Raw genomic sequence first — 288,358 nt, 5'->3', positions numbered from 1 at the left:
GTCTAAATTGTATAAAGCTAGCACATTCTGCAGTGTTTGATGTAGAAGTAATAAAAGATTAAGAAACACTTTGAATAGACATAGTATATTCCAGGGATACATTAATATGAAATATAGTGGACCCAATCTTCAGCTGACAAACCTAGATGCAGCTCCTTGGGGTTTTAGGTAGCTGCATTCACTTCCATCAACTAAGAGCCAAATCAGGGTTGGCAAAGGCTGGGATACAGTTTTTGTAGCCAGTATGTATATGAGAGACAACATTGGTTGATGGTTAAGTCAGAAGAATTAACTCTGCAATCACCCATTCTGTTCATGGCTCTACTAAGAACAAAGTGGGGTATCCTGTGCAAAGCAATTGTGCTGCAGTTTCTTACCTGTGTAAATCAAGAGATGATGCTGTTTGCTTGAGAGTTCTCTTTGAGCTTTCCTGATAAAAAGATCACATATAAAAGCTGAGTGACATTATAACCTATTTCCCATATCATGTGCACTTCTACAAAACTTTATGTTCCTCATTTTGTAAATATTATGTGTACCATAAATGCTTGCTGTTTTTCTAAAATTTATAATAAAGGTGGGAAAAGACTGAACAATTTTAGGGATTAGAGCTCTCATAATTAAGAAACTCCAAGAGATTTGAAATCTCTGAATTCATCAGACTGTCTTCTCACATCAGACTGACTGTATTTTGTGTGTTTCTCTATTTCCTGACAGTGCAAAGTTGAGATGATATTTAAGTGATCAAATGGGGATCTGTTTTTTCTGTTGTTTGGGTGTGTGTGTTTGTTTATGGAGCCTGTAGCTGCTCTTACCATAATCTATTTAAACACACCATGACATTTCTAAATGCACTTCAGCAAAATAATCCTGAAAACAATATGTTCCCCATGCTGATTTAAAACCAGGCTCAGGTAATCCTAACTAAACCTGTTATCAGAGCCTGCAGAGCATGGCCCTTTTGTGACTGAGCCCCATTTTTTTCTTTATAGAAGCTTCAAGTTAGCTGCCAAGAGTAACTTTAGTTCCCATCTATCAAAGATGGAATAGCAGCCCTCTGCCCTTGGCTATTTGGCTCTTCAGCTGTGCATGGAATACAGCCAAATGTAACAAATGGAAAGACTTGAGCCAGAAATAAACACAAAATAGACCGTGCTGTTGCTACAGGGGGAAGAGGTGCTCAACTATCCTAAATACGCATGATGCAACAGCAGTGTTGGTGACAGCATTCGAGATGCCTGGGCAATATTTTGAAGCGGGGTGTCTGTCTGGAGGAGCAAGGTTTGTGGGAGTGGACAGCTTCGAAGGACAGCCATGAACTGTCTCCCATGCCAGCATTATCGCGTTGTCATCAATGGGCTATGTGCTATTTTTTATTTGATGGCTACTCCGATATTAACTATCTGTCAGAAGGGACTGAAATGAGCTGTCAGCTGTTGGGAGGATTTTGCCTGTGGTTGGTGGTGGTGATGGATCCGAAAATTACCGCTGGCAGGAGGAAGCCAACAGTCTCTGGATGGGGATGTAAATGATGTTGTGAGGAGAGTGTCGGTGTTGGTATTGAAATATGCTCCCAGTGACATGAGCTCTAATTCCAGCTGGGTCTGGCAGGGGGTGGGAAGGTGGCTCTGTCCATGGTGTTGGTGCATGTTGCTCATTAAGCAGAAGGTTTTTTCCATTATAGAAAGAAACATTGACATGAAAAGTGTCCTGCTGCTTGGAACAGATCAAAACCCAATAGATGCCCTTTTTTTTGTTTGTGCTAGAAAGTGGTTTTTAATGCTGACACATGTCAGTGGTCAGTCTTGTGGCATGGCTTCAGCTGGTCTCCTAAGCCCCTCTGACTTCCTAACTTCAACTTGTCCCTCTCTTTTCTGTGGGTTTTTCATCTCGACTTGTTCTTGCAATATGCCTCCATCTTTTATTTCCTATAAGTTTATTCCCTAGAAGTCTCTTATTTTCCCGTTTCCCCATACCATTATGGCCTTTTGTAGTGCTCTTTTTAGTGTAATAGCTTATTGTAACAATGACTGTAGAAGCTGTTGAGGAGCAACATGTACTGGAAGAAATGGGGTCATAATATAGCTATAGTGGAACTTTCTTTCCAGGCTCAAGAATAAGGACCTGGACTATCTATCTGTCCTGGGCAAAGTAGTGTTTCTGGATGTCTCATTTTGGCTATAGTTACAGCATTCATAACTATAGCTCATAGTTACAGTGGTTCAGAGCATAACAGCCGGGCCTTGAAGCTAGATGTTAATCTGGCTTTCTAAACTGCAGGCTATTTTCTAAGACTTGCTGTCTCCAGGACTTGCTGGTTTTCCCAGACCACCTTTGTGAGAAGGTCACTGGGCTGGGCCAGGTTGTAGAACCAGCAATTTGCCCAGAAGGCAAAACCCAGACCAAGGTACACTGTGTCCATACCCACAGGGACTGATACAAAGAAATAACTTGATCTCTCATCTTTAGGGACGTCACTATATGCCCTGACCTTGATTCTTCTGAAGCCCTTTCTCTAAGGAAAGCATGTTATGCCTATGTGCCTTCTAGCCATTTCCACTTCAGAGCATGTATCAGCTTTCTCGTGGCCCTACTTATGCACCGAGTGCAACGCTTATTTCTCACAGATTTTGCTGGGGCACATTACTACTTCTGAAGGCCTTTTCTTTTGGCTTAACGTTTCACTGCACTCAGGCTAATACAACTTTATGTGAAGTGTCTGTTCCTTTTACTAAAGGCTTTTGTGTCTTCTTCCTTCTCTATATAATTATACAGTTATGTAGCTTGACATATAGCTGCTAGCTGAAATGGTGCTAAAAACAGGATCAAAGCCTATGTATAATAAGCTTTAAGACAATAGAGGATAGTGTCTTCAGGGCATGGCACAAAGCTTGCCTAACCTTCTGAGATTTGTAAGTCTCTTTATTCACATTTTATAGATATCAGAAATTGAGTTTCAAATACTTTCTCCCTACCGTGAAGTACCTTGACTGAGGACTCGCAGTACTGTGTTGTCTTGGCTCAGCTAAGGATTTGGCTTCTTTTCCTGGTGGATGTGGGCAGGCTGTCTGTGTCTAGACTGGAGGATAGCTGTGAGGATGACTTTTGGTTTTGCCTGTTTATGTAGCAGCAAGTGTGTTCCTTAGTGTTTGACACGAGAGGAGTGTAGTACCCAAAATGCATGTAATCTCTGAACCTTTCCTGGATTCTCATCCTTGCTGTGACTGCAGTGATGTGTGTGCTGTTTGCCTTTTCTTTAGAGTTACTGAAAAAGTTATCTACCGATTTTTGCACTTCCCTCTCTAATTAGCCAGTGGGCACATTAAAAGCTCCACTGGCTTCAATTTGAATTAGGGAGTTTAGAAACAATATATTCCACAGCTTTTTTCCCCTGCTTTTTCTTAAGCCTTATGGTTGGATTTTAGCCACTCTTTGTTTTCATGTGGGTTTTGGGGAGAATGTCTTGTGAAGATATGCAGTGCTGAAGTTTTGAGTCATGAATACTTGGGGCTATGACAATCTATGACATCCTTGGCAGCAGTGACCATGAAATAGTAGAGTTCAAGACCCAAAGAGGAACACAACACAAACCCTGGATGTAAGGAGAGCAGAATTCAGTTTTAGTGGTATAACTCTGGTTTTGACTGTCTCTAGATCTGGGTCTTATCTACAGATCTGAAACTTTTTATGTAAAACCAAAAATTAAACAAAACTAAACAAAACAAACAAAAAAAGACCAAAACTCCAAACCCAGAGAAAGGAGGTCACAAATACTTTTATTTTCCCAAGAAGTGTTTCTGCTCTCATGAGGGAGGTGTTTAAGTTTTGAGTTGTGAGCAGAGCTCCCTAAAGCTGTGAGACAAAACTGTTCACAGTGGAAGAAGCAGGCTAACTCATCCATAAATTCAAGTGCTAAGCTTCAGATATTTCTTGAAATCTCCTTCATGATTATGAGTTCACACATTTGTGCTTGCTTGAGCTTGCAACTTTAGTGTGAAGTCAGTAGCTGTGGGGATTAATGCAGAGCTAAACAGAGATATTTATAGATGAAAGATTCATTCCAAATGCAGTTACTAAAGTCATAATCTTAGAGTACAGTGTTTTGGTCACTATGGAGATGAGCAGCCTGTATAACTCTATAGATAGCTAAACAAAGTTAGGTTTGTGTTAAGATGCTTAAGTGGCTGAGGAGCTGAGAGCACCTTTTCTTCAATCTCACCAGCTTCACTGTGGCAAAATCTGCAAGAGCCCTGGTGCTGGAGCCCTACATTGCATTTTTGAAAGTGGATTAACATGAACAATTGGAAGTGTGTAGGCATTTCATCTTTTCTGGATTCAATCGGATGTGTCATAGTGTTTTTGAGAATTCAGCAAGGAACTAATTTTAGATGTTTAAGTATCGGGTAATCCAGTTAACTACATGCCAGTTTATTGGATTTCCAGCCCTGGGCAGAATTATGGAAAAGCTGATACAGGATTTGATTAGTGAAGACACAGAGGATGGCAATGCAATTACAATGTTTGTCAGCATGGCTTTATTGAACATAGGTCTTGTCAGACACTTGATCAAGGGAAACTGTGAAGCTTTGTGCACCAATATGCCAAAGCATCTTTCAAATGCTTTTAATTGGGATTGAGCAATAGTATGGACACTAATGAGCAATGTTCATCAGTTCATGAGAGTAGGTATTCTTATCTGTAGAAACACTTCCAGGTTATTAAGAACAAGGCAAACAGCATTCCTGTAGCTAATGAAATGGCTTTTTGAGATGCTTTACTGGCATTTTACAAGATTGGCACCAAGCCCAGCACTAGTCAACAGTGTCATTAATGATCCAAAAGTAAATATGCAATCACAGCTGATAAAATTTGTGGGTGTCAAAATGATGAAGGACCTGTAAATAATAATGAAGAGAAGACATTTAGAGAGGGCAATTTTGACTGCTTATCAGCTAGGCCTGTGTAAATGGTCTTTTTATTGCAGACAAATGCAACTTGCTGCCTCTAGGAATGCAGGTAATTCTTGGATAGATGATAGTGTTTTGAAAACACTGACTCCAAAGATGATCTTGTAAGTGTAATTCTGAGCAGTTCAGTCTGCGCTGGCAGTCACAGACTGGGATTTGTGTGTGCGTTTTGGGGGGGTGGGTGTGTGTGTGTGTCTGATCAACCTTTTAGGTGTTGGGAGAGGAACAGCTGGTTAAAAAAATCACCTTAACTGGGAGCAGTGGACAAATTCACAGTGGTATCTGTTGGCATCAGGACATGGATAAACTAATCAGGGAGGAGAAGCAACACATAAAATGATTTGAGGGCTGTGGAAGACACTTTTGATAAGTGATTTAATGAGCTTGGTCTCTTCAGTTTGTCAGACAGATGATTGAGAGGTGACTTGATTGCACCCCAGAAGTATGTTCTCCACAAGAGATGGCAAAGTAGTTAAGAAGCTATTTAAACTAACAGCAACACAGCAAGAACCAGTGTTGGATAGCAAAGGAAAATTCAGACAAGACCCCTGTTTTTGACAGAATTATCATCGCAGCCAAGGAGATGAAGGACTGAACTCTTGATGTCTCAAAACAAACACCAGATACTCTCTGTGAGAAATGCTGTTGCCAGAAGTTGCCTGGGCTTTGACCTAGTGTAGCAGTGAAATAACAAATGCTCAGAAGTGATAGGTGACAAATCCTTTTTGGCATTCACACTTATAGAGCCTTTGCACTTTGAGCCCTACTTTAAGTCCTGGCCCAGGATCCCGAGGCAACATGGGTGTTTTGGGCAATGTCACCACTGCTGTAGCCGCAGCCTGTACAAAGCATTTCCACAGTTCATTAAAATTGCTTAGAGGAGTGCGGTAACAGTTATATAATCACATTTCATCCTGTGATATCCCAGAGTTACACATGGGGAAAGCCATGTGTGAAGCACCTGGCCACGTGGAGCAAGCCAGACCTGGGACCCCACCTGCCCAGAAAAGCCACCTTGGCTCCATCATGCCTGCACGCATCCTCTGCGGGGCTGGTTTTAGGAGGTACACTGCAGACCTAGCTTTTAAGCACCTTTCTTCTGTACACGTCCAATCCAGGTGTTTTCTCATCAGCTCGGGGCTTATGTGCTGCTTAATGCTTCTCTCAAAGCAGAGAAGCTTTCAGGCTGTATTTTATTTTATATGTCTGTGTAAAAGGATTCTTTTTATAGCTGAAGCTGCTCAGCTTCACAGCAGTGCTGAGCTCTATCCTTCTATTTCATTACTCTTTCCCTAGAGCTTAGATATAAAACCTTCCTGTTAGTTGCTCTTAATGTAGTCGCAGGCTGTTGCACTGCGTTAACTTGTGAATGCATTGTCTAGCAGACTCATTTTTATGCTAAAAGAAGACAGGAAAGAGTGGGGAAAGGATGGGAGAAAGTAGTGTTAACGGAAGCAACAAGATGGGAACATGTCAGAAATGAGAATAATCAACCTTTAGTGCTGCAGCACTCTGTCTTTTGCATAACCTCTGACAGCTGTGGTTCAGGTCAGTCTTTTCAGTGACACCAGTGACCTTTGTTTGGGTAAGGCTTTTTGTACTGAGGTTAAGTCCTGAATTCCTGTAGGTAAATCACATATTTGGACTCATCCACTCAGGCACACTTCTGCTCCCCTGAAGCTGAACTGGGAATGACTCCCGCTGTCAATGTAACCCCCTTCAGGTCACAGAGCCTAAAGTGTCTGCTCTTTTGTGCTGGAAAGAGCAAGTTCCCTTTACACTGGAATAGGTACCACAGTGTTTGTTGGAACCTCAATGTGAAGGTTCAACTGGCTACAAGTTCCAGGTGTTTGAATGGTTGGTGAGACCTAGCACACAACTCTTTACTGCCACAGGGGCTTGTTCAGAGAAAGGCCCGAGTAACCTGGGGAGAAGAAACAGAGGGGTACGTCCTGCTGAAAGCTATTTCATGTATCTGGTTACTCTTTCTTGGAAAGAGTGGTTGCCCACACATGTTCGCTACTCTGTCTGGCACTCCAGTATTTTCTCTGCATTGAAATTGCATGGTTTTAGGCTGTGTTTGTGTTTTAGTCCTGGATTTCCAATGTCATCTCCTCTGGGAGATCACTAAGGCACTCTTAATCAGAAAAAAACCCAAGAATTCCTGTTTTAAAACATCTTTCTGGTCTCAAATAACACCCTGAAAAAAGCCTCGTGATACATGACATAGCTTTTGGAAGTATGAGGAGTGTTAAGAAGTGAGATGAGACTGGATCTTCGATTTTCCTGTAATGAAGTTCAGAATTTTTTATAAGAGTTTCCTAATTCCTTTACTTTTTACTTTTCCCTTTCCTTTTCCCTTCCCTTTTGCCTTCCCTTCCTTCAGAAGACTAAACTGGTTACAGTCACCACCCAGGGGTGGCAGATACAGGAAAGGATGTCTTGTTCAGCCATCATTTTCACACTGTTTTAATTAATTCGCCAATAAAGTGGTTACACTTTAGTAAATTAGTAAATCACTAGGTACGCATTAATCTTGCACAAAGAACTGCACTTCACCTGAACCAGCTGCTCTTTCCCTCTCACTGAAAGAGCTAAATTTTATTCTTTTGTCATTCTCCTGTCAGGGGACACCTAGTTGTCAAGTACTTTGGTGCTGGGAAGAAGGGAGAGAAGAAAAAAAAGTTATTACGGGCACAACCAAAGGGGAAAGGGAAGGGATGTGAGGGTCAAAGGCTCAAACACGGGTTTGGAGAGAATTGCAGGAGGACAGTAAGCAGGGCATCCTTGATGATGTCTGTTGCTCCCCAGAGGCATCCAGGGAGCCAGCTGATGCTACCCACAGGTGCTGTGCTTGGATACCTGAGAGGTTAGTATATAGAAACAGGCTCTGTCATCACCTCCATCTTCTCCATGAGCTTTCCTCCTCTTGATGCTTAGAGGACAAGTTTAGCCAGGGTTAGGAAGAAGTCAGTAAGGTGATACCACAGCCTTGGGTGGGGCCTTGGGTGCAGAGGAGGTAAATGGAGAGGGTAGGGGATCAGGAGGTTAAGGAGGAGCCAGAGAGGACCACAGCTGGGAGTATTCAAGGTTGCAACCTGGAGCAGAAACACTCAAGAGCTTCAGTTAGCAGTGGAACTCTGTCACAGGCAGCTTCAAGTGTGGAGGTAAGAGCACAGTAAAAGTTCAGAAAAGGCCAAATCATTCCCTCCATCCCCCAAGGAAATTCTGGGGTATGTGTTTACAGCTTAAAAAGAGGATGGAGGAAATGGAAAAAGCTTTGAGTGATTTCAGTGAATCAGGCCCAAAGGCAGTTTTAGAGGACCATCAAACGCAGGACTTCAAAGAGGAGCATTTAGGAGGTGCGCATTAAGCACAGCTTTGGCCCCAAGCTCTTTGCAGTATGTTCCAGCAGCTTTATTGACTCTATAGACTCACAGGCAAGGCTGTATATTGTTATAAGCCAACACATGGCAGACTTTTATGCTCACCTTGTTGGGAAGAGGCCAGTTCTCCTAGAACAAATCCAAAATAACTAGTCCCTCCTGAAAAAACTTGGCTCTTAGCACTTTGTTATTTTTATTGTTTCCTAAAATACTGAGCACTTCAGAGGAAAAACAGATGGGCAAAGATGCCCGTCCCTACAAGCTCTCATTTTAGTATTAAATATAATGCATTTTTTGGAGATTGAGTAGAATCGACAGCTTGAAGGTTACAAAGGACAGTCCTCCCAGGAACATAACATCTGTGTGCCATTGCTGCTATATCATTTTATCCCTTTAACTACCTGGGTTGTGTTTTTTTAATTTACTTTAAGCCAAAAACTACAAGATTTTACATTGAAGGCTTAAAGGTCAGAGAGCTACTAACAGACAAAGCTAATTTATACTCTATAAATATGACCCAAACATGGGAGCTCTAACACAGGATGCAGTTTAGCCTTTAGGCACTTAATTTTCCCCAGAAATATTTCTAAATCTGGGATGGTTATAAAGGTATTATCAAAGTTCATGACCTTTCATAAGAAATCTGCATCCAATTTGAAGCAATCCTGGACCATTCAACAGGTTTGCAAGAAACTGGAATTAAGCTCAACAGAAAGTTCATGATTCTTATTAACACAGCTTTTTTGGAAGCTTATCTCTAAATGAAATTCCAGTAATTTTTTTTTTTTTTGTGCTAAAAATCAAAGGAACACCAGCAATCAAAGCAACACCAGAATCAGGTGAATATAACTTACATGTTCCAGGCTTCCTGCTTTTAACTCTGGGGTACAGTGAAATGTAAATATTTTATATTATTGCTTATTAATCCACTACAGTAATATGTTTAACAGTTCAAGAAAGTTATATTCCAGAAAATACACAGAGTTGACAACTATTTCCACATGGTTCAGGCAACAGATACGGTGTTACATCTGTCAGGATACAGGACACACAAAGATGAAGTAAAGTCTCACAGGGTCTGACAGAAAAATCTGCATTAGATCCGGGAGTTAACTGCTAGTCTGGTATGTTAAATCCACTGGGTTGTTGTTAGCTTGAGTGTTTCTAGGCAGGCCAATGTATGGGTCTGTTGTCATTGTGTATAATGTAGGAAGTCTGAACTTTTTCAGAAAGTATTGGGCTTAATTCTCACCTGGTATAGATAAATCCAACATTTCTGGATGTACAGCAGCCTCAGTAAATCCACAGGTGTAATAAAACCTCAAATTCCACTCAGTTAAAAAGTCCAGGAAGAAAAGCAGGGCATCTGCAGTGAAACCCAGGCTTTATGATGGCCCCATCAAACCTAGACTGCCATTGCTTGCTAAAGCAAAGGCAGCAAGGTGTTGTGCAGGATCACTGCTGAGGCAATGTTAGCCACCTTCAGGCATCTTATCTGTGATTGTTCCTGGCTTCTGGATGCTGCAACTGCAAGTGCTTGAAGCTGTCAGAGCACTCATGGTGCTGAGGTACTTCAAGGACTGATTTGAACTCTTCCCTTTAATTGGTTTTGTACTGCGTTTTTGAACAGTGCTTTGCCTGATCCACCTCGGAGGGAACACCACCAGGAAGTTCAGCTCTCGCAGGCAAAGACTGCAGCCTTGTCCTCTTCCTCACACAGCGCTCTGTCACGTCACTAGCCAATTTTAGAGATTGGCAGGCTGCAACAAAAGCACAGGGCTTGACTTTGCATGAGCAAAGCAAGCAGACTCTGATGGCTTTGTTCTGCTCCTGGCCCTTCCAGGACTGCTGCGCTGTGATCCAGTCAGCCTGGTTGCTGGAGCAGAGCCTTTCCCCATCGCAGTGCGGCAGGGTTCAGCTCAAGCCCCAGAGTCCATAGTAACTCTGGGAAGGATGTCAGAGAATCATAGAATGGTTTGGGTTGGAAGGGACCTTAAAGATCATCTAGTTACAACCTCCGTACCATGGGCAGGGACATCACTAGATCAGGTTGCTCAAAGCGCCGTCCACCCTGGCCTTGAAGACTTCCAGGGATGGGACATCCACAGCTTCTCTGGGCAACCTGTTCCAGTGTCTCACCACCCTCATGGTAGAGATAAGAAAGAAAATCTTTAATCCAAATTTCAGTTAAAAACCATTAGCTTTCATCACTACAGCTCCTGATAAAGAGTCCCTCCCCATCTTTCTTGTTGGCCCCTTTAGGCACTGGAAGGCTGCTATAAGGTCTCCCCAGGCTGAACAGCCCCAGCTCTCCCAGTCTGTCTGCAGAGAAGAGGGGCTCCAGCCTCTGAGCATCTTCGTGTCCTCCTCTGGACTCGCTCCAATACATCCATGTCCTTGTTATGTTGGGAGGCTCAGAGCTGAACTCAGTACTTCAGGTTGGATCTCAGAAAAGCAGAGCAGAGGGGGAGAATCCCCTCCCTCGACCTTGGCCATGCTTCTTGTGGTGCAGCCCAGGATGCGGTTGGCTTTCTGGGCTGTCAGCACACGTTGCCAACTCATATGTCACTCCGCTTGCATCCCCCAGGAATATCAAGAAAAGTTACAACCTGAAGCTGTCCTGTTTTTTCTGCCAAGAACCTCACAGACTTCCAAGAAATCAAATAATAACATGAATGCTTGTAAGAAAGACACTAAGTACTTTTTCTTTTTTTGCTAATTATTGATAAGTGTGGCACCATTCAGACAAACTGGACCAGCATATACCCTGGTCCCTGTGACAAATCTGCTTTTCAAGCCTTTGTATTTCCCATCAACCCCTACCCAATAGTGTAAATGGTTATTTTTTGTGAGGCAACTGAGAAAACACCAGTCTCAGGGCAATTTTGAACAGCAGCATGATGCAAATTGCACCATCACAGAGGTCTGTCAAGGGACCCTCTGCTGGTCCCCCATTCCTGTTATCACCAAGGACAGTCACCTGAGTGCCATGGTTGGGTCTAGTTTTGGGGATGTGGCACAGGGAGAGAATTTACCTCTGAAGGAACCAGCTTTTGTAGTGATCATCTCATGCTTAGCACATTTCCCCTCTTGCCGAGGTCCCTGGCTCATTTCTGCACAGCTTGTGAAATAAGGCAGTGGCTCTGTAGGAAGGAGGGACTGAAGTGCCCAGATGCTGTTAACTGCCATGAGGAGTGAACACCCTTATAGCTAGGGCCGGCAGTGCATTTCACTTTCCTTCCTAACTCAATTACAGACTCCCTAAGATGAACACTGAGGGACAGAGCTAGAAAAGGGTACAGGTGCCTACCACAGACTTTGGACAGAGACTTAGAGCTTTTCCATGCTATTAGATACTGTTTAGGCATTTGATGCCACTTGATGAGCCTTAGGTACTCATTACTTTCCTCCTGGGTTGACAGATGTGCTAGGTAGGTCTGTCCTGTTCTAGAAGTTGGGAAAGATGCTGTAGAGCATGACAAATAGCACAAAACACCTACATGGGGACAAGAGAATGTAACCACTCATGCCAGTGTTTGCAGTTGCAGCCCCAAAGTCTTGTGGAGCTGCATTTTAATCCTGGAGGTTCTGCATCTCTGGATGCCATCAGTCCTGCTCTTGCATATGCAAAGAGCTGGACCTGAAATGAGTAGAGCTGTACCAAGGTGTAAATGCTTATGAGAAGAAGACATGCGCGTACTTTTTGTATAACACTTACTGATTTAAATCTTGACCTAGGAAGATGGAAATGGGGACTGTTGGTATAATTAGGCAAATCTTACCCTTTCTTTGAATTGAACTTGGGACAACTCAGGTGAGTTAAATGTACGCTGGGGATACCTAATCCATCCATCTCACTTCCCCTCTGCCTCCATGAGCAATGCAGGATCGTTGCCTGTATCCACAGCCCAATGAACATTAGAGAAATAGTTGCTTTGTTCAGCTCTTCAGCATATGTCTTTCTGCTTGGGGACCAAAGCAAATCTGAGCTCCAGATCTGTACTACTTGATTTTAAAGGTGAGGCTTAGTTTGAGATTTGGACATCTGACTCTCTGAGCTCCTTTTGTGGTTAAGGGAAGTCTAGTCAATGCAGTCCATGGAGCCTAGACAGCAGTTCAGCCAAGTAGATTTAGGGACGTAATTAGCTGAACAGGTCTGTAGATTTCAGTGAGTGCAGTTCCATTACGGTCAAAACAACCGGAGCCCAAATATGGGTTAGTGCAACCTCATTTGCACTGTAAGATCTTTAGGAGTGAAGTGGTAACAAAGAGGAAATGAGTCAAACACCTCTCTCTAATTCTGATGCTCAAAATCCCCTTAAATTGGGATTTAAAAGGACTGAATAAGGACCACTTGGGGGTCAGGAATGCCTTTTAGCAGTTGTATGGTCAACATATGTTAAATTTACCAGTCTGAATTTGCTCAAGTGTTTCTGGGCCAGCTGTCATACAAGTGGCCATTCACACAGCACCACCTTCCACTTAAAGGGGGAAAAGGAGGATGCGAGTGAGGCAGCTCTGCATACTCAGGTGAAAACTTAAGCATCTAAACAGTGACAGCCAGCTGAACTGCATTCAGTTCTTGGAATTATTTTTTGCACACCTCAGTACCTCTGCTCCCTGCACTCTTACTACACACCAAAATTGATGCTCTGCTTTTCCTTAGCACCTGTGCCAAAACTGTGAAAGCACTGGATGTAGAAAGGAGATAAACAATGCCCTATAGCATTCTTTATAGTGATGTTTAATGGTTATTTGTTATAATGCTCATTTTTTTTCCCTAGGCTGTGCTGTGATGGGGCTGTGTGGTGTTTTGTTCGTGCTCTGCAAGGTCTTTCTCTCTCAGATACTTTTCCGTTTGCACTGTTGAGTTGGTTTCTTGCCTTTTCAACAGCAGTAGTGATGTTATTGGAATGTGATATTTAATACCTCATAGCTGAGGCAGAATTGGGAGAGGTGAGTTCTTGGAAGTGCGGTCCTGAAATCTGTAGGTCACTTTTGAGCTTCCCAAGAGAAAGAGATGCATTTTGCTGTCACATGTATGTCCGTTGCAAGGGCTTGCCCTGTGGCTTTTACTCACTGTATGTTTTCCTGTGGCATTTAATAACTTACAGGATCCTTGTGTATGATAATAGTGGCATGTAATCACATCGGCTGGTTTCAGTTTCTCATTGCACTTGACAGTGCACCTTGTAAGGATGATAAGGTAAAATGCAAAGTCACCATTATACCCAGAGATTTTGATGAACTGAGACTGTAGGAGAGGTATGTGTACAGGACCAGGAGGACATCTGTTGTCCTTGAAAAGAGAGACTGCAAGTTTTTCGACTATGGATGCAATGCTAATGAGAGAGAGAGTCTAATACGCCATCAGGTGGTATTTCTATTAATCCCAGGAGGGGTTAGATCAGACAGACTTTAAGAAATCTCAGTGTCTGAACAATGGTGTAATACACCTTTGGGATGGAGGGTATTTCAGGGGGGAGTAAGAAAAGACTGCTTGAGCTGGGACACTTGTAACTTCACAACAAACATCCTGGTTTTATAGCATTCTTAATTTTCAAGAGAGCTATGTAATGCTGGTGTCCTGCCAAAAAAAGAACATGCAGGAAGTAAGTCAGCCTCTTACTTTTGGCCTGACAAGGACTTTTTTTGAGCTTCCTGAAGACAAATCTTTAAGTACAAGTGTTATTTGCCTGCAAGACACACTTGGGAGTAAAAGGGCAGGTTGTTTTCAGGAACCTATGGCAAGCAAATTTCCCATCTGGGTAAACATAATTAATTGTGTGTTGCATGCCAGAGAAACAACAGGTTTGCTCTTAAATGCATCATCTTGAGGGATTAGTACATCCAAGCCGAGGCTGAAGGCACCCTGATCCTCCCACTATGGCTTTCTGGCATTAACACAACAAAACTCGATCCTGTTTGCTATTTTTCCTCTTATTATTCCACTGATCTGACAAAGAGATAAGTACTGGTGTAATCCAGCACCCATTATGCCTGAAATCTATGCTTTGTATAGGCATAGAAAGAAGACATATGGATCCCTGTGACTTTCTGACTTCTGCAAAGTTATATGCTTTGCACATGTATCTTTCTGTCATTTTATTACAATCATATTTTATAAATGTAAAACCCAACAGGAGATCAAAGTGCTTGAACAAAATGGCTTGTGTTGATTCTGGTAATGGAGAAGCTCCAAATATATTACAAAAAGACATGGGTGAGTACCATCCCAAAAGTATTGCAAGGGACTAAATCACTCAACAAATACATAACGATGGAGCTTGAACAGAACTGGAAATTAGAGGTCCATCAAAACTGGAATTGCTGTTGTTAATGTTGGAATATGTTTGCAAGTGCTGTTTTCAGTAGCATTTGAGGCTAATTTCCTTCTTCTCTGTCTACCATGTCACCTGTTTTAGGAATGCAAATGTGTTACAGTGGGAAAGAAGGGTCAAGAAATCAACATCTGGTTTTGTTGGAATTATGAATTTACCATGGATACTGACATAAACACAGAATTCTAAATTATTTTGGAATTATGTTGTCTGTGATACAGAGATCTTGTCATGGCCATCTGTTCTGGCAGTGGGCACGGGTGCTTCAGAGCTCTCTCAAACCTGTGTCCAAAACAAAGAGGTCAAGGCAAGGTACACATCATGGTATGTCCTCTGATCCAAAAACTTCAGCCAGCTGGATAAAAGAAGGGTAGTGGTGGGCAGATGGGCAGCTTCTGCAACCCAGTTTCTGCCCATTACAAGATGATGAACATCACTGTCTTAGAGAGTAATTTTTGATATTTTGTATAGCACTGATTGCTTCTTCTTGGGAACCTGGCATCAGCCAGCTAACAGGTGGGCTCTGTATATTGCCATCTTCCTGCATGGTCTTTCCAGAAATGTGCACCCCTCTCTGTAATAAGGTTGTTAGGAGGAAGACCTCATGTTTTCTCCTAAAGGAGGTACCACAAACCGGTAACTGCAAGAGGGCCGCTCTACCCAGTGCCATGGCATGCAACTTTGGCCTTGGTTCCGCTTAGAGAAAAGGACTTAATTTTACCCATGTCAGGTGTAAATGTTTGCTGCCCAGCTCTAAATGTGGATAACAAGGCAGTGACACCTAAGAGAATGCCTGCTGCAATTTAAATCACCAATGTAGAGGCACCCTAACTGTTTACAAGCCCACAGTAAATGGGTAATGTCTAGGGGTGATGATGAATGTGCCTGCTGTTATGAAGGTGGCTTATTACCCAATAATATATATGTCTTAAACCTGACACAGTATTGTGAAGTTAAACGTGTTGATTCAGTGGAATTTGATATCCAGCAGAAATGCATCTATTTGATGGAGCACTTTGAAAATAAATTAACAGCTTTCCTTTGACTCTCGTATTGACATTTCTTGCTCCCTAATAGCAAAATCAAAACAATAACATTCAATGTTGTCAGAATGAAATATGTGGCACCATTACAGCCTGAAAAGAAATTTGAAAGTGTTTTTCTTAGGATGAAAATTTAAATTTTCAGCAACCTCATTCATATTTTTTAATGATAGCTTGAATGAAAATTAGAATGTTGCAACAAGCCCTACATGCAAAATCTGTTTACCTGGTAAATATGAACATAGTTGAATCCCATAATGGAATTTAGCTTTATTAGTCACTCTGTAGAGAATATGATAAATGCTGAAGTCTAGCCAACTTCTGTTAGTACTGATAGGCTTATCTATGCTTAGGTTGATCAGTGTCTTAAATGTGCTAGGGAGATGCATGGAATTAACAGCTTTGACCTAATTTGGCGCATTCCACCTGGACTGAACTATAGGTGTTTGAGTTTAGGGAGAGATGTAACAGTTTATCAGTGTCAATTAGAGATAGTTTTGCAACACCTATCTCCATCATTTCAGCCCAAAACGTTGTGAGATCTGCACAACTTTCAACCTCAATACTAGGCTTAATTCAGCTCCGAGCAAAATTTCACAATCTGCTGCAGGGCCCAGATGCTTCCCTTTCCCTTTGGCACTGTGAATTTCTTCTACTGCTTAAAATACTTACTATGTTCCCACAGATACTTGCAACTTGCTAAAAGTTTGTAGAAATCTGAGTATCCCAGAATGCTCAGATAGTCCTTAAATAGCCCCCATTTAACTCAAAGATCAGATTTCCGTGAGCTCCAGGGGACTCTAGGGCAGGATTCAGTTGCCTGAACACAGGCATCTGGTGGCACTACCCTACGTGGGTATCTGTGGGTGGCTGCCAGAGATGGTACAGGATTAATGAGAAGCAGCAGAGGCTATAGAGACTTGGCAGGATACACCCACAGAGCCTGAGATTACAATAGGTGCTAAGACATTTAGGCAGCTGAACTGGGAGTTGAATAGGGCTGTACATTTTTTTCAGTTCTTGCCACATTTGTTAGTTGTAAATGGTTTTGAAAAGGTCTTTTCCCTCCCATCTCTTTGTTTTGCTTAATTTGTTCATGCAGTAATTAGGCAGAGCTGGTGCAGCCAAATTTTACTTTATGCATCCTGTAACAATGAGATTTATTTTCATAGCCTGTAACTAGATCTGACTGGAAACAAAGATGTTTGAGAGCAAGTTTACACTGCAGGGTTTTTGTGTTTGTTTGTTTTTAGGTTTGTTTTAATTAAATTATCAGTAGAATCAAACCAAACCCCAGAATAAGGGTATATCTTGGTTAAAACTTGACCAAATCTGTTTTTTGCTCATAACTGTGTAACTCATATGTAATTCTCCTGAAGTTAAGAGCAAGTGAGATGGTAGCTCAACCACCTATTCTAGCTCACCCAGCTAGTTTCTTTTATTTGTTTTCAGAGGCAGAGAGACTCTTCCAGTGGGTGATTAATTCCTCCCCCTCCCATTTTAACATCAACCGAATCACTCTCTGGAGACAGCTGTCTCTTTCCATTACCTGGGAAATACATTTAGGCCAGAATCTAATCTTAGGGTAGACAAATGTCCTCTAAAGTGACTTGACCAGGGTTTCCCAGGGGGTCAGTGGCAGAGGAAGGAATGAAAACCTGTCCCCCCTGCAATCCAATGCGCTTTACCATCCACTTTGCATTAAAGCAGCCTAACTTTTATGTACAGCATGAACAAGCCTCTTTCTTAGAAATACTTTTCCCATGGCAATTCTTATCTGGAGAGTGAAAATCGGAGAGGAGGGGTCTTTTTTAATTTGTCAGGATCATATAATGGAAACAGGTCAGTGGCAAAACACTGAGGGAGGCTGAATTTAATTCAGGGAATGGAATCTCATTCTATGTAATATCAACATCTGGGGAAAGAGTCACTTATCGGATACAAAGCAATTTCAGTTCATTAAAAATGTATGTGTGCTCTCCAAAACACACTATCATGGGAAAATTAATAAATATGAAAACAAACTCATCAGGACTGTTGCTGTAATTGAGTAAAGGATCCTGTTGTTAATCTGAAACACGTAACTAATTCAGAAAGCACACATCGTAGTCAGGCACTGTGGATAACGTGATTAACACATACATATGTGCGTGCAGACTCATTACTGTGCTGACTCTTTCAATTTAAACACACTGAGTTATCACCTCATTCCTCAAAGGTAACATTCACACCGTTCTTAATTATGTCTGTTTAAGCAAGAGGCTACATTCATCAAAGTTATAAGGTAGGAAAAGTGATTATCTTTATTACTTGCAGCACTTTTCCCAGACTGGCACTACAGCCCAGATCAACTTTAATGGACAGATCTTGTCAAGTTTGGGATACTGGGACCAGTGATGTCCCTTTTGACTTGTAAAACTCTAGGCTCAATTTCCAAAGTGATTTACATGCCTGGGACCCTTGCAGGGTGTGCAGGCAGGCTGCGTGACTCGCTCCCAGTGAAATTGGTTGCAGCCCCATGAAGGGTTAAATTCAAAAACTGCTCAGCAGCTGTCAGCATCGCTCTGTACCTGTAGTGGTGGTAGGGTCATCCCCTGGCTTGCCTCCAGATGCTCACACCTCTGCTCCTGACCGTTCTCAGAGCCATCCCAGGTTTCAGAAGTGCAGGAACTGGGTCAAAATCCCTCCCGAGGGAAGAATGTTTGAACCTATAGCCCATCGCATGTCACAGTAGGACAAGCTAAACCACATGGCCGTGTCTGGTGCAGCGCTTCTGCCTCTGCTTGTAGTTGTGTCACTGTGCAGCCAAGACCCATCGCTCCATAGGGCCACACTGAATTTCTCTAGCTGTAGCGCTGCTACAGGAAACCAACCTCTGACACCCAGTGGGTTTTCAACTGATCAGTACACTGTCCTTTCTTCTTCACTGACTAGTTTGGGGATTCATACTGTGAGGTGAGCCCGTGTAAGAAGTACTCTCGAGGAAGAGGGGCTCTGTTTCGTGTATATTACTGCAGGTTTAAGTACCTATTGCAATATATCCCCAGGCCTACAGAGTTACAGTGCCAAGGAGAGTGCTGCAGGGTCCATCAGAGGAAGACTGTGAACCAGTCTTGAAGTTGCTTATGAGATGTAGCCCTGAACTTCTATAGGTGCCTGCTGGGATCTTTCCAAACTGTCTTTCTCTGACTTGAAGCTCTGAAGTGGCTTTGTGCAGTCTGAAAACAAGACCTAAATCATGTCCAGTCCAAATTCCCACCAGCTGTAAGCAAGAACCTAATTGCAGTTCATGCACCATCAGGTAAGAAGTCCTGTCCATATGAGAAACAGAACAAAGATCTAAAAAGACCTTGTTAAGGTCAAATCTCTAGCTGCTGGAAATTAGCACAGCTTGATTATTACCTACATGCTTTTAGTGTCAAATACCAACCAAAAACCTGTCCCTGTAGCTTGAAAGCTCCATGTTCTGCTTGCTTTTTCTGGGCTATTAGCTGAGTTTGAGTGTCAAGCAGAGTAAACCCAGCTAATGAAAGCACCTCTCTCTAGAGAGATTATGTCTTTTTGCTGAAAGAAATATGTTCCTGTGCACATCTCACAAGGTCACAAGGCACTTTGGAGATAACCATCCTTATTGCTTCCTGATGTCTGGGTGAAATGGGTTCACCTGCCTTAGGGCAGGCAGCTTCCTAAACCATGCATTTGCAAATGCTTCAGGTGGAGGGACAGCAATAAAATGCAGCCAGAAGGATTCAGTGGGAAGGAAATGAGCTGCACCACCCCTGCGTGCTCTGCATGAAGTGGGACACCTGGACAGATGTGCATCCCCTGTGAGGTGATGTTAACAATCCAGCCAATGGTTCCCTGGGGAATTATTATTTTTTTTTTTTATGTTGGAATATGCTAAATCAGAAATAACAGAAGACCTCTTTGTATCCACAGCCCTTGACCTTCTGGTATCTTCCCATTAACCTCATTTTTTCACTATCATGAATCAACCTACGTAAAAAGATCCAGAAATTGTCCACTGCCAGTATCTGTAGCTCAGAACTGCTTCACCTCCTGCATATGGCAAATCTGAGCTACTGACTGCAACACCCATTGAATGTGAGATATAACTATGTCTTAATTTCCGAGCTTATGTTATTGGTTTCAACTTAATTAACTAGATCAGTAAAGCATGCCATTGCATGCAAAAGTGCTAACACATGGAACCATAATGGTTTTCAAGTATTAACTCGTAGGAGCAGCTAAAAACTGAAATAACTGCTTACTCCACCTGAAATTGCTCCTCCAATTTTGCAATGACCTTGCAATACATTTTCTCCTTACTTCTGCTCTGGGACTGCATTGTGCATAGCTTCTTACCTACTTTGACAATGTATTTGAAAATAAATCAAATGTTGCATGGGCAAGGAACCAGGCATTTTGTAATCCTATTTCCTATTGATTGGGAAATGCTGGAGTAATATGCAATTGAAGGTGTTTAAAAGGAGTAAAATGCTACCTGGTGACCCATCACAATTAATGTACCACTGCGACCATAATAATGAAGAGGTGCCACGTAGCAACACAGCATGGTTATCCAAATGGTTTCTGATTTAACTTCACCAGTGATTCCATTTTGTCACTGTAGTGGAGTGGCTCAGAGAATTGAGAACAGGTTATAAAATTATTCCCTCTCCCTTCTCCTCTGTCAGCCCCACTCCCTCTGTTAGTAATGCACATTCAAAGCGGGCCAGAAGAGAATGACTGGAGATCTAAATTTTTATTGATTTATTTATCCCTAGTGTGAGCATCCAAGGCCTTTACTGTATCATAGAAATATGTTTTGGGTTGCTTAAGGGTTGATTTAGTTTTACTTTGGTTGCATAGGACTGTTGTTGTTTGTGGGCCTTTGCAATCTTTGTGATCGAATACTGCAGATAATGAGTCGTGGCTTGCAAAGGTTGTGATTTTGTTAAATATCTTCAAACCCTTCCCAGTTTTCCAGAGATGAATTTGGTCACAGAAGCCACCTTTGATTTGCATGCTCTCCCTCTGGAAAGAGAAAAGACCAGGGCAACCATAAAGATGTCAGCTCCAGTTATTCAACCTTATGCCTCTTCCACAAAAGTCCTTAGTTCATTTTTTAACTCCAAGATATTTTTATTATGCTGTGTTTTACATCCCTAAAGTCTGGCTTGTATTTTTGAGCTGCCATGCTGCTGCCATGAGAAGGGAACTAAAATTGATGAAGTGACCCGTTACCTGTTGTTGCACAAATTTCTTCTGGCCACTCTAGATACCTTCAATCCAACCTTGACTCTCCGGTAGCATTGCCTGATGACAAGCATTGATGTTCAAATGTCCCAAAGGCTCATCTCTCTGTATGCTTTTGGGTCTGTAGAATTGTTGTTCACTGGCCTTAAAAGAGTGGTGAAATGGATTGGTCTTTATAGCCTCAAAACCGCTCCTTGGTCACCAGATGCAGCAGGTACATGAAGAGCTTCTGTTGGGTTTTTCCACTGCAAGGGGCTCCACACACCAAGCTCCGCTTCAGCCTCAAGCTGTTGGGCTGCACACAGAAAAACTCAGGGCATACAACCTGTTACATAAGGCATCTTTAAAATTTGTAACTACTCAATTACTTTACTGTCCAGGACTTCTAGTAATCCTCAGCGTGTAGAGGCCACAGAGCAGTTTGGCTGGCTGCACCTTCTCATGGTCTTTGTGGTGCACCTTTGCTTTGAAGCTTGGAGGGAATAACAGCGGTAGGTCTATAAGGAAGCCCGTGAAAACTTTCCTGAGCTCAGTAGATTCCCCAAAATTCTGCTTTCTAGCAGTCATCTCAAGGGAAGCGAGATTACACTTGCTGACTCACTGTGAAGAGATACTCAAGTAGTCTCATGAAATGGTCTTTGAATAACTGGGTGCATCGAACAGATGCAACAGGAAATTAGCATGTTTACTTTTGATGGTTTTGATGCAGGACGAGTAATTTCATTTTTGGCCTTATTATGGCAGCAAAGCATGTATTAACAGGGTATAATTTACTTTAAAAAGGAGACCAAAAATGTTTTCTCTCTTCCTGGTAATGCAATTAGCTTGTTACATGACCGTCTATCAGGCATGAGAGCATCTCCTATTTCTATGCAGATTTGTTCTTTAAGCAAATTTTATGTAGGTGCAGGAGGGGAGGGGGTGTTCTTTCTTTTAACGTACACCTGTAATTTATTTAGATCAGAGCTTCCCTGCAGGGAAGTAAAAATAAAATCATCATTTCTACTGTGCTACAAGAACACAGTTTGCAAAAAAAGTCTTGTTCCCTGTCTCCTTAGAGACATCACTGGCAGCATGGAACTTTCTGTGCGCCTCGGAGCACTACTGAAATTGCCACACATTAAGACTGTTTGATCAGTGGAGCTATAACTTGGATTTAGAAGCATTTTCCCTGGATGTCAATATTAACAAAGGCTATTCCAGTGTATGACATTCCTTTCTCTTGGGAGGAATGGTGAGGAGCAGGCAGAGGGCTTAGGGACCTTTTAGCTTTTCCTTTCTCCAGTGAGACCAATTTCTGCCAAGGGAGTGCTGCATGGGCTCTTGATTTCCTAAGATATGTAGGACCCAGTTCACCCTTAGAAGAAAAACAACTCCCAAGGGTGAGCTATGGCTTAGACAGATCTGTGCCTGTCCTGGAGGTGCGTATTTGCTCCAGCTGTGTGATGATACTCTTTGGATAGGGACCCTTTTTAACTGGGATGAGCTGTAGCCATAGCATGGATCCTTACCTGCAGACAGCCCTAGGCTGGACACCATACTGAAAAGGTTGTGCAGTTCCTTGGACTTGAGATGCTGCACTAATTCCGTGCAGAGCTGCTTAGCTCAGTGCTAAGCAAGGTCTCTTTGCAGAGTGGTGCACTCTGTGTACTTCAGCTGTGGAACATCTTTCCTGCAAGGTGTGATGGATGGTAAAAATTCATAGATTCAAAACGGGACTGAAAAGTATGTGGTGGGGGAAAAAATGAAATCCATCAAGGCCTATTCAATTTTAAGACAACATCCCTCATGCAGAAAACCCTTAAGCTGCAAAATGATGGAGAGTATTTGTCCATATGTTTGCCTGTTCTTTCAGTCTTCCGTGATCATCTGCTGGTGGGGAGGTAACAGGGCATGTGGTCATGAAGATCTCGAAGCAGAAGCTATTATTTGCTTGACTGGGGCTGGATATGAGCCTTGTATGGTTCCAAAATACCGCCTGCCTTTTATCCATATTCTGGCAAAAGGAACTGACTCACCTAAAGTACCTGTGTTTTAAGCTGGGTAGAGATCAGATCCCACAGCCACCTCGAATTCCTGCTTGTAAATTGTTCCTGATGGCTGTTTGATGCTGCCAAGGGGGCAGCTCTTGGGACACTGTTGGAGAGGGAAGGGGATCTACGCTGCCCAGCAGAGCAGCTGCCGGAGCCGAGGTTTTCTGGGAGGTTTTCTTGTGGGAAGCAGCCCAGTGGGCTCAGGCAGGCTGGGAGTGATGTCCCACCATGAAGACGGTGGCTCTCACAGTCCTGTGCAAGGCCAAGCACAAAGAGGGTGCTTGGTGGGGGTTCATGACACTTGATTTCAGTCATTTGCAAAATGCACAGCTACACTAAATGCCTCTATAACTTACAGAGAGAAAGAAGAATTTGGTCTGATTTAGGCATCTGGTTTAGGATTACAGGAGTGGGACTCTTACAAAGGAGGCGTCCCCTTCCAAGATGGACAGCCACACTTGGGTGAATCCCTCTCCTGCTTGTGTGCTAAGAAGGTTTTTCTTGCAGATAAAAACAAATGCTTTATTTTTCAGAGAACAAAGGAGTGTGTTGAGGCTGCTGTTGGCCCAGACATATCTAGGGGCTTGATTGCAGGAAGAACTGAAGAATTCAGTCCTATCATTTGTCTGTCCCTGTTGCTATCTGCTTGTTTAGAAGGGGATTCAGAATTAGGTTTAGTTGAGACAGAGCATCCCTGAGCAGAAGGGCCAAGAAGTCCCTGAGGTGTGGGACCTCATCTTCCTGGTTTGAGAGCAGTCCCCAAATCCTTCTCACTCAGGCTAAATTCACATAAAGCTCAACAAGACTCCACTAAGTTTCTCTGCTGCTTTTCACTTTCCCAGCATCTCTTTAACAAAAGCATGGAGTAAAATTGCTGTGCAATTAGTGGCAAAATTCCCACTGACTTGAATGGGGCCAGGATTTCATGTTAGACCTAATATTGCCTGTAATTTCCCTTCTGATTAAGTTAATGGGCTGAACTGTTCTCAGTGGTGTGTTGAGAAAGAGCAATTCTTTCCACTGCAGGAAATGGCAAGTTCAGTCCTATGGCCTGTACTATTTATAGGGGACCCACATCCTCTGTCCCACCAGTGGACTCCTTTAATGCCAGTGAACTTTCTGACTCCTTACCAATGGGAACTCTTTCCACTTGGTCCTCAAGCTGCTGGAAAGAATTAGCCCATGATTAAATTTCTCTCTTCAGCAAAAGGCTTCTAAATTTCTTCAGTGTATGAAAAATTTACATATTTGAGAGCTGATCACTTCACTGCTCCATTACCGTGAACCTACAGATACTAAATCAGAATAACTATGAAGCAATGTACATACCTGTATTTCTTTTTGCCGGCGTCTGCTTCAGAGCACAGAGTGAATTAAGAGGTTTAATTTTCTTTCATGGCACCCAGTTAGACTGGTTGATGTTATCTGGGAACCTTGCCCAGAGGTGGTGTGTAAGACATTTTGCATCTGTCAAATAAGAAATACCTGCAAATTGATCCCCCTCTGTTTTCTGTACCCAAGCTCATGAAGAGAGTGTGTTCAAAGTAAGTATCCAGAAATCTTTCAAGGAGCGTGAGAAGCCTGAGCTCTAACTTGTGAAAATAGGGGAATTCCACACATTTCCTCCTAAGTGTTTTTGGTTTTGGGTTTTTTTTTCCCTTCTATGAGATAAAATATTTATTGATCAGCAATTACAGAAAGGGTAAGCGTGATGTATCCATAACTTTCAGTTTCCCTTAGCATATATTAAGAGGGCAGCAGAATTACCCAGCTATCTTAATGTGGCAAGAGGTCATCGTTTATATCTGCCTTGAGAGCTGCAGACCCACCATGTGTGGTGGATTTCACTGGGTATGACACTTAATTTGGGAAGCGTGATTTCACACTGCTTTAAGGCAATCATTTTCCCTGTGTTGCCTTGTGACACCAAGTCAGCCTGATTTTTCATCTGTTGCTCTTACATGCTACCCTGGAGCATGCCTTGAGACTGCAGATGCAGCAACACCTGTATCAAAGTTAGTCTGTGGGACCTTGCATAAATTTTCCATGTATGTTTAACAGAATCCATTCTGTTTAACCTGTATATGATGAGAGAGGTAGAGGCTAAGAGATATTTCTTTGAGCTCACCTGCGTGGCAAATGGCCATGAAAATGTAGTCAGCCCTGCTGATTTTTCAGACCTGCTGCTGGGGACAGTGAGCAAATGTTGCATTTCAGTAGGTTTAATTCTATATTAGATATTGGTGTGTGAAAGACAGGTCAAGTTTGCAGTGTATGGAGTCCAGAGTCTGTCCATATCATCCATTTAAATTTTCCTTACTAGAGATGTTGTCCAAGTAGCCAACACCTGGACAGAGAGGTTCAAAACCTCCCAGCAAATGTTCCATAGACTGTGTTGGCATCATTGCAATTTATTTGTATGACCATGTGTTTCTGATGTCCTAGCTATATACTAGCACTCAGATGTGCTGGATAGGTGCCCTCAAAATCTTAGGGGATGCTTGTAGGCACATCTAATTTCCAAGGGTAATAACAGTTCTAATTTCCTCCTAAAGGAGTATTAATACCACAGTCAGCTTCTTTAGAGCTGTGGCCTTTACTTCTGCCCTCATGTTTGAAGGGCCAGTGGCAGCCGGTTCACCCCAGAATGGAGCATGGTCCCAACAGAGCTGCCAGCAGAAACACAACTATGCCAAGAAATGAGACTGTCAGACTTCTGCTCTTTAGGGACTCTGGGGAATTTTTGCACTGGCAGACTGTTGCTGGTATCTTACAGCAATGGAAAAAAAACATGAAAAAACCCAACAACCTCCATCCTAGGAGCTGTGTTTAGCTATACCGTAACAAAAGTCCTTATGCTTAGGTAATGCCCTCATTTTCCAGTAGGTGAATTGGTAGCTATGAAAAACCCAGATTGCTCCTGCACCTCTGAAGCTGTGGTCGGTAAAATGGCATCAGGATCAGACATTTCCCAGTGGTGCTTGGGCAGGTTTCCATCCCATAAGAAGGCAATATGTCTTTTCCATTCCTTCACATCATCTGTGTGAGGAGGGGGCATGCTGGGATCGGTCATGGAAGTGACTTGTTAATCATTTCTCATATGGCACTCACAGACCAGAAGCCCATTGTGTGACACGCTATATTATTCTGATTATGAGGTGGTTTTTGCCCCGAAGGTGTGACAAACCCTAAGCTGTGCAATCTCTCTTTAGTACTGAAGCAAGATGGTACTCTTTAACCAATCTAATACTTTTAAAAAAGAGTTTGCCATGAGGAGTCTTTTGCATGTTTTCCATTTTCTGCATTTATTTATCATCTCTGCTCACAGCTTGAATTGGAGATAATTGCCATTTCTTTGCCGTAGTGCAAGGTGAACTGGCTCCCCAGTGTGCCTGAGAATCTTCAAAATCTTCCCAGCCATTCCAGCAGTGAGACAGAATGGTTGCCTGCCACCCCCAGCAGAATTTGAACACAGGAAATATAAAATGACATATTACTCAACCCCTAGGTAGGCCGACTAAAGAGGAAAAACCCCCAACTCAGCAGCACAGGCTGTGCGTACACTGTTATAGCTGGAAAAGTGTTGCTTGAAAAAGGAGTTCAGCGCCATCTAATTTTTAGAAATTAATAGGTGCAGTGGGACTGGCTCAGAACAATGCCCTTTTCTTGAAAGGAAAATCTGGTCTCACCAGAATTACAGCTTACGCACACCAGCACGAGGAAGTGACGGGGGAATCGTTCTGCCTTGCTCCCAGCCAAGTTTCATCCATCAGCTGGAGATCCTGATGCCAGTCAGTGTCAACTCCAGGTACAGCTGGGGAAGAGACATCCCTTGATCATATGGGTAATGTACCCCAGGACCGGGCTGAGTTAATTGGATTCTGGAAGTAACGCCAAAATGTTTCTATGAGAGGCTCATGACACAGACCATTAAAGATGTGGATTGCACAATGGAGTTGGAAACGCAAGCTGAATCTTCTGATTTGACATCAGAGAGTTTAATACTATATGGCAAGTGGTTCAGCTGTCACCCTGATAGCTGTCTTCCAGGACTGGAACAACCAAATGGGCACTTAATTCAGATCTGAGAAGAAGTATCATAGAGGTCAGCTCTGACAGAAATTGCTGTAGTTCTGCATACTCCAGGAAAGAGAATTACCCCTCCCAAGATTGGAGCTGGCTTGGATCAAGGGACGCAGCGGGACCCCGTTCAGCCCACTCAAAATTCTCCATCGCTGGACAAATACCACATCACCGGTTGCGGTGTGTTGTGCCTGTGATACATCACCAAACACTGCATTCCGGGCGAAGCACCTAATAAACGGGAAAATATTCTGCAGTCATAAACTCCAATGATAACTAAAACACAAAACAACTGGAGCTGGAGCAACTTCCCTTCAGCTCTATAAAACCAGGAGTCACACAGAGATTTGGAAAAAAAATTTTACCCAAGCTGGCAAGAGTTGTCTCAAGTAGGAATCACAAAGCCAGTATGCCTGTGAGTACTGCCTTGGGAGCACTGCATTTAACTGTGATAATCTAGAAAAGAGCAAGTCTGTGAGTTTTCTAGTTAAAACAGAAAGTCCCCTGGGTTACACCACCTGGTTGTCTCTCAGAAAGTCAAGGGTCAGAGCAATTGGATTTGTATTTTTCTTGCCTGTCACCAGAGGTGTTAGCGTGCTACCAGCTGCTGATCTAATCTTTCCAGCTTCCATTGCATCACCACACTCCAGCTCTCATCTGCTCTTTATAGAAGTCCTTAGTGGACCTCAGAGACACTCTGGCTTTCCCTTTTTAGGTAAAAACAAACAAACAAACAAAATATTCCACTTTGCCTCATTTCTCTGTGGTTTTGAAGAGGAACGGGTGTGTTCTGGGCTTTTTCTTGTCCCTGCTCTGAAAAGTTAGTTTCATTTGCTTCTCCCACAGTGCTTCTGATTTGAGGCAAGAACAAAAAAAAAAATATTAAAAAGTGCTAATCTTTCAGCCAGTATATCTGATAGATACGTGAAAGAAAGTGTACAGAGGGACACGTCTTTGTCATCCAATAGGACCAAAATTGCAATTCCTAGTGTAGAATTGATTTCTGTTTTGCAAATACTGGCATGACAACAGAGAAACTTTTTAAAGGCTGTGTTTTAGTTTATAAAAATAAATCCCAAATATTCAAGAAAGGTATAAAAGGGAATCTGGATTTTTCCTGTTCTCTGGAGAAAGGCGGTACACACTGTTCTCATGGTCTGTCTCCTTGTTATTGCCTCCAAGGCTTACATCAGTAATGTGTCGGAGTGTCCCACATCTTTAACATGCGTGTTAATTTTTTTTTCAGAAATGAAATCGAAAGCCTTCTGTCACTGTTTTTGATGGACATTACACCAGGGTTCTAGATGAAAATCTGAAAAGACACCTTATATTTGAGATATCTGAAACATTTGCATTGAGCTAGCAGATGTGAAACAGGACCTGTAGGAGACTCGAGCCCGTCTGTAATCACTGTTGCAGGGTACCCCATAATCTCTGATGGCACTAAGTGGCTGGTCAAGCAACAGAATTATGCTGCTACATAGGACTCTGCAGGTTAATACCTAAAACAACTGAATCATAGTGGGCCTTTGTGCTCAGTTGTGCAATGCAAGGGGCTTTGCATCCTTAGCAGTAAGATGAAGGGCTGCTGCTGAGCCTTCTGCTACTGTATTATACAAGCTCATTCCCTACTAAACATGTGTTCCTTCCAACATCTCCACAGGTTAATAAGTTGGAACTCATTTTACCTCATATTTCTGGAGTTAAAACAAGAATGTGAAGCACTGAACTACTGCATTTTAATTAATATGTATGATGGGACTGACTTACTCACATTTTCAGGAGCAATTTGTGATATCATAATCCAAGTTCTGCCATCTAAATAAAGGAAAAAGGGGACAGAGTGCACAGAGCAGCAATAATGTTTAGACCCCATCATGGAAGACCTGGGCCACAGAGGTGAATTACCTCCTCCTTCCCAACTCACTGAATGTCTTAAGGAGTGATAGATCCAAATTCTTGCTGATTGGTGACTCCAACTTGTGTCCAAGTGTCTGTGCACACAGCTCTAGAAGTCACAATGCGCACAGATCACCACAGAGATTCAGCAGTGATTTATTCCCAAGGAACCTGAAGAATCACCCAAGCCCACTGGCCTCATGCAGTCAAAAGACACCATTCCTGGGGTGTGAGCTAAGAGAAGGAAGCCAGCTTTTGCTCACCACAAAAACTGAGCAGCCATTTCTAGCTGAAGGCAGCTCAATCCAGAGCAGGGGATTTTCCACCCAGGAATAATCAAAATGGCAAACTACTGAAAAAACTCCTTGAAGTTGATACTTTTTCTCCAAGTCTTCAGAGATAAATCCTACGGCTGTGTCCTTTTCTTGGTGATGTTGTACTTCCATGCTGTAGTCACACCACCTGGGTGCTTGTCACCTGCCCAGGATTTAAAATTCTCTGCTCAGGCCTGAGGTTATGAGCCAAGTCTTAGGTCTGTTCTCTTTCTCTGTCAGACCCAGAACTATACCTCTGGACCCTTAAACTGACCACAAATATTTAAATGAACGTATTTGTCTCCTCAAACAAATCATGCCACACATTTCTCACCTACAATTTTTTAAAGATGTGATTGAATTTCCTCGAACAGGCAAAAAAGAAACAGTAGTGAAACAAAAGGTGACGCAGCAAAGTTTGCTGAGGAAGTTTCCCCAGCAGAAATTGCCATAGCACAGAAATTAATCTGGTCCACAGTTAACAACTAGTGTTTGTGAAGCATTTGAAGACCATTCACACTAAATCAGTATGATAAATGCATTTAAACCTTGGATAAATAATTCTGAGGAACAGCAAGCTTCTTGTTTTTAATTATGACACTGTCACTTAGGAGCCTGAAGGCTCCTATGTAAATGCACTTCATCAGCTGCTCATAGTTGTCTGTGTGTTTGTTTTTACCTTTCAGAAAGTAGTAGTAGTAAATAGGAGGTAATTTTAATGTCTCTTTTCCCAAGGGATAACCTGCCTTCTGTTTACCAGCCGATGCCATGCCCAAGAACATAAGCAGCTACCACAGAGCAGCTGATGTGCAGTATCTTGCTGGTGGGTAAAAGCCCTGAAATGTTGGTACTTTCAAAGGGAAATGACTCCTACTGAGAACACTGGGTTTTGGGGGCCTGGGACATTTAGTGATCGATGTTCCAGACCCATGTTTGTAGGTCACAAGTGAAAATGTGGTTTAAGGTCTTACAAAACGTAACTTTTTTTTGAAAATGTTGCCACTTGGAAGCATGACTTCTCTCAGCCAAACAGTCTTCAGAAATGTTCATACCCTGGCTTCATGCCTGGAACCAAAACAAAAGGCTATCTGTTGGGCTGGGAAGGACCAGACAAGCCTTGCAAAGTTAATTTTCAGCCATTTTCATCTGCTGTGTAAAGAGAAGATAAAGGAAAGACAGGAATCAGGACTAATAACAACATGTTCTCTATTGAAGCTTATAATCTTCCTGTTAAGTACATTATTTTTTATAGAAAGGAATAGATAAGAAAAGAATTAATTTATAATTACACATAATGCTTTGCTATGAAGGGCAATACTGAAGCAGATGTTTTTGTTCATGACCATGGTTTAATTGTATGCGTGTCTCAAATGAGGGTGTCTGGAAAAAGCATGTGAGACAGAGTAGCCTTCTCATTAGAAGAAGAAATGGGCTTCCTGGGGTAGATCTGCAGTGGCTGAGATCGCCTGAGTATACATGGTCCTCTCTAGCAGAAGCTGTGTAAGTTTTTGTCAACAAGCTGTTGAAGTTTTGTCTAACATCCCTCATCTTTCTTCCCCAATGCCTTTACTTAGCTCACTGCTCCACTGTGGAGAATTCCTCTTCAGGTTTGTGCTGGTCGCACACAGCCCATAGGCATCTGCTCCTCTTCTACCTACACCTTTCTGTAATGGCTTTTTTGGCATTTGAGTCTAGGCAGAAAATTTTCCTCCTCCCCGCAGGCTGGTAGAAGACTCTGAAGTCAGAGTCCTCACTACCTTCTGCTCACACTCATCTCCAAGTTGTTCAGTTTCACAATGAAATTATGTCCAAATTGGGTCCCCCCTCATAGTCTAAGAAGCATGTTTTTTTTCTGACAGCTGCTTTGTTGCCATCCAAAGTATTTTCAAACTCAAGCTCACATGGGTTGTTAGGCACTTCTCTGTCCCCATGAAAATAGTATTCATAACCTCTTTGGGGAGCCAGCTCAGGGGAGGGCTACTTTTCTTTGCCTTATGTCTTGCCCATAGGTATGCCCACACAAGAATGATACAGCTAGAAACAGGGTCAGGGCTTATCGTGCCAATAAACCTCCTAGCCAGAGTCTTTCCTGTGTTTTAGGAAACTGGACGCTTCCTTTAACAAATGACACAGTGATAAATGAAGATGAGATCCTACCCTGAGGGACCTGCACAGGCTCTATGTCTGCCTACATTCACACAGCAACATGGGCATCTCCTCCTGCCCGAACCATGATGGTGCTCTGTTCAAACCACCTAGGCACAACTCTTGTGATACTCCTGTCTTCCAGGGACCTTCTTTTTAACTCACAGCGTATCTCCCAATACCTTCACCCAGTTCTCACAGGACCTTTTCAAATTCCAGTTTGAAATCTTTTGGTTTTCTTTTCCATTTCTCTCTCATGCCTTTAATTTGACATTCCAATGTAGGAAGTCACCGCCTGTGGTTAGGACTCAGTTGCTGTATCTGCCATCATTCAAACTTTTCTCCATTTTTAACAGAATTGCTTTTCATACAATACACACAAAACACCCCAAGTTTTGGACCTGACCATTAATTCCATCCATCTAGTTCACCTTTGCTCCATCAGACATCAAAAGGGGTCTCTGCTTTCCTGGTTTTGGAGCTGCAGCTTGGGGGCTTCCCACTCATTTTAGTCTTGTCCATCAGGTTTAAACATTGCAGCTACATCAAAGTCCTGTACCGTGTTTGTTGATATTCAGCACTGAATTCCCTTTCTGAGTTTTATTCTATGACTTGAAACCCTCAGACTAATTCCTTCCCGGCCCCCCCCCCCCCCCCCCCCCCCTTTGGGTTAAAAACTCCTTCTGTGTCCAATCTAATGTCATACTTCAACAGCAGCAGTGGCACAGCCAAGCTGTAAATATTTAGGTCTTTTTTGCCTGTGCCTGTGAGTTTCTGACTTTTCTGGTGCTCTCATCTCGGGCATCCCCCCGTGCATGGAGCTGAGTGCTCAGCATGAGTCAGACAGAGAACCGGTGCTGTCTTCATGTATTGAGACATCTGTCTTCATGGTGGGTTTTGTAACCATCTGTTCTGCTCCCACCTACATTTCCAGTTCTCTTCTAGCATCACCAAATCTGAGATCTCTTTTTGTTTTCCCTTGCCTTCATCTCCCTTCAGATCTACTTTTTTTGCAGACATCCATTTGGGTTTCCCTAAGGAAAATCCCATTTTCCTCACTTTAGTGATGCATCTACCCAAAATGACTCTAAGTGTTCCAACAGTGGCCATCATTATCAGATGGTAGCTGTAGCTACCCTCACACTGCCTTTATTGTGTCCCATTTACAACACCTTCCCCAGTTTCCTCCCATCCATCAGAGGCTGTCATGCCAGGGGATACCATGAGTCCCAGCCTAACCCAGCAGTCAGAATCTGGGACAGGGGGAAGGTGACTGTCACAAGGAGCAAACTCTCTCACAGACCGGTCTGATGACTTTTTGCACATCTTCTAGGGAGGAACCCTGGAGTCCAGACACTGCTAGATCTGCACTCAGAAACCACCTCCATCCATCTCACAGTAGTCGCCTTATGCAGCTCATCAGTTGGACTTTTCTGCTGTGGGATCCTGTTTGCCAACATGCTGATGCAACCCAAAAGCAGCTTCTCCAAGACCAAGAGTTAATTTAATTGATCTGAGGTATAAAACAATGGAAGACAATTGTTAAAGTGAGGGGAAGTGAATGCACAAGGTTTTATTACCTACACTTCTTAAACCCATGCAGGTTATGGTGGGTTGTACTGGTGCTGTTGCTTCCCTCTCTGCAGACTCCTCTGTGACAGCTTGTGCTAGAGATCCAGAGGCTACTGCCACTACAGTCTTCTTCTGCCTCCTTGGAGGAGCATTTCAGATGTCCTTGAACTTCCTAAATTGTTGGACTTCAACTTGTTAATTCAGCCTAATGGCCAAAACCTTCCATCCTCTCAGGCTGTGACCTCCATTAATGTGCCATGGGGTCTCACGGGAGCATCAACACATGATGTGCCAAGCAAGGGTTACACAAGGCTGTTCTTCGCTTTTTCTGCCACCCTGGTGGAACAGCCACTGGCTTTGTGGCACATTGAAGGCTTTTTAGTAAACAGTCCTTTAGGAGCACCTTGTGCATTTGGGGTGTAATCTGCCCATGTGGTGGTAAGTCCCAGTTACAGCTGATGTTCTTTTCAATTTTGCCCGTCACCTTGCACCTGGCAGAGACATCTAATGATTCTGCAGTGGTTATATAGTATTCAATATAAATCTGAATATCAATAAAAGTATAAATCTCAACCTGTTGCCAGTGCTTTACATACAAGCCTTCAGCCAGGTTTTTTAGACCACAACGTGAGACGGAGATTAGGCCAATTTGAAAACAAGTTGTGTGCAGGACTCCATTATGCGGATCACAAATGCTCTGCTGAAGTGCTTGTACATTAGACCTGCTTCAATCTCTTCAAGTATTCATCTTATTGTGCTATATTGAAAGGTAATCACATTTTTAAATGGGTCTGCATTTTAGAAACCTGCCTGACAGCCTTTATTCGCCTTCATTATGTGTCTCGGCATACCCTGCATGCACGGCATTTCAGTGTAATCAAAAAGGTAAAATGTATAAAAACTCTCCTGAAAATAATGAAACATTTTTCACAATGGCAACAAGTTTACTTCAAGAAGTTGCTACTTATAAGTTGATTGTAAACATTCTTTTACTTTTTGCAGTCTTTATTCATGGCGTATATTTCAGTCAAAAAGCTCCCAGAAGAAATGGCCCGGTGTGCTGAACAATTTAACTAACAATATTCAAAATTGAGCCCAGACTTGCTGTGGTGGATTGCTGTTGCATTTAATTCCTGGCCCCATGCAAAACAGATGTTTAGATGTTTTGTTTTGGTGAGAGCTTGTTCCCACATCCAGCCTTTCCCAGAGAGAGGAGCAGTGATCCCCACAAGCAGGACTCGCGCCAGCCTTGCAAGCAACCTGCACGTGCTTGTGAGCTGACCAAGCACGGACACGAGCCAAGGGCTCTCTGTGGTGTTGAGGTCTGCAGGAAAACCACTGTCCCTTTGGGAAAAAAAAGTTCCAAGTAGCCTTAGGCATCTAAACCAATCTCCTTAGGCTTCTTTCAGAAGAAATCTTTACAGCAATATTAAACTGACCCAATGTAGACATCTACTTCAAGTTGAGCTATGCTTGTGGCCAAGGGGAGACCATGTCGCTGTGTTTGTGCTCGTTGCAATTTTCCATCAGCCATCGAGTGAGCCATCTCATCACACAGAAGGCTGCTGGGGAGGCTGGTCCAGCCCAGGCTTGAGGTCCCTCAAACATGAGTACTCCACTGTCAGCTGGGAGTGGGTGAGAAGAAGTGGACATTTTCTCCATGACTGGGACTAGGAACCAAGGGAAGTCTGCTTCTGGGACATCATCTACCTGACATGGAGACTGCAATGAATAAAGAGAAATTTTGAGAGAGGAACTGGGGTGGGTTGGTTGGGGAAAGAGCAGAATATCTACAACATGGGTTGGTCAGGGCAAGAGCAGCTAGCTGCAGCAGGGCTGAGCAGGGCTTCCTAGGGCTTTGGGGTTTGTCCTCTTACCTGCAGTTTCCAGATATAACTTGCCTGTTCTGGGTTTATCCCACCACAGCATGGGTTCTGATATCGAGAAAGATTTGCCCACGGGCACACAAGTGACATCAGAGAGCACAGTCACATCACTGCAACATCTGGATCAGGATGGGAGTCCAGGGAATCCCCTGCTTATGCTGCTTGTGGGCCAGGGCAGGAGCTTCCTCACTGAGGGGGAGCTCTGGGAGACCTGGGAAAATGCCAGAGGAGGCAGCAAGAGTCCCTGGACACGCGAAGCCATGACAAGCCCCTAGACACTGCTGTTTGGGAAGCCCAGGAGGACTAGCTCAAAGGCACTGCTCCCTTAGAGATGCCTATATTTAGTCAGATTAATTTCTGTTTAAGAGCAGAGAGTTGTCGCTAGCTGAGCTGAAAGCAAAACAGATGTTCAGCCCAGCCAGAGGGCCATTAGGCTGTGATTATTATTACCGTATGCTTAATTTCCAGCTCTCTAGTGCTTGTCGGTGATGGATGCTGTGACAAAGAAGTCCTCAATCCTGCAGATAACTGCAAGCATACAGAAATGTAATTCTCTTCCTTTATTCTAGTAAACCTCTATTGTTCAGGTAAACCAGCTGGTCATTATCCCATGTCCACACTGAAGCCCTGGAGGCTTAAACCCAAGTTAGGATCATCCACTGCTGAGCTGACAATGAGGGGTGACGTGGTATAATTATTTTTTTTTTTTATAGTTAGGGATATTAAAAAGCCATTCAGTGAAATGAAGTAGTTGTTATCACAAATAAATTACAGTTCAGCAGGAAAGAATTATATTGAAAAACTGATTGGCTGTAAAATTAGTAATGTTTTGGGTAATGTGCCTGTTCCTGGCACTTCAGTGAAGTGTCAGGCTGTGGCGGTCATCACAACAGCCCAGACAGCTGTCCCCATCCCACCTCCTAGGAGCGATGTGTTAAGTCTTGCTCCTGGGTATCTGGCATGGATTCCCATATATCGTGGAAGAAAAAGGCAGAGTGCTTGTGTGTAATGTGGGCAGAGCTCTGCAGGGGACACCTGCCCACGTGGACAGCTGGCAGAGTGCCCATATGCCTCTTCCATTCTCAAACCAGGGAGAAGCAGACCCTGTGCGAGCTATTTCCACATCAACTGTTTCCATTTTAACACGCGGGTGTATGACAGGAGCAGAGGAGTATTTTGATTACGCAAAGGTGAATTTTAGCTTGAGAGTCTTGTATTTCAGTTGCAGCGATGTCTCAAACAGTTGCCAATAATATGAACAGTAGTGGCTGCATCTCCCTTACACCAACGAGTGCCCTTATATAAACCATTACAACAGAAAGTAAGAGTCAGTGCAATTTTTTGTCACTTGGAGAACTGGTGGAAGCTACCTTAGATTCTATCTGTTGGTATATCTTGTGTCTTCACCCAAGGAAGAGACAGGTTTTTATATAGACCCTATAGTGTCCTTGAAAAACTCATACATTAATTGTTAGATTTGCTAGAAGTCAGTCATACTCAGAGCTGTGGCTCTGTCATATCTGTGTGCAGAAAGAAGTTGCTTGTGGTTGACACTGGACCTGAGTGCTTGAGGGCATGTCATTACATCTTCCCTGTACTCTAGACAGGGAACCTGTAGTATTAATATACTTCAGTGAGATGATACAAGTGTGTTGTGTGTGCTCAGGGCTTTTTCCCCTCTCCTGTTTTGTCAGCGTTTGTCTATTTAGTGTAATATGAGCAGAGTTTTTGCAAGAAAATTTCTTGTCATGATGAACTCCCATTTCACAGCACCGAGAATGGCTGTGGGGTCAGCCATGGGCAGTCATCTTGTTAGGAGGGGATGGAGACAACCGATACCCTACCCTGGATCCAACATTGATAGCTTCTCTCAAAAGTTTGGTTGCTTCCAGTATCTCTGTGTCAGCTGTATCTTGCTGCCCATCCCATTAAGCAGGTATGATTTCAACAGAAAGTCCCCTATGAACTTGTTTATGTCAGAAAATACTGTTACTAATCCCAATTGCATGTATATAGGAGAGAGATACCATGGATATAACATTAAAATTGCATAGAGAATGAATAAGTTCTAACAAGACCCTTTGGAATACATGTAACTCTGTCAGTTCAGTGTCTTTCAGCAAATATCAAGTCATAAAAATGTCATTGAAAGCTATATATATATATAAATTCAAGGAAGAAACAGTAAGTACCTTCCGAGTTCACAAATCCTGTTCTTCACAATAGAAGTCTTATCTGTAGTGATCACTCATTTTTAAAGTTGTCCAAATCGAAAGTCAACTTGAAGTAATTGCTTGTTTCTTCCAGTCTGAGAACCAACTGCAACAGATTTATCTACTTTAAAAATGTCTTTGTGAAGTATCAGTCCCAAAAGGCAATTATACTAAAGCTCAGTGAGATATGATGAAATAAAAAATAATTGGAACATGCCTGTTCCAAAAAAGAGTTTTCTGGCAAAAAATACACCTGCCTTTAAATTCAGATGTGCTGCAGCAATAGAGCTGAACTGTTAAACTCCACGTGTGATATTCTGATGAGAATATGGCAGTGTGAGATAGTAACATGTGATAGGTAGGCGGCAGCTGATCACGTAGTCTGGGAAGTCCATCTCCGTAACCAGCCTCTGCAGTAAGCGGAACAGGAGGTGGCTTCTTCAGGGCCAGCTCTGAGCTGCTTGTTGGGGGAACTCCTATTCCTTCCTTGGTGCTTGAAGGGGTTCTGGGGAGAGGAGTCTGAGGTCTTACACATCAAATACCAAACACAGACTAGGGATTTAGCATGATGGAAGTGGTGCAATAAAGTGCATTTCAATGGCAGTTGTACAAGGTACATCTTGTTAGAATCACTGTTTCATTTTGGAGAGAAAGCTTCAATTTTACTCCCCAAATCTGAATGAAGAAAAAAATTAATTGATGGAGCAGGTGCAAAGGTTCCCAAGCCACTCCAAGAAACCCCCACTCATAGGACAGTTGCCGTTCATAGGTTTCAGTGTGGATCGGGGATTGTACAGAGCACCCAGCTGAGCTAGGAGTGGACTCTGAGCCTGGGAGTCCTTGCCTACCATGTTATCCGCTGATGGATCTACCTCATTAAACCCATGACACCATGTGATGCAGGGTCTAGTTTGCAATTCTGTTCCCTACTACTTATTTCGGTATTGCAGGGTAACCTATATGTCCAGGTTATATAACAGATTTCCACATCTGGAGCTGATGTGCATCTTCTCAACTTCTAGAAGGACGCAGCTTCCCACTGGGAGAAAACCAAAACTGAACAGGCTTTCTGAATGCTTTATAAATACAGACATAACCTCAAGCTGCCATGTTCCGTGCAGTGAATGTGTATATGACGTGTGTGACTAGACATACACATTTTTAACTGGATGCCATTACATAAGATCTATTTCAGGTGCCGACAGCACAGCCGATGTGGTTTTCCTGTAGTTTGCTGGTTTTAGGTCCAGCCTTCTCAGTAGGCACCCCTTTTCTTGGAAAGGTAATAAACGTGAAATTATGAGAGTGCACACATGTCTAAGAGGTGAGAAAGGGAGACAGCATGATGCATCACTTTGAACGGGTTAGATTGGATTATATTCTTAAGGACACTGGTGTTTTCTTGAGGTCATTTTAAGATCACTATAATTGCAAATTCAAGAAGCTCTGAAGGAGACTAGACTGTGGATCTGCCTTTGGATGGGGTGTGCATCTGCATGGCAATGGAAAATTACCTCAGCAAAATGTGTTGCCACTGAGCAGCGGGGTGTTGATGTCAAAATAGAGCTAATTGCTGTCCCAGCTCACTCACACATCTGCAGCGTGCCTGCCTCCCTCCCGGCTTTTTCCTTCTCCCTCTGCCAGAGCCAAGGCAGAGAAATGAATCTTTCCAGCACACCATTGCAGCGGCGGTGGGGCCTGGAATGTCACACACCAGTGACGCGGGCAGAGAAATGACTGTCAAGACTGACATCGCACTGTTGTGACATACTGTTCCCCACGAAGGCAGCTTATTCCCTGCTTCATGTGTGCTGAGGTCTGTGAAATCCCCGGTGCTCTTCCTCCCAGGAGCTGCCTGTTTCAGTGGGACTGGAGGGACTCGTGCAAGGAGCGTGAGCTCCTTGGGGACCACTTAACACCAAAGAGTGGTGAAAACAGCAATGACTGCTACCTGCATTTCAGTACTGGAACAGTTTATTTTGCCTGTGTTACCTGGTCCCTGGAGTCTTACACATTTATAACCAGAGGCAAGACTGGCTGTTGGAAAAGGCAAGGAATAAAATACTATAGACTGCTGTGCTTTCAGCAGCATGCTGACGTTGCTCATTTGTATAGGGCTGGTGCTAATGCCAGAGTCAGATCTAGATTGATTTGTGTGCTTCCCTGAAGTTAGCAGTCGGTGTGTCATCCCTTACTCAGCCCCTACTTTTGCACAAAACCCAGACAGACCCTTTCTCTTCCCAATCTGCCTGCTCTGCTCACTCTTTCTGGAGCTCTTTGCCCCTTTCCCTCTTGGGTTTATTGACGATGTGGTGTCTCAGAGCTCAAACCCTGGAGTTTTGGGCTCTGAGCACTGCTTTGTGCTTCCCTCTAGATATCCCATGGCTCATGCTTTGCCTTTCAGCTTATGTGCCTATAGCCCATGTGTCTTCTGCATTCTCCCATCCGCACTCAGTGTTTTGGGGTTTTTTCCTAACTTATCCTTGATATAAAAACATCTAGTGATTTAAGGACCCCAGCCTGTGGAGTGATTGGACTGCAAGCTCTGAATTTACATTGGTTCAGTTCCCCTTGCACAAAAAATCTTGGCATCTTTGTGATCGGGCTTTGATATATGTATCTGCACACATGTATATTGTATATAAAGTGTACATTATTCATCATACATGAGCTGGCATGAGCGGAGAATAGGGAGGCTCCAGAGCTGACATTATCATGGGGAAGGGGCATAGTGAAACAGGTGTGGGGACACACACTCAAGTCCTCTAAAATCAAAAGAATTGCAAAAAAGATGTGCAGTTAACCTGATTATTGCCATATTGAGACCTATATTTGTAGAGGGGAAAGGGTTGAGCTGTGACAGCAGCAGGGCCATAGTCAAATGTGCTGTCCTGGGTTCCTGACCCATGCACAGCATATCTTGACTTTGGCCATCCTTGGTTTGCTCAGCCTCTGCAGACTGGCTGGAAGTGTTAAAGTAGGCAGGTAGTGAATAATATTTGCTGTGACCGGCGGCAAACCATGTGGCAAGAGGAAACACTGGGAAAAAAAACATTCTGCTGGGTTGTTATGACCTGGATGGACACAACCATGAGAGGTGGTTTTTGTCTGGGAACCCCAGCAGGCAGGTCAGTGTCCTGTCTATGTGCTGGAAACGTAGCTCACATCCTCAGTCTCTGGCTTAGACCTGTTCACCCTGTTGCTGCTTGCACCTAAACTGTTTCCACATGTACTGAGCAGTGACAGGAGGGTCCCTGGGTCTTTGATGGAGATATTTTACATGAGCTGGGCCACTCTTCTTGGCATGCCACTTCTTTTTTCTTCGTTGACTTTATAAAATCTTTGTATTTCTCACAGGAGATTTGTATCGAGTTATTTGTGTTTAGGATGTTGTCCTTAGGCTGGAAACACCCTTTTGAGCAGGACTGCTGTACAACCTTTTCCATCTGTACTGCGTTCAGTGAGGAGGCTGAGCTCATATGTTACCCTGAATTACAAGAGACTCCTTATAGCTGTATCAGTGCTGTCTCGCGGCCATGTAGCAGGTGAGAGGGAAACACACTGCGGGCAGCTTGTGGTCTGACAGAGACCATCTGTGGGACTGCTGACACATAATTTAAGCACTTTTTCACTGTTCCCAAGTTATGTTGCAAGATGAGACATGCAGAAGGTGTTGAGGAACTCTTAATACAGCACAGTGGTAGGGACTTTACAAACACGTGCTGTCTGGGCAAGAAATTTGCATCTCCTGTGCTGCAGGTTTATTACAAAAGTTACCTTCATGGCTTTTTGAAATGCCCTGTCCTCTCCATGGGCCAGTTATTTTTAATGAACTGTCAGCATTTGGCACTGCAAGCAAATCGAGGATTAATAAAAACCTAGTGCACAGGCTGATTCGAAGAACTCTGCTGAACGTCAAACATCAGGAATAGGCAATAAGAAATAGATTCACTACCAGGGTGGGCTGCTTTCAAGCACAAAGCCAAGCATGAAATACTGAGCTGGCTGTAATTTCTGTGCTTGTTTAAGCCACAGCTATTAAAACCTTTCTACCTCAGAGGCCATTTCCCCTCCGATATCCCTCTTGGGATAAGGGATACAGTCACATCCTTAAAATGCTGTCAGTGGCAGATGGAGTAGTGGAGGTGTTTCTGGCAACCTTACAACTGAAAAGTGCCTGGAGAATATATACAGTACCTTGCTGCTGGCCCTTATGGTAATTCTTCTTCCCCTTTCATGGAAGAAAATAGTGGGCTAATGACACTCTGTCCTGTTGCATAAACACTGCTCTGCAGAGCCTTTCTGCAGCAATATATGCAGGACTGCAAATTCAGGGTCTCCATCCTGCAAGCTGCTCGAAGCCCTGCCAGCATGAGGAGTGGCAGTAGTATGGTCTTGTTGTATGCCTAGGACAGACAGCAGACTGGTGACATAGCTGGTGTCCGCACGGTTTGTACTGGCTTTTCAGACTCATGTCAAGAAAGTTGTTCCAGTGCCCCTGGGGAGTCCGCTGTGTCTGTGACGTTGTGTCATACAGATAAATGCCAAACATTCCCTTTCACCTTTTTAGAGCAACAACAACCTTACCTCAGGACATTCCTAGGGATTAATAACTGCCTAATTTGCAAGACAGCAGAAAAATCCATAAATTACTGATGGGACTTACTCAAGGTTGCATAAAAAGATTTGGCCCTTCAAAACAACCAGGTAGGCAACTCTATCCCGCACTGTCTCCAAAGCCAGTCCTGGTGATGACATCACCAGCTGTGCAGCCAGCTGTTGGGCAGGTGGAAGCACCAATTCCAAGCTGAGCCTACCACCTCGAGCAGAAGCAACACCATACTCCACTGGCTTAGATCTCAGCTGCCTACCACCTGCTCGACATACCAACGGACTAGCCAAAAACCCACCTAATTTTACTTGCCTCAGGATGCGGCAGCATGCACAGCTAACCATCAGCAGATGCCTAAGCAGGCCCTGTCCCTATAGTAAAGTTTTGGGGACACGAACGAATCAAAACCTTTTTGATTCTCCCATTCCATCATGGCATTGCTAAAGCTGAGGCATGCACTGATTGCAAAGAAAAAGTCATGCATGCCGACAGCCAGCTTTGGGAGGATTGAGGATAAAATTCCTGCTTCCATGTTGTACAAATTGCTGCCTTGGGATGCTTTTCCATCAGCGTGTTTCAAAGGAGAAGGATGTCCTAGGAAAAGAAAAAGAAGCAGCTTTCTGGTTTGGCAACATGCTAGTACGAGCATGATCTTATAGTCACAATCATAACACTTTATTAGTCATGTTCAGATCAAGACAGTCCAATGCTGTGTAAAGACAAAGCAAAGGAACTCTCCTTCAAGGACTGTAGGCTGATGGATGTCTGTCTCCTTGAGGAGCAGCTAGGCATGTTCTGGGATGTTCTCTCCATAGCATGTTGCAGCAGGAGTGAACAGTGCAGACACAGTCAGGACCTTGGTGTTGAACCTGAGTTAACCTGGTGCTGAACCTGAGTTAACCAGCCTTCTCCTGGCGGTGGGCTGGAAGCCATAGAGCCAAACCATTTTGTGTTGGGCCACAGCAGAGCTTTAGTGTTAGGTCGTGTGATCAAGAGTTACTCACCATAAAAGCAAAGGCCTGATAAGGAGCCAGACTGTCTGGTGAGCAGGATAAGAGGTCTAGGAGCTGTGTATGGGAGAGACCATGGCCCAGGGGTCAGATACTGGAGGGATCAGAGCCTACCACTAGTTGGCTGCTGGAGGGACTGTAGGTCTGAGCTGGCTACTGGAGAGATTGTTTGCGTGTGTGGCTGTACAGGTCTGAGTACCAGCAGCTGGCGGGGGGCTGCAGACTTCCAGGGCTCAGAGGTCCAGGTGCCAGCAACAGGGGAGACTGGGATCCAGGGACCACTGGATGGACTCAGTGTCTAAGCCCAGTTACTGGAAGAATCCACATTATGTATGCACTCCACTAACTAAATATATCTGTGGAGATATATATATATATATATTGCACTGGGTTTATATATGTATGTGCACACGTATTGTACTAACACATTTCTATCCTGATTAGCAAAAGGAGGAACAAGGTGAGACCACTGGTGCTCTTGGTGTTTGTGTGAGTGCTGTTTGCTGCTTGCACTGACCTGTGTGACCAGCTGTGTGTATATATATGTACATATACATGTAGTATCCATGTGTTTGTGTGGGTACCGGTGGGGGATGCATGTTCAGCCTCACTACTGGCTGGACCTGGGACATGAAGCCTCGGCCCTCGCCCTCGCCTGTGCCACGCTACTGGATTTGGCAGCTCTCAGCAATGAGCACAGCAATTCATGTCTTCCTGAAAACCGCACATACAGTCTGGTCTCTGCAGAATCATATTTTGTTTGCTTATTATCTTTTTATTTAGATAACTCTTTTCTGTCTGCATAACTCTTTTCTGTCTGGCTTTCTTCCTTGCCTGTGGTGTTTGCCTTGCAGTGTTACTCTGTGCATGAGGGATGGTTAGACCCAGTTCCTTTCTCATTCTTCCAGACAAATCCCACTGGGCTGTTACACAGGGAAACTGAATTCACAGGGTCTTTTCCCATAGTATTTTCTGCCAACCAGAGTTCGAGAGATCTAAGTTAGCACCGACAACTACTACTTTTGATATAAAGGTGGGCAGCCTGTCCTCACTTGCACATACTACTTATACCAAATTACATAAAGTCAAAACCAAACTGACTTACAAGTTATGATGACAACTTAATCATAAGAACAAACTGCAGCTTTAAAACCCTGTGATTTAGATCATCTGTAAGTAGGATTTGAATCTAATAGTCTACCATTCAAGGCTGAACAGCTCAGTAATTGCAGCAGTACGCAGAATACAATAAAACACCAGGGGGAGAAAAAAGAAGGAAAAAAAAAAAAAGCTAAGCTGTATTCAAAACAACAATGCCAGAAGAAGTAATTACCATTGCAGCTCGGGCACTCCTAGGTGTTAGGCACTTCTGTAGCAACATTAGCTCTTCCCAGCTGAAAGTGCTTAGCGGAGCTAAAATGGGGAAAACTGAGAACTAAACCAAAGTAGGAATGAGAAGCCGCATCAGTCCTCTTTGTTCGGTCCAAGTAGTACAAACCAGTGGCTGAGGCAGAATAGCACACACTTTATGGATTTGTCTGGCTTTGGAAGGGTGTTTTCTGAACTAGTGTTTGAAGGCAAAGATGGTTAGTGCAGACTTAACTTCTCCAGGGCAAGAATGAAGTGACCAGTCTGGCTGCAACATGACGATCTCTGCTTTGCCTTGCATTTCTGCACGCACATTACTGGTGCTCAGTTCAGAGACCATTTCACAGTGTGGCTTCTTTTCTCTTGGATTTGACATATTTTCCACATACAGTTACTCCAGTGGTCCACAAATGAAGGTGATATAAGATTTAGTAGTGAGTCTTTTTTGCAGGACATGAGCTAACATTTGCTGCTGACTGCTGTGCAGGTAGAGTTCGGTCCTGCTTCTGCTGAGGCTGAAGACACTTTCCCAGTTTTCCTTCGGTGAGAACAATCTTTCTGTGATTATGTTCACACTATGATCACTTTAATTACATCAGAGATGTTATATTTCAAGAAGCAGCCTCTTGCTTGGGGCATAAACTTAACAATGGCTTCCCACAATGTTTAAGGCAAAAGATGCTTTAGGCTCTGCATGAGAATGTTAATGCTTCTGATTTCCTGGATTGCTAAGGACGGCTGGACTAGGTCATACAGAAGGTTCTACTGAATGTCACGTTGCGTGTCCTTTAAGCCCAGCACCAAGGGTAAAACCGAAACATTTCAATCCCCAGCAGACAGACATTATTTGTGTAGTGTATGACAAGAGGAAAGACTTCAGTCCAGCCAGGTCTGAAGAGGAGAGATTAAATGACAGGCTGAGGTTATCCCACCAGGTGAGCAATCTTTTGATAATAGACATGGAGAAAAACACATGAAAGGAGAAGCTGTGTTTTATGGGGAAGAGGAGTGGTTGTTTCCAGTATCAGGGCACAGCAGAAAACAATATGAGCAGATTAAGAATATGCAACAGAGAAGCATGAAAATGAGGACAGGGCATGAGTTTTGCTATCCAAGGATGACACAGATACAGCAACAGAGAAAAGCCTAACAGAGAAGATAGATGATGATAGAAACACAAGACTGAGGAAAGAAAGAGAAGCTTAGCAGCAGCATTTGAAATCTGGAGGCAGTGAAACGTAGGGATGGCAGTGGCCACTCTTCCGTCATCCACCCCCACATGCAGAGGCAGGGCCAAATACATCAAAAGAATCCCTGATACATTTGCCCAACTGTGAAGGAGGTTTCTTCACTCCAAGCTTCTTACTGCTATTTATCACTTGAAATCTGTCCTCTGGGTCCAATCTAAATGTTCACATGGCATTTCCCTTCCATTTTTTAGCTCAGTGAATTTGCCTTCCCCCTCTTTACTGTAGCAAAGGGTTTCACACTGACGCATGGGTCAGAAAAATGCCAAACACACAAGCTGAAATGTATTGGAAATGGTTGCGTTCCACTTCAGACTTGTTGAACTATGTTGACGTTTCAGACTTTGTCATCATCTAAACCCAGGTCAATTCAACAGATTTGGGGGATGTGAAAGTGAAAGTGAGAGGGAAAGTGGTATTTCAGCTGAGTCTGCAAGCAAACTCAGCCTCATGTCCATCTGTCCACATGTCTGTCGGTCTTCCAATAATTTTTTAATATAAAGAGAACAAGTTTGAGAGAGCATTGTGGAGTTTAACAGATAATTTCTTTCAAGTGTTGTGAAAATCACCACCTGGCTGAGGGTGAGAAACCCAAATTAATGGTCACTAAGAAAAAAGCAGGAAGAGCTCAGCTTTGTACTTAATTTTCAGCAACTGTGGCTTTCCGGTTTTCATGCATGTAACTCCAAATTAATCAGAGTGCTTGCAGCCTTGGGGATGGTGGGGAGGACTGGGGCATCTGGCTGGATTATGGTGGGTTGTGGTGGGATGGTGTAAGAGAAACAGGCTGCAAATCTGGAGGAAGTTGAGTTTCACACATACCACTTCTTGATTTTCATTCTCAGGACATCTGCCCATCAGAGAGGTATGTGGCTGCTGGAGGGATAAATCTGCTTTGAAAAGCAGGAGAACAGCGTGGCAACATTTGGAAAAGAATTCTGCAGATTCCAGGAGGCAAAACCAGCTCCTTCGCACCCTGGGACTACTCATGTTTCTGAGAAGACAGTGGGCAGAGGTCTGGCAGGCTCCCCCGACAGTGATGTCAGGATACTTCAAACACTGTGGAACACATGTCCCTGGGTAAGTGATACAGAGAAACTGATGCTGGAGGGGAAAGGCTTGTGCAGTTTGCCAAGCTGAAGGTCAGGCTTGATATTTGGTTGAAAACAATGCCTTTTCAGATCATTTCTGGTGGAGAGTTTATTGCTGTTCCATTCTTTCAGCCTGTGGAAATAATGCTTCCAGCCTCCACTTACCACTGTTAAGCATGAATTAAAAATCTGACGGCTTGTCAGTCTGTCTTGTATCAGCACTTCCGTCTGCAATGCCAGAGTGAGGTAAAAGAAGGCATAAAGGACAGTTAAGAGAGTGAAGGACTGTTGTGCGCTGAGGGGAAATAATTTGCTGTTAATGCACATGATACAATAAAACATTAAAAGTAAAGGTCATTTTGGGGGTGGTCTTGAAAGAAAATTGGTGCATTTCTAAATCATTGACTAGTATGCCTTAATAATACAACTGATTAATCTAAGAGACAAAAGGCATCTGGAGTATTTTCTAAAGGGCAGGAGAGCCTCGTGGGTGGAGGAGTGTAATGAAGCCATCCTGGCTTGTGTTGGAGACTAAAAAGGACCCTACAAATGTTTCTCCGCCCAGACAGCCACCTCTGCAGGTGACCTGAAAGCCACAGCATTGCCTGGATTATACATGTCACTGTTTGGCCAGACTAGTCTGATGTAAGCAAGGGAAAGAAGCTATCTTTTACTGGACTTTTGGGGGGAAAATGGAAAAAGTTTCAGGTTTGGAGTCTCTTCATTGATTTTGACAAGTAGCAGAGTCCATGTGGTCTGACTGGAAGATGGTTTCATGTTAAGCACCATGAAAGTGGCTCTCAGGAGACAGAAAACAAGATTTCAAGGATTTTTTTAAGGGAGGAGCTGGCAAAGGCCAGCAAATTATGAAGAGCATTTAGATCAGTAATTGAAAGTCAGTTCTGCAATGCCGAGAAGCTATAGATGAGAAGCTATAGTTGGAAGAGAGGGGAAGGGGAATCGTTAGAGCATGCTGCTGCACTGTGCAGCATCCCTGAACCAGAGCGCAGTGGGACAATGTACTCCTGAGTGGTGAGACCATACCTGAAGAGAGAGCTGCAGGTGGGTGGGAATCCCGAGCAGGAGGGTGTTGAATTGTGAGAGAGAAGGACCTGAGGGGAAGACCCCAAGACATAGTCAGTTTGCAGGTTATGTTTTATCATACATGGGAAACATTCCTTCTTAGAAAAGGAGACAAGCTGAATCACAAAAGACAGATGTAGTAAAGCAACATGTAGAAGTTTGGAGAACTGACTAAGCAGAAGCAAGATCAGGCTGTGGGCAACCTGGCTAAGGCTGTAGTTTGCTGCTTTAGGGTAAACAGGACTTGAAAAACATGGTCCTCGCCAGGCAGCACAAGCTGTGTCTTCTTTCTATGTGGCATTTTTAGCCCAGAAGCCAGGAAACAGTAGAATGAGCAGAGGGTCTCGATGGTATCGACCATGGCGAGCTCATGCTATTATCAGCTGTATCTTCACTGAAGCAGGATTGATTGGATCAGAGATGGGGATTTGCCAACTGGGAATGCTGTTACTACAAGAGCAAGGCAGTGGCCAGAGGGCTGGCAGTTGCCTCACCAAAATATGAGAGGAGGGCTTCAAAGAAGTGCCACTATACACCAGAAAGTGCTTGGTAGGTGTCACTATAGGCTTGCTTGTCTTCCTGTTGGCCTTCCCTTCCCTCAGTCCAGCGTTGGTTTGTTCATTTGAGGTACTGTTTGCAAGTAGGAACTGCACCTCAGCCAGCATCCAGATGGCTCAGGGTGGGACCCCAAGGTGGTGTGACACCTGACAATTGAACCCAGGTCCTTTTTGCTGTCCACCTACATCTGCCTGCATAGTATTTTGTTAATTAAGGTTGGTCTCAAGGGGACTATTAAGGGTAAAAAATTTCCTCTTAAGTTAGAAATATGTAGATCCTCAATTGGGTATTATTTTCTTTGTTTTATATCGACAGTAGTGAAATTTCTTTCTATTCAATGTCTTTTGTCAAGGCTTCTCATTTTTATGCTCTGGAGATTAGTGTGTTTGATGCTTGCTTGGAGCAATACACACACACCCTTCATTTTGACCTTGTGTTCTTACAAATCAAGTACACTGGCAGCACAAGAAATTGAGCGTTAGTGTTAAGCAGGGAGTGTGGAATCATTTATTTTCACCTCAGGTAAAAATTCTGAACTGTGCATGCAGGCAGGACTGGCGCTAAATTAATTGGACATGTAGATTTGTTCACACACACCAGTGTGAAACCAGTGCCTTTCCGAGCAAGCCTTTCTCACCAGTGCTCCCCATCACCACCACTCATATGATTAAAGGTTACCTCTCTGCTAAATGTATATAAATATTTATATATATATAAATATATATAATATATATATATTTAAAATATTATATAATAATAAATAAAAGGCTCTAAATCTTCCTCTACAACTTGCCTAAGGCTGGTTGGAAAGTTTGCTGGCACAACAACATGACTTTTGGACAATACTTTAAAAAGCATTGGTATTTCATTCTCCTCCCCATGATTGCATTGTGGCAGAGGATGCTGCTGGGCTGGGCTCAGCCCTACGGTGTGCTGCCCTCCTTTTGCCAGCTGTTGCAGGACTGAAACCCCACACAGCCCCTGAGTGCTCTCTTATCTCACTTTTTAGTAAACATTTCTTTTTTTGGTTCAAGCCCAACGCTTGCCCAGTGCTTGACCCTGGAGCTCATGTTAGCTGTTCCTCTGGGGCTCTGCTCGGGATGTCTCAGTGCAGGACCAGACCTGCTGCCCACTCATCCCTAAGTATGAACTAGGAATTAATTTTATTTTAGGGGTTGTTTTTTTTGATTGAGGAAGCAATCTCCAAGTGCCAAAGCTCAAACCTGTCCTCCAGTCACCTATAGTATTAGGATCTCTTATACTGCCCTTGAGGGTCTGGTAGTAAAACAATCTTTTCATTTTTAGTTTGGAGTGTTTCTAACTATTTTTCTTCTTTTGAAGAAATTAAAATAGTAGTGCTTCAAATTGGTAAATATAAAGGATGTCTCACACCTGAAGCAGTTCACAATTTATCTGCCGCAAGAGGTTCTAGTCCATTATGAAAAGTACAATTTAAATACACATTAGCAGCTCACAAAGGAATCTGCAGAGTATATATATACTTTTGAAATAACTTTTTTTAAAAAAAGCATGCCATATTCTTCTCAAAGGTTTTATTCAGCACAGTGGAAAGTGTGTCTAGGCAAATACAAGATATGAATAGCTCAAAATTCACAAGAAGAAACTAACATGGGACTCTTAATTGGTAATAAACAAGTATTCTGCCCCTCTCCCATAAAATACTGGACCAGATACAGGAAAAAAAAAATCTAACAAATTTAAAGAAACATGGAAATCCTCTTTAGAATTGTTCCACTTAACTGGGTCAAGCTATTTTGAGGCTGAAAAGGTGATAGTTTCTCCTAGGCATATGAAACATTGATATGGCCAGATTAGCAAACATCATTGATTTAGAGAGCTTGCAGACCAGGAGCTGGAGCTGGAGTGTGAAATCCTGTTTATGGCTACCTAACCGATCGCTTGCTTTCCTGGGAGGGTGCAGCTATTTCAGGAAGCCTTGACCTATCGAGAACAAGATACCTAGTATTACATACTAACATTTAACATCTTCCTATTCTAGACAAAGTTGTTATCGCAATTTCAGAGGGATGATTAAAAATGTCGGCTAGACGGGGAATCCATGATATTGTAGGATTAGCGATTTGAGGAGGAGGTGAGGAGAGGCTGTTGCTGGAGTATCTGAGGTTGTACTCAGAATGGAGGGCTGAAAAATAGGAGATGGGAGGATGAGCATCACTTAATACATTTGTTTTAGTTTTGATATTTAACTTTCTCCCACCTGCAAAAGCTGCCATGCTCCAGCTTCTGCTCAATATGAAAGACTGGGTGCCTCAGGCACCCATGGGCTTAAGTGGCCACTCAAATATTTACTTTTTAATTCATCCATTTAACTTTAGGAAGCCAAAGACTGAACATTCAGCCTGAAGTTCAGCCTAATACCTGGTGCTATGCATGGGACATACAGGAGATAGATCTTTGAAGAAAACAGATATGTATTTACTAGAAATTACATGTATTTGAAAGTAAACGGTGACTGACTGGGATTATGTTTCTGTTAGGCTTTGTAGTTAAATGTTACAATAACACTGGTCTGTCTTAATTGCTGTCCTTCCCAAAAATTGCTGAAAATGTATCACGTTAACAGCTCTTGGTTGTTCTCAAAGGAAATTTGAAAGCTCATGTAAAAAGAACTTTGGAAGTTGCTGTTTAAAGAGACAAAAATGATTATATTGCATCTCTCCTGCCAGACATTGTGATTTGGCCAAGAACAGCTGAGATGTGTAACTTTGATTTAGCCCAGAATGTCTTCCCCTTCAATACCATCCTGGGTATTTCCCATCTGAGCTTCCCATAGCATCCAGCCTCTACAGACTGAGTCATGTTCTCTTTACACAATGATCTTACATATTAGCAAAGACAGATGAAATCTAGAAAAGAAGCAAATCCCTTCCTTTTTTGGTTTGTTCATATCCTGGTAGTGTCCTTGGCCAGGAGCTGGATCCTAAGTGTATATTGATGAAATGACAGCCACATTGCGCCTTAGATGACCGAAGCCTCAAACCTCAGCCTTGCAGATACTTAAATTGAAGTCCTAACCAGGAACTGAGGCCCCAAATGCTTTTTTGCAGGTTTTTTTGTGTGTCCAAAACAGATGGGCTGGAAGATAGGAGTGGTCTCTCCCTGTGTTTCACAGTTTGAAAACTAGTGTGTTCATAGATGTCTAGACAGACAGCAGTTGGATTAAAAAAATGATCGAGATGTTACATACATAGAAATGAAAATATTTGTCTGAGGTTCCAGATTATGTCTGTGGAAGAGCCATACTTTGAATTGACTCTGATGCCAACTTGTAAGTTGAATGTCTCTCTCTGTTCTGTACTTCCTTCTCCCAAGGAAGCTTTTGAGCTGCTTTTGTTAACCAGCTTTCTACGAATACTGCATCTTCACTCCTACTAAATCTATCTTTCATTCTAATATACCTGTTATTTGTAGTTATACAATATTTATATTCAGAACGTTTGCAGCATGCATAATTAGATACATGATAACACTTCAGCTCCCCAAAAGGATTATGGAGTAGTGGGTAGTTACTGCATACTACAGATGTTGGGAAAATCTTATTTTATGGTGTCTTTTAGAAATTCTCCTTTACAGAAGTCTTGTGATTGTATGTGTTCTCCACTCTTACCAGGAAAAAATGGGCAACTTGTAAGGATGTGAGATGAGCAAAGACGCTAGGCTCCTAAAGTGGGCTGAGGTGAATGACTTAAGTTTCCTGAATGTGTTCCCTGATAAAGATCTTTCTGTTCTTTGACATTCACATACATTTTTCACTCTTGAATTTTATTCTTAGTGAGAATTGCCAGCATTTGGGGATTGCGTTTTACATTTCATAAATCTCAACATGTCCAAAAATGACAACAGCACACATGGGTATATGTGAGAGTACATGCACACATTATTGATGGCACTAGCTGGATAGAAAGCTTTACTTTTCATTCCCAGTAATTCTTAGCTAAGGCAATCTCACAGCCATAAATTCACTACAGAAAGCATGCTAAAACTTAGGCGAGAAATGAGAAGTGTTTAATTTTGAAAGTGTAAATGTATTCAACTTCAACTCTGTGAGCAAAATATGTCTTTTAAATTTCTTACTCTGTCTTATTTTATTGCAGCCACAGTTAAAAGTGGTAGGCGCTTCTGAATATAGGGTTGTTGGTTGTTACAAGAAGACAATACTGAGGGTTTCATCTCTTTTTAAATCATTTTGGCTGAGGCTTGGCTGACCCACAGGACCCCATGTAGTCATCTTTGTGCCAGCCAATTGTTCTGTCCCCTGGTTCTATGCTGGTGTTAGCCTCAAGGCACTACTACTGACTCCATGGCAATGACGCTATTTGAAGTGCCAAGTAATGTGCCAGTGACTCAGGTGGAAAAGCTCTTTGGAAGAGCTCTTATTTTGATACTCATCCTGTTGCTCTTTTGCTTCATTTTATTATCTTGATGTGTTACCTTAATAGATCATAACGAGGCCCTTACCTGCCAGGTGCATCACTCTACACGCATGCTTCAAATGTATGAGAAAGTCATTACCCATAGAAAAGTTGCATGGTTCAGAGAGAAAATGCCTGTTTCCAGCATTACACCTTTTGCTAGATGGCTTTCATGAATTTTTTAATGCTTTACCTAGGGCTTGTCTGCAAAGCACGTTGCTTCTTTTATTGTGCCTCCCCAAGACCATGGTCTCACCACAGGTAGGCATGGTTTCATCCCAGTTAGCATTTGGGTAGGAGCATGAGAATTTCAATACAGCTTCACCACGTCTAAGGCCAAAGCAGACAGCTATATTTGTCTGCGCTGCTCTCTGATGACACAGCCAAGCTTTCTTCCTCCTCTCTCTCAGAACAGAAAGCTTCAGAAGTTTAATTTAGAATCGGCTCCATCTGACATGAAAAATAGGGATACACGGTGCTTTTCAGGCAAACGCACAAACTTTTCCCATATGGTTTGGAGGAAGCCCTGTATGCTTTTGGTTGGTCAAACCCACATGAGGTAGTGTGAGATGGATGTCTGAGGGTCTTCCTTGAAGCAAAGTAGGAAAAAAGTGGTACTGAACGAAGTAGAAAATAAAGTGAGATGCACTTTTTTCCTGAAAAATAATTAGTGCAAGTGTCACTGAGAACAACGTGATTTTGTAAAACACATTTCCCAGTTAGGAAAAACCATTACAATGTGACTTCAGGCGGCGCTATTAATTACTCTGTAGTTGTGAACCAATTTTGTATTTAATGATTGAACTTGTCTGTTTTCACTTGCTGGCATCAGGAGATCTGTGATGCCATTACATGCCGTTCACTGTCAGATCTTGTCCTGAGAGCCAGTCCGTGCAGTCAGTCCTCTCTGAGAAGCTGAATGGGTGGATGTCATTAATCCAGGCATCCCGGTGTCTTCCCCACCCCCTGAACTTTAAATGGGCATTCTTCTTTCTTGGAAATATTTGATTTGAGTGAAAGGAGGAATGGCTCAAATCTCACTGAGGTTTCAAAGTCATCTCTGTGTTGCTCAGCCATCAGTAATCCGTTTGGCTTTAGAGACTTTGTAGCAATTACTGCGTTAGCTGATTCGGAACAAACCACTGATACTAATTAGGAAAACCTCCATGGGCAATTATCTAATTTAGACACCATTTCTATTTCCTTTCATGCCTTTATGAAAACACTGGGGCAGCCTCTTCCTATTGCCTGTACTGGTGTTTATTAAAGTGTTCCAGAAAGGAAATATATTTTGCCACTCTATGATTGTTCTCATCAATAACATGAAAGACATTGCTTGGATTCCAGCATATCACCGTGAGCTGCAGAAACGGTCCTTTGCGATGCATAAAAAGGACAGCGAGCAGATGGAATTATGATATTTAAAACCAATTCTATGGGGAATATTCAAATGATAGCAACCTTTGCTACTGCCAGTCATTATAGATACATATTGTTGAATGTGTAAAAGGAAACGTAATTGTTGATTGCTCAGCAGGCTGAAGGTGACAGCAAGTAAGAAGTATTAATACCTTGTATAAAGAAGTGAATAAGAAATTATTTTGTTCTGAGGTTAGGTTTATTCTGGAGATAAATTGCAATTTTATAGCCCTCAAGAAAACAAAGGGTAGGAACAAAAAGGTCTGCTCACACTTTCCACCTGAGGAAACACTGAGATACAGCAAACCGTAAGTTAACATTCATCAGTGAATGCTGAGGATTAATATAGAGCTATTTTGGTTTTTTCTTTCACTTATCCCAAGCCATTGGCTTCAGTGAATTTATAGCTGATTTGTTTTCACAAACAACTTTTAGTGCTTTTGTAACCCTGTATACAAACTATAATTATTGCAAGCATCAGGAAAGAGACCCGTGACTTTAGGTCTTGCAAAATTTCAATAAACTATGCAGTAAATTTATTGGGAGAAAAAAAAGTTTAGAGAGACTAAAGCTAGTTCTGGCTCTTGGCCAAATTTGGCAAATACCTTTGGCTTGAAAAATGTTGAAAAAAACTATAAACGGCAAAGTGCTGCACACAGATTTCCTAAACAAAACATTTTGCTATTTCATTTTGAGGATGGTGTTTTGAATTGAAAACTGACCTTAAAAATAATATTTTTAATCCCTTTAAATTCACGGAACATTTAATTTCAGTTCAAATAAAATTATTCTAAATGAGCTCAAATGATTCTTTCTTCCTGTCCATTTCCTCTTCATTTCAGCTGGTTGGGAAAAAAATATTTTAAAAAGTCCTCTCTCTCTGTGCTCAGGCCCTGAGCTGAAACATCCATACTCCCACCAGCTGGGTGTAAACCCCTGTGTAAATTAGAGTGTTCCACATGTAATCAGTCAGGTTGCCCTGGGATGGTATGAACGGCACTACAGGATCTGGCCATAGCATCAGTGGAAAAGGTTGACAATTGCAACAGTAGAAACAATTAGGAATTTACAGTAGGATATTGTGGATATAAACTGGACTAATGTCCTGTAATTCCAGGACCGTGGCCTGATCTGCCTGCCTAGGCTCTCTGTGGCCAGCTAGAGAAAGACAGATGCACCTTCTGAAGGCATCTCACCTGGCTTACTCCTCACTGGGGGTAAGATGGCTGCAGAGGGGATGAGTACCTGCATGAGTAAGTTAGATGGCTCATGGTACCTATAGGAGGAGCTCATCCTTTATGGTTGCTTTATGCTTGTCCACAGCCTCAGTCAACTCCCTGAATCTTAAACTTAGAAAATTTAGGTCTTTCCAGAGTTACTGTTAGCTCTGCTTAGGTCTTACCTGTCAGCTTATCATTACTGGTTATCTGATTTATTTTTCTTGAGTCAGATTTAGGCTAAAATTTAGATAAGTGTTTAAGTGCTGTTGATTGGCAACTCAGTGCCTTGGGGATGCAATGTGACAGCAAAGCAAACAGCCAGTTCATCAGTAAATAAGAACTAATACAGATGGCTTTCTTACAGCTGAAGTTCCTTTTACTTTAAAAAATTAACAATCTATTCTATTAGAACATCTCTCTGGAAGTACAGTTTATTGAGTTATTGAATGGCGGTTTGATTTCCCTCCCAGGGGGAAGTGAAATTCACCACACAAACACCTACTGAGACATTTCCTTTTGCACTGAGCAGTATATGACGAGGGCCAAAACTCAGTTGCTATAATTTTTCACTCTGGTATTACACTGTTCAAATAGTGTCATAATATTAGTAGTACATAGTTTGCTGTTTATGAATTCTTTGTACTCAAGCTGTGAGTTTTTTATTTCCTGCTATGCTTGATCATTATTGTAATACTTTGATGTTGGTAATCAACTCATATTTTTTAAAAAGCACATGAATCTGAACACATGTAGCCCAATTCTGTAGCATTTATCCATACAGAGCAATTCTTCACCTCCTCTGTAACAACTGGGTTTTGCTGTGAATGCTCCCAGAGTAAGAAGTAACTCCAAGAATGTAAGTGGTAGAATTAAAGCCATAAAGTATGGCTTTAAACTTAAGCATTAAAGTATGCTGAAGTGGTTCAGGAGTCTCATAGCTTTTTGATATTCAGTGGAACTCACATTCGTAAATGCCTGTCTGACTTTTAAAAAATGAGACTTACTCACAAGATTTCCAGAAGATATGTATTAGCCAGGTATTCTGAAGAAATTTGCTGTATAATATAGGACTATTCCAAAGGGGAAATGTAATTGGTGCTGTCAAATGAGTATGAAGGTCATGAGTTGTTCTCCTGCCACATAGCAACACCTCGTCCCCCTCCACCTCACAACCCTGATGTAAGAAAATGTTGAAACGTTCAAAACTTTCACCTTTAGGTGCTTGAAAGGTCTTGCAAGGCTTGAAAATTGATTGTCAAAATGAAAAATGTGAGTTTCCTTGCAGTCATTAGAGAAACCCATCCCAGAGGCTACCATGAGCTTGGCCATGGGAAGCTCTAAGGACCATTTCCCACCTGGCTGCAGCTGGGGTGCCCGGTCAAACTACATCTTGTGCCTTGTCAGTAAGTTAAACAGAGCCAAGGACTGTTGTTTCTCCTTGAGGACAAGTTTTCCTCTTTAAAATAAGCTCTGCCCTGCTCCTTCTCTCCACAATATGGTGGCCTCATCCATATTGATTTTTAACCCGTTCTCTCTAAAAGCTGGGAAAAGGAAGAGCTGTCTGTGCTTATCATCCAGCTGTTAGGAATGGAGGAAAGTCTGATTCCCTCGAAGAGTGCCCTTACCAGGGGCTCTTTGACTCGGCCCATAGTGCTGCTGGCTTTTATAAATCACTGACTGCCCAACACTGAACACAGATGCATCGATTCATCTTCCTGTGGCTCAGGGTCTTCCTCCATAGATGACAATTTGTGGCTTTGTTTGCCTGAGTCTTTAATTTACATTTTTGCACCTGTTGATGTACAGTGCCCTGTTTAATGGGATGAGAAGTCCCTCTTCACCAAATACCCTGTATCCTGTTTGATTTTAGGGGTTGTGGGTCTTCCAGAATTTTTTTGGTGAAGGGCATTTTAGCCATCCATGCAATTTGATTGACTTTGGCAGCCTTGGACCATCTCTGTTTGTTCCTTAGCTCCTGACAGAATGGTGTCTCTGGGTAGCTGAAAATACATGTCCAGGACATTACCTGAGAAGCATCAGCTACAAAAAGAAAGGAAACAACAAAAGAATAATATAGCATTGCTGACCTTTGTGAGATATTTGACTATTCTACGCTCAAATACTTAAGTACTTTGTTATACTAAAGAAACCAAAACCCTTTGTCAATCAGCACGTCTTACGCCTGGATGCCCCATCTCAGTGACTTAATACACTTATTTTTCACAGGTTTCAAGAGGAAGTTTCTTTTAGCTTTCCACGAAGAGCGATGGCTAATTCTTGTTGTATTTTCTGTCTTCTTTAATTTGATAAAGGAAGAATAGCTCAAATCAATCATCAGGAAGGATGTCATACATAAAAGCTCAAAATGAAATGGTGGGGGAAACCGAGAAGGTGGAATATTAGTGTGCAATTTGCCTGGAAAAACAGGAGGGTACTGAGTCATGCTGCTATGCCTTGCTGCATGGTGGATGCTCGCTTTGCTGTCTGTTAGCTTGTGGTTTGACACAGCTTCTGCCTTGAGTTTTGTGCTCTACCTCTATGCGACAGTGGGCACGATGGGCAGAGGGACCAGCAAGCCTTATTGATGAATTCCAGGCTGGTGTAGGGATTTCTGCTGTGGCACTGTCAGACTCAGCACCTCCTGCCACCACAGGTTCGCTGCCTTGCCCCAGATGCTCTCTCAGGATCTCCTGCTCTGACAAGATGCCCTGCAAGGCTCCTGGTGCCCAGGAGGTGGTGCCTACGGTTTGCAGGTTTGTGTTTTCCTCCCTCTGAATCGTCTTCTGTGCCTGACAGTTTAATTGTGAACCTAAATGAGCAATTTCAGGTTCTTGCTGAGATACAATCCTGTGCACTAAATGACTCTAGCATCCAAGGGAATCCTTAGGATTCAGTTAGACACTGCTGCAGCCCTAGCAGATAAACCCAGAACTGCTGTGGGATTCGGAGAGCCCGCTCAGATACAGGGTACTTGTGAAGACTTTTCTGCTTCTACCCAGCTGTGCGAGGGCATGGGAGGGAGGGAGCAAGCTCTGCCTTGGCTGCTCCACGCTTACGGGTAAGAGAACATGGGGGAACTGAGTAGGCTGGGCTGTGAGCTGGTCCCCCCAGCTCCAGAAGACTCTATCAAAGACTGTCACCAGTTATTTTATGAGTAGGGCCCAAAAGTGGCCCTGGGGTAAGCAGATGCCAGACAATTTACCCGTATCTTCATTACCCCTTGCCTCAAATTTGCTATATCAGCTTAAAAAAAGACTGCAATAGCTATAGTACCAGGCTGTCCGTGTTCAATTTTTACCTCCTTGAATCTTTCTTTATTCCTGGCCTGCATATATCCTGTTGCAACTGGTCTCCTGCTGCTATGTGTTCATCAAATGGAGAATTGTTCCTTTCTCTCATTTCTGAATTTGGTATTTTGGCTATTTTTAGTACAGGTCTTCTCCACTCCTCCACAACAGGAAAGAAGTGACACGACTGAGATATATTTCCTTTCTTTCTGGGTAAAAACAGTTTCATGCTGGCCAGTATTTATATTTTACATTTGACAGTTCATGACTGGCAATGAAGATCTACTGAAATCGCTAGGGATCATTAAGGACATGACCCCTTTTGTGTGAAAACACCATGTGTCCATTTCTGTGGCTGGAGCAAAGAGTCCTGCTGCCTTGAATAACACCCAGGAAAGAAAGTAATACTTATTTTTTAAAATTATGTGAGCAATATTTTGGGTGTTTGTAGATGAATTCAACTCCTCCTCTGTTGTAGAGCCCCAGAACCAGAGGAGGATTCTATTGCTCTGCCTGAATGGGGCAAGTGGAAATCCTGAAAACTGGCTCTTAGATGCGTGTTCCTCATGGAACAAGGCCAGCTACGCCTGGATTGAGACAGCTGCGCGCCACTTGCATCTGACACAGAAGCGCGCGATGTTAGTGATTTGTCTGGAAAACAGCTTAGGCTTTTGGGTTCTGCTGGCATTGGGCATATGACATAGCTGTGAAGGCAGCAATGGGTGGATGGAAGCGAGTAGGTCAGGAACAGAGAGGGGGCCCATCCATGTGGCAGGTGCTTCTTAAGCAGCCCCCTGGGCAGCCCTCCCTACTCAGCCGTGCTAGAGCCAGACCCACCCTGTCTAACCCAGCTGGGGATGCTGGAGTTGCATTGACATCTCACCTCTGTAAGCAAGTTCTCTGGAACACCAGGTGCCTGTGGTCTGATAAAATTAGTAACCAACACCAAAAAGTCAGACAGTAATTTATGCCTTAATTTTACCACATCGTACCTGCTTTTTGACCAAATGACAAAAACCCTATGACCAAAAAATAAAAAACAGCAGGTGATGTGTAATGAATATGCCCAGTCTAACTAACCCTTTTCTTTCTCTCTTTTTCTTATCTCCCTTTTTTTTATTTTTTTACCGCTCTGTGACTGTGCCCCTAAAGAAGAGTTGCCTACATTTCTGTTTGACACTTAGATAAGATCAACAGTAAAGGATCTAATCAGAGGCCTGGTGCTCACATTAGAGGCTGCAAATTCTGTTTATTGTGAGCTGAATCCAAATAACTAGCTGCTTCAGCTCCATCTACCTAAGAAATAACCAGGAAGAGACTGGGCTATTCCTGCTAGGGATAACAAGGCTGGGATGTAGTCTAGGACAACAAGGAGACCATCCTGGGTGACCTTTGAGTTTTTTTCCAAGGTCATTCTGGTATTTTCAAGTTGCATGATTTCTTTCTTTTTTTTTTTTTTTTTACATAATTACTGGGAAAATTTGTACTCTGGCCTCAGAGACAGGGAGCACTGGGAAAGCTTGGCAACTTATTATTCAGTGAAAGAGACTTTCAAAGGAAGTTTGAATGTATAATGAACTCTGAACACATACAGGGATTTCTCCCCCTCTCTTACTCTTTTTGTAAATTCCCAGCACTGTGTGGATTAAATGCAAAATATAGGGTCAAGACAAATGCGGCTGTTAAACTGTGCAAGTAATAACTGTTAGCCCTTATAATAAGGCTATATTCCTAAACTGCATCTGCTTAGCACAAAATTATTTCTGCAGAAGGGTGTTCTTTCATGCAAGCTCTGGAATATGGTATTCTCTTAAATGACTGTTTTCTTGCTTGCATTGTCTTCTCAGGTCAGCATGTGTCCTGAAACTGCAAGACAGAACAGGCATGCTAAAAAATTACAGGGGTGAAAGCAAGTCTAAATATGAGGGAGCTTCAGGGCAGTGGTCCGAATGGTAACTTCGACACCAACAGTATAAGGCATATGCCAGCCTCACACCAGATCAGCGGTGGATTACTTTTAAAAATTAAAATTAATCTTTTATAGCCCCCTAATGTCAAGCTTCCTTCCATAGTGAAAGAAGATTATTAACTGCTGGAGGAGAAGGCAGGGAAGATTTACAATAAACCTATTAATCCCCAGCAGCTCTTTACAGGAGGGCATTTGCAGATCCCTGAAAAATTGCTTGCTCAGCCTGCCAGAGTCACAGCAAACAGTTTACCTGTACGTAGGATCAGGCTTCACATGCACTTATGGGAAGAGGAAAGGTTTTGTCTTTGGTAATCTCAGTGCCACTGCTAAAAAGCATTCTCTGGAATAACCGTGGTCGGGTCTGCCCGACCCCGACTTTCCTTGAGCGTTGCCTTGCAAAGTGTTGTACAGAGCTTGTCTGGGTGGCCCTGATGGCCACACCAACCTTCCTGTGTCCAGGCACATGGGATATCTTGAGTTTTGGAAAATTTCCTTTGCCTAGGATGAGTGAAAACTTAAAACCTCATCATTCTGTTCCTCTTAACAAACATAGGAGCTTAGCTAATTAGGCTCACCAGTATTCAGGCTGAAGCCTATTTTAAAAGCCACATCTCCAGTTATAGGTTGAGGTGATTTATAAAGTACAAGAAACTTGGTGATTAGCTAATGTTCTATGATCTGGAAGTAAATTTTAATAAAAAATGTAAGAATGCAAGTAATCATGCAAATTAAGGAATGAGGAATGTACGTCTGATTTTAATGCTTGCAAAGTAATAAAGCTCAAAGATACAAATCGACCATAATAATATATATCTATATGCACAGACACATACTCAAGGCACAGTGATCCCATATATCTTGAATGTGCAGTGGTGAATGTAACAAAGAATGTTAAAGAAAATGCTGATTTGATTTTGAAACAAAGAGCGGAAGGCAAAATAGAGGAACAAAAAGTACAGACGTGGTATTTTAACGGAGAAGAGCAACTCACCTTAGGCTAGTGTCCATCTGTAGCTCAATGAAGCTGTAAAAATGTGCGTACTTGCTGAGATCTGCAATTTTGTATTGACTTATTATTTGTACATTATGATTTATCTTTGGCTTTGCTGCAGCCATAGTAAAAAAGGCACTGCTGTTTCCTAGATTACACTCCTCTGATTCATGATTTCATGCAGACTTCATCCTTTCTTGTGTCACTAATCGAAGGAGATCTCATGTATTAAGGAACCTAAAATCAGTTTTTACATAAACTCAGTGCTCTAGCCAACAAAACCTAAAGACTTCAGACTTGGGGGGGGGGGGGGGGCGGGGAGTGGGGGAGGGAGGCTGAGGCATCCCTTGTGAGCCATGTCAGCTTTCACTTTCAAACTAAGGTCTTTCAAACCCAGTTGAGTCACTTCCCTAACATCAAAAGAGAAAAGAGCTAGTAACAGTAGAAATTCAGTGATCACATAACATCTACAGACTCTCCTGACAATCCTAATCTCAGGGATCTGTGGTCCCATGGAAAATGGACCGCCCTCATATTTCCCTCTGAAGGAGTGTTAGGAAAAAGGCCCATTATCCCTTCCAAATTCTTTCCTCAATGGGAATCCAAAATGGCTTTTCACTTCCTGACCTGTTTAATGTTCTCTCCAAAAGACACAAATGACTCGAAGAAAATGGCTTGAGTTACAACCTGAGACCATTTGCACCCTCAAGCTACCAGTCACCAGCTCTCACTGGTGTAGAAAATTTGTTTTGTGCACTACAGGAGCTGGTCAAATTTCTTTTCAGGGGTCATGGTCCCATGTGCTGCTGAAACAGTGAGAGATGATGCCTGTCTGGCAGGGTTTGTCACCAAAGCCATCAGAGCTCAGAAAGGAAAAGTGTCGCAGAAAAGCAGAGAGAACTGCCAAGCCTGCACAGCAAGTCAGGAGCAGAGCCATGAACTGGGCCCAGAAGGGTTTCAGTGCTGAGTCAGGCTGGTCTGGTACTTTTGAGAAGTAATAAATTCAAATCATATTTGCATTAACATAGCATAGGGCCAACAGCAGAGTGCACAAGGGGAGAAGTACAGAAAGGAGGGCAAATCAAAGGCACTGGGAATCCGCAGGCTACATAATGCAAACCCAGTAAATCCGGGCTATTTGCGTCCTCTGGAATCAGAGATATTTGGGTTTGGCTGTATTTGATGGGCAGTAAGTAGCTATTTTTACTTCAGTCTTGAAAAGAGCAAAACCAGAACGCTGTGTCAGCATTTTGTCCTGCTGCAAATTCTGGTAGGGTGGGTGACTGTCGGGGGAGACAGCTCTGTCCCTTGGTTAGCCTCGGTAGCTGGGCCTCTGTTGGGACATTCCAGTTTAACACAGACACAGTACTTGTCCACCAGCAAGCAGGCTAACAGAGAGGGGATACGCACCCTCCCCCTGCCCTCCCCCTGCCTCACTGCAGCTTTTCTCCAGCTACACTAAATAGCTGGTCTTTGGTGGCAGGTACTGAGTCCCAATTTTTGACAAAGAATTTGGGAGGAACCAGGTGAGAAAAGGTTTAAAAGCTTAAGCAGGATCACCATAAATCCCAGCAGTCAGTTTATTTTTATTTATAACTCCCCTGAACAGTCCAGCTCTTTGATACAAAGGCAACCCAGAGATTACACTGTGTTGCCTGAAGTTCATCTCTCTGGTAGCTGGTGGGACTACAGAGCTGTGGGTAAGCAGCATGAGGAAGGGTTTTATACCAAACCTTGTCAAACCACTTCAAACCACCTGAGGTGTCTTATTTCAATTATCAATTTAAAAATAGAATTGGTTTTTGTTCCCTGATCCACTGATTCCTGCTTGGGTTATTTTAGAATCGCTTTGAGGCTCAGAGGCAGAAAGCATCTAACGAGGATTTAGCTAAAGGGATGCTTATCTGGCTGGGTCTCTTTTGTTCTTGAAATGCCATAAGTTACAGCCAGCTACACTAGCAGAACTTTTATGCCACCAGGTTGCTAGTCAGTAGGTGAAGGGTTAAAAAATAAAAATAAAAAATAAAGCTAGTAAAGCTTGATTGGAAGTGATTTTACCCAAAACTTATACTCGGCTCCAAATCCTGGAGGTTGTCTTTTTTTCCAAGATCTTATCAAGAGCTACATTCTTTCAGGAAGGAAACATGAAGGATTTCCTTGGAAATCTGGCCTTGATTATGTCTGACCATCACAGCTTAGGTACCCTGCCATGGTCACCCCCAGCCACTTCTGAATGTGGCCTTGGCCAGCCACTTTATTTCCTTGTTCCCACAGTCCCAGAGTCTCTTAGAAAGGATTGTAGGAAGTGACAACACCATCTTGGCTTTCTATGTGGGAAGTGAGATAGTTGCATTAATTATACATTTCCCAGCCTCTTCCCACTGGCAACACCACGTGCAAGAACAAGTGGTTATTTGGGGCCATGGGGGATGCAAGCTTGGGGCTGTTGCAACCTAAGAAGGAATCGCTACAATGACAGCTGGGACAGGGGGTGACCAGGGGAATTTCTGATGCATGGAAAAGACAAGTCAACAAATATGCATGTGCTGAAAAGTAATTTCAAGCCTCAGTCAGAAATTAAACTTTCTGTAAGCATGGAGGACAACATGAAGGAATTTAAAAGCTGTGTGGTGTTTGTCTGCAGACCAAGGAGAATATGTGGAAAGAAATATATTGTTTCTGAGAGCAGGAGGTCTGAGGGGTTTGGTAATTTGGGGTTTTCTTTAGGTTTGTTTTTGTTTTTTGAAGCAGCTTTCAGGCCATTCATTCAGAGAAGTCCGCAGTACAGATCTCTCAAGAATATAAGTCTCCGTGTGGAATTAAACTGGGTTTAATGTGTTTCTCTGGCAATCAGTAAAATGGGAGGGAGAGACAGAAATTCTGATTTTGAAAAGCCTCAAAAGCTAAAGATCCAGGACTGTCATTTTAAGTAACTGAAGGCAGATAAGGGGACCGTCAGTTTTGAGGAACCTTGTTAGGTTATGTGATTAATGGCTTTTACCCTGCACACAAAGGAGCACAGAGAAACATTGTGGGGTGACAGACCCCAAAAACCTATGCAAAGAAACAATCCCTGCATCCTGCTACTCCCAGGGATGCCCCAGGAGAGCCTCATCCCTACACACACACACATGCACACACGCACATGCACGCACACACACACATCCTGGTAAGGACAAGAGGCTCTTAATGGGATGTTTAGGAGAGGAGTTAAGGGAGGGGAAAGTGTAGAATCTGGCTGGTTTGGGGGGGAACAAGCAGGATAAAATACTGGGATAATGCAGCAGATCACATGTAAGCAGTTTGCTGGCCATGCTTGTCTGACCAACCCTGCTCCAGGTCAGTGCAGACTGCCCTGTCTCCTCATTAAACTGCATTTCTAACTACTGCCCTGGTGAGGGGCTCCCTGTTCTGTGTGCATATGTGTGCATGGGGGTCTGGAGTCACTGGAGTCAAACCACAGGCTGGACAACCCATGTGTCTGTGGTACCAGCAACCAGAGAGACCAGAGAGTGTGCATGTTGTGTGAGCATGCATGTTGGTGTGCAAGGACCAGCTGGGGAGGGGGTACAAGGCTTGGGAGCCAGGTATGGGGGTGGCCATAAGTCTGGGCCAGATACTGGAGGGACATGAGACAGGTGAGTTGTGTGCTGGAGGGACAAAGGGGTCCAAGCCAGCTACTGGAGGGACCATGAGGTCTGGGGGTCAGCTGAGAGACCTGTCTGCTTATTTGTCTGTGCCTGAGGCAACAGGAGATGAGAGGATCCAAGGGCCACCTACTGGGTGGGCAGTGGTGGACAGTTACTGGAGGATCTCTATTGTATATATGTATGGCTATAGGCATCATCTTGCTCTTGGAAATCTGTTTCATGTACCAGAGTGACTGCTCTATTCCCAGTTTTCTTCTCTGCTATCACATTTTCCAATTGCCATCACCCGACAGTCCCCTTTCAGGCTAAAACCAATCATCTTTCAATTTTCTAGAACTATCTTAACAACTAATGCCTTGTCTTCTGCTGCTGGCCCCCACCCCATAGTGACAGTCCATTCAGAAATATCACATCAGTGACATCAGGTGTTACTGGATTATTCCCTAGTTGTAGGCTTAACCAGATTTTCCAAAAACTGCCACAGCTTGTTTGATCCAAAGGAAGTTATAAACAACAAACTAGAAATAACTCCCCACAGCCATCCATCTAAAAGTAAAATTACTGTTTCTGAACTCTGAATATCCATTTGCAATTTTTAAGGATTGTTTTGAGATTTGGAGGCAGGCACAGTTTAAGTAGGAATTAGACAGACAGATATTTATCTGGCTGTCTCTCTCTGATTTCATTCCTGAAAGCTAATTCTCTTTTTTTGTCTGGGTATGTGTCTTTTAAATTAAGAATTTAATATTGCTGTGGGTTTTTTTTCTTTTCTTTTTTTTTTAATTCAAACCAGTTATTATTTCACAGTGCATTACTGAGCTTTTCTAACATACTTTTTAGTTTCTTATCTTAAATGAAGCATAACTGGCTGGTGGTAAGTCCAAATTCCATACAATGAGGCAGGATCCATTTCTTCAGTACAACAGTGTAGGCAGACTATTACATATATAGTTTCAGATTGTTATTTCTGATTCAACAAAGGTTTTGAGAATTTCTTTAAGCGCTTCACTGTATTGGATTTATGATGGTTATGCATCTTTCATATGGAAAATGCTGTCTGGAGATTGGGACAGCAACCTGACAGTCAAAATTGCTAGATGGGTCATCTGAGGTTCTGGGTAAGATCTGGTAAATTGCTGTAGATCAGTTGTGTCTTCCTTTCTTGATTCCTGCTATGGAAACAGGGAAGAAAATGGAAATGCTTCCCAAGGAAAGCCATGGCTGGTTAGACAGCTGTTTGTGTTTACAGCCTACATTAGCTGAGGGTGTGGATGCCTTTGGTGAAAAACATGTAACAGAAGTTCAATAGCATTCAGGGTGTGTGCAATGTTCCAGTTCTGAGACAAAGGTTTGTCTAAACCTGAGCACTCGATGTTTCTATTGCCTGGTTCAAACACGACATTAAAAAATTCCCAGCTTGCAAGGCAGGACTGTCAGGCATCTGCTGGGGAGAAAGGGAGCCAAGTGGAAATGATCACTAATGTGGCCTGAAACATGAAAATCACCATCCTTGGAGATGTTAAAAACTCAGCTAGATAATATTCTGGGCAACCTGACCTAACTTTGAACCTAACCCTGCTTTCAGCAGAGGTTGCACTAGAGGCCTCCAGAGGTCCTTTCCAACCTAAATTATTCAAAATTATTATAACTCCCTAGGCAATTTATCTTTTATTATGTTTTGTGACAAGTCTAATGTTGTTCTTAAGTCCAATAATGAAATGTAGGGAATTGTATAACTTTCATGATCTGTTAAATTGGAGCACACCAGCAATATCAATGTGTATTTGTGATGGGTAATCTAATGCCATAGCCTATAGCCCTGGGTACAAAAAGATCTAGATGGAAAAGAAGAGCTTCTCTCTAAGATGCCTCTCTTGGGCAGCAAAGTCTGCATGTGGTCTTGGAAATTGTGGTGCCTCCTCAGGGGAGAACAAATCTCTGAGGAAGACGAGTGCCTGCTAGGTCTGGAGAGTGAAAACACTGATATTGTTGAATCAAATGATATTTTGGATGAAGCTTACCTGCTAGCTGTAAGGGATAACACAGGCCCAAAACTTGATACAGAAAATTATGAGTATAAAGGTGCAACAGATGAGATGAAGCAGATATCTGTTCCACTCTAGAAATCAAGAAGCAGGCTTGCAGACTGTGGTAGAAGTATTCTGGTGTGGTGGGTTGACCTTGGCTAGCTGCTAGGTGCCTACCAAGCTGCTCTCTCACTCCCTCTCCTCAGTAGAACGGAGGGAGAAAATTAGACGAAAAACTCATGGGTCAAGACAAAGGCAGTTAACGAAAGGAGAAAAAAAAAGAAAAAAAAAAAGGAAAAAGACAGGAGGGCATGCAGAAGCAAAGCAAAAGAAAAAAGATTTATTCTCTTCTTCCCATTATCAGGTAGTATCTAGCCACTTTCTGGTAAGCAGATCCTCAGTATGTGTATCGGTTGCTTCAGAAGACAAACACCTTGATAACGAATGGTGTCCCCTCCTCCTTTCTCTTAGCTTGCGTTGCTGAGCATGATGCCATATGGTATGGGACATCCTTTTGGTCAGTTTGGATCAGCTATGTCCCCTCCCAGCCTGTTGCCTACCCCCAGCCTACTGGCCTTTGGGGGTCTGCATGGTGAGACAGCTCTGACGCTGTGCAAGCATTGCCTACTATAGCCAAAACACTGGTGGGCTACCAGCACCATTCTAGCTACAAACACAAGCACCGTGCTGTACGGGCTGCTATGGAGAAAGTTAGCTCCACCCCAGCCAGACCCAATAATTTGGAAAGAGGGGACATATTTCATTTAATTTATTTTATCTGCTCATTTTCTCTTCTTCCTTCATAAAGTACTATTTTCTGAAGCTATTTAAGTCATTGCTTTAATAAACAAAGAAGTGTCAGTCACTGAGCAACATTGTGGCAGTTTACAGAATTTTTTCCAGTTTTCTCGATGGAAATGTGGATGAGTGCTTTGAAATGATATAAGTTGGATTTGGTAAAAACTATATACGTGAGAATGTAAATAAATCCAATCCAAATTCAGCAAAACATTTCATTCAAAAAATGCTAGAGCAGGATATTTCCACGGTTTTAAAGCACCTTCTCTCTGTTTTCCTCTGAAAAAAGTAAGATTCTTGGTAAATCAACCTAGCTTCTCAGGAAGGTTTGGGGTTTTTTCTAACAGTGTATTTTCGTGGAACATTCAACTGTTTAAAAAAGATCTGATCTGCCAGTGGTGCCTTAATAAGTGTGATGGGCCCAGCTGTCTTCCAAGAACCCAAACTGAGTAGAATAAATTGTTCCCCTGCCACAAACCTTTGTGATCTTCGCCCCAGTTCTCTGGTAAACCATGTAATGGTGAAGGCTCAGATTCAAAGTGGTTTTTCCCCCATGTATAATTGAAACCAAGATCAGCTGCCTGCAAATCCCACAATTTTTAAGAGCTCAGAACACATAAGAACCTTCCTGAAAAATGTCTGTTGTTTCATGCAGTTATTTTCAAATTGGTGTCACAACTAGGAAAAAATTAAGTCAGTCCTGCACTCGTGGAGAAGTTTGAGCTCAGTCCTCATGAGAACATATAATCTGTCACTGCGCTCTGGATCCCCAGCTACACACACAGTATGTGCTGTTAAAATTCTTTCACACTGGTCTACAAAAGTCTGTGTGAACGTATACACCTCTCCAGAAATAATTTCTTTTCTTCTCTTTTCCCTTTATAAATATCTGCTCCTGCCTACAGATAAACATGAAAACACTTGGAATGAGGAGGGAGCCATAGGTCCATGGGAAGCAGCGGTGCTGGAGGAAAACTCCTTTAGAAACCTAAGAGACTCAGACACTTCCGTCCTCAGTGCAGGAGCTGAAGGAAATCTCTTATTCACTAGGAATGCTTCCTCATCCCTGCTTTGCTCTATGCTTTGCCTGTCTTCTGTCAGAACTGTAAGCATGCGATGGCTCTTTCTAAAGTTTAATGCAGTGCTCTTGAGAAAGGCGCCGGTGCCTCATCACAGCCCTTCAGCCCTCCTGAAGTATGAATAGCAATGAGGTAAGGAATGCCAGAATCCAGGAAGCAATTTTTCACTATAATGCACTTTTATCCTGGGATTTTGTTTCTTAATGCGGTGGAAGTATCTGCTGTGGTTTAAAGGTTTGAGAGGATTTTGTTTAAAGACTGCAGGTAGGTATTTAAGGGCTTGGGCCAGGTAATATTTGAGCAAACTGCTGCAGTTGGTGAGTTCTGGGCTGGGCTCTCGCCTCATGGCAGTGGTAGAGGGGAATGCTGTGTATGTGGGTGATGCCTTTTTGAATACAGAGGAGAGTTTAAAAAGGACCAGGCTTCCTGGTCTCTTAACTTACTTGCTAGAAGAAAACATCCCTGGTCTCTTAACTTACTTGCTAGAAGAAAACATCCCTGAAGCCTGCGAAGTGCAGTCGAGATGCAGATACAAAACAGTGACAACAGGGGGGTTTCTTCCTTCTTTCATACTACTCGTTTAATTGGTATTAGCGTGCTTCTCAGTCACAAGCAAATATCTGAGATTTTAAAGGGCTACTCCTCTTTCACTGATGTTCAGTGTTAAGTGCATTTTGTAGATGATCTCTCATTAGGCAGCAAAACCAAGAACAAAAGGATCCCAGCTCCCTAGTTTGTCATGGTGACAGTGTCAGTGCTTCAAAGGAGAAACAAAACTCTGGAGTCAGAAGCCAGAAGATAAATATACCTGCAAATTGAGCTTTAATGAGAAAAGTGCTTTATGTCCCTAGTAATCACTGTACAGCAAGCAATGATGTCACCTCACATGTTCAATGAAAAGACCTGGGTTTTCAAGCAAGCAGCATCACTGTGCCTATCAGCATTAAATTGCGTATGAGTGTTTAGCATCCAGTAACCTCCTGTCCTCATAGGGGAGGAGCAGAAAAGACTTATGCCCACAGCCCTGTATTTGCTCTGAGAGGAAGTATTCCACCCAGCAGTATTTATGTTACACAGACACCGTAATCTTCCAGCTAACTCTCTTGTCTTCGTCAGTCTCTGTTTATCGCTCAGCTCCAGAGAACACTTTGTGCCTCTTGATCATTCCTAGAGTATCTGTCGAGGGCAGATGATTCCTCCCTAGCCCTGCGTCAAACCAGTGCGTTATGTTATCAGGTTGCCCTGACTTTGGGGATTAAATGGAGACATTCTCTGAAATACTCTGTTGTGCATGAAAGGTGACTGACTAGCTGGTTTTTACAAGGTGTGGAGGTCTGGAGAAAAGCAGTGCAGTGTTCCAGGGAATGGAACTTGGCAAAGTTTTTCTTTGAGAGACTGTCTAGTGCTCATGGAGAGCAAATCTGTGTAGTCTAGGAGAGACCGATGGGTTTTGCTCCTGTAGCAGAAGGGACAGTCCACTGGCGAATGAAAAATTTAGCAAGTAGCTGCTTGGTACATCAGTCTTGGGGAAACAGAGACTGTTTCATTTTGCTTGCTTAGAGCAAGTACTTGATTTTTCTCCCACAGCCCCCAAGGACCATTCCTGTCTCTAAAAATGGTTAATCAGGACTGACTCGTAACATGCTGTGCAGTCCAAACAGGTCCAGGCCCTGAGCTGGATACAGATGCTAGAGTCAAGTAGGCTGTTGTTGGCTGCAGGGCTCAGGTGAGGGTAACATTAATTGCTCCAAGCAAACCATGCCAATGTCAACAGCTGTCTCTGAGCATCTTTTCCCACCTATGGATCTTAAACCAGATGTTATTCATGAGCAGGGAAGTTGTCCTTCCTAGCTTTTGCTGAGGCAGACAGAGCCCACTTTGCACAGAAATGTTGCTGTGAAAGTGTGCAGACTGAAAGTAGTTTCTGTGAGTGGGTTCTGTTTCCCACTCCTGAGTGTGGTGTTGAATACTTAATAGTTGCTGGATTGAAAAACCTATTTGTCAAGAAGGTTTCTACAAGTATATTGGTATAATTGGGGGGGTGAGGGGAAACAACAACAACAAAAAAAAGAAAAATCAAACCTACACAAAAAAACACTAGCATGTCCCTGTGGCTTGCTTTGTGGAAATTTCAGCTAGGGTAATAATTACTAAGTAACCTATTTTATCAGCAGAGGGCATTTGGGGAATCTAATGGCATATCACCTCCTTGTTCCTGGCAGGTGTCCCTGTCTTAAAATGAAATTAAGTGATAAGAAGCAGAGAGGGACATAAATCCTGCAAAGTAGAACAGCAGGGACTTCAGCTAGGTGGTTACGATCATCACATGGAATCCAATTACCTTCAGACCCATTAGGCTTCATTTTAACAGAGTAAATGCTGAGAGGAGGATGTACAAGAGTAGAGATTCCTCCAGGAGACTCAAAAATATAGTAGGTGTGCTCTCATCTGAGACAGAAACTGAGCCTAACACATGCAGACAGAGATAATTTTTTGTTGATGGAATGTACAGTACACATGGTGCAAGTACAAGGAAATGAAGTCTTGGTTGAGATACTCCTGCAAGAACAGGGTAGAATCTGGAGACTGAGATATACTAGCTCTCACACCTGACGTGGCTTTCAGTAAAGGTTATTTACAGTTGCAAAAGTACAGAGAGAACAACACCAGCATAGTTTTCAGAAAAGTCTGGTACTTAAGCCAGTGGGAATGGGTCTCTCATAAGCTTCCATTTAGAACTTGATCATGTTGTCTTGCTGAAGGGTTATTCCAGCTCCTGTATAACATATCCAAGTCATCTTCACAATGCAGAATTTCTCAGACAACAGGGTTTTGTCAAGCTCAATGGCAACTTAATTATTTTTAATAATTTATAGATTTGTTATTCTCCAGAACTTGAAAGAAACCTGAGGCACCAAATGGGCAGGCACTGCTCAAATTTGAGGAATATTGTTTGCATTTGTACCTGCTGAGAAGCAGCTAAAACTAACAACCTAACACTTCACTGCAGAAAGGCTCTTTCAAGGACCCAAATTACCACGTTTTTAAGATAACTCTCTTCTAAGACATCTCTGACACCACTGCAAATATAACCTAAGGTGAACATGAGAGAGAAAACAAATAATGAATTATTTAAAACTATTTCCACAGATTATTTTTTTTTTACTAAGATATCATTAGCAGAAAAATAGTATAGAAAAACATTGGGTTTGGCTTTGTCATCTCATTTGACCAAACTAAGAACACTTAAAAAAAAAAGAGGTTATTTTCTCTTTGATGTATTTTCATTGTATTTTTAGGTAGTCTTGCCTGCACTTTTCCCCTAAAGAGAGCAAAATGCTAACAGCAAAAACATTTTGAGTTCTCCTTTTTTAATATTTATATAATAAAACAGAAACTGGAAAAAGCATACTTTTAAATAGAGAAAACAAAGATCTGAGATGAGACAATAAAATAAAGTGAAAAAACCTTCTTTCTTACTCCATTGTATGCTTCGGGGTGGTATCTGTCATTCATGCTCTTCCTCGGGCAGCATTTCTGGGTTGCAGCAAAAAGTCCTGACATTGCCACGACCTGGCTGTGTGTCTGCTCCCAGCTCTTCCAGTCATGGTCCAGCTGCAGGCAACTGGCTTCCTGGGCTCTCACTGCCTTCTGCCTACACCAGTTAACCCTCCCAGAACTACCTGGGAAGGTCTGGTTGTTCTCAGGGACTGAGCAGTCTCCTCTTCAGGAAATTCAGCCTGTCCCAGAGAACTACACAGAAGCAAACAATAACTGCTCTAGTCCAAGTTTAGAGAATTTTGGTTTACTATTTTTATTTTACCATTAGCAGTCAGCTCTTCACTGCCCATGCATGTAAATCTCTGTAATGGTAAGGAATATTTTGGGTCTGTTTCCTTCCTTTGTTGCAGACCAGTTTTCTTCAATATTTATTTATCTTCCATTTTTATTTCTGCTATATGTAAGGTATATGAAGATTGTCTTGTCTGGTCATACCTAATGAGAGGCTGAACTTTTGTTGGACCTGTTAATATGGATTTCAGTGGCTGGAGGTGAAGTGTAAGTGAATTCCCTAGTGTTTATTTAGCTTTTTTATTTTGTAAGGGAAGGAACAAATAGGCTGTGAAATCCTTCAGACAATTTGAAGCAAGGATGTACGTGTACTGCAGACGCCATAAAGGCACCAGATTACATCTGGTGTCTGGAGCAGAGCTGGTTCTTGATCAAGAATAAAGCCTTTGTGGAATGCACCAGGTCACTCCCGTGGCTGTATGCACAGGGATCTTGACTCTTGGAGATCAGTGGTGACATCAGGCATAGCAGAGAGGCTTCTACACAAGATGCAAAGTGGAGAATGGACACCAAACATCTGAAAGAGAACTAAGTAATAAGGAAAGGCTGATGCAAGACATATCTGTCTGAATATATTTGTGCAGATGTTGTGTTTTGTGAGTATTATTGACATTTCAGTGGTAGTTACATTATACATCAGAGTGAACTCAGTCTTCAGAGGAGGGATGACAGGGATGAAGGAGTCTTGTCAGAGACTCTGCCATACCATACACCCCAGGACAGGAGAGCTGGGGTTGATTTCCTGCTCTGAATAAGGCACACTGGAACATGGAAAACGATCCATGAGCTGATGGGCAGAAAATTAACATAAACAAACAGGAAAGACAAAATGGATTTACACTGGGTTAAAATTACCATGTATTTTAACACATGCGTATCTCTGTCCTAGGTGCGTGTTCTGAATGGGGGGGGAGGTATCATAATGGGTGGGTGAACAATGGTTGTATTTACACACTTTTTGAGGCATCAGAAAGAATCCTTGCCCATATGTACTGGAATGACGTGTGGGTTTAAAACCTCCTGTTCTACCTAGAATGGCTCCAAGAATTACCCATAAAAAGGGATTTGACTACCTCAAGTCAGATTATTATAGGAACAGAAAACATTTTTTCACAGTCATGTGGACAGACATTGGAACAAGTTTCTTGCAAGTTTTCAGAGCTTGACTGGACAAAGCCATGGGCAACCTGCCATAACTTCTCTGAGCAGCCAGTTCAGAGGTCCAGATGTCTTTTCCAACAGAAATTATTCTGTGATTCTAAAATAATAGCTTGTTGGGTTTTTCTCTCAAGGCTTTCATAAAGCCTTTTAAAAATGGAACAGGAATTTTTTGCCTGAGTAGCTGGTGATCTTTTCTGCAATTTGCATGAAAAACCCAGAAGTTTCAAGGGATTTGGGTATGTATTTAATGGTGATCTTGAGGCCCCCTGCAGCAGTTCATACCCCAGCACTGCCTCGTGCTGCCTAGCAGCTCTCCCTTTAGCTAAGGGTTACCTCTGCACCTGCTGTTGGACGTACATAGAAGGTCTGGGATAAGCTGTTGGCTAAGCCAGTGGCTTTAAGATCTTTTCCTTTAATATCCCAGATAAATCACAGGAAGTTTTCTAAGTGGATCCTGAAACTCACTTAGACCCTTCAGAAAAGGCTGTCTTCTGTCTCTTCATCTGCAGCTACAGACGATAATCATTTTCCATGTTGCAGGAGGAATTCTGAGAAGTCATACACTTGTGTTTGTATGTCATACAGCCTGTGGTGATAAGTGGCTTTATAAGAGTGTGGATAATTCAATTAAGTCTATTCCATTTTGAGTGTAATGTTACATGCTCCATAATCTCAGCCATGTATAGATGCCAGCATTTAAAAAGATATGCTTACTTCAGAAATATATCCGGTATTAAAAGCTGCTTTAAACCTTGCTCAGAAATTCTGTATACAGGATAAGGAAGGTATCCATCAAGAGGTCACCTCTCAAAAGAAGCAGAAATATCTTTGACATGGCACAAGAACTCACTCAGAAAAACTTAGTCCTGGCTTGGCAAGCAGGCAGGAAAAGATGTGTTTGTTCATCATCGGTCCTTCTTCAAAGCAGACAGAGAAAAAAATTGTAACTCTCAGACTTGACAAGTCACTCCAGTACAAGCTGCTGTCAGTGGAGGCTTGTCAAGCACACATGGAGAAGAAGAGAAACGTGATGCCATTTTCTGGGCTTGGCTGGGGTAAACCTTTGAAATACTGATCTCAGCAAACAGGGTGTATAAAGACATGATAGAAATTGAAAACTCCAAATAGGTCCAACAGAGACACCTTGAAAGATCTGCTTCACCCTGACCATGTCTCTCTGGTGGCACATTGTTAGCACCACTGTTCAAACTGTGGCTGGTGAAAAGCAGTTCCGTCTAAAGCCAGGACAGTGTGAACCCAGAGCAGCTAAATGGCATCAGTGGTTGGAACCCAGTGACTGTCAGGTCGATTGTGTTGTGATTCTTTGGGAATAGTTACAGCCAAGCTGCCAAAGGTGTTCCTGACCAACACGGGACAGAGAGCGTTGGTGCAGTCCCCAGCTGATCAGCAAACCTGGAGGTCCTGCAGCCTGGCTTGCAGCTAAGTGATACTTGGGTCCTCGGGGAGAAAGGCCTCCACAAACACAAAACTGATGCCATTCAAGACGTGTACAGAAAGGTCAGCATTTATATGGAACTGTGGCAGGAGTACACAGAACTGATTAACATCAAGGTCAGGGTCAGTCAGGGAAATGGAATGTCATTGCTGTTTAACCTGGCAAACAAGCCTCTAACCTTCATGCTGGGGTCAGATGGCAGCTGTGACTAGCAGAGTAAAACAAACCACTGCAATGGCATTTGCAGATCCTGCTCAGTGACACCTGGGAAGAAGGAGCAGGAACATCTGGATCATGGAATCATTCTGTAAACTTACTGACCAGAGCCAGATTAAATAGTGCTATGGGTTTCAGGTGAAACCTATCTACCAGTCCTGCTGTCAGTGGCTGTGAGGCCCGGGAAGTATGCACTGAAAGTCTGTGGTCACTGCAGGTGAGATGGTCTGGCAATAAAAATGGGTCCTTTTATTGGAACATCAAGGCCAGGTTGAGCTGAAACGTGGAAGACCTGGTTGACCAGAAAGAGAAGATTGTGTTAATGTATGTTAAAACTTATGTAGAAGTTCTTTCTGTTTAATGTATTCTCTGTGCCAAGCCTCACATTTAGCAGAAAAGTGAAAAGTGACTGCAGCAAGGATGCCAGCATTCAGAGGGTCGTTAAAAAATGTCTCTTTTCTTCCCTTCACATGCAGCAGTTCGCTAAACACCAGTCCTAGAGATGGAGTGTGGGGTGTGTGATGAGATTCATTAGCTTTATCCCCATGTGTAGGTTTACTTTCAGCACAGGATCACCCTCTTCAGTAGCATCACAGTCTGCCAGATATCCTTGATGGAAGAGTATGGAAGGAACTTGAGATACTGTGGCTGGCAGGAAAAAAAAAAAAAAAAGGGGAGGAGAGATCTGACACTGAAAGTGAGATATGGCTGTATGGGAGTCTAACTCTTCTCAGCACTGGCAGTGGAGAAAATGAAGGTCAACAACAACAAGTTGCAGCTTGGGAAGTTCATGCTGGACACCGAGTATGACGTTACTATTAGTAGGGAAGTGTAGCAGTGAAATAGGTTGCTTAGAGTTGTCAGATTTTCATCCTTGACTCACCATCCAAGACTCACCTAGGCAAAACCGCATCTGAGTTAATCTAGTGCTTGTGACAGTCCTGCTTCAAGCAGGAGGTCCGGCTGGAGGCATCCAGAGCCTCCTTCTTAAGTCTCTTAAGCCTAAGAGACTTAAGGCAACAGATCTCCATGCTATAAATGTCTCTGGCCATAGTTCCATCTTCACACTCTACAAATTTCTCCAAATCTCTTCTCCTCTTGTTTATTGCTTATCTTTTTGTTTGTAGATGATACATGGTAAGATATTCTTGGAAAAGCAGTGTTCAGCACATCAAGATTTCTTGCAAGAAACTCCCAGAAAACCTTGCAAACATAGTTTCCTGGCAACCTGGAGAACAGAACAGAGACATTAACAGATTCCTCACTGCCTGCCACATGCCTTCTGCAAAAGCAACAACTTCAGTGATGGAGCCCAACTCTCAGCTCATGAAATCTCACATGGCACCATTACAGCCCACTGAGCTGTTGCTACAAATATTTTTAATCTCCAGTTAACACATTAACGTATCTCCTTAGTCATGAATTATTGGGGAGGGATATTAATTTTTTTTTTCTGGAGAAAGGCCAAATGTGTTCTTCAGTTGGTGTGGTTTTGGACAAGAAAAACTAGCTGCAAACGCGTTCTTTTATCTTGCTGGCTGACACTGTACTTCTGTTGTCTTTCCCTCCACACAGCTTGTATAGAGGTGTGAGTCTTGCTGAAGAGAATACAGAACACATCATCTTTGTTCATATTCCTTTCTTATGACTATACTGGGGACTTAAAAATGCAATCAAGTTACCAAGGCCTAATAGCTTATCAAACCCAGCTGACTTGTCAGTGCACTTGTTCTTACCCCAGGACAAGTTGCAGGCAATACAAATTATTCCAGACTCCCTTCATTGACAGCTGTGCACCAAAATAGATGACTTCCTGCTTCCCACAGGCTGCAAGCATGACCATCACCACACAGCTCAAATGGGCAAGGTTGTAGATACCTACAGCTGAGCCCATTACCTGATGCTTCATTTTTCAATGCAGAGAAATGGGAAATTTTAGGGCACATGTCATGCTTCAACAGTCTTTTTTAGGGTAAGACAAATAACACGCAGCAAGAACTTATTCCTTCCTATTATCCACACAGAGGATCCAGGCAAAAGCTCAGATGTGGCACTGTGGTCATCTATATCTGGCTCTGTGAATCCCACTCGCCATCACTTTTTAAGTCATCTTAATTGTGTGTCTGGCATCCAGGCTTGGGAAGAAAGAGGAAAAAAGAGGTAACACATCTGTACACTGACTGTGCTAAAGAGTTAATACCCCAGCAAGGGCCAGGTACACAATCTGAGTGGTTTCATTATCCAGTGTTCATTCTAAGTTTGTCTTATAAATACAGCTATATATTATAATTGACATATCTTTCGGGGTGCTGCTTTGATGCTACATGACATTCTGATTGAACAAAACGGCACTGAACAGTACCCAGAGGACGCATCTCACAAATGAAAAACAAGTTAAATGTCAGAACTTGGAAGTGTCTGTCAGTAAAAAAAACAGTATTATTTATAGAATATTTGTAGATTTTTTTTCAGGAATTTGTGTTAGTCCTGATGCTGTTGAAGATTTCCTGCCATTTTCTGGATGTAGACAAAATGATGTCTGACAATAAGGAAAAGGTGAAGCCAGGACAACAGTACCCAGACTTGTCCTTTTGATGCTTGTTACAGAAGGACATCTTCCTTTCCAGCCCTGGGCCTGTGCTCTACCATCAAATCTCAGGCATATTGGCCACGTACCACAGCTCCATTCATCTGAAGTGGGCAAATGGGCTAGTTGGCTCACTTTCTTCAGCCTTCCACAAAAGCGTATCCCATACATGCAGTCCAAGCAAAGCAGCATGGAGTGCAGGCTGGCTTCCCTGATGGGAACAGCCCATACCTGGTCCAGCAGCACTGGTTTCTTGGCAGGGCTGCTGTGACAAGGGACAATTTTGCATCATGGGCAGAAAATACATTTGGGGCTTTCTCCACTCTTCTGCTCAAGGAAAGATCATGGTCAATTCAGTGTTCCATTAAACTGTTTCTTTGGTAATAAATGTTGATGAATAAATTTTAACACCCAAAATATATTATCTTCTCTCTGGTATCTACTTGAAGGACCTTCTTACCTAGACCATCCTATTGCCTGATAGGAACCTTATAAAAAGCTGAGATTTAAGTCAGTTCTTCAAAATTTGTTCTATGCCTGCCCTAGTACCCTTAGCAAACTGAAATTTTCGAAAGGGTCTTGCTGATCTTTCTACCAGTGAGTAGTGTCCCAATGCCTTCTAGCAGGCAACTCTTTTTTCACTCCAGTTCTAGTTATTTTTGCTAAGTGAAGCTGTTTTAAATGTCCAATTGGCCATAGTGGCACTGGTGTACCAAGGGAAAAAGCTGTGATGAAGCCTTGTTTGAAGCATGGAGTGCCTGGGGAGCAGAAACCTAGCTTGCACTGAAGTTTGTGGCAATTCTTCCTTGTGTGATAAATTGGAATTTGATTGACCTCTAGCTGAACAGTGAATTACTGACATGAAATATTTTCTATACTCTGTCTCTTAGGGAAGATGCCAGGTTATAAACTATTTCTGGCTTCTGTAACTGGCTCCTGCAAGGAGGTGGTGAAGTAATGTAGTGTAGCTGTGAAAAAGGAGGGGCTAATTGGGCAGTCCAGTGTCAAAGAGGAAGATAAAACCATCTGCGGTGCTTGTGGGAACAAAACAATTTAGGTTAGTACTCAAGCATATATGCAGAGAGCATATTTGAAATTTGTAAACAGAATTATCCCCTGAGGAAATGCAGTTCTAATAGCTCTGTTTCCTATGCAAAGAAGCAAAAAGCACAGCATCTACCCAGCACATCCTGAACTTTGAATCCCTGTGTTCAAACCTATGTGATGAATGCCTGTAAAGAAAGTAGAGACCAAGTATCACTCACAGATGTGACCTGACAGATACATTCTTTCTCTGCACTGTTGCACAAAGCAAACATGGTAGAAGTATCAGGGTAAGTCAAGGTTTATTTAAAACCAGGATCAAATATTTGCTGAAAATCTCTTAAATATTCGTAGTTTAAATGACCAAAAATAAAAAGTATACATACTCAGTCTGCTCTGCTGTTTAAAGATTCTTCATATTAACAAATCTACTGTATTTTTGGTATTGCTTAAAAACCTTGATTTACATTACGGTCAGTCGCATCCATAGCTATACACACCCTGAAATAAAAGAATTCTCACCTTTGGCTTATACATCATTCCTGCAGGGGAATAAAGGCTTTCCCAGCATAGCATCTCAACTTTTTCACTATTCCTGAAGCACTTCACAATTTAGGCTTGTCAGCTGTTGACACTGAGGCAGGAAAATGCTACTGTTGTGGGTGGGTGTGGAATTTGAGCCAGCTCTCTCCCACATCCACTTTTTAAAATGATGAAGAGGGAAAACAACACCACAAACAGGGTCGGGGAACCTACAGTTCCATACAATCACTCCCGCTTAGCAGGAGTTGGAGCATGTGAGGTGGACCCTTCCTGCAGCTCTGCACCTGGAGAATGAGTATGCAGGATGCTGAGCTGTATTGATGTGGGGGCTCTGCTGTAAGCCTTGTTTTCAGATGTCAGCTCTTCATTACAGGAGGGAATTATAAGCATCCTTACCTTTGAGCACTGCCAGAAACCATGCAATTAGATAAACATAAGATCTCCCAGATTTAAGTACAAGATTATATCCTTTCATGCTATAGGCTATTGGCTGCGTACACAACAGTTAGATGACCAAGAACTGTAACTTCTCTTCAATTAGATTTTTCTCATGTGTCCTCTTGCGTATTTTTGTTATGGGTGAATAAATGCCTTTGGGTTCTTTGGTAGTGCCCAGTACCCTGGCATCACATCACATACCTCCCTGCAGTAGTGCCATCCCAGACACTGGCAGCCTCATGAATACATATTACTATCTTCATCCTGGATTTCATTGTGTCCCAGAAGTTGCGTTAAACTGTCAGTAGAAAGTTCAGTGAGGAAAGAGTGATGGGTTGTGTATGTAAATTACTTCTTGACTGCAGGAAATAAGCAATTTCTAGTACATTCACATACCTATTTGCAGAACTCTAGTTTGTGCTGTAGTTTTGCTAATGCTTACATATGGAACCAAATCATATCAGCGCCCTTCTCATTTATTAACTAACACCAGCAAATAAATTAGATCAAGAAAGGGCCTACAGAAGACATTACTCTGATAGAGTCTAATGGGATCCTAAGAAGATTTGATCAAGAAATTCCTGGCAATTTATTTTTTTTTCCCTGCAAAAGTATCAGCTTTTTATGGAAATGAGCATAGTATTTGGCTGGATAGTCACACTCAAAAAGTTGTGGTCAATGGCCCGGTGTTCAGGTGGAGGCTAGTGATGAATGGCATTCTTCAGGGTTCCATACTAGGACCAGCGCTGTTTAAAGTCTTTGTCAGCAACATGGACAGTGGGATTGAGTGCACCCTCAGCAAATTTGCCAATGACACAAACTTGTGTAGTGTGATTGACACTCTGGAGGGCAGGGATGCCATCCAGAGGGACCTTGACAGCTTGAAAGGTGGGTCCCTGCCAACCTCATGAAGTTCAACGAGGCCAAGTGCAAGGTCCTGCGTGGGGGTCAGGGCGATCCCAAGAACAAATACAGTCTGGGCAGAGAATGGATTGAGAGCAGCCCTGAGAAGACTTGGGAGTGCTGGTTGATGAGAAACTCAACATGACCCAGGAATGTGCGCTTGCAACCCAGAAAGCCAGCCAAATCTGGGGCTGCATCACAAGAAGCGTGGCCAGCAGGTTGAGCGAGGGGATCCTCCCCCTCTGCTCTGCTGTCACGAGATACAACCTGCAGTGCTGCATCCAGCTCTGGGGCACCCAACATAAGAAGGACATGGACCTGTTGGAGCACGTCCAGAGGAGGCCACAAAGATGCTCAGAGGGCTGGAGAACCTCTCCTGTGAGGACAGGCTGAGAGAGCTGGGGTTGTTCAGGGGAAATGGCTTTAAATTGAAAGAGAGGAGATTTAGATTAGATGTAAGGAAGGAATTCCTTACTGTGATGTGTGGCGAGGTGCCGGCACAGGCTGCCCAGAGCAGCTGTGGGTGCCCCAGCCCTGGCAGTGCCCAAGGCCAGGCTGGACGGGGCTGGGAGCCACCGGGGCTGGGGGAAGGTGCCCTGCTCATGGCAGGAGGGTTGGAACTAGATGGTCTTTAAGATCCCTTGCAACTTTCCATTCTTTGATTCTATGATTTCGACACAACTGTAGTGTCTGGTCAAGGAAGGGTCTGACTAAAGGAACAATAGTTCACTCTCTATTCCAGAAGCTTTGGGGTTGCAATTCAAATTTCTCTCCTTTCAGATTTAGACCAGGGACTTGCACTCAGCCTCCTGTATCAGAGAGGAGTGCTGATGCTGAGTATAAGATTTAGTCTTTAATCAGTCAATACCATGTAAGAGCACTTTAGCATAATAATTCTTTTTTTCTACAATCCATTCACCATTCTCTAGACACTATCTTCTTTAGTTTTCTGCTTGTTTTCAACCACCCAGTTTTGATTTTAGCTGAATAACAATAAAACAATTATTGGAAATAAAAGAACAGCTGTAGCACTGCCCAGGAGAGAGCATTGTGTGGCTATGTGTGTGTCTGAACAGGCTTGCAGTAATAGAGAAATGACAGCTCTTCTCCCAGTCAGTCCCAGTTCTTAGAAATACAAAAATACATAGAAAACAACATCCTAGTTTCATAAACACATACGCACAATATAAAAAAAGCTCTCTGGGAGGAAGCAGAATCAGACTGCCACAGGCAGTTACATATGAGATAGCTGCTGCTCTTAGTATTATCACTGTCAGTACCCTGAAGGGAAATTTGTCAATAATACTGCTTGAATAATGGTTAGGTTTGATTACTAGTCACTCTGGCCTGTCCAACAAGGCCAAAAATTGCCAGCTCTGTAAATTGCACAGCATTCCTGCCTTTCTGAATGTAAGGAAAACCACAGCAGTCGGGCAGCTGCACCTGCTCGGGGGAGTGCTGTGAGCTACTATTTACCCTCCGCAAAAAAATGTGGGGCAGAAGGATTGGCTACAGCAGAGCAAAATCCCGCATCTGGTGTCGACAGCTTGTGGTCACGCTGTTTCACATCCCATCTCAGCCCTCATGGGGTTCCCCCTGTAGTTGCTGGTTACCCTCTGGATGCGAGGGCAAGTGTGGAGGCCACCATAGACACATCACTCTGCTGACATCTCTGGGTCCTTCTAACCCGGTGCTGTGGCAGACAGAGGAGATACCTATAGGTGCCTGAAGAGGTCTATTTTTTCCTCCACTAATACCCATGGCAATGTTAGTAACTATAGGAAGGGCTGGAACAGTTTATTTTTAATGAATATTGCAAAACAATCCCACCAAAAAAGAAAAACCCAAACCTAAACCCTGTGATTAGTATTAGCCACGTAAACAGCTGACAGCAGACCTTACACAAGAACTGACTTAAAACATCACACGAAAAACCTCCACCCTCTTCAGCAGGCTCCAGTGGCTTGGAGGAAAAAACAACTGCTTGTTCTTCAATTAAGTCTAGTTCTTAGGAGCATAAAAGCTCATTACCCAGAAGAGACTATTTACTGCTAATTGCTCCTTTCAGATTTGTAAACATGGCTCCTTGCAATACAAGGATAACTCATCTGAAGCCTCATCCTCTTCCAAGGGGGACACAGAAACCTACCACAACCTGTCCAAACAAGCTAATTTTTCCATGTCATATATTGCATTCTGGCAATAAACTGCTTGTGAGCAGGCTAGAGAGCATCAGTTACTTTTTGAAGTGTTTTGATCGTTTGGGGGAGGGGGAAGGAGAGGAAGGGAAAGGAGTAATAAACTGATGGACCAAGGCAATTTGCAAACAGAAAGAGGAGAATAAATCACTCATTTAAGGTTATTTGTTCATTCTTGATGAATGTATTACAATTCCCTTTGTGCTCTCTTTCCCTGCATTGCCCTGATCAAGTTAAGATTGACCTTCTTTGTCTTTTTAAACAAGGCATTGACTTTGTTTCTATTTTTATTAAGCTATATAATCCCTTTATGGACTTGGTGACATTAATATCCTCAGGGGACTGTCTCGATTCCAAGTCAGTGAGCTCTTTTGCTTTCCTTTTCCCATCTATGCACAGCAATGGCATTACTGCTGACAATTAATTCAATAAGCCACCGGATCGAGGAGCACCTTTCCAAGAATCTTGTGTGAAGTGTCTTGTGAAAATGTCAGGCTTGATTAGACTTTGAAACTGAGCATTCAGAACTGACAGTAAGAGTTGTGGTTTAGCAAGTATAAACAAATATGCTGATTTAATCTGCCTTGATTTAGAGCTGAAGGATTGTTAGGAAACTATGAAAGAAACTAGGAAGATATCACATGGGTTTTAATCCATAGGACTGGGAAGATTATTCAGCTAAAAAGATCAGTCTACTGGTAGACAGCATAATTTAGTGACAAAGGAACATATCCAAGGTTGGGACAAGAGTTGGGACATTGAGATTATTCAAATATCCCGTGCTGATGTGGGTACCGGCTGCTGACTGGTAGGAAATGAAGAGAACACATCACAAACACTTTCTTCTCTTGTTTCAAGCACTTCTGGCTGTAGTTAAGTACTGCCACAGAAATAGGGTTCAGAGCACAGAGGATCCTGGGGGACAGACGTCTGAATCTCATGAGGCAAGAAGAGACAGAGGAATATTTCTTTTGGATTATTTTGAGGAGTTGCATTAAATATCAAGGGGGGAAAAACCACTGACTTCAAGGTATATCAAGGTTTCCACCCCAAGCACAGCACAGTGTCTGGCTTGTAAGGCAATTTAAGCAACATCTGGGGCAGACCTGCATGCCTGAACCATCCTGACTGCTCCTTGCTTTGCTTCAGTTTCTCTGACAGCTCGTCCCTTGACTTTGGGCTCTTTGATGTTCAGATGAAAACAACATGACTTTGGTTTTGGTGAAGCCAATGCAAAGGGTCTGACCTTCAGTGCTGCATCCTTACCCCCTTTAGTTTTCTCCTGCGCTGAGAAATGAAGCATGCCAGGAACAGTTTCTGAAGTATACTGCTCTGTCAATGGAGCACAGCTGAGGCCTGAGCCAGCAAGCACCTCCTGGACAGGTCAGGAATTAACAGGCCAGCATCTGTTCCCAGCAGGCTCGTGGGTTGTGAGCCCTTTGTTTAATACAATAGATGTGGCATGTTCTATGCTGGTGGTTCCCCAGGGCCAGGGAACGCATTTAACTTATGAATAGAGATGCCCGCTCGGACTCCATTGTGCTGATGCAATGCAGTTTTGAAACCATGACCACAGGTATCCCAAAACAAAAGGCACCAGAGGAGTGGCACAGAGCTGCTTCTTACCTGCCATGGCACACTCTAGTGAGTCAACAGCCTTGTTTAGCACTCCCTGGAGGTCATTACGCACCATCATTGTTTTAGACTATCCTGATGTGTTAGGCAACTTGCTTTTGAGCACCCGCATGATTAAAGGAATCCAGTCCTTCTCTTTCTCCCAAATTTTCTGTCCAAGTGACCTTCATTTTCAATGGGGTATAATTCGTCTGCCTAGTTTTATTTTGTGCTCCTACTTGTCACCACAGCAGTGAAACATCCTCTGTGTAAAATCAACAGCGGTAAAACATGACTTTGTCTTGAGCTGGAAAGGAATTCTGATGTCTGGATCTGCAGTTGCACAGGATAGTTTAGTATCTTCATCTTCCTTTACTTAGCAGAATTTACCTCGAGTTACTTCTGGGCAAAGGAGGACAGACTTAGACTCTTTAAAGCAGTCTTTCTAAAAATAAATTGACTAAAGCACTCCCCATGAGGGTCCTGCAGCTGCTGGGATTTCAGTGAAGAATTTGAAAGTCTGGCTCCACCTTCGGAGTCAAAAGGCTGATATGGACACAATAGGGAAATGCAATGGCGAGGATCCTATGGCAGGGACTGGCAGGCAGTGTTCCCAAATGCACCCTGCTATTTTTAAAGGAGAGTTGTTTTATGAACCATGTGACTTAGTGCGGCAGCTTGAAACAGGCAGCATGCATGTGTGTTCTGTTAACTGGGTAAGTAGAAAGATTGTGCTAATTAATTACAAATTAAATATTTGTAAATGTTTGAAATGGAGAGACAGTGGAGTGGACACAGAAGACCTGGCTAGAAAGGGTCGCTGAGACATCAAGCAGCATCAAGTCAGTGCATTAATATCCTGGATGGAAAAATGTCCCCAAGTCTTGTCAAGTTTTCATGGCTATTAGATTTCCATTGCAAACTCTGCAAATCTGATCAAATAAGCTTTGTGGCTCTCCCTACAGAAAGCCATCAGTGACTCATGGTTTGTTACATAAATTCTTTGGTAACACTGTGCTACCTGCCAATATGGAAGAGCGTATTAATTTCATGCCACTCCACAATTCAGTGCTGCCAACTCACACCCTTCACTGTGAGTATCCTACTAGTTCACACTTCACTTATTTCTCCAGCTTCTGCAGAAATGCCATTGGAAAGGAACTTAGCGAAGAAAACCCACAAAGCCCTCCAAATTTTTTCTGCTGTGACTGGTTATGTAGAGAGTACTGAACACCTGATGCAAAGAAACCAGATAATCCCTATAAATACAGGGAAAGACTTGTAAATAAGCATCTTCAAAAACCGCTTTTTGGAGAACTTACAATTTCTAAAAATTTAGCATTGACAAAACTGATTTTAAAAACCCCTTCTGATCTGCAGACTTACCAGAAACTGCCCGACAAGCCAGATGAGGGTGTACTAAATCACAGTGATGCCTTATCTTGATGTTTCTAACAATAATAGCCCTTGGATAACTTTTCATCATAACTTAGTAATTACAGTCAAGACTAGCTAACCCTAATAATTAAGACTTGGCAGTGGAGTTTTTTGTTTGGCTGGAGGGGTGTTGTTTTTCTGTTTTTTAAGTTTTTCCAAAGCTCTTCAGCAGTGAATGAAAACCCTGATTTATGATGCACAATGGAAGAAAGAGGAAAAAAAGACAACCTATCTTTTCTTTTTTGGAGTTGATTCATTACCTGCTGGGTATCCAGCAACCTTCACTGTGACCAGTATTTCAGAAGCGTGATAGTTATATCTAAGCAGAAATCGTGGTTCCATATCACATTTTCTGTAGCAGCAAAGATGGTTCATGCTCCCCCACTTTTCACTTCCATCTTTACATCAGTTGACTTGCATCCTCATTGAGCTGTTATAACTCTTTGTGAGCCAAGCTGCAAGCCAGATCACTAAATCAGTTGGGTGAGAAAAAAGCACCAAATACAGGTAAACCCTTTTACTGACGATTTCTACCACTTTGCATTTCAAAAATACCACCTGAAAGTTCCTCAGGTCCACTGTCTTTCAGGAGGATGATAGGAATGTCTTTTTTGACCATAAACTCTAAATGCTTTGGGATTTAGTCTGGAAAATACTATTATCAGGGTTCAGGCTGACTTAGCAAACATTCTTCAGCTCCATCATCAGCTCAGCCTTTGAAGGAAAAAGCCATAAAGTTAGAGACCATAAGCTTTTCTTCCAATAAATGCTTAGCAATCCAAGCTCCATCCATCTTGTTATAGAACTAAACAGCTGCTTATTGGAAGAAAGGAATTACAGTCCCCTGTCAAACTCACTTCTTGCATTTGCTGAATATATAAGGATATCCAAACCTGATCAGCCTGGGTTCATTCAGTTAATGTCTCCTGGCTGAAGCAAGAGAGGGGAAAATAATACCTGTTCATGAATAGCTACATATTGAACTTCTATTTTAACTTACTGGTAGATTAACACTTGGCTTAAACATCAAAAGCTTATCAGTATCCCTTCTAAATATATAGGCATAATTACTTCACAAGGGAGGTTCTAATTACTCATTTGAATATATGCTTCTCTTCAACCTGTTCCACAATTTTATTCTCACTGCTATCCAGATGCACAAGAAAATTTTTGTTTCCTTCATTTATAAAGGTCTCTTTCTCTCTCTCCCCAGAGATGAGTTTTTGTCCGCGGTGGGATTGGTCATCTCAGGATTTTGGTGCTATGAGCTGTTCAACATGGCTTCTCATTAAACCACATCTCAAGTAATGAAAATTTGCTCCATACCTTGTGGGATTTTGGCAGTCTTTGTAAAGAGCTGGTGCTGTTCCAGGTTGTAGTAGACAGCTGTCATGCAACAGCACGAGCTATAAAATGCCTTTGTCAGGGAGCGACAGTGGCCAGCTGCTCCCTGAGGTGCAGGAACTAAGAGTGATACACCAGTCAGTAAGGCTAGTACCTCACTGGCTGAGATCTTGCCTCACAGGACCCCAAAATGAGGCAAACCCAGAGATGGCACCAAGGCTTAGCCAAAAGTCCAAATCATCACACAAGTTCGTGCTGATGAGACAAGTCCAAGGGTAAGCCGGGAAGTCAAGGTTAGGATCAGGTCTAGCAATAATTACCAGAGTCAGACATAGCCCTGTGATTGCCATGCAGGTCCATGGTGACAAGGTGGGTCAAGCTATGAAGTCAGCTGGTGTGTCAGTCTAGATCAATGGTATCCATGTCCAAGGGCAGCTATGACTGACCACAAGACCAATATTCATAGAACATAACTCAGGCCAAGGCTGAAGGATCAGGACTGATCTTAAATGGAGCCCATCAGCAGGGGTGTGCACAAAAGCCTCAGGAGCGGGTGGTCAGGGTGGACAAGGCCCATTAGTGCTCTCAGAACCCTGACAGCCTGTTTCTTTCCACTGATTAAAAAAAGAACAGAGACAACAAGCTCAGACACCCACAGCTGATCAGATGAATCTCACATCAGATTTAACATCAGCGTTTTCCTGAGTCTGTATTGATTTCTGGTGGAGCATAGCCTAAAATGAAGCTCTGCTTCAAAGGAAACTTTTCATCACAGTTAGAAGCAGGGCACTTTTGAACATGAAATTAAATTATTGAGTACTATTTAGTTTACATAGGAGAAATATACTGGTTTCTATATGCAGAAGAGAGTAACTGAATTAGGTAATCCCTCCTTAAGATCTCTGTAAGATCAGTTTGCTGTTGCCTGAAGGGCAGGAAGCAGCTTGAGGTCCAGGAAATCCAGCCTGATGCTGCTGAAATGGTAGAACCAAAGAGTCAAACAAGAAACTGTCTCCCTGAAAAGCATAGCAAGACTTTTTTATGAAGGTGGTATGAAGCATTCCAGCATAGTTTTTTCCTCAGTCTTAGATGATCCAGATTTCCTTGTTGTGATACTTCATTCTTACGGATGATTGCCATCTTTTTCTCCTAGTAATTCTGCGTAATCCATGCGTTTATCACCTTCAGGCTACGGTACAGTGACTCGCTTATTGGTAACTGGACACCAGCTAGTGCAGGACATGATGATTTGTATCACCATGACTCTGTCAATCCAGTGGTTCTCAAACCAAGGTATGTAAAAGCCTAGGACAAACTCCTGCTTGCCACTGATATCTGTCTATGGGACAGTCTGCTCAAGAAGTCCAAGCAGGTCCATTTCCTGGTTTTCTTCAGGAAAGATTTCAACACCTCAATCTTGGAGAAGATCGCTTCCATTTTGAAATTCTCCCACACTTTCTCTCACCACCACCAAACAAAATAACTGACCCAAAAACCACTGTAGCCTTAAATACATTTTGAAACTAAGAACGAGAAATGCCAGAAAATCTGTACAATGCCGCTGTTGCTCTTGATCGTATATGGAAAGCAATAACATATTATTGTGATAGCCGAAGGCATCTGTCTCCAAAGCAGATAGATTATGGATATGCCTCCTGGAAAACATCTACATTCTGCAATGTCCTCCAAGGCTGCGATATTCAGTCTAGTCTCAACCAAGCTAATTCTGGACATAGAAACAATATAGTTGTGTTATTAGGATGTTCCACTCAGATAAATTAGCCTTTCTAGTTGACCCATCGTAGCTCCATTTTGAGAGGGACGTGGCCTGCGACACAATGAGTTGCCATGACTGTCATCCAGAGCTTCCCACAGAAAGGAGAGCACACATTACTTTAGGAGACAAGAACAGCAGACCCATGGGTAAAACTATTAGTCTCAGTAGAAGCAAAATATACCACATTGCACAGAAATTAGTTGTGACTTCTTGCTTCATTGTGAGAATCAATCTACATTTATGCTGATTATTGTACTGGAGTAAGCCCTGATAGCAGTCCGTACCGGCTAAGGTTAAGGTGTTCATGTCTATGAAGATTTTTGTGCAGTCAGACAGATTCCCACAGTCAGATGGTATGTCTTTGTATTTAAAAACCCTTAATAACTTTTTTCTACTATGAATTTGGCCCTTCTATTTCAATAAATATTTCAGTATTCCTTATTAATTGCATGTTTCTGTGTTTCCTACATTTTCCCTTCTCTTTCTGGGAGTGTATAATTATAGGGAAAATATACTTCTATATGTTCCTCAAAATTTAAGGGGGAACGAAAATGTGACTTGTCTGTCTCTTTCCTTAAATAAGTGTCTTGTCACATCTGCACACTGAGTCCTCAACAGCTCCCTGAGTGGGAGCAGGAAAAGATCTGGAATTTTTGGCCATGGCAATGCCATGCTGTTCCTGACTACAAGCATTCTACTTCTAAGTCAGTCTTATTTTTGACCTTAACTGCAGCTGTTTAGTAGCAGGTAAAGAGCTGTTGTGTCCAGGGAACTCAGCATAGCATACGCAGTTCCTGGCTTCAGTAGACTACAGAGCCAGGCAGAGATGCACAGTAAACATGGAAACCTGTGACAATTAGACAGTGGTGCGCTTATGAATAAAATCCACATGGGAAACTGATTTGGAGGGATGTGAACTCAAAGGCACAGTTTATGGAGGCAATATTGTCATCCCCATTTACACAGTTTTTCTTCTTCCATGTTTTCCTCCTTCTTTCTGGCCCTATACTGCTACAACAGCTTCATAGCACCTGTTTCTACCCAATCTGATAATGCTCGCAGGACTTTAACCGTTCCACTTCTGATTAAATCTTCCAGAAACACATGGCTCAATTTAAAACTGGAGGAGGAAATAGATTTTCTTTTTCACTTGAAATTCTGACAAATGAAAAAAAAAATTATTCAATTTTAAATGGATAACAGAGGAACAAATTTCCCCATGAAAAAAAATCAACAATAATACCAAATGCTGTTTGTTTGGGGGCATTAAAAATATTTCATTATGATTTCTGCTCTCTTTCTTTCATGGGAAATAAAGTAAAACAAAAAGCTGGTTAAAATGGAAAACAAACCCTGCTGCTCCTGAAAGACTGACAAGAGAATATTTCTATGGATGCATTCTGTCTGATTTTTCAATGCAGTGTTTTATCAGACTTGATGTATTTCCATGATACATTTTTCTTTTGACAGGTTGACATTTCCCAGTGGGAAAACATTCCTTAGGAATGTTTCTGATGGGTTGTTTCAGATGATCTGCAGTTCTTAATGTAAAGGCATAACCTGTGGGATGCTGAAGAGAGTTATAATAATTCCATGGCAGGGTGGGAAGCAGACAGATCACTGAATTTTGTGTTCTGCCTTAATGAATCCCATAAACAAATACTAGGTCTTAATGAAGCAGGTGACCTGATGCCTCTTCATCATAAGAACACAGCCACTGTAGACAATTGAGACTTAATGTCTTGACTCTTAATAAGCATTCCCCTACTAATCTCTTAAATCTCCAGATTTAAACAGCTGTTCAGAAGCTCAGTAGACTGAATTTACTGCTACTGAAAAGTACACTTACTGAAAGGCATTTATTTCCTGAAAACAAATGAGCAGGACTGGGACTCAGCTTTTAAGCAGAGATCTCCACTGAGACTGATGAAAATTACTGCCTTTTGCATGTAGCAATGGCAAGATCTGTCTCAGTAGCTAGACCATTTTAAAACTATGAATCTGTATTCTCTCTGGCACTAGTATGAAACCAGAATAATTTCAGTAAAGCTGACTTGCTCCAGCAATAGCACATTATCTCTTTTCTGCTTCAGATGATCTTCTCACAAAGGTCTGTATTTTTTCATTATTAAAAAAAAAAAACAACAAACAACAACTTGTGTACTTTTTTTGTCCTCTACAAAATGACTGCTTGTTTGTGCTATTGCTTGTGCTGACAACCAGTCTTTAGACATTGAACTTTTTGCTTAAATGTGTGAACCTGGGAATCATTATGTCCTCAATTCTGAGACTACTATAATTATTGATCTTAGACCTTGAACTAACAGAGAAGGACAGGAGAGATTGTTAGCCAGTGGACTAGAAATGTGGATGGCAAAACAACAAAAAAAAGTGGTTATTTGCTATGTTACCCTATCTTTATTTCACAATAATAATCTGTGAATTTAAAATGGACAATATTGCAAGCACCACAGTGTCTGAAAGATTTGGAGCTTGCAGAGAGGTGGTCAAAGAACGTTTGTTTACTGTTTCTTTCATTTCAAGAACTAAGAGTTGTAAAAGAAAATTACCAAGTGTGAATTTTAAAAACAATGGTAGAAAATTATTTTTCACACTGCATGAACTGTGAAATTCCTTGACATAGCATGTTGTAAAGGTAGGACTTTACATGTGTGTAAAATAATAGGTATATATAGAAATGAATATGGAATGTATGTGGAATAGACAAATTTATAGAAAAGTTGTTTTTAAAAAAGTTATTAATAGATTAATAGCTTTTAAATGCAAACACATACCATCTGACCTAGGAAATTGCTGGGATAAAAATTGTCACAGCCTGGGTAAATAGTCCAGGACAGTACTACATGCCTGTGCCATTTTCACGGTAGTCATACAGTCCTAGCCCATGAAACGGAGCTAGGTGGTCCTTTGTTTTGAGTAGGCACAGCTATCATAATGCAGCTATATAGCCTATAGATGCCTTTACATTGCAATTTCAAGGAGGTTACTCCTCCTTTAACCTGGCGGTCACTGCTGTGCTCACACAGACCTGTCCAGGAGTTAGTGGCATCTGCATTTTCTATTCATAGCAGTCAATTTTTTTTCATAATCATTTATACCTTCTCACAGTTGGGAAGCCAGATACATAGTTTCAGACTTCAGCTCTGGAACGAGAGTATGTGTTTACCTGTGGAGGTTTGTGAAGTTGAGGTGAATGGAGCAGATGTGCTTGAAGGATGAATGTGAGATACAAATGTTTACTCAACAAATTTATCCTTATCCATTTTCCATTGCTGTGTTTCCTCAAGCTCTTGGAAAGTTTATCAACATGTTTGCCATTGAAGTTTCCACTAACTTAAAACACAGCTGCCTGTTGCTACATGAAATTAATCCCAAGACTGCAGACCTATTCACCTGACTGCAGACCTATTAATAACATTCTTTGCATGCTTCAGTAATCACAGACAAGCCATACATCTAATAAGTGCTTTTGAACTACTGTCAAGCTCCTTTTTAAACCTCATTAAGATTGGATTACTTGGTTATATTAATCCTGGCAGCCTTTTGCCAGTGGCCCTGACTCATACTGGTTATTGTAACATATTGGCCATAAGAACACAGGAAATGTCAAATTCAAAACTGAGGCTGAAAGAAAGAGAAAAGCAAGAAGCTGTCCCCAGTGGCTCTTCCTTTTTCACAGTATTGTCCACAGGTCAGATGAAGGTAGGAGCCAGCATCCTGTGCTTTCAGCATTAAATTATTATGTAGTTGAGACTCAAAAAGTTGCCTTAATTTCACAGAATCACAGAATAGTCGGGGTTGGAAGGGACCTCTGGAGAGCATCCAGTCCAGCCCTCTGCTAAAGCAGGTTCACCTAGGAGCAGGTTGCACAGAATCACATGCAGGCAGGTTTTGAATGTCTCCAGAGGAGACTCCACAACCTCTCTGGGCAGCCTGTTCCAGTGCTCTGTCACCCTCAAAGTAAAGAAACTCAATAACCAGTGCACCCACCATGCAGTGGAGGGGAGCTTTCTGCCGGCCATGCAAGCATCAAAATATATCTTGTTGATATAAATGCCACATGCTCCATGCTTTGCATACTAATGCTTCATTTTATGGTAACCACAAAAACATGCTGGGTCTTTCCAGTTTTACAGGTAGAGAAAACAAAGAAGACAGCAGTGCAATGTCTGAGGTTTGAATTCCTGCCTCTCATGCCCTTGCCCAAGCCAGTAAACCAAAGTGGTCTTTCCTCCATTTCATGTTTTGTTTTGTTTTCTGAATTCAAGAATCAAGATATTTGATACTTGTTTAGTTTCTGATTATTCTGGGAATTACACATCCTGGAAAGCCTCATAGTGTAATTCTTGCTGAATGGAAAGAGAGAGGTTAGAGGAGGCTGAAAATCAATGAGCTTCCTACACAGAAAGACTGGCATAGTGTGAGAATGCAGAGTATTATATCCTAATGCTTGGCAATTTTGAGATAATCTACCATTCGCATTCTGACAGTCACCCATCACAGGCTTAGCATGGTGAGCCTCCTTTACTGAACAGCGGGCATTCCCAAACATTGTTCTGAGTCCCCTGGGATGTCAGTGGGGAGACATGCTGTCAAAAATGAGCCCTTCTGAAGACAGCACCACAGGGGAGAGGTACTGCTGAGACGGTTCATCTGCTGCACTTGCCACCTCAGCAAAGATCAACAAGGTAGGTGGCAGGTGTACTTAAGGTTGCCTTTTCTTGGTTTTAGGCTTTACTTCTGAAATATCTTATTCTGTAAAGGACTTCCCCACTGGGCTCACTAGACTAAAGCCTGCTGTCTTTGTTTTAATCTTGATTGCCGCATAAAGTAGACAAATGTAATTCCTCTGGATAGAGAGGTCAAGGGATTAGTTGTTTTTTTCATTTCCCTCTGCTGAAGGAGTTATTTAGATAGCAGGTATGGTCCCATGCCAGAAAAGAGGAGAAAACCTCTAAAATAGGCAGTGCTCTGTGAAGACTTACCTGTGGGAAACTCCCTGTGCCATAAATACCTTTTCCTTTCTTTCAGTAAAAGTATTTTTGTCTGTGTTTCACTCTAGGGTCCTGTGAGCTCTGTTTATCTTCTCCACATGAGCCAGATCAGACTGTCAACTCACTCAGCTTTCTCCTGATTCCCTTTGGTTGGTACCACCCTTGGCAGGGGGGTGTGTGGGAAGCCAGACAAGGTATTGGAGATAGCAGGATCTGAAGCCAGTCTATGCCACATCTGGCTCCTGGTGTAAATCACACAGGTAGAGCGTAACCTGACAATGACCACATCTACTGATGATAGCTAGACTCCACCTTTTGTCCCCTCAGGAGTTCTACAACAATTATTCCCAAAGGAAAAATTCTCTCTTTACATGTGAAATAAACAGCAATAACATAGAGAATCATAGAAAAATATGGGTTGGAAGAAACCTCTGGAGAAGTCTAGTCTAACTGCTGCTCAAAGCAGGGCTGACTTCAAAGTCAGGCTCAGGGACCTGGCCGGTGAGGTATGGAAAATCCCCAAGCTTATTTTTTAAATAGATTAGTTTCCTGCAGCCCTGATAGGAACTCTTTGAATCTCTTTCCCTTAAATAATGTAGAATACATTGGAGACTTTCCAATTTGGATCAGAAGATGTGTGCTAACATGGTACAAGACAATGTTGGTTTCATCCATTACTGCTGCTTGCTTTCTGCCTCCATATAGGGAAATTTCTAGATTTTTAATTTTTTTGAAATACTGCAAACCTTAGAATTCTTGTGGAACAGCTGGACTCATATCTGAATTTTAATTCAAGTCTTGTAAGGATGATGTGATTTTGCAGTGCAGCTGCATTTGATCATCATAACCTATCACTGATTCACAGGCTATCATGCAGGAACCATTGTTTTCAGGACACATTTGGATCTGTATGGTTCACCAGCATCCTGAATTTTTTTCATGTCAATTGAAAGAAAGGCCTATGGGGTCTATCTGCCATTCAGCCAGTATTACTGGCAGCTGCAGGTGCTTCAGGAATATTATTCTGTCCATCTTTACATGCTTCACCCAGCTGTTTCAAAGATTTCAAATGAGAATGGATGAAGCCTTTAAGTCCATCAAACAACTTCTGTATCTGTTCTTGAAGTCAAAGAGAAGCTGAACCATTTTATCCATAAAATTTCAGTCTTTAACAGAATAAACTTGTTTTTTCTGGGAAGAAGCTCAAGATTCAGTCAATTGCTCTCATCAGTTTATCTGGGAAAAGAGTGTCTTGCTTGCTTTCCACCTAAAAAAAGAAGATAAACAAGACAGAAATTACACACCCTTAAGCATTTCAACTGCAGGTGCCTTCAGCTCAATCTCTCTACCTCTGTTTTCATTAGAGTGTAAATTGCATTAGCCCTAACAACAATCTTTTCCTTTCCTTTTCATACCTCCATGTGTAATGCAGCATTTATTGACAAACAGCCAATACCCAGGGAACTCAATTTCTGAGCAAAAATAAATTCTTCATTACCAATTATCTGATAAATAAGCATGAAATGATACACACCTTTTCTGCTGTCAGAACTCATTCTTTCATCTATTAGTAATAGAATTAGCTCCTTTCACAGATACTTCAGCATGACTTCTAATAAAAATCTTCCTTTCATGAAGTTTTGCCAGTAGAACTGGTTCTTCACCCTGACCCATAGTTTACAGTGGGAAGATCAAAACCTGAATACATTTAATCCTCCACTTAGAATAAACAAGGCCATGGTTCCCCTTCCATTGCCAGGTAGTGTGGTACATTACGTTCTGCAAGGTGGGGTTTTTTTGAAAAATGGGATGGATAAAGGATTGATAGGAACATGTTAAAACTCAGTACTCCACTTTGAGGAGATCGCTGTCTTTCTTACAGTGCAGTCTCTGTGGTAGAGAATGCTAGAGGAAGATAGGCTTGGGTGGGTCAGTTTCTCCCTACAAATTGTCTAGAATAAAAACACTCCTGAGCAAAGGATAGTTTTTAGCTGAGACAGCAGCTCAGTACTGGCTGGATTAGAGATTTAAGAGAGTATATGGATGAAAAGGTGGTTAAGAAATGCAGAGTGGTGAGCAACCAGTATAAAAATAATTTCTTTTCTTTAAATATCTGGAAGGAAATTTTTGTAAGTGCTTGGATAACTTCATCTCTGCTAAGATGAATCAAGTGTTGGAATATTACAGGAACTCCTTTACATTTTTATGAGATGTTTCCCTTGGTAATCTAGAGGCTGAGTCCACCCACTTTGCCACCTTTTCTGCAGTGTCCATGGAAACACCAGAGTAGACTAGTAATGAAGTGTGTGCACTCCAAAAGCCAAATCTTTTTTTACTGATAATGTGAACTGCCTTATCCCTTGGAGGACTTTGTAGGATCCACTGCTAACTTCATCTGGTGTGAGATTTCAGTGCTTACATATGATATCATGGATATGGATCATGGATAGCCTGGAAAAGGTTGGACCATCCTAATCTAAGGAAGCATCAGTAAGGCCATTATTTCTTTGGGAAATAAGTTGTGAGCTCCCCAAAATGACTCTTAGTGGAAATGGAGGCTGTTGGAGCTAAGGACATCTGATGCAAAGAACTCCTGTGGAAAGGGATTATGACTGATCGTCAGAAGGGATAAAGGAAATGAACACAAGCAATCTTGGCTGAGCCACAGTAAGCCCGCCAGCATGTATTTTAATTAGATACTGAGTGCATGAAGCATTACTCTGTAAAATTTCATACCTAAAGCTATCAAGTTTGAAACTGCTGTAGCTGATTGCTGCAATATTTAGGAGCAAATTAATATGAATTATAGAAGGTCCTACAGCTCTTTTGCCTGTAAGAGCTCTCCTATACAATAAGGCAACACATGCAGCTTTGATTCAGATTCTAGGAGACAGATGTTCATCATAGGGAAGTATTGCCAAAGGTGACACTACTTAATTACTGTGAACAAGATGAGTGTCAGAAATCAAATGCTCTCATGCCTAAAGGCGGTGCCTCTCGGTAAGGATTTAAGTGTGTTGGACCAGATCTTCAGAGACTGTAAACTGTCATAATACTGTGGCAATGAAGAACAGCTAAGTATATGGCAAGTAAAAAAAACTTGCAGTGTAATTTCTTCTCTCATGAGAGATTGGATAGGATTCATCTCATCCAACTTCAGTTACCTATGGTGTAACTGTTCCCATCTGAACTCACTGCTCTCAGCTCCTGTCGGAGTCAATGGAAGGAGCAGACAGAACTGGGATTGGAGTCAACAGACTGACTGCTGCCTGTAGACATTGAGTTTTGGGTGTTGTGAAGCTGAATTTTTCTGATTGTATTGATTGATGTCCACTGACTATAAAAGGAGAGTGGAGAAATCAGATCTGTAGATACATTATAAATAATGACTTTTATTCAGCCCAGCCCTACCTATGATGCCAATTTGTTGAGCCAGAATATTTCCTAGGAACCATGCCTCTTTTCCTACATCCTTTCTTAAAAGTTCAGTGTCTTATACTGGACATGTTATGAATGTCTTAGAGACTGAAATATTAACAGGAACCTCTGCTTAGTATGCAGTCTGTCTGCTTGCATTTATTTATATTTATCAGCATAATTTCTAGACCTATTGTTTACCAAATGGAGTATTGTACTGCTGCTGACTCTAGTAACTAGCAAAACTGAGATGACTGAAGGGCATAAAGTAAAATGGAAAAAAAAATATTATGAGCAAGTCCATTGTTTCTCTTTCCTAACAGAAGATAAATAAGTTGTTTTTTGACTCTCAGCAGCAATTTTTGCAGCAATTTATATACCAATTCAAACATGGCAAAAGCAAACTCTATGGTCACAATCAGTAACTTCAGGATAAATTTTATAACTATGTGTCCAATCCAAGAGTCCTAACTCACAGGGATAGCTAATTCTAATTTATTTTGCATGGATACTGAGCTTACTGAAGTAAAGCTGGTACTTATACACAAATGCATATGCTTACATGCCCAATATGGGTTCAAGTGGCTAACTTTAGGCACCCAGAATGGAAAAATGCAGCAATTGCAATCCGAAATAGAAGGCAGTTATTCCTGGGAAAAGAGAGATGCTTTTCTTCAGGAATGACACAGCACTATCAGGCTAGAGATGAAAAGAGGTAGATTATGTTGGCAGCTGAAGTCCAGGGAAATGGGTGCAGAAAATCCTCATTTTACACATTCTTCCACTCTCTAAGCCTGGTTCTCTGGTGTGTACCTCCAGTATTAGTTCACCAAAATCCACATGGCTACAAAGTGTAAAATTGGAGTATTATTGCTGTGACTGACAACAATTATTTGCAAAACTGCGTCTGATTCATTTACCTGCCAACTGTTGAGGCAAATTTTAGAGGCTCCTCCACTAAGCTGACAGTCTCAGGCAATTATGTGAAGAAATACGAACATTTTTTGCGTGTTTGTTTGTTTGCTGTTCTGTGAGCTCCCAGAAAGCTTGCAAAGAGTTATTGGGGAAAAGGAAAAAAAGAAGTGATTTTCAAATATTTCACTACAAAAGCTAAACGAGCAGTGCTGTCAGATGATGGCAAGAAATAAAACAAACTTTGCACTGGCAAAAAGTTTTTCCATGGAAATTCCTGACATACTATTGCATGATGTGGTGCTCTGATAGCCCTCTATAAGGAAATCCTAAAGTGACTTGACAGTTTTGGGCCAGAAATTGCTGACAGCTCAGCTACTAAAATAATGGAAACCTCAAAGAATTCAGAGCAGCCTGCTCAAGGGAAGGTTCTTCTCAAAATTTAATTTGGTGAAGCTGCACTTCAGCAGGAAAGCTTTCAAAGGCAATGATGAAGATTGGCAGAAATAACAGACTGAAATGTAAGGAAATCAGTGAAGACCTAATTGAATTACCGTGTTCTGGCTGCAGTCACCCGCCATGTGCATACGCTCAATCTGCAGCACACAGAGGCTAAACACCTTATCTTGTCTGGTTCCCTGAGCCTTGTGATGGGCTGGGAATATGTAAACTGTGAAACCATGGTTCGGCTGACATGCAGTACATGATTCAGTACAACTATTAAGACACGCTGTATTTGGATGCCTCCAGGTGAGCTAGATGCCTCACTCTGGTTGAAGGAGATCTACTCCATACAGCCAGTGGAACACAGAGAATGAACCCCAAAAAGGTATCTCGATTAGACAGAAAAGTACTTCCTAGGTTTCATTAGGTTCACTAGATCTCCACTGACTATGATACTAGCTCAGCATTAAAATATGGAGACACCTACATTTAATTTTCTCAGTTCATAAGAGAAGACCTGTCCATAGTAACCCATTTAAACTGCAGGACTTCATTCAGAATGAAAGCTACTATGGCATGAAAGGTGACATTGAAAGCTAGATTAACAAGTTTCTTGAGCCAAACACATATCTTACAGAAAATGCAAAAATCTAGACAGATCAGTTGAGTCAGAAAGATCCAAAGAGAAAGGCAAATGGAAGAGAAGAATAAGGGTCATAAGAATCTCTTTGCAAACCGCTGAGTCTCTCATTTGTACACTATGTTCCCAAAAGTATTGTAATAAGAGTTCTTCAATTTGAAGCCTTAACAGTTACCTATAAAATTATTTCAAGTTAAAAGGATTGGGGAGTTGGCCCTCAAGCTGTGTTAATAATTTTTATTCAAGATTTCTGATATAAAAAAAAAAAATCAGCCCTTGGAGAGTGAACGTTGTTTGAAGGCATTGCCTGTGAAGTTGGAAAACCACCATAAAATTTAGGACACAGCACTGAAAACTACATCCTGCAGAAAGCACTACTAGAGAAAAAACATGAGTCAGATTTAAGTGTAATCAATGGATTAAAGTCAGATGCAGAAAGTGGGGGTCTCAATCTTCATTTGATTGTCTAGTGCCAGATACCTTTTGGCATCAGTATGGTAAAATACAGGTTGACACTGCAATCTAAATGCAAAATGCAGAATATGTTTCTGATAAAAGAGTGAAAGAGAGAGGCTAAATTGGATATTTCTTTCTGCTATTTGAATAACCAAGATTTAGTTCCACAGAAGTAACTTGAAAGTTATTTGGAAATAATGAAGTCATACCAAGGATCCACCAAATGTCAGCTCTACTGAAAGGGTATCAGTGTGGCAGTTGCTCTCATGACGCATTTTCCTCCTCCCCCATTGTAAAGGGAAACATTTCCTGATAATACATTTAACCATATTTTAAAGTCCCACTGAAGTAATTGCAACCCTGGCACAGATTTATACAGGTTTCAGTGCTTAGATAAGTATGGATGGGCCAAAGCAAGTGCAACTAAGGATTTCCTGAGTTGGGATCTGTGTTGTCAGTAGTTCCTCCTCCTTCATGTTATCTGTGCAAAAAGGAGTAGCTTATCCTTCCAGTGAGGCACAGGAATAATTTTTTGGATAACCAAGGAAACCATGAGAGGAAGACACCCTGAGACATGAAATACAAAGGCGGCAGTATCAATAAGTATGTGCCTCAGAACTCTGGATGATGGAAGTATCACTCCATGTTTGCCTTGTCCTTGTGTTCATCTTTCTGCAGTAGATAATGGTCTAATAACTTTTTGAGCCTTTTCCTGACAAGTCCAACTACCTTCCCATCACAAACAGTGTGAACCAGCTGGGAGTGCATTGAACTGGGGACATTTTCACCTAGAGAAAGCTGAAGGAAAAAGTGGTATCCTGCAGCCAATACCCCCAGATTTTAGCCTGAGATGTCTGCCAGGCACTGATGTCTACAGTCCCTTCCACAGGACAGAACAGTGCTAGTTAACAGTGCAGATTTAATGACAGTTGTGGTCTGTGACAAGATCTTCTCGCTCCCCTCTCCCCAGGGTGGGATACCTGATCTTAATAACTTGCTGGGATGTATTGCCTTTGTGTTCCCTCCAGGAGGGTCCTGGGCTGAGAGGAGGCTCCACCCTGCTCATTTGGACAAGGAATTTGTCTCTGAAACTGCTTTGCCGAGGAACTTCGAGATGCCCTCAGAGCAATGGTGTCCAGGCTGGCAGTTGTCCTTTGCAGCCCGCCTGTCAGCTGGAGCAAGGCACCTGAAAGTCTCACTGCAAGGCACACAAACAGGCATCCCCTGATGTGGCAGCTTGGCTGTCCCCCACCTGGCTAGAGACAGAGGAGCATCTGGCAGTGCCTGCAGCCACCAGAACAATTCACCCAGACCATATAGGCTTGGTACTAGCTTAGGTTTGTGGGGCTCTTGGGAAGCGATGAGCTGACCACATTGCCTTGGCAATAGGATGTGCAAAACACTGAGCTGTTGCAAGGAAAAGCCCTCTGTTATTCCATGAGAATACAGTGTCCATGTAAGTTCCACGGTAAAGAAAGCCAGAAAATCTATTTTATGCCTAAGGGATGATCCTTCCGCCTCATTTTCCTTCTCTCCCCACAATCCCAAGGTTTATACTACACCCCAGAGACATCACTGTTAGGACCCATTTCAAACAATGGAACTTTCTTTAAATATCACCATTTTCTCCTCCATCCTACTTACATTCCTCATTCAAGTGTAGTTACAAGTACTAGCTTACTGAAGAGGAAGAAACTATGTGCCTTTACTTTGTCAGAGTGATTTCTGTTATCTTGAGCTGTGCTCGTTACCAACACTGACCCACCATTATTTCAGGAAACCATTATATTCATTATTAATAAGAACCCTCCAGCTAACTTTCCTCCCTTGCAGACATTATTCTGGTTTCAAATGTCATCATGGCATTCACTCACACTGCAAGAAGTATGGGGGACTTCTCCCATACTTTTTCCCAGCCTGACCTTTTTCAGACCTGGCATACCTAGCATACCTAGATCAATTCACCTGCCTCTTCGAAACGAGCTGACACTGATGCATTCAAAAGGGGACAGGGCAGTACAACACTTTCAGAGGTTTGTAACTGTTCTGAGCTGTCACAAACATCTCTGGAAGGGGTTTATTAGCTTAGGTGATAAATAAAACATCTGATACATACTTAAAATCGGATCCACTCAGATCTTGCACAAAAGACCTAAAACCTATTCTGAGGTCCCAAGTGGAGACTCAGTCTGCTTACCTTCCCCAAAAGCCTGCATCATTTAATTTCTGGCAATAAGAGCAAAACCTGCATTTTGCACTGAGTGTAGAGAGAGCCTAGGGTAAGAAACTGAACCCGGGCTCTTTGGATATTTTGATCCACTGAACATCTAGCAAAAAGTGCAAGCACTACCCTGCATCCAACCATATGTCTGTGACCACCATATACTCATCTCTTCTTGGTCCCAGAGATTTTCAGTTGAAGCTCAACTTCAAAGGGCGTACTTATTCCTGGCAAACCCATACAGTGTGCTTATTCAAGATACTCATGGGACAGATGCATACTGGAGCTCAGCCCCAGTAAACTGACCTGTTGCTTAAGACTCTTGGTGTCCCACTTCACAGATGAGCAGTCCAATGATGTCATCCCTGCCATTGCTCTACTCGTAACACATCCATAGAAAAGGGATCTGGATCTCACTTGAAGGGACATATTTAGTATTTTCTGTTGGTTCCCTTTAACTTAAAGACATCTCATCTCTCCGACAGGCTATCCAGTAGTTCAGAGAGACAAAGTCGGCACCTGATTCAGTCCAATTCGACCTTTTGGATACTTAGGTTTCGTGTGATGTTTGTGGCTATTAGTAAAACTCTTTATCAAGTTACTTAGTTGTATAGTAGAAATTATTCAGGTGTCCAAACATGGCAAGGACCTTACTATGTTAGATGTTACATCAAGAGGTGGCCATGCCCTTCCTCCAGTGAGGATGCTCTCTGTACAGTTTCACCACTGAAAGCAGTGGGAATACTTGCAGGCTTAGAGTTGAAGATATGTCCAACTCCTTTCAGGCGCTTTAAAAAGAAAAAAAACCACCACTAAACAAGCAAGGGGGAATCATCCTTGTAAGGGCATGGTTGCAAGCAGTATCTGAAAGTCATTTGGGCAAGAACTGAACAATTGGATCTATGCCATGGTCCCATATGGAGACTCGCTCCATCCAGCTGATCAGTATTGTCACATTCTTCTGCATTCCTGAATCCCTGTGTATTGATCTCATGGGTCTTAAGCCTGTTTCCTAAAAGAACAAGGCTTATGTTTCATTATGCCATATCCACATGCATGACTGTGTGTATATTTATGTCTGTGTATGTCTCTCTGTCTCCATTTTAAATCTTTGACCAATTTCACCCATAAAGCCACGAAGTATGTTGAACATCTTACAAGTTTTATAAAAGGAGGTGGCTGGGAGAAGAGTCCCCAGACCCACCATGACCAAAGAAAAAGCTGCAACATAAGCTCAGCCCTTAAAGAACCCAGGGCAATCTGAAGGGGAGTGACCTTGTAAGTAACCCAGCCAACGAAAAGCTTTAGTTAGACTTTGTACTCAGCTATAAGAGGAAAAACCCTGGAAATGAGACTGAGGGAATGATTTGTTTAATCCTTAGATAGTCACAATTTGGGATTGTTGTGTTCTTTTTCAATACAGCTTTTAACATTATAAGGCTCTGGTTCTGGACAGCACAATAAACACAGATAAATCATAACAGAAAGCCGTGGAGCAGCATGCTGGAAAACCTTTCTGGTTTTAGGCAGCTGACCTATGCCTGTGCACATGCAGCTTCAGGCTTCCTTTACCAGTTCTCATGGGTTCACATAATCCTGTTGCGTGTAAGTTTCCAGTCCTGGAGGTGGATGTTTAAATGCAATAAAAAATTGTGCTGGGTTTATTCCTCCTTTTGCCTTTTCATGAAAGCATTCATATTAATTGGAAGCATGCAACTTTGGGTTATGGGTTTGTTTTCTTTTAATAATGAAAGGAAACAAATGTTGGTGTGCAACTGACAGGGGAGGAAAAACTAGGCAAGCTTAAATATTTAAATGCATTCAAACTGTTGAGTAACCAGAGGAAAAGAGAAAATAATGTTGCTTTGTGAAAACTTTTGCCAGTGTGTTAGGAGAATTCCACGTCCTCTAGTGTATATAAATGCCCATCTCCTTGCTGTGAAATTCACGCTGTATTAAGTGGGACTCCCGCATGGGACTAGGGATTTAAACCTCCTTGTAGGTGTTTTAGACAAGGTGGGAAACTGTTGTTTTATGCCTTTCTGAGCAAATGACAAAGCCCAAATTAATCCAGCAAGGCCCCAAAGAAAGATGTCCATTTACTTCTGCTGCGAAGTAAGGCTTGATAAACTTTTAGAATTTTTGTTGGAACTCTTTCCTCTGTGCCACCATGACCTTTATGCCAATCAATTTTGATTTAAAAAAAAACAGGGAGGGTGGTGGAAAGGCAGTGTCTCAGCGAGGAAAAGGCAACACCTCCCTGAAAGGAGACCTTTGGCTTTGCCCATCAGAGGTGACGGGAAGTGTATGACACTGCTCCCTACGGAAATCCATCAGCTGGGCTGGGAAAGAGTAGGTCATGTCTGCTCCTGCTCCAGAATTGTGACTGAGGCTTGTGTGCCTCAGGACACAGCTGGACTTTTGGGGACCGTCCCAGCTGCAGCTGTGGGCAGGTCCTGACTGTGATTCACAACACAGCTGGATGTCTTCTGGGCAGATGGCATGAAGCAGAGGAGAAAAAAAATCTTATTAGGCTCATTGCTGGCACTGGGTAGACCAGGGTTTGGCCTCATGCCCACAGCTGAACAATACCACAAGCACATCCATTGTATGGAGAGGCCTAGCTGGATGCAGAAGGCAGGGACTAATTAATCTATGTTATGCCCAGGAACTTATGGGCTGCAACAGGGCTGGGCATCCACATCTGTAAGACTCCAATTCCCTTAGCAACAGCAACTACCTAGGGCAATAGAGAAGAGGCCAGAAGTCCCTTGGGCAAGTGTGTCAGTGTGCATATGGCGTGAAGATATGGTGTGACCTTGTTTTGCCTGTGCTTGCATAGAGGTCTACCCTGACAAGTATCCATAGATGAGATGAGTAGGACAAATGTCTCTTGTTTCAGAGACCAAATGTACAAGGAACAGCCACACAAGCTGCTTTCGGGTTGCTTGACTAGGAGGATGTACATTCCCAGCTAGACATGCTGTTGGGAAGTCTTACAAGGCTTAGTGCTGGGGAAGAAAGGGCTTCCCATTGCAGGTGGAGAAGAGCAAAGGGGATGCCACACAGGCTTGGAGATTTTGGAGAAGGTGTGCTGGTTAATTTGATGACCAACAGGCTAGAACTGTTTTGCCCTGGGGTACCCAGGAAGCCTGGAGACTTGTTCCTCATTATCTTGGAAGCAGAGGTCCTCCTTGCGCCTCATAACATTGCATCTAGGACTGAGGGGGGAGGTGTGTCCCCTTACTCCTGGTGGATTGGCAGGTGGTTCACCTTGCAATGTCAGGGAGGATTCCCCCTTCCTTCTCAAGGCTTAGAGGGGGTCCACAATGCACTTTGTGCCTGGGCAGTAAAGGAAACCTGTTGCTCCTGAAAGTTTATGGGCAATGGACTTAACATTGCACCTAATGCCTGGCAGGAGGGGACGGTGGTGAAGGAATTCTTCCTGCTTCTGGGGGATTGCAGGGAGTGTTTGCACTGCACCTAATTTGGGACAGGGGTACCCATTGCACCTAGAGCCTGGGCAGGGGAAGTCCTCTTGTTCCCAGAAACTTTGAGACAGTAACACCCCCGACATGTGGGGGGTGGAGGAGGATCTCCGTTATTTCTGGAGGTTTGTGTGGAAAGAGTCCCAGTCGCATCCAGTGCTTAGGGAGAAGGATCTCCATTGCACTGGTAGATTGGGGAGGGGGTTACCCCATTGCTTCTGGAGGATTGTGGGCAGTGCAGTCCCCATTGCACCCAGTGCCTGGCGGACGGGGGGGGGTCCCGCATGCATTCAGCGTAGGGGGGGAGGAAGGTCCCCTTGCTCCTGGAGGCTTGGAGGGTCGCGCTCCCCCGGGGCGCCCCCCGCCTCCTCCATCCCCGAGGCATCCTGGGCGGAGGGCGGGCTGGCTCCCCCGCCCGGCTCCCTCCCTCCCTCCCGGGGGTTTGCCCTGGGACGCGCCGGCGGCGCTGAGGCTGGCTCCTCGCGGCGGGCAGGGGTCAAGGGCAGCAGCAGGGGGGAGATGCCAGCGCCGGGGCAGCGCCGAGGCTCCGGCTGAGCGGGAAGAGCCAGCCCCGGGGAGACCCCCCCACCAGCCCCGCCGGCCCCATGGCGGGGCGGGCGCCGCAGCGCAGCCTCCCGGCGGCAGCGGCCGCCGCGCTCCTGCTCCTGCCCGTAAGTGCCGAGGCCGGGGAAGGGGTGGCGCGGGGGCAGGCAGGGAGGGAGGGAGGGAGGCAGGGAGGGCGGGGGACACCTCACGACCGCAGGGAACCCGCTCGGGCTGCGAGGGAGCGAGGGGCTGTGCCCCGTCCCTCACAGGTCCCGCCCGCCCACGGGCGCTGAGGGATCCGTCCCGGTAGACCTGCTCCCTCACAGGTCCCGCCCGCGCCCGGGCGCTGAGGGGACCCCGTCCGAGCAGCCGTTACCGGCTCCCTCATAGGTGCTTCGGGCCCCCGGCTCTGAGAGACCCGTCCGGAGACCGCTTTCTGCTCGGAGTTGCTGTCGGTCCCCGGCTCTGAGAGGCCCCGCCTGGAGACCGTTACCTGCTCACAGGTGCTTCTGTGGGACGCCGGCCGGGCTGCCGATCCCGGCTCCCCCACAGGTCCTGCCCGCCCCCGGGCGCTGAGGGATCCCTCCCGGTGGCTGCTGCCCGCTCCCTCAAAGGTCGCGCCTGACTCCAGCTGCCGGAACACCCTCTCCCCTCTGGGTCCCCTCAGAGCCCCTGGGCTGAACCGTGGCCCATCTTGGTGTCCCCTTCCCTGTGAAACAGCCGCCTCCCTGTCACCTTTCCTTGCCAGGAAAGGTCCAGCACAGGGACCCCACTGGGGTTTTCCTCCCTGCCCCAGAAGAAGGGGTTCTTCTGCCACAGCCCAATTCAGTGGGGCAGTGGGTGGCCCTGGCTGGTGCCCGTTGTCCCCAGCCCCTTGTCCTGGTGCCTCTCCTCACAGCATGCGCTTGGCATCGTTTGCTCTTTCACCTCAGGGATCAGCAAACGGCCCTGGCAAAGGGCAGCGTTCAGCCCGTGCATCCATCCAGGTGTTTGCGTTTCTGTTGTTTCTGTTGAGTGAAACGTGAAGGAGCCTTTTTCTCGGGGTCCTTCCTACCAGCTTCCCCATGTGTGATGCTGCGATGAGGTGGAGATAAGATTGGCCTGTGCCAGACTGGACTTAAAACAGCTTTCCCAGCCCACACTCCTAAGTCAGACTGACTTTGATGGCTTAAGTGATAGTTTTAAGTGTGGTAGGTCACACCTGCAAAACAGATGTGAGAGATTAAGCATGAGGTACATTGATCTTGCACAGAATTTGTAAAGGCTGTTTCCACAGCATTAAAAAGGTGGCAGTGATCAGTGATTCTTCTTGACTGTAGTGTAATTGCCCTATCTTTAACATTTCCTTAGATAAAGAAAATCTGTTCTATATCCTTATGTTCTGCCTCCACCCCCCACCCCACCCCTCCGACTTACAAAGAAAGATAGAGGGAAGCCAGGTCAGGAAAAGCAACAGGCTCCAAAGGCAAGTGACAATTTAATCTAAAAAGCTTTGCAGTAGCTTTCTTAGAAGACAGAGAATATTTTCTCAACTCCGCCAATGGCTTTTTTCCCCAGTCAGGTATCAGTGCACATGGGATCAGTGGCATGGGTCTACACACTTGCTGTTTTCAATCCCAAACCAGTTCTTCCTAACCTTTGTTTCTTAGTCCTTCTTCCAGGCGGTGTTTTCCCTTATTTGTTTCCTTTGGCTTATAAAAATATTTCAGTTTGTGTTTAGAGGGGGACTTCTTGCCAGTGAGGTTATCAGAAGTACCCAGGTACCGAGAGCTGCCCAGACTAATTCTTTTTCAATGAACAAAAAATGTCATGTGCTTCCTCTGTAGATGTAATCTATGGAGAGTTTTCTAGTTTCTCTGTAACTTCGCATTATTTCTGTAAATTTGGGTAGTTACATTGCTGCTTTAAAAAGAAAACAGCTGCCTTCAAAGAAGGAAAAGAGAAAAAAAAAGTAGCGCAGATTAAGAATCAAAATGTCAAGTTTCCATAAAATGCCTTTAGTCTGAGATAAATGTGTACTTTGAGTGTATTCCGAGTGCACTTACACAGAGGAACTTGTTTGGATGCAGCATACTTGTGTCTGATAGTCGTGTGTATGGCTGTGCAGTATGTGGAAATAATGTGTTGGAAGACGATCTTCAGCCTCGTGTATAGAACAGCTCTTGTTGCGCCAGTGGTAGCAAAAGCAGAGCTTTTACTGTTCTTTTGGGGTGTGTTTTCATTCGTGACTGCTGCTGGTAGGTCTGTATCTCTGCTTCACAGCTGGAGGAAACTTTGCACCCAGAAGCTTAAGAGCAATGTTTTAAAACTTTGGCTCAAATCCAAAGCTCTTAAGTTCCTGTTTAACTTGAAAACACTTGAAAGTTGACTTGAAGTCAACGGCTCTATTCACATTTGTGGATTTGAGAAAAGACATAGCTGCTTGTGGGAGCAGGCCCTTATGTGATTAAGGATGCTTAAGTTTTTGCAGTAGCTGAGCAATTGTATTTTATGGGAACTGTAGGTTTGCAACACTTATGAAATGAGGCAACTTTCTAATACAGATTTACATCTGCCACGTGAAAATGGTGTCACAAATGACTTGTCAGATTTCACAGGGCTGGTCAGCAAAAGGGTGAAGACTTGCACAGCAGGCTCTGAGATTTATGTTCTTAAAGGGTTTCTGTACATATGATACACTGGAAAATGCATTTATTTGAATGTGAAAACCAAACAAATCATAAAACAAAGGCAAATGAATCTTTTGACATTTTGATATAGAGTCCTTGCTGAGTTCACGTAATTTGGAGGAGGGGGGATTATTAATCAAAAACAAAAGCAAAGTTTGCCATAATTCATATGTGCTCCCGAGGCTGTTAAAACAGCCAGAGCAGTTTGAGTATATCAGCCAGTGGTGACAAGTTAAATAATATTCCTGGACTGAGACTGCCAAAATTCAGTCCTGGTGTGAATTAATGCAGCATAAACATCTCATCATGAGAAGCCTTTCCTGGTGGTGGATTTTGGCAAGGTTTAGATCTGTAGCCATATTGTGGTAATTACTGAATGTCTGAAGCAGGTAGCTGTACGCAAAGAAGAACGGCTGATGTTGGCTGACTGATAGCTTTGCCATGAAACATTTCAGTGGTATTCATAGCTGCCCTTAGCTAGAAAGCAAGCAGCCTTTAGCTTTTGTTCATATGAGGCATCTGCTTCCATATTGCTATGCTGTCAAAAGCGGAGAAATTAAGTCCCATAAACTCTGTGGCTTTCATGTTGCAAACCAGAGCGTTGTTGTGCCTGCCCTGCCACTCACACACCTCTGCTGAACCTGGTGGAGGAAGACGGTGCAGGGATCTCATTGCAGCGTGCGCTATAAGGTGCATACTTGTTTAGTTTCTGTCGATTAGTTTCTATCTCCACTAGTACCTTAAGATTGTTAGAACAGCTCTTCAGCCTTCAGGCCAAATGCCAGAGAGTGGTTTGTGCCCATACTATTAAACTCCTTCAGCTTCTAGAATGGGGAGATGGTGTGCAAAGTGCCCATCGGGAATGGTCCGTGGTGCAGCCTAACTCCTAGAGCATTCCTGGGAACTGTCTGAGATACTGCTAGATTGCTTGGGGCAAAAATGTGGCAAGGAACCATTCTAAATATTTAACAGTATAAATGATTAAATAATTAAAACAGGTCTTTGCACTGTGTGATTTATTCGTTTAGATGGAGTATGCCGTACTACCATTGCTCAGGGCTCTCAATGAGTGCCTGAGGGAGGCATTTTCCTCTAATGCAAACTGTTCATTGCTTCGAATTCAGTGATCAGCTTTCTTTGTGTTAGAGATTACTGTGGGATCCTGCTCGTGATGTGATGATCCGAAAGATTCACAATGACAAAAGCCAAGTTAGTGGATAGCATCAACTTTTAAAGGAAGTGTGTTTCTGTTTTCTTTTTATTTTCATTTGCCCTGTATATTAGTTAACCAAATATTTTTAAATACTATATTAGAACAAACATTTGCACATTTCTAGATTTTTTTTATAGTTCTGCAGGTTTTATTTTTGGGGGAGGGGGAAAGGTGAGGAAATGTGGGAGGTAAAAACAGGCTACACACACACTGCTGACTTTGATCTTTTCAGTTTATGTCACTTTCAGGTTTGCAGCACTGCAAACCCAAGAAGGAGGCTTTATGGAAAAGCTGGTTTACTTTAGATTAACATTTTATCCAGTAAATGACATTTCTGCGGGAATTTACTTTTCCACTGTGTTTATAAATTGAAACTGGTAGATCAAATTTTGATTATATACATGTCCTTTTTTTTTTTTTTTTTTTTTTTTTTTTTTTTACCCTATACTAGTTTTAATCCCAAATGGTAGTCTGTTCTTCCTTAAAGTGCAAAAGTGCAAGCATTAATTCTTGGATGTAAAGCTGGAGCTGTCCAGCGATTTACATGACACCTCCTTGCCTTCTGTAGATACATGATATGCATTAAAGCACTGCATAAACATTGTCTTTGCCTCCTTATCTTTCTATTCATAACAACCAGTATTGACAACTAAATAGTTCCTGCTGGTTTGCTTTATCAAATTATTTTGTTATAAAGAATTAATTTCTTTTACTGCTAAATCCTTTTTAAAAAATCTTAATAGCTTTGAAAATAGCTATATTTGATTTGAGCTGGTGAGTGTTGACTAAAGAACTTTATATGTTTTATTTCTTACTCTGAAGAGTTGGATAAATTTTGCTGTGGCCCTTGTTACAAGAGAAGACAAATAGAAACTAGTTGTTTACCACTGCGATCAGTCAGTTAACAAGTACTGTCCTTCAGATGAAGGGCTGCTTGAATTTCATCAATCATGTCCAAATGTTCATACATTTTATTTCCAGTTTCTGGTGCTGGTGTGGGGATAATTGTTAGATGCTTCCTGAAAAATTCTCTGTCATGCTTTCCTAGTACCGATCAGTTCTCTGGGTCTGGGATCATTTGGATTGGCTCTCACAAGCAGATGTTCTGATCCTGACAAAGGCTGTGCCATTTGGGAAGTGCTGTGGCAGGAACAGAGGTGTTCTGAGAAAGCCAGTTCACAGAGATGGGTTTCAACACCCTGCCCTGACCTCTGGCTCACAAGTACCTCATCACTGTGCAAGTGAGCCCAGGCGGAGAGTCAGGTGCTGGGAGTGCTGCTCCTGGTGGTGCATGTCTTGTTCCCCAGATTGACAGCTCTATTGTGGAGCTAAATGGGTGGAGAACTTGGAAGCAGTCCTTCTCCGGGAATGATCAATTAAACGGCATATGTTTGTACAGAAACGTGGCTTGTTTTCACTAAATAAGAAAGAAAATCCATTTGGTATTTCGAGAGCTGAAAAGTACTTCTTCAACAGAGCATTAAGAAAGTGAAACTAATTAAAGCTCTATAAACTTTTGCGTAATCCAGGCTGAATAACTATCCACTCCGGGTTGTGTATGCCGGGAAAGTAAATAGTAAGCAATGCAGATGGAGATTAAAATACATTAGCTGTCCTCACTGCAATGCTAAACCCTTGCCCTGGTAATAGTAGCTGAAGTGCCAGAGAACTGGAAAGGAGCCACTTGCCTCTGAGGGCTATGGTATAACTTCTGTTGCTGTTACCCAGGTTCCTGGGACATAGGAGGCTTTCTGAGTGCTCTTACCTCTGCGCTGCCTTAGTTTTGGGAGTGCTGTCCTCTAGCAGGGGTGGCTTCTCCAGTAGAAAGGAGGGAGGAAAGAAGGCAAAAGTGAATAAGGAAGTGTGCTGATGAGTCTGAACAGGTTGCCTGTGGGGCTGCCAGCCAGGCTCTGTGAGCAGGCATCTCGGTGCATGGACTAAAGTATCAATTCCCGTTGAGTGGCAGTAGCAGACTCCCACAGCCCAGGCATAGCTTGGGTTTCAGGAGGCTCATGCCAGCAGAAGCAGAGAGATGGCCTGCAAGCCAGCACCAGTGGCTGTACTTTGTAGTGTGGCCATCACAGGTGTAACCTTTCTGCTTTCTCAGTTCCAGTCCCCAGGGCTACTTAAAGGAGCACAGGATTTATGCTGTTTCCTTGTTTTGGGGATGAGGACACCCAGGGACCAGGCTGCCTCATCTGTTACCGATTCTCTTTCAGTGCAGAGGAAGGCCAGGGTTATCCCTCTGGCTGACAAGAATGATGCCTCAGAGCACATGACAAGATTTTGCCTAGGCAAGCTCCAAATCAGATGGAGTGAGGATCTTTAGTCATCCTGCCACATGTCCTAACTGCTGGGAGATCAGCTATTTAGTCCATCTTGAACTTGAGAGACCTTCTTAGCTGTAAAAAACCCCTACTTTCTCAAAACAAGTATTTTCATTAATATTTCCAAGTCTTGTCAAAATTTTGGAATTTTAGACAGGAAAGAAAGGTTAAAGGACAATTCTATCTATAAATATGACAATAGTTTTAAAATACCTTTTCATAGGATTTAGCATAATATTTTAATTATGATTATGCAGAGTCCAAAACATTGGAAACATGAGTGAGAGAAACCTCAAAGCCTCTAGGTTGCTGATTATTGTTCAAGACACAGTCTGTAAACTGTTAATTACACATTGCCAATAGAAAGAGTTTGGGAGTAACTATTCTCTGTTATTCTTTTTACTATAGGGGCTGCATGTCCTAAAATCAAGGAATGAAAAAATAATTTATGCTGGAAGGGACTGCTAGAGGTCTCTTATCCAGTCTCCTTCCCAAAGCAGGGCTAATTCCACAACCAGATAATGTTGCTCGGGGCCTCACCCAGTTCAGTTGTGAAAATTTGCAAAGATGGAAATTTCACAACATCCCTAAACCTCTTTTCGAATGCTCAGTTGTTGTCATGGTACATAGTTTTTTCTTCATGTTCTGTGAGATTTTCCCATGCTGCACCTTGTGAATGAGGCCTACTGCTTGTCTTTGCTTTCCCCTCCAGGTAGTGAAAGACTGTTGTTAGACCTTCTCTTGCTCCAGTCCTGGAGTTTAATTTCACCGTGATATGTGCTTTTCAAATACAAACAGTGGGCTCCAGCCCAAGACTTAGAAGTCTAAGGAAGAAGAAATGGATGGAGAGAGAGAGAACTAAAAATGAGCCAGTAAGGTGACAGTGGTCATCAGCAATGAACTGTCATGAAGTCTTGGGTCAAAGGAACATTTTATGGAGGATATAGAGGTGTCATTGTTGACATTCCATGGACAGTGAGAGCAGATATCACTAGCCAATTAAAGTCTTGATCCAGAAAGGGAGATGGGTTTTTACCTTCTTTTAGGTGGGAACATGCTGACAGACTTGAAAAACAAATATTAGGAGCTCACATTTGATGAGCTAGAATTGGGAGAGCCTATGAAGGGAGACCTTAAAGTGTAGTGTCAGTGTGATAACAATGGGTGAATGATCTTTGCAGAGACTATTCAGGCAGGTAGGAGTTTTCCTGGGAGAAGTAGCTGAGATACTGGCTTTTGTTTGGGTAAATGTGGCTTTTAAACCTGAGCTACTCTGGCTTCCCTGTGTGTTTTTTCTCCAAGCAAGTCATCTCATCCTAAAGTACATGTTTGAAGCAGGAAGTGATGGATTGTTCTTTGATAGTGTTTCCTTCTTCCACTATTAGGGAGCCTAAAGCAATGCCTTCTGAAATAGGTGGGTGAGGTGAATCACATTGGAGTTGCTGAGGGGGCTGAGGGTATGTGAATTGTGTATAAAGAGTGAGGAAGAATTAGTCATGAGTTTGGTGTGAAGACCTAGGAAAAGGGCAGACATGCAGGCAGGAGTGCTGCGAAGGGCTTGCTCCCTTTCCAGATTCTGAATATGATATCCACATATATGAGGAATGAAGAACAAAACTATTCAAGGATGTGAAATTGAAGTATTTCCATTGAACAATTTTATATGAAGACAGTTGCAGCCTGTGTTTCAAATGCTATTTTGCTCCTTTTTAATGTCTCATGTTGCTTTGAAAGGGCATGAAGACTTGATTGGACAATTCCAGCTCACGGGTGGCCTTAAGCAGTTTTGCTTTGTATGCTGTGACTCAGAAAAGCACTTAGCACATGCATGGTTTTCAGTGGATGAAGAACCTCTCCTATATACCCTTATTCAGCAGAGCACGTAGGCAGATGCTTGATGAAGGCAGATCTCCAAGTTTCAAAGACAACAGTGAAGTTCACTCGTGGGCTCAGTGTAGCAGATGCTTGAGGTTTGGGTTTTTTTTTTTATTATTTCTGAATAAAGACTAATTTAATTTCATACTTAAAACAGAGCATGTGTATAGTTGAATTTTTGAACTGAGGTTCTACTTACCATTCCACGCAGACTTATATCCTCTTTCTCCAGACTTCCTGGAAGAGCTGCAGAGAACATGCTGGCCTCAAAGATCATAGAGCAATATCTCCTGGATCATTTGGGGTTCACTAGTTAGTAGCACTATTTTATCTAGCTACTTGGATTAATTTAGAGACAAGTAATGACAGGGAGTTGAAAGAGCTGAAGGATGACTCGAAAAAGAGACTAGTTTTCTTGAACTGTGCTAGCAGTCTTTCCTTTTACTGTAACTTTAGCTGGCTCAGGTTTCAGGTTGCAGATTCCTGTGAAAACTTGTATTTAGACCTTCTATCACAAATAGACATTATTTTGCTGGTGAAGCAGAGCCAAACGGTTGTATACTGCCAAATGCCAGTGCACTAGCAAAATTAAGTTACTGAGATGAGAAAGGCCAAAGATACCTTGAAGCAGAGGACTGAGGTTTTTTGTTCTTCAACAAGCAAAGCAAAGTATTTCCACCATGCTGGCCCTCTTAGCACCGTCCTTTAATAAGTATCTCTTTTGCATACATCTTGTGTATGAAGTAACCACACAACAGTGACTATAAATCCACCTTGGCCACAGAAAAGACCTCTCCTCCTCTCCTAGGCTGTTCTCTGTTTTCCTCCTTAAGTAGCATTCTTCACGCTCCTGGTTGTGCATATTCCTTCAGGTGATTAGTAGTCAGCAAATATTCTGGCTCTCGTAATCCTCTCCCACATATTGCTATCTCTTATTAGAGAGAAAGAGTGGCTCAGATGAATGCTGGCATTTGTTATGAGTGCATTCCACGGAATACCTGGTGTTTTTTCCCAAAGCATCTGTTTTCACACCCAAGTACTGATGATGGCAGGAACCCCTGTAAAACTTGCTGGATGCCCACCTGCCCTGGAAACTCCCTAGCTGTATTCAAACAGAGTATGGGTTTTGTCAAGGAAGAGTGGGATTTGCTTTGGTTTTGCTGCATCAAGTTCTTTCACTAATTATATTTTCATGGTGATGTTACATGCATTTCCCTAAACTGAGCTTCTGTGGACACAAACTGACAGTTTTTGCATGTAATTGGACCACTGCTTTGAGAAAGCCCATCCCAAACGTTCAGGTGGACACTCAGTCTCATTGTAGAAATGGTGTGATTTGAGAGCTTAACTTAATAAGGTTACTTTTGAGCTAGAAGTATCTCTCAGATTAATTTATTTGCATTGTCTGCTTGAAGAACTAAAAATTAAATAAAGGTTTTCCTTTTTTCTTGCTTTTATTTGGGTTTGGTTTGGGGTTTTGGTTTCGTTTGGGGTTGGTTTTTTATTTTTGGGGGTTTTTTTTGGTTTGTGGGGTTTTTTTAGTTCAAGGGCAAAACTAATAAGTAGCAGCTTTCTGTGTGCTGAAGGCAGTTTCATTGCACCGCTGATGTTGAAACAACGTAGAATTTAAGGCCTCAGTGCTCCCAGATGTTTTACAGAAACCCCTGGGAGGAGGTGCAGTGTGAGTCTTAACAGCAGCGCTGCTTCACAGAAACGAAGAGTGGGAATAAGCATCCTAACACAATCCCTGCCATTACCATAGATGTCTGCTCAGGGGGAGAAGGTGCTTTGATTTTGTAAGGAGCAGAGGTGGCTGGTTTGGACTGAGACTTCATTTTTATGTGGCAATTGAGACATGAGATGGATCCTTCCCTTGTCAGCCGTAGACTGAGCACAGCTTTTGTGGATAATTACAAAATTGTTTGGTGTTGGAAGGTCACTTCATCTTGCTCAGTAAAAGAAAGAAAACAGTAGTATTCCAGATAATTGCTTATATTGACAGTTTTGGGTTCTGTTCACAGCTCTGGGGGCTTGTTTACATTACTGTAGCCGTTTCTTACATGTTTGAGAGAAGAAAATAAACCCTCCAATGCAGATGAATTGCAGTACCAGTGTTCATTTTATCTATCTATCTCACTACTTAGCAGAACACAATAATTATCTTTAAAACCAGGATACTATATTAATTCTTTTTAAAATTAAGTTACAAGTCCTCTCTAAACTACATGAAGTAATCACAAAGTCTGATAGGAACAGACAGGAGGCAACACTATGATCCGTAAGATGTTTGTTTATCCCCAGAGCTTTCCACATGGATCCATTGAAGTATGTTACATATATCATATAATGTTGCATATGTGTTTTTATGACTTCATGTTAGTAATTTATGAGAGTACTCATGTGACAAAGAACAGTTTCTGCACAAATAAATGTTTTTAGAGGCCTTCCATTTACAGAGGAGCAGACAGTGCTAGTGTCTTGCAACTTCTAACAATGTAACATAGCAATATGTTACTTCTCTTAGGTTGTTGCCTTTTTCATCTTCCCTTCCTACATCTAGAGGTGATCTTATGGTGAGTTCCTCTGTGTGTCATAGTTGCATGCCCTCTGACAGAGATGAAGACCTTTCATGGATTAATGAAGAGCTTTGACCATGGCCAAGGGGAAAGGTCTAACGAAATGACCAAGAGCAACACAAACAGTGACACACTAAAACAATTCATCCACTCCTTTCCTGAAAGTCCTCTCAGATGCAAACAGGAGTTGACCAAAGGCTGCATATTTTGTTCTGAAGAGTGAGAACTGGCCTGCAGACTATTAATTGGTGTTCCTGCTTTAGCAAGTAAAGGACTTCTTTTCACCTTACTCTCTGGCTGAGTACATTATTTTTGTTTGTTCATTAATGTCCACAGTAGCTCAGAGAAATTAAGATAGATATTTCTGTGCATGTTTCAGGTAAATGTGCAAGACAATATAGAACTGATTTCTTGGGAAGAAGTCATGGAATAGTAGCTGTCCTAAGAGAATTCAACTAATGCTTCAAAATATATACACAGTCATAGGCCTGATTATTTATCTTTAAGACACTACATTACTTAAATGTTTCTTTTTTTGCAGTTATTTTTAAGAGGGTTTTTTAGACTTTTTGGGTTTGTCTGCTTTAAATACAATTTTTTAAATTATCACACATCAGAAAGCTGTTCACTGTGGTTCATGGAGAGAAAATGAAAGCAAAAGTAACATAATATGTGGAAGGCGCTTTCCTCTCTAGCCAAACGAACCTAGGTTGACCCTAAACCAAATGTGACATTTAACCTTTCTTGTTCCTACACATGCTGTGCTAAGCTTGACCTCTGTCTGTTCTTTCCCATCACCTTATGAAGCAGACAGCTGAACATGCAGTGTATTTACAGTACATGGAGATGTCTCGAGTTACTTCTTTGAAGTGAGACAGTGCTTTGGCCTGTGAGGTAGCAGAGCAGCAGAGGGATCGAGGGGAAGAAATGCCATTTCTGTGTCAACTCACGTGATTGGGTCTGACATGAGACATGACCACTACAGAGTCTGCTCTCTGGCAGACTTGGCTGGACTTCTATACCTTGTAAGACGGCATCTGCCCTGGCTGCAGAACAGAGCCATTGCTTTTCTCTAGCTCCTTGACCTGACCACGCATGGTCAGTACCCTGGAAGGCTTTGCTATGGGAGGCAGGAGTTTGAGTCTCCCTGGAGGCAAAACAGCAGCTTCATGGTGTTTATTTGAAAATAATTAAGTCTGAGAAAGGCTCTTTCCTTGTATTACAAGACTTCCTATTTTGTAAAACAACAGCAAAGTGAGAAATAGAGAGAAATGGTATTGCACAAATAAGAGTTCATTGCTGATGAATTCTATTGTCATGATCATTTACTCCACTTCTTATTAAGCACAAGGAATTCAGTGACATAGAAAGAGTTCGTCAATCACTTAACAATCACTTAACACATCTTAAGCACTGAAATGTAACGTCAACAGTCAAGGAATATGGCTGCTTCTATGAGTAAAAGCTGCCTGTATTACCTTAGTCATTCTGGGTAAACAGAAAAGCAAAGGCATTTTGTGTTAGCATGGCTTTATATCCCCTCAGAAATAGAAAGATTTTATTTCATAGTTTGAAAATTGAGGTTTCTGTCATTGAGGTGTCACTCCTGAATTTTCTCCCCACATTTAGTTCTGCCTTTCATAAAAGGCTTTTCAAGAGCTTCTCTTGCTCCAAGCAGTATCCCAACTCAGCTGTACACCAAGTTGTACAGTTCTGTGGGCATCTCTCCTCTGTCTGCAGTTGGCACTTCAGTAATTTCATTTTTGAGTCTGAAAATGAAAACATATTCCTTGGATTCAACTCTAAATACACCTTTCCTAACATTTACTTGGGGGTGTACTACTGTCCTATGCTGAACCTGCAGATTTCTTGAAGTGCCCATGTTGATATTATTGCTCTCTTTCTCACTAGTATTTGCTCTCAGTGGAGAGCTTGGCACTCTTGAGTTCTGAGAATCAAAAACTCATGTCTTATTTACTGGCTAAAAGAGCCAAGGATCACCTTACAGGGATGCCTACTTTCCCTATACAGTCATTGGAAGCACTTTCCTCAAACTTTCTGAATTGCCTTTTGCCATTTGCTGTCTCTCGTGAATGTGTAAGGATCTTTAGCACTCCCATTAAAAAAAAAGTTAGTTGAAAAAATCTCACACATGAAGTTTAATGGGATGTGATTCATCTTTATTTTTGGCATCTACTTTTAGGTGAGATAAATTGTGTCCTGAGCTTTGTTAATGCTGTTGACTAGCTCCCACAAGAAGAGGTCCAGAATAGGAGTTTCATTTGTAGATGCCTACATTTCATTAGATGAATGCCACCTGATGTCATGGAGCTAAGCAAACATAACCGTAAATCTTCTCTGTCATGAGAAGACATCTGGACCTCAACCAATTATGAATGGGAACGGCTATGAAAGTGCTGGGGATTATTGTACTCATGAATGAGAAAATCTATTTTGTGCTGCTGCTTTACTGTTTGGTTTTTGTTTCTGTCTGTTCATCTAGATAGTTCTCCACTGTGATTCTTCTGTGAACCTGCCCTTGTCTGTTCTGCTGGAAAAATACTGTGAAGCTTTGTCAGCCCGCACCAATGTCACAGGTATTTATTTCTCTATTTCTTGTTTGCTTCTTGTTACTGTAGGATCTGTTTTCAAAGTGTCCTTATTCCAGAAGCACCTTTCCTGCTGAGATAAACATAGTGCCTCCAGTCTTGGGTTTTCATTGGTACAGTGGTGTGACATGGAAAGAAAATTTTGAATTTTGCACACCTGGAAAGAACTTCAGGTGAACTAATAATAAATGCCCTTTTTCATAATTTAATCTGTTAAATTTGCTATACTCGCTGACTGATATAGTAGTTGAAGGTTAGTACAGTTAAAGTGTCTGTATCCAGATTGGTCCAGACTGGTTGCCAAAGGCTGTCTGCATTTCTCCAAGTGCAGCATGAGACATCCAGACTGTGTAGGTGAAGACAGGTGGATGTGCTATTAAAATCCAGCCCTTGTGCTGTAATCACTGCAGAAACTGGAGTGTGCTGACCAGACTGAGAGCTCATATAAACTGGGGATGAACCTTGGATCATTTCAGCTGGATCACTGGAGTATTTGCTGTGAAAAACAGTAGTTCTTCAAATCAGAACACAGTGCATGCATTTAATCACAAAACTTTACCATTTCTGTTTCCTGGTCCCACCTGGTCCCTCCAAAACCTGACTAACTTTTCAGGCTAGGACAGAAGGCTTTTCTGACAGAGTTAGGGCAGGGGCACTGACACGGGAGTAAAGGAATATCACAGTCTTTCTGAAAGGCTAAGGGCAGACAGCAGGAAGGAGTGCAGGGAATGTGGCGCCTTTGCTTTCCTCACACCCATTTTTGAAAGCATGGCAAAGCACTCTTTTCCTTGAATCTTAGCTAAAATATGCCAGCACAAAAATGATACTGTAAGAGATGTTAGACTGGATCCAGCTTTGCTTCAGAAGTGGGAGAAGCACACTCAAGCCACCCCTCTGCAGCATGACTGGTGTGTGTATGCTGCAATAAGTGATGCTACTGGGGGAAAAAGTGAGTTTGTTTCTTTCCCCTTCACTTCTCTTTCCCCCTGGTAAATCTTCATGGAGGTAGGAGTTTAAAATGTCTTGTAATAACGTAAATGTTCTCATTCAGCCAGCTCTTCAGCCCTAAGAAATGGCAAAGGAAATGTGGCTCATGGAAGAAAAAAACACACCTTTCTGTATAATTTATCAGATCAGTTTTGTTTTACTCTGACTATCAATTCCTTAAGGACAGTAAGCTGATCTAGATAAGCTGATCAGACTGAAGTCTGAAAGCTGTGTTGCGCTAACTGCCTCAATTTGCATATAAATGGGTGTGTTGACCTGTGTCATGAATCTAGCCTGAGCTCTGCAACTTGCACCATTTTGTTCCAGGAAGCCTCACTGTCTCGTGGCATATCTTGTATAAATTTCAATGGCCATCTATTCCATTCTGTAGCTGGAAACAAAGGAAAGATAGATGAAGCTCTGTGAAAGCTTCCATAATTTTGAATCTTTCTTTCAGTTGTTCTTTGCCTGTTGAATATTTTTGTAAAGTATTATTGTAAAAATTGCCATTAATTCATCATTTATTTTTCCTTGTCCAGAGTTTCTATTGCAAAAAACCTTAATTTCACACCAGGCTGTCTTAGAATTTGGCAATTTACTTCTCAAGTGTTGACAAAAAAATAATTTTCTGGGCTATTTACATGATGCATGAACATAGGGCATGTTCTTAGGCTGAGTGCAACTGCTGTAATAGCATTTTAATGTGAAGAGGGAAGAGAGAAGTCACAGAAGCCTCTCTCCTATTGCACTGTCATTGTGAGGTGTCACGGATCGAAAAGGTAAAGCACTGCTCTGAAATTAATGAAACTTGATTGTTATATAGAGACAATCCTACATGCACCTTTTCTAGAATATACCTTCCCATGGTGCTTGTGACTACAGCCCTTTCTGCAGCATGCTTCAGAATGCTATGGACCTGCACTCTGCTTTGAGCATGGGCTTATATATGCAGTAAAACCCAGAGCTGCTTCATGTTCAGACCAGCTGACATAAGTCCAGTCTCAGGCATAAGCATGAAGTGAACTTTGAGACATACTAGGGACAAAAATTCACTTTTTTGCTTAGCTTGGGCTGATAGACTTTTCTCAATATCAGCTTGGTGCTTCTAAGCATTACATGTTCTTTTTTCTCCTGTGACAATTTCAGGATCTGCAAAACAGTCTGGACTATTAAGCTATGAGTCTTCTTATTAAAAATGAGGGTCTGCAATATAGCCGTCTCCCCTTCATAGTCAGTAAATTTCTGTTGGTACAGTTAAAGTTCAAAGCATGATTTCATCCTAAACAGGGATCTAAAATGGAGCAGAAAGTGTTTTTTCTTAAAAGGAATCCAAGAAAGCTCCTGCGACTAAGTCTACTCTAGTTTTTTGATGTCTAAAATCATGTGAGCTGTGTGCATCCTTCATTTTGAACCCTCATAGCAATAAGGATGTATGACATTGAAACATTGGTGTGGTCCATTCAGCAGCATGGATGTATAGAACCAGAACACAACAGAGTCTGCAATGTCTGAGTCCTTTCTCTGGCTCACGTTCTTTGACACAGTCTAGGTATCATATTTTAGAAGGGGAAAAAAAGCCACAAAAAAAACCCCAAGGGGAGACATATTGAACAATCTTTATTTATAGCTGGGAGAACAGTAAACATTAAAGTTCTGTAATTGGTTATCTTCCCCGTCTCTTTTCCAGAAGATGCTGTTAATTAGTCCAATATGTTAATTTCCTCCCCCTATAATTACTAAATTCACCCCTCAAATATGTTCATACTAAGTATCCCAAACAGATGGCATAAAATGCTTTTGAGAATTTCATGTATGTATAATTTCACTGAATTGCTGAGTGAATGACATTGTAAATTCAGTCTGAAGTGATATCAACCAAGCAATACTTTTTCAGAGTTGGAAGGCAATATAACTCTCTCTCTTTTCGGCATTGTTTCCTTGAAAAATCTCTGGTTGACAGCTTCGTGATTGCTTGGGTGCAGCTTTTGACCTTGATGGGAATGCATGTTTGTATTTGTGGACTGGAAGAAGAAATTCATTTAATTATTACTTCGCTTTCATATGTAAGAGGAATTGGTTGAAATGGCAGGATTTTTCTACAGTGACTCAGCTGAAGATGTTTCTGATGTAATCTCCTGATATGGTTTGGCTAGAATTACAGTAATATCCAGGCTGACCAGATGACTGTAATCCCATATATCCGTATGATACATGCACTGAATTATAGCTTGAATTTTTATAGGAACTTAGTGGAAATGGGTCCTCAGTTCACACCAATACATGGGTTTTCTCATGCTTCTCTTCACATCCTTTGACTTTCCTATCTTATATGTTTCCACTAGAGACTACAAGTCTTGGCTTACATCTGATCCTACTCAGTTTTAATCTCCATGAAAATCTTTTGATCCCACTTTTTGGTCCGTTGACATGTTTGGCCACACAGTCTTTAAGGACTTGTCAAAAGGTGATTAACCTCAAAACTGGAATTTTGTCCAAAAAATAAACCAGAAGGTTGATGGCCAGTGCTACCGTGCTGATTGTATCTGCATAAGAATTACATTCTCTGTTTTCCTTCTCTTTCTTACCCTTCAGTCACTTTGAAGGTTGTGATTTGCATTTATGATGTTTAAGGCTATTCAGACGACCCAATAAAGGAGAGATAGGTAGATTAGATGTCATGCATTTTATTTTATGAAATCCTGAGATACATTGAAAGGAAAAATTATTTCTTCTCCCTGGTGACTGGACCCTCCTGAGGTGGGAGTTGGTTCCTTGCCTTCATTCTGGTCACTGTGTAGCACAGTGAAAGACTGTTGTCTCACAGAAATGGTGTAAACCTTCTGATTCTGAGTGGTGCAGGATTTCACCTCTACATTCTGACTTATACTACACTGATGTTATTTTCTCAAGTCTCTGGGGAGGTTCTGGTTCAAGGAATATGGTTGGTGTGAGAGGAATGTATCCGGGGTGGATTTCAATGCACAACTCCTCAAAGATGCTCATCAAGTCTCCAACTAACCTGACATAATTTGGTGATTGCCCTAGTTTCCCCTGTTGCTGAGACGGTGTTTTATACTAAAAGCTTCTCCAGCACTTACAATAGCACAAAACTGGGAAGGTATGAAAAGTAGTCTTCTTATTCTTCGTTGAACCTCGTTGTTGTGGTATAACCCCGGTAGGCAGCTAAGCACCACACAGCAACTCACTCAATCCCCCCCAGTAGGATGGGGGAAAGAATCAGAAGGCTAGAAGTAAAAAAACTTGTGAGTTGAGATGAAAACAGTTCAATAGGTAAAGCAAAAGCTGCATGCACAAACAAAGCAAAATAAGGGATTAATTCACCACTGCCCATCTCTAGGAAAGCAGGGCCCCATCACACATAACGGTTACTCAGCAGGATAAGCGCCATGTTTGGAGTGTCCAAACATCCCCTGCTTCCTCCTTCTTCCCCAGCTTTATATGCTGAGTATGATGTCGTACGGTATGGCATATCCCTTTGGTCAGTGGGGGCCAGCTGTCCCAGACGTGTCCCCTCCCAGCTCCTTGTGCACCCCAGCCCACGTGCTGGTGGGGTGGGGTGAGGAGCAGAAAAGCCCTCGGCTCTGTGTGAGGCTGCTGGGCAATAACCAAAACATCCCTGAATTATCAACACTGTTTTCATCACAAATCCAAGACATAGCGCCATACTAGCTACTATGAAGAAACGTAACTCTACCCCTGTCAAGATCTCGTAGGCCCCATGCCAAATCTTATCCACCTTATCTGACATAAATTTGCGCTGTTTCTCCTAGACAGGCATTGGTTGGTGTCAGAGTCCAATACCTTCTGACCAGGTTCTTTTAGATGTTCCATGTGTGGAGGGTATGGTGTTTAATGACAAATTTACTTATGTGAAGATATTTGATGTTCTGGTTCAGAAGAGTGGTACAAAATATGCTGAAAAGACAACACAAATGTAAGTTACACTTAGGAAAACATAGGAATTGCAATACACAGTTCAATCACAATATCAGTATGATACTCATTACTGGTCTCTGTAATATGCTCACCATCATGACACTGGGTATCCCCAGTCACTGGGGACGAACATGTAGGTTGAAGCCAGTTCAAGCCCTTGACGTTCTTCAAAATTATTTTGGTAGTAGTTTTAGGTTTTATACTCTGTTTTGGGCTGAGCCATATATACACACACCCCAGCTGGTCTGGCTAACTAAGGGAGAGACTCACACTCTTTTGAAGAACTCAAGGAGGAATATTTACACCACCAGTTTATCCACTGAACTGTTGGTAGGTGTTTATATAAACCAAAATCCACCCTCTATCCCCTTTGCATTGAAATAAAGCCAGGTTCTTTGCAATAGCTGTGGTCAGTCACGCCCTGCATTATTCCCTGAGCTTTACAGGCCCACCAGCTCGAACTCCTCTGAGCTTTCTTCTATTGCAGGGGTTTATTGGTCAGTCACAACTGGGCAAAGCAAGGTTCATTCAAGAGAAGGATTTATGAAATCTCATGCCATTTTGAATCAAACTTCCTCTCTGGCCACTGTCACACTTCTGATAACTTCTTAATATGGCTATCAGTGTTGAGCTATTAAAGACATCTTGCCTAGAGGTCTCATGTAAGCCAGCTACAGAGCCTTATTCTCAGCTGCTGTGGAATAAGTTATTATCACTTTTCAGAAGAAACTGTTCACAAGTGTGCTAGATAACCATAAAAGGAATGTAGGAGAGGGAGGGAGAGCATGTGTACTCACATGTCTTTGCAGGTTAGTTTTTAATTGTATATTGAAAGATAGTAGCTGATAGCTGTGTGTTTACTGCATATTTGTCATTCAAGCCTAAATTAATGAGATTAAGATGCAAAAGTTTTCCCTCCATGACAAAAAAAAAATAAACAAAATGTATGCAAGGGTTATTTCAGACCTCTGAACACTGCTTCAGTATTATGGATCTGGTTCTCTTTCCAGCTATGAAAAGTACATATGTACAAAGCAAATATGTGCGTGTGCTGGTGTCTTGGGGCAGCTATATGGATGTGTTTGTGTTTTTGTATAGTGGTGACAAAACAATGTAAATTGGGGAAAACTAGCATCCTAAACTGTGGATTTCTTGTTGAAGTGAAAATTTGAAACATTTCTTTGGAGAACCACTGAAATGCTTTTATCACTTTTTTATAGATTACATTTATCTTAACTTTAATTTGTAATACTCATACATACACACACACAAAAGAACGTAAACCTTCCTTTCAAATATTAAAAACTTAAGTTAATTTTTCAGAAAATTACACACCATCATTTTGACAAGAAAGACTTTGAAGGCTTGGTGCTATGTTTGTGCAGTGTTTCTGTCACCTTGAAGCTGACCATTCATTACAATCCTTTTAATTTCCATAAATTTTTTTTTATGTTGTCCCCGTACAGATCCACCTGTGTGTATGTGGTGCAAGAGCAAATGTCTCTAAACAGGGTTTTTTGGCTATTGTGAGATAATGGGCCTTGCAGATTCTTTGAACAATTTAATTTTTAAATGATTCCTGGCTTCTTGGAGCTTTAAACAAACAAAATCTGACCTTTCTAGGTTTGATTATGGAGGATTTATCTGTGCTACTTTACTGGAAGGGGTTTTCCTATCTGTGGCTAGAAGACTTTCTTTTTCATCCAGATTACTTGCACTGTGTTCATTTCTAACTTAGAAGCAATACAGGCCTTTTCTCAAGGCAATCTCCATGCCTGTTGTAAGGGCAGTGATCCTGTGTATGGCCTGTTTATCTGTGGGAAAGGTATTCCTTGTTAAGTTGTTCAGTTCAAGACTTAGTAAACAGGAGTTAACTTGACTACCGGGTTAGATTTTTCCCTTGGTTCACTCTTAATATCTGATTGGGACTTCTACTGATAATGAATCTCTGCAGATCAGACAGGTGTGACCATCTTGCAGTTGCAGGTGTTGCAGTATGGCTTTGTGTGCTGGTCATAATACTACCGTCCTGATTTGCTATTAATACATGCTTCATTGATTGGGTCATTTCTGCTTATGCATGTATGGAGGTCATCTCTGTGAACCAGGCAGGTGGGACTGAACCTGGGGTTTCAGAGCAAAAGCTAATAGCTGAAATTAGAAGTCATTCTAATTGCTCTTAAGAGCCATTGCACTGTTACTTTCATGGCCTCATGGATTCACAGGGTGAGATTCATCTCACAGATTACACATGTGAGTATTTGTGTTTACATGTAAGTCTGAGCTCCAATTATTGTCAGTGGAACAGGTTTTAGTTGCCCTCACATCAGTGCCCAGTGCCCTTTAAGATGCTTTAAGGTAACCAAGATGTGCAGGGCTGACGGATATGACACATAATCTACAAGAATCTTGTGCCCTCTAGAATAGCTGATGCTGGCTAGAGGGATATCTTAGGGCACTAGTGGCACTTGGTGCCTATGTGTGGCCATCTGAAACCTTCCTTAGATCTTCAATGACTGCACTAGATGAACTAGATAAGTTAAACTAGATGTTCAGCTCAATCTAGACATCACTATATAGGCACTTCCACCCAGGTGTTTCATAGATACCTGCAAATTGAACACCATATAGCATGTAGTCTGCAAGATGGGAGTTAAATTCACATTTATAGCTGAAATGCATATACAAAATCTCTGACAAGGTGATTTAATCACAGATGCTTCGGCCACTAAAACAAAGTCTAGACTTTAGCTTGCTCCCCATGCTGCTGAGTGAACACAGGCTGCAGATTTTGTTTGACTGACTGTTGTTAATTTTTAGTGGTCAATTTCAATCAATCGTTCATTTAGTAAATGAAAGTTTCCTATCAGACAAGCATATCTGATAACTTGCTTTCTATCCAGAACTGCAAAGATGAGGCACTAACTGCTCCAGGCATTATTTATTTCTGTACATTGCACTATTCTGTTTCTTGGAAACAGAAGATTTAGCCTCATTGCATCTCTGAATATCCCTCCACAGTAATGGCATGGCAGCAATTCTCACTGTATCCCTTCTGATTTTCCCAGCAGGTCACATCAATGAACACTTCCATTTATAATGATACTTGGATGAGCTATTCATTTTAACATATGCCTTGCACTCTTTTGGCGTCAGCCTGCTGGCTGAAGCTACGTATGCTGCTCCTACAGCTGCTTGTGGGGCACTTAGGAATTTACTTTCATCACATCCATACAATCCAGTTACTGCTCACAGGCATAAAGTTAACTTTGAGCATCAGCATTTGCATGATCGAAGCTTGAGCTAGACACAAGCAATCTTCCTAGTGCTTCCTATTTTCAGATGTTGCAATAACGCTATTTAAATAGAGGTGATGATGTTGGTTTACTTGCCCGCTGCCTCAAATGACATACCAGGCAGTGTAGCACTGCTTACTTGTACTTCCCGAAATAAAGCTAGCCGTGTTGTATGTTGTTAAACAATTTGTATTACTGCCGCTGGTCCTTATAAATTAAAAAGTTGCATTTCAGAAGTCTGCAGCAGTTCCAAGCTGAGGATATAGAAGGACTCTTCATATATAAAGAAACTATGTAGACAGTCCAACAAGTTCTGAGGTCCACTAGAGAGGATTATTTAGAATAATAAAGTCATTTAGGTTGGAAAAGACCGTTAAGAACATTGAGTCCAATATTAATGTAATACTGCCAAGTCCACCACTACACCGTGTCCCTAAGCATCACATGTACTTCATATGTCTCCTGAGCAAAGAAAATATTTATGATAATTTTTTTTTTTTGGGGGGGGGGGGGGGTGATTTGCGAATTTTGGGGGTTTTGTTTGTTTGTTTGTTTGTTTTTATGTAAATTGTTTATAGCTGAGATATATAAATCTATCTACAAGTCCCACATTTACCCTAGGTGTCCAGAGGCTGACAAGTTCTTCCAAAATTTACAGCAAAAAATCTCTAAGCTGTGTAAACAAGGTTGTGGAGTGCTCAGCTATTATAGTGATGACAGCCACCCAGAGAGTTTTGGGGATTTTGAGGGGAGTGATGATTTGGTTTTTTGGGTTTTTTTCCCCCGCATGATTAGCTATTGTTTCTGGTCTGCCTATGTGTTGTGAATCTGCATGCGAAACATATTTCAGTAAGAAGTTGCTCTGCTGCCCTGTTTCCATGAACAGGTAATTTTGCAGAACCTCAGAAAACTACCAAATAAAGTAATCTTGGCTTAGAAGAGGGATCAACTACACCGTAAGTGGTGCTAATGATTTAGGATGAAATATCAACTTCCCTGACATCAGTAATCACTTTCCTTGGACTTTACATTATTAGGAAGGTAACAATCTTCATCAAAACAGTTTTTTCAATGGCATCGGCTCTGAACTAACTGAAGATCTGTAGTGTGTCTGTCTGTAGTCACTAAAATGTTGAGTATGTGGGTCTGAGAGAGGACTGGACAACAGGGTTGCTGATGGTATGAGGTCAGGGCAGATTCCATGATCTTGTTACATACTAGAAGCATTTGCAGCGATCAACCTGATGGCATTGCCATGGTGGTTCATGCTCCCAGCCTGGAATGCTGCAAAGAATAAGGAAAGGGAAAACTGAACAGTGTAAAATTTTATAGGAATGCAAATAAGACAGGCATAGCTCATAAAAAGAAACATGTTGCAGTGGGAACATGCCATTGAGTTTTGTTTCATATTTCAGAAGAGTGGCACACCTCAGTCCTGGATCTCTCACATCTGCATGATGGGTTCTTAGCAGACTATATGTAATGAGTGTTACAACGCCACACTTCATAAAATATACTTAAATCTTTGAATTTGTACAGTTGGTACAATAAATACCATTTGCTGAATGTAGTTTCTAAATTAGCTACCATTTTTTGTACACTTAGCAGATAAAAATATACTCTGTAGAACCTCTCATTTTGTCAAGTTCTACTAAACAGATGGAGTGCCTTTTCTGTTCACATGAAATCACGTCAGTGAATCTGGTCTTAAATGAAAACACCTCCTGTCCTTTAAATCAACATTTTTCTCTAGGTTTGTGGGTTGATGAGCCCTTCAAGCAGTGAAATAACACTGTGGCCAATCTGGAGAGTAAATAAATCCACATAACAATAGTGATATTACAAACTGCACTATTTGGAACGATGGCTGGTTCAAGAGGATGTCTAAAACATGTATTGCTGGAGGATAACTATCATTAGGAAAAGGGAGGGATGGGCTAGAATAGGAAATATTTCTTTTTGTGGTTTCTGATATCAGTAAAATGCTCAAGATGTTATGACCCCGTGACTGAGTTGGCTCTCCTGTTTAGGAATGAGCCTCTAGATGTGCCCATTGACATGCAGTAGTTGTCTTGCCTTTGTCTCCCTGCTTTTGACAAAATGGGTGTCTCCATGCTTCTTTTGGAGGACTGTCCCCGAGCCATGCTGAGAGCCAGATTCACCATATAGACAAAGGTTTGACTGGGCTCCATCCATTCCTTTGTGAAGGTATAATCATAAACTCTGTGTGACTTAGACCCCTGTGAATAAAATCACACCTGCCAGCACTGCCTTACTTCACTAGCATGTACTGAAATAAAGAGTGTGAAATTCTACCATCTGTTATTAGTACGTTTGTTGCAAGATGTGCTCAAAGATGTTTGAGAATCCAGTGGATGGTCTGAGGAGAAGGTGGTAGGATGCTTCATAATTACAGATGGTGTCATGGCCTACTGTGGGTTAGAATGTGAACACAGACAATGGGCTGGAGGTTCGACTTGCATAAATCACCTGCTGTAGAATTGCAGCTGCCAACTCATCCCTCCTTGTTTAGCTCTCAACTGCATCACTTGGTTGACCTTTTCTGAATAAACTCTGTTATGCATTAAATTGATTTTCCCTGGCCTCCAATCCTGAGGTGGGAACATCTTATTGTATAATCACAGAATCATAGAATTGCTTAGGTTGGAAAAGACCTTTAAGATCATCGAGTCCAACTGTCGTCCCAGCACTGCCAAGTCCATCACTAGACCACATCCCTAAGTGCCACATCTACACATCTTTTAAATACCTCCAGGGATGGTGACTCAACCACTTCCCTGGGCAGCCTGTTCCAAAGCTTCACCGCACTTTCAGTGAAGAAATTTTTCCTTATGTCGAATCTAAACCTTCCCTGGGGCAACTCGAGACCATTTCCTCTTGTCCTATCACTTGCTACTTGGGAGAAGGGACTGATTGCCACCTCACTACACCCTCCTTTCAGGCAGCTGTAGAGAGCTATAGGGTCTCCCTGGAGCCTCCTTTGCTCCAGGCTAAACCACCCCAGTTCCCTCAGTGGTTCGTCATCAGCCTTGTGCTCCAGCCCCTTCCCCAGCTCTGTTGCCCTTCTCTGGACACGCTCCGGCACCTCAGTCTCTTGTAGTGAGGGGCCCAAAACTGAACACAGGGTTTGAGGTGCAACCTCACCAGTACCGATTACAAGGGGATGATCACTTCCCTGGTCCTGCTGGCCACACCATTTCTGATGCAGGCCAGGATGCTATCGGCCTTCTTGGCCGCCTGGGCACACTGCTGGCTCATGTTCAGCTGGGTGCTGACCAGCACCCCCAGGTCCTTTTCTGCCAGGCAGCTTTCCGGCCACTCTTCCCCATGCCTGTTGCATTGTGTGGGGTTGTTGTCCCATACATGAAAAAATACTTAAACAGTAAAGTCAAAATGCAAAGCTGACCTGTAAAGCTCCAGGTCTATATTCTTCAGCTTTCTTATTCCATTACAAAATAAGAACTATGTGATTGTTTTTTTTCATCCAGGCATTCATCTTACTCGTTAAACTGTCAAATGGTGGAAGCTGGCTGCATAAGAAAAAGAAAATGGAAGATGTTAACACAGTTCATGTAAGCCACTAGGACCTGAACTGTTCAATTACTTCCCGCTGTGTATATCTTTACTTGTATGAGAAGACTCATTCACTACCGTGATACACTCCACTGAGTAATGTTCCTCATGTGTGTAAACATGTTGGGCAAAAAGATTGTTTATGGATGCAAATATTTCAGTGCACATACCCATAGCTAAGAGAAAGAGACAAATGAGAAACAGAGTCCTAAAGGTGTAAATGCCATGTGATATCTCAACTCCATTAATGTACTACAGGAATTGGATTTTATGACTCTAAATAGCACTGCTAGCCTAGCTCTGGATTTGTTTGTCCTCCCTAAAACCCTCTAAAGAACACCGTAGGGAACTGTAATATTGCATGGCGCTGTCTTCACCCTCCTGAAACTCCGTCTTGGTCTTGTGCATATGTCCCTAGTACATACCTCCAAGAATTTAGAAGCTGATCCCTTGACTGCTAACACTGTTAAATGCACAGAGGTTTACCACAGCAAAGAAACCTTGTCTTGTTCAGGAAATCCTCTGAGATGAATATGGAGGCTGGGAGAGTGCTTATGTGTCTCCTCTTCCTGTGTTCTTCCCTAAGCATCCACTTATGGCTACTGTTGGAGACAGGAAGATGTAGCAGGTACACCTGTAGTCAGAAGCAATAGGGATAATCTGGTATTTTTAAATACACCTATTTTTTGGGTATAGAGGCAGCCTAAGGTCCACTGAGCTGCAGATGTCTGGTTTGCAATATCAAGAGTTACAGGAAATTAATCATGCTCCTAAGAACCTTCTCTTTCTTTGGAAATATCCCTGAGGTAATTTAGCAGTATGTGGCAGACTATTACTTTCTCCCTTCTGTGTAAATAAAGGGGAAAGAGTTAATATCAGAAGGGAGATATAGTTGCAATTTCATTATTAATCTGCTCAAGAAGACTGCTTATGAGTTCATCACTGAACATGGGTATGAAATCTTTAGATGAATCCTCAATGTGTAGCTACACTTCAGTGGGCATCAGGTCTTTGAAGTTTGTATTAGCAAGCTAACCCCAAGGTTTCTGGCTAAAATGGGTGGCTTCTTATCTAAGCAACTTTTTGTGGGTTTTTAATATACATATACGTACATATATAAAATATATACATATATATGTACAAATATATATGAATATCTGATTATTTTAAGAATGAAGTGTCATTATGCTGAAATTTTACTTCTTCCAGTAGCCATTGGGTGAACTCTGAAACCTTTGAGTTCTAGGATTTTGGAGTAAGATGGTTGTTTTTTGCTGTCATCTCCAAAGAAAAATATATCCTGTTCTCTTGTCTGAGTTAATTTAAAACTGCACAAATCTCCATTTTCTTCATGGATAAATAAACTTAATGATTCATGCAGGATTTATGCTCACCAATTTCCCCCAACCCCCACCCCCCTCTTTCTCCTAGAAGTTTTCAAAGTCTTGAGTTTCAGAGGGGGGAAATGCTTGTTCCCACCTAAAGTGCCTGTCATTTCTGCTTGGGAGAGACTCCCCAGTTCACTCAGACCAGGCTGGTGTTCTGTCATGTCATTCTGGTTGATTACTATTCTTCTTTTACTTAATTTCTTATGAAGTCTTCTCAGATCCAAATGTAAAACTCTTATTAGCAGAAAAGATACAGTTTTCTGGGCTGCTATAAAATAGCTTCTTATGCTAGTTAGGATACAGATCTCTGAGATGTGATACAGAAATTCACCCTCTATAAGTACTTTTTAAAAAATCAATTATTTTTTAATCAGATTACAATCAAAATTAATACAGCTATATATGTTATTAAACTTTTGGCTAATGTTTCCGTAACCTGAATAAGACAATTTTCCACAGGGAGACAGAGAGCTCAGGGGCATCAGTGGAAACACACAGTAGAAATGTAATGCCTTCTATTTTGTATCATAATTATTAGAATTTAATCAACATCCACAAGAAAATGAAATAAATGTGTCGATTTTATTTGAGGAAACAGTTGGAAAATGTATGTAGCATTACACACTATCTATTGCTTAGTTTTTCTGCAGTCCCATCATCCACAGATGAAACAAGGAAAGAATACTTGATTTTTGATCTGCATTGCAGATTTTGGAGCACTTTTTAACTCTTTATGTCATTTCAGGAGGCCTGGCTATTATAGGTTATTGTAAATCAACCATTTCCGGTTACTTCTTGTTTCCAGTGTCACAAGAAATAGGAATATTTTGTTCTGGTTAGCTTTCTATAGTTTAAAATTTAAAAAATTAATAGAAAAGACATTCTTACAGAATCTATGGAAATTGGGGATTGGATATTTTTATCTCTGTTTTATATACAGTGAAAAGTTAATGATTTGCCAAGAATTCAAAGTCACTGGAGGAATATTAGAACTTGAAACATTCTCGCTCTGCAGCCTGACTGGTACTTTTTGGTACTAAAAACATAGCAATTAGAAGTAAGCATCTGACATTTTTGCACTGAAAAGGTTTTAAATATTCCATGGTAGTCTTGCAAGCCCACATGCAACATGGAAACTTTCTAATTGATTGATGTAATCACTTTTGCTTTTAGCTGGGGCTTTTATGTGTTGATATTTTAACTTTATCTTCTTCAGAAATCTTGGAAGCCCAAAGGTGAAATTCCATGGAAAAATAAGGGATTAAATATGGATTTTGGTGGCTGGTGTGAAGTTCCAGGGAACAGAAGTAATGATTTGGCGAAGGGAGGGCTGAGGTGTTCACAATGCCTGTTAGAAGCACAAGTAGGGACAAGGAAGGTAAGTTGCCCAAGACCACAGCATTAGCTAGAAGTAGATTTGAAATTCCTGTCTCTCTGCCCCATGCTCTAATCACTACTCTCTTCCTTTATGAAATGGGGCACTTGCATATTTTGATGTAGAGAAAGCAGGTATATACATGTTAGCATGACAACGACAGTGGCTGGCATGTTATATGCTGTAGAAACACCTTTATGCCATACTAGCCTGCAAAATACCTGATGGTATCTAAAAGGTTTATATTTGTATATAGCAAGGGTAATGTGATCAGCACAATAAAAATGCCTATCCTCTTTACCTGTTCCATGTGTCTAGCTCGTGACTGATACATAAATGCTTCTAATGGATGCTCTGAATTGTCATGGCTGTTGGTGTGTTTACTGGATAAATATATTAGCTAAAATAAGTAATGTCAATGTAGTCAGGATTGTCATGGCTGTTGGTGTGTTTACTGGATAAATATATTAGCTTAAATAAGTAATGTCAATGTAGTCAGGACTGTCATGGAGGAGAATAATGATGTGGACAAGCCAACAACTACAGAAGCGACCATGTCCAGCCTTCATCTGATCTACAAATTGGCTTTGAACAGTAGCTGGAAATACTCAAACACATGAAAAACCCCTGAGAGGAATAAACTGAAACACAGGCCAAGTGACCTGGGTTAAAGAAAGCTGTTGAGCCACTCTGGTCCTGAAGGACCCCAGCGGACTGTTTCATGATACTCTGGCTGAAGCCTAAGAGGCAGTCAGCTATAGGATTTACCTCAGAGAGATACGTAGTCAAACACCTCAGCACATGCAATTACAGAGTTTAAGATCAGACAAAAATGCTGCTAGCCTTGTTACCATGGCAGCCTTTGGTATATAGAGCACTTTTCTTCCTGGAATCTCTCAGTGTCTGTTAATAAGAATCATAAGTGCTACGTTCCTAATCTTTTATATATGTATTTTTTTTTTCTCCATGTCAATACAGTCTGAATCAGTGGTTTCCTTCACCTTTAACACTCTGTTCTTGGTAGCTCATTTCTTGTTGGGCCAAGTGCTCTGTGCAAACAGGGACTCAATTCTGCTCTCTCATAGGTAACCGTGTGGGCCACTCTCTTCTCGTTAGTGTTTCTTGTACACCTGTGGCTGCCAGCAGACTCCACTCGGAGTGCCATCATCTCTGGCTTCAGGTAGTGGAATAACCCTCCACATGCTTTTTTTCTCCTGTGCTTGCTTTACTATTTTCAAGGCCAAATGTAAAACATTTCTTGATTTCTGTTGTTATATTTTTGACATTTGGCCCATGATGGCATTACACCTTGCAAATAATAGTTCTGTTTTGTAATTCTCCAGCTGAGTTACCAGGGGGTGGAGGAGACGTGGCCCCATTAGCTAAGTGCTTGCAAAGACTTTGTGTAGGGAAGCAATGTTTTCCTTTCCCAGGCTGTATTATCATGTTGGGTAATTTCAAGTCAGTGTTTTCACTTTTCACTTCCTTCTTCTCAGTGCTTTCCTCTTTATTTATTTTTCAAAGTCACGAGTAGTTGTGAGACAGTGTCTACTTGCAGGTAGAAGTCCTTGTCCCTCACAACTTTTCAGCTGCTTCATGTGTTGTATAGCTGTACTTTATTTTATTACTCTAGATTGTGTGATTGTGATTGCCTGTTGTGAAATAAATTTGCAGCTCCTTGCAAATGAAGAGATTCAGCTGAGCTGGTTCCTGGTAGAGAGGGTAAAGAGTCAGTGCTAATTTGGATATTTCACTGCATAGGAAGGGGCTGCAAAGTTGGGGAACAGATGGATTGCATATCTTTCCCCTCTTCTCTAGGCTTTTCCTCTACTCACTCTCCTTCTTCCTGCTCCTTCACAGACTCCTAAGATATAGGACATCCTATCTCGCACTCCGTCCTCCCTTTGGACCCACAGATACTTCTTCCTTGTTGCAGGTGTCTAGAAGTCACCACCAGTCCTTATTCATCTTACTAAGCCTGTTATGAAGATGGGGGAGATGGAGGTGAGAGAGAGCAGGATCTGGAGCTGGGCTTTGCTCTTAAGATCAGGACTGGGGTGGATACTGGGAAGATGTTAAGGTTTTCTTCTGCTGCCATTTCTGCACAAGATCATTGGTTTAAGACTTAGTGAAGAAACAACTGTCATGGGATATTCCAACTAAGATTTTTTTTTAAAGTGCTTTTAAAACTTATATTTGTGTTTATTGGATGCCATGTCAAGGTCACAGTTGAAATCTGAAATGTTTTGGTACATCTAGAAAAGCAATATTTCCAGTAATTGTTAGTGTGGCAGGGTATTTAATGACAGACACTCTTCAAAAGTGTCAGCAAGCACTTAAACATGATCTTGTTAGTAAATTAATTTCTAAATATGACCTCAATTAAAAAGAACGTGGTAGCACAAAAGCAACATAAAGCTAGCAATGTGAATAGACACCTAGATTCAGTGCCTTTTCTTTCAGTTCCCCTAGCATACTGAGGGGTTCCCAAACTCTAAATATAATTACAGAGTATTTGCCGTCCCTGTCTGTTTAGGAATTTCCAACACAAATTCTTAAAGCAATGATAATATAAATTTTCCCATAGCCAAAAGGAAACTTAAAAAAACCCACAACAGTTAAAATCCTAATACTTCTGATTGCTAGTAGATGTCTATGTGAGAATAAAACAAATTTTACCTTTAGGAAGATTTTTACATTGTAAGATTTTGAAAATATTTTGGAAACTACTTTCAAGTGTATTAAAACCTTCAGGAAAGATAAAACACATCTCACTTTACTGGCTAATATTTTTAGTTATAAAAAATAAAAAAGAACATTAGCCTGGAGGAAAAGCAGCAGGATGCTTTACTTAGAGTACTGTCAGATAAGTACTTGTTATCACAGCCCATTTTTAAGAAGGCATTTCTTCCCTCTCCTCCTTTCTTACATGCTGAAACTGATTTAAGAAAAGACAGTTTGCTTTTCATTCTAGCTGATGGTCCTTTGTCTCAGAAGAGATGGAGATTTCTCAGTCTGTGCTAATCTTATCATGATTGACCACATATATTTTTCAGTAGTTGACTCATCTGTTGACAGCTGAGTCCAGTGAGAGTATAAAATATATGGAGTGAAGATAAATAACCTTCAGCTGCGAGTCTGATGGGCTCTTCATCTACAGGCATCCATTGGGCATTGGTGGTAGTGGTACTCCCTCTGGAGCTCACCGGTTCTGTTCTAGACACATCCCAGAGGAGAAACCAGCTGACTCCTGATGCCATTTAGAAAAGGGTGAATGTTTTCCTTCAATATTCCTTTTAACTCCAAATCATACAGATTTGGAGTTTAGGAATGTGTCTAATTTTCAGCAACTACTGCCAGAAAATTTTTCCAAAACTTTTGGAAAATACATGTATTAAAAAAAATCCATATTAAATCCATAATGAAACAAATCTCCTTCAAATAAATTTCTTTTAAGTTGTGCCTGATCAGAAAATAAAGGGAGAGGCTTGTCTGAGTAAATTCAGACATTCACACAGTAAAATAAGTAGGATAAAACTCACCTTCACTGTGGACGCCTGAAATTAGGTGAAATTAATTCTACCCCACTTGTTTGAACAATCAAGCATTTTCTCTGCTTACACTGATTCTAGTGTTATTAGGGTATCATAAACATTTTCTTTTTGTAGCCTTTGGCCTGCATATTTTTGTGCTTCTCTCATAAGCTGAATAGTAATTATCCAAGGAAAATGCTGTTCTGAAGAACTATGGGGTTCAGTTAGGGAAAGCAGCAAATGCATTTCTAAGAATGATCATAGAATCATCAGATCATTTACATTGGAAAAGACCATTAAGATCATCGAGCCCGACTGTTAACCCAGGACTGTCAAGTCCACCACAAAACCAGGTCCCTAAGTGCTACATTTACAGGTCTTTCACATACCTCCAGGGGTGGTGACTCCACCACTTCACTGGGCAGCCTCTTTCAACGCTTACCAACCTTTCTGGTGAAGAAATTTTTCCTAATATCCAAACTAAACTTCCCTGGCACAACTTGAGGCTATTTCCTCTCATCCTATCACTTGCTACTTTGTATGTGACATTTTTTTTTTCCATCACTCTGGGTATCTATCCACAATTTCTATACCACTGAAGATCATTTTCAGTGATTCATAATGACGGAATCTAATGCTGAAAAGATACCAATTTTTTATCATCAGTGCACTGTAGTGTCAATTATGTAGTTCAGAAACATTTACTTCCTCCTGGGGTCACGAAGTTAGGGGATATTCATACTTTTGGCTTCTGAGAATTGAAATGGTTGTTAAAGTGCAGGTAGGCTTCTTTGAAAACATTACAAAATCACTCTTTTATCAGTAGTGAAAAGGACAATTTGAGTCACATAAACACAAGGACGACTGGTTATGTTGCTGCAGCTGGGAGAGGAGGACATGTGATATCTGAAGGCATGTAAGTGAACAAGGACAGGAAAGATGCAGGGTCTATTTCTGGCTGGTTGGAGTCTTGCTGAAAACATGTAGGTACAGTTCACCCAAGTGTCTGTCTACCTCTGAACTAGTCACTAGTCTTCACTGACCAGTGGTACAGTGAGTAGGTGTTCAGAAACGGGCACTTCCAGAGGGATACTTGCCATTATGAGCATATCACAGGACAAAATTAATTGATCCGTGGAGGCATTTGTATTCCTCTGCTGGGCATAAATGGAAGGGTACCAGCTCTGTCTTGGAAACCTTAATTTTCTACACCTTGCTCTGTACAAATCCGTGTACATTCTGTGGATGTAGATTCCCAGCTGCATTCTAGAATAATAGCTTTTCCTTTATTTTTACTGTTTAAGTCCATTAATGGAAGCTTTTAGGACACCAATGAATTCTCATTTGCTGGGTCTCTTCTAATCTCAGAAATGAGAACTCAAAGCCTGTCTTGTGGTTATAAATCATATTGTTATTGTTATTATTCATTTTCTTATTATGATAGTATCTAGAAGCTAAATCAGATCAGCATGTCTCTTGGGATAAACACTGTGCAGATCTGAACATGCTCAGAAAGGAAGAGTTTTTATCCTTTAAACAGCAAGAATTTATAGTTGCTTGTTTGCCTCCTTCCCGCCCTTTGTATTTATTTTGGAAAGCATGGGCTTCAATGAGATTTTCTACTCTTAACTAATGCTCTTAAAATTACATCGGTCCCAAACTGATGGGGTGTATTAACAGTAGAAGTGTAAACTCTGAAAAATGAAAATCTGTTTTCTATGCAAGTGAAATCTATTCGGCAAAAATTCCCCAAGCTCAGCAATTTGCAGCAGCTGAATATTTTTTGAGTGCCTTGTACAAATCTGGCGTTTTCTCCAGCAGTGCTGAGTTCTTAGTCCTGAGCAGTTTGACTCCTACTGGGTCCAGAAAATGGGGTAAAATGGATTGGTTTAGTGCTGTTGTTTAGCTGGTCAGTTTGTTAGGGCCACCTACATGCTGGATCACTGACCACCAATTTGCGAAGTCAGCAAGTGCGGTTACGGCCATTTAGCTCACAGCACAGAAACATTCAGTATAGGTCCAGCTGCCTCAGGTTTACCCCTGTATGGAGAAGAAACTATTGCTTCAGCTTTCCCATGGTGTGTTTTACTGGGCTGTCTTGCAGCATGAGACAGCTTTGTTTCCACATTCAATTAATCTTAGGCTTAAAGGAAATCACAGAAAGTCTCAGATGAAAGGTGTAGAGCCTTTAACTCGGTGCTACAGGTACTAGGCATGTTACAGGTCCACTCAAGACACCTTTTCATTCTGCCAGTGCCCAGACATGGCAATGAGCAGTTGTCAGCTGGGTTAAGTTATTTTAGTTTGGTATCTGCAAATTCCTGTGAAGAACACTGACTTTTTTGCAATATAGATAATTATCTGCATAAAGACTTCCTACTTCAAAGACCCTGGTAGTTATTTTAGGGAGCAGGATACAGTTACATGTACCAATAAAATGAAAAACTGCACTTGATCTCTCGGAATGATGCTGGTTCTGTTGTCTGGTTTGCCAAGGTCTGTCCATCAGGAAGCACCAAATTTAATGATGGCTAGTTTTAGACATCAAAAATCCAAAGTCATGCTGTTTGAATTAGGTCTAAGTGAAACTGTAGGAATTATTTCCAATTCATTGTTCACTTTTCTCTTAGTTGGTGCTATTGGTTGGTGAACCTTACTTATTCATTAAATACACTGTGATTAGAAATGGAATTCCTATGTAGCCATAATAAAGAGCAAAATGGAAAATCATGCAAAAATGAAAGCAAAAGCAAAGCCCCAGTGGAAGCATTCAGCTTTCCATAAATTGAGACTACTTTTACAGGAAAGTTTCTCTACACCTGATTTTCCTTTTATATTCCCTACAGATGGGATTTCTTCCCTAAGCTTAGACATTTGTAGTACAGACACGTCCCTGTGAGCAGGTCAGCCCAGGTTGCCTTTATCTTTACTGGTAAGAAAGAGAGACTTTTAGAAGACAATTTATCTGACCCAATTTAAGTATCTTCTTTATGGTGAAAGAAATCATCTCGTAGAGTCTACTGACTGCACTGACTAGATCCCTGTTGACTTTTAGGGGAGCCTAGACATTTCTCTGCCACTGACAGCTACTCCATAGACTGTTAAACTGAGACAAATGATCCCATCCAAATCACCTACAACTCACAGGGGAACTGGCCTGAGAAATGTCCATCTATCAATTCTTTTATGGACTATTTGGTTTATATTTTCTACAGATTTTGCCTCCAGCAAAGATTTTTGTGAAACATAATCCATAAAAAACTATTATAATTCTTCTGAAGAGTGGTGTTTTCTTCTAAAAAATACAAATGCTTCTTATTCTCAGAAGTTTCTCATAAGGAGGTTATTAGTTTTTATCTGAAGAGGTTAAAATGGGCCCTTCTTTCATTTCCATAAAATAATCAGTTATTTCAAATGAAGCCATGGCTTTCTTGGTGTGAAGGAACACTCAGCTATTGATTTCAGTGGAGACTGGAATTTTAATGTTAAAATCACAGGACTGTATATTGCTCATAATCAGAGGTGGGAAAAGAATTCAGCTCATCTAACATTAGATATACATAGTGTAGACAACTGTAATTAAGTCAGACGCCTCAGGCTCCTCTTATAGGCAATTGCTAGTGCTGTAGCATTTATACATTCATCTGATTTAAATGTACACTTTGTAATAAGGTGTGTCTGTTTCTTCCATGGGCTCTTAAGGGACTCCAGGTGGTTTGCTTGCAGGCGGAGACTACTGCACATCAACACGGTCAGTGTTCTCACCCAGAGCTTCCAGTCTGTGTTTGTGGATGACCTACAGCAGGTCCAAGCACAGAACTATTATTACTAACTGTAATACAGCGATGGTATCATAAAGGCCTTTAGGACAAGCTAATCAACATCTAAAATTTAAGGATCCCAACCATTTATAGTATTCAGTAAACTGTAGATTTCAAAGAAGTCTAGGAAACTGATGTAAAATCCTGGTCCAGATTTTACACCTTTGTTCTTCTGTCTACATTTTCTGTCACTTGGCAAACGAAAACTCCCATGCAATTCAGACTAAATAATTAAAGTGTAATTTAAATGATCCCTAGGATGTTCCAGCCCAACTCAAACTAATCTCATATTCAAAGACAGAAGCAGAATCACAGAGGCTAAGAAAATCGATTTGTCCATGATTGTAGGTAGGTTTTCTATCAGTGTTGGAGTATCTCAAAGGATCTAGGATAAAATGGTCACAGTCAGGACTGTTTATTCAAAGCTACTTCTCTGTGGAAAAGAAAATATTTTCTGCCATGTGTGATAGGCTGGCTGGCTTGTATCACACCTGCAGTTAAATACATTGAAACTAACTCAGAGAAGCAATACCAGGATAATGGCAAAATCCACATCCTTCCCCAGCTGGTGGTGTCAAAACTGTAGGAGGTGGATGAAGGGTGTTTGATCCTTTTTTGAACTCTCAGGGCCTACAGCAGACTCCAGTCTTTCTAAATTTGGTCTTTTTTACTTAAGCCACATACGGTGTATTTGGGTGAATAGTGGGTAGTCCTGCGGCTATGAAATTCAGCTGAGAGATTATATTTTTTCATCTGTCTCATCTGAGCAGATTCATCTCCCACTCCTCAGAAAGGTGAGGACTCACCAAACTGGTGTCCTTCTGGAGGCAGACATCTTCCCGTGAGACCTGTGAAAGCTGCTGTGCTCTCTGCATGTAAATAAAGTTGACTTTAGTGGGATCGGGGCAAAGAGATTTTGATTCAGGAGTTTGGTTGAGCCATGAGTGAAAAAGATATGTGGCAAAACTGAGTGAAACAGGGCTCTGTAGCTGGTTTTCCTTCATTGCAAGCGAAAGTTCATCCCAAATGTTTATTCTGGGATGGTCAAAGCTATTTGTCTCTTATTTTGGCACTGGAAATGCTGCCCTAAGAAAAGGAATAACAAACTGTTGTGTTTCCACAAGGCAATTTAAACTGAAGAAGGTAGATTTGGACTGGATATAAGGAAGAAATTCTTTACTGTAAGTGCGGCACAGGCTGCCCAGAGCAGCTGTGGGTGCCCCAGCCCTGGCAGTGCCCAAGGCCAGGCTGGACGGGGCTTTGGACAACCTGGTGTAGTGGAAGGTGTCCCTGCCTGTGCCAGGGGGGTTGGAACTAGATGATCTCTAAGGTTCCTTCCCACCCAAACCATTCCAAGAGTTTATTATTCTATGATTCTATAATTCTATGGTTCTGTGATTTAGCTGTAACTCAGTCCTTTTGATTAAAAAAAAACACACCAAACAACAAAATAAAAAACAAAACAGGAAAAAAAACCACTGTCAGAAATTCTCAGTTGGCAATACTCACAGCAGTGTGGACATAGCGTGCCCCTTCCCACAGGGAAACGGAAAATCTTACATTATTTCCTCTTTCTGAAAAGGATGATTGATCCATCAGTGTTTCCATGAAGAGCAAATTGAACCAGCCAGGGAAATTGGTCTCAAGGTGTGGAAGTAAGTTGGAAATCAGATGACAGAGGTCTGAAAGCACTTATTTGGACAATGGATTGAGTTGTGCAGTGATTTCAGAGTGAAACCATGTGGTACAGGGAGCAATGGGTGATGAGGACAGACTTTGCTGTCCATCTCAAACCCGCAATCTCTTGTGCAGTTGATAATCTTGTGTGTAAAAGGAAATTTTCTGTTCAGTGAGATTAATCTCTTATTGTAGTGACATTTTTGCTGTTAAAGAAGGAGCAGTAAAATGCACTTTGCGCACAGGCAGATCTTTGTATGAACTAGTGAACTCTCTTGTTTGGGGTTGTTGTTTTTTTTTTTTTGTTATTGGTTTTGTATTCAGGTAATTATAAACAGGTTTTCTTTTGTAATGTTTTTAAACTCAATCAAATGCTTCTTTTGCAGTAATAGAGAATTAGGAGAGCCCTCCAGTGGCCAAGCAAAAGGAATCAGCATTGCTCTGGCAGTGAGCCAAACAAGTCTAGAAATGAGGGGGGGAAATCTGTGCTGCATATTTCAGAGGTAGTAACTTCCAGTCCTGTTAGGGATGAGTTATGCACTGCTTACATTGGTCTTTAGATCCAGAAGAATTCCATAGCAGATGACAAACTCCCTGTCTATCCCTGAACAAAATTGTATGTATTTAGTATATATTCATTTCTCAGTTCTGTCCAGGAAGGGCTATTTCCATGAAGGGGAAAATACTTTGGGGATAAACTAATAGGTTTTGTAGTTAATAACTTTACGGGAAATGAAAATGAAGAGAACTTGCTCCTCACTGAAGTAATTTTTAGTATTCAGACTGCAATAACTGCAGAAGAATCTATTAAAAAAAAAAGAATTGTTTCTTCATTAAATAGCCCCCAAAGGCAACGTTGTGATGACCAGGTGCTTGTTGCATGCAATATTGCTCTAAATGATGATCCTGATGATTTTATTAGCTGGGGAAGGGAAGAAGTGCTGAAAAAGAATATTTTTTTCCCAGCATCTGCAGAGTTTGACATCTACTTATGATAACTGCCGGTTAGCAACACCATGAATGGCTACTCTGTTTGGAGGTGGGAGATTTTCAAAGGTTAATGAGGAGATTTGGTTTGTCTGTAAGAGAAGCAGCACTTGCTTAGCAATAAGTTATCTTCTGTTTGCAGCTGACTGGAGAGCATATGAATGACAAAGTGTTTAATCAGAATGTTACATGTTTTCACAAAACTCCTTCTTTAATGTTCATTGGGGTTAGATGTGCAGTTTACCAAATACAAAACAGATTAACACATCACAGGAAAGGAACCCAGCTGTGCTGTCAAGCAGATTGGAAGTGCCAGACTTCCCAGGATTAATTTTTACTACACCTGTTATTAAGATATCTATCATAATATCAGCTATTTTATTTTATTTGATGACAGTTACATGCACTCTACATCTATGCTGAAATAAATATTTTAATTTTGGTGTGTAATTCAGTCTTTCTATTGTATTGAATTCTTGAGGACTGATCCTTGGCTTTTATAAAAATCCATTGTAACCAGTGCTGATGGAACCAGTTATAGATTGAGCTCTCCCTATCTAAACACTCGATAAGAACAGAAAAACATTGGTTTTAAGGCTTTAAACTGTTTTCCAAGGTTTATTCTTACTGTCAAAGTTCTCTGCCGTAAAATGGATGCAGTCAGTTTACAGGTGGCTCACAATGTATGTTTCAGAACAAGATTCTGTAAGCTTTATAGAAGACCAATAAAATCCAAGGGAAAACATAATATTTGAACAAATGTGTGCATTTCAACCAAAGCAGCATTTAAGTCCTAGTTCCACAAATTACCTCTATTTATCAAGTCACTCAAACTCCTCAATTTCTGAAGTCAGTGAAAGTTAAGTGTGGGTTTAAAATTAACAAAGTTTAAGCACCAGAACCCATCAATGAAACTGACTTTGAATAAGGATACAGCCTTGACCAAAGAGTGTAAGTCCCAGAGGTGGACAGGCTTAGAAAAAAACCCAACAACACTAATGATAAGCCTAATGCATGTTTTCCAGTATTTTATAGTTTACCACTATAATGTCAGCTTATATGTGATTTTAAGCTGTGTGACCTGAATGAACTTAAAACCTTTTCCTGTTACATAGTGAGTGCAAAAAGTAAGTATGATCACACTGACTACTTCTTTCAGAAACTGCTGTGTGTGAGCATGAGTGTGTGTGTGTGTGTGTGTGTGTACAGTAGAGTTCCCCAACATAATTCATGGTGCACAAGGCTCAATGAAATGGAGGTGTTTCTCTACCTTCAGCAGAATTCTTCCCCATCAATCTACCTCTATGAACAGTAGTTATTATAATATATCTTGCAAAGATTGCTTAATGTAGGCATTTTTGTTTCTGCTTTGAAACTGGGCTGCACTGCATGATTTGTCCTCTTCAGTTTATACCTAACATATACCTACAGCTCCAATATTCACCTCAGATATGTGATGTGTCTGCAGAAGACAGATCTATCTAAAATACAAATGTATCTAACCATGTCTTGGACTGAATTGCATCCTACTAAGCAGAATATCTAAGTTAGGAATTTGAAGAAGGTATTTGTCTCCAAATTAAATGAATCATCTTTCTCTGAAAAATGCCCACTTCCCTGGAGACTGTTAGAAAGCCTGGATATATGGCTTAGTCTAGACACCTAAATTTTAGATGGTTGTAATTAGGTCAGATGAATCTCTTTGCTGCTATGGACCTCTCAAATATCCAGCCTATACCTATGCAAGACCTGATGTACCTGATGGTACAGAATCAGAAATATTGGTCCTGGTAATATAAAGGTCAAAGGGTAGTGAGTCAAGCTAGGGAAGAGATCTGAAGGGAGGTAGATGGATTTGTTATCCTAGGAGGTATCCAAAATTACATAGATAGCAAGGGTTACTGACTCCAAACACAGGCACAAACTAATGCTAGTGAGGTACTGTCCTTCCATCCATTCTGTTCTTCTGGGCTTGCAATCTCAGATGGTAACAGTTCAAAAACGCTTTGCAAATCACAAATCTGGGGATCGTTAGATTATTTTTCCTCAGTTATCATGGCCCTACTAATATTATGATAATCCATTTTCATGCCTAATCATTCCAGTTTCTGTCTAGTGTGACTGGACACTACTTCACTGTCTGTAACAGAGTGATGCTCTTGGGAACTACCATCTCACTTCTTGAAGTTGGCACAACTACTCATGATTTCTTCCATTTAATTTCCAGGCTTTTTCTCTGGTGATTACTGACTGTTCTGGAGTCCTTATAATAATCACCTGGCTAGCAGAGAGGAGCAAATCTATTATACAGTGTTTGTATTGTATTGGCTTCCTTTTGCAAATAATGACATTAAATTTAGGACATGGAATCTCTAAACATAATTCTTTGTTGCTAGGATTGTGATAGTCCTATCATAACAGGACATTTTTATTCTTATCTTTATTCTTGATGTGTTTAATTTAAAATATAATTGTTTGATCTCTCATGAAATAATAGGCCCAAATTAATGAGATTACGGTTGCCAAACACTCTAGGGAGACAAGGTGCTGCAAGCCAGTAGGGGAGAGCTCAGTAAACAATTCTGTCCTTTTTCTAGGCATCTGGAATGGGATTCACTTGACTAAATGCAGACATTTACATGAGTCTAAGTTGTTATATGTTCCTCTTTCAGAGAGCAGAGATCTACTAAGGGTATTGGATGGAGCTGAGGGCAAAATCAATCTCATCCTAACATAGGTGATTACGATGGTGAACTGCATTACAAAAGTTCCTATTTCTTTCCATTGGGTGCAGAGAAAACCTAGGTTGATTAGTACCTCTGGAGATACCCGCAATGGAGATGCTGTAAGAGGTGTGATATGTCCAGAATTTGTTTCCTTTCTGAGAGAATGTTATAAGCATGACAGTTCATCCAAGAGAAAAATATGTCAGGAAAACTTCATTTGCTTTACAAAGCTACTACTTGTGTTACTCTTTCTTTGTGTTTTAGGAGGTTTCCCACATTTAGAAAGATTCAAGTTAGGTAACGCAAGGAATAAAAGCCTATTACATAGATAAAGCCTAAGTAGTAATAGTGGAAGACTCTCCCTAGTGACATGTTGATGGTGGGCTTCTTCCCTTTTGTGAACAGTCCAGTTTTTGATCAGTCTGATATCCAGTACCCTGAGTGGAGATACATACTAGAAGACCAAGCTTATAAGAAATTTTGCTATTGTTGCTTCTTGTTGAGTTTGATAATGGTGAGGCACTTGTGGGGATTTAGAAAGCAGCATGCACTGATATGGTCCTGCTAACTGGAATTCAGGTTAAGTCTTCAAGATTATGTGCCCATACATATCTTCAAGTGAGATCTGATCGGCTCTTATAATCAATGGATGTCTGAGGCTCTGTTTGGTTTCTTAGATACAGGTGTCCTGGAATATCTGGGATGCTTGAGGACAAAATGTCTGTCCTTCAGCTGCTGCTTCAGAAGGGATGGGTCTTCCCTAGGTCCTATTTTTATCTGCCAGCCTCATGTGGCTATCTCATATATGCTAGAGTACCGCAGATGGTGCTGGACATGTGCTTTAGGGCAGTTAAATAAAAATATAGATCCTTCTTGGCTATAATGGTGGCTTAGATACCTCATGAAAAGCAGAGAGTCAAAGCGAACTGAATCTAAGTGCTGGCGACTCTGCAGTATTTACATCTGTTACAAGTCCCAGATTTTACATCTGGGTTGGGCAGAGATGCCCAAAGGAGTACATAAGCCACTAGCTCAGGGTCTCAAAGGCAGACTGCTGATGCCTCTCAAAAAACCAAGCAGCTATGAGTTGAATGGTTTAAAACTATGCTACAGTACTGTAGCTACAAAGCTGTATGATGAGCAATGAAAGCAAGACCCATAACACAAAGAATAATTCTCTTACTGCATCCTTAGAATGCCCTAGTAATTAGCTCATGGCAATTTGGAGCAGGGTGGTTTTGTTGTTGGGGTAAGTAATTTTCTGAAGCATCTGATTTTGGTCATTGTCAGAGATGGGATACTGGGCATCGTGATCCTACATTATATCTATCTTCTCTGCTTTCCGAGCTATATGATGTTTCAAAGTCACTTATTATGCAGAGCATTTGCGTGTTTTCAAAGGGAATGAGGATTGACTTCTCAACATTTTGTTACCCTCTACATTTTCTTTCTGTGCTTCCTCCCAGCTTAAAACCACATGGGATGACTACTCTTCCCAGCATACACTGAAAGCCAGCACAGCAAAGCAGAGTGAGAGGCAGGGAAAGCAAAAGCTTGACTGACATGTTCTGAATTAAGCCACAAGAAATATTGTTGCCTAATGTGTTGTAAGGAGGAGAGCAGGGCAAGACACCTGATTCTATACATCTTATTTGGCAATGGTTCCTTTGTATGTAACAGAAAGAAAGTGGGACTGAGACACATCGTCATGGTCATAATTTGTTCAGTTGTGACCTACCCCCATTTTTTTATTTTATTTGTGCTGTAAACACAGGGCCAGGCAATTGCCAGGCATAAAAAAATATGTATAAAAATTAGGTCCTTTGTGGTGTTCTATGCCTGTAAACCACTGACCCTGAGTTTGACCACGTGTAAAATCAGTTATTATGGAATGAATGTTTCAGTGCTGTCTCTCATATGTTAGATGGTGTTCTGCACATTCATCCAAAACACCTCACTCAAAAAAAATTAACATTGGCAGTTTATGAGTTTGTCAGGGTTCGTTCTTCTCTGTGTTCTTATGATCTCCCTGCAATGTCTCATAATTTGTTTCATGTAACATGATTCACTTGTACAAATTTTATAGCTGTAGAGAATGACAAGTGTATTAATGTGCTGAAAGAAATATATTAATGTGTAGCTACAAGCCATTTATTATTTATGCTGTTAAATCTTTTTACACCCACAGTAAATATTTTCTAACATCAATGAAGCTGCAAAGTTTCATCACCACAGACCTGCATTTTTGAATTTTGTCTTTGCACACTACAGTCATACTTCATTTATAGAGATAAAGGATGTCTCCTGTTTCTAACAAATTATTCAATCAACTGAAACAAAGATCTGTATTTATCTATGCCTGATACTCCTCTCCACATACAACAGTTTGCAGCTCTGCACATTCTGTGTAAATATCAAGTACATGCAGTAAGGACCAGATTTTGATTAGAACTGTAGTACTCAGTTTGAGAAGTGTTTTTATCTAACAGTCTACTCATGTAGCAGAGTGTAATTCATTGTGACAAGCTGTAGTGCGTTATGGCAGAGAAGACAGCCATATATGACATTCCTATGGTAGTTCTAGAGATGTACTGTCTTGTGAAGATCTTTAAGCTCTTGTCAGTCTCTTGCTGCTTGTATTGTCTTGCTCCATATGGTGTGGGGCTGTCCCATTCCCACCCTGAAAACTGCATTTACATTCATAGCCGGCATACCTGGCATGAGAAGAAAAGCCAAATATTTAACCAGGTAATGGTCATGTTGTCACAGTGTCTGAAAGTGCAGTTAGATCCGTTTCGCAGTGCATGTTGTGAAGGAAGGCTTTCAGGTTTATGGTTCAGAAGTCATTCTGGTAAATCAGTATCATTCTTAAAGTGTACGGTCTTGCATTCCTTACCTAGGTGAACAGTCCCGCTAACTTTGTAAACAGGTGCTGAAAGGTCATTGCGATAATTAGGGATTACTGGGAGGCATTTTTCAAACAGGAAAAGGAGATGAGAAATAACTTATTGTACCATTTGAAACCTTCCTGTCTCATATTTAAAGCTAACAAAAATTTAGAGGTAGACAAATGCAGAGGTAGACACTAAATTCCAAACTAAAGCAGCTGGGCTGTATGAGCAATTAGTTGATGACCACATATTACTGCCATCAAGCTTAATTCTGCCTCTTGATTGTCCTCTAGGAATTTAAAGACTTCATTTCTGCAAATAAGAAAGATCTTTCTTTAGCCTGCTTCTCCTTCTCTTTCACCTTTGTCTGCCATTCAAAACCAGGGTAGGAAATCCTTTCTTTGAGATTTACCAGAATCTTAACCTCACTGAGGATGTGATGAACACGACAAAGTGTTCATGGCATTTCACATGAACCTGAATTAACTCCATAAGGGCCAGACAGAAGTGAGATTCAAGCAGATGGCATTGTACTTGGCCTGCAGACCATAGCGCCCTTCTGAATCAGTTATTTGGGTATGTAGCTGTCTTGTTTATCTCACACTGCAAACACAGATCCATGACTGAGTTGACAGATAATATTAGACGATGACTCTGAACGTGCATTTACTTGGGTTAAAAGGGACCTAAAGAGCCAGGACTCAGACCATGACTCCAAGTGATACTTCCATATTGGTGAGGTGAATTTCTGGAAGCCAATGGAACTGAAGTAAGAAGGGTATTGGTGTAACCAGGTGGTTTGATTAATGATGTGCATTTCTTGTCCTAAACATTGTGTTCTATACCAGAAGAGATGAGTGACTGTTGTTCCTGGAAAGCATGAGCTCTTCACATCAATGGATAGGGAGCCTGGGTGATAAGACTGTCACTGTAGTGGGAAAAGAAGGCTAGATGAGATACAGTGGGCTTTTCCTTCTCTGAGGAATGGAAATGAGGAGACAACTGGTGCTTGGTTTTCTTTTTTTCCTTTTACTTCCCCCCACCACCACCCCCAATAACCATCTTGGGTATTGAAATATATAGTGGTCTCTTGTTTTTTTGGAGGTTGAGTGTCTGAGCAGAAGAGGTACTTCTAGCAGACGTGATCAAGGGGCAGTCAGCTGGTTCTGAAGGTACTGCCACCCTACACAAACACGTATGTTGGCTCCCTGAGTCTGCACAGAGCTGAGCTTTGGTGTTGCTGGTTAAACAGCACAATGTCATCCTTGTTAGTCACTGTTAGTGGGGCAAAGTAAAAGCTATCCTCTGGCTAATTCTGCCAACTGTGGGTTGGGTTGGGGATTGAGAAACCAGCTGTGTAACAGTGGTGCAAGATTTCCATTACCAGGGAATACTCTATCTTATTTATGAGCAGGGCTCATCCCTTTACTAGAAGACCTGTAGGTCACTTTCCGATATATCTTCAGTAAAAGAGGTTTACTGAGCTGTGTATGTGTTTTCATGTTTATTTCTGTCTTGTGCACTTCCATAACTTTGCATATTCAGATGTTCTTATACAGATTGGTTGTGCATATGTCTTGCATATGTCCCCACACAAATCAGTGAATACCAACACATAGGAACAAGCCTACTTTTAAGTTGACAAAGTTTTTTCTGCCTGCCAAATGCAATTGCTAGCTTTCTTGGGTTGCTCAGTGATTTTTAAGGCAAACCTCTGCTACTGATAGGCTTGCAAGATCTGGTAGCCATTTGTATCAAATGCATCATGGAGGGGTACTGCATCAGCAGCTACAATATTTCTGTCAATCTTTCATTTACTTGCATTTGCTTCTTTTATAAAGAGCAACGTTGTCACATCAAATGAATCAAAGTGACATGGTCAGGATGTGACTGGATCCAGCCAGAATCAAACTTTCACTAAGTAGTTAATTGTACCAGAGAGACTTGCAAAAGTAGTTTTTCGTCAAGAATCTACAGGAGAATTGGGAAGGGATTATTAAAGAATGGTGCTACTTTGTGGACTGAAGAACAACAAATCATTCTTTTCTTCATTCAGATTTATTCCTAGCCAAATTTGTTCGTCACCTCTGATTTTTTGGAGTGGTTTGGTTTTTTTCCCGGTTGTTAAATATATGGGATATAATAGCATTTTCTGTGCGGTATGTACTGCTTCTGGTTTTCTGAAGTTAGCTGAACTAAAAAGATGGAGGGATGTATCAGTTTAAATTGAAGATGTTCTAGCTTTTCTCACGTAAATGAAAAAATCATTCTTTTAATCCTGAAAAAATATTTAGTTTAATTCTGGGCTGTTGTTTTGGGTGTTAACCACAATAAAGAAGAGTTTTGAAATGAAATCCAGCTTAGTGCTTGACTCTGTAATATTTGAACCATTTGAAAAATCTTCAAGTGTTTATGCTGGACAATACAGGGCAGCATTTAGGAATGTGAAACGTTTACTGAATTTGAAAGTAATTAATTTTTTGAAACTGTTTTTGTTTTGTTTTGTTTTTTACCTTATTAAGTGATTCATACCTCTGAAAATTCAGGAAACTCTAGTGCCCAAAGCCTCCAGCAAAGTTTTTGATTCCAGTTTGGTAGGTGTTGCAGAAATAGTGTGAGAAAACACAAGGCAGACAGTAGGTGAGAAATAAAGACTTTTGGCCAGGCTGTATGATTTTTACCCTTCAGAGAGGCAGCAGAAACAGAAAAAAAAATATCTTCTAGGCATCCTGGACAAGTGCCCTAGTCACCGATCAGTTCTTCCTCGATTGAAATGGCCACGGGGCTCAGTGATGCTGTTCTGCACTTACAAATGCTGTCTTCTGAGAAGATCTCATAGACAGCACTGAAAGGCTGTACTTGAAGAACAAAAATAAGTTTTCTGAACTCAACTGCACTGTCAGGAAAAGGTGAAGAAACTTAAACTGTAGAGCTGAAGATACTTTGAGGGTTAGATGTCTGTGAATTGCTTAGAGATTTAGAGGACCCTGTATCCCCCTCACTTGAAAGTTCAAGTAATTAGGTTTTCTCCTCAAAGCCTTGTTTAAAGACAACCAGCGTGATAGTGTGGTCATGTTGTGTGAATAATGCTAAAGAAGTTTTCTCTTCTGTATTTTGGCATTAGAGATGCATGAGAAAAAGAGATATGGTGGTGTTTACAATGGTCAATTTGTTGAAATGCAGATTTCTCAAGAAGGGTTGCAATTTTGGGAACATTCACTTGGAAAGGAGATCATGGTTCCAGAGAGAGAAACAGAGTTTCTTGCCTCAGAATATCATGCTGCTGTTAGGACACTTGTTATTTTTGTGGAGTGGTACATATTTAAAACAAAAACATTCATCCCAAAACCACAACGGCACTCCTCCCCTCTCTCCCTTGCAATCTGAAATGTTAAAAAATCTCCAGATTCCCAGATGGCAAAAGAGCATCTAGTTCTTTCATCAGTACATGTTGTTAATTTATTTGCTGTTTTAACCAGTGATTTTTTTTTTCTTTTTCCTTTCTTTGGATAACACAATTATTTTGGTCCTTGGAGAGTAAAGAATAAAGCCCTTCATTCTTAAATATGAGTAAAGGGAAAATCCAGGTCATTGCAGGATGGGAGATAGATGCCATAGGAAGTCCTATACCACTGCTTTGAACTCGGTGTAAGCATCGTGTCCAATCTAAACCTGTGAACAGAGACTGTAAATAGCAGTTCATTTCTGGATCCCTTTCTTTCTGTCAAAACTTCTTTACTGTCCTTACCTTCTGTTTCTGCATTCATCTCTACTACTAGCATATACACTTATCTTGCTTTTCTCCCTGACAAGTCAATTTTCTATTTGCTTCCTATGATCTTTCTGAGTCCTTGATCCTAGGTGACCCTCCTTAACAAGTTTTTGACACTTTTTTGTGAAGAATTCCTTATATCCTGATGTAGCAAGTCAGAAGGGCTGCTCTCCAGCATGTCGCAGAGTGCAGAACTTCACCCAGTTCCCATTGTAATGAGCTTTGATTTCCCAGAAGTTGACCAACCATCTGGGCAGCTCCCTCCAAACTTCTTCTCATCTTTCCCCTTCCCCAGAGCCTTCTTATCCTGTTCCATAATGACCTCAGCTTGTCAAGCCCTTTACTCTTCCCTCTCTCCCCACATCCTGGTCTCCTTGCTTAGAGCCTCTTCCTCTTGCTTCCTGGATCAGTGTGGGTGCTTATCCTTTCTGAAATGCTTGCTCCCTCCTACCATTGGAAGATGAGAGAGTGGCTTTTCTTTTATTCCTTGTCCCCTGAATGGTCCATCCTTGGCTCAAAAGCTCTCCTCTGCTCTCTGTGCCTTGCTCTACTCTACTGTCCACCCCATCCCATCCGCATGAGTGGCTGAAAGATGTGTTGCCTCTGTGCCTTGCTTCTCCCAGGCTAGGCTCCCAACCCTTCTCTCACTCTCCCCACTTTGCCTTTCCTGGGGATCATGACTCCATATTCCTTTGTTCTGATGCCTCCCTTCTATCAGACCACCTCCCTCATCCCAGCTTTTATTATTTCTCTTCTTTGTCAAGGCATGCCTAGGATCCAGTACTGCAGCTACTGAACTGGGTCCCTTCTTTTCTCTCCCTGTCCAAGCATCTGTGCTCATCCTCACTTCCACCCAGTAAAGGCAGGAATGGCTTTGCTTCACAAAAAGCTGGAGGAGTTACATTCATCTGGCGGCTTTTCTTTTTCTCCCTGGCTCTAATTTGCAGTGACTATTTTCGCAAAAGTGCTCATCCCCGAAGCCAACAATAAACCCGTCTCGGTGTGTGTCGGTGAGCGTGTGCGCGTGTGAGAGAGAGAGAGAGAGGGAGAGAGTGAGAAGAGGGATGGAGAGAGAGCAGCGCACCAGCCTGGCAGCGTGAGGCGGCACGGAGCGCCGCTAGCCCGGGGGAGCTGGCTGGGAGACGCGAGCCCCTTCCCCCGCGCTCAGCGCGATCCCATTGGTCCCTCAGCGGCTGTCTTACAGCGGAGAGGAGCTCGCAGGATTGAACCGCGCAGCCAGACGCAGACTCTCAGCCAAGTTGTCAGCAGGCTGGGCGGAGGAGAGGCTCACACACACACACACACACACACGAGATTGCAGGGTGTCCGCAGCTTGATGTGCGTTGGTTTCCAGAAGGGAAGAAAGGAGAGGGGACAAAAAAACCACCCCAAAACCAGAAAAGGGGGAAGGAGCCTCATCCAGTCCAGCAGTCCCGGGGGGAATAATGGATGTGACCATATCTCAGTTCATCTTAGAAGAATTTGATGTCAACTGCAGCCTCCTGGATCGTTTACAAGAGGCTTTTTTAGAGAGTTCCTCTATCCCTTTCCTGGGCTTTGATGGTAGGAGACATTACTTAGCACAAGGCTGGCAAAAGCTTTATAAGTGCTAAGATTCCGTTTACTTTGTGATGCAGTGTGTCACTTTTGTGCTTTCTCAGCTGCTTCTTTTTCCCTTTCTGTCTCCTTTTTTAATGCAAAAGGTCCGTACTGCAATGCCACCACTGATCAGATCGGGACCTGCTGGCCCAGAACCTCTGCAGGGGAACTAGTAGAGAGACCCTGCCCGGAGTTCTTCAATGGGATCAAATACAACACCACAAGTAAGTACAAACTCCTTTCCCTCTCCCACGGATCTGGTGTTGAGAAGGCGCCTGGGGAGACCCAGAATATATTTTCCATTTAAAAAAAAGTAAAAAAGTGTTTCCCTGGGAATCAACATTTCCTCCACATTCCAGCCTGTATTCAAAATTCCTGTCTGGAATGATGCAGATTTCTCAAAAGCACAGACTTTTGGACACCGATTCCTCTTTACTTAAGTGTATTAGGTATATCTGGGCAAAAATTTCCTCTGCCATCTAAGGCTGGTATACCATGCTTTGTGTGTTTGTTCATGTGTAGATATGTATAGCAGTGCTTCAGCCAGGAGAATTAAAGAACCTTTGGCTTGTGAAGTATTTAGTCTTAATGCCCAAGAACTGTATTTTGAAAGGACACTCCCTTTCAGAAGCTGTCTGTGTGAACAGGGGGACAAACTGGGTTGGAAGTTGTATCTAGCAAACAGAAGGCTGTGGTCTGGAATCTGTTTAGTAACTTCAGCGGCTGGCTTATGAGGCTGGAGTGGCTGCATCATTACTGCAAGGGAAACAGTAGAGGATATTATGAGGCAAATAATATTCAAAACGAGGGAGCATGGGGGCTCCTTAGAAATCTCTTGAAACTGATGCTTTAGTCTTAGAAGTAAACAATCATGATGACTCACTAAAAATTTATTACTCAAGCTGTCGGACCGAGGCACTCATTTCCTTTTCCTTATCTGTTAATATTGTTCGGACCTTTCGTTAAGAAGTTTTAACTTATTAGTTCCAAATATGTGTACCCACTTGTTTGTCACTCATTTTTTTCAGACTGCTCAGTGTGCTTTTGACCATGGTGACATTTAATTCCGCGTTTCACTCTGAATTGTCACTCAGGTGTTAGTAATCTAATTTTCAGGTAGTGCTAATTTTGTGGGACTAGCATTCTCAGTAAGTCCTGTAAAAGAATGACCCTGTCATCTTAGGCCTTATTTTTTAACTTGTTGAAAGTGAGTTTATTCTTTCCCCAGCTCTAGGTGTCAAGGGTCAGATAACTAGACAAAAGTTCTGTGGGTTTGCTATGCAAAACAAAGCCCTCTTCCAGATTTGTTCTTAGGGACCAGCTTCTGTCATCCTTGACTTTGAGCAGAGTAAGGAGGTTACCTCAGACAACTGCAAGATCATCCTCAAACCCTATATTCTCTGACCTGTGCTCTCTGCAATGAAATAGGCAGGAACATGCAGAGGGCTGGGTTGTGCTGTCTTTGATTATTGCAGGTAGTCCACTACCTTTACAGTCTCATTTGAGGTTAGAAGAAAATTTCTGGGAATTAAGGACAGCTCAGACAAGAGCAAGTGTATCAGAATGGACCCTTAAGGAACAGCCATGGAAAAGATACCTTAAAGCAGTATGGCTTCTTTTTCCCCTGTTTCCTTTTTTCGGTGAGGGATGTCAGTATTTCCATTGCCTCATTTTTGTTTCTCTAAAAGGATAGAGGGAAGGAAAAAAATAAAAAGAAAGAAAGAAATGCATTATGAATGATTCCATATTTATATCGTAAACACATTTGAGAGAATTTAAATGTGTTTCCTGTATATAGAAGAAATAAAACCTTGAATGCCCCATTTTATTTTTATAAACTCTGTTTGTGCTTTCAGTAGTTCATCAATGACCTGATTTAAAGTTCTTCCCTGCTTCTCTCCTTCTCAATGGTGGCTACTGCTTGTATTACAGTGCTAATAAATTTTCTTAACATTCATTGCTCTTAAAACAATGGCATGCTAACTAAAGACTGATGAAAATAGATTCCTGGAATGCTGAAGCATTATTTTGTCATAGTCTAGGGAAATGAACATTTTTCTCCTTTCAACATAAAGCGTGAGTAGACACATTAAGAAAACATATGTCTGCAGGACTGATTGGTAGTGCATACTGGTACCCAGATGTGGTAGCATATGTAGCTTGCAATAGAGAACCAAAGTACACTGAAGCCACTGTAGGTGGCTTTCAGTTGATCTTATATGCCTCCATGTGTGTAGCTCTTCCAAGTTGTGGTGCAGAAAAGGACTGGAAAGAATATACCAAGATTTGAGTCAACTTGTAAAATCAGTAGCTTCTTGGGAGATAGTAGTTGGTGATCAAGGCTTGGGAAAATGGTAGGACAGCAGGGTAAGATGTAAATACCAAGGTGCGATCTCTTTTGTGATTTGAAAGATGTGGAAATTAGTACACACAGAACATGTTCGAAGTTGGGGAAGGCCAAATACTGCTGCGGTCTGACTACTTTTCCTTGCATTTCACCAAGTTCATTTGTGGGCTGACAGGAGGACCATTTGTAATAAGACTCAATGTGCTTAAAACCTAGGCTGTGTACCTCATGCAGATAATAAAATAAGTACAGACAACTGATAAAAAATGGGAAATAGATCTTGCAAATTTCAGAAGTGAATAATACAGCTGCAAAGTGAAGTTTTGATCAGGAGATGACTTAGATCAACGTAAGATTTCTGCCTAGGACATGTCGTGTAGTTTTGTCCTGTTTTGTTGTGCATTTTGATGAGGCAAAGTGAGAAATGATGGCGTGTAACATTGTACTGAATTGGTTTAGAGAGTGAAAACAGACAAGTTTAGAAAAAGTACTGTGCAATGTCCTTCTCCCATAAGGGCTTATCCAGTTCTAGGTCGTAACTCAGCTATTTATTATACTGTCATGCTTCCTGTGTTTGCAAGCTGCCATGTTTTAGGAACTATAGCATATCTTTAGTTTGGTTTTGTATGGCTGTGGTTATATTTCCCATTCTAATGTGTATAGAAATTTTGCATTGATTTCAGTTGGGGGTTTTTGTGTGTTTTGTTTTTAGAAATGAAGCTCTCAAAGATTCCAAGTTCCTACCAGTTTCATAAAAGTAATTCATCAGCTGGAGGGAATGAACCCAGTAGCATTTCCCAGAAATGAAAACTTTTACATTGCAGATACTAGAAAATCCAGGTCGGGAAGTGCCTGAACTGTATGAAAAACTTAAACCAGACTCAGTCAAGACACTGATCCATGGCAAACCAGACTGCCCAAGTTCTGGTAGTCATGGGGCTATTTCTGCGCCTTATTATAGTCTCTGTGCATGTATTGTATGGAATTCAAGACAAAATGCGATATATAGATTGCTCCACAGATCAGCTCATCAAATGCTTTGGATGGAACTGCCTGGCTTGGTATCCATCTTGTCAACGATCATTTTTTGATGTTCGTTCTAACTCAGAATCCCTGAGTGCTCAGATGGGGAATGCTATCAAACCCTGCAATATGCCAGCAAAATTTAATGAAAGAGTATTTGAGTCAAAAAACTCAGGAACTACTGCATAAAAATTCCCCCTCCTGTTTGCTGCTATAGAATAAACTGTTTGCATAAAATATTTCCATTCTAGCTGCAAAAAATTCCCATGGTGATTTTGTGCGTGTGTTCCTGTGTGTCTCTTGGGAACTGCTGAGTGACTCAGATAAGTTTCAGCTGGATTTGTAAAACGAAGTTTGTCAGTCTGTGAGTATTTTTCATCTGTAACACTTGGTTATTTTGGTGATTTTTTTCCCTCCCTTTTTATTTGGGAAATAAAGTCACACTGACAAATCAAGATCTGGTTACCTTGCCGTATGGTTTGTGAATATAAGCAAAATGTTTTTTGACCAAGGATCTCAAAATGATGCCATACACTTATAGCTTTGCAATTTTGCAGCAAAACTATATGTATTATTCTTAAGTGGTGGGGGTGTGTGGGGTGGTGGCGTGGGGGTGGGAGCGGAATGTATGTGTTGGTGCAGTGTGTGGCTGTGCACTTGTCTCTGCTCAGGTTCTATATTTAGCTAAAAATGACAATATCATTGCTGCCCTCTAGATGTGTTTATGCTTTGACAGTGTGAAGCTTTTATCCTTGTTTAAAAAACAGAGTAAGTCACTTATTAGGATATCCTGAAGCTTGATTAATTCAGCAAATGGGAAGTAATGAGACTTCTTTTCCTGATTGTAAAAAACATGGTTGTACATGCGAATGCTTACAGCATGTTACAGGCTAAAGTATATCTACTTTAGCTCTTTCCTTTGCCTACAAACTGCGCTGTGCAATGGGGATATCCAGAATTATATGTTCATCTGATGGACAGTAAGTGTTGACTCTTGGAGCCTTAGCTGTCTGATTTGAGTTTGTCTATACAGCTGGTGCAGCAGAGGGGTATTCCATGGTGAGACCTGTCCATCGGTCGCTGCTCTGCTTGGTTTGTGCTGGTTGCAGGCAGGAGGTGGAAGCATTTAAAGGCTTCCGTCTTTCAGATTAAGACACACAAATCTAGGTATTTCCAAGTAGGTATCAACAGCTAATTTAAGTATCTAAGCTGTAATACAAGTTAATGGAGCTCTAATTGATACAGGGGGTGAAGCCCAGAGAGTTACTCAGCTCAGCCTAAACGTGTAGATCAGTTCAGTAGCCCATGCAGAAATGTTAGTGCCATTTGGTATGTCCAGGGGTATTTTGTCTGGTGTCTAGTTCCTGTTTCAGAGGACCCAGGTCTTGTGTAGGTTTGTGGTTTATCCTCAAGGCTACATAGCTGTTGCAGATACTCTAAGCTGAATGATCTGATGCCTGTGTTTAAGCCCCTGAATTCATCCCTGGGTGTCTGTTGAGCTGAGCTGGACCCACCCCTGGGGACTGAGCTCAAACTGCTTTTGTGATTGACAGGAATAAAAGGTCTCTATAGCTCCAAGTCTCTCTCTGCAAACCCCCCTCTCTTTCTCTCTCAGTACAGGAAAGTTCTTTGACTAAGATAGGCACTTCATATGACTGTTTTGAGAATTGCAAAAAGCACCTTTGTCTTCTCCAGGGAGTATGCTGCTGAAAATGGGCAGACAGGCACTGCTAGTCTTGCACTGGTGGGGATTTGGTCCCTCCTTGCCTACTCCTTGTTCTGAGGGTGTGAACACCGTGTGTTCCTTGATGGCCCCTATAAGCAGCTGCCTTGTTGAGAATCATTTGGAAAGGGTTGGTGACTTAGCAGCTGGGCTGTTGTTCACACGGATGGACATGGAAGAAAGAGCCATTGGCACAAGTATCACACTTGTACCTATTGACATGGCTTACTCGGCAGTGAAAGAAAAATTCCTGCAGTTCTTTGTGGTCTCATCTTGAGCAGAGGCAAATAATCTTTTGTGTGCTGAAGGAAGGGTGAAGAAGTGAATTAATTGCTCTTCTGTTTTGCATCCCCCTTTTTTTGAAAGGGGTTAAAGAGATGATTTATTTTTTAAAAAAGCTAATTTTCATAGGTTAAACAGCCATTCTTTCATCAAGATCTAACCTCTGCTGCTTTTCTTTCTGATTAGTTATTGTTCAAAGTTCTTCTGGAGTGGTGGATTCAGCTTGCATATAAAACATGAGCCTTGCTTGGAAATCATTGGCCACAGAGTCGTGTTCATACTATATGGGTAAGACCTGTCCTGATAATTATGAGAATGTGCACTTGTGTAAGTGGCTAGCCTAGAGGATCAATTAACATTTTTGCTTGTGTATTTTAGTGTCTTGAGCACCTGTTGATCACATTCACATGATTTACTTTGTCAGTGGTTATTCTGGTTATTCTAAAGGGTGCATTTTTGAAAGCTAAATCCCTTTGTAAGAGACAGAGATCCTTTATGCTCTGTGGCCTTTCGTCTTTATTGGAGAGACAGAAATAAAATACCCATCAACACAGCCTTGTAAGCATGAGTGGAGGCACAGTTCGATGCAGGGAGGAGATGCAGCTGTGGTGTGGGCTGGGGAAAAGGACAAGGTGAGAGAAAGTATCCCAGCCTGAAAGGCAGCAGGTGCTAAGCAGTGCTGATGTGCTGCCATTTAGATTGAAGGTCTCTAGATATTTAAAAGACATTTCTGAAATAAGAGTTTCAAAGATCAAATATACAACCTTCTGTTTTCGGTAGGCAATGCATGAGCATTTTCAGACTCAGAAAAGTACTGTGAAGCCCTAAAACTACTCCCACCTCATACCTCTTGCTGCACTGTTTAATGACAGAAGGAAATCTGGGGTAAGAAGAAATGTTTTGTAGCCAACTTTAAGTATGAACTAGCTAGGAAAAGGCTGTAACAAAAAAAAAAAAAAGTTTGCAATCTCACAGAATTCATGTTTTAGCCATCCTGGGGTGACCAATATTGTATTTTCAGCTAAGGAGTCAGGAATACATGGAAGTTAAAGAAAGGAGAGAGATAAGGAACTAAACAAACATGGCAGAGGAAAAAGGCCAGAACTGGAATTCTGGGGGAGGAAATAAAAAATAATTTTTAAGCTTGTAAAGCTTCTCTCTGAGGAGACCAAATCTGCAGTTGATTAGGTCAGCCTGACTCCAATAGCACTGTATCCAGATTAAGATTTCAACCATCTTTGTTCATTCCCTGTCGTTGGTTTAGGCTGACTTCTTCCACAAATACAGCAGTGGGAGGCACTTGATTTGAGTGCATGCACAGATGGGAGAAGTTTTACTTTTTTCCCCCTCAAGTTTTCCTTCTTTTTTTCTTTCCATTGTGAAGCATAATTTGGAGTAAGAGATGGCTCTGATTTTGCAGTTGGAAGAAGATTGATGAAAACAATATTTAAAATGAGGAATGAAAAGAACGTGTCTTTTCTTGCTCCTGCTACTATTATCCTGTGAAACATGTGATTTCTTCATTGAGCACAGAATACAAGTTAATTGCATGTAGTAAAATAAGAAGATTGTTAATGTTACTTCAGTCATGGTCAGGGACCTTTTCTCCGGCAGTTAAACACTGATTAGTATTTTTGTTCTCCACTAGTAAGTTATGAAGTGGCTTTGCTATGATCTTATTTTATCTGATTGGGAGTCTCTTAAGTTTAGGCTTGACTTTTGAAGCAGAGTTTACACATTTCCCAGAGCCAGGAATAGCTGCTGCCTTTCTGCATCAAGCCCATCTGATCCTCTGCCGGAGTCAATCAGACCTGACAGCAGCAGCAAGAGGCCCAGTCTTTTGCTTTACCCTTCAGGTAAATCCCCAGGATTGCTGGAGAAAGTGGCTTGTCACAGAGGGAGAGCAGTGACAAGTCTCTGAAAGGGCTCTTAACTTTGTTGCTTTCAGGAGGGTCAGCAAACACAGCATTGCCCACATTATTCTTGGAAGCTTCTGTGACCCTCTCTCTAAGGAAGCTGCCCCATCCACCTCTGCAACTTGCATGAGATAGCGAGCTGTTGTCTAAGCTGACAGCAACTACCAGCTGGCAAACAGATGGACTGAGGTTCAGTTTCTTCTCACAAGTTAGGAATTAGACGATGCTTGCAAAATCGTGTGCTTCAGGGGCCAGGGGAGGAGTGGAAGAGTGAATAGCTCAGGAACATATGGGAACGGAAAAGCATTACATACATTACGAAGGGAGACAAAGCCGGTAATCCTCATCTCACAATGTCAAAATGAGAGGAAATCCCACCCAGCTACACCTAGTGTGGACACTTGTGGATGTGGAATTTCTTGTTTTGTTCTGCCTTATGGCCCATTTTCCATCCAGCCAAGCTGTGGGAGGACGAGGTCAAGGAAGGTGGAAGCAGGCTGTTCCCTCCAGTCACTGAACACCTGAGACTGCCAGCGACTCACTGGCTTTCAGCCTCTGTGTTTATTGTCAGAAAACCTTAGGGAGAGTGCCACTGAAGGAAGGGTCACCCGTAATTCCTCCTCTCAGCCACAGGGTGTCACTTAAAGTGCAGGTAAAGTGTCCACAGGCATCTGCACTGGGTCACTTGGGTGTGGAAATAATGGATGGGGTAAAGGAAAACTGATGTCAGTAGTTGTCCTGGCCTTTGTCCTGCTCTAAGTACCGACAGTGCTGCCTCTGCAGCTTCCCCATCCTGCTGGGTGGTAAAAGAGACTCAGTGAAATGAACTGGGGACAAGGACATAGAGGAAGAGGAGGTGGAGGATGTTCTGGAAGGAACCCTGCTGTCACTGCCTTTGTGGAGCATTTGATGAGAGCAGGTCACTGGCTGAAGGTAGGTGGTTGTTGGTGGTTTCACCAGCGCTGCTCTGGAAGGCTAAAGAAAGTGAAGTGCTAAGCTTTGTTCCCAGGCAGGTATGTGTTAAGTTAGAAGACGTGGAGCTATGCAAAACGTAATGTAGCCATTCAGGTGTGAAGCGAGTCTATCAAAGAAGCTTAAGCAGTCAACAAGAAACTGCATTCGGATGATGCAGGGATTCCTCCTTGCTGTACACACCATGATCATTGCTGTACTGCTTCCTATTGCGTCGACCTCATCTCTCCTGCCTGAGTGCTGTCCCCTATTAGATTCTCCCTGTTGACCCTCAGGTACTTGGCAGATGCTCAAGGTGCTCCCATTTAACGAAACTAACAAATAGGTATATTAACAGTGGGACGATACCCTTCTCAGCAGTGACTGCTGAACTTGCGTGTTGCTCATGGGAAGGGTGTTCTGCGGGTCAGTGAGTCTGTTGACTGGATTTAGATTCTTTCTATTTTCCTCTCTGTTCTTCAGTGACATGGAACCATCTTTGCAGTTCATGTAATGATGAATCTTTGCAATTTCTATGGCTTGGAAAAACAATGATGTGTTCTCGTCCAAGTAAAGTTCTCAGGCTCCGAAAGTCACACAAGTCTTTGCTCATGGTCTGCCATCCAGTGGAAGGGAATCTGTTACTCAGTTTTGGACCCCAGTATTGCTTATAACTTAACATCCTGATTAGAATAGGCATTCTTATTAGCTTGAGAAGCCAATGAAAAATATGGTTTCCCATGGAAATTGGAGTGGAATAGATTTTTAGTAGAAATTTTCCTTTTTCAGTGCAGTTTCATTCCCCTCAGATGTTATTCATAGTGTCTGTAATTGGTAGGTCTTGGGACAAATTCATAAAATCAGTAAAACTCAGATTGCTTTATGCTGGCTTCTTTGCAATTCTGGGAATAACAGAGGGCCAGATGCTGCTCTGTATGAGACTTGTGCAGTGAGAAGCAATACATTGAAGCAAATGATAGGAACAGAAACTCAGTTTTTAAAAACAAAAACAACAGAAAAAAACCCTCCAGACCGCATGAAGAGTTTTCCCTAGGAAAACAGAAGAAGAAAGACACCTTCCCAATGCAGTTGAATTATCCAAAACCCCTGGGGGTTGGAAAGCACCGACCATACAGTGACACAAGAATTAATGCAGTTCCTTACCATCTTGAGTCAGCCAGGGAGCCAATGGAGATTTGGAAAACAGAAAATGTGTTATTGAAATGAGACAGAGAAGGAAGTTAGGAAATTACTTTGCTAGTGCATCTTCACCTTTTTAACTAAACTTAGATGTGAATTCCTAGTGATTCTTTTATGCTAAGAATTTTAGCTTAATTATTGCTGAATTATGCCAGTAATCCCTGAAACATCAGCATTTATGTATTTCAAAGTACATGTTGAGTAGTCATTACTACTTCCAGAATCTCCAGGCTTGCCACGTTTGTTTGTTTGTTTGCTACAGAGATTGCTGTTTTTCAACTAGAGTAGCTAATGCAGACTTCGGAAGCAGAGGGTATTTTCAAGAATCTTAGTTTCTGTGCTGATCTTAATACACTTGACCAACTGAATCCTCTGAGCTCTGCTTGGAAACCAGTGCAAACAGTAGATGTTTGGTTGCTGGAAATGGTTTTCTAGGTATCATAAACTGGGGACGCCCTATTATTTCCAGGACAATAGAGTAAAAGGCAGGGAATGATGGGCTGATGCGAAGCAGGGAGCATTTCAGAGAGAGTGTTAGGCTTTCATAGAGAAAGCACCTGGCAGGTTGCTGCTGGGTAGGATGCTGGGTAAGAGTTTCTTCTGTCCCAGGAGCTGGGGGTGGGGTGGGGTGGTTGGAGAGAGACCCCTGATGTAAGAAGGCCTTTTCTTCAAGGGCTTATGTTCTGAGAGCTCCTTGCCTCAGGATGTGGATAGTGACATCTTGGGTGGGAAGCTGCAGGGATTTGCACAGTCGTATACTTGTCCTCTGAGTGGTGTGGGGCTGTGTTGAGCCAGCTACCGGTGCCACCAGCTCACAAGACCTCTGTAGAGTGAACTTCTTTCATTCTTCCTTGCCAATACTTTGTACTAAAGAAACCCAGGATCCCATAAATGCATTTTTGGTTCATTTTAGCCATCTAATCTGATCTTCTGAATTTCCCACTTCCCATAAACCTCATGTATAAACTCACTCACTTGTCCCATTACTGTGCCAATATTTAACAAATGTCTCCCTTTTGTTAGGCGTCTCTAAAAATGCACATTTCCACCTGTTGGCTGGCAGCACTGTGCCAAAGCTGACTAACAAATCTTTATAGCACTAAGATAAGAAGGCTTTTGGTTTGTTTTGTTTGAGAAATGAGAGGACAAAGTTCTATTTGGATCTGCTTTCTGTTTCAAAGCCTAAGTCCCAAAAAGGACAGGGATGCAGCTATGATGGTGCATTGCATTTCCCAGTCCCAGGGAGGGAGGCTGTAGTAGTATGAATACTGAGTTTTGCTTCTGTTCTTATTCTTTCTCAGGGGAGAGATAAAAGATCACCACAGAGGTCTTATCTTGTAGTTAAGTCATCCTTATCCACCGACAAACCCATTCTCAGCCTGGCCTTGTGTTTTTCATTCTAACCTGTTCTTAACCCCTTCATTTCTCTTATATTCACTGCACATTTCTCCTGTAAAATAAATTCCGGCAACAATAATAGCAGTTTTATTCACACACAAGCACTTTGTTTTATTCCTTCAGTGGATGCTGAGGGAAATAAAAGGGTCTCTGAGCTGAACGAGAGGCACAAGTGTGTTGGAAGAGCACTGGCATCATAGTAGTGTGTTTCAGTTTATAATGTCTTGGGAGTATGTAAAATGCTCTCCTGTAACTAGAAGTATGATAAATAATAGTTGGATTTTTCAGCAAATGGGTGTAAAGCATTTCCTAGAGATCCCTATCTTACTGATTCTCTGTTAGATCTCAGCTGTGGATCGATGACTGCATTACTATGATTACATCAGCACATGGACAAGGAGAGGTGGAACACCTCACCACGCTTGTTCCAGTTACGGGGCCTTGAGAGAATCTGTGTTGTTATTTTTTCATCACTTTTTCAACTGGTTAGATAACTTGTAAGCCTCCTGTTTGCCTTCAGTGCGTTACCTCTTCTAGGCTCTCTATCAAAACCCCAGTCCCATTTTCCCATTCCCCACAGTAACCTGACTAGGCATAGAAAGTACCATGAATAGCCACGCAGATTTCAAATGAATCCTTCAGTGGTCTCTATCATCAGGCTTTTGTTCTTCATGGACACCTGTGACATCACATTTAGTGGTGGTGTTTTTTCATTTCTAGTACACTTGAGCTATAAGGAGAATATGAAGATTTTGTATTACACGATGTGCAACAGAGTGAGAGTAGTCTTGGTCTCTTGTTTTGATTCCATATACTTATTCATGTGTAATTTTTGTGCACCATTTTACTTGTTTTAGTTCATCCTTCACTTGTCTTTAGGGGAATCGAGTGAAACTCACAGGGCACTGACCTTTGTCTAGTTGCCATGTTACCTTAATGAAAATCAGCTGGAAAAGGCAGGGCTAATTGCTTTGATTTAATCCTGAAACGTGGATGACTCATTGATGGCTCATTCAAAAAAGCTATGAGCTCAAGGTAGAAGAACCAGATAAAAATAGCTTCCTTGAGATGAAGTTAAGCAGTTTGAGTGCTGGAAGGTTCAAATATCTGGGTCTTGCATACTGCTTGCTGGAAACTTGAACTCTGACTTTGGTATCCACATTCTCCTCTACCTTGGGGTAAGAGGAATAAACCTTCTGTTCAACTGTCAGAAGAGAGCACCAGTGACTTTGTTTGGATGTCCCTCCAACGAGCCTGGAGCTTCATCCAAGTAATGAGGTAAATGTCTGATGCAGGAGCCCTGCCACATCTGAATGACACTTTTGGGAAATACACATAACAGTGCTCAGAGTTAAAAGATTTTTTCATCTCACTGGGAGTGACTGGCTTCCACTGCTAATTTATTTCTCCTCTGCAATTACAAAATGTTGCAGGAAGAATGGAAGTATGAGGGGGGAAAAAAAAGATAGAGGAAGAGCAGAGTGTCAACCAAGTACCTTGACTATGGAAAGAGAGGTTACTGGATGAGGTGACAGTGAGCACAGGGTCAGAGACCTTGTGTCTGGAGAAGAACTTGAGTTAAGAGTTGCTGTAGGAATGAGTGAGGTGGGAGTTCTGCAGAAGACTTTAGTTAAGTGATTTAAAATGTAGAAATGCCATTATGCAGGAGTAAGTGCTGGCAGTGTAACATGGCAGGTGTGCAGAGGTGAGAAGCAGCCACCAGCTTCTAGATAATTAAGGACAAAGTGTTGTGAGGTTAGATGGGAGGATGGCATGACAGAACACAGGTGAGGAATGGCTACATATTAGGGCTGTCAAAGAATGCCCTACATGAACCTTGACGGGTAGATGGGGCAAACGTTAGGAGACATGCAGAAAGCATTTGTGAGGAACTGGAGTGCCGTGCATGCTGGCTGCCAGCTGTGAGACAACAAACAAAACTCTTGAGATCTGATCTCGAAGAACAGCAGGTGAGAGAAGGGAATTGGTTAAATACCAAATATAAAGAACAGGTGATACATGCTGTACTGCATCCAAGGCAGGCAGCATAGAGTAACAGACACAATTACCAACAGCAGTGCCACCAGAGTCTCTGAGCAAATTAAAACTCAACAGAAGAAAATGTCAGAGCCAACGTATCTGTCTTGTAAATGAAAAAGTTATGTGCAGCTTGATTTTTAGTATTTAGCCTAAGTACTTTCCCTCTTTCCATGCTTCTGTGGGAGAAGATGTTCATAGACTAGTTCCCTTCCTGATCATTTCTTGCTCTTTTCCCTCCTGTGGCTGTCTTGTCCCCTGAGTTGGTGGGCAGGCATGTGACAGGACCACAACCTCACAATACAGAACCACTTTGGTTCTGACTATGCTGCCTTAAAGGAGCAGGTTTCAACATGAGTGCAAAGACTTACCTGACCACAGTTTGCATTGGTCCATCTGGGACGTCACTAACTGTGGGGTTGTTCTGGTACCCTTCTGCAGTCAAGAGACAGTGTTTGTGGTTGTACCAGTTTGAAAGGGGTAGGACTAGTGTAATGTCATGCTGAATGCAGCTTGTAACTGTCAGAACAGACAGTAAATGCCTATTTCATACCCTGCAATTGACCTCAGGCAAGCTGCTTCAGTCTCCTGTCCTTCAGCCTTGCCCTTTGTAAAGTAACTCAAATAAATCAGGAACTCTGAAGCCTTCCAACTCTGTAACTTCTCTCCTGTTTCTTTGGTTTAATGCAAGGAGTTCCCTGGTAATATGTCGCCTCTATTCCTCAGTATCATTGATTTCTTTGGGGTGGAGCAGAACAATTTTGAGGACAGAATCTGTGTTTTGCAGTCCTTTATAAGAGTTTTCATATGAAGACTTTCAGATGTACAAAGTGCTAAGCAGGCAGCTGGATTTCAATGTCTTAATACCGTTGTCTCCAGGACTCTCAGCAATAAAAATCTTCTATTTTCAACAAGAAGATATGAACTGAATGGAAAACATCCCTTTGTGTGTTCTGGGAAAACTGAACTTATTGTAATTAACATCTTCAGACTTGCAAAAAATCCATGAGCTTGGATATTTAATCTGTGTAATTAGTCACTACAGTTACCAATGTATTTCTGTGTTTAACCATATGTTTTCACAGCTCATCAGTATCTCTTTATTTTCATTCCTTATTGTCTTGGTGCAGGTCTCCTGGTCTGTAGCACCTGCAATTTTTCTGTGTGCCAAAGGAAATGCTTAGTTGTCAAAATCACATTTATTCAGCTATTTAGTACTCTTCTCTGCAATGCAGAGATGTTTCCTAGGCTACATTTGCCAGTACAATACATAACCTATTCTCACATATTGCATCCAGTTGATTTTGCCTCATTCCTCGATCCAGTGAAGATAAATTATTTAACTATCCTGTCCTGCTTTATCAGTGGAGATTGTCTTCATTTTCCATAAGCTGATTTTAAGTTTTTCAAAATTTATTTTTTGGGTTTTTTTGGTGGGGGGAATACACTTCAAATACATCATGCAACATTGTAGCACAAATGAAGAGGAATTCATACACTCGGGCTACAAAGTGAGAAAGACCATGTGTTGGGGGGGGGGGGGAAAGCCTTTGATCAGGCTCTGCAATGCCTTTTCATGCTAAATCTAAAGGAGCTGTGTGTTGATCCTCTGAAGGCTTAATTCCCGTTTGATATCAGCCCCTTGAATGCAGTTGCAACTTGTCTGTGAGTAGTGAAGGTGTGTGAGAGGGTCACTAGGGTCTGGGCAGCCCACAAGCATCTGAAATGAAGTGGTAGTGAAACAAGCAGCTTAAATCTAGGTTAAAGAAAGTGAAGAATCATACTGAGTAAGAACAAGAAACAAAGCTATTGTCAGGACAAGGGGGAAAAGAAGAGAAAAGTAAGGAAATCTAGGAATGGGGAAGGATTAGGTTTTTTACTGTGCATTGTGGGGCTTTAATGCGTCAGTGGGTCTGACATAGCATCCTCAACTTCTCTATTCTCAGTGTTAAGCTGTCTCTAACTGTTCATCCCATGCCCCAGCTCACAGGCACTGATCTGTTTACAGGTTGGCTTCTGGTCTGCTGCATTTTACAGCAGGTATTTACTATAAATCAGTGTCTTGGGTGCCTCTAGGTAATGGTCATCTCAGCCTTCTGTGCCCTGGGACAAGGCAGACAGTATAGCCAGTCTGGTTTACAGTTGGGATCCTTATGAATGGATGTCAACTTTCCCCTCTGTTCAACCTTCACAGATATTTGCATTGCCAGCAATAAATGAGATGAGCTAATTACACAGATTATGCAATTTTGCTGTACATAAAACGTATAATTTTGTAATGAAGGAGTAATGCTATGTAATAACAGTTCACATCAACCTGCCTTTGACTACAAGGGCCTGGCAGGAAGCTTTGCAAGAGAAACTTTGCATAAAAGAGTTAAATAAGAGTCATATCATTGAAAGGGAAAATTATCTCCATAAATTTCTATGTTCTTTTGGAAGTGCTAATATATCCCCCAAAATGTTTTTTAATAATTATGTTTCAACTCCGGTATTAGCAATGTCCTGAATGCTTGGACGAATCTCACAAATGTATGCAAATGTAAATTATACTTTGCAGTTTTAGAAGAATTTATTTCATTTTTTTTGCAAGGTCAGGCAAGAGATTTTGTTTGTTTGTTGTGATATTGTGGTTGTTGTTGTGGTGGTGCTTGTAGCAGTAGTTTCTTGTTTGCCTCTTCGTGTATGGACCAGATCATTGATGATTACTGATAGTAATAGTTATCTTCCTATTGCTTGCATTGTTGTGATGCCTAGGGACCAGATCTTTGTTTTTGGTTTTTTTGTTGGTAGGCTCTAAACAAACTCTGGAAAATAAGTGCTGCCCCAGGCAAGTACTAGGAGGCTCTAGAATGCCAGAAAGTGAGAGAGTGGAAAGAGAGGAGGTGTACTGGGTTTACATGGCAAGATTTTGATAGCAGAGTGGCTGCAGAAGTGGCTTGGGTGAGAAGAGGCCAGGGGCTGCCCCCATGTTGGATAGAGCCAGTTTCAGCTCTTTTTTTAATTAAACTGTCTTCATTTCAACCCAGAAGCTTTTCATCTTATTTTATCCTCATGTCCTGATGAGGAGAGGCAGAGCAAGAGGTCTGATGGACACCTGGCAGCCAACTAAGGTCAACCCGCCACAGGAGGATATAAAATAAATACAGCAAAATTAATTCTGATACATTTTATCAAAATTCTTAGAGCTTGGAAATACGGTTATGGGGACCGAATGCTACAGAGCACAGGCTGGTGTCCCAGGGAAAGGCTTCCAGAAAGCTAAACTGGAGTATTTGAATGGATTTTGCAGATTGAAATTTCTGTACAGTCTACCCAAGTTGACTTAATTTTTAGTGGTACATCCAACTTTGAATATGGAAGGAGATCAGTTATTTCTTTGAAGAAATTTTCCCTTGTGCAAAGGGAAAAGTCTACTCTGCTGTCAGAGGTGTGATTTAAGTTGTTGACTGTTACAGATGTGCCTAGTGTAGCTCAGTTTAGTACTAATGACATCAAAGGTGTAAGAGCAGAACCATCAGTTTCTGCTGCCCTACTCCAGCCAAGACTAAGAGGCAGAGATGTCAGTGCTTGGGTACCCTACTGCCATCCCACTGCCCGGTTCGCCTTGGTTATGTTCCCGTCCCTTCTCTGTAAATGTTCCCTACAGTCATGATTCTCAAATAGCTGTTTCAGTAGTGATCTCTGACTGTATTTTAAACCATGTGTAAATGTTTTTAAATCAACACGTGGTCCATAGCACAATACCCTAACTGGTTTTCAGTCTCAGAAAACAATCGGGGTTTGGTGTGCTGACTCAAAGACATTTTTATCTCTTAACAGCTTTGTGATGTCATATGGAGAAATTGTCTCTGCCTGCAAAACATATCCTTTCCCAAAATAGAGACACAAGTCTAAAATGACTTGGGTTTTTTACCTGAAATTCTGTCTTGGTTGTCTGTCTTCAAAAGATTTCAAAGTTGATCCTCCTTCATTGAAACAAGCTCACTGATCTGTAGTAATTATCTTCATTCCCCACAAATATTTTTAAACTTTCATGGAGTTTCTGATATCATGTGCTTTCTAACATGGTCGTTAAAGTTCCACAGTGCTGTGAAAACTTTATGTATGTTTCTACCTTCTCTGACTTAGCTCCAAAGATGAGGCTTTCAGTTTTCAGATAGTCTGGTTCCATCAGATGACTGGAGGTGTCATGGTACAGTCCCTTGACAAGCTTTCCTTCGCATACTGCTCTCCATTCAACAGATCTTGAGAAACTTCAGTCTTCAGTATTTCAGCAGCATTTTTGAAGATACTTCCCTCACAGTTATGACAAGGGAGGTTGTCTTTTTATGCTGCTGTTTCACAAGGTGTTGGTAAAGGGCAGGTGGTGAAGCCCTTGCTTGTTAGCATTTATTTCCCCTTTAACTAAGTAGGATTCTCCTAAAGGCACTCTGAATGTCACTGCAGGAACTACCACTGACATGTAACTGCATCAACTGCTCACTTCTGTTGATCCAGATGTTTCATCTGGTTAGAGAATGAAGAAATGTTTAGAAATCTGCAACAGTTAAGGATGTGTTAGTGTATTATGTGGCTCACACAGTCCTTCTACAAATGTATTATCTGTAAATCAGTGTTTAAATTCTGAGATCGTTTATTTTGACAGATCATGAACGACCGTATATTTCAGGATAGAAGAATCCTGTAAGTGTAAGTAAGTGGTAAAAAGGGAGAATGTAGAAAGATTTGAAGGAGGATTTGTAAACTGACCATGGTCACATACAATCAAGTAGCATTCTCTGCAGTCTGAGGCACCCTGTGAATAGTTTACATAAATTATTTTCAATACTAAGGTAACAGAGGCCCTTGAAGTAATTGGTATATGTGTACTGCACTGTAGATCTGTTTAAACAGAGATGATGAGCTATATTCTTCTCTTAGACTGAACTAAATCCTGAGTAATTCCCTGAAGCTAAACGTTTCTTCCTATCATATTATGGATGTACGATCATGTAACAGCTAATTATAACGATTAACTGAATTTCACAGATGATGACCAGAAGAAACTGTTACATGATGTATATTGTATCTCTTTCATGTTTCAAAAATAATGAGAACAAATTTTGGTTAACATTGCGCTCTCATTAGAAAGTCTGCTAACCTTCTATTGATTGATCCAAAGATAAATCAGTGTGCACAGGAAAGGAAAAGACATTTTACCCTAAACACTTCATATGTAATTACAAAAAGAGTCTTCTATTTATATAGATTTAGATTCTATTCTAAGAGGAGAAGAGTTAAAGGGTAGTGCATCGAATGATCTCATTTTACATGATATAATTAAGGCCACACAGTTGAGATGAAAAAAGTCCTTGGTAATGATTTCCTTTAAAAAAATCCTTAATGGGAACTATTCCAGGATGTTTTAACTGCGTGACAGTAAAGTTGTCTTTTCCTCACTTGTGTTTCATTTGAGAAGTGTTATGCAGCAAATCTCCCTTTCTAACTTACGGCAGGTGAAATGAGGGTTCAGCTGTGAAACTCCCTAATCTACATTTCTGTTATGAAAGGGTTAAGCCTGGCTTTTACATGAGCGTAAGGAGCGCTTATGCAAAAGCCATCCTTCCCTTGGTGTGCTTGCTGTGATCATCCTTCTTTGGGAATGCAGGTTTGCTCCATGCTGTGTGTGTTTGATGGAGGCTAACGGCAACTCAGTCCTGGAACCACTGTGTTTGTCATTAGTTGTGATCTGTGACTGTATCTTTTAATTATGCTTTTTGCAGTCTTCTCACTGTCTGGCTTGGACCCTGCACCCTACCTCCAGTTTCTTCTTATTATACTGTTTCTTCATAACCTTAGCTCATAGAAGCTTAGGAAATGTGTTTGTTTTCAATTTCTATCTAGTTCCTTGTAGTCATGGAACTGTGTGGTGAATTAATCAAAGGGAATAGTGTTCTTTGCCTTTGGTGTTACCAGTGTTGGACACAGAGTATTACCAACCTTCACTAGACACTTCAGTACCTGAAGGTGACTTACAACTGACTCTGGGAAGTTTGCATAGTGTTACCTATTACACGTTCTTTTCTGCTGGGTGATTGAGCTAATTCCAGTGGTGAGCAAGGACCCATATCAGTGCCTGTTTAGAGTGTCTTATCTTCCATCACAGGTTTGGGAGCACAATTTCCATTCTCACTGTATGCAAATTCATACCCCTGTTTACTACAAGTTCCCAAAACTTCCCTTGCCATGGAGTGTCTGTTGCCTTTTGGTACTAAAAGGCTGCCCAGATGCCTTTTTTTATTACCTTGACTGGTGCTGGGAGAGAAATATGAGGACATCTTCTCCACAGAGCAGCCATAGTCTTTCCCCGAGGCAGGCTTCCACCCCTAGGTAGTTTGCGTTCAGGGGATTGAATGCACTACACCGTTATAAGGATGGCTCTTGACCTGGTTTGAAATCCTGATCCTTTTAATGGTCGGGCTTTATGAAGTGTTACAGTTAAAAAGGTGTGTTGCCATACTGTGTCTGCCAGGCTACGGTGAACCCCAAACCACGCAGAATGGATCAGAGATGGCCTGCTGATCATTTCTAGTTGCAATGAGCTCAGACTCTGAAGACTTATCAGAGAGCTTAGCCAAGAAATGAAGCTGGTAAAATGCTTTTCTTAGACTGTCACAGCATGTGCTGACAGCACCCATTATGTGTTATAAAATTAGAAGAGATTTTAAAATCCCTTTTCTCCCTCCCATGCCATTTCAAACCCCCAAAGAGACAATAATTATCAGGTGATAAGAAAGCACCTTCCCACATAACAGCAGGTTTTCCAAATGAGCAATGTGTTGTATTAATAAGGTTATGTCAGGGGAACAGCCTCTTTTCCACCTGCCTGAGCTTCTGCTGGCTATTCATGGTCTTCCTGGCCAGTATGTGATCACTCAGCTCCTTGTGCACAGGGGGGTTTCTTGCGAGGAGAAAGGTCACTTCTGTGTGGGCTGGGAGATGTCTTAGGAAGCTGGACTGAAACAGAGACCAAGGAGCACTGCAGACAGTTCCATCTTGCTCTCAGAGTGCCAGATGCTATCTTTGATCTGCCTTTTCTGATTCATAAGGTGATGTGTGCATGAAAGCAACCGTTACAGAACAATACGGTCCTTCACAGTTCACTCTGAAAATTAATCTCATACTTTTTCACTTCCTTTTTGATATCACTTGCAAACCAAATTTCCTGGTATCTGTCCAATACTAGCATACATTAGATGAAATATTATTTCTCTCATGTTTCTGAACTCACTTTAGGTTTTGATACATGCTGTCCTGGAGGAAAGGATCGGTACATGTTTCACGCTACATTTTGTGAAAGCATGCAAATACAGCAGTGTTTACAGCAATGGAAGCAGTAACATAAAGTGTAGGAAGGGGAGCCCTGGGTGGTTCAAGCAGTTGGTGGACTTTGAGATTCAGGCTCTAACAAGTAGATACATTAGCAATGTAGCACATAGCATATCTACAAAGTTAGCTAATGCCTGCCGGCCTTCTCACCAGATAAACCATCTTTGGATACAGTGTCCATAGCAATGCTGTGCTCAGTCAATGTTATTTATTCAATAAAAAACTTTCAGCACTAGTTTCAAAGATAGAATGAGAAAAACTAATAGACAGGGAGGCAAGACTGGAGCTCAAGCCCAGTGCTCTTTAAGGTAATTTCTTTAATGGAAGTTTCCTCTTCCTCTTTGTGACCATTTAAGAAAGAAGATCTGAGCTGAGCGTTGCTTTTCTCCTGTCAAGTGTTTTCAGGCAGTTGTTTATAAACCTTATTCTGCTCCTCAGTTGGAAGAGGAGTGTGTTTAGAGAGAGAGAGGCAATCAACAGAAATGCTATTATTAGCTGTAATAGGACTTTAGGATTTAGAATTACAATTGTATTTCCCTGCGTCTGCAGGGACTTTTCTTTCTGATCTCCAACAAACCTAATCTGTGATGGCCTAAAGAAGCTATATATAACCTGTCACATCAGCAGTCATCTCCCCAATCAAAATTCAGGCTTTTGGTGTTGCTGAATATTTTGCTTATCCTACAAAGTAGTATGATTAGGGGTGAATTTGTATTAAGAAGAATCAAGTTGACTTCACAGAAATTGTGAGAACTTGCCCATTCTTCTCCCCTTTTTGAAGTTGTATTTTTAGAGGAATTGTGGCTCGGCAAAATGGGCTTTATATCTGCCAAGAAGCATCTGGAATTTTGATGCTCTTGCATCAGGTTTAGTTATGAAAGCTGGCAGGCATGACTTTGGCAATGGTCATTCTGTCTCATGCTTGCAGTCTTTTTTTTTTTTTTGTCTTGCAGACAGTCTGTTTCTTCTCTGCACTCCCCTGCTAGATATTTAGGCTTGAGGAAGACATGGTGCTTTCTGGCAACCAAACACAGCATAAGCTGACAGTAGTGTATGTTGTGGTTTTGTCCAGACTTCTTAAGGCATGCTAGTGTGACAGGGTTTGTCTGAATCATCCTGTAAGACTGTAATTTTCTAAAAGGCAGTGATTCTTATAAAATGCTGGATCTATGATCTGGACAAGAGTTTGACATGAAAAAAACAGCCAACAAAAAAACCCGCCTGTAAATCTGAACAACCATTTGGGTTCCTGATGGACATTACTGTGGTAGAAAAAAAACAACCCAACAACCTAGTGCTGACTGTAATAATCGGGTTTTGTAGATCCTCGTGATGTTTTAGCAAGACTCATTCATTCCCTGTCGTGTGTGTTATCTTTCCATGTGTACCTGGGTTGCTTTTATTTTCTGAAAGCCCTTGTCTCTCCTGTGTGCTGCTTTCCTCTTGCAGCCTCTGCTGTTGTACTGGAAGTTTCATCTGAATTCCATGTCAAAAGGTATTTGAACCTTACCAGACAAATACCACATGAACGGGCACATCTTGAAATCCAGTGCCATCTATAGCCACCACATCCTCTTTTTCTCAACCACCTTTCTCATTAGTTTTTTGCAGAGCTCTGAGACCAGGTCAGGATTCCCAAAGAATATTGACTCTATGCTCTATCATGAACCATTCATACAGCTGCTGTACTTTGCTTATGTGATTGCAACTCACATTTCATAAGGTCACCAATTTCCTGAATAAATTCCAGGCTCTGTGAGAAGAACATTGCTCCCCATGTTCCCACTTACCTCAGCAGAAATTAAACCAGAGGGAAGCTGCACACAGGGACTCGTTTACCTCAACAGGCTGTACAAATTGTCTTCTCCAGTCATCTGGCCTAGGAGAACTCGAGCCTCAGGCTCCTTCCCCCTCTCTCCCACTATTGTGTTAATCAGATCATAGTGCTTCTCAATTCCACAGTGCTTTCCTACAGGTAATAAAGTACAGTTACACCTCTCATTGTCATTGCCATCTCTCTGTGTGTTCAGTAATTATGGCAAGTGACTAATTGAATTCTGAATTTCAACTAAGAGGCAATTACTATAAAGATCAAACATCATTATCAGCCTGTGCCCTGACAGCCCTCCGGAAGGGGGTTAGGCAGGGAGTTTTATAGCTCTGTGCTCTCCTAGTTATCAGGCTGAGAAACAAATTGTGCTGCAGCCCTGGTTAATGACTTACCTCCTCCAATTTTAGTGCGTTGCAGAAACCCGCTACCACTTCAAAACAATGGGAAAATTAATGATCTGTAGGATTAACCACAAGTGAGACCCTTTCCTTAGGCTACACCTTTCTCACTCATGTGTTTCTTAGGTACCTATGTAGGTGGAAGTTCCCACATGTTCTGGGCCATAGTAATTATATAAAATAACTAATTCCTATATTATATATAAAATAATAAAAAATCCTAGTAATTTGTTCATGATCCATACAAACACCAGTTGGATGATTGCCTATGTTTCTTAAAACAATTGCATCGTACAGACTCAAGTGAGTGAAGTCTTTAAAACTACGTAGGAGTAATTGTTCCACATCAAATTACAGGCCCATCTAGGCCAATATTTTGTTTAGCCCAGACACCTAAATTTAGTTGTCTGTATGAAGGTGCTTTTATGTGGTTTAGGTGATTAAGTTCACTCCTATTGTCAATGGAATTATAGAATCCTAGAATTGCTTAGATTGGAAAAGACCTTTAAGATCATAAGAGTCCAACCATTAATCTAACACTGCTAAGGCCACCACTAAAAACTGTCCTTAAGCCACATCTAGGTGTCATTTAAATACCCCCAGGGATGGTGACTCAACCACTTCCCTGAGTAGCCTGTTCCAAAGCTTCACCGCACTTTCAGTGAAGAAATTTTCCTTATATCAAAACTAAACCTTCCCTGGGGCAACTTGAGACCATTTCCTCTTGTCCTATCACTTGCTACTTGGGAGAAGGGACTGATTGCCACCTCACTACAACCTCCTTTCAGGCAGCTGTAGAGAGCTATAGGGTCTCCCTGGAGCCTCCTTTGCTCCAGGCTAAACCACTCCAGTTCCCTCAGTGGCTCCTCATCAGCCTTGTGCTCCAGCCCCTTCCCCAGCTCTGTTGCCCTTCTCTGGACACGCTCCGGCACCTCAGTCTCTTGTAGTGAGGGGCCCAAAACTGAACACAGGGTTTGAGGTGCAACCTCACCAGTACCGATTACAAGGGGATGATCACTTCCCTGGTCCTGCTGGCCACACCATTTCTGATACAGGCCAGGATGCTATCGGCCTTCTTGGCCGCCTGGGCACACTGCTGGCTCATGTTCAGCTGGGTGCTGACCAGCACCCCCAGGTCCTTTTCTGCCAGGCAGCTTTCCGGCCACTCTTCCCCATGCCTGTTGCATTGTGTGGGGTTATTGTGACCCAGGTGCAGGACCCAGCACTGAGACTTGTTGAAACTCATACAATTGGCCTTGGCCCATCAGCCCAGCCTGCCCAGATCCCTCTGCAGAGCCTTCCTACTCTCAAGCAAATCAACACTCCCACCCAACTTTGTGTCATCTGCAAACTTACTGAGGGTGTACTCGATCCCCTTGTCCACATCATTGACAAAGGTATTAAACAGGACTGGCCCCAGCACTAAGCCCTGGGGAACACCACTTGTGACTGACCAATAGACGTGTAGTCAATGGAAGAGCAGCTCAGCTCCATAAAGTGAATGGCCACTGATCAGCTGAATCTGTCTAGACTGTGCTAGCTGCTATAGCTAGCGGTCAATTCACTTGCTTAAACTTGAGAACCTGGCACTATTTGGGTGGCCTGGACTGAGTGGATGCCATGGACACCATGGGCCATCTCCAATAGTACTAGCTGTCTGTCTAGCAGCATGTACATTACAACCTTCAGTTACATATGAGCATTGTTAAAGGAAAAAATCACGCAGCTGTGGGTACCACTAGGGTTGCTGTAATCACAACTCAGAGTTGGGCCCCCACCTCAGTGAGTAGCAGAGAACAAAGGGTTGTAGAGCACAGTTTACATACACTTATCAAATCATTAGTCAATGTCTGAAGTTTTTAGAAGTTTTGTTTGGTCTTGTCAGTTCTGCAAATCCATGACCTGACTTCCAGCTGATTCATCTTTTCAGTTCCAGTCTCTGCCTCTGTTCCAAGCTCCTCCTTGGATCATGATCTTCTTCGTACCTGCTTTAACACACACCATCCTTCAAGCACACTTAGTCTTTGAACAAGCAATTCCTATTCACATATACTATTTTTTTCTAAAAACACGTGTGTTTCTGAGAGCACTTGTGTATACAATTGATCATCTATTGTTTTTCTATTCTCCTACTGATTAACTTGTCTAAGCGTTAAACCAGTCTTGGATTAGGGCTATACAAGGGACGAGGCCTGGTTCTGCCACTTAGCAGCTTCAGCACTTTAAATTTCTTAATTCAAAATACATTTTCTTTAACAAGCATCTGTATCATGACATCAGAATTTCTATATCTTAAGCTCAGTTTCATCTGTAGAGAGGGACATAAGAGTAAGACAAGCATGACCAAAGACTGCTCTCGTGTGCTGCTTTAGTTTCCAGCAATCCAAGTTTCTGGGGCTTGCTGAACTAGAAGCAATCTCTGCTCATGTGAAATGACTGACAAATGTTTGATCTTTCTTGTGTGTGATACGTGGCCGTTCAGCAAGTATTAGTTTGAATAGGTGTGTATGGAAATGTTAAGCACAGCATGAATTCAGACATGTTTTCCAACAGATTTTTGGGTGTCAAATTCTGTTTTCTGTTCAGCTAGAATGAAGAGGTTTGTGGGTTTTTTGCTCCCCTCCCCCTTTTTTTTTAATGTCCTGAAAACCAGGTGAAGGGAAAAGGTGATAACCTGAGGAATAGTTCAATACCAATTGCTTCATAATGTCCCTCTTTTTTCTTTCTGCTTAAAAATAAATTCAGGTCTGAGTTGAAAACCATTGGATTCTATGTACATTCACATTTGTGTATGTGCTGTCTTAGGGAATTAGCTGCAAAGTGCAAATAACCTTGGGAGGTTGCAGACTCGTCTTGCGTCTTCATCTCAAGTTCAGCACAGTAACACAATACAGAGGAAAGTAACCTCCATTTGTTTCAGAATTATTAACTTTGCAAGCTATTACAGGGTATACTTCTAATTTTAGAAGCTGCAGCACTTTTTGACAGACACTGAAAAGAAGGGATTATTTCCCTTTTTACCTTTCTTTGGTGCTTCTGACACATGGGCCAAACTCTGTCATGTCAATCGGTATGAGGGAAAAACTGTGCACTTGCATGTTTATGAAAGTGGGATTAACTGACCATTTGTCAAATGTTCGTGATCCAGTCCAGTTGTCTTTCTCTCTCCATGTTTCTTGGTGTTCCCTGAGCTGTTTCTGTATCAGCACTGTCCTGACATTTCAGAACAAGACTTTTCTTAATCACAGGCCATGAAATAATTTCCTAAGGAAATTAATAGTAAATAGAGATAATAATTACAGAAATTAATAGTAACATTGCTTTGCTGAATGATTAATAGAAGGGTTATAACTGGAGCTGTAAGGACATGTGAAAGCAGCTTCCAGGATAATTCCCCAATCATCCTTCTGAAGAGCAATTGTTTTGGGAAAGGGCAGCCATCTGGGGATTTCCTGCTACTGACTACACCTCAATCCTGAAACAATTCAAAACAAAGCTGTGAAGAAATAGAATATTCACTCTAAAAGAGATGTATGTTATGGAATAGTTTTTGATAACCCTGGAAGAATTAAAAGAGTGAAAAATCTTGCAAGAATTTGTGGTTTTATTTCCTGAGGTAAACTGTGTGGGGTTGACATGAAAGGGATTAGAAAGTCAAACAGAATATATAGTTTTGTGTATAGTTTTATATTAGCAAATAATTCATTGAAAGTTAAAAAGAGCCATTTTTCTGACAGTTTTGAACAAATGAGTCTGGGATCTTTCTTAAGGTGCTGAATTGGCAATGCTGGATGCCAGGCAGCCCCTGCCTAGGGCAAGGGTGACCTGCTGAGCACAGTGGAGATACATCAGAAGCAGAAACTGTGGATTGGGACCTACTTAAGTCAGTCATAGGAGTGTGGAGAAAGGTAGGGGCAAAGAGGCCAGGCTGTGGGTCCTGGAATCAGCTGTTGTTAAGAAGGTGAAAGCATAGCCCAAAATCTAGCCACAGCTCAGCAGTGAGGTCCATCTCAGAAATGAGAAGCAAGAGAACAGCTGGCTGGTCCAGGAAGGAGATGCATATGGGATCCAGGTTTCAGCAGTATTTGCAGTGAGCCAGGCATAACACCAAGTAGGTTCCTAGCTGATCTGTCTAGGAGGAAGCCAGAGGCTGCCTGGAAAAGATTTAATAAAATTAATTCTTGGACTTCAGCACTTAGGTGAAAGATAAGAGATGGAGAAAGAGGTACAGACAAACAGAACTGTATACCTCAGATGTCCTTTTATACTCCTGTAGTGTATAGCTTCAGCTTGTCTAAGGAAAGTTACATTCAGAAGTGCTGTGTACATAAATTAGATGGTCTGTGTAAGACTGGACACAGAGCTGTGGGCAAGACTATAATCTTTATCAATATGCTTAATGGAGTATGCCTTGGGCTAGAAATCCAGAGAAATGTTTTTCTAAACTGAAGAAGTCCGGAGGACTTCTAAACTTCTGAAAGGTTATGTTCCTGCCTTTCCTTTTGACATGTTATATGACCTGAGTGATTCACTTGAGCTTTTTAGCAGATAGGAAATCGATACAGAAAATGAGTGTAATTGGACTGCTTGAGCTTCTCATAAAGTGTTTTAGGACTCCTTGGCCAAGGAAAACAGTAGAAAGCTGAGCAAAATTTGTTACATGCTTGAAAGCCTGAAGAAACATCAGATTGGTGAGCTAGACAGAGCTGAGGTAAGGAATATTTTTCTAAAGGAACATTTCTTGCCTAAAGTATTATTTGTCTGCCTTCCAGGACTCTCCTATAAGTGCATTATAACCCTACATGAATGTCACAAAAACCCCAACCAAACCATGAGCTCTAAGAATCTATCTTTGCACAAAGCTTGGCTTTCAGGATGATGTTGGCTGATATACAAAGTAATAAGCATTGTTGGATAACTGTTCTTTCCTCTCCTTATTTTTGTCTGAATATCCCTCATTCACAAATAAAGTATGTGAAGAGAGATTTTTTCTTTTCAATTGCATGGACGCCTGACTGCTGTTACAATTATACCACTGTCACTTAACAATTTCTAGAAATACAAGCAGTGTACTGGTGCATTGTGAATCCTACCTGGCTGTAGCTTGTCGCTGCAACATTCTGGAGACCCACCAAATGGGAAGGATGGCACATGAATAAATAATTTATAGCTGCATGATTCAGCCCCTATTTTTAGAGGCTTGCTCTTTTTCTGAGACTTTGAAAAAGGGCTAAGAATCGTATACATATGAAGTGATGTATTCTTTATGAAGGTTTTTTTTCTGTCTCATTTGATATGAATCCTGTGAAATCTAAGCAGCCAATCTAAGGAATTTATATCATGCAATTCCTGTTGGATTTACTGGGGATCATGGTGGATAAGTACCCAAGAGAAAAATTTTTGCTTAATACCAAGGAAAATGTCTTATTTTGAACATTAAATGCCTAAAAGTTATTTGGAGAAAACACTGGGAAAATCTTGCAATATCCCAGTGATTAGGACATTCTGAAAGAAAGGAATCAATTGAACTGGGTTCAAGTTGCTCTTGAAGTCCAGCAGTGGAAGGACCAGAGTTGAAGTACTCCATGTTGTGAGTAACTTATGAGCTATAATGTTAAACACTGGAATATTGTATTTTGTTTTGTTTTACTCCTGTGTTGTTTGAATTTTTCTTTTTTTTTTTTTTTTTTTTCTTTTGGGGTGGTAAAATCTGAACCAGTTTTACCAAACTTAACAAGTTATTCTTGATGCCTCAAAAATGTGTGTTTCAAAAATTATTTATTCAGTTCAGAAAATGTCATCCAGCTTTAAGCCTGTGACTGAGGCAAGACAGGTTTTCTCCACTGTCTCTTCTGATTTTAAAGGCCAGCATCTCACAGAACCTACTTTAATATTGCACACCTAAGGAAAAAAACCTCACTTATTTGTGCTTGCTTTCCATTAACAAAATTAGCAAAATGGTGCTGGGGGGACCATTGCCTGGCTGTGCTGTGTCCTGAAGCCGTTGTAGGAAGGGACTGGTACGATGTGCAGAACAAGGCTCATTGCATGTTGATATTCTAAAATTACAAGACTGAACTCTGCCTGTGGTAAATATGCAGACCTAACCTGCCCTGAAAAGGAAGGCAAGTTACTCAACTTGGTCAGAGGGCGAAGAGGCAAAAAGAGTTTAATAGTTGTCTTAAAAAGGATGGAGGGAGGGGATGATTTAGGATATCAGCAAAAAAATTCCCGGTGGAGAGATTTAAGAGACTGTCTGAAATAGATTTACAAAGCAATTACTGGAAGTTCTTGCGGCTTACACTTTTTAAGCTGAACGGAACAAATCCTGTTGGTAGGGAGATGGACATGACCCACTGTGCTCTTTCAGTTGTTTGGTGCATCTGTGATTCTCCAAGATTGCCACAGTCACTGCTAACTCCACTTTCCAATTCTTTGTACTTTCCAGGGAGTTTGTTCAGTGGGGGATCTTGGTTTTCTGGTTGATGGACCCTTCATTTCAGCCTGGCTGACAGCTACCAGGTCAGCAAGCTGTCAAAGCAGTCAGATACCCTTAGCTGTGCAGAGCTCAGAACTTACACAGACTGTGTTTTATTTATTCATTTGCCTATTTATTCCCTTCATTCCAGTACCAGATGAATTTGTCTCAAGATTATAGGGCCACTATGTGTGCGTGGGATCCAGGACAAAAGGCATAAATAGTTTGAGACGGCAGATTTCCATTTTAATGATGACCAAAAATGTAAACCTTGTTGCAAAGTCATCTACATGAGGCACAGCAAAATGATTAAAATATGTTTCAAAACCAGCTTAGTTCCAGTTGTCAAGGACAAGATCCATTAGAGTAGTGCTTGCACACAGCATCTGGAATTGTCTTTCACCCAGTAATGACTGGAAGGATGTGGTTAACTTCCTGCTGGGAATTACATCCACTTACATTTACCCTGTGCTTCTGTCTCTTGTTTGCTTTGTGCTTTTAATGGACTTCTACTGACTAAATGCAAGCCTGCCACCAGGCTAATCTATACAGATTGCGTTACCGCTACCTAAAAGGCTATATGTTCTTTAACAGGGTCAATAAAATAAAATAAATAAATAGAAAAGTCACTCATCAAATGCTCCTCTTTGCATATTCCATTTGGAAATGCAACATCATCTGCTGTTAGAAATGAAATTACGGTCAACGTTTTACCTCTCAAACTGATGTAAAACATGACACTTAAGCTGTTTTTAAAGTTGTTCCAGGGGATAATAGTGTTCTGTTAATCACAGAATCACAAGATGATTATGGTTGGAAGGGACCTCTGGAGACCGTCTGGTCCAACCCCCCTGCTCAAGCAAGGCCAGCTAGAGCTGACTGCACAGGACCATGTCCAGACAGCTTTTAAACATCTCCAAAGAGGGAGACACCACAACTTCCCCGGGCAACCTGTGCCAGTGCTCAGTCACCCCCACAATAGAAAAGTGCTCCCTGATATTCAGATCCGGACACAGTACTCCAGAGGTGGCTTCATCGGCACTGAGTAGAGGAGAAGGATCACGTCCCTTGACCTGCTGGCAATGCTTTACCTAATGCAGACCTGGATACCTTCTGCCTTCTTTCCAGCTGGGTGGCCCCACCGTATACCAGTGCATGGTGTTGTTCTTTCTCATGTGCAGGACTTTGAAATTCCTCTTGCTGAACTTCATGAGGTTCTTATCAGTCCATTTCTTCAGCCTGTCAAGGTCCCTCTGGATGGCAGCATGACCCTCTGGCATTATCAGCTGCTCTGCCCAGTTCAGTATTGTTTGCAGACTTCCTTGAAAGTACACACTTCCCCATCATCCAAATTGTTAATAAAGGTGTTAAGCAGGACCAGATCCAGTATTGATCTTTGGGATGCACTGCTAGTCACTGGTCTCCAACTAGACTTTGCGCCACTGACCACCACCCTCTGGGCCTGGCCATTCAGAAGTTTTCAATCCACCTATTATTCAGCTTTTTTTACAAAAGTGCAGTTTTTGTAGCTACTTTGCATTTGTTTATACCTCTGTCATCTAGTGTTATTGGTTGGCAGTATTTTGAATATAATCTTCATGTAAGCACTTGCAGTTTTGAAGCAGTCGGTTACACTGAATGCTAAGACTTATCACAGTCATCCAAATTCATTGGTTTCTAAGTAGCAGAAAAATCACAGCTGGGATGACAAATATTGACTGTTGCTGCTCCATTTGCTGTTTAGACACAGCACTGAGGTCTTTTTAGATGAAGCAGTAACAGTGTTGTTAATAAAGTGTAACATATTGAGAAGGAATTAGTTTTGCATGAGTTTAGATGGCTAAAAGTCACACTGCTGTTCTGGGATAAAGGTCCCTGAGCTTTTGTGAAAAACTGCTGCATCCCATGCAAGTTTTCCCAGAACCAGTCTTGTGATCCCAGTACTGAGTAGTAGGGATGTTGAAGAGGGTTATGGGCAAAGTCGTAAACAGAGTTTGGATGTGTGCCCCCTTATGAAACACCAGCTACCTGAGTGTGAGGAGTCCTTCAAAATGAACAAATAACTCTGTAAGCTTCTCTTGTGTCCTTCCATGTCAGGTCAGTATCTTTATCCATTATTTTTGGTGTATGGGCTGTTTGGAGATAGATTGCTGAAATCTGGGTTGACCAGCTTCTCTTTATTTAAATAACAGATATGCTGGGGCTCCTTAAAAATCTTTTTAGCCCCAAAACCAGAGTTGTGATTATCATGCTCAGTTTTTGGTTAGATGCCAGGTTTTGGATAAATGCAACACTATTTTTCTTCTCTCTCCAAGGAGCTTTTGCTCTCCATCTGGAATGTCTCACTTGCTCTTAAATGATTATACTCAGCTAAGAAAAGATCAAGTTCTAGATAGTAATATGTGTGTGTATGTATATACAAACATACACGAGTGAGGCATTCCTTTAGTTATTTGGTTGTTCCCTGACTTTATTCAGAGAAGTACCATAAAAAAATACACTGAGCTGGGCTTACCTTTCCCAAAAGCTGGAGTCGGGGAGATTTGGCACCATATGGCTAGCTGCAGTATCCTCACCACACTGCTTGTTCTGGGATGCTTCCCACAGCAGGTCGCTTCTGAGGACCCTGTGAAATCCGCAGTGATAGTTCCCTGCTCACTGAAGAGACTCCTTAGGCCTATTTAAGCTAAGAGTGAACAGTGAGACATTGCTAACAAAGACTGTATGAAGTGGGCTGGAACAGTTTTGTCCAGTAGGACACTTCGGCAGGCATTGCTTTTACAATAGCTTCAAAGAGTCCCTGGTCATGCTGTGGGTGGCTGGTTGTAAGGAACAGGGAGGGTTTCACTGTTCTATTCCTGACAATGCTTTGTTATAGTCATGCTCAGATCTTTTACCTACCTTTTTATGACGTGATACAAAGTTTTTCATAAGTGGAGATCCATTTTACATCACCTTAGAGCCCATGAGAACTGCAGATGTTGGTACTTTTACTGTCCCTGTGTATGGAGCTGAAATGTTGGCTGGTGTGTAGAATCAAGGTTTGGCATTAGGCTGTCAAAACAGCAGCCACCACTACAGAGCAGGAGCAGCAGTGGAAGGTATTGCAGTCTGCTGTCTGAGGGGCTCTAACTGCTGCATTCGACTCCGGGAATACAGCCATTTCTGTCATCGGCTTTATTGATACAATATGATATGACCAGCATGACTGAATCAGCCCTTAGAGGAAATATGAAAATGCATATGTTATGCTGGCTGGCCTGGAGGGGTTGAAATACATTTTCTGGAAGCTAGTGACCTGAGGGACAGTCTCAGCCCTGCCGGATATTTCTTTCTGTTCAGGGAGTTCCCTTTTACCTCCTTGCCTATCCCCTGGACTGATGGTTAAGCAGAAGCAATCAGGTGCCACAAATGTTGCTAAAAATCTACAACAACAGGAAACCAACATTTTAAAGTCAAAGAAGAGGCCATAGTCTGAAGCGTAGAAATGAAGCAGCTGCTTGCTGCTATGAAGAAGACTACGGTGATTATTTGAAGTTGTGATTATTTTATCCAGGGCCTTCTGTGCAGAGATATACAAGTGCATGCTGGAAGTTCAGCGCATGGCAGATGTGACTGGCTGTGGACGGAGTGAGCTTCTGTCCAGGGCATATGCAATTCATCCGATGTCCTCAAGAAATGCTAGGCTCACTATGTGCCAGGGGGTTCATCAGTGCATGAACAAGAGCTGCTTCTTCCAGGTGCCTGCAGTGAGGCTCTTACTTTCTTGTATTACCTCCCTTGCTAAATCAGGTATTTCTCCTTTAAAGCACCAGGTAAAAGACCTGTATTATATTACTAAAATAGATACATGAAAATACATTCAGGATGATGGGAACTTGTTTCCACGTGGCTATTAGAACTAATGCTGTAAAGCATTTGGAAGAAAGAAAAAAGACGTTTGCTTTGGGATATAAATTACTTATGACTGCTAAGAGTTTAGAATGAGACATTCCCAGAAGTCAGATCTACTTGCTGCTTTTGTTTCCGAGAAGTGGCTGATACTGGAGGAGATTCTGGACTAGAGAAATTCAGAGTTTGATTTTATTCTCCTCTTGTTCAGATACTCACCATGTAAGAGAACTGAGGTGACAGCTCATAAACCCAGATCACTGTTTCTCAGAGAACTGCTTTGATGTGGGTGATTTACAGGATTCCTGAATTTGCACTGAAAGATTGCTCAGAGGCACATTTCATGGCTCCTCATATTCTAAGTGTAGCAGTTACATATCAAAATCGGGGTGGAACCAAATGGCATTCGGTACGCTGGACCTTGCTTTGCTGGCCATGATCTGTTCTCTAATATTTCATTTGGACAATAAACATGAGGCACACATTCTTCTGAAAAGATTATTATAATGAGCAAGGAAGATGTAGTGCAGGGGACAGAGGCATTGTGGCCTGATAAAGTAGAAGAAGTGGTTTGTGATTGTTCACAGCCCTGCTGCAGTCCTGCCAGGTCATTTTCAGGAAGTCATGTACACACGTTTTACTTCTGTTTCTGTAGTAAATGGAAATAGCAATGAGAAGAGTAGAGGAAGAAATTAGCATGGATGGGGGAGCACTCCTAATACTAGCTTTCTTTTTCAGCTAAGAGAAATCTTTGAAGGGAGTTTTGGGGTGAAATGGGTCTTCTTTCCCTAGTTTTGATACTTTCCCTCTCTTTCACCCAACTTCAAGCTATTTTTGTTTTCTGTCAATTTCTCATCTGGAGAGAAATCAGAAGAGGAAGAGTCTTTTTTCCTTTTGCATGGATAAATACCTACTTAATTCAAATGCACCTTTCCCTCTCAGGTACTTCTGCAGCCCCAGTTGTACATTCTAAGAGTCTCACTGTGTTGATTGTGTCTGTGCTCTCCACGCCTGAGCTGGAAATACACAGCGAGGGAAAGGATGAGCCAGAATGACTAAAACAAGGGTTTCATATGAGCTATCCTTGAAGTGGGATTCAACATCTGAGTAAGCACCAGTTTCCCACTCAGTGTCTGGAGACTCAGATGTTTGCTACAGAGACTCAAAATCAGCAACCGTTCTGCACAGAGAGCCTCAGCGCTGGCTGAAGAGGGGGGCAAACACAAGGGCTTTTAGGGATGTAACTGTGATCCAACCACCTGAATTCCACTCAGACCTGGTCTCAGAGGAAGGGGGTAATAGATGACCCAAGAGACATTTAGCTTGAGATATTGAATAATAATAAACAGAACAGTGATGAAAGAAGTCTTATCACCTGCTTGCCCTTCAAGGGAAAATTGCACAAAAACAGTGCACAGAAATTGGCAGTCTATACTTGATTTTCCAGTAAGAAAGAGGGGGAAATGTGCAAATTTGCCTGTAACCTAGTGACAGAAATGGAAACTGAGGTCCTTAATCCTTAGCACAAGTTTCTGTAGTTGATCCAAATGTTACCAGTTGTTTTATTTTATTTTGTTTGGCCCTGTCACTCCAAAACAGAACAGTGAAAAAGTGCCAATAGACAGTAGTAAGATGAAATTCAGTGATCTGTATGGTTATGGTATAATCTGGAGCATCTAGGTGAACTGTTACTTGTTGCTTTCTATGTGGATTTTCCTCCTCTGTAACAACAAACACCTTTTGAAGTCTTTTTACCTTTTTCAAAGGCCATTGTCAACAGTACTTTTAGAAATATTGAACATGATGCTTTTGTGTGACATATTTTCATGACGGTTGGATGCTGAACTAGCACTAAATGACCATGGCAAAGGCCCAAGAAGAAATTGGGTAAAAGGCAGCAAGAACATTGTGATGAGTTCATTAGGAAGTTGTCTGTATGTGTACTTTGGGCATCTTTCTGAATTTCCTGTTTTATTTTAATTCTGTTGTTTCTAAGACACAGTTCAAAATAAGCATAGAAAAAACTCTGTTGCTTGGGATTGGATGTACTTTTGACGAGTGGAGGAAGGTAGTTTGTACAGCACAACTGCATCATTTTCTCTCTGAGTTCTTGGGATGAAGAGGAGTGCTTGCCAGAAACTGGACTCCCCTCCTCACCCCCAATGTTACTAACACAGTCTGCAGAGCTCCTAAGGGTGACATTGCAATTGGACATGAAATCTCTCTGCTTCTATAAAGTAATCTATGATTTTCACTTAATGTTCTGGGAGAGCTGGCACCTTGGAAAAACATCAGAAGTGGTTTCTTTTTTACAGACAGTGGGTGAACACATCATAACCTGGGTTTCTGAAATCTTTTTTCAGAGACGTTCTTGTGTGCCCTCCCCAGCCTGCCTGCCCCAGGGTTGGGAGATGTGGTTATCTTGTTCCTTCAGGTTCTTGAAAAAGTTTTACCAATAAAGTTGTTGCATAGGTAGACTAGAAAATCAGTATCTCTGGGAATGTTTCCCCTAGTTTACAGTGGAATGAATGGGAGGGAAGTAGAGCAATAAGTTTACCATACACATACTGTTCTCCTAGATGGAGCACGAAAGACCTAAACCTTTCTGCCCGCTTTTTAATACATCATTTAACATCTTTTTAGATGGCTATACTAATATTAAGCTTTCTCTTGCAACATTGTTCTCATACCTTTGCCGTCCTCTGAACCAATATGCTGTAAGAAAACATTATCAATCGTATCTTTAAATACTTTAGATGTGTTTATGTGCTTTATTTCTTCTCTTCTCTCCTCAACAGGCTGTTCTAGTCATCACAGAGGTGGGATAAGTTGATTTGCCTTGTGAAGAATCTGTTCTTTTAACCTTTTCTGAAACCTGTGAAATTGCTAGTATGTTTAAAGTCCAGCATAGAGTGTTCATCTGTCTTTTCTTTTGGTCCATGCCAGGAAATGCCTACAGAGAATGCCTGGGCAATGGGACATGGGCTTCCAAGATAAACTACTCCCAGTGTGAGCCTATTCTGGATGACAAGGTTTGTATTTTTCCCTGCATTCTTCTCAATGACATTTCTCAGCGTACATGAATGCAAAGTGAAGTTTAAGGTTAACATACTAATTTGGGACTTCTGAGACAGGTTCCATTTCTGTCTCTGGAACAAATGGTCCTTGTGAATTCAGGCAAATCACTTACCTTCTCTCCATATCCCCTAATCATATGTTTTTTTAAAAAGGATGCTTTATTGCACTCCGTTGCTGATGATGTATGCTTATGCAGATCCTTCCTAGCTTTGTTCAGAGCCTACAGATGCTACATTAAATGTTAGTAATAATAACAATAAGACCAAAAGCTTCTTTGGCACTGAAAAATAAGCTTTCACCAGCTGATTCTACCCTGTACCTATCAGTTCTGCGTTCTCATCAACAACTGGCTTTTCCAGATCCCAATGTCATTTCACCTTCAGTAAATATGTTAGAGGGCAGCAACAGAAAAATACATAAAAGCAGAGTCAGGTCCCAGCTGTCTTTAAAAGATTGAGCCAGTCTTGCATTATAGAGGAGTTTACATAATTAAATTAGCATAGAGGGTTAAGCTCCTTCAGAAAGGCTGCAAGTCGTTATGCAAAGTCCTTTTCTTGTCAAACTTTCCTTGGAGGCAATTGTAGACATTCACCCTCACACGGTTTAAACCCTTAAGCCTTTCATGCCATGTTCTCTTTCTCTTCCTCCTGTTCTGAGCGCTATGGTGGGACACAAGCACACACAGACTTTGTGCTGTCTCTCTGCTGGGGGGACTTTCCCCTCTAAGAACCAAGGTGGAGCCCAGCAGCTCAGGCCTGTTTAAGTTTTGGGGTTCATTCCACTCATTCTGTCACTGGAGTTGTGCCATGCCAGTTGCAAAGAGAGAGGAGGAAGACAAGCTCTCACCTGCTGAAGGCTGCTTGCAGAGCTCATCCAGATTTAGTACTCGGAAACTGTCTGGACTAGTGCTGTACCCAAAACAGTCATGATGTGCTTTGGCTGTGGCCCAGCATCCATCCTGTGAGATCCATGTAGCTGCTGAATGTGGGCTTTGACAAGTGAATCAGAGAACAGATAACTACACACCAGCTGCTGAGGAAGGCCTGCTCTTACTCACTGGCTAGAGCACTAGCCCACCTTCCCCCACCACACACACACACACCCCCCTACATTTTTTAGAGGCTTCTAGAAAGTAAGAAACAGGTGCACCATAACATGACTGCCATCCAGAGGGTCTGATACATGTTTGTTGTGGTCTAGCATAGTGGAGAGGCTCCCATGGCGATTTAAGCTGACCTAAGTTGGGACCACCCCGGTGCAGCCCCTCCTTACGTTTCTTTCCCACTTAAAATGAAAAACTAAATTTTTGCTGGGTCATTTTTCGGATGAATCAGTTCCCTAAACTATCTTGTTGCACTGTTGGAGGAGCGCTGGGGCCAGCGCAAGCAAAGGGGGTGAAAGTGTGGCTGCGGCTGAGGGAACAGCAGACCTTGGGAGCAGACCAGCTCCGACTGAAAGGGATTTGCACTTCTGTGAAGCCACCCTCTTAAAAATGAGCAAAAGATAGGGTGTATAGAAGCCAGTGCTGGTTTAGAGAATGGGGAACAGAACCAGGTGAAGACTCAAAATCTTTGGTGTGATTTAGCTGGCATGGGAAACTGGGGCTGATAGTAGCAGTTTGCTGTACCAGCTCAGGAAAATGCTGCTGCATTTTAATGCCACTACGTGTTTGTCTGCATGACTTGAACAGTTGCTGTCTCTGCACAAGCAAATACAGAGGAGTTTTATTTGAAGAGGCTGGAGAAGTGTTGTGACTAGAGGACAGGATTATTTCCTTTACTCTGTTTTTGCTTCTAAAAACTTTGCAGCTATGGCGATAGCTTAAAACCTCTTAAATAGCATGTTCCTTAAACAGATGAAAGTGCAGATGTTCCCCCACCCTTGTTTGCAGAAGCTTAAAAACTCATTTATTAGATCTTTAAAGATTTGTGACAAGCTTTGCAAATATTAATATTTGAGAATATTTTTGAAATCTCTAATAATGCTCAGTGTTACAGATGAATACTTGGGTTGCTTCATGATCTCAAAAAAAAAAAAAAAAAGAAAAGAAAAAAAGAATAATCCTCATGGATTTCCCTAATCCTCCATTTTGATTAAAGGTAAGATGCAAGCATACATGTGGGTCTATTGTTATTTAATGACTGATCCTAGCAGATGCTAAGCATCAGCCAGGAGGTATGCCCTGTGTCTTGTGTTTATTGTTAATACAGAAAACAACACTACTTTCCAGCTTGGCCACTCACAGCCAGAGTGCTAAAGAATTACATGGTTTGACTTCAAATGCGGTGATTGATGCATGGGACAGGAACAAGACTTTTCAAGATCAACCCCAGTGCTACATGCTTTATAAGAGTGTCAGTAACGTCGCAAGGGAAATTTTAGGGTTTTTCAGATGTGGGTCAGCCTTAGAGGGCATAAACTCCTGTAACACACATTCACTGGACTATCATTGCTTTACTTGTGGTCAAGACCTGTGGCTGTAGTTGGTAAAACTGCTCTGGGACTACTTTTCTCCTAGATTCCTGCTTTGGCTGGGATCTAGTTGCCTGCATGTAGTTACACAGTGTAGTTTAAAATGTCCCAGTGTATGTCTGTGCATCTGGCAGGTGTGACACAGGCCTTCTGCAATACCTGTGTCCTTTAGCACAGCAACGGGAAGCCAGTCACCAGGACCAACTAGGAAGCACAGAGTCTCCCGAGTGGATCTCAAGGGGCACTAGTTGCCTCTGTGTAACTGGTTGGAGCCCTTGCTTCAGATTCTGGTTCAGATGTTAGGTAGAAACCCAGATGTAGGTGTCCTAACGTCAGATTGCGTCCCATCCTCTGAGCAACTGGTTAGCTCCTTCTCCAGGCACAGGAATCGGGTACAGAAATAATTTTGATCCAACTGGCTGTTTGATGGCATAACGTGCAACCAATGGGAAGCTTCTACTCAGCCTACAAGCTCCTGTGTCAAAGGGACCTTTGCTGCACCTGTCACAAATCTGTGCTGTTACAAAACGAATGAGAGTCTCAGGCAGCAAAAAAAAAAATAAATCTCAACCTCCAAGAAGAGCTATAAATTAGGAACATTGGTCTTCTCTATGTGGCCTATGGCAGCTGGATATACATTTGGTTCTGCTAATGTTTTGAGGTGGCTTCAAGCTGTGTAGCTGAGTTAGCACCATGCTGGGCTTAAGTTAGTGTATCCTGCTTAGAAGCACAGCCACGTTAGCCACAGCTACCCAGCTCCCAGCTGTCCCCGGTGACGCAGTGAACTCAGAGGCATCTTGGATGACAAAGATACTTCCCAGTTGCTTCTGAAAGTCTTTGGAGAGGAGATATGGTGTCTTTCAACTGTACTGGTGATGAGGTCATCCTGGCAACAGGGAGAAATCTAGAGTGGCTGAACTGGGAATGGAGTGTAGAGCCCCACAGGGCGATCTGAGCTGTGAGCACTGTAGGTCCTGTTAGAAGTTCTGTTAGAGGGAGAAAGATCCTTGTCATCTGGAGAGCTAAGAGAGCTGTCATTAGGTAGTTATTAGTTCAAATCATTAGCTGGTTTGGTTTGGACAGGTTAGCAGTCATGTCCTAGCTAAAGGAAAGGAAAAAGTCCTCGGGAGAGAATGACTCTGTGATTAGCCTGACATCTGGTTGCAGGGATCCCAGTGTGCCTTAGATTTGTAAAGCTGGTGCAGGTAAAGACATAAGCTGTGCTTCCTCAGCTTCCCTGGTAGAAGCTTGTTGGAAGACAACTCTGCACTGTCTGATGTAACATGATTGTCATGCATAAGGTACGGCATGCAAGAGGTGATGTGACCTGCTGTGGTCTGGAAAGCAAGGCTAATAGTGTCCAGACCATCTTCTTTTCTGTCTCCTTTGTAATATAATGATCCTTCTCCTAAGCCTAAATAGGATTTAAATCTGCATTTTAGCAAAGTGAAACATCATCCTGGAAGCAGAGTAATATTGAATAACAGTGGAAGGTTGTTACCATTTTAAATGTATGTCTTCAAGAGGGTGAGACAAAAAAGGGTTATGCAAGCATTTTACATGAACTGAGCTTTGGCCAACACATGACTGATTCTGGGCACGTGTTTTTCAGCCCCGAAGGTGTTGTCTCCAATTCTACCAGGGATGCAGATTGCATGTAGGCTGGTGGAAAGTGATCTTGCCACCCTGTCAGCTTATTTTTTCATAGGCAACGAGGCAGTTCTTGTTTCTATGATATATGAATTTGCCTTCAGGAAACCTTGCTAGTGTCAGCAACAGGAAAAATAGAAGTTGTGACTGTTTTTTCTTCAGCATCAGTGTGTCAAAGAGGAGCTTAATTATATTTTTTCCCTCTGAATTTTCTCATGTTTTGAACCATGCCTTCTTAAATCTTGAGTGAAGTTGGAACAGTGATTAGGATCCAAAGGAGGGAGCTGAAGGGCCAGATTAAAAAAGCAAGATCCTTGGCCTAGGAGAAGCACTGTCATCTTCCAGATTTCTACCATTACATGAGCAATTCTGGATGACGTTCATAGTCATATGGTTTAGCTTTAGGCTGTCCTGTGAGACGTAGGGACTTGGACTTGATGGTCCTTATAGGTCCCTTCCAATTTGAGATATTCTGTGATTCTGTGAATTAAGCAGGGAACATAAATAAGCAAGGCAGTTTGCCAGTGCACTAGCTGAACAGTACAATGCATTTCAGGTAGGTACATCAGGTCAGGTGTGTTTTCTTCCCCTTTAGGTGTCTTTGTGACAACAGTAAATAAACTTCACTGTGGAATTCAGATTTTGTAGGTTTGTTTGTTGGTTTTTTTTTTTCTCTCCTCAAGGCTGTTCAGAAAATGGGCTTGCACATGGGGAAGTTTATTTCAGGGGATTTTATAATAGACTTAAAAATACCTTACATGGTTGAGTTCTTTCCAGAAACAGCACATTACTCCGTGTGCTGAAGATATAGGCAGGTTTCATCACAAAACTGATTCCAAGAGGGCTTGCTTGCTTTCTGGCAAAGTGCTGGAAGATGCTATCTCCACAGAACAATGGAACAGATTGACTACAGCTGCTGATTATAGCTCCATCCAAACATTCATTCACTGACAAATTCCTTTGACTGGAATACAATGTTAAGGGAAATTGTTAGAAAAAAATAAAAGAAAGGAAGTTCAACCAAATTTAGAAAACTGATGGCATTTGTAGGATTTTACTTTTATATTTTTATCACAAAGGAGGAAATTTAGGTGGTCAGTTTTCAAAGGTCTTGTTCTTCTGAAGGAGGACAACATCCCAAAGTGGGGAAAGATCTGCTTAACCTGAAAAGAAACAAATGCCAAAACAAATAAATAAATATCTTTTTTTCAGGGTGGGTGGGGTGGGTGAGTATTCTTTAAGAAACAAACATCTGTTGATTTTTAACCAGCCTGAGTATTTATCTGAATAGTATTCTATAATAGTAATTATGAATAGATTCTTCCTATCCATCAGGCAAAATGAGGAGATGCTTCTCTTTTCTCTGAAGCCAGCAGCAGCCCACCAATAAAGAATGTTTCAGTTACTTCAAGGTCAAATTTTGGTCACATCACTAAATTCACTGATTTATGTGGGAGCACTTTTGCACTTAATTTTTTGTTTATAGGATCAAGAACCTACCATAATCTCCCCAGCATCCTAGGAAATAGATATGAATACATTAAGTTTCACCACATACTTGGATTGCTGCTAAAAACAATAGGATCTCTGGTTTGTCACACTCTCAAAACTGAAAGAACACCACCCGATTCCAGGTCTTCCAATCTGCACTGGTTCTGCCCTCAATTTGAAAGATAAGGATCATAGCTTGTAAGGAATGTACCTCAGAGAAAAATCTACCTGTCTGGAAAGGGCTTATTATTCTGACTGACAGCTGGTTCATTTTTGTATGAAAGCCAAACCATTTGAGTAGGAAAGTAGAATAACCTGGTTCATTAAGACCATGCAGTTTCCTAATAAGTAATGTTTTATAACTTTTGAAACTGTGAAATGATGTGGATTTGATAGCTTTCTCACCATAAAATGACAAAGTTTTAAAATAGCATAATAATGGAAATAAGAAATCCCAAGGAAATTGCAGGGAAAAAGGGGGAGGGGAAAAATAACTTTTTTGCTAAAATTTGTAAGAAACTGTGGACAAATCCCAAGTGAAGTGAAAACTTCTGTGCTTGGGCAGCATGTTTGGTTTATACATAAGCATCAGCCCTGGGGCTACTGCATCATTTTAAGTCAAGAAAAGTAATTACTGTTTCCTAAACTGATTAACTGTTCTTTAATGTCAGTGCTTAGAGAGTCATGCTGATTTAATCATGTTATCTCTTTACCTCCAGAGGAAGTATGCGCTCCATTACAAGATTGCTCTCATCATAAACTACCTGGGGCACTGTATATCAGTAGGGGCCCTTATAGTTGCCTTTATGCTTTTCTTGTGCTTGAGGTGAGTAATCTGTTTGCATGCTTCTAACTTGGTTGGGGGTGTGACACTTACCGTTTACTCAAGCCCTCTAATAACACTGTCCAGGTTGTGTACAGTCTTGAAAAATGGTCATGGCTTTTACACTCTCAAGCATATATGTGGTTTCATTGACTCATGCATTGGATGAGCTGTCTGGTGGCTTCTGTCCATAGGAACAAAAGCCTATTTGTATTCAGGAAGAGGATTGTACGTGATTTATTGATGCAGCAAAAAATTCAGTGAGCACAGAATGCTTCATTAAGGGAAACCAGGATCTGAGTGTTTCAGGTTGCAGGTTCTGGGGGCAAGTTTTCCCTTTTTGTAAGGCAGTGCATGATAACATAAGGCATATTGCATTCCCTGACAGGTAATGCCCTGATCTGGACCCAAGGAGACAGAATGAAATTTTCCCATTTTGCTTTGGGTCAATGCCAATTTTTCTTCATTGAAGAGCTTGGAAGATTTCTTAGATAACAAGAGAAGCATCTTTAGAGGTGCTTTACCTTCACCAGTGCCCATGAAATGATGAATGCAAATCAATGAAACTGCATAGAAACACTTCCCTGGTTCAGTGCTACAGAAGGGAGTTTGTCAGGTCAAATGGATATGTCAGTGAAAGAAAGTCTGTGAAGAAGAATTCGGGCTACAGGGAGAAGAGAAAGCACAGCAGGGAAGGAAACTTAGTGGAAAGTAATGGGTGGATGTGCATCAATCATCATATGTATTGTATGTAAACAGCCTGAGTTCCAGGAATATAGTTTAATAGGAGTGGCCTGGTTGGATATATCTGTATTATTTGTTGGATTACCTGAGTAGTATTTCTGTACTATTTGTGCTGTCTTTCCTAGGAGTGTTCCACCTGAACTTAGAATGAACTGCACTAAGTGCTGTGCAATGATAATCCTTGAGAAAAATCTTACAATAGTAGGAGAGGAGAAACAGGTAGAGGACCCCCTCCCGGGATTGCAAAGTGATGATTAACAGTGCCCTGAGTGAAAGAATTATTGCTTTCCTAGAGTGGACCATCCCTACAAAGTTTTATGCTAAGTCTTCCTCTTGAGCATTCCTAAGAGGGTCTTTCTTATTAACGACAGGAATCTTCTTTCGTCCCAGCATCTATAAACAGAAGAATCTATGCTAATGGGAAGGAAAAAAAGCTTAAAACATTCAATGGGAACATTTATGGTGCATCAGTTTAAACTTCCATTTCAATATTTTTACAGTGCATATAATGCCAATTCCCTAGTGCTTAGAGACCTGAAATAATTTACATGGAATAAAGAATGCAAATTATTCACTGTAACTATATTCCCTGCTTTGACGCTGAATCTTTTATAAATCCTTAAGTAAATAATGCAAAAATAATTAGATAATATGGTATAAATGTATCCAGCTTCATCCACAGAGATGGCCTAGCTGATCTCTTTTAAATTGTGCTTCTGGTATCCAAACTTTGACTTTAAGATTTTAATTTTGCAGTCAGCTTCAGCATTAAAAATGACTGCAGCAGTTAAGTACTTGCCTGTACATGCTGTGAATTAAGATAGCATCTTTTCAAATTCCCACTGTACCATGCAAAAAATATCTAGTGTCCAGCCAGCATTAAACAGCATGAGCTACCTCAGTGTCTGTAGAGTTACTTCACTTTTCCAAAATTCTAAAGATGCTCCAGGAAGGCAGTCCAGATTCATGGTGCATTACAGATTTCCCCTATACAAATTCTGGGTTATGCACATCTTTTTCACACTTACCTCTTCAAAGTGTCCCAAGAACAAATCAGTTTTGATAATTGAGTCCTATTATCTGGCGCTTTTTTTCATGTTTTAGTCTGGATGGAATAAAGCATCTACTAATTGGGAGAAAGGAGAGAATTTACATAATTCCTGCCTTAAAAAACCAATAGAAGACCCTGAAGGCTAGATCTGATAGTCCCACATCTTGGCCCAAAGTAGAAATCTATCAGTTCCTTATTCTTGCCCCACTCCACCCATATACCTCACTCCATGAGTATCCACTGAGGGTGAGAATAGAGGAGACCTCTATGAAGGCTCAAGTTCTACAACTGCTCCATATTTTTATGCTCTCACCCTTCACCTGCTTAATTTTCCTTTACTCTGTCAGTGCAGATGGAGTCCCAAAGGCAGTCTTAGCTGAAGGAAGAGACTGGAGCACACCAGCTATGTTGGAACATAAAGCCTAGGAAGTCTGTGGGATGTCTCACACTGGAGGTTTTGAGAGCAGGTTAAATATCTGGTTGGCATGGCAAAGAGTATTGCTTTGGTGATCAACTAGTGAGATGGGTGTTCGGCTTTTGAAGATGAGCTTCACCATTTCCATTGCTGCCCCAGCCCAGGTAGCCTGCTGCATTGATGGGAAGCTTAGTCCTCAGCTGTGTGGAATTGGGAAGGGGAAAGAACCGGATCTAGTACCTTTTCATCCAAATCTGTCCTATGTCATCTTGTCCCCAGTTCCTGTCTTCCTCGTTTCCTTATGCAGCCCTGTGTCCTTTGTTCACAGCCCACCCTCCACACCAGTAAAAATGTTCTACTGTCCTAAACTCTAAGGAACCAAAAGACATTTTGAGGGTCAGAAATCTCAGATGTAGCAGCAACCAGTGAAATCATCTGCCATCTGTCTTTGTGCTGCCAGAAGACCCCAATACAATGGCAAAGGGAGGAGAACTTAGCCACGGACTCCCTTTTACTGTGAAGACCTATTCTAGCCTTGTTTTCTCCAGTTCTGTCACATACCAACCAATCCTTTCTTGGGTATGCAATGACAAATAAGCCAGTAAACATTTCATTTAGCACCTAAATAATAAAAAGCGAAGCCCAGCTTATGGGAGAGGGCTTGATTTTTGTTGTCATGCTGACTGAACAGCCATGAGTTATTTGAGATAGCTCCTAAAGATCTAAGTCAAGGATAGTTCCTCAAGGTCTGAATGTAGATGGTCTTAGAAGTATGACAGTTGTGCTGCCTTTACAATGCAAAACAAAACAAGCACACTAACACTAACAAAAAGAATTATGCTAAGAAGGAAAAATGAGGAATTTGTACATAAAACAAAAGTGCTGTAGATCTGTATTAATCTCCAGTGCCGGATCTGGAGAGATTTGCTCAGGGCACATCACAGGGCATTCGTTGTTAAATATATCTGCACTACTGTGAATCTCACAGTCTGTATGTTCTCATTAATAGTGAAGGTTTGATTCATCCCTCAGGTGCACACAGGCAGTTCCCGCTGACATGCCTCTCATCATCCCACATAATCACACTCTCACACTAGTAAAGCAGAAATTTTCCATAGGAGGAATCCTGCTATCAGCAATACCATTCAACCTGAAGGGAAAGAAAAGAAGAAAAAAGGCAGAAGGATTAAAACACTTCTTTTTTTCTTTTGAATTATATTTTTCCTTTACTGTTGCTGATAAAGCAGAAACTCAAATTGCTTTGTCCTGGCTTTTTCCTTGTTAGTGTGCTGTTATATCAGCTTCTGATGTGGAATAAGAGTCCCTTGTGACACTCCTGACTTTTTATGTGCTGGCATATGCCAGCACATAAACAATGTGCTGGCAACAGCCAGCATTGGCCTGACTAGATTCAATCAGGAGATGTTTTATTTGAGCAGTAGTGACCAAAGAAGAAATATGGGAAGACAGGTATTTTTTCTGGGAAACATCTAAGTCCCTGTTGAGGTTTTAGTCCAATAAAGGATGGTGCTGAAAGGGAGATAGACTGAAGACTAAAAATGACATGTCCTTCTGCACAGGTCGCTCGGTAAAGGCAGCTCTAAAAAAACCAAACCCACAAGCATTGGCATAATATCTTCTGTCACTTAGTGTGGTGGCAATGAAAGCAAATCAAGGTTTTGAGGGAAACTTCGCTTTCCTGTTGCCTCCAAATTTACCTCTTTCTATTTCCCCTTTAAAACATCTGGTTTTTTTTCTCATAGGCCTGAGGCAGTGCCTCCTTTCATTCTCGTGATTACAGCCAGATTACCTAGATCTCACGTTTCTTTTCCCCCAGAAGACTGAAACATTTTTTTCTTGAAACAACATAGTCACTTTTTTTTTTCTTCTGTTTTCCTTTTTTTTTTTTTCCTTTAGCCATCTTGCAGGGTTCAGGAGAGAAAGATCTACTTTCCTTTATCCTCCCCTGTTCCAAGCTCCTTTGAACTGCCTGTCCATCTGCAGTCTGGCACACTGTTGGTGAGACTGCTGCTGCAGGTCTCTGTTAGTCATAATGGAAGAGTTTGATTAAACCATTTGTAGAAACTTGTCAGAAGAAATATAGAGCATCCATACAGAGAGGTTTCATAGAGCAAAGTGACCTGACACCTATCAGAGCCTAGATACTGAGGATATATCAAGTAGTTAGGTGATCTGGGCAATTAGTAGTGGTTTGCACTTAAAAGTCATGTGGTATCTAACGTGACTAGAGAAAAGCAGACTCCACGTGTAAGGCACAGTCCTCCCATTCATGCCTTTCTGTCGTCAGGGGAAAAGAACCAGTTCCCGGACAGGGCACCAGCTAACTGAACTCATGAGTTTATGTCAGTGCCCCATTTTCCCCTTCATCTCCTGTCTTTCCACCTAGCCTAGTTAAGTCTATTCCATCTGTCATTTAGAACAGCAGAGCCTTAAATAATGATTCAGACACATGGCATTTTTTAAACTTCATTGTAAATCATAAAAAATTGCAGAGCATGTGTTCAGTGGAGACAATGGCTGTAGGTTTGGAGACAGCACTCTGTCCCACCCTGTAACAGTTCATAGTAAAGTTCTCAAAGCAAGGCAGGAAGGAAAGTGATGTAGCTCTGTAAATAAGCACACATGCAATGAGGTGGTATTCTCTGAATATAAAACATTTGAAGTGCCTGTACTGCCTGAAACCGTGTGAAGTGTCTCCTCTTGCAAACTCAGGTAAAGGACAGAAACACATCTCCTACTGATTATCCTTAGGCTGGTGTCTTTGCTTCCCACTGCCTTTACTCACCCATCTCACATCTATGACTTGTTCTTTAGGCTCTTTGTATAGACCCTACCTAGTGCTAAAACCACAGAGGAAAGCAGAGTCCTCATGAAGTCCTGGAATAATATCAGCAATTAAGAGTGTGCCCACAGGCTATATTCTTAAAATGTGGAAGTTTTCAGAAGGTGTGTCTGAAATAGTGATATTGTAGCCTAGAAATATGAAGGCTGGCAAGGAGTTATTATTGCTGCCTATAAATACATGACTGTTGGATAAACATTAGAAACTGAAGAGCTTCTTACAATCAAGGGCAATGTCAGTGCAAGAAGAGATGGGTATAGATACTCTACAGATAGATTTCTACATGGATATTAGAGGATGATTTCCAACCCACAGAGCAGTGGGTCCAGGAGCAATGTAATAGAGGAAAAACTTAACCTGGAGTTAAACTAGAGTTTCGGGAATATATGAAAGATTTCTGCTCAATTGCTTTCTTGACCTGAGGTTTGGAGGATCAGGAGGCCACTTCATATCCTGTGCTTGAAGTATGTTCCTAGTGGTATATTTCTGTCATTGCCAAGATCTTAGCCATGAGATAGTATTTTTGGAGATGGATGCTAACTTGCTTTGTGCCATATTAGATGTATATTGAGTGATTAGCGAAAACACGTCTGTGCTCTGTTCTCCTTTTGATGACAGAATGGTTTTGGGAACAGTGGAGCAAGACTTGCAACTTTTCCAAGATTTCAGAGGAAAGAAGAAAGCAAAGTTTGGGCTTTACATTTTAGATATGAATCATGCTCAGGAGTCTTGAGTCATCTCTGGGAAGGAGTATCAGAGAAGATGTTTTCAAGCCTAAATGTTTAGAGTTACGCACTATAAATGGTTTTCATCCAAGGAATCTACATCCCTCGCTAACTCCACTGTAGTTGGTCAGCACCCAGCCACCTTCTCTTCTGTCTAATTGAAAAGATGAATACTGCTGCTTCACATTATTCTGTCAAGTAAAACACAAGAGAGATGGAAAATCCTTGATTTGTGTCACCCCTAAATGGAGCTTGTACACTCCTGCTAGCATGTGGACTGCCTCTGCGTGTTATGGAAACGGCAGCTTCCTTGGGGACATGCCCAGGTTGAACTGGAAACATTTCTGCATGCACAGTGAGCATGATAAGGCTAACAAATTTGGACCAAGCACAGGAATGAATATTTGGAAGAAGCAGGCTGTGAATGATCCTATATGGTCTTTCCTGAATTCCTGGCCAAATACTCAAAAATAATGAAATATTTTACACCATGTTTGGTGGAAATGAGGCCAAGGAGAGCATGAACAGCACCTTCAGTGCCTCAAACTTTGCTCTTTAGTTTATCTACACAGTATCTGCAAAGTTAGATAATTTAGTAAACATTGCTAATTGTATAATTGTATTAAGAGCAAAAAAACATAACCCGTGAATTCCCCAGCTGGTCATTTAAATTAATTTTCTTTCAGGGTTGGATTGGGGTTTTTTTTTTGGGGGGGGGGGGGGGTTGGTTTGGGTTGTTTTTTTTTTTATAATCCCACTAGGGGATTATGAATGAGGACAAAACGTGCACTCTTGTATTTCCCGAGCAGTAGCTGTAAGCCAGATCAACCACTACCAGCTCCCAGTGTCTGGTTTCTGAAGTCCTGCCTCTTGATTTGTGCAGTCCAGCTGCAATGGTCACTCCGCTGGAAACATTCACTGTTCCACACTCTGGACAGATAACTGCAACCTGCATCAACAGGGCAACGTCTTAGATAAACCCCAGAGGGCTGTAGCGCCTGTACTGTGTCCCTGCTATTCTAAAGCTAGCTTGTTATGGGGTACTAAAGTACTAAAACCTGAGCTGCAAGGTAGCTTCTGCTAAAAGATACTTTATAGCCCCAGTTCCTGTTTGGTTCAAAAATGACTGACATCTGACCTCCATTTAGCAAAGCAAATTAGAGCAGATTTCCAAGTCTTTTTTCAACCAGCTAAACCATGATCACATGCTGTACTAAATGAAGTCATCTGTATCTGACTTTGTTATTCCTGTGAAAGTAACTGAGAAATTTTCTCACGTGGAAGACCTGATTGCACAGCCGGGATAGGAGCCACATTCTTAGACTGGAGTATCCAGTGACTGGGTTTCAATTAGCCTGTATTTAACCACAAGTTCTCTTGTAGGACAATATTTCTCTTTGTACATTGACTAGGACAGGCTGATGTAGTGTCCTATAGTCATCCATCCACATACAAATATATATCAATTGTTAGTGTGCTCATGGGTAGTTTGCAGAGGGCCGTTTTTGAGCCCTGTTCACCATGCTACACAGCCGGACAGTGCTGGGCAGAAACACAGACAGTGAGCACAGTGGTCCTGCTCTGGGGCTGTCCTGCCTGTGGTCCTCTTCTGTGTTGTGTTGGCTGCACCCTTCCAACCCTAGGAACATCAGTGCTTTAAGCCTTTATGTCTAAAGCAGGCAGTGCCCTGCATACTGTGCTTAAAAATTGGCTTGAAGGCAGGAGAAAGAAGCTTTGGAAAACGCTTAATGAAGCACAGATGGTTCTACAATGGGTTTATTTTTAGGGTCTATACACATCCTAAACACTAATGGAAGCTGCTGCTTCTCATCTTCACCTGAGCATTTCACCCCTGTCCTCGTAATAAAACTGTTATTTTCTTCCAGACTTTTGTTCTTCCCGTGCAACTGCCCCTTGCATTTCCTGTGGGAATATTTATATTCCCCCAGGCAACTGCCCCCAAGAAGCTCATTTTCCCTGCCAACCTCTCCAGCTGCTTTTCCCATCTGTAAGCATGAGCAGTACCAGAATATATGCACTGATTGAACATGAGCACACAGGGGAAGACATAAGGACCTCAGGGGACACCTCCATATGGATAAGAGCAAGTAAACCATGATAGGCACGGAGCCTGGGAAATAACTTGCTGTTAGGTATTCTTCCCACTCCATGCCATTTATGGCTTGTCCGTGGGCTTTGCCTGTCCTGGAAAAGACTAAAGGGGGAAAAATATTTTTTTAAGTGTTGTCCATGATTCTCCTCCCTGCTTGTTTAGCAGTCATGGAATGGGAAGGGCTCCAGCAAAGTGAGCTCAGATTTCTCCTGCCAACTGTTTTCAGACAGGCTTTGGGACAGCAGTCCTAATTGAACATCATTATTAATGGAATACTACATGAATTAATAGAAGGTTCCCAAGCTTCTTTAATAAACTTATCATTTGCAATTATTTCCATGCAGATGATTTAACTAGTTTAGCTAGCTTTCAACCATGCTGGCACATTATTATGATTGTTAATGTTAATTGTTTGTCTCATGCTTTGAATCAGAAGATAGTAGCTCTGCACATCCCAGGGGAAAAATACTGCTGTATGGATAGAGCGAGAATAAAAAATGTAAATTGACAGAAAGGCTACTTTGAGTTTTACCAGTGCTATTTTAGAAACCCTTTTATAGAGCTCCATTTCTGACTCAGTGAGGCCACCTGTACAGAAACAGTTGATAAGATTTTTCTGCCTTTTCAGATCTCAGCATTTCTCAAATCGTAAGAATGGCTTTTCAGATTCTCTGCTTTCTGTATTCAGCCATACAGTTAAGGTCATCTGATGGAAATAATTAGCAGAGTGTCATTTCTTTACAAACAATCAGAAACTCTTTCTGCCCCTCTCGGACACAAGCTGCAGTCAACAGCTGAGGAATTTTGCTTTTTATTTATTTTTCATTGGCTGCTGTTGTTCCAACTGTGGAAGTCCAGTTATGACACCCTGTACACCAAGCAGTTCAGGATGCTGTCAGGGAATGACATTTGGGCTTGAAACATGGTCTGTTCTCAAATCAGATAAAGAGGTCATTATGTGTAATTTCCCACCATACACCTGGCTTTTGATTTACTCATTAGGAAGGCCAAAGAGAGGTATGCTTGCTGTCACCTTAATTGCTTCTTTGTGTCTAACCCCCTGCTGCAGAGCTGGAGCTAATGCTTTTATGGGGGTCTCTGTGTGTGCAGTGAGTGGGAGGCATAAACTCCCAGATCATCTTACCTGGTTTTGGCCAGCACAACCAGCGACATACTCCAAGACTCTCAACTCACTGGAATACATATTTTCCTGTACCATTGCCCCTAGATTCCTGTAAATATAGAATCAGACAAACAGAGAATGGTTTGGGTTGGAAGGGACCTTTAAAGGCTGTCTAGTCCAACCCCCCAGCAATGAGCAGGAGCATCTTCAACTAGACCAGGTTGCTCAGAGCCCCGTCCAACCTCGCCTTGAATGTTTCCAGGGATGGGGCATCTACCACCTCTCTGGGCAACCTCTGCCAGTGTCTCACCACCTTCATTGTAAAATATTTCTTCCTTATATCTGGTCTGAATCTACTCTCCTTTAGTTTAAAACCGTTACCCCTTGTCCTGTCACAATGGTTCTGCTCAAAAGTCTGTCCCCATCTTTAAACCCCCTTTAAGTATTGAAAGGCTGCAATAAGATCTTCCTGAGCCTTGTCTTCTCCAGGCTGAACAGCCCCAGCTCTCCCAGCCTGCCTGCGCAACAGAGGGGCTCCAGCCCGCTGATCACCTTCTAGCACTCCTCTGGACTCACTCCAACAGGTCCATGTCCTTCTTTCTTATGCTGGGGGCTCCAGAGCTGGACACAGCACTGCAGGTGGGGTCTAACGAGAATGACGTAGAGGGGGAGAATCCCCTCCCTCAACCTGCTGGCCACACTTCTTGTGATGCAGCTGAGAATATGGTTGGCTTTCTGGGCTGCAAGCGCACATTGCCAGCTCATGTCCAGCTTTTCATCCACCAGTACCCCCAAGCCCTATAATAAATAATTAGATATTTAAATATATAAATGAATATATAGCAAGGTACTTCATAACTCAATATCCTGTGAAAATACGCTGTTGCTTTCTACACTCTTCTATCCAAAGCCTCACATCATTAGCCTTGAGACAAGCGGCTGTATTCTGAACAATGACTCCTGGCAAAAGGTCCTGCCTGCCTGCCATGAGGACACCCCTGCCCAAATCAGCAGCAGGAGTGGCACAGCAGCAGGACTTCTGTGCAACAGCCCCTCCATATCCCCTCAACAAAACTCCTGCCTTGTCAGAAGCGGTTGTCTGGAGATCACTCAACAGCAAACAAATCACTCTGATTAAGAAATCATAAGGAGCCAAAAAACCCTTTCACTTGCAGAACCAAGGTGCTTCCAGTGGCAGTATCTTTTCTCCCTCCAAGTCAGAAACTGTAAGTCCTTCTTTTCTCTCCTTTTCAAGGAAATCGTTTTCCTTCTGCCAGCTCCTTCGCTCAATGTGACAAACACCACTTGCATGTGCCTGTCTGACACTACTTGCTGTATTTCCAGGGAATATTTCATGCCTGAAATCTGCTGTCAGGCACAGCCAGAAGTAAAATTGCTGCATCAACTGTGCTACTCGGAAGCACGTGTTGGAGATGCGCTACCAACCGCACCTGCCAGCTTGCTCCCGCAGCCCACCGGACTAGCAGCTACCTGCTGTCCAGTTCCAGGCTCTTTCTATCCCTCCTCCCTGCAACTCCCAAAGGACAGAGGAGAATGCAGTTGTGAGGAAATGCCTCTTCATCCAGCCCTTAGGAGGGGACAGGCAAGCAGAGAAGAGAAACCAAGACAGACAAATGTATTTTACCATGAATAACAGCTTATGAGCTCTTCATTTCTTTATGTTAGTAGAATAAGCCGTGGCCTGACCCCACTGAACATAAACCACAAAAGAATTTCAGTGACTCCTGTGAGGAGCTGGGGCCACCAACAGGGTGATTCAATGTGATTAAATGTGGTTTCTGAATCAGGAATATCTTAAAACTTCTGACTGCCAGCAGCAAGGAGGTAAGAGCAAAGAACAACAGCCTGCCTCCCCTTTTTCCCATACCATTTGCCAAACTGTCTTTTAATGATCACCACTGGGAACTAAGTCACAGCCTGACTCGTTGGTCTGACTAAATCTGCAAGTTCTTATGTCTTTATGTTGTGGAATCAATCTTTTAAGTCTGTTCTGAATAAATTACTACAACCTCTTTACTTATTCCTTACATTCTTGGACCCGTGCACCAGGGAAGAGTTAGTAGAAGAGTCCAGTCAAGGCCTTGACCAACACTTTTTGTCTGAAAAGGATCGGAGCAGGAAGCAAATACTGGAAAAAGCTCTTTAATGGAAGCCCATAGCCTCAGCCCTTGGTGTCTTGTGAGGTACCAGCCTTCAGGCTCTCTGGGATGGTGACTTGTGCTGCTGTTCCTGGAAACTGGACTACACTTGCACCCTTCAATCCACATCAAGGGTTGTAAAACAAGTAGAAATGGCATAAACACTGTTACCTGACACAAAGATGAATATGAAACCTTCTGTCATCTGATCTTTTAGTCTAGGGGACTTCAAATGGCTCTGTAACTCACAGTTTTTTCCTAGCAATGCTGTAATTGTGTCTGAAGCAGCAGATCAGCACACAGACCCCTCACCTCCCATTTCTCCCCTCTTGTGTGACTCTGCCTTCTTGAGAAAGTAGCTCTCTGTTGTCTGTGCACTCATCTCCCTAGTGTCACTGCTACGCTCTCCAAACTGTGAGAGCTCCCTACTGAGGTAAGAACAACCCCAAATTTCTTAGTTTCTGAGTTGTGAGTGAATACACTCATGCCGATCACTGTGACTCTAGGAAAGCTCAATTAACTCAGAATACAGCTCACTGTGTTTCATTGTCTACCTCCTGCGATTTACCATGTGATGTGAATTCCTTCTCAGTGCTGCCTGTGAGGGCAGTTGCTGCTGTTTCTGGAGAGCAGGCTTGCTCACTTTTTCACTCCACAGAGCAAAGGCAATAATTAATAAAGGAGAAAGGAAACTGTGAATTTCATTGCTGTAGAAGACTGCTATGGCTGTTTAACAAGTGTTCAAAAAGGGACAGGTCATTTTCATGAATAACAGGCATATTTAAATTTAAATTAAGGCTTATAAATTTAAGCTAGCTTCCATCTACCAAGAGCCAGTAAAAGATCTGTGCAGGACAAATTACCCCTATGGGAATTATGAGTTTCTTCCTCAGGCTTTCAGATGAGTGAGTATAACAAGGTTGGCTTTGTCCTTTCCCCAAACATTAGCTGCACTGCAGGTGTCCTATTAGCTGCTAGCTTTGCCCAGTTTGGGACATGTCCTTCGTTCACTGTCCACCTCAGTGGACTCCAATCTGGCTACACAGGCAAACCTTACGCACAGGGTAAGCTCCTGGGCCCAGCAGAACAGTCTCATGTGAATAGTGCCTGAAATGAGGGGACCCTCATTTCAGTCAGTATCCCTCTAGATGCTTTACCCATACTAAATTACAATAATAACATTCACCAGCAGTGCCTGTAAATGAGAGCGGCTTTCTCAGGTGGCTGGCAAGAAATCTTTCCCTTGTTACATCGATTGACTTAGCTGCAGCCCTCCACTGCTGTGCCCTGCAGCCTCCACACGCTACATCAACCCTGCTGTTTCCCCCTCCCTGCTATGAACCTGACACAGTTATTTCTCAAGCTTTTCCTGCCCTTGGCTATGAATTGCATTACTGCCACTGTGATTTCTGTGCTAGTAGTAGTTAGGAGATAGAAACAAACAGAAACCGTGTGCTCTGGGCTCTCTCAAACAAAAACAAACTTTGAGTCTCCAGGTGGGACTCCTACTAAAATAAAAGGGGAAAAAAAAGGGGAAAGGTTAAAACCATTCTGTGCCTGGGGTCACATCACTGCCTGAGCCATTGAGAAACTCGGTGGCACTTTCAGACACGTGTTTCTCAGTCTGAATATACTGGTGTTGCCATTAAAACCCTAACTGCTATTAGCACCAGCGGAGCAGTGGCCCAGACATCACGAAAGCAAATCCTGCCCCTCGCCTGTTTGTGCTGCTGTGCCAAGGCAGCAATGCGGTGGGGAATGTGACGGGGGAGAGACTGCAACTGTAAAAGCAAATTCTTCATTGCTCTGTTAGCCCCAAAGACGTAAAGCCTTTTTAGTAGGTGAAAGCGTCTACTTACCATCCATGCCACACAGAGAGTGTCCCAGACATGGAATGAGGCCATGGTACCAGGCTGCTCATACCCAAAGTATGGCTTTTGCTAAAGGTAGTGGGACATGGGAGCCAACTGTCCCTGGTTCATGTCCAAAGCATTATTTGACAAGGCTTCAGGCATCATTTTGGTAAATTCCAGCTGCTGGCCACATTTATACTTAATTTTACACCACAAACACATCTTCCCTCAGCACATGTGGCTTTTTGAAAACTAGGAGAGTTTTGATCATAATTATCTGTAGAGCCTGGGAGTTCCCAACAGAGGCCAGACCCTCTTGCTCTGAGTCCTGAACAGACAGCACTAAAAGTTTACCTCTGTCCTAAGCATCCTTCAATCCAAACAAAAGCCAATGGCTAGGTTCAGACTGACGGGCAGAGAAGACAAAACAGTATGAACCAAGAAGCAGTGAAGAGGGCAAAGATCATACAGCCACTAGATGCCGAGTTTGTCTTTATATTCCAAGACACAGAAGAGAATGTGCGTTTGATGACTAGGATCCTACTGAGGGGAAAAGCTGTTTTTATGAACTGAACCAAACAATCTACAACTATTTGTTTGATCCTATTTGCCTCTGCACCCACTGCAACATCCTGCTGTAAATCTTGTGGGAATAAGGTTTCCTCTAGCCAGATTTAGCTGGTGTTCTAGCATACAGGATGATTAAACTACATTTAAATGGAGGCATGCAGCAAGGATTTTTTTCCCTCACTCGTTTATCTTCTCTTTGTCAAGGAATACATTCAGGTGGCAAGTGTGCTGGATCTGTTTTGTTGCTAGAGCTCTCAAAGGCAATTAATTTCATGTCAGTAACTCTACAGTTTGAAAAGATCATGTAATTGAAGGCCCTGTAACTGCAAAACTGTAACTTGGCACTTGCCTTCCTTTACTGTTTCACAAAGAATGGGAAGACAAATGATCTTGTCTTAAATGACTGAATCTGTGACGAGTAACTTTTTTTTTGGCTTCAGTGATACTTTGGTTGCTGGCATCAGCATTGTGCACTGGCTGCCTCCTGAAGCCATTTTCAGCAGCAAGCAGCATTTAAGATGTCCCCTTATTTGTTTTATGGCACTGTGTCCCAAGTTATTATAGCTCATATTTTACACTGTGCTCATATTTTATATTGCATCTGAATGGGGGCTGGGGAAGGACTAAAACCAGACAGAAATATTTTCTGGTGAAGGAGGACATGCAGCTCTGCATTGTTTAAGAAAGCTTGGTACAGACCAGGACTGAAAATCAGGCAATCCATACTCTCCTATTGTATTAATGGGTTGGAAAACTTTGAACTTCACATAGGTGAGCCTGTTCAAGAGACTAACCAAATATAAACTATTCCAGTTTTGCAACTCCAGTGCAAATATTTGTCACCAAATCTCCTTCTGTGAACAATGCAACAAACTCCAGTGCAGCCTGGTTGTTTAGGGGCTTACCAGTTCTAGTTGTTGTAAGGATGGGATGAAGGGGACCAAAAATGATAACCAAGGATGAAATGACCATTTGAGTATTTGAATCTTTCCAGGAGATCCTGTTTCACTTGCTTGAATTCAGTCTTGTCAAAGGGAGCTCCTCATGGTATCAAGACAAATTGTTGTACATGGCTCTGCAAAAGTTAGGCTGTGGTTTCTGGAAGAAAGGTCTATAGGAAGGAAAAGCAGCACAGATTTTGCTGTCCTCCTGTTGCTGTTTTGTATTTATGTCATTTATTTGTGTAGTTGTGACTACACTGCAAAATCCAAGTTTTGGCTGTGCAATTTACCCTGAGAGCCAGAGAACGAGACCAGACCAAGATATGCTTGCTGGTAAATACAAGCTACAGATAGCCTCATAGACTGTTATTGCTGACCCTTTGGACAGGCAAATCTCCTGTTTCAGAGTGTAAGAGAGGTAATGGAGGAGTTTTGCAAGTGAACAGAATTAGCTTGTTTATTTTATATAGTCATTAATGTGTATATGTTCACTATATATGATGATTTGAATGTATTTCCTTGTTTAGGAGTATCAGATGCCTGCGGAATATTATCCACTGGAACCTGATCACCACATTCATCCTGAGGAATGTGATGTGGTTTCTGCTTCAAATGATAGATCACAACATACATGAAAGCAATGAGGTAAGTGCTTGGAGGTAGCATGTTTCTGCCATGTAATCTGGGAGCAGTCAGGGATGCTGAATTGGTTCAACAGATAGAAATAATACAAAGGACACCTATCCACATCCTCAGAGTGACTTTCATGTAATTTCAAAAAGATGAAGCAAACAAGCTTAATTTGCTAAATTTTCATTGATTTCCTCATTATTGAATATCGCAAGGGTTTTTTTACAGTAAAAATCCCGCCCCAAAGCTTCTATCTTCATTGGCCATAGATACTTTCCAAATTTGTAAACTGTCAGACACAGGATTGTGCAAAACACTAAATTTGGTGGTTCTAGAACGTTTTTGTCAGAGCATCTTGCAGTGATGTGCACCTGTGTCGAGAAAGCATTCTTCCAGAGGGCAACATCTCCATGACAGGGTACAGAAATAATTGGTTTGTCTGTTGAAGCTCTGAGTCAGCTACTTTGGCTGATGACAGTGAGCATCTTGCTGCCTATAGTCAGTGGGACTCCCAAGAAAATAAGAAATAGGGCCTGAAACAGCACAATTTTTGTTTGTTGATATCTTTGTGGGTTTTTCTACAAAATTCCATTTTTCTACTAACCTCTTCTTTGCTGTGCTGGCCTTGAGGATGAATTTCTGCAATATGGGCTGCATCCAGCAGTGACTCCCTGTCACCTGAAAGGGATGGCTCTTTCCTGCAGGGAACCAAATGCTTCATTCCAGCTCCTTCTCTTCTTGGTCCCTTGGGGAGGACCGAAACCTTGGAGACTGAACTCACTAAACTGGTGGAGGGATAACTTAGCCAACAAAAAAACAAGGTGGAGTTTCCTGCTGGCTTAGCTATCTAAAGTCAGCTTTCTGATGGGTGATCGAGAGTCAGAGACAGTTCAGGGGACCAGACAGATCCAGACAATAAAAAATGGGATGACTGAAGGGGGCGAGAAGCATCTTCTTGCATGGCATTGAGCACTCTTGAGAAATACAGCATGTCACCATGCTCCCGTTTGTCTTACGCTCCGTGTTATTTCTTGCTCACTCAAGTAAGTCCCAACTGTAAATACTTGTCTGAGTGAGGATGTTGAATCAGTCCCTATGTAAGTGCTCTAGTGCCTCCCCCTGTTTAGTCACCCAGCAGCCCCAGTAATATGAGGATTTCAGAGTGAATTGAAAGCATTCACTCCAAAAGAAAAAGCATTTTTCTCTATTTTCTTGGGGAATTATTCTACATTTCCTTTCTGGGTAGTCCTTTTTGATAGTCCCTTGGCACTTTTTTTACTGTTTTCTTTCCCTTGTAATATTCTTATAGTGGAGTATTCTCCTTTTAGGGATGTCCCCTGACATTTACCTCCATAATCAAGAAAATGTGTGCCAAACCATGGATGCAAATGGATGTGCTCACACCCATCCTTCGTACTCTCTCTCTTTGGAAAGTAGGTGGACTAAAGTGTTTACAGATTATGAGCTGGATCCATAGCTGGCGTCAGTCAATGTGGCTCCACTCATGTAGGAACTGGTCCTGCAGAAACTGAAAACCACCCCAGGAGCCTGGATATCCACTCATTTTGATGTTAGCTGGGCACTCATTATCCTTGGTTAACTTTTCAAATGTAAGGTTTGACATCTGAACTTTAATCCCATACTTTGGGAAAACAGAAAAGTCATTAGTACCTAGAGAAAGAAGGACTCTGTGCATAACTCTTTATTATTATTATTCAATCAGGTGCTCCTTTGAGAAGATGTAGCTTCTATTAATTCATTGTTTGCTTTGTCTGTGTTTCTGACATTTTCAGAGTACAGAAGATGGTGGTATAAGAGCTTTATTGTTGACAGTTTTATGCTTTGTGATTTACTTTCATGAGTAAATATAAATAAATACACTACAAATCATAATACAGATTTTTACAGTTATTTAGGAAAAAATCAGTTAGAGTCTGGCACTCAAATGCCTCTTAAAGTGTGACTACAAAGTGCTAAGGAAAATATTAACCTGCAGATATAAGGACAGATCCTCACATGCCTCAGTTTTCATTAACACGTCTTTTCTCTGCAGAACACTGCAGTCTTTTTGGAAGGTGCTTTATACAAGCTCAGTGATAACTGTTGTTCTTATTGTGGTATAAGGCAGAGTCAAAATAACACCACCAAAAGCAACGGGAGCAACATCACTCGTGCTAGCTAACAATGGGATCTCTTCTGTGCGGATCAGTGAAGATTAAATAATGCAGTTACAGAAGCATCAAGGACTCAATGTGGAAATATTTTGCATGAAGTTATAGTGCTTATGTTAATAAATAAAGAAAGGGAATTGCTGGTTATCTGGAGCCTATTGGTGGATACGTGTGGGGGGATCAAGAATCCTTGGTCATATAAATGAAAATATATGAATTAATAAGTTCTGCTAATTGGCTTTATTAACCAATAATAATAAATCCATAATTCCAAAATAAATTGCTCAAAATTCATTTTATTCTGGTTTCCTGTGGAAATGATGCAGAGGGGGATCTCACCACTACTATGTGTATTTGTCTGTATCTGTCCCAGTATCTACCCAATCCACTGGCAAATTCCACTCAGTTCTGACACAGGAACAACAGGCTCAGATATAATTACGTTTTACAGTCCTTCTGAAAATGGGCAGCTGGGGAGAGGACAAAAACTGTGTAAGTGTTGCAGCTGTGGGAGAAAGGGGAACAAGAATCCGGATGTTATATCAGAGAATTTACATGAGACTGAGGCCACAGGGAAAGATTGAATTCATGCTCCTACCTTTGAAAAATCAAGTGTGAGATTTACAGTCTTTGGAAACCTAGTCTTACTACTAACTGCCTTGTCCAATAAATTCTTGGTCCACAGAATTTTGCTGAGTTTGATAGTGTATCTGCTGCTGTGTTGACTGCCTAGAGATCATCAATACCTCATGCATATGAAGTCTGAAATAAAAGTGACTGAGGGTCAAAAGTTTCAAATACTTTAGTAGAGTTAATTAAAAGGCTAGAGAATGCCAAGACCAAAATGACATCAAGGGTACCAGCTAACAGAGGTAATTAATGCCATGCTTCAGGGAATATGCTGAATACCTGGTTTGGTCAGAAAGAATTATTCCCCAATTTCTGTGTGTAGCACTGTGGAAATTACAATCAGCAGTTACTTGTGATTTATTGATGTGATGTTACCATCTGCCTCTCTATGACTAATTTCGTGTTCCACAGCTGTGCACTCACTGCACAGCCATTAGGAGAAGATGTCTTTACTGATACATTGAGCCTGACCAAAAATTCCTGTTGAAGTTACAGCAAAATTCAGAGGTGATGTGTGTAGTGACATGACTTACAAACTGAAACACTCATGGCAGGAATAAAAAGGATGAAGTAGCTGATAAAAGCATATCTTGAAAGTAAAATATATATTTTCTAAATGTCAGGTTAGGAAGGGTGCTCCTTCCCTTCAGAGGAAATGAAGCAAGACTGTGTGACATTACCTTCTATCTTATATTTTCTTTGAATGGCTCAGCAGGTTGGTTGTACTGCCTAAGATATGCTTAGGCTCTTACATCATCTTTGGATACGATCCTAGGCTATGGCTGTACCTCTCTGAAGGACCGTCTGTAATCAGATGGCCTGCCTCCTCTTGTCTGCTTTCCACACGGCGATTTCTTAATCTGCTTGCAGACTGCTGGTGTGGGTGTGCCTTATGGCATATGAACTTTCCAGGCATGCTTAGGTACGGGAGATCTTGCATGGTGTGGTCAAAGCCAAGCCTCAGCAGAATGTCACAGATACAGCTGTGAGTTCCCAACAGCACCTAAGGTACTGTGATTCCAAGGCACAGGTCTGCACCCCATGAATAAATTCTATCATTGATTTTTAAGGGAATAACAACATACAGACTCTTGTAAATGTTCTCACCATGATTTTAAAATATTATTTTATGTTTGCTTTCCAGCCTTGGTGTCGATGTATTACCACCGTCTACAATTACTTTGTGGTGACCAACTTCTTCTGGATGTTTGTGGAAGGCTGCTACTTACACACCGCCATAGTGATGACTTATTCCACAGATAAGCTGCGGAAATGGGTCTTTCTCTTCATAGGATGGTGTAAGTGACTTGTATGTTTAAAATGGTGTTACACAGTAGTATGTGGCATTGAAGTTATAAAGGCAAGAGAAGCAAGAATAAATTTGTAAAAATCCCACTGTGGTGAAATCTGTCATTCAAGCCTAAATTTGCCAGAACAACGTGAGATCAGGCTTAGTTCTCCACTGTGGTGATGACATAAAGCTAACAGGTTATTGCTGGATTTATCTTCTTCATTTAGAACCTCAGGCACGTGGTGCTAAGGAAAGAAAGAGAATTCCTAGGTTCAGCATTTTGGGAATGCAGCAGTTCATACCACATCCCTTTCACTTTGATCAGCAAGGCTGTGATCACACCCCTTATACACTGCTGCTCAGCATGGCATGAAACAGCAAAGGCACTGTCCGTGCCCTGTGAGCCACTCGGTCTGAAGAGACACTTCTAAGCGAAAAGCTGACTAGAAGAGAAGCCCAGTTATCTGCTTTACAGCTGTCTTTTGGATGGCTGAGTGATATGCTTCTAGAAAAAAGCCTTTAACAAAGAGTCACTTGTCATCTTTGTACTGTTCTTGTGGCTACTCAGAGACAGAAAAATAGTTCACTGTATGCCCTGTTACCTCACTTCTGTGTCAGCCTGGGCCAGAGCAAAGGCTGCTCCTTTCCTGTAGCTGCATCAACATAAGCTGGCCCACCAGTACAGGTTGGGAACCATCTGTCAGAGTGGCCGTCCTGCTGAGAAGGATGTAGGGCTTGCCGTGGATGCAGACTTGACTGTAAGCCATCAGTGCCTTCTCCTCATGAATAAGGTAAAAGACACTGGGCTGCACTAGGAATGTGGCCAGAAGATTGAGGGAAGTTTATAATACTTTCTACTCAGCTTTGGTAAGGCTGCCTTTGGAATATTGTGGTCAGTTTGAGGTCTCTTAACTCAAAAGGGATGTGCAAAAAACAGGTATTATCCAGTGAAGAGCTGTCAATATGATCAGGGATCTAGAGGACAGTACCTGTGAAGTGAGGCTGAAGGAGCTAAACGTGTTTTAATCTGGCAAAGAGGAAGCTAAGGAGAGATCTGTTAGGTACCAAGGGTCTATTTGAAAGATAATTACAAAGATGATGGAGCCAAATTCTTCTTGGCAATAGCCAATGTTATAAGAAGGGACAGTGGCCACAAATTGCAGACTGAGAGGTTCCAGTTGGTCATTAAGAAAACAGAAAATTTGCCAAAAGGAAGCACAATACAGGAACAGATAACTTAGAAGCTGTGGCATCTCTGACCTTGGAGGTATTGAAAATTCAGGAAGGCTAAGCCCTGCCTGAGGTAGGCTAGTGTTGATAGTTCTGCTTTGAGCAGGAGATTGGAATGGATACCTTCAGAGGTCCTTTCCAACCAACGTATGCATTTTTTGAATGTGGCCAGGAGAAGTTTGGCAAGACAAGCCCCATGCGGGCAGTTTCTTCACTTGAATGTAAAATCTGAGGTCAAACAGAACTAGAGAATTTGGCCGTTCCTTTTTGTTTAAAGAAGAAAGGTGGGAAAAAGTCGCAAATATTTTCTTTTCTGAAAGTACAATGACATTTTGTTCTGAAATGCCTCTCCCTCTCAGAATTCAGCAGAAGTAATTGAATTGCAGTTCTGAAGGCAGAAACAGCTTTGAAAACAAAATATGTCATTCAATTCAAAATCAAATGGGAGGAAAGAGGAGTTGTAGTAGAAATAAAATGTTTATGTGGGGAATTGATTCAAATAGTTTTTTTCATTTTTCAATTCTCTCACAAAACTGGGAAATCAGTGGCTCACTCAGCTCTCACAGACCCCCTGACTCATTTGGTCCCTAGTATTTTCCCTTCCTACCTCTCTCGGAGCCCTCTGGGTCTCTCATTACTAATGTAAGGGTGGTGTGAACTGAATATACCTTTCCTGTCACCTTTCTGTGTGCTTTCTGGCCCTGCTTTGCTTTCCTGTACACAGTCTTTTACCAGACTCATTCTTAAATCCCTGTCCAGAAGGAAAAATAAAATGTTTTCCTCCTGGAGAAAGGACATGGCTACATTTTGTCTGTTGATGCCTAGCAAGAACATGAGGGAAACAAACGCACCAAACCCCATGAGTCGATGGTGAACAAAGTGGAAGACAAGACAAGCACTTGCAGGGCACAAAAGCCACCAGAGGTGGTGCAGAAGGAGATCAGAGCTATGCTATACTTCTTGATGAGGTTAAAGATGACCACTTAGCAATTCAGTTCCATTCCTACTGTGTTGTGATCCTCTTTCTATGCTGCTTCATCTCTTTAAAGCCTCCATTTCCCACAGAAGAAGCAACAAATGAGAGGTTAAAAGGCAGCGTTAGATACAAGACCATGCTAACTCCTACGTCAGGGTTTAAGTCATGTTGCTTCCAGTGGGAAAGAAGCAGATACTAGTGCAGGTCACTAAATCTGGGCCTTTGGGCATGCATTCAGCTTTGAATAGCAGTGATTTCAGAGGGATGTGAACCCGGAGGTTGGAATGAAGTATGGAGCTGGAGAGGCTTGTTCTGTGCTTTGGTTTTGCCTCAGGTGACAGATTAAAAGTAAAGTGGAACTGGAGAGGGGAAACTCTCCTCCTCCAGTTTTGACATCCATCCAGTCTTTGCATGGGGAATGCCTGGGTGAAAAAATTCCTGTTTTCCCCTGGAGGTCTGCATCAAAAGGCCAGCTCCACTCACCCTTCCTCACTTCCAGTTTCCTTCTCCAGCAAATCTTCAAACCAGCTAGACTCTGAAGGGCTAACACAAAACAAGCATGAGGGCAAGGCTCTGGCCATGAGCCTGGTATAACAATGGAATTGGAAGGCAGAGGATATGGCACTGCTGGGACAGTAAGTGTACAAAGACACCTCATCTACTGCACTGAAGCTGCACCCACAAGGAACACTACTGTAGCACCTCCTGGCTACAACAGAGAAAGCAAGCCCTGTGAAGCAAATGCACGGCGTTGATGAGAACTCATGTGCACACATGGAGGGCACTGCACAGCGCAGGTCGTAGAGTGATATATATAAAATTAAGAGGAGCGGGATCTTTTAGAAAGGGCAAAAAGTGAATGAATTCTAGTATTGTGAGATATCAAGAGATTCTGTCTCATAATCCTATTTCATAGGGAAGACTCAACTAAAAAAGCTGTTGAAAAGTCTTAAAATGTACTTCATGCTAAGATCCCAATAAGTGTAAAAGCTTCTTGCAGCCTAAGAAATGAAAAACTGAACACCTACCTCCAAATACTGTCTTTAAGATTTTGCCATATCAGCTGCAGGAAAATGAAAAGGGACCAAAATTGCCTTTAAGTCAGCCAAAATTGTTCTGATTACTTATATAGAAATATAGGTATATATGTGTGTTTTTTAATATTTTTAGTGACTTTTCTGACTGGTTCTAGTGTTTTCTCTTGTTGAGATGATCTTTTTTATGTATACATAAGGAGGTGTTAGCAGTTGTTGTGTTTCAAGGATACCAAGACAGGACCGCTTGTATTTAAAGTCTTCCAGTTAACTAATGAAGACTCTCCTTACACAAGTCTGAATCTGCTTTGGTATCATCCATGCATCCATCCATACATCCATACATGCATACAAGATTAACTCCTGATTTTTTGCTCCTGCAGGTATTCCTTGCCCAATCATCATTGCCTGGGCCATTGGCAAGCTATATTATGAAAATGAACAGTAAGTGACATTAACATTTGTGTTTATGTGGCTCTGTAAATAAATTAAGAAATGCCTACAGGCTGAACTGGTAATTTAGAAATGAGGCTGATTGATAGGAAAGAGGAAAGTTCAAATCACCTCCATCCAAATTCAGACCATCTGAGATTTCAGAACACTACTTGGGTCAACTGCTGAAAATACCTTTCCCAAACATCCTTGTCCAAGTCCTGAAGCTCTCATTTGATAGCTTTGTACATGATTTAGTCAAGGTAATCTCCTTCAATGGGAGTTTTGCTTCAGTAAGACTTTGGTAAAAGCTACATTTGAGTGCTTAAGGATTTAGCCTTCTGGGTGTGCAGAATTCAGTTGACAGTCTGCCAAGAATAATCTTGTGGCTGGAAATTTTGTATTTCTGTTTCTGGCTTTTCCAGTTGGAAACAGTTAGTGGATGAAATTGAAAAATATGGGAGATAAAGAGGCATCTGTGCTTTGGGACTTTTCCCCCCAAACATCAATGCTGATCAGATATAGCTCAGCTTGTAGTTTTCAACCAGTGTTTGGATCAATGTCTATTGTCTGTTACAGCTCCCTTCCCTAGCCTTAAAAAAAAATACTTTCTCCATGAATCTGTTTTTCATATGACCATGGTGTTTGTCTGTCTATAGCACATCTGATTAAATTGTCTGCCTTGTAGGTGTATGTGTTTGCACCAATATGTGGTCTTTTATGATCAGCGGTGATTAGTCAAAACAGTAGCTGGGTGCATTTCGTCGCATCTGGAAGGATGTCCAAAGTAGGTTGGATGAATTAGACTTAAATAAATTAGGCATGGGAAGAATTCCATTATGCACTACTGAGTTCCCCTTTACTCCACACAAACTTTTGAACCCTTGACCAATCTGTCTTCTGTAGCTTTAACAATTTTGTGGTTTAACTTCAGCTGGCAACTAAGTACCACGCAGTCACTCACTCACTTTCCCCTCCCTGCAGTGGGATGGGAAGGAAAAAATGGGAAAAAGGTAAAATTTGAGAGTTGAGAGAAGAACAATTTAATAATTGAAACATAATAATAACAATAGTAATAATAACAGTAATAATATTAATATGATAATTACAATAACAACTATAACAATTGTAATGAAAAGGGGAGAAAAGGGGAGAGGTATAAAATCCAAAAGGAAGGGAAAAAATCCCAAATGATGCACAATACAATTGCTCACCACCTGCTGACCAATACCCAGCCAGTCCCAAGGCAGCGATCTCCCCCCTGGCCAACTCCCTCGAGTTTATATACTGGCCATGATCCTCTATGGTATGGAATATCCCTCTGGCCACTTCAGGTCAGCTCTCCTGGCTCTGCTCCTTCCCATCTCCTTGTGCCCCTGCTCACTGGCAGAGCACGGAACACTGAAAAGCCCTTGATTTAGAGTAAGCACAACTCAGCAGCAACTAAAATATCAATGTGTTATCAACATTATTCTCATACTAAATCCAAAACCCACTGTACCAGCTACTAGGCAGAAAATTAACTCTATCTCACCTGAAACCAGGGCAAATGGTGGCTTTGAAGATGATAATCTAACTCCCAGGATTACACATACTGGCAATCAGACAGACACCCCTTCACTGAGGGAAAAGTTTTGTGCGATTCCATCCCTGCTTACAGTAATCGTACAGGAGAACTCATACTGCAGCCTCAAAATGGCCAGAAAAACTTCAGTTGGAACCTGCTCCTTGAGTGTCCAAGTCAGTCTGGCCTGGCAGATAGCCTCATATCACCAGATTTCCCTAATTTCTGTGATCACAGACCTTCTTGTTTCTGGATGGGTAAAGGGTCAGAACGCTCTGGGTCTGCTTCATGGTCAGGTTCCTTGAATTTTTTACCTTTCACAAGCTATGGCAGCATAGCAGCTGTCTCATTGTGCTGAAGCAGGACTTTCAGCACTAGAACTAGAGCCAAAGGAACTAGTCTGCTTAAACAGCACAAAACAAAATAACCAAAAAAACCTTCAGCCTTGAAATCTGGAGAGGCAAAACCATGTGCTTTAATAATGACGATGCACATTAAACATTCCTGTTGTGAGTGAGTTCAACACCAAGGTTTGAACACGTAATTTTGGAAGACGGCACATCACTCCCAAAAGTAATAATAGAAAGTAGGACCCCTGACAGAAACATGCCACAACATCTGTGATCACACTGCACACAAGATGTCTGGATGGAGAAATCTGTGCCAGTGCCTTCTTTCGCCGTCATTGTATACCTGCGAAGGGAACGTGAAGGAATCTCACTTTGATGTATCACAGATATGAAAAAAGACATGATATGTTTGTCTAGGTATGTGTGCTACCTTTCACCAGCAAAGTTGTAACTGGCCCAGATCCTGCACAACAAATGAAAGGAGGATACAAAATACAGTCAGCAGGGCAAGAAAGACAAAATTATCTTATATTGGTATGCAGAATATCCAGGGTGTTCCTGTTGAGTTTCTAGGCTCAAGCTTCCTGCCTTGGGTGGATTTTCAAATGGAGCTTGTGCTTTTAAACCCATGTCGTGGACAAACCCATATGCTCTAACTCATGTACATCATTTGCCTCGCATGCTTACTGATGAGAGAGGTGCCAGGTTACTCTTGGCAGACCCAGACAATTAAACCTAATATCTCGGGATGTTTTCACCTTCCTGTCTTTAATGCTGGTGTTTGTCTTGGAGTGAAACCTTTGCACACATCTTCACTGCATATCATAGCTGCTCCCAAGGTATCGTGCATTGAGAAAGTCCTTTTGGCTTCTGCGCACCATAAGGTGAGGAGTAATGGCCTGGAGCCTCAGTGTTGTGCTTGCTTATTGTCAGCAGTGGGGCTGAGGTTTGTGTACTTTACTCTGAGAAATCAAGACTGGATGCTTCAGTAGTGCCATTTCTTTCATTTAGCATGTGCATCCAGGCAGATGGGCAGAGCACTCGTAAATGAAGAGCTAATAAGGGCATTAAGCTGTAAGGCAAAGGCTATTAAATGAAATCTGCTTTTCACATTTGTAGTAATGTCATAGGCAGGGAAGACTCAGTAAAGTAAATGAACCAAAGCAAAACAAGAGATTAATAACTTGTTGAGGGCCTGTCAATTGTCATAAATATTCAGTCATTTTCTCAAGCATTAAAGCACGTGATACCTCAGATCGCCCCTGCTCACTGCCTCATGGGTCGAGGAAAGGAGCAGATTCTGCTAAATGGTTGAACTGAAGCACATGTGGGAATGCACCTCTGGTACACGTGTGTGAGGTGTGCACGTGTGTGTATTTAACTCATCATCTCTTCTCTCCAGTCCATCAGTCATTGGGACAGTTTAAACTTAGTGGCATTTCAAAATCCTTTCTCTGTGCTAGGATGATATAGAAACCATGCTTTTAATTTGAATTCTGTGTGTGCAATTATAGACAAAAGAGAAAAAACTAAGCCCTGGCTTTGATAAATAATTGCAGTCAGGATACTGGAGCATCTCTCATATGAGGAGAACCTGATAGGGTTAGGAGCGTTTAGCCTGGAGAGAAGGGTCAGGGGGATCTTATCAATGTTTATAAACATCTTATAGGAGAATATGAAGAAGGTAGAGCCAGATACTTCTCAGTGGTGCCCAGTGACAGGACAAGAGGCAGTGGCACAGTTCCATCTGAACATCAGAAAATGCCTTTTTGTTGTGAGTGTGGTAGAACACTGGAAGAGGTTGCCCAAGGAAGTTGTGAAGTCTTTTATCTTTGGAGCTACTCAAAAGCCAGCTGAGCACAGCTCTGAGCAACCTGCTTCTGCTGACTCTGCTTTGAGCATGGGAGTGGACTAGACAATCTCCAGAGGTTCCTGCCAACCTCAGCTACTCTGTGAAAACAGGCTGCTCTCCCCAGTCAGCAAAGCTCTGTGTATCTTGACCACTGACAAAATCATGTGCTATTCCCCCATGAGGTCAGACCTAGTAAACAGGTCGCATGCAGAAGACATGCAGCTCTCCTGCAGCTTCCAAGAGTGTTTGCATATCCCAGTGAACAAGCCAAAATTCCCAACAAAATAGCAGACTTCTTCATCCAAGTATGCATTTCAATTGTTACTTAAGTTGTTTGAAGGTTGAACTGGTGTTCAAGTTTTGTAGCTCATAACACTTTGAAAGCTCAGAATAACACACAGGAAGAATGTTAAGAAAATGCTTCAATCAACTTCTTAACTTTTTTCATATTTGTACTTACTAGAGACCATGTTCTGCAGAGTAAGGCAAATATAATTGGTACTGTGGCAAATACCCTGTCTGGGGTTTAGCAGTTCTTTAGCAACATCTGACAACTCTGAAAAAATGTGCTGTTAAGTCTCAATAAAAAACCCCACACAAATGATTATGAATTATTGTAGTAATTTTATTGATGGACAGTTGGTAATGGGAATAACATTAGTAAGGTCTAATTAACAATAACTATAAAACCAACGGTGGATTTTGTTATATAAAGAACTATCAGAGGACTATGAAGAATATTAATGTGCTTTTCAATAGAAGGGAGTTTACATATCTGAATATAATCAGAACTGTCTTCCTAATTTGTCCTCTTCAATATTCAGGGGGTATTTGTTTATTTTTTCAGAGGTAAAAAAAAAAAGAGAAAATAAATAGAAAATGGCTTTTGTTTCATACAGATGGAATTAAAATTCTGATGCACCAAGTAATTTTCAGTGGTTTAGGTTTCTCTTTTTGGTTTTAAAAAAAAATGTCCATTGCTGATTTTATTGCAGAAATAATGGCTTATGTTGGATTTAAAGTAAGAGTTAAGATGACAGGCAGAAACGTTGCAATATTTCTGCTATGGACCCAGTTTGAACAGTTAGACTGTAAATATGAAATACAGCTAGAGAAATGCAGACTTATGTAATGTCACTAGCAAATACTTGGCCTCTCACCGGTACTCATCTGATTTAATGGGTGTATTAGAAATGTTTAAATTACTATGAAACAGGCGTGTTTCATAGCCTAATGAGATGAACACCATCCCAGAAAAGCTGCTTGCTTTTTCTCCACTAACTACAGAAGGAATCTGGAGCACCAAGCTCCTCTGTAGGTGCCTGTGTTGTAGAAGTCTACCTTTGGCCACAACCATGGTTCCTCAAATTGTGTGAAAGGGTGTATATACACATGATGCTTCACTCAATGCAACCTTGGTCTAATACGGGGCTTCAGTTAATAAATATTAGCATTTTGCTCTTCAGTATGGTCTTACAGTTAATCAATATTTAAATACCAAAGAGCAATGAGCAGCCTTTGCCCTGTCACGTCTTCTGTGGTTTACCAGCTCTGTTCCAAATTCTTTTCTGACTTTTTCTAACCCACTGAGTTCTGCCACATGCCTCAGTCTGCTTCTTATTAGTCCCTTTGCTAGATTCCTCTGCTAGAACAGCCAGCTTCCCAGAAACTCCTCTTCTAATACCTCTTGATTCTCTGAGTTTCAGGCAACAGATAACAATTCTCCTAAAATGCCCTTCAAAAACCTCTCGAAAGTAGGTTTTGCAAGTTCTAGAGAGTTGTGTTTCCTGCCTTGACATATCTTGTAATTCATTTTTCTTCATATCTTTCAATATCCCTAACAAAAAAGAATAATATCAGTTTAATGCATTTAAGGCTGCCCTGGGGATTCTTCTTGGATGATAACTTAGCTGGAGGAAGTACCTTATTCCAAGTCTTGCTATCATCACCAGATTTTGGAAGATCAGTTGCAAAATTATCTATTTACAGTAATCTGCAGTCAGTGCACCAGGGAATAACAGACATGTTTTATATTTATAAAATATTCAGAGCTCTCTCATTCATTTGGAACTTAAAAGATGTAGAAATCGAGTCAAGAAAAGGCAAATGATTGTGTGATACTGTATCCTAGATACTTGCTGCGTATCTCAGCATTTCTGAACAGTCAGTTCAGTAAGAGCATTTTGCAGTGGAGAAACAGCTCCTTCTGTTTTAGCAAACAACACATCTTGGAGAAAGGCTTTGGGGGCATTATATGATTCAAAACAATTCCATCCAAACCATAGCTTTCCTTATCTCAGTTTATTTGCCTTGAACTTCTGCAGTTGTTTCTTACAGACTGCAACCCCTTTAAGGCAACAAGTGTTAATTCTTGCATGCTTGTAAAATTGCAAATCTGCACCTGACTCCATGTCTCCAGTGGCACTAGGATTATCTTTTGCGCAATTTTTGCTGTGTAGACTTGTTATACGGTATCAACAAAAAGGAAGAAAACTCTCAGACCCTTGAACTCCAAAACCTACTTCCTAAGGGAACTGGAGCTCCAGTGAACTAAACCTTTAGGCATTATGATCGCAAAGTTGTCTCCACTTGGCGGAACCAGGATCCAGACCATGTGGCTGTATCTGTAATATTAAATTTCCTGGGCCTGGAATCGTTCCTGGGACTGGTTCCAAATAGCATGGAGTAGTTCACATCCATATTATTAAACCCTCTTGGCCTCAAAATCAAGGTAGCTGCAGTTTGTAGACTATTGGGAATGTCCTCTGGCTCATGCTAGCTCCAGTTTTATTCCCCAGGAATAGTTTTGGAGTTGGCTATTGTTTGTCCTGGGCCAAAACTGCACCGAGGAAAACGTAATGGTATAAATTATTGAGTCCAGACTTAAGCCCAGTTTATGATTCACTTACTGACATAAATATAACTGATTTATTACTCTCAGTTAAGAGAATGAAATGAACATCAATATGGGTTTCTGTGAAATCACAGGTTTAGTCTATTGTATAACACAACAGGGAGAAAATACTTGTAATTAGCAGAAGTGAAAGTCAAGCCAGCACTCAGTGACACATGACACATCCAGGCTCCCTGCTAGTTTGAGGCCCTTCAGTTTACCTGTCGTTTCACTTAACCTGAGTTGTTTTCCCTTTGGTGATGTTTGATCAGGTATTTGCTAGCTTCAAGTGATGTCTGTACTGTATGCTGGATTTGGTGGTCACCAGCGTGGTTCAAAGCCAATGAGGTGAACTCCTTATTCATCCAGTGCCGTATTTAGACACCATTTCCATGCAACTTGAGACGTATTTGCTGTAACAGCCTTTACTTTATGGAGTTTAAGTGTCTTCAGGCTCTGCAATAGATAACAGATTTTTTTTCCTTACATCGAATATTTCTTTCATCTGTTTTTCAGATGCAGCAGGATGCATTTTTGCATCCTCCTTATAGTAGATTCTCACATTTCTTGGAAATATTTACATGGGCAATAGCCAAAAAGTAGTGGAAATATGAATGGTCTAATGGGAGGGCAAAATGGAGCTCAGATCTGTGTCCAAAGAAAAGGTGGCTTTGCAGCAGAAAACTCAATCACTTACTGATTACATGTATGATTAACCGACTCACAGAATAAGGGAACATCTCTCTATGGTGTCCTTGATATTATAATCTAAAAGTATATTCCCCATTATAAGTGATTTTCTTACTTGTTTTGTTTCTTACAGATGCTGGTTTGGAAAAGAGCCAGGAAAATATATCGACTACATATATCAAGGGCCAGTGATTCTTGTTCTTCTGGTAAGCGTGTATGTGGGTGGAAGGACACTGCCATCTCCCACTGAGGGATAATTTGATAGGCATCTGTGATGTTCCACATCTACTTTTATGTAAAATAAGACACAAACAAGGTCAAACATCTTCACCTGTTCTCTGAAGTTGCCACAGTAGCTAATACTGCAAGTCAGAAGTGCAGTGATCTGGTTTTGGCTGTTTCCTTGACCTTAGCCCATTCTTTCATCTTCCCTCTGTAACACAGTTTGCCTGCCCTTTTGTACAATGTTTTGAGATATGGGAAGAAAAAATGTTTAAAAACGGGAGGTACCTTACCATATCTGATCATCCACTTGAGGCTCTTGAGAACTAGGGCGATTCAATCATGCACATTGATTAGAAAAATGAAGTAATTATGGTAGGGAATTGCCTCTGCTTGTAGGGTCATCTACATCTTCTACACTCCTACTATTGCTGTGCGTTTGCCAGCTTTCCTGTTGTTTCCTTTTCAGTGCCGCCTACAGTCACAGGCTGTTTATCTGTTTACCCAACACAGTCTCCTGTGCCAATGAACAGTAGGCAGAGGAAGAAGGAAGCTCATTCATAAACAATTTCAAACCTTCAACTAAAGCGCAGTGATCTTTTCCCAGAAAATATTGGGTATGGATAGAAAAGATCAGTGCTATTAGAAAGGACAACACTGAAAAACCTGATTCTTTTGTTCCATTCCTTTGTGGTAAAAGCCACCTAGGAGGAAGGCAGATGTCCAAACAGAGAATCTACAGGGCTCAGTGGAGTCCCCTCTCTTAGGGAACCAAGACTTAATATATCTGTCCCTTATGCCTCTCCAGGACCCATGAAGAAATGTGTAAGTGCTCCAGAATAGGAAGCCACTGCCAGCTTTTTCAAAGCTAAAAAGTCTTGTGGTCTCACCTTGTCAGCGCTGTGCCTTTCATGTGATTCAGCATTAAAAAAAGCTTCTCCGTTGCATAGGAAGCCAGCTACTCATCTGAATGTTTCCTAAGCTGAAGTCAGGAGAGTTAATTTCTGGGTTAATTGTTAAGATGCAGCAACCAAATTGTATTGTGCGTAGCTGAAAAGAGAAAAACATAGTAGGAGTATGTTTAAATGTAAAAAAAATCTTTTATTTATGTTCTAAGGCAAGAAATACAAGTGGTATGATACCCACAATATAACTGCGTGTCAGCAGGGGAGCCATCCCAAAACCACAAAGAGCCTCATAGTAAATTGGCTCATGGACACAGAGACTTAACTCACAAACAAATCCTATACAGACAACACAAGGTAGCAGGTTTCCAATTCTCAGAGCATTTACTTTTCACATCGTTGCCCAGAAGGCTGTGAATCCATAACACCTTTAATCAACAAGATGTGGAGAATCCTTGCGTAGCATCTCTGGCAGATACCATAGGTGGCTTAGAGTCATGAAAACAGCTTTGTTCTCCCCAGAACAGCACTTTCTATTTAAAGACCCCAAAGAGGCACAGAGAATGGGGGTGCAGTTGGAGGCTGGCTCTTTATATACACGTCATTATATCTACCTCTAATTTAGAGCAGCCTTGAGACCCCTCTAAACTGAGCCAATAACTATACTGCCCTGAACTGACACTGTGTGTTAAACCTTTCTACGTTAGCCTGAACTTGAGCTCTAATTAAAACTCTAATGAGATAACAACAGTAATTGCACTGTGGGGTGGAAAGCAGCTGATATGATTTAGAGGAATAACATAAGGGCAAGCCCTTACTTCTCCTTGGGGTTACTCCCATCAGAAAGCGCTGCTGGGTGAGGAAAAGAGCTCTCTGGAAATATAATCTAAAAGGCAAACCTGAAAAGTCCTGTTAAGTACACTCCTGATAGCTAAAATGTGTTGCCCCCCACCCCCCACCCTGCCTCACCCTTTTTTTCTTTTAAACTGACAGTTGAGTCTTGTGTTTCTAATTAAGATACACAACTCTGCAGTGTGTTAAAGCAAGCTGTCAGCCTCATTTTTTGATCTTTATGTGAAAATCAAATCGTATGTAATGACTCAAGCATCACTTATTATTATTATAGTCGCTGACCCTTTCGAGGGCGATGTGAGGAAATGCTGGGTAAAGAGCACTGAAGTGTGGCGTCTGCCAAGTACCCAGGGGGATGCAGTCAAAAGTTACACACACACCCCAGCACATCAGTATGCCTCTGCCTTAACACAGGTGGGGACAAAGTACTGCTCTTCCCTCCAGTGAACAATGGTCGCCAGAAATGGAAGATACAAAGATTTAAAAAAACATACAAACCTGTGACCTCCTTCAGTCACAGCTAATGAGTTGGATTTCAACTAACAAAGAATTGAAATGTTCAGCTGAAGTTCATGTTTTATGAAATCACATTCAGGACAATTCTGCGAGAGAACTGTCCCTGTGTACTGCTGGAAAGTTAGAGACATGAATGTTACTAGGAGAAATTAATGTTATTTCCAAAAGAGAGTTCACACTAAAAACTAAAAGTCCAAAAATTCCATCAAATGTCAACATGTGAGCACTCAGGCTGTGGCAGTTAAAGTTGGTGTCACCCACTTTAGTTAAGAGCCAAGTGCCCAGTGTAAAGTTTTGGTTACCTGTTAGACACAGGCAGCATCATTACGTATTCAAGAAGCATCATTATACCAGCAAGTGGTGATATGATTAGAGTGCTTTTGTTGGTAAATATTCTTAGTTCCAGAGGGATCAAACATGCTTCTAAAGATGTTGAGTCTTTTTAAAAGAGAGGAGAATTTCATCTGTCAAAAATTCTTTCCGCCGGGTTTTTTTGTCGCATTTTCTTGCCTCCATGCATTTAACTGCTGCAGCCCAAGGTAGTATAACACCAAGAAACACGTCATGCAGGAATTCTAATCCTCACTAAGAAATAAAGATTGGCCAGAAATAAAGTCCATTTGTCACAGTAGCAATACTCAAGTCCATCTTTAAACCATATTATTCTCTGTTATATCTCAGGGTACAAAAACCTTGAACAGTGCAATAGATTTGTTTGATTGCTTTCCTACTTCCCAAGAAACTTGAACATTGTCTTGGGCTGAAAATGGGGAAACAATTTCAGAGACAATTTCAGATGCAATTTCAGAGGCAAAGGAAACCGGGTATAAATGCTGATCCTGAATATTGAGTGAGAAACCTGTACTTTTATTGACAAAAATGTGAGGGAGAAAATGTAGGTAATCATCCTTTGTTTCATTCCTGAATGGATTTTGACTTCAACATATCCCAGGAGAGATCTAACCATTCAGTATATTGGATGCTTTGAAATTCAGTTTCTGATAGCACTAGAAAAACACACTGTGTTAAGTATTTTCACTAAGTATATTTACTAATAAGTATATTCACAACATTTCACTAATTTTTCAAATTAGTGTTTTTTAAAATTCTGGTATCTTTCCTCAGACTGGCATAACCAAGTTTTGATCATACATCCCTCTCTGAAGGTAAATAAAGGACAAAGAGTTGGAAATACATGCCAGGGAACTGAATTTCAGCCCGATTTTATTAAGAAAAATACCTTTCTTATGTGCAATTTTAAATGTAATCTCTGTCAAAGAACCGGTGAACCATGAAAACACAGCAAGATCAGAGAATGAACCTCAGCAGATAGGCACTGGAGGCAGTTAACTGGGCTGCTTTTTTTGTCAATAAATACTGTTGTGAATTGACCCCAGATATGAACTGCTCTGCAATATTTGTCAGAGCTAAAATGTATTACATTTTCAGTTTTTTGAACAGGCAGATCAAATATTTAGGTTTTCTCAAACCTTACATTCAGCTTTAATAGATTTTTTTTTCTCTTGTGCTTGAAAACTGAACAGTTTTCTAACCTCTGCTTTTTTGGTCTCTGAAAATAATTCACCACATTCAATTAACTGCTGGTATAAGTGGGTATATGAGCTGATAGGAAGAGGTGGAGTTCATTTCTGTCTCTGCCTTCATCAGCTATTCACTTTTCAACAAGTTAGATTGCTGCTTTGGGTCTCAGTTTCCCCAACTATAAAGCAGGCTTAATGATACTTACCTTCCTTTGTAAAATGCTTTGAGATTCCTGGATGACAAGTGCTGTAGAAGAGTTAAGTGTCCTTAAGAAGATGGGCTTGTCCTTATTGCATTGTAGAATTTTGTTCAGGAGACAGCTGCCACATGTACTGAAGTGGTCTTTGTGATGTGCTAATCATTAATGACAGCATTTTTGTGATGGCAAGATCAAAGCTTGCCCCAGTACTCAAGGTGTGACAACACAAATGGATTTTTGTAGCAGCATCCTGTGGTCTGTTTTATTTTCTTTTTCTTTGGTAATTCCAAACATTTTTTGTTTCCTTTCTTGAGTACTGCTGGGAACTGAGGTGAAGTTTTCAGGGAGCCAGGTGTAATTCCAACATTTCTTTTGTAAATGAAAATACCCAGAGCTCATAACTCTTCATGCAAAGATCGCTTTACTTCCACATTGTGTTACCTTTATATCATGTGATTTCATGTGCCATTTTATTGCCTGGTCACTTAGTTTTGTGAGTCCCTGTACAGCAATTTGCAATCAGCCTTTATTTATGCTATCCTGAATAGCTAAGTGTAACTAAAAACCTTGTAGCCTGCCCTTCATTCCCTTTTATAGATCACTCAGGTCTCTGTAAAACAGCACAGATCTATCAGTAGCCTCTCTCCATCGAGAAAACAGACTATATAAATCTATATTGCTACCCTTTCTTTCTTGTGTTTCTATCATAATGCTCTTCCCTCCAAACTTCTAACAACCACATTTCTATAGGAGCCTTTAGAGAAACGAATTTTAATTGCTTTGAGAAACCTGAGTGGACTGCTGGATCTCTCTTGTCCCCATGCTGACTTTCAGAGGACTTCACAAACCATGTAATTCTTCCTCCTTACACCTTATTTCTATAAATTATTTTCTTTAGAGTGCTTGCAAAGAATTTGTCCAGCTCCAACTCAGCTTCAGGTTATGGGATAGAGCAATATCTTGTATGTAGCAGTCACTGGCTGATGTTCTGGAAGACCATGTCATAAAAAGAGTTTCAGTAAATATTTGAGTTTGTTTAGTTTTTCAAAGCCAATACTGTGGAAAGATATGGTGTTTTTTATATCACAGAGGAGAGTGGAGGTACTTAAGCTTATTAGTATTATTGACAAAAAGGAAATTGTCATAAATGACATAAGCTAACAAGACTTCTAGCACTCACCGAAGTATGCTTCATTAACTATTTTCCAATAAAAGTGAGGGCATAGTAAAAATTTATGTGATATTGCCCACTTGTGCAAAGGATGTTTCAATCCAACTATTTACAATAGTTATAGGAGTTGACTCAGTAATTCTTCCCATCTCATGTCCTAGTTTATCAGTGTAACAATACTGTAGTGTTCACACATATATTTTTTTCTTGAAATGTGCTGCTGCCTGCTTTTCCATGATTATCCTAACACCACAAAGGCATTTACACTTCTGAAGAGCAGAGCCATCTTTCTGCTATCCTGTTACAGACATCTTTTTCCAATATACCTTTAGGAGTATTGCAGGTAGAGGAAATAGGTTTATTAAGCAACTTAATATTTATAGAATCCGTCCTTTTCTGATATATTCCAATAGATAAAATTTGTAGTGCATCTTAATCTTGATCTTCGCTTCCTTTTGCTTGATGCTTTGGCTCCCCTGGATCAGTTGTCCTGACTCTGCTCCCTCCCAGCTTCTTGTGTACCTCCTCACTGGCAGAGCACGGGAAACTGAAAAGCCCTTGACTTAGAGTATGTGCTGCTTAGTGACAACTGAAACATCAGCGTGTTATCAACTTTATTCTCCTACTAAGTCCAAACCCAAAGCACTGTACCAGCAACTAGGAAGAAAATTAACTCTATCTCAGTCAAAACCAGGACACTTGACAGTAATGCTCCACTCAAAATATTGCAATCCACATTGCTAAAGTTCCTTCCTTTTGATCTTTTAAAAAAGTCATAAAGGTTTTTTCACTTGCCATTTTATATTTGGAAGCATTGTACCTAGGTATAAATCTGTATGCATTTCCTTTTTATTTTTTTCTGAAAAACATTCCCTAGTTCTGTGCAACCATCTTCCTTGCTGATATAACTGCTTCTCTGCGTATTTTGTTAGTCTGTGCTCTCTTCACACTTATGCTTCCACTTCTGCATTGTTCTGTTCAGAGACTGAGAACTAGTAGTAGTAGTAGTAGTAGTAGTATTGGTGGTGGTTGTTGTTGTTATTATTATTAATATATCTTTTTCCTTTTCCCTTCTCCTTCCTATATGACTGGCTTTTTTTTTTTTTCCTGGGCCACAGGATAGCCGATAGTTTTCCTATTGTGCTGTTTCAATCTAATTCTCTCTGCAGATTCCCAGTTCTTCCACTGCTACCAAGGTTGTAGCTCATGACCTGCAAACTGTTTACATCCCTTAGTATTTCTTACAAAACATTTATCATAATTTCCACTGGTTTGCAAGCATGCTGTCATAGCTACACATAGGATAAAGATAATATGCTAATTTGATTACGGTCCATCCAGAATTTATCTCCAATTCTGCCATCATTGCTATTATTATCTTTTTGTTTACATTTTATAGCTGTGGATTCAGTAGTGTCAAACAAGGTGTTCAATACCGTGTACACTCCTACAATGTCTCTTTCTTTCTATCATTTCTAATTCAGTTTGTGAGATATTCCACGGAGATATTCCAATAAGAAACTCATGTGACCAGCAGCGGTTGCCCAGAAAACTTTGTCCAAAATTCATTCTGTCAAGTCATATTCAGAGTACTTTCCAGATAGGAAATCACATTTCATCAGTGAGTTGCTGGATGGTTCCTCTTTGGAGGAAGAATCTCTCTTGAGTCTTCTCTTATGATTTGTACTGTCAACACAAGGCAACTTAAACCTGCCCAGCCTGGATTGCTGCCAGGTGGACTAGTCACGGTAGTATGCCCATGGTTTAGGCTGTCGTGTCATCTCGGTGATTTTCAGTGTGCTGGTGTGATTAGTTCATTGTCAAGGGGCTATCACTCAGCTCAGGCAGGAACTCCCTGCATGCCGTTGTTATTTTTGCAAGGGTATGTGTTTACTGGTGTTGCAACATTCAGTGTGTTCCTGGCTTGTCAAGTGAGATAGTTGGAGAAGAGCTCTGTGGGGTCACATGTGACTGGAGACCCCATGGTAGCTGACTTGGCTGGGCAGTGACCTGCAGTTTTTTAACAAAGCTTTTTCAATACAAGGTGATTCAGGAGAGACAGAAGGACCAGCAAAGTGTTAAGAGGATCACAGATGGGCTTATAAGATTGGAAAAGAGGCTGTGAACATGTTCATGCGTGATGCAGGGCTCTAGTGAGGAAATGGCATGATCCCAGCTAGGACTGGAGTTGCGTTTGAACTTCGGTTTAGGTGACAGTGTGGGCAAAGGCAAGGGTCTGTGTGCTGATGTGTAACACAGACACCAGTTAAGGAAGCTGTCTGCTCATTTACCACTCTCTCCCTTCCCCACCAAAACATGACTCCATCCTGTATAATCTTCAGGATGTGTATAGTCCTGCTCTGCTTGCTGGGAGGGTTGGTCTTTCACTGCTGCTCTAGGAAGTCTCTTACACAGTTTCGCTGATCATGACCATCCACCACATTATGCCTTGCTCTTCTTAATCACATCTCATTATTCCTGATTTTCCAGCACTTCCCTGTATGCCAAAGGGAGTCATTGTCATGCCTGTGACTTTTGAAAGGGAAACTTGTGTAATAAAATTCCCTGACTGAGTATCATGTCAGGACAGTAGGATAGCACAATTAAAACAAGGCACTAATAAACTGGCAGACTATTCAGTTGAGGTCAGGATGACCGTATATAATGCTCCAGCAAAAATGACTGCTCTGATGCCAATTTGAGTTATTTAATCTTGGGATTGTTTATACCAAACTGCATAAAAATGCAAAGTCTAAATAGAATAATATTTATGTTTCCTGGTAGTGAAGAGAAGCAAACATTCTAGGAATCACAGAATTACAAGCTTTCTGTGAAGCATAAAATAGAAAGCCCAACAGGAATGAGCAAAATAAATGCTAGTTGCCCATTAAACTCTCAAAAGAGAAGGGTAAGAGCTTAATGACTTCCCATTTAAACTCCTGAACTCAAGGAAAACTGCAAAGAAACTTTCACTTCTTTGTCAGCATTCCCTCTTTTGTGCATCTGGGAATATTCTGGCTATTTCATCTCACTGAGGGAGATAAATTTCCTCTCAAATGGAGTTTGGGTTTTATGACAGAAAGTTCTTGTGACCAAAATCTTTCACTGAAAGGTTAATTTTGGTTCAAAAGAGCTTCTGGGTTTGTATGTTCAGATTATAACTGATCAGTGCCAAAACAGATGGTCCAAATGCTTTTAAATCACTGGCTTATAACTCCATTTTGGGGCTCTGAATTTTCATCTCAATTTAGAGATGGAAACACTAAACTTCCAAAGCCCTGGCAAGATACGAAAGCTACTTCTTTCCCATCTGCAGTTGGAAAGGGTCTTATTCCAGCAATGATATTCTCAGCACTCTCATCATATATAAAAGACTAACAAGTAAGCTGTTTTATTCTGTCTTCAAGACCTCACCTTTAGATTAATTTTCTCGATCAACATGTATCAAGGGAAAAATCCTTAGTTCTATTTTCCATTATGAAGCAGAAAAAAATCTATAAACAGAAATTATTAAAAGTATCAAGTGAGATTAAAGATAAATAAAAAGGATGCACTGCCTGTCATCTGTACTTCTCTTGAATGTCCATTCATCAGTCTCCCTGTATGGAACTGATGTGTGCATTTTGTTAGAGCTGTCAAGTTCTGAGATAAATTGATTTGTTGACACAGAGCTCCAATAATGACGAGAAAGTCCTTAACAAATTATTGTGTACTGTGCTAGATACAGTACAGAGGCTATTTTCTAGGAAAACTCACTTTGCAGTAGTAAGAACTTTCTTCCATTGAAACGCTACTACATATATATAAGGAATAAACACCAGAGGCTTCATTTGCTTTGATTGTGAATCAGAAACAATCTGGTAGTCACTAGAACTGTTTGAATTCTCTCCAGATGAGAAAATAGCTCCATTTTCATTTCAAAAACTTCAGCTTTTGCAGGCTGTGTGCAGCAGCCTGTTCCCTCTTTGATTCCCAGGTTGTGCCTTCTGTCCTGAACAAACCCAGGCTATCATCCCTATGAGCTGTGGTATCAGGCCCAGTGTGGACAAATGGACAATAAAAATCTATCTCATTATGCAGTGAGAGCTGATCTTCAGCTTAGACCTCTTTGAGGGCTACTAAAAGGTTGTACTGAGCCAAATGTCTTTCTGAAGTGAAGGAGTGTTCTTTTAAAAGAATGCGTTAAAACTGAACACACTGAAATTTGTTTCTAGTAGGCAAACCCAGAAATAGATATTATGATGTTACCGCATTTGCATCTTTTGCCTTGGAATTTTTTGCTTGCTAAGCATTGCCTTTGCAAAGTTTCCTGTTCAAGTCTTAAAGTTCTCCTAGAGAAACCTTGATAGAGACAAAAGGGAACCCTTGGTGTTGGTGCCCCAAAACGTGTTTTTTAAGCTTTCATACAATATAATGTCACAGATCCCTGGTAGATACAGCCACATTCATTCAGTTGAAGCTCAGGTGAGATACCCCTGGGTGATCTGAAAATCACTGGATGATTTGTGTGGGCAGTTGGTTTAAGTCCAAGCACTATTTATCCTGAAACTCATTTCAAATATGTCAAATGAACCAATGTTGAAAAGTCCTTGTTTCTCTCCACTGAATATAAATAGAGCCTGGGATAACCAGCTGCCTGGAAGTAATCTAAAATGAAATTATGTCAATTCAACTCAGCTCCTTATGCTTTTATTCTTCTTATCCTCGTGTGATGGAATCGCTTTACAGGAAAGGCCAAGTCACTTCAGTTTTCTCACTTAGGTAACTAATCTAGAATGGGGAAGAATTAGTTACTCTTTTTCCTGGAGGGGCCTGTGGGATGACGCCAGTAACAGGAGCTTTGTATGCAACAAGCCAAAGGTTGTGCTCCGGTCTTGTCCTGGTGCAGCAACAGCTGTGGAAAGCAGCCCTGTGAGAAAGTGGAAAACCAAGCCTCCAAAGAGCTGCATACATTATTCATAGATTCGAAAGCCAGAAGGAGATATGAATGATTTTTCTGATCTTACTTTATGCATAAAAAGGCCATAGAATTCTCCTGACTTGCATCCCTACCGCCGCCTCTTGGGCTGATATCTATGACTTGTTTTTCCAGTACCTTCCAGCCAGCCCAAGATGCTCTGCTTCCCCCGTCCCATTTACCAGCCCTTTTGAAAAAGCAAGACTCTGGTTTGGAGGGAAAGACAGACCAAATTTGGATGTTACTTTTTTCTGCCCTCCTTCTCTTGGAGGTTTCTCCAAGAAACCTCCTTCCAACCTTCTCTTGGAACAGGTTTCTCTTTGCTTTTCAGGCAAATTTATTTTCTTTTCAAATTTTCCTCCCTCTCCTTCATGAACTGCTAAAGGGCAGTACTCACTGACACTGGGTGTTGTAAAGATGAAACCAATAGGAAGTTGAGTTAATGGATTAGACCCATTCAGGAAGGAAAAGCTCAGTGAGGCACAGAGATGAGTCTCTAATGCCTGTCTCAAAAAGTCCTCCATTGCCTGTTGCTGAAAGCTAGGATGCTGTACTTGGGCAGTGTCATTGGGTATTTGTCCTCACACTCTTTCTTTACACATCAGGGTACGCATGGAGACCGCATGGTGACTGGGTGTCAGGCTTTGCTTTTCTCCTTAGGTGACAAGCCCTTACCAGGGCTTTGATGGACACTTTAATTTATTAAATGCTAGCAAAGTGTAATTGTGTGCATAAGCGTCAGGTCTGCAGTTGGGCCAGTTTAAACTTGGGACCCTCCCTAAGAATCCAGAGAAATTTGGATCCATGTTTGCTATTTACAGAGCAGCCATTTATGAGGATCAGAATAGGAAATATAATTCCCAGGTATGAGTTTGTTTCTGCGGTTAGATAAAGTGGAATTTGGGATCAGTGTTTCTGGAGCCTTAGGTGAGCAGTGGGACAGATTTTCTGTAAATGACAGTTATTACTATAGCACCAAAGTGGCACATGGGTTAAGGCAGCCAACCATTAGCCATAGAAGTTCTGTTCCTTCATGCTTTTTGAAAAATCACTGTGACTTGGTATTCACAATTGTTTCATTAGGAAACGTTAACACTATCAAGATAGGGCTTATTTAATCTAACTCAGAGGAGGGATCTTTTTGCCTAAGCATAGGTGAATAGTACTTTTTCAGATGAAAGCCCCACATGAGTCTGTCAGAGATGATACAGATCCTCTAGAAAGCCCATGCTGTTCTGAAGCAGCAGTTTAAAGTCCAGCAGGATACACCATGGCATCAAAATGACTGTCATTGTTTAGGTGACTAAATGCAACCCTGTAATACAGCCTGATAATATAAGCCCTCCCAACAGGTCTGTCTATGCAAGTCACATAAAGAAGCACTTCAAAATGGGGAGTCATCTCATGCTGAAGTTAACGTCTCAAATAGACAGGAGGAACTATAATGTAAAAAAAAAAAAAAAAAGTAGCTGTTTTTCTCCAGTGATTATTAAAGGAGCTGGTGGTAACTAGCTCAAGGGTAGATACAGTTATCTATATTGGGGCTGTCTACAAGAGTATTCCATTTTATTGCAGGCATAAGACCTAAAGCCTCCTCTCCAGCATGTGAAGGATTGCACAGCAAATGAGAACTTTAGGAGAAAGATAGAAGGAAAACAGTATAGCAGTAAGAATTTTGCGAGACCCTCCACCTTGTTGACAAGTACATGACTACAAACATTAATGGAGAGGCAGGGTGACAGGCACTCTGAAATGCAGACTAGAGATTATCCAGTGCACCCTCAGGTGAATTTTAGTGTCTGTTGTCAGGCCCACAGGCTTGAACACTGCCCAAGTGACTAAGTGTAGAGGGATGAAGGCAGTGGGTTGATCAGCATTGATAACATGCAGCTGTGGCCTGGCCTCAGTGACAGTGGGTTGATTGACATGGATGATGTGCAGGTGTAGCTCCTTCCTGCTAAGTGGTTAAATAGTCCTGAGGATGGTGGGAGTGGGGGTTGGGTGGAGGAGGGGCAGTGTTGGGGTGACCTTTGGAGGAAGGAGATAACAGCACAGACAGTAGAATCTGACCAATGGTAAAGCCTTGTTGCAGTTTACTAGTTTGATTGTGCTGCAGCAATTGGTGCCCCACGTGAGGCTGAGTTGGACTCAGACTACAACAACAAAGGATACACAATGTATTCAATGCAAGAACCAGGAATAGGTCTCTGGGTGAGTGGCCAATGACCCTCTTCTGGCCTCAGTGTTCCTCTCTCCTAGAAAGTGTTATAGAAATAATGTCCCTAGCAGGCTTGCACATAACAACTGGGCAGCTTGTTACAAGTAAGCACTGGTGTATCTGCCTTCCTGTTGCTGCTGTAGGCAGCTGTGGTCCCTTACCAGCCCTGTGTCACATATACCAGTGCCACCCACAGCCCTTAGCTGTGCTGGTGTCTGTGCTTGGGTAGTTGAATTCTCTCCCTGAATGTGGCCACCTTTGGGATGCTCAGCTTTTGCTGGCACACAGTACGCAGTGAGCTTTGACTGAGTCAATATTACTGCTGCCAACCAGATGAGCAAAGCAGTTGTCACCAGGGATCAGTGCAAACATACAGGAAAATCTAGGTGGGAAGTATTGCTACATCCTTTTTGTATGTTATCATTGTTTTCTTTCTGCAGCCCTTGGGTAGCGAGAGCTTAGGGAAAAGACTGGGAGAATTAAAAAATGATTTATATAGGATAAGAGTATTTCTAGTGAAGTAACCCCAAACTTTTCAGCTAGCAATTCTCCTTCTGGACTGATGAATCACACTTTTGCAATTTAATTTCAGGGATCAAAATCCCTAATTTTTCTAATGCAGCCTGTGGCGACTTGAATTTCCAGTTCCCTGCTTTCACATCAGAGTAGGACTCATGAAACTTGAAATGCTTTCTTCATTCCAGTTCATCATGTTAATCTTATGTGATTAGTCCTACTTATATCTGGAACTTGCCATTGCCTAAGAGTCTGTAATTCCATCTGGCACCTTCCATGACGATTGCAGAAGTGGCAAGTTTTGGACTGGTGCCTTTTTTGCATCCTCAATAGAAGTAACCCAAAGCTGGCTCTGAGCTGATGAAGAACCTCAAGATTTGGTAGCAGAATTTCAGAGGCAAAACTTTTCTCCCTGTGGGTGAAGGACACCCTCACCCACCTCCCCCTCGCCAGAGACTGCCGGGACATTCCTCTTTCTGGTATTGAGGAATGGTGCAGTCACCACTGTGAGGAGTTTAAGATTTAAGTTGAACCAGTGATATGAAGCTGGTTTTGCCTCTGATAAATAAAGTGAGAACCAGTTGACTTCAACCTCTTAAATATGACAAAGACAACTCTAGCACAAACAAATATACAAACTGTGCTGTTTCATTTCTTATAGTCCCAAAGGCCCTGCTCTGCTAAGGAAACAATTTCAAAAAATGTCACTTGTTAACTCCTAGAGCAGCATTTTTATATCTCACGTAATAAGTGTTTAATGTACACAATTTCCAATGTTGCCAGTCTCCCAGTGTCTATTCAGGTGCTTATTGCACCATCTGTTATAAACAAAGTTACAGTAACCACAGGGAATGATATGATGGATGCCAAGATATTAGATCATTAAAATATACCACATTGCATGGAAAAGAAAGGAGCATATTTTGAGAACACGTTTAAATTTGCAGCTCTGCTACAGTGTTCATAAATTGCTGGAAGTCTATCACAAAATTGTTCCATTCATAGAATGCGAAATGCCAGGAGCCTTGGGACTCTGGAAACTCATGTGAGATAAATATTTCTCAGAAGCCTAGGCTGTGACCCCAGCACCCTGAGATAACAGTTCCGTAGTTGTGACAGTGTAGATCATCAACAATTTTGAGACAGAACAGTATGTTGTAAGCTACCCTACTTTATGTGTTGAAAACAACATAAAACTTGCTTCTAGGTGCCAAATCCTTCTGCTGATCACAGTCTACAAATCAGAATCTCCTTTTCAGTTGTTTGGGGTTGTTTTTCTTTCCTGTTTACACTTATATAAGAAACTCACTAGCAGATGCTACAACAGTAATTAGAGCAAATCTTAATTCTCAGTGGTGAGATTGTAGCAGAAATAATAATTACCTAGCTCAGCAGATTATAAAGGGAAGTGATAAATCCATCATCTCACCTTTAAAGACAGTGCAAAAAAAATATGTTTTTTTCAGGTATGATTCATCTGCTCTGTTTTAAATGCCTCTTGTGGACTGCAATGTGTAGCCTTCACCGAATACAAAGGGAGTCCCGTGTGACAAACTCACATTCAGATCTCTGCAGTGCAGCCTCATACTTTGGGTCTGGGGAGCCCTCCCCAACCATCACAGCCTGCTGTGGGATGGGAGGATGGTCCAAAACGCCTGCCCTAGCAAGGCAGCACGGTGCTGAGTGCTGCCACATGCTCTGTGCAGGGAGCCTAGGGTGAGCTCAGCCACTGACAGATTCAAACAGCCAAACAAATCCCACGCTTAGCTCCTTGTGGCACGCAGGCAAGGAGTAAAAGGGAATAAAAAGAAGTTCCTTGCTGGGACCATTAATTTTGTATTCCATTTTCACTGCTGTTTGAAAACATTTGAAAACTTTAATAGCAGTTGCATATTTGCTGTGTAATCTGGTATTTGTAGTAAACTTCTGAGTCTGTTGCAATCAATGGTAAAACCAAGAGGTTGTTTTCAATCAGGTTGGAACTGCAAAATGTGCCTTTTAAAACATACTACATCCTTTAAGCCATTATTCAACTCACTGGTCTTATTTTTTCCTCTCCCTTCTTTTCCAGATAAATTTTGTATTTCTATTTAACATAGTTAGGATTTTAATGACAAAACTGAGAGCTTCAACCACTTCAGAAACAATACAGTACAGGTAAGTCAGCTGGTGCTTCTTGCTGTTTTCTGGTGTTAACAAAGACCTGCCTTGCCTGCCCTGCCTTTGTCCCATCTTTGTCTTTCCAGATGCTACTGTTGATCTCTGAGAGTGTCTTCCTTGCCCCTTGAGTTCAGATGGTTATGTATACAGTATTTATTTTTGCAGGCTATCCATAAAAGTGTGCCTGCATTTTTTCTCTCCTCTCCATTTCAGCGTCCAAACAACCGACGCAGCCTAGGCTTACAGGCACAGACACGCACACTGCCATTGCCACCAGCCCCCTCACCTCCTTCAGGTTTGCGTATGCTCCAACACACATGAAATTTCCCCCTTCCAATGAAATCTGAAAGATTTGATTTCAAGCGAGGATAGGTATTTAATTAATTTCTATTCGTACACAACCATCTGTATTATATTAATATATCATAAATTATTTCAATGATGACTAGACCATTCATTCAGCTAATCTGGAGAATTAGTGAAAAACTGTTCAGTCCCTACTAGGTTGCTTCTCTGTTCCAGTCTTTAGCTTCACAGGTGCAGAACAATACAATATCAAGACTTCTCAGTAAATCATGTGCGTATGTATATTAAGATCCTTGTTCATATTAATATCCTAGCAGAGCCAGAAGTAAAAGAAGAACAGAGTCTGGGCCAAAACAATCATATCATATCTATAGTCAATATCAGTATCGTTACTGATTATTACTGTGTGCATACAGGTTTTTACGGTAAGGTTTAATATTTTTTTTTTTTTAAGTGTAGAATATGGGAATGAAGGGTGATTGTGCCCCTTAAGCTGGCACCAGCATCAGTGTAACCACTGAGTGGGTTGTGTCACAGAACTGATGCTCAGCTAATCATCATCTTTATATGGGGTGGGTTCTCAGGTAGATCAGATCCCCGGTTGTACAACCTCACAAGGACCAGCATGGCAGAAAGGAGAGGACAGGAACGTTTAGCACAGGGCAGCAGAAGGAAGGTGGCCTGGCCCCTTCTGGCAGCACTGTGGACTTAGAGCAACCTAAACAGCCTAAAAGCAAATTCTTAGAGATCAGGAGATGCTGAGTGCCCTTCCTCTCTTACCATTGACCAGTGTCATGCAAAATGGTTGGAGCATATGTGGACAGACAGGTCCTTACACTGGGAAATAATGCAGGTTTTGTGGAGTAAGATTGGTCACAATTCTCTAAATAATTTCTAGATAAAATAGCAGTGTATCAAGCTAAAGCTTGAATCTTGACATCCTCAAATCAACCTCCTCCTGACTCTGGAGTCAAGGCTGTTTCACAAAACAGTTTTGTTGCAGTAATATGGTTTTGTTGTTTTGCCTGATTCCTTCCTTTACTCCTGTCTGTGGTTTGGGGACAAATGTGAAGTTAATGCAGTAGTCTGATTTTCTTGTTCAGGTTCTTCTCTGCACATTTCCTGAGAAATGCATGGGGAAAATACCCCTCTTTCGTGCTCAAACTTCGTGCCATAAAACTATAAACTAGCATGAAAAGGTCTTGATTCAAATCTCAGTAGGTTTTTATACCTTCCACAGTTTGCAGGGAACATTAGGGATACTACTCTGAGGCAATGTAAAGTAACTGCCTCCATCCTTGAACAGAGGATGGTGATCTTATCCTCACTGCAGGCTCTGAAAAGGAACCCTCTTTTTCACAGCCTAAATAGGAAAGCTTGTAATTCCAGGAAAGCCTGGGGCAAGCCTCGCTGTTCTAAAGCTGAATAGTCCAAACTGAGTTAAGCAAGTGTTAAATGATGTGACAGCTACTTTGTTAAGACACTCATTTTACCCTGATGCTGGCAATGTTTTTGTGCTCCCCTGCCTGTGTACCTACCTGTCTTTATCTACCTGTTTTGGCATTACACAAAGGTTTAAACAGGCTTAACAAAATTAGTCTTCTGTGTTTGTACAGTATCTAGCACAATGAGGTGCTGTTCTGCAGCTGACATCCCAAGGCGTTATTATAGTACCAATAATAAAGATTAGCCCCTAATAGTTCTGTTAATAATCACTTACACTTTATTGTGCACCACCTGCTTGTTTATTTATAAGACAGCCCTAAGCAACTGAGTGTGCACTTTTTGCAGAGAGAAAGAAAGCATTTCCACTCCAGGCAGAATCAAAAGATGGGCATAGAGCAGGTCTCAGGGCACAGCAGTCCTGCCCTGGTCAGAAGCTAAACTGTGCACTTATCACATCACCCTGAGCTATTAAGAAATCACTCATCAAACCTGCAGAGAATCTCAAGACTTCAGCCTAATGCAAGCCTCATTGATAGGACAGAAACTGTCTGGAGGAATAAGAGAGAGAAAGGGAGTGGTATAAAAAAGGTTCCCATTTTTCCCCTGGAATTCAAAGTGGGGACAAAAAGCAGGATTCAAAGGCAAAGGCTTTCCCAGAACACATTTCTCCAAGTGGTCAGGTACTGAGTGTGAACTATCAAACTCACCTGTGGCTTCACAGCCCACCCCTGCAGCTGTCACTCTTTCTGTGCTCCTCTGCTAAATTCTACCCAGCCTTTCTGACATGGGTTCCCATGGGCTCCCTCCTAAATATCCTCTCCTCAGCACTAAGAAGCTTTTGTTCTTCATTGCATGAGGACACTAGGAGCCTCCATCCTGAGTTACACAATAAGCTGGCCACAAATCTTGGGACTGTTCCTGTACAGGCAGGCTGAGAAGTGTCTAAAACTTGGATGTCCTCCTGGGAAAAATCTCAAATTATTTGGCCATTGTGCAAATACAACCTCCCACTGCTACCCTCAAATGCTCTAGCAGCATGCCTCAAAAGATGGAAGTACCTGCAGGGAGTACTTGTGTTCCCTAACTCCATTCGCTATGTTAGACACTAGACAGATGTGAATTTCTTTCTTAAAATACTTCCTTCCTCCAGTTGACTGTACGTATTGGACAGCCCTGAGGAGACAAGTCTTAGGCCATCCTTTTGTTTTCTTCTCACCCTGTTTGACATGTGCAGGTGCTGAACTGTCTTAAGGAGGCATCTAAGTTCCCTCTCTAGCTGATGTAGGTACTTCACTTCCCTTTCAATTGCTCTGAGACTCATCCCTCTCTCCACTGACGAAGTGATTTATTTGGTTTGGGTCAACGTACAGTGGTTCAGATAACACAGTTGTTCTTTTGTGTGTTCACTTGTGTTTTCTGTTTCTTGTCCCCAGGAAGGCAGTCAAGGCAACGTTAGTTCTTCTGCCCTTGCTGGGCATCACCTACATGCTTTTCTTTGTCAACCCTGGTGAAGATGACATTTCCCAGATTGTTTTCATCTATTTCAATTCCTTCCTGCAGTCTTTTCAGGTAAGATAACAAGTTTACAGCTAGAATCAGCTACTGCTGAAAGGATCATCAGTGCTTTTCAGCCATGAAACTTATGGCAATGAAGTCAATGACAGAAATATTAGTTGAAAATAGCTCAGCTTTGTTCACGCGTGCATAATGGATATATAAGTATGTTATATGGAGTGGAGATCTCCTCTCAGACATGTAGTGGAGGGATTAATCTCCCTTAACATCAGTACTATGTTCAGTCTATAGCTACAGCTTCTCACCTGGGCTCCATCTAAAGTCTATGGAGAGAGATGATGTTTAATTCTGTCCTAAACTGCCTGAGAGAGGATGATGAATCACCCTCCCAAGGTACCTCTCTCTTCACAGAGCACACAGTGAGCCCTCCGAGACTTAGACTAGATGTTGCTAAAACAAAGGGAAACAACTCCTACCTATTGGACTTGCTTGATTGAGACATTAGCTGTATTGCCCAGCCTTTCACTCCTGCAATGGTGCATACACTCAGCCATGAGACCATACCAACTGAGAACTCATACCCTGTCTCCTCCCTCCCCTGAATTCAACAGGAGTTCTGCCAGGATGTAAAAGGCAGTGGAAAGTAAGTAATTGCCCCAGGTTTCTGGATTTGATACAAAACCAAAACTGGCTGAAGACCCTGAATGGTGTTTAGTCTGCTTAGGTGTGTCCTGCAGCTTTACCTCTGCTTAAAGACCTTCTTGAACTAGGGTGGAACTGGGTTTGACATTAATGTTTTCCCTCTGATATGTGGAGGAACAAGCACTCTGTTACCCAGGATACCAATACAAATATAGAGCACACATTCTGTCAAGCCAATTCTGTGCTTATGGATTACAAAAGTTTTGATCTTTTGATTACTGTTTTTACTGATTGCATGTTTAGCTTTGAAACACAGAGCATCCCACCAGAAACCACAACTGAATATCCAAAATGAAAAATTACCCTTTCAATCTATGAGAAAAAAGGAACTTTAGCCTTTATCAGTGAACTAATCCACACTTTTCACTCCCTAAGATTAATTGTATTTTATATCTGCTGATGCTCACTGTCTCAAAAAATGCTGCACTGGTTATTTTATCATGTTACGAAGACATAAGTAAGAAAGAAAGCACAGATATTCCCTTCTTTATGGTGACAATAATTACAGCCCATTGCTTAAAGTAAAATGGGTAGGATTCTGCTCACAGGTGTAGAGATGAAACTGTCATCATGTTGTCATCTGAGCTTCCAGTTTAGTCATTACAATCTTTGCAGTCATTACAGGAGTCTAGACACTGCTGTCCGCAGATTCCACACAGCAATTCAGATCAGAAGAATGCAAGCACCCTGATGATACACTTGCTCACACAAGACCATCTAAGGCCGTTTGACATCCCCTGTGTCTGAGACATCACGTAGAGCTGGCAGGCATGACATAGTGTCTGTGAGGGGTCTGTACCATTCTGGGGTGGCAGCTGGCAGCTGTAGATGCGCTTTAGCATAGCTGAAGTGGCAAACCCCTTTATCCGTGGACAGCTGTCTAGATCCTAGTTCTCATGTCTCACCTGTGAGCTGCAAGTCACTTAGTATTTTCTCATGAAGTTTTTGGGCAAAGATTTCATCTGACTAGAAGTGGATGATCTCAACAATATTATAGTTTTGCTTGGGATGATCCCAGGATAAAGCTCAGTCCCTGATTCTGCATCTTAAAATACATGTCTAATAATTAACTGCTTTCTATTCTTTCCAGGGTTTCTTTGTGTCAGTATTTTACTGCTTCTTGAATGGTGAGGTAAGTAGTGTCCCCTTCTGTCAGTGTAATTCATTCTTGGGAGGTGGAACTTACTTGAATGCCTGCTAAACATGAGGTTTTTTTACATGGGGTCATCGTCCCATCAGTCTGTTGCTCTTGGAGAAGTTTCAGGTAGCGTGCATCTGAATTTCCCAGCCCTTTTTGTCCATGTCCTTTATTCACAAAGCTTTATCAAATTCAGGTTCTTGCCTGGAAGGTCAGGGCAGAGGAAGAGTAGTCTTCTTAAATTATAAAATATTTGTTCTTCATATTAAGACTTCTTTGAAGTTTCTTATTCATTGCAAATATGATTTCTGTGCATACATGAGCATTACTTCTGAGCTGGGCTGTTGTTAAGGATATGCTGCAGGTGACCCATTTTTATAATTGCCATGCTGAGTTGAGCAAGTTGGTTTTTTTCTGTGTGGATATCTGAGTGATCAATGCCTGTTGCATTCAGAAGAGAGGGTTGGGGACAGGGTGGTGTTCTTCATAATTAATTTTAGGTACTGCTACTCAAGCAAGAAATGGTTCACTGATATCCTCGGTGTTTGACTTACACCCCACAGTGTGAGAGATTTATCTTTTTTCCCCTGTTTACACTGCCAGTGTCTCATTTACCTACATTTAAGTGTGTCGTATTTTTCCAGTAAAAATATTGTGTCTCTGCAAAAATTAATTCCATGTCTTAATTATTCCTGCTGTATTGGGATACATTTTGTTTGTGCTGCTTCTTAATTTCATTGTAGGCTATGAGAGAGAATGGGCATGTCTTCTTACTCAGCTGCTTTGCGATATTTTCTATACTTCGGCCAGTGAAGCACCAGTATTATTTTGTTTTGTTTTCTTCATTTCCCCTCTTCCTCAAGAATTCTGAGGTGATGTTAACAAGAAGCAACCCTGTTTTCTCAGATTAAGCACATGCCACTTTTATATACTGGCAGCAGAGTGTTCTCGGTTCTCTTTCCAACTTCAATAAATTCTGACTACTCCATTTGCCTCTTAGTAAACAGGGAGGTGAAACCTCCCCAAAAAAGTACAGGCAGTTTAACTGTGGGACTACAGTTACATCAAAACCTTGCCATATATCTGAGTCGCTCATGATCGCACTTTGTTTTTCTGAGCCACTGTGCTGCAAAATCTGATGAGGTTAAAGGTGCCAGAAGTCTGGCGTGTCCCACCAGTACTCCTTGTCATATTCAGCAGGTTTATACTGTTAATGCAGGAGAATCTCCCATGTAGACAGCAGGCTTTTTTTAGGGGGGGGGGGGGGGGTGTCCTTCTTTTTTTTTTTTTTTTTTTTTCCCCACTGGTGTCACAGTGAACATCACGGGCTAGAACACCAGCCACATGATTTCATAGTCAGTCAAGAGTTTGTATCACCCTAATGTGCTTCCATTTGTGCACGTAGGCTGGGACCAGCTGGCTGTTCACACCAGGCTTTCACTCTTTTGGCTGTTCTGGGATTCTTTCAGCTGTCTTGTAGTGGAAGAAATATCCCCTTCACTAACAGCAGTCTGAAGTTCTTTGTCCAAAGCCATGACCCAACTTCCCATACCCTGTAACTTCAATGAGTTCAGACATAATCAAGGTCAGTGAAAGGCAAGATGATTCACCTCATGTACTTCTATGCCTTGATAACAATCTACTAGCAGATCTGGAATGATTTCCATAACTGATTCTCCCAGCTATATCACACTAATATTACAGTTGGAATGGATGTTTCTGTGGGAGTCAGATCAAGATTAAGCCACCCAACTCAGGTGATGCAGGTGATCTTGATTCATTTCCCTAAACATAGATATTAGTGCCGCTTGATCAGCTACAGAGTATCTAAGGCATCCGCGTGGATCCACCATTGTTATACAAGACCTGTAGAAGATTCACACCCTCTGTCTGGAAAGTGAGAAGCCAAGTGGGATATGGTGGGGCTTCTCAAATGGCTCTCTATGCCATTAAGTCAAGCCAGTCAATACAATCTTCTTCTCATTAGCTTAGCCTACAATAGACATCTTTATTTGCTCACCTGAACAACTTTACTCTCCACTGACAGTGTGGACTAGCTCTCCACTATTATGCATGCCTAGACATTCTGTTCACATGTAGACACCTACAAATAGCTGAATTTATGAGCAAAATCTTCCCTGTAGCCATATATTTACAACTTCCACTTGGCTAGCTGAACCATGGCAATTCCCTAACTACTTCTTTAAGGTATAAAAGAAGTCTAAACCCCCCAAATATTGCAGCATTGTCTATTTCAAAACTGTGCAAGACTTTGGACTAATCTTAATGTACTGTGGGAATGTTTTTGAAGTATAACAGTTTTAAAGGGTGACATTTTCTGCTCTGTTCTAGTTCCAGCTTCACACAGCTTAGGAACAAGTAGCAAATTCAGTAAATTTTCAGAGCTTTCTGGGTTTGTAATCATATTGTCTGGAAAAAAAATTGCATCTTATAGTATACTATTGTAAAAGCTCTCCCTTGTGGTAATGCCTGTCTTCCCCAGATCTTCACATACTCATCAAGCATTCTAAAAAGAGTTTATGTTTCCCAGATCACATCCTGAAGGCTACGTCACATCACATTGCAACAGCTTGCAATAATGCTGTGTTTTGCCTGTCTGTGAAGTGAGAGACCTGTACAGGCCACGCTGCCATCTGAGGCATAGATGAAGGCCTTGGTTTTAAGCATAGCAAAAGTGTGTTTTCTTACTGTAACCCTCCATGTCAAAGCAGTGAAAGCCAGGCTGATTTTCTGCTCAGTTAGATTTTCAGTACATTGTTTTCACAGTTATTTGCTATGACAAAGCCTGTTTTTTTAGTGCATGCAAACAGCATCACCTCAGAAGTACAGTAGTGCTGAAATATCATTTGTATTCTCCTGACATCAGTTGCTCTCAGAGGGACATCCCTACTAGAAGTGGTGATGAAGGTAATGCCACTCAATCCACAGGAGGTACCACCAGTCTTAGTGAGATCCACAGCAGATTTTGCTCTAAAGGAGGAAAATAGCCTGTCAGTAGTAGCCTTTCAGTAGCTTGAAATCCTTATAAATAGCACTGAAACTCTGTTGAATTATCTCTTCAGTGAGTCTGATATTCCTGTCTCTGTGATAGAGTGATGACTTGCTATCTCAGAAGGTTTTAAGTAATCCAGGGTTTCCAGTTAGGACAGAGTTGGGTTCTTTAAATGCATGTAATAGGCTTTAGTAGGTTATTCATCCCACATAGTGCCGGGCCTGCACTGAATGAAGAGACAAGCAAAAAGGCTAAAAAAGCCATTAATTTAAAGCTTTAATGATGCTGTGATCTCAGCTGCATCTCTACCATTTCATATTTGGTACAGATGCCACTAGGTACTTACAAGCTTCCAGTAACTGTCTGTAGTAGAGCTCAAAAATACGGATAGCCTTCCAAAAAAACCATGGTCTTCACACGGTCTTCAACGAGTGCTTCATGTCTGGGAGAATGAAGTACTTCAGCTTTTCTTAAAGGCAGACTTGTCTCTTCACAATTTTTGTATTTCCATTTGTTATGGGACTATAGCTACTGCTGTTAGTGGAAGACAGAGAAAACACCTTTGTGGGTCCTTCAAGTGTGAAGAAATGGCTGTAGAGATGTTCTACTCACCATGCAGCCACATAAAAAATCCTAGCTAATCTAGTTAGACTACTGGTTTGGGTTTTTTCTAAGGCTTGGTGTGTCATTGTACTGAGTTTTCTTAGCAAGAAGCACTTGGCTGGCTCTGGCTTTTACAAGCCAGCCAGATACCACGTTTGGTTTTTGTGTCTAGAAACCATGGTGAATTGCTGGAAGTACTTTCGGAAAAGGAGAATAATAGGAAATAAAGGATCTCCTATAGGAACAGAGATGACATTGTTCTCATCAGCCATTGAGGGAGCCATGCAAAATTCCTTCCCTGTCAGGACTGGAATTAGATGCAGCCTTTGTGCTAGAATTTAATGTTCTCAGAATAAGAAGCTACAATTAATCCCAGTCATTTTTGAGGAAAGGGAGTTTTGCAGTGGATTTACTACCTGTGTTGTTGAAGTGCACTTACACATTGCAGTGAGATTTGATAATTGTTAAGAGAGTATTTCTCAATCTCTTTGATGTGAGAATTACTGTGTTTGGGTACAAGAGTAGCATTAATATCAGTTGCTGGAATTTGAGCAAATGGCAGAAAGTTTACTTAAGGCTGGGTTGTGACAGTCATGGGAAATGGAGCCATGTGTCACAACCAACCTGTGACCTGGAAATAAAGGGGAAAATTCAATGACTTCTGACAGCTATATATTGTACCAGTCGGTCCAGTTACTACAGTATCTGAACATCTGTGTAGCTTCAAAACTTCTGTACAACTACAATTGGGTTTAAAGATCAAAATCAGCTTCTTAAAAAACACTCAGAATGTGACAGTCTGTTCCTAAGGAGAGTTTGCCCCCATAAGGGAGCAGTGAGTTGGACTCAGTGATGCTTATGCGTCCCTACCAACTCCAGATATTCTATGATTCTACGATTTTATTCTATGATCATAGTTGAAAATTATCAGTTTCTGTCTTTTTGTCAGTGTTCTATCTGTGAAGTTTAGCAAATGAAACAGAACAGTTTTTTCTCTGTAACCTCTTATAGCCTCCCTTGATTTAAACAAACATGTCCTTATGACTTAGGGTTTTTCTTCCTATGAGGTCTTTTGCTCCAGATCAGAGTTGTTACACAGCTGTGCTGCTTGAATAGATCTGATGTTCTAGTGGAGAAGGCAGTGCCTCCAGCACTCTGATGATGGCACTTTGGTGATACAAGATACCGCCACAAAAAGGTCTTGGTCCTGATACCGCAGTGATTTGGTCTGACAGGGCAGCAGTGGGATCACTGAAGGGGAAAAGTGAAGCTATTAAATTACAGTCCATGGAAAGAATTTCAGATGGGAAGAGTTTATTTCTTTATGCTTTGGAGCAGATATTTAACCTGGGAACACAAACCTCTCCCTTTCCCTCATTTCCACAGCACACAGTGTTTCACACAGGTCTTGGATTATTGGATGCCGTGACAGTTTAGCTGATGGGCCAGGTCTTGAAAGAGTGTGTATCGTTTGTGCCCCTCTACTGAAGATATTTTCCTTCAGTTATTGAATATGAATGTCTTTCCAAGCCAACACATTATACACAGGTTATTCCAGTGAACCTAAGGAAAAGCAGCAGTTTAGATACAAAGTTGGCAGGTTGTTATGTTTTATTACTTCCAAAAAGCTCTGAAGCTGTTTTGAACAGACTGTGTACACCATGGATGGGCATAAGAGGCCATTGGCACTTGACATATTAATTTGTGTAGAGACTTTATGGAAAAAAAGTTGTATTTTTTTGGACACAGAAAATCTGTGCTAGCACTAGAAGGCAAAAATATGCACATTTAATTTAATCTGAGTAGTGAAGATCATCTCTGGACTTCCAAGAAAATTGAGGATGAGAGGTTTCTGACAATGTAAGTTGTTATGAAAAATGGCATAATAAAAAATACGTATGCATTTACATTAAAGCCACTTAAAAAGAATGAATGTAGGTTGTGAACTTCTTTTTCAATGACCGCAAAAATCAAGATGATCCTCAGATTTTTTTCTGTCAACTCACAGACCACAAGACTGAATTCAATTTCATATAACACTGGATTAAAAAAAAAAAAAAGACATTTCAGATGGAGGTTTTTTTGAATGAAGATAGATAAAATGGTTTGAAACTGTGCTGAAGAGAATGCATTTCCACAAAACTCCTGTTAGACAACTTGTATTGCAGCCCACTAAATAGTCTTTAGGGTTTTTTAGCTGATTAAATTTATTCTACCTAGATCAGTTTGCTTACAACAAGATAATAGTGTGTAATCAGGGATACGCTTTCATGGTACCTCATCCTTCCATAGAAACCACTAAATCATCTCTTCAGCCTCTGTAGTACAAGCTGATGAATTCAATCCAGTAACAGGCTTGATAGCATGTGTTTAATTAAAGCCTGTCTTTCAAAAGGGTATCTGGTGTGGGATTCATCTCATGTGGTACTTTGGATTTTTTTGACAATGATCTGAAGAACTGAATGTTGGATAAAAACATCACTATCCTATCCAGGTCACAGCCAGACCCGAAACTGAAAAAAGGCTCAGTGAAGTCTGTAGTCTTTAGGCATATGTAGAGTAGCCTTATAATTGTATATAAAATATGTATATATATATATATATATAAAAAAAAAATTTATAATTCCTTGAAACCCAGGAAAAATATTCATTAAACTTCCAGTACAAAAAGAGGCCCACTGTTATTAGGCCAATGAAGACAGTTGTCACATTTGGCTTTTCATAGGAGAGCATCAAGGGAAGACAACAGAAGGCAGCAGTGACACTCACTACACTATAAACACTCTTTGTTGATCTCTAGGCTCACAGCTCACTTACGCGTTCTTCATACTTTCGTCTCCAGGGTCATTTTTCGGTTCTTTAGTATGCACCTTCTGCTCACAGGCAGATGGGTACAGCACTCCCAGCACTTCTATTCTCTCTTTGACTCATTCCAGAAAGAAAACATCTTTAAAGGGAGATGGATCTTCCCTCCATTTCCCTTTGTAGTGTGGTATCTACCTTCTCAGTCAGACCTCCTTGCTGGTGGTGGTTTTCTCCTGAGAAAAAATAAAGTATTTCAGAGAGAGAAAGAAAGTGCATTTACAGTGTTTCATATTCCAGATATCCTTCTGTACACTTGTATTAGCTTTGGTTTTATGGCTGCTGCTTGTTGGAGTCTGGAGGGGGAGAGGTCAGATCTGAGATGCTGCAGCATCTCCTAGAAAAGGAAATAAAATATTTCCAGGAGCCGCTGGTAAACCTCCAGAGGAATGACAACCTGACTGATAGGGTTGCCTCCACTCCTGCTACCTCAACAAAGACATGATGGGAACAACAGGATAATGGAGGAAAGATCCCTGTCTCCAGAAAACACCTGTCCTTGTTATTGGGTGCTTCAGGTCATTTCTAATGACCACTGATGCTGATCCATCAGAGAGTTCTGTGATCCTTGAAAACCTTATCAACCCTAATGAGAGGTAATAACATAGCTGTACCGTAACAGGATGCTTCTGAATGAAGGTGATTGTGTGTGAGAATGACCTGATTTTATAAAGTGATGGTGCCTGATGAAGGGCTAGGCAGAGAAAAGCAGTCTCCACTATCAAACAGAATGAAGGAAAAAAGGGAAATCCAGATTAAACATGGAGAAAAAAAATCATAGTGAGGATTTTTAAGCACTAAAGGAGAGGCGCAGAGGTGTTTTGAGGTCTTTGCCATTGGATGTACTCAAAATGACTGGATAAGGCCCTGACATAATTTCAAAACTGGATAAAATTTCTATACTGGACTTGCTTTCATCATGGCATTGGACCAAAGGACTTCTAAGGTCCTTTCCAACCTTAATTATTCTATAATGCATTAATCCTATGTCCATAATAAGGTGGCTGTCCTTCATTTCTAACCATGTCCTAGAGGGGTACATAACTAGAAAGGCCTGTGTCTGAAACCATCCTGCAGAGCATGAATTCTTAGCTCAAGCAGGCCTCAGATTCTAGTATTATCTGGTGAATATCAATAATCACCTAGGAATTAACATTTAAAATGCAAAGCAATTAGCTGACTTAGAAAGAAACCATAACCAGAGAGGAATAGAACAGGTTACTTCATTAGACAGAACTGTAATTTATTCTCACAACAAGGTGCAAGGCAAGGATAAATATGTTTAATTTTTTTTGTGTTGACCCTTTATCCAGGCACCATCTGTCTCTCAAAATCTATTAAGCTCAAAGTGGCTTACTTTGATCTGATCATCTTGGGAGGGTATTCATTATAATTGCCAGCTATGAATCACCACCTAAATGGTTAGTCATCCACCTGCCCATCAATCCAAGCAGACTTCACATTAATCATTCTGAACCCAAAGGACATGCATTAAGCGTTCCTTCAAATCACTGAATAAATATGAATATGGGTGTGGACTAGAGGGCTAAAGTTTAATTCCACCGCCCACAATGATTGCTTTCTGCACTGTCGTGGTTTAACCCCAGCCAGCACCTAAGCCCCACGCAGCCACTTGCTCACTCCCCCACAGTGGGATGGGGGAGAGAACTGGAAGAGTAAAACTGAGAAAACTCGTGGGTTGAGATAAAAACCGTTTAATAAGTAAAGCAAAAGCCATGCAAGCAAAGCAAAACAAGGAATTAATTCATCACTTCCCATTGCAGGGAGGTGCGCAGGGCTGCAGCACCAGTAACAGGGACTGGGGAAGACAAACGCCATCACTGTGAATGTCCCCCTCTTCTTCTTCCCCAGCTTTATGTGCTGAGCATGACGTGGTACGGTATGGAATGTCCCCTGGGTCAGTGGGGGCCAGCTGTCCCGGCCATGTCCCCTCCCAGCTCCTTGTGCCCCCCAGCCAGCGCTGGTGGGGTGGGGGGAGGAGCAGAAAAGCCCTCGGCTCTGTGTGAGGCCTCAGCAATAACAAAAACATCCCTCAGTTATCAACATTGTTTCCAGCCCAAATCCAAAACATAGCACCACACCAGCTACTGTGAAGAAAATTAACTCTTATCCCAGCCAAAACCAGCACATGAGCAAAAATGCCCAACAGTGTATGAGCCACTCCTCAATGCCCCAGAGGATGCCTGGTCACTATAGTCTCAACTGAAGAGATCAAGCCTTCCCTTTGGGACCACCAGGCAGCAGTCCATTACAGGACTGCAATCTCCTCTCGGTATCCACCTCCCACACCCAGCTGCACTCTGGTAGAGTCACCTTCACTGCTGTGACTCCAGTAGGTGCTCTTCAGGCTGGGGTCCTGCCAGAGAGAGAAAAATGAGAAGTCCAGGCACAGGGAAAAGGTAGCCACTGCTCTGAAGGTCCTTCCCCATCCCATCTTCCTTTTCACTACACTGCTGTTGTAAGCGGGACTCCAGAGCAGTCCACAAAAAAATCACAGAAGCTTGAGGTGGGCTGATGGCATTCACGGCCCCCCTCTCTGGTGGTTAGTCCTGGTCCTTTGTGGCCCAGAAGAAAGAAGCAGCATTTACTTCCACCCCAAAATGTGTGGAAAATCTTTAAAATTAGTCAGAACTGGTCTAGCTTCTCAGTTACATACAATAACAAAATTGCGCTGTTGTGATCTTACAAATAAAACTTCAACATCCCAGTCTGGCAGGTGCTGCAAAACTATCCGTCTGTTACCAGGTTGTATGGAATTGCTGCCAAAGACTCCAGCTAGAAATGAATTGCAGATCAGTTAAGCAGGCTAATTATTTTAGGGAGAAAAATAAACTTAGCAATGTTACATAAAATACTGGTGTGATGTAGGCTATTTGGGGGGGAAAAAAAAGAGAAACAAAAAAGAGTTCCATCTGAGCTTTGTTTTGATTTCCTTTGAGCCTTGCAGATTGTTTTGAGTACATCCCTGCTTTAGGAGGATTAAACACTGATAATGGCCTCTTTATAGAGATGTTTGGTTCATTTTTTTCTCTAATGGTAACATGACTGTCTGTGGCCTAAGGGACCGGGAGCCTTTTAAAGCCATACGAACAGGGTAAGAGGTGGCTATAGGACATATATATAGTTGCTCAGTGATGTACATTATTTACAGTAAATAGATAAGGACTCACTCCGATCTCTCTGAGAGTGTTAGCGTTCCTCATCTGCAGATGCCTGGGTCTGTCAGGCCAGTGGTCTCTGTGCTTAGGCAGTTCTGTTTCTTTGCTTCCATTCAGGACTCCACTTAATCCTTCCAAGGATCTAGAGAGGCTTGACCCATAAGCTTCTTCACAGCATTTACTATTAAATCCAGCATTTACCATCCCTTCTCCCTTTGGGGACACCCTAACCCTTTTGAAAACTTTCAAGGTACCATGTAAGGCATCACCTTACAGTGGTTTAAGTTCTCTTATGTAATGGATGGTATTTATCTCTAATACATACACATATGCGGTTGAGCTGATCACCCTCAACTTCATTTATAAGCAGTGCTTCCCCCAAATGAGGGTAGATTCCAACTGACCTATTTTAGGTCACTCTTTTTGATGAACTGTTGCCAATACATTACGGCCTTTCCTATGTCTGCTGGATACAGAGAGAGGCCAGGGCTTCAGAAACTTCATGGAAGTGGAGTACACTGCAGAGTCAGACACAGTGAGACAACTATCTTGAAATTTAAAGTCTGCATAGCCAGTTCCCTTTTGCTGATCTGGGCATTGCTTGGAAGTTCCCCTTCCTCATCTGTAGCTTACAATAAGACTGAATAACTCTTTATCAACTTTTCCACAATTTGCACCTCCATTAATAACCAAAGATGTTTAAAATCCAAAGTTATTCTCCAGTTACCTCCAACTGCAGCACAAGGATCTGAAACATGGCACGAAGGTGCTTAAGTGTAGGCGGAACTTGATGAATTCGTCACTGAAACCTATTTTTGTAGATCAAAAATAGGTCTGTTACAAAGGCCACTGAGATCTATATAAACCTTTTTAATTTGCCTTTGGATTAGATTTTCTGGGAGTAAAAAGTTGCTTATTAGCAAAGCAAGAACTTAATTAGGGTTATGTAGTCACAGACTGCTGAACACCCTGACGATTCTATACTCAGTACCTGTTATCCCTCTGCCCCTCACTTGTTAACACTTTCACGCAAGAGTTTTTCTCTGGGACAGAGTATGGCGGCATCCCAATAATATTACTTCCAGCTTCCACTGCCATCACAGCTCATTTAATCCTACTCTTCTTATCAGACCCTTCTTTTTTAGCTACATTACTGCTATTATATTTTAGTATTACATCAAGAAGCCCCGGGTGAGTGGGCCCCTTTGTTCTAAGCACTGTGTAAATGCATTAAGCTTTCTTCCTTTGCTAATAAGACAATAACAATACAAAACTAGTGTCTGTTTTATCAAAAGCAAACCTTCTCTGCATGCTTTCATCCTTGTCTACATCTCTCATTTGTTTTGTTCAGAGGAGGGGGAGGAGGAGAGGTTTATAACAATTTTTATGATCAGATGTGATTTTCAGATGTGATCTGAAGGTTTGAGAACTCCTCCATCAGGTGATCCAATCAGGAAAGAAAAACTAATGCCCACTGACTTCTTTCCATCCCATCACCTGAATTCTTTCTCCTGACTGTTCTAAAGCAATCCAGCTGAGAGCAGTGCCCACACTCTCTAGGCACAAATCTGTTGGTAAATCTGATTTGACCACCTGTTCAGGAACTGTGATTATTCACAGCACGCAAAGTGCAAAGAGCTGAAAAGGGTAATTCTGAGTAACTGCAAGAGAAAGACAGACCAAGGGTCAGCACAGAGAACTGAGCCCTTCGCTCAGCAGCATGGATAAACTTTGTCATCTCCAGCAACTAAAGTTACAGAGAGGTATAGCTGATAATTTTGTTTTCCAAAGATTCTTTGTTAAGCTTTAACTGCTGATGACATCATTGGGCTGTTACAGGCAAGTGCTGTTAATTTCAGGTCATAGATGTGCAATACTGACTCTAGGACATGGTACTGACTCTACAAATGCTTAATGGATGGAGGTAGTTGCTCTCATGGTGACTAACAACCAGGTTAGAAGTTGCTGTTTTGCTTTATCTTTTTCTATTGCTCTTTGGCTGTGTAATAGCTTTTTGGGTGTCTTTTTTAACATGTTATTGTAGCAGTCACAACTGGTTTTCTTTTTTATTTGCTGACCTAAAGCTAAGCTAGCATTTTGTTTCTGAGTTTGATTTCAAGAGATAAATTTGAGTTTAACCTTTTCTTCTTGTTCTCTGGTTGCATCCTAATTGCAGTGAATTATTCTGTCATTAAGAAATGCTTTGCACTCACCTCTGTAAGTGCAGAATCTGCTTCCATGTGCCCAATCCATTAGGAATGGCTCCAGCTGTACAAGACAGCATTTTTGTTACTACTTTTTATTCTTTCTCAAAGCTTGTAAACCGTATCATAAAAGCCATTTTAACAACTGCTTGTTTAGACTCCCATCTTTATCTCCAGGTGACTCTTTTTGACTTGATTGGTTTGAAGCACAAATGATAAATCTTATCTGGCTTCACTGGCTGAGTAAGTATCTGTTCACACAAGTTGCTCAGTAACACAAAAAGCCCACCAGATGATTTCCCTTTTCAAATGCTGCTGCAGGTGCACCTGTGACACATAAACTCACAGGACTGCTAGGCTGCTATTAACGTCTGTGATAGACGTTATATAAATATATATATTTATATAAATAAAAAAGACTGTGCTTTACACAGAGATTTGCTCTCTGCTTTTGCACCAAAGATTAAGAAATTCACCTCTTTGAAGGACTTCAGTTGATTCCAGACTCCCTGCATAAGGGTGTATTTCACTCTGGAAGAAAGGAGAGAAATTTCTTCTAACAATATTTTAGCATTTGGTGACATCTGGGGAGAAATGAGCATTCCAGAAGCAACATCCTCCTGTAGGTCAAGTCCCATGTTCTTCATAGGACAATTTCCCATGACAGTGGTTAACCCTCTGGCACTTTACGTGTTACTTACACCATTTGCCTTAGGTGCCCAACATTCAGCTAAGCTGATTTTGTTGAGCAAGATGGAGCAAGAGCTATTCATTCCACATATCTAAGTCACTCCTTAGGGAGATTGTCTCTCTTTCTCTATTGTCTATATTGAAAGCATAAATAAGTGGCCAATACTAGGTGTCAAGCTGTCAGGTGATATGCATCCCCTCCTTGTATGTACTCTGAGACATGTATTTCCCTTTGGATGTATTTTATATCCTACTTACATCCAGAATCCGAAATAAGTATCCCTTTGCTGCTCCAAGTAGAACCGTGATAGATTTGCAAGTAGTGGGCATCCAGGAAAATACACCACCATGATGTGTCTTTCCACTGTTTCTGGTGTTGCAGCAGGAGGGTTCAGTGAGTCATTGAGGTCAGTTTGATAAGACAGTGAAAGTCAGCGGTCCAGGCTGGCTCCTACTGTAGTGTATGACTGAGTCAGCCCGTCCTAACTCTGGCTATCTCATATAACTCATTTTTTAAACTGACCAAATGCCATCTTGAAACTAGCAGAGGCAAGTTGTACCTACTACTTCATAATGAGAGGCTCTTCCAGAAATCCCCTGCACTGTTGTTTAATCATGTTATTCTCATTTTTGTCTCAAATTCATTCATGATGATCATGCTCCTCCTGGCAATGCTGTCTTTTAATTTTAATTCTTCTTTCATTGGATGTTCACTCTTCCCCTTCTCCATGCAAGCAGTCCTATTCCTTCACAGCCTTTATTTTTCTAGGGTCTGTCCCACCCCTATTGAGTGTAAAATCCATTTTTTTATATTGAAACAAATAATTGATCCAAAATCAAAAGAAAGAAATTGAGTGTGGCACTCACCTTACTATAAACATCTGCACCTACTTGTCTGGAATGGTGGATCAAGCAGCACAGATCCCACATAGTTGAGAACATAATGAAAGAAAGATCCTCGGGTCCGATTTGCCCAAGCTGTGCCTTCTAGGAGGGCTCTGACTGAAAAGCCACAGTCCCAGGTTCAGAATTCCCCTAACGAGGCACCAAAGAGGGAAACTGCAAAACTCTTCCAGGCTGATACAAACCTGAAATGGAGCGTAAAGCTGGGGTTGAGAGGCGATTGTTTGGTGCCAGACCACAGCACTACAGAGTTTCTATGCACAGCGCTACAGACTATGGATGTGTCTATGCCCCTGAAGGCCCACCAAGAAATAGGAGGATTGAAATCATCTGAGCGAAGGAGTGCAGATCCTCACTTCACATGTCCTTCTATGAACTCTCACCTCAGAGGAGGCAGCTGGCAGAGGAGCTTGCCAAGCCACTCTTCATCATTTATCAACAGTTCTGGCAAACTGGAAAGGTCTCAGAAGACTGGTGGTTAGCCAACGTGGCACCCATCTACAAGAAGGCCAGCAAGAAGGATCCAGGAAACTATAGACCTGTCTGCCTGACCTCGGTGCCAGAGAAGGTTATGGAGCAGATCATCCTGGCACCATCACGCAGCATGTGCAGGACAACTGGGGTTTCAGGACCAGCTAGAATGGGTTTATGAAAGGCAGGTCGTGCTTGACTAACCTGATCTCCATCTAGAACAAGATGGTGTGCCCAGTGGATGAGGGAAAGCTGTGGATGTTGTATACCTGGACCTTAGTAAAACCTTTAACACCATTTCCCACAGCATTCTCCTGGGGAAACTGGCCGGTCATTGCTTGGACAGGCTTATGCTTCACAGGGTAACAAACTGGCTGCACGGGCAGCCCCAAAGAGCGGTGGTGACTGGAGTGCCACCCAGCCGGCACCAGTCACGAGTGGTGTTCCCCAGCGCTCTGTGCTGGGGCCAGTCCCGTTAAATCTCTTTATCGATGACCTGGACAGGGGGATCGAGGGCACCCTCGGTCAGTTTGCAGATGGCACCGCGCTGGGTGGGAGCACTGCCCTGCTGGGGCGCAGGGGGCTCTGCAGGGTCTGGGCAGGCCGGCCGAGGGGCCGAGCGAGCTGTGTGAGGGTCACCCCGGCCCCGTGCCGGGCCCTGCCCGGGGGTCACACCAGCCCCAGGAGCTGCTGGCTGGGGGCAGGGGGCTGGGCACTGCCCAGCGGGGAAGGGGCTGGGGGAGCTGGCTGATGGCCAGCTGAACATGAGCCAGCAGTGTGCCCAGGTAGCCCAGAAGGCCAACAGCATCCTGACTTGTATCAGAAACAGTGTGGCCAGCAGGATGGGGACAGTAATTGTCCCCCTGTGCTCGGCACTGGTGAGGCCACACCTCAAATGCTGTGTTCAGTTTTGGACCCCTCACTGCAAGAAGGACATAGAGGGGCTGGAGTGTGTCCAGAGATGGGCAACAAGGTTGGTGAAAGGTCTGGATCACAAGTCTTATGAGGAGCGGCTGAGAGAACTGGGGGGATTGCTTAGCCTGGAGCAAAGGAGGCTCCAGGGGAACCTTATCGCTCTCTACAACTACCTGAAAGGAGGTTATATCAAGGTGGTGGGGGGGTTGGTCTCTTCTCCCAGATGACAAGCAATAGGACAAAAGGAAATGGTTTCAGGTTGCCCCAGAGGAGGTTTAGATTGCATATTAGGAAAAATTTCTTTACCAAAAGGGTTGTCAAGCATTGGAACAGGCTGCCCAGGAAGGTGGTGGAATCATCATCCCTGGAGGTATTTAAAAGGCCTGTAGATGCAGTGCTTAGCGACATGGTTTAGTGATGGACTTGTCAGTCGTGGGTTAACAGTTGGACTTGGTGATCTCAAAGGTCTTTTCCAACCTAAGCGATTCTATGATACTGTGTTTTAACTTATCAGGCCATCATTCCTGTTCATCTAGGACAGCTAATACTGACAGTGTGTGGTTTGGGTGGGAAATACCTCTGCTATTAGAGCTCACCAACCCTTCTGAGCATCCATCAGACAGCATGTTGGAACTGGTCTGAAGTGGGGTTGGGGAGTGTGTGTTCCTCATGTTTTGAGTAGACTTCACACTGCACCTGAAGGCAAGCCACAAGCTATAAAAGAAAAAGAAAAGCAGTAGCTGTGTAGCTTTGGACAATTTGTTTCATCACCATCTTCCCTGCAGTCCCAGTGGGGACTATAGGTACACCCAGGATGGCTTTGATCTACCTCACTCAGGTGCTGATAGCTGAGAAGCTGTGTCAGCATGGGTTTCACACGGGCTGTGCAAGCTCATCCCAGGCCTTGCACAGTTGCCATGGTAGCTGGCCCATGTTGAGGGCGACTCTGCAACAACATCGCTGCTATTAATACCCAAGCTTTAGCCTGCTGATAGCAAAATGAGGATAAAAGCACTCCCTTACTTTTGAGGGATGCAGTGAAGATAAGTACATGAAGACTGCAAAACATTCAGGGTTAAGATATCAATATCGTCTAAATTTAGCTAAATTTATAATCCAGACATCTAAAACAGAGCTGGTTGCCCAGACTCATTTCTAACTGATGAAAGGAATTAGGTATTTTTCATCTGACCACAGTATCTACCCTGCTTTGGACATCTGCTTTCGGAGGAGATGAATCATACCCTTTACCCATGCTACTGATTCTCTCTTGGTCAGGAAGAGAGCTATGGGTCAGTGGCTGAGATGTAGTGTCTACACTATATTATTTATAACCTCATCCTCTAAACAGTTGTGTTTCTGGTAAAGGATGCCCTGGCTTCATATAGAGGTTGTATGTAAAAATGCTCTTTTTACAAAGCTGGCTGAATTTTAGGTTGGCAGCAGAATATCAACAACTTTTCTGAGTGCCATGAGTACAATTACCCATTGGCTGTCCAAGAAGCTGGTCCCAGATTCACCTAATCTAATTTTGTAGGTTTACCTGGCCGCCTAGGTTAGGGATCTGAATGGCCCTCATCTCTATGGTAAGCAGAGATCAATAAGAGTATCCAAAAATTGGTCTTAATGTTTCATTCCAGGTTCTGACTTGGAGACTTCTCTGCCAGTGATTTGGCAGGAACTGGTTTCACTTTATGTTAGGAGTATCTCAGCCCTTCCCTCCCATTCTGTGTGAGGCTAGGATTCCTGTCACCTCTTTCTCTTGCTTATATGCACATATATCTGAGCTACAGTACCTGGGATCACTCTGTGATCCATGCAAAAAAATATGCACCTTAAGTTCAAAATTCATCTGACCTATTTGCAAGCGTCTGCTTAAGGATGACCTTCTGTTGACTGCAGAGCAACTCAACAGTGCCTGTGAAAGATGCTTCCAGGGATTAGGTCAGGTGTGTCTTTGTAGTAGACACCAATGTTTAGTTAGATGATCTGTGTTTCTCCATATACAAGGGAAGCAGGGGCAACTGTAGCTCCTGTGATAGGTCTAAGACCTCTGTCAGGTGCGCTCATCTTGAGGGCTTGACTCAGCTGCACAAGCCGAGGCATGCTTTTCCCAGAGTGCAGCACCCAAAACAATGTCAAGTGAACTAGATGCTCATGTTTAGGCAGCTGAATCAAGCCCTGTATGTTTCAGTGGCTTGACACATATCATCATTTGTCTGAGTGCTGTCTAGTGTCCCTCTACAGATACCCGAGTATTCTAAGTGTTCTTTTTTCTTTTCACCAGGTCCGTTCTGCTGCCAGGAAAAGATGGCATCGCTGGCAAGACCATCACTCCCTCCGAGTGCGTGTGGCACGTGCCATGTCTATCCCCACCTCTCCGACACGGATCAGCTTCCATAGCATCAAACAGACCGCAGCCGTGTGATATGCCCTGCAAAACACATGCACTACCTGGTGGCCTTCAGGGTTCTTCTTTCTTCACTCTCCCCAGGCCCCTTTCTTCAAACTTTGTTGCTTTATTCTGCACTGATCTCTTTCACAAAGAAGTACCATCATGTTTTTGTGGACTCTCATCTCCCATATTCATGATGCTGCTTAAAGGCAACCAGGCAAAAGCCTCTTGGAGTAGGCAGTGGCAAAACAGATTCAAAGAAGAAAGAGATTCAATGCTGACTGTGTCTTGTGGAAGTTCACTACAATACAAAGTCTAAAACAGCACACTGGCAGGAACAATTTTTTTCTCCTTTATTTTGTTTCGTTTTTCTGTTTTCCCCTTCTGTATTGTGGTGAACAAAGACTATTTTTAACATACTGCCCAACTCGCCTTGTATATTGATTCCCAATGATTTCAACAGTTTGGTGTGTAGATAGCCCACCTCTTTCTTGTTTCTTTGTAAAAATTTCTTCTCTGCAGAACTGTCATTTGAGAACACGTGGCAGCAAGAAAAAGAGCGTCTGAAGGGTGGTGTGAAAAATCCTGATTTATCTGTCCTTCCCCATTTCTCCCTTTGATAGACTGGGAGTTGGCTATGGCATCGCTGGACTGTTTAATGCAGGGCACATTGCCTTGCAAGAACCATGCCCTGGTCATACACAAATTTTTGGAAAGGACAACAATATCTCTAGATAGCTCTGTAAAGTATCCTTATTCCTCTTAGCCTCACACTTTCGACACAGTGTAAGTAGCTTTTGGAAAGTCTTTGGGGTTTTTTCAGCTAAGAGGATCGGGATGGCTAAGAACACAAAACATGTTTTCTGGGTTGAAAAAATATAAAAGGGAAGCACTGTAGAAATAATGATGAAAAGAGGTTGTTTGCATTATGAGGATAGTGCTACATGCTGCACAATTATCTATTGAGCATTTTGAACTAGAGCAGATGTATCTACTAGGCTTTTTATGTGATGTTCAAAAATACTGTATATTTTCAATAATAAACACTACTCTGGGTTGGTTTCAGTAAAACCAGGCATTGTTTTCTTTACTCTGGAAAGGAAGAAGACACCTATCTTGAGTGTTTTTATATCTAAGATCAGGGAAAGGAATCCTGATTGATAATGAGCCAATAAGAACAACGTCATGATAAAATCTGATCAAGAGGGCATCTAAATGCAAGATGAATTGTCTCCGTTCTGAACTCATGGTGTTACACTGGATCCTTATACTTCTGCACTCCCCTCTACTGGGCTTTGCAACAGCAGAAAGAAAAAAGCAAGTTGTGTAATATATTCTCCATCACCTGTATCTGACCAGTGCTGGAGTAATTTGCTCTTACCACTTTAGCATGTTTATTTTTCATTCACATGTTTTAGAGTACTTCCGAGCAGAAGCTGGATTTAAATCTCCAGATTTAAATAGGTCTTTCTCTAGTTTTCAGAACTACATAGGGCTGGAAAATATCTTGGAAGACACTGATGTTAATCCCCTGCTTTTGGAGGCATCCTGTCCTAACAGCTCGAGCATATTCAACTTTGAGCTGATTAGCAATGCATAGCAAATTAAATTAACAAATTAAAATTTTGTAATTTTTCCACCTCTTAACTCTCTTTTGGATTCATGTGCCTCAATAAGATAACGAAGGAAGGAGGGAGAAGGGAGATATCTATCTAGTTAGACCTATTGTGTCTGCCAAAGAGGAGGAGCAGGAAAGAGCCTTCACACATAGCCTTCCATGTGGCGTGCCAACTAGCATGATAGATCCCAGTGTGACAGAGATCCAAATACGACTGGAAACGTGCCTGCCTATGCCACTCACTGCTGTCAGTGCCCTGGGTTCTGCAAAGTGATACAAACAATCTTTGTGGTAGCTGGGAGACAAAAGCCTCTGATGGGAGAGGACTGCGCCAGTGCTTTTATCCATTGCGTCACAGTAGCAATGCGCAGTCTCCTGGAATTTTGTGTTTGAAGGGACAGGTATACCTACAGGTTGGAAATGTGTGGATTGAGTACCTCTGTGTTTGCTGTCTCTAGGCCAGTTTGGGATGAAAAAGGGGTTTGCAATGCATCAGGTACTGTCAGAAATTGCAGGTTGTTGCTACCAGGTGTGTATTTTCATTTCACAAAAAATAATATCCTTTTTCGGGTTAGTGTTTGTCCAAAGCAGATTTTCAGACCTTCCAGCGTTAGACCCTGTTTCAAGCTGCATGGTGGACATAGAGCATTAATGGGATATTGCTTATGTTAATGTTGAAGTGATTGCTATGCTAACACATGCAATACCTCTACTTGTTTTGCTGTGGAAGCTTTCTGAAGTCTGTCATTCCTGAGGTACTGACAGCCATGGCCCATTTTCTCTAAAGCCTTGTGATGAGAAACAAGCTTGAAATTCTACCGTGGGCCTTGTAAGAGCAGGATTTCAGACTTTCCCAGGAAGAGCAATAAAAAAATATTTTGAGGGTGACTTTTTTTTTTTTTGGTCTTCTCAGAGAGCACAGAGCAGGGGAGAGTGATGGAGATAGGTAGGTATGGAACTTTAAACACAGCGTATCTTGGGGATGGTGCATGGCATAAAGGCCAGGATTTGAGAGAAAAAGGCAGACTTTAGGTTATATCAGGCAAAGGCCTAGGGGGCGACTGCTTTGTGGCAGCTGGTGCAAGGAATGTCATTTACACCAGCTGAGAGTTTCCTATCTGAGATGGGATACATGGGGCTCAGTCTGAAGCTCTTCACATTATATATAGTGTGCTTTAGCTTTCCTGCACGTGGCTACCCTGTAGACAACCTATGACTGGTTTGTAGGCTGCCTAGCCTCTCAGTGAGCACCAAACCCTCCCAGTCAGCAACAAGAAGTGGAATATAGACAACTTGGATCTGACGTTCTGGTTCCTCTGGAGCCACAAGCTGAGGCACATGATATGTGGGCTGTCTGCATTTGCATGGTGGCTACCACCAATCTGTTTTTCAGGCTTACATTTCCAGTCTCTGGAGGTACTTTTACTGGTATCAGTGGAATTGGTGTCAGGCTCACTTTTGCCCTCTCAGTATCCCTTTTCAGTTCCCAATAAAGAGGCAATTCTTACCTTCGCTTTCTCTTCTCCACATCAAGGACTGGGCAGACCATAGGGCAATCAAGATCTTCTAATGAAAGCTGCCATAGAAACGGAGTGAAATGTAATCTCCATGGAAATAGTGCTTTGAAGGCTGTTTCTTCTTCCCCCAATCTGTCAGCTGATCAATACCAACTTACTGCTCCCTTAAGCTCACCTGTCTGCCTGTGTCCTTCATTTGGTTTTAGTAGGTGCAGTAAGATCCTGCTCAGTACCATAACTAGGAGTCAGTATAGCCCATGTTAGCTGTGAAACCAACCTGCCCTTCACCTTCTGGGGTTGAAGAGCTAGGACTCATCCTGAGTTTTTCTCACTGCTGTGGACGTACACCGAGCTCTGAAGTACAAGTGCAACGCACAACACAGTAACACTTTCACCGGACTGGCTTCTTTCCCCTGGAGTGGGATATATTCTTTTTCTTAATAGACACAAAATACAACTATGTGGGCATAGCTGCATCTGCCCTTGGAGTGCCTAGCCAGAGTGAGTCACTATGATCCTTGTGCTGTGAAGCCTGCCCTTTGCCAGACGAGGCTTCACTAGTATTGTAGCAAAGGGACCATCTTAGTCGTGTGTCTCCATGACATCTAGCACCATATAGTTCTCAGCCACAACTGGAGTCTCAGGGGCAATGTAAATAACTCTGGTGAGTGTCACTGGAAGCAGGGACTTGTCCTGTAAATGGAGCACAAGTACAATCCAGGCACAGGATACTATTCTTCCAAAGACCATTCTAGTGGAACTCACTTGACTTTATATAGCCCTTCACCAGTCTCAGCTGGAGCTAGTTCCTTCTGTAATCATTGGAGAACTGCTCAATGCACCAAGGTCCCTGGGGGCTGTGACGTTTTTATGCTGTCTTTTTTTAATGATTCAATGGTCTGATGATTATTCAGGATACCTGTGAGCAGAGCTACTGAGATGATCCATAGATGTCTTGGACAGCCAAGGGGAGTCCCTTAGCCACACATGCCCTCTCATGAAGGTGGAGACCAACTGGCTGAGGAGCAGCCGTGTGGAAAAGCACCCAGGGACCTTGGTGGATGCTGAAATGAACCCAAGCCAGCCATGTGGTCTGGCAGCAAGGATGGCTAACATCAGTCTGGGCTGTTTTGAGGGAAGTGATTATTCCCAACTACTTTGCTCTCATTAGACTGCGTCTGGATGCTGTGCCCACTCTGGGCAGCCCCAGTACAAGAAGACATTGATAAACTAGAGCAAAATCAGACACAGGCCAACAAGATGCTCAGATCTGGAGCAACTGCCATGTGCAGAGAGGCTAGAAGAGCTGCCTCAGCGTGGCGAAGAAGGAACTTTAGGTGGACTAACTAACAGCATGCCAGTACCTACAAGGGGGTTACTGTCATGACAGACCCAGGCCTTTCACAGTGATGCATGGCAGGAGGACAAGAAACAACAAAGAAAGGGCCAGATCAGCTATAAGGAGAAAGTTTTTCCTCAGGAGGACAGTCAAACAATGGGACAAGTGAGGGTGTGCAATCGCCAGCTCCTGAGATTTTTTCAAGACCCAACTGAATAAAGTCCTGAGCGACTTGGTCTGTGATCATAGCTGAGCCTGCTGTGAGTTTGGACCAGAGACCTCCTGAGGTCCCTTACAACCCGATTGATCCTATCATCCTAGTAGTAATACTGTCAGTCATTCCACTAACACTAGAAAAGAGTGAACATGAGCAAGTTTTGGCTGCTGTATTTTTTTCAGGTGTACCTCAGGGGTGTTGGAAATATGCTCATAACCCCTGTCCCCAAAAGAAGCTTCTTCCTTTGCCTTCTCCTGACAGGGCTGCAAAGATGAATAAAGTGACATCTCTTTAGAGAAAACTATCTCCCTTACTTTGTGATACCTATTAAAGCCCTATGTGCCTTTCATCAAAATAATCATTCACAGCACAGATCTGGGATGATTCACATGTAGCTTCTGGATCAGCAGGAAATGTCTCAGCTATGCCAGGAAAATGATCGTGGATATGGTGGATTGATGACCTCTGTGTGTGTGTATGTGTGTGTGTTTATGTACCAGTGTATGCACATGTACGTACATGCCTGATTGTGTGTGTATGTCTGAGAAGAAAACTGGTCAAGTTACTTTTGTTTTATAGCATAATATGTAGAAAGAAAACAAGGCTGCTTGTGTTCAGTGAATCATTATGGAAATGAACATCCATGAACACTTAAGTACTTGAAACAGAACTCATAAAAGCTCTTCCAGGAAAATGTTTGCAGTGCTGAGTGTTGCAGATAATGCATGTGCCAACTGGCAGCTGAGAGCAAGTGTAAGCTTATTTTGGATCTGGACTAATTGCTTACTTCTGACATTTTTGAAATCTTTTCACCCTCCTCCTTTGCAATAAGTCCCCAGTCCCAGATTGCTGTGGAGACAACACATTGCCTCCTCCTGACCATTCCCTGTGGCAGACAGCAACGCTGCACTGCAGTTCCTTGGTTGTGGGGATATCAGCTAAGGGACTGGGTTTGAGTGCCATCATGCAGCACGTAGAGGACAACCAGGTGATCAGGCCCAGGCAGCATGTGTTTCTGAAAGGCAGGTCCTGCTTGACTAGCCTGATCTCCTTCTACGCCAAGGGAACCCACTTAGTGGATGAGGGAAAGGCTGTGGATGTCGTCTACCTGGACCTTAGTAAAGCCTTGAACACCATTTCCCACAACATTCTCCTGGAGAAACTGGCTGCTCATGGATAGGACAGGCTTAGGCTTCACAGGGTAAAAACCTGGCTGGATGACTTAAATGATTCTTTGATTCTGTGATACTGAGAAATCACTATAGGGATTTGTATCAGGTGGCAAATTCCATTTTCAATGCATGTTTTCATAGCCGCCTCTGTCATCTTTTGCTTACAAGCAGAGCTCCAACCCCCAGGAGACACCAGTGCATCTGACACATTAAGTATCAGTATCAACTATTCCAGTTGTGCAGGTGGGGACAGTGCTGGCCACCAGACCACAGTAGCACAGTTTGCAAAGCTAAAATGGCAGAAGAAAAGGACACAGTGAAGATTTGCCATTCTTAACGGTCACCCGGCAAACCTGGCATCAGTCTGTTGGAGGGTAAGGAAAAGAGAGAGGCACAAGACCCAGAGCACCTGTACCGGGGAGGAAGGGAGGATGTGCCTCCAGGGCATAGAGGTCAGTATGGCTTAAGGACCAGAGAGAGAGAAGGGGAACCTGACTCCGTGGTTAGGTGGAGGTCCAATTTGAGGTGAGGGTCACAAGGATGAACACAGTAAATAGCCAGTGTCCACTGGAGAGCTCTTCTCAGTGTGGGAAAAAGCTCAGGGGAGTCCAAGGAGAGACTATGCCAAGGCTTGTCCTCAAAATAAAGTCACTTCCTTTTAACTTTTCAATGCAGCGTTCTGAGATGAGCAAGTATGAGAAACAAGATTTTGGACATCCTTTTAAAGCCTTACGCCTGAACAGAAGTTCAGCTCATTGAAGCTCCCACACCTCTCCATAAGATCTCCTTTTCTGCTGGAAGGAGGGGGTAGAAGCAAGTCCCTCTTAATCCCTTTTCTGCTACGAACATGTTAGCCCTGACTAACACCCAGCCTTGGGTGAATTTCTAAGTGTTTTCCATTTAATAGATAAAGAAATCTTGCAGCCGGTTCTTTTGGGGATGGGCCATCAGTTGGTTTTGATTGAGGCAAATGGTGCTGTTTCTCTCACTGCCTCTTGACATGAAAAAATATTTCCTTCCAGAGTGTTAAGACAACTTTGCCATCTCCAACACTGAGCATTTGGCTGCAGCATGCACAAAGACGGGTATGTTCATGGTACTTTGAAGGGCAGAGGAGTTTGCATGGCATGAGCTCTGAGCTGGCGGGGGGGCAGGAATGGCACATCCCTGAACCCATGGTATATAGTGCATAGGTACAACTTCCAGCCGTGCTCATCACCTTGGCTACATATCACACCGTTGGTAATGTGCTCTGCAATGGGATAAGGTGATGAGCTCAAGCACGTGGCTCTTGGGTAGATAATGTATTTTGATACTGGGGCTGAGTCACTCAGGACAGCGTGGAGCAGGAGGCTGGGCAGAGAGGAGCTGTGAAGGGCTGTAACCAGCTTCTGACCACCCTGGTCTTTGGGCAGCCTCACTGTTTCTGTGGTGGTACCTGCTTCTGCAGACAGCCACCACAAGGCTTTCCTTTTAGTCCGTAAAGAGAAACAAAGTACTTTTGGGGTTGCGGTTCTCTGAGTTTGCCACCCAAAACCTAGTATTTCCCTATGTGGAAGGGTTCATAAGTGTGACGGTTTCATGTAAATTCTTCACATTTTCATAGATTAATTCACTTTATTCCCTTTCTCATTTAATGCCATAGAGCTGGAAGATAACAAGCACCTCAGGAGAAACTTCTGGAAGAGAAATAGCATACCTATAAATTGTGGACTGATGGCAAAATACGTAGTTAAAACAAAACCATGTATTGTCTGGATGGTCCTGTTGGATTCTACACTGGTTTCTTAAGTTTCTCCACTTGCTAATTAGTGTAGCAGAAAGAAAATATTTTTTATTATTATCATTGCCATAGAGCACTGCTATAGTGACATTAAGCTATGAGAAGCCAAAGCTTTAAAAAAGAACTCATAAAAGTTTAATGAGTTTCCCAGATGCTAACGAGCAAGCCAGCTTCCATGAAGGCTATCTGTGTTCAGCAGTCTCCACAGGCTGTGAAACGAACCCTCCGACCCTTTTGACACGTCTTTCCTCTGTGCTTCCAGGCTGCAAGGGGTCGTGTCAAAGGCTGAACCAATTGATTGCACTCTGGGTATTGGCATATGTCAAAGTGATTCAGTCTTCTGAGGTAGAAAAATGACAAATTATAAAGCTGTTGGCAAGGTCAGAAGAAACAGGACCAGCACTCTTCAGGCATGTGTTCCTTGGGGTCCAGCAGTATCGTGTTGATCATTGGCCTGGTGGCTAATGAGCTGCCTCATCCAGGCTGCGCAGGGAATAGTGGTTAACTTGGGTCATCCCATACCGGCCAGCCACATCCAGCCTGAAAGCACATTTAGACAGTAGAAATTCTGAATGTCCTTCCGCTACCTTGCCTGTGATTTAGTAGCTGATTCATGTTGACCTTAGGGATGCTCACCGATTGCTGACTATACAGCTCAGCAGTTCAATCAGCTGCCGTGTCAGCTGGTGGGTCCTGACACATTAACTGATCACCTCTGACGTCTGAAACAGATTGCTTCTTCCTGGTGCAAGGGTGAGGCAACAGGTATGCTGACTCAGGAGCAGTATGCAACCAAAGTAATGCAGGCCACAGAGTCAGTCCAGCTGCTTGTTTGTGAGGTCTGGTGATTGCCATGGTTTCATCCATCTCAGGGATCCCTGCAAGTCTCTGTGCCCAGCAAACAGATGTGGATTGGCCTCAATTCTGTAAGTCATAGAATCATGGAATGGTTTATGTTGGAAGGGACCTTTAAAGGTCATCTAGTCCAACCACCCTGCAATGTGCAGGGACATCTTCAGCTAGATCAGGTTGCTCAGAGCCCCAAGCAGGTACCTGTGTGCAGGTATTTCAGATAACTCATCAAGTCTAGAGCATCCTTTCTTTTAAAAGGATTGTGTAACCTTTTTTGGGGAAAAAAAAAAGCCAACAAAAAAACCCCCAAACCAACAGAAATATAATTCTATGCTGGTTTGCCACAATAACAACACTCAAGTGGAGTTGGAGATCACTTTGAATATCTAGTGATGGCTTTTATTAGCCTTCAACTTGGTTGCCTGTATGTATATGAGTACTCATGGCTTCTTGATCCTTCTGCTTACTTAAGAAGATGTCTTATAGCTAAAGAGTGACTCACAGACCAAGAAACACTTGGCAATCAAATCAAATGCTGGATTGGGAACAGGACCGCTACACACTGTTCCCAGATCTCCTGTAGACTTCTCATGTCACTTCAAGGAAGTTTCTCTCCTTACCTGCTTGTATTAGTTTCTCCCTGCATTTGTCTAGTTTGAGCACTTAGACTGGAAGCCCTTTGGGGTAGAGAGTTATCGCAGTGGCTGTCCATATAGCATCTGGCAACTAACAGAGTGTGGGCTCTTTTGTCAATGTGTAAAACCAAAATACAAAAAAACCCAAAATTATCTGAAAAGTGTGTGTACAGTTCAATCCACATCTGAAACCTAGCGTACAATACTGGGTTGATACTGCCCATCTGTGATTTAGCACAGGCATCAGCGGTGTGAGTTGTATACACTGTGCTAACAACAAGCCCCTGTGAGAGGTGGCTGGCTAACAAACACACTGTCATCCAAAAATAATGTATGTTTTTCCATGCTGTTGGTCAAATGTGTATTGAGTTCTAAGCAATCACACAGGAAACTAATGGGATTTTCAACCATTCCCATATAGGCAGAGTACTTAATTCCCATCGATTTCTGGTGGAGCTGACTGCATACGCTTAGAGATGCTCATGTATTTTTCAGTGTATACATGTGTTTTTGAAACACGTCTGACAGGTCTTCTGCAAATATCCCTTGAACTGGATGGGAAGGTTCTCCTGGACCTCAGCAGGCTTTGGCTGGACACATCTGTGTCCCGGTGGACAAAACCAGCCATGACAGCCAGCAGTGCCCAGCTTCTGAGTGCTACCACTGGTGCCAAGTCCCCACACACGGAAGAAAACTCCATGGCTTCATTGATGCAAAAGACTTAATCACAGCCACCGACCGGTTACTTTTCTGTTTTGATAATCTAAATCTGACCCACTGAAGACACAGATCAAGTTTTTGAACCCAATATCATATACCTTGGGAAAAGAGCAAGTGGGAGGAACAGCATTGCTCTTTTTCCTGAAGCCATTTCGGATTTCTTTGATGGTGGTGTATATGAAAATACAAAGAGGAAAAAAAATCTGTTATTTTCCACTTACACTTTTTAATTTGAGTGGGTTTTTTTTTTTTTCTTTCTTCAGATAGACAGTTTCCATTTTGCAGGGGTGAATATGTGCAAGTGGTACCATTTATATATCCAATTCCATCACCAGATCAGTTTAGGTCGCTGAACAACATGACATTTTTCCAATAGTAGCAAATTCATGCCTCTATTCCAAAGGGATCCCCAGAAGGGAATTTCACAGGACCTGAAGCTATTTGCAAAACTGGGTTAAATGAGGCAATGATTTTGACTGAAGGAAAACATTGTTCGAAATGCTGTTACTGATGATCAAGGACTGTTTCACATTTTAAAAAATTAGCTTTTTCATTTTAAAATTGACATAATATTTTAAAATAAAAGGGATTTTAAAAATAACTCCTACGTCAGATCACAGAAAATTCTACCTGGAATTTCCTTCTGTTTTTTCCAATTTCTTTGGCATTTGTGAGTTAGCAGAGGAGGCTGAGATTACTTCTCTGAATGACCACAGACTCTAGTCCTACCACGAACACCTTGTAAAGATGGGCTTGTAAAAGTGGGAAATTCTTACTGGTTCTTCTTTTCTCCCTTAGACACCACAGATGAAAGCTGCTTAACACATGTCCTGGTCAATCTGACTGCCACACACTGCCAGTTCCCAACAGGACACTTCTCGATGGCTTTCCTTATGCAAGACTGGCAACCCATGAAGCAAATTCCCTATCACTTCAGTGACCATGGTTCCTATGTTTCCCCTCCAACTTGCCCAGCTGCAGAGGAATGAAGCTGGGTTAATTAGCATGGATAATATACAACTGTGGGTTGGCTTCAGGGGTGGTGGGTTGGCCGATGTTGATAAGGTGCAGCTGTGGCTGGTTCTGTTAAGGGGTTGGGCAGCAAATGAAGAGAGAGCAGCTGAGGAAGAAGAGAGAGATGAAGAAGCAAGAGAAGAGAGAGCACACGCTCTGGAGGAGGTGAGACTAGGAGAAGGCAGCAGAGGGACTGTATGAAGAGTATGCTGGTATAAGATAGTAAAAGACCTTGTTGTAGCTTGATAGTCTGGAGAGTGCCGTGACACCCAGCTAGCATGTAACAAAACACAGACTTATTTCAAACTCTTAAATCTGCATCAAATGTGGACATATTGGCATAAAGATGCTTTCCTGGCTTGTACAGCTTCCTACTAAGGACAGGATCTTTTATTAGATCCATTCATGCCACTAGAAAAGGTAAATGAGCTTTGGGCACGTGAGTCCCTCTTTGTCACATGCAATAAAGCAAAAATTAATTTGTCTTACAAGTAAATTTCTTTAGAAAAAATGTAATTTAGCTTTTTTAAAAACCTTTCTTCTCCTCCTCTGTCCTGCCAGGCTGTATGTAGCATGCTTTCCCTTTAAAACATTCAAGGTATTTTCTCCTGGGTTTTGCAGTCACCTGTTATCTGAAGAACTTCTCCCCTCAGAAAATGAGGAACTTGCTAAGAGCATGTCTTCCCCAGGCCACGTCACACTGGTGTTCACTGGAAGTCTGAAAGCAAATACGACTATCAAAGGCAAGGGAATGTCCAGAGAACTGGAAGGACTGGCTAAATGCAGTGTGTCCATTTAGCAGCTGCCCATTCCATTAACTGCTCTAAAACCTCTTTCTTCCAAAAACATCACTTAGAGGCCTCACAACCCTAATTCCCTTTGGTGCTTTAACCTGCAAGCTATTTCCATGTGTTTTGGTGGCTGATTTTCGCCTCAGTTTGACTTGAGATTATGGGTGAGTCCTTGGGAGAAACCTGCATAAATTTACTCTCCTGTATGTGTTAATAATACTGCCGTCAGTTCTGCCAGGAGTCTGAATTCCAGCCAGGTCAGCACCCACTCACTGTATCCTCCATTTCTATTTCTCCAGAAACTTTATGCTTAATTTGTTGATCCTTGCTTGGCATTGTACTCTTCATTTCTCATGTGTCTAGTTCCAGAACAGAGACAGCCAAGTCTACCGCAGCTCTGAGATGCCTCCTCCAGCTGGTCACAGGAATGAGCCCATCGCAAGGGCATGAACTTTTATCGGGAGTGCAAAGAATGTGAACCCAGCTGGGTATGATCCTGCCATCGGGATGTTCTTCAGGGATGTTGTGGTTTAACCCCAGCTGCCAACCAAGCACCATGCAGCTGCCTGCTTAGTCCCTGCCCAGAGGGGTGGGAGGAGAATTGGAGAGGAATGTAAAACTCAAGGGTTGAGATAAGAACAATTTAATAATTTAAACAGAATAGAAAGGTAAGAACAACAACAATAATAACAGCAATAACAATAGCAATAATAATAACAACAGTTACAATGGAAAGGTGGGGAAAAGTATAAAATCCAAAGGAAAAGGGAGAAAGGAAAACAGGTGATGCACAGTACAACTGCTCACCACCCGCTGACTGATGCCCAGCCAGTCCCCAAGCAACGACTCCCAGGTCCCAGCTAACCAGTGTATATACTAAGCATGAGGTCTTATGGTGTGGAATACCTCTTTGGCTGGTTCAGGTCAACCTGGCTGTGTCCCCTCCCAAATTCTTGTGCCCCTCCAGCCTTCATGGTGGCAAGGCCTGAGAAATCAAAAAGTTCTTGACTTAGTATAAACATTACCCAGCAACAACTGAAAACATCAATGTGTTATCAATGTTGTTCTCACATAAGAGCCAAAACACAGCGCTGTACTAGCTACTAAGAAGAAAATTAGCTCCATCCCAGCTGAAACCAGGACAAGAGATGTGAAGAAACTGAGTGCCAGAGAGAGGGATATGCAAAGAAATAGTGATTGAACTTGCAGAGTTCCCAAGGAGCAGTCAATTCACAGGCTGGAGCAGTAAGGACCAACCTACTGGGCAAGATGATTTGGTGAACAACCTGCCCAGAGGATGGGAGAGATCATTGAGCTGAGGAAAGGCTTGTTGAGACCAGAACAAGGCCTGGCTGTAGAAACAGTCTAGGTAGCATGCTGCAAAGACTAAATGGTTTGAAGGCATAGGAGTCTGCATGGAAAATAGTCAGTCCTGGGGTTGGAGCAGGGAAGTGATGTTCTTGCACTGGTCCTGAGCTCCGTCCTGTGCATGCAAAGTGCATTGCATGGGAGAAGTAGCACACAACAACAACACAAGCTTCCAATGCTGTAATCAAGTAGATTGCTTGAAGGTTTTGTTTCAGCTTTGCTGATTTGCATTTTCTCATTTTATTACTCACTCTGCACGTTTTACATGCTTACTGATAAAAATCCATGACTAGAAATGTGTCTCCACATTTGTGCTGTTCTCCAGGCTAACTTTTACCTTGTTTGCTCATCCTCATTGTTCTGCCCTACTTGATGTACACAGCTTTTCAAAGCATTTTTGCTTTGGTCAGCAGTGACAAATATTGAGAAGTTGCCTGCAAAGCAATAAAGAGAAAAAGTTGCATAAAAACCTTTTATCAAAGTTGCCAACATCATAAATCTTCTAGGAAGCACGTAGTTCCCTCTCCTGCTGAACTCATAAAGGCAGAGATGTAAAATGAAACAGATCCAATCTGCCACCCACTCCAACTTGCTGTGTTCCTAAGGATTGAAAGGAAAGCCTCAAGCCTGTGCAGACCTGAAACTCATCATATGACTTCTTCAATAAATCAGCCCTTCCCACATGTTCTGAAATGATATTAGCTTCTAGCCACAAGACATTTATGATTCATATGGGACAGGCTCCTTGCGAAATGATTACAAGTAGTCCCATCTGCAGCATAAAACCAAAGGACTGTGCAGTCAAAGTCAATTAAAAAACAAATACATTGGACCTCCTGGTCCCTGTTTCAGCAAGGAAGCATCACATCCTTTTCCCTATCAATTACTCATCAGCATCATTTTGAATGGTGTTATTTATTAGTTGTTCCTATCTGAATCAACAACCCAAATAATCAAACTGTCTCAACTCAGTTATTTTACTGTTTACAGATGATTTTGTTGGCATGACAGTGTCTGTATACCCCTCGAGTATGCTATACATATTCCATTTGTGCCCATATTGAAATGAGAATCTTTTGTTTACCAGGGCCAGATTAACATCTGTATCCTGAATCACATGAAAAACTCACTTTAAACTCTGCAGAGATCATGCCGAATGTGTGTAGATGTTATACAGAAGCCATTCGCTGCATGGGGTTCAAAATGGGCTTTCAAAAGGGTGGCAGTTGCCCAAGGATCTTTTTGTTGTATGACAGCACAGCAGCCTTCCTGGCTCACCTGTGCCCCAGCCTAAGGAGATATCTCAAATCCGTGGCAGGAGCAGTGCACCAAGCACCCTGGTTCCTGCCCCGCTCCAGGTCAGGTCAAGCTCACACCTCTCCATCAGGATGCACCTCGTTGAGAAGGACACCTAACTTGAGGTGTCAGTATGCAGGCGTGTCCAAGGAGCTGGTGTCTTTACGTCATGGTGGGCAGCGGAGGTCTCACCCATGCAGTGAATACAGCCCAGAGAGGTGTTTATCCTGTCCACACTCAGATGTCTGCCTTTGGGTGACCCCAGCAGCTCCCATGGGCTGTACTGTTTTCGTACTGGCTATGAGAGGAAGTTTGGAGGCTGTCTCAGACACCAGTGAGTTACAAAGAGGTATCTCCTGAGCTAAACCTCAGAACTTGGTTGACTGACTTGTCTAAATATACCTGCTAAGTGCCACCTGAGATGGCTTAAGGTGCTTGAGCCATCGGCGTGGTGTAGCAGGGTGAGAAACCAAACCAGGCAGGGCTCCAAAGGTGCTAGACACCCATCAGTCAATCACTTGTGTGGGGCTCTTCAGTGTCACAAGTACCACATTGCATCATCATTTTATATCAAGCCAAAGAAAACTACTTTGCATTCGCTTAACCTCTCCTATACCTCCTGCTCTTCATTTGCAGTCAAAATGCTCTGATTATCCTACATTAGTCTCCCATGGGTTGGGTTTTTTTTAATTTTGTTCTTTATCACTGGGCCAGTACTAGGAGTACTAGGAGAAGAGAGAAAGCCTGCGAGGTTACGTCTCTTTCTGCTGAGATGACTGAACGGGCACAGTGCAGCGAGCAGGGACCAGCACACTTGCAAAGCAAGACAGATGTAGGCTGGGTGCTCTAACAAGACAAGCTGGCTTGAGCTTCATCTCACAGGCTGGGGTGTGAGGAGAGGAGACAGCAGCGAAGAGCGATGAGTGCGAGGTAATGAAGGGGTGGGCAAAGAGGAGCTCGCTGTTACGGTTCCTGTGGTACAAGCAGGTGTCATGTGCTGGGATCCCAGCCCTAAGGCGTGATTGCAAGGGTAACAGAAAACCGTCTGGTGTTCACTGTCATCAAATTACTTCTCAGGAATGGAAAATAATGCATGTTTCTTTAGACAGAGGCAGAGGCTGCTGAGGACTTGAGCATGGGGATTTTTTGCTGTTTGCTTTCTATAAAATAAAAACTATAAAATGGTTATCACTCATACATAACACCAAGGAAAACATTCCACAGTTACATTGCAGGTTTCATTGTAAAACCACTGGCTTTGGCTGGAGAGCTGAAGGAAGAAAACTTCATCAAAAGCAACCCTGAGTCTTTTCTGACTCAGCTTTCAGGCCGGCATGTGTCATAACCTCTGGAGCAGATACATGCCTGGTTGGCAAGTTAGAAGGTGGTGTCTCCTGTGAAGATGGAGATAAGAGAAGCCAATGGTCTCATCTCCAGCTGTCATAGAATCATAGAATCCTAGAGTGGTTCATAGTGGAAGGACCTTAAAGATCACCTAGTTCCAGCCCCCCGCCATGGTCAGGGAAACCTGCCATGGCCAGGGACACCTGCCGCTACACCAGGTTGCTCCCAGCCCCGTCCAGCCTGGCCTTGGGCACTGCCAGGGATGGGGCACCCACAGCTGCTCTGGGCAGCCCGTGCCAGCACCTCACCACCCTCACAGTAGAGAATTTCTTCCTAATATCTCATCTAAACCTCCCCTCTTTCAGTGTAAAGCCATTCCCCCTTGTCCTATCACTACAGGTCCTTGTAAAAAGCCCCTCTCCAGCTTTCTTGTCAACCCCTTTAGGTACTGGGAGTTGCTCTAACATCTCCCTGGACCATCTCTTCTCCAAGCTGAACAGCCCCAGCTCTCCCAGCCTGTCTGCACAGCAGAGGGGCTCCAGCCCTCTGAGCACCTTTGTGGCCTCCTCTGGACCTGCTTCAACACATCTATGTCCTTCTTATGTTGGGGGCTCCAGAGGTGGACACAGCACTGCAGGTGGGGTCTCACGGAAGCAGAGCAGAGGGAGAGAATTCCCCCCCTTGACCTGCTGGCCACACTTCTTGTGATGCAGCCCAGGATGCCGTTGGCTTTCTGGGCTGCAAGCGCACATTGTCCTAGGCTACGTCACCCCATGGATTCAAGCAGCATGTAGGTGGGACATGGCTCTCATCTGCACAGCCTGGGACACTGGCAGAGCTTGCATAAAGCCTGATTTGGAGAAATCAGCAAAGGCATCACAGACATTTCTTCATGGGTGACCCTTTGTTCTAGATCCCACCATTCTCAGGGGGGGAAAGGAGTCTTATGTGTCTCACTGTGCAATTTATAATCCTAGATATATGCTTTGTGATATTTCCAATTCCCCTACAAATATACATTCCCTGGGTTTCCCATTCCCTACATGTAACCTGTTATTAGCCTGAAATCCACTCTCCAATGTGCAGGACAGTCTCAGGAGCCAGAAAGGAATATTTTATTAGTGGCATCATTACTATCCCTCATTTACAGTTCAGAGTGAAGAAAAAAGTGAACAGCAAGACACTGCCACTTGGAGGCAACGATCTTCCCATCAGACCTCTTGTCCATTGTCTCCCCTTCTCTAAATTAAAATTCCAGACCATGCTGCAAGCACTTTGAATATAATATAATACTTATTTACTTGCATAGAGGCTGTACACACATAATACCTTTTACATATGAATACTTGCCATTTTTCCATGTGTTGCAGAAAATAGGTTTTGCAGATTTGCTACCTTTCCACCTATGGTTTTGGATACTGCTAGAATCTTCCTTGTGCTCAGGTAATAGATTTCAACACTTAGCTCCTTTAATGAAAAAATAAAATTGCTCATCTCAGCTAAGTTACAGAAACCTCTAGTGCAGCAAGTCCCCCCCCCTAAATAAACTGGGGGACTTTCATGAATGTAAATGCTTGCAGCCTGGCTGCTGTATTTGAGCTAGCTAGGGCAGACTCTGGTCTGTACAGTCCGTGGGGTCCAGGCTGCAGAAATAAGTAACTAATAGGCCCTGCTTGTGCAGAAAATGTAGAAGTCAGGTCTCATCTGAAGACAGCAAGCTGCCCCTTGTCCATCCCTTCATTACTTTGCAATTATTCTGTTTTGCCGCTGCCGCCTCTCCTTACACTGCCAGCCTGTGAGGTGATGCTCAAGCCAGCTTGCCTCATTACAGCGCAGAACTCACAGCTGTCTCAAGACACTGGCCACAGCAATCTCCATCTGACTTGGGTTTTCAGTGAATTTCTCTGCCTCTTTCATCTACAAGAAGGTAATTAAAGCAGGGCTTCGCATTATGCCTAACATAGGACTTATCTGCAGTTTTCTCTTATGGGTTTATTAGCTAACTCAAACACAGCCTGGATCAAGAATCATTATGGGCTCATGTAATTCCAGCACAAACTCACTGTAAGTAAAGAAAAATTGGGTGAAAATTGAAAAGGAATTATTCAAGGTTTGAGGTGAATTAGTAAATGCACAGACAGTGGCATTTCAGAGTCAGACACAGAAAACTTAAAAAAACCTCTTCTGCCTTTTTCACATATGTGCCTTTCATCTGTAGCTTTTTGGAGAAATCGGTGGATTTAACTGACTCTTGGCCATACTATCTTGCTGGAAACTACTTGTCTAATTTCATAATAATGCAGTCAGGAGCTTTCAGCAAGTGCCTAGCTATCAGATGGAAAAGACCCAGGGGCCTCATGTCTCAGCACTACAGCTTTTTCCAGAATTTTTTTCCCCTTCTCTTCTGACCAGGAACATATTATATATCTATACATAATTGATTCACCACCAGGTTTTGTAGGTAGTGGCAGGTGGCAGTAAGTATACTTTTCCACCACTGTGTTTTTGTCTAGTCATGGTTTCAAGAACATTCTTCAGACTTAAAACATGTCTTTGTCTGCTTTGGTGAAGAGGATCAGAGCAAGGGATTGATACAGAGACTCCATGCCTCAGCTGTCCGTATTCTGGAAGGACAGCTCTCACAATGACACAGAAAGATTTCAATCTCTGAAATGAAAAAAAGAAAACTTTCATGAGATCGGACCTACAAATTCTGGCTTATTGGTATGGGAAATGCCCACCAACGTCCAAGGACAGAGTGACGTTTGCTTCGCATTCACTATTTCTTTTCAACTTCGTTCTTGACTATGACTATAACTAGTAATGAAACAGGCATTAATTGGACTAACATCTTTCACATCGATTTTCTTCTTGTTCTTCCTGGCAGAGCTGTCAAGTCTCAGTACTGAATATCAAACAAGATTTGGTGTAAGCTGCATCTTGAACAAGTAACAACTAGGAAATAACCCTTAGGAAAGTATTTACTGTTTTCAGTTACCAGATCATGAGCTTATTCCACTATTTTCCTAACCATAGTCTGTAGCAGCAGCAAGACAAACCAAGCCAGGGCAAATTTTACGTTTGATTTTAGGTTAAAGGCTGGCAAGCATCATGCCCTCGGTAGACAATCAATCTGACCCTTTCTGAGACTGAAGAGCCACAGGATATAATTTTATTTCATAATTCTCTGAGCTCTACAATAAAACCCCATGAAAACCCAGCCTAAGAGAAATATCTAACACAAAGGTGACATTGGCTATTTTCTGTTATGGCTCTTGGGAAGCCATAAGCCTTTACCAGGTTGATGGCACAATCATTCATGGTAGCACATAGGATAGATTTTCACTCCCAACCACTTCAGTAGGGAAAAAGGAGAAAATAAAATCCTTTCACTCCCCACGACTGCAGCACATCTATCAAGACTTCACAGGAAATCTTTCACTATTTTGTTATGCAAATGAACCTGACTGGGACCACCTCAAAGGGAGAAAAAAGTGGAAGAAAACATAGATTTTGCAAAATGCTCATGATCTTATTGGAAACAGAAATTTCATTTTGATGTTAGCCTTCTAAAACTATCATTTTTAATGAATATTAATTCAGACTTCTGAACTAAGAATGATTTTCAAGAGGAAAAAAAATCATGCAAAAATGGGCAATGTCAGGAATGTCATAACAAATTATCTTTTGCTATTAATAGCTTTTATCCCTTGAGAATCTTCAAAAATAATGACTTCCAACAATCAGCTCTTCTTTCAATCACTTGTTACTTTGTAGAAACCAGTAGTTTAATCAAAAAATTCAAGGTGTTCTTTTTAATCCATGGTTACTGTCTGATTTAGCCGTTTCTTAATTTAAGCTTTTGTCAGAAGAATCTGGTTAACATCAAAATAAAACCTTAAATATATTTATATTACTCACCCAACCCGAGACACATGGGTATTTGTTATGATCCTTAGGTAGTTGATAGCAAAGGTGGCTGTTTCAGGGGACAATCCGCAGCAGAAACACATCTTTGGTGCTCTCAGATTTTTTTGTGGGGAAGGCTTCAGGGAGCAGGAGGGGTCTGGGAAGCCAGAAGCAGGGATGTGACCACCGTACATTTGTACGTGCACACACTAAAATAATTTTCTAGTGTCACAGGACCCCATGGCTGTAAGTAAATAAAGGACAAGAAAATGTGAGTGCCATGTTGGGTCAAACAATGGTCCATCTGACCCAGGATGGTCTGTTTCCACCTATAGACACCACTGGATGCTTGAGCAATCTGCTCTGTCTCTACACAGAGGCATGGCACTGTCTCTCGGGTCTCTCAGAGCTGTATAGGGGTGAGCACGTGGCTCCTACAAATGCTCTCATCTGTGGTCCTAACCCTGTCTAGGGCAATATGTGCACCCATAACACTCCCCTCAATTCATTTTTTCCTGAGCCCTCAGTTCATCTTTCCTGAGCCCTTGATTCTTCTTGCCACCTTCCTTCTTTTTCCACAGACAGCAATAAGAAAGCAAGGATGGAGTGGAAGATGGCAACAAGTGCTTTCCTAAGGATGACCAAACATTCTTGGCCTTATGGGAACATCTTTCCCATTGCATATCAGATGCTTTAAATATTCATCTCTTAATATTGTTCTGGGATAAGAAATGGCAACTAATGCACACTAGTATTGGGGCTGAAATAATGTAAAAAACAGGCTTTCCCTAACCTCACTCAGTTCAGTCTCTATGTTCTGCTCTCACCAAGATGCTGGGCTCCTTAAGATTTAATGTCAACAATCCCACAACAGCTCGGGTTTTCTCGGTGTGGATGTGTGTCTTTTTTAAATTTAGTTGGTTGGTTGGTTGGTATTCAGTGGAATGACCTGTTCTGGGGTGTGCACGTTTAGGTGGCTATCCAAGCGGGGAGGAGTGCACCCGTACTTGTATCTCAGCTAAAGCAAAGGCTGTACAGTAAGTTCGCCTGCATTCAACCACCCTCAAATATTCCTCCAGCAAATGCTGCTGTCTCTCAAAATGCTTTCCTAAAGATTTGGCAGGCAGAAAATATCTTGTGCTTTCTGAGGATGAGTTGTGAGTTTCAAGGTGAATGGACAACACTTAAACAAAGCACGGTGACATCTTCTCCTAGCCCAGGAAGGCAGGGAGAAACCTGGAACTAATGCTGCAGATCTTGCAGTCTTCATGCAAAAAGTCTTAGTGCCCACCAAGGGCCCAGTGCCTTAGTGCCTTGATTTCCTTTTTTTTTTTTTTTTCTTTATAGATAGAATAAATTAAAATCAGTAACTTTTGCACAATTTTGTTTTAGGATGTGGTTGCATCCTGTGGATGACAAACTCGCAACAGTTACTGCAGGTATGATGAAGACACATATCCTACAGATACTGGAGGCAAAGGTGTTGGATAGAAGGATTCATCTTGGCTCATGCGGGATGTTTGCGCTGTAGAAATCTATCTTGGAGCTGATCGCTCAGTGCAGTGGGGAGGAGTGGGCACTCTGAGGCCATGACTTGCCCATCCTTTCACAGGCACCTTCCCTAGGCATAGCCGACTCCATTTACTATACCATCGACTTCTCTGTTTACTATAAAGGGAGTCTCAGTGACTAGTGAGATGAATCCACCCTTTATGGCTCAGTGCAGAAATGCCACATTCTGAACCTGCACAGGTCCCCTGGGATTGCTTCACTGGTGTATCACTTCGCTTTTACATTACTGTAATGTAATGATGAATCACAGCTATTGTTTTTTATGGAGCTCCTTTTGATCCAGAGTGGCATAAGTGGGAGGAGAAAACTACTGATGATATCATTAGCCTTCTAGAGGAAAACATCTCCTGAATCAGACTGTCACTACAAATTTATTTTGCAAAGTTGAACACTGAAATATTTATTTTATGCTACCAACTGTATTACTGAAATTTTACACAGATAAAGGTACACAGAAAACAAAACATTAAAAAAACTATCCTCAATGAAAGAGTAGGAGTAAAACAACATCTACCTGAAAAAATCCCTCAAAAATAAATCTGAGATACCCAAACCCATCATTATTTACTGTGGTTTTTTCACTCAATTTTTACAAAAGCTGACAGCAGGAGTGCTCTTTCCTAGAAATACACAGTTCCCTTTGTCTCTTCTTGCCAAAATATGGCTGTCTCCTGCCATAAGAGATACCTCAGAGCATCAGAGACATACTCCTGACGTGAGATTTTTATGTGGACTTTGAAGGGAAGCAGCCAGAGCCACAAGGAATACTTTAGGGGGTCTTAAATGGCAGGGGATGCCTACGTACTGGTCAGTGACCGAAGCCCGTCCGTTTCAGCTGGTTTTGGTACTATTCACAGTGACACAGATCTGTACAGATTATAATAGAAGCTGGAAGTTCCCGCTAGAGGCAAGTGTCAGTGTCATATTCCACTCTTCTTTTGTAGAGTTTCACTCCATTATAAAGTCAGCCAATCATCCTGCTCTGATTTATATCAGTGTACACTCAAAATATTACCTGAACACCCATAGAATTATTTCCAGATCATACTGGTGTGAATCATAGGTGAATTTAGTTGTGGAATTAGCCCTAATTTAAAGAAGATATGGGATTAGAATAAAATCTAACACAAATAATGTTTGATCTGCCCTTTTTCTGTATTTCAACCCCCTGCTTCCATAATACAAAACAATATTGTACTTTTTTGATGAGGTGCATCCTCCCTATCTACACGTCTACATATCCACCTACCTGAGGCACCAAAGAAACATAGCGCACATAGGCATCCTGTATAGGGGATGGACAGAGAGAGTTTACCATAAGAAAATGTAAATTTTCCTGGTGGCCTGACTAGCTGGCAACCTGTGC

General features: G+C 42.0%; 1 protein-coding gene across 3 annotated transcripts; it reads left to right on the top strand.

Moving 5' to 3' along the window:
* The first annotated feature begins 106,668 nt into the window (after nt 1-106,668).
* CRHR2 (corticotropin releasing hormone receptor 2) lies at nt 106,669-266,916 on the top strand. 3 transcript variants are annotated; one of them, XM_056338268.1, is made up of 13 exons: nt 106,669-106,838; nt 119,877-119,970; nt 155,690-155,809; nt 191,378-191,463; nt 197,842-197,948; nt 213,030-213,147; nt 217,078-217,231; nt 220,848-220,908; nt 228,379-228,451; nt 243,415-243,500; nt 246,689-246,824; nt 248,563-248,604; nt 265,738-266,916. In XM_056338268.1, exons 1-13 carry the CDS (start codon nt 106,773-106,775, stop codon nt 265,876-265,878), a joined length of 1,284 nt encoding a protein of 427 aa, XP_056194243.1. In that variant the 5' UTR covers nt 106,669-106,772; the 3' UTR covers nt 265,879-266,916. The 3 variants fall into 3 exon arrangements, with proteins under 3 accessions (XP_056194243.1, XP_056194244.1, XP_056194245.1); XM_056338269.1 differs by lacking the exons at nt 106,669-106,838; nt 119,877-119,970 and adding an exon at nt 155,230-155,549; XM_056338270.1 differs by lacking the exons at nt 106,669-106,838; nt 119,877-119,970; nt 155,690-155,809; nt 197,842-197,948.
* The last annotated feature ends 21,442 nt before the right edge of the window (nt 266,917-288,358 follow it).

Source organism: Falco biarmicus, chromosome 4, assembly GCF_023638135.1.
Source record: "Falco biarmicus isolate bFalBia1 chromosome 4, bFalBia1.pri, whole genome shotgun sequence".
Taxonomy (NCBI): domain Eukaryota; kingdom Metazoa; phylum Chordata; class Aves; order Falconiformes; family Falconidae; genus Falco; species Falco biarmicus.
This window is presented reverse-complemented; position numbering and strand designations above follow the sequence as displayed.

What these genes read in the sequence shown, in the direction of transcription:
- CRHR2 (XM_056338268.1), top strand. Translation starts at nt 106,773, where the DNA reads ATGGCGGGGCGGGCGCCGCAGCGCAGCCTCCCGGCGGCAGCGGCCGCC. An exon ending in ATGCTTTTCTTGTGCTTGAG is followed by an intron (nt 197,949 to 213,029) that starts GTGAGTAATCTG and finishes TTCCTTGTTTAG; the next exon opens with GAGTATCAGATGCCTGCGGA. An exon ending in ACATACATGAAAGCAATGAG is followed by an intron (nt 213,148 to 217,077) that starts GTAAGTGCTTGG and finishes TTTGCTTTCCAG; the next exon opens with CCTTGGTGTCGATGTATTAC.